Below are 267,278 nucleotides of genomic sequence, written 5' to 3' on the forward strand. Positions count from 1 at the left end.
AGAAATCTGAGACGCAAGGGAACACGGTGACGGACGACGCAGCCCCCCAGCTGAGAGCTCTCGGTGACTCTGGGTCAGGCCGCCCAGACTTGTGCAAGCCTCCCTTCTCACTAGCCTTGCTTTCTGTGTGTGGAGGCACGCGTGTAACTAGCAGGGAACCAGTGTTGGTCCCCTGCTCACCATCTGCTTTCATTTCCTGCACAGCCACCAAAAAAACATTACCTGGATCCCCAAAGGCAACACGTAGACATTTTTGTTTGAACATTTTGGATGAAAAGGTCTTAAACCAAGCTGTGTGGTAAGGGGACCCAAAGAAGTTCAAGAGTCATTGCTGATTCAGGAAGAATACACCTTCTGGCGATAAAGGACCCTGTCCCAACTTCTGGCAATTATCCGTCACTAGATGCTACAGAAAAAAAGGGAATATACATTCAGTTTATGGTTCTCGTTCAAATTTCTATTTTCAAGAATTAATAGAACCCAAAATCTTTTTCAAACATGGGTTTCCCTGGCGTCTCAGTGGTAAAGAATCCATCTGCTAATGCAGGAGACCTGGGTTCGATCCCTGGTCTGGGAAGATTCCCTGGAAAAGGAAATGGCAACCCACTCCAGGATTCTTGCCTGGAAATCCCATGGACAGAGGAGCCTGGCGGGCTACAGTCCATGGGGTCACAAAGAGTTAGCGACTAAACAAGTGTTTTCCTTTATGAGCAAAGGCAAATTATAGTTTAGAATTAGAGTCTATTAGATTCAGCCTCATTTCCTCTGTTTCCTAGAGTTTTAAAGGCTTTTCTTAAGCCCAAAGGATAAGTTCTTCAGGCAAATATTTATTTAGCATCAGTCTTACATTTTCAGTCATTGCTGTCTGGTGGGTTATAAATGAATAACAGAATTCTGCCAGTCGCTTAGGCTCAACACAATTACCACACTCTGAATGAATGAAAGCCTGAATGCGCGTCCAAAGGAAGGCAGCCATCGTTTTCCTGGTTAAACCTCAGCCAAGACAACACAAGTTTAAGGTGACATATAGAAATGGAATAAAATAAGAATCAACATATGTACATTGTTTTAAAATTTTATTTGCTTATTAAAGAAAGGTTGGAAATAGGTTTGCAAGAACATATCTGCATGTACAAAGTAATCCATGTGGTTGAGGAGGGCAAGCCCTGGAACACACTGCTGGATCGACTGGTCATCAAAATTGGAACTCTTTGGATCAGAGTCAGTGGGAAGGCATTAGGCTATACGTCAAAAGCCACTGGAAAGGACTGGATCTAGCTTCACAGTCGCCAGACTCAGAAAGGCCATGTTCTAACGCATATTCTTGGATACCAGTGAAGCTAGTGACCAAGTGATCTCAGAGTTAGATCAATTAATTAAGCAAGAGGTAGTTTCTCCAATCATGTCCCTTTTTTTCTTTTCACCAAGGTCATTCCTAGAGGGGATAAGGATAAATGACATCATCTTTGAATCCCTTTGAATTCCTGTTCTGGGGCCCCATTTCCCTCAAATACAGTCATTTCTGTCTTGTTGCATTTTAGGATTCGCGGTCACCCGACGCAGAAAGGATTCCAGAATTCAACTTTAGGGCCAATCTTTCTCTGAGGACACCACTAAAACAACAAGCAGAAATCAGTCCTGTGGTGTATGGATTAAGGAGTTTCTTTTTGATACACTTTTCTGTTAATATAACAATATTAACAGTGTCCAAATAGGAGACAGGCTGATGCAACAAGCCCCCAGAGGAAGCATACCAACCACGCGGTGACCTCCCTCCCGGGTCCGTCGCCTTACGCGCCTTCGCAGTCGGTCCTCCGAGCTCCGCCGAGACTGTCAGATCCCAGAGCCCCACAGCTCTATGGCCTCCAGCTCATCCTGGACAGGGGTGAACTCTGGCTGGTCAGGATGGGGAGCTGGAGGGGGAGAGTGGGGTGGGGGCTTGACAGGACCCAGGAGCCACAGGTTGGTGTCCTCCCCTCCTTTGGATCCGCAGAGGCATGGGTTTGGTCTCTAAAGTACAGAGATATCCTGCTCGGGTAGAAAGTGAGAGCGCCCCGCTCCAGCAGGCTGTGCGCACCTTTTCCAGGAGGTTCCAGATGGTTAGTAAAAGAAGGGTCAGGCGCACCGCAGAAATGGTTAGCCAAACTGCTTAAATATGACATGTTTTATTTACAAAAGAAAACCCGAATATCAGCAGAGTGACGAAAGAAAAATAAAATTTAAAACCAACCTCATGTTAGAGGCCCAACACCAGGGGACAGGAGGCAGAGGGGGGTGATCAGAGGAGAAACAGGCAGCAGGGGGCCAGGAAGAAAGACGCCCAGCAATGTGTGTGCGCGAAGGGAGAGGGGAGAAGGCCCCGTGAAGTGACTGCTCCCGGGCTCCTCCTGGGGAAGTCTGGGACAACTCTCGGCAGCCAGACTTCACCTTCACCCAGGCTGATACGGACCAGTCGATTTTTGTGACAGCTGACACGCGACTTGGTTAAGTTCCAGTCTTATCGCGGTTGAGTGTTTGGAGCAGGGAGGGCAGGAGAGGAGAAGGTGGGCAGGTGGGGAAGCAGGTGGGCAGGGGAGAGGCGTGCCCGTGGTCGGGGGCAGGGCTGGGTGGTCATGGTCAGCAGGACAGTTCTGTGTCTGCCACCAACAGAATCAGAGGGGAAGAGCTCCATGTCAGTGCTGGTAATCATTGTAAGGGATCAGATCTTAATGAGAGGCAGGGAAGTTCGAGAGAATGGGGAGGGAAGAGACGAACAGAGAAAAACACATCAGCACGACTCTGACCAGTCCCTCTGGGAAATAAGGCTAAACTTCTTACAAAGCAGAAAATTTCGATTCATCGGCTAATAGCTTTATTGCCCCAAAGCAATCTCTGAACCTCTCTCCTGATGCTTCCAAGAGTGACTATGTTGATAATGTCCCGTTATACAACCCTCTAGCCTGGAGACCGCAGATGTTCTTAGGAAGCATAATTTTTTCAGGATCTGAGTTCAGTAGTTAATAAGAGGCATGGCCAGTCATTTAAAATGCATGTGGTGGGAAGGATGTCACCCAACAGAATCTCCAGGTCTCTCCTAACTATGGGGAAAGTTCTAAGTTTGAGGTGTCCCCAAAACAAGAGTAAAATTTAAAAAGACATCATGGCCACACCACAGAAGTAACACAGAAGGAGAGGCCCCAGAGAATTTTCAGATGTGTCTCAATGATCACATATGAGGTTAGAGGCCATCTGGAAGCAAGGCATACTTAGATGGGCACTATTTTAAATTTCCCCTTAAGAGGTGACCGCTATAATTTGCACTTCACAGGAGAGGCCTCTGGATAATTTAAAAGGTAGGGAGCAATTCGAGCTCTGTTTCCTGCTCAAAACAGGTCTGCTTTCAGAGGGTCCCCCCCGCCATTATGGTACTAAGACAGTAAGATTTGCTCAAAGCCCACTTACCTCCCACGCCGTAGGCAGAACACGAGGAAGGGTCACAGTATCCAGGCTGGCCAGACGGACCCTGTGGTCCAGGGACCCCCAGGTGACCTGGTGGACCCCTTGGTCCAGGAGAACCAGGGGGCCCCGGGCTTCCTGGCCGACTCTCCCCAGAAGGCCCTAAGGAGAGTCCACCAATGGAAACAGTTGGTCTCTTATCATCACGGGTGAGGTTTCAGACCACCAAGTAAACTAACTGTTATAAGAAGCCATCTTACACGTTCTGACAACTAGGGTGGTCTGCTCTTTCTACTCAATGAGTTCTATTTCTGAACTAGATTTGCTGGATAGAGGATCACACTGCAATCACACATTCGCCTGGAGGTCAATGCTTTCAATCAGCTCAGGAAACTGGAAAGCAAAATGCATTCTTTTTCATCACCTCTTGAATATTAAGGGAAAGGAGCAGGCCACCACCAAGCTCTCTACGAGCTTCCATTTCCCAATGCAGGCTCCCACGGATCCAGTGTGAGGACACGTGCACACACACACGTTTCCACACACAGGAACACACCAGACCTCAACCTGGAACCCCTACTGGGTGATGGCCCCAGATGATTGAAACAAATTATTCTAAGTTCGAAAGAAATTATACTGCAGGAGAAAAATGCAAATTCTGAAATTGGACCCAATATATGAATCCAACCTTTCTTTAGGCTAGCTTGTATCAATTGAAAACGTAACACTGAATAAAAGTGAGAGGGCGATTAAAATTTTTGTGAATTTAAGAAATATGTCAGACTGGAATTTTTCTGGCTCATGTGTTTGTTTTGTTCTAGACCTGGATTTCAACAGTGTTTCAAAGGCCTTTTTCAACTAGAAATGAATCTCTTCCACTAGAACCAAAATGAAAATCAGGAACACATATCACCCTGTATTTTAAAAGTGTTGCAAATCTCTGGTGAATCCAGTTCCATTCAATTAACATTCACCAAGCATTCGTTCTGTATAAGGCATGATCTAGATCAGTTCCTCATACAATCTAATAACAGGAGTATCTATATTCAAAGCAGACCTATTGCATTAGGAATCTCTCCTACAAAAAATATTTTCCAAAATCAATAGGTTGGCAAGAAAAACCAGTAAGTCATTAGATTCAATATGCTTAAGACTGGGATTGTAAATACCAGTAGGATTGAAAACTTATAATTCTAATAAACAAGTATGGTCATCTGGAGGCCAAGCTAAAAGCACATAGTAAAATTCACAAAACCCAACACTTGCACAAGCCCATGGAGTGAGACGAGCACGGTGGCAGAGACTGTGAGTGCTCATCACACGGCCATAGGCCCCCCAGATTTTGAGCCTCCAGGTCGTTCAGCTGGGGCTTGTGACTAGTCCCAGCCCGTGGAATATAAGCGGAAAGGACGTCTGCCATCCTCCATTCAGGAAGCTGACCTTTCTCCTCAAGGCCCTTTCCTCTAAAATGAGGGGAAAGTCAGCCTACCCACATCCAACGTCGGGTGCGTGTCAGTCCACGAAGCATCTGGGGCTGATCCCTAACTGCAGCGTAGGCTAGCCCCAGCCTGACCTGCAAACAGTAGGGTCCTCACACATGCTCTGGGGCTGGTGTAGAGGAGACTCCTCACTAACACGCTGGCCTTCCAGTGGAAGGAACGGGACGCAGGGCCGCTCCAGTCGGCCACACGGATGTAACAGGGAAACGCGGCCATCTGCCTCGCCTGCAGTGTCAAGTAACTCTGAAGACTTGGGGTCTCCACCTGCAGTTTGCTGTTGGGCAGGAAGACTTACCTGCTGGCCCAGGGGGGCCTCTGGGACCTTGAGTTCCAATGCCTGGATTTCCTTTCTCTCCCTTCACACCAGTTAAACCTAGTTGTTTTTAAAAAAAAAAAAAAAAAAAGGAAAAGGAAAAGAAAAGAAAATTCTCCTTAAATGAAATCTGGGTAGTTCTGTTTTTCCTGGGTTTCACAAGGATCTCTCTGATGAGGACAATGAGGGTTGATTTGGGGTTATGTTACCACGGGACTTTTTAAATTGAATCCTGACACTGGGGCCTTTTGCACAACCACATACAGAAGACTGGCTCTGTGTCTGAGTGTGTCGTCTGTGTTTGTAACAATGCAAGTTTACAGTCCTCCCTCCGCTGAGGTGGCCCAGCCCACTGGGATCTGGCTGGCGTTTTGCACACACGGGCCATCGGACTGATGCGGCTGGCACTCCACAAGGAGCACAATAGAAATAACCAGTGGACATGTCTAACATTTTCCTTTGGGTCCACCCTGTAATGTATCTGCAAAAGGCATGAATTATAATTAGGCAGCAAAGCTCTACAGAGCCTGAGTTTCCATTAAAAACTTGGAAGCTTCGGGGAAAGCCTGTGTTTGATTTGGCTGATTCAGCTCCATAAAAATCTAAACCTATTCATGTTTCTTTTCCACTGAACAAACCTCTTCTTCCAAACAATTTACGGTGCTATTAACAAACTATACATTTTCACAGGCAGGAAAACAAAGAAACACACACTCTGACACCTCATCGTCCCAACAGGCCCTAAGAAGACTCCTGGACAGGTGACAAGGCCGCAGGGGGGCCCGGCCCAGCACAGACGGCTGCCGAGCCCGGGGTCCAGGCTGCGGGGCTCGAGGCGCAGAACGTCTCCAGTGTCTGTTTTCATACGTACAGCAACACTTTGCATTAATGGGATGGGAACTACACGTCTTTGCAATTGCAAAGAAATTACGTGTGAGTTGGGAAAGCCGAGGAGGAAACACACATAAAAGAAAACAATCAAATTGACAGGCAGCCGGCATGCGGCTGGTCTAAAGTGTTTAAACTCACAAATAACTCTTTTTTCCCTTCTAAGTGCGATGTGTATTCACTGTAGACAAATTAGAAGACCAAGAAGCAATGACTCCAATCCTAGAAAACAATCACGTTTGACATCTTGGTTTGTAACTTCCAGAAAGAAAGGTATTGATGCAGTATTTGCTCTGGGAATAGCAGCTTTTTCTACACAGATAAAGCTTGTCCTTTGACGTCTGCTGTGCTCCTAGTGACCACTTTTTGGGGTCAAGGTACACCTGTCACCTTTTAGAAAAGCTCCTTGTTATCGGTCCTCGGGGCTGTTCCCCCGCAGCGAGGCTGCCCAAACACGCGCGCGTGCGGCACGCGGCCTCAGTGGCACTTTCTGAGCTCACCAAAGGCCAGAGCTGCAAGGAGGCGGGGCGCTGACTGCGGAGCCCCGACCTCCTGCTCCGAGCCCCACTCTTCTAGGAGCTGACAGGAAGAGAGTGGTTCCTCAAAAGTAAAAACTACAGCCGCATCAACACTTAGCGCTCCATTGTTGTTCAGAAAACCACCCTGAGTCTCCTGGCTGTTATTTGCAGCTGCTGGCTTGGCTGACTGGGTAAGAGTCGGCGTGGGCACTATTTCTAATCAGAGGGAGATGCTTGAAGTTGTGCCCTAACACGCATCGGGGATTCAGCAGAAACCGCCTCTTCTGTGAGAGCTGGAGCCGCGTCCCCCACAGGGACCCACTCACTGCTAAAGAATGAGGACTCGAGAAAGGACACCGCTGACCAACGGCAGGCTGCAGACTAACGGCACGGTGACTCAGGCCTCCCGTGACCTTACGGTACCCACGGATCGACGCCAAGGAGACGGCTCCTCCGGGACCCCTCATGAGAGGAGGACGGAGGAGATTTGGCTGAAGAGGACATTCAGGAAAGAGTCCCTGCGCAGAAACCCTGACAGGTTTCCTGACTGGCCCTGTCCTTCTTCACAGGGAAAGCAGAAGGCGGGGACCGCTGTGGAGTAGGGAGTCTGGTTGTTTAAACTTTCTACCTGCGTAGAGAAAACAAGCGGCATTTGATATCATCTGCACTACAACTCAAAGTAGGAGAAGAAGGTCCTCACAAGAATCTTCCAGCCCCTCAAGATGCTTAGGGCCTCCCTGGGTGGCTCAGCTGGTAAAGAATCTGCCTTCAACGCAGGAGACCCAGGTTCCATCCCTGGGTCGGGAAGATCCCCTGGAGAAGGGAATGGCAACCCACTCCAGTATCCTTGCCTGGGAAGTCCCGTGGACAGAGGAGCCTGGAGGGCTCAGTCCATGGACTCACAAGAGTCGGGCGTGATTCAGTAACTAAACCACCAGATGCCTTAAAAGAAAAAAAAAAAAAAGAAAGAAAGAAAACTGTAAGGATATTTATATATATAAGAGAATTTTAGGTTTCATTATCCTTGACCTTATGAAATGTTCCAACTACATATAGCCTAATATGTTATATATTAATAATTGCCTATGTCTTCACTTGTGTTTCTCAGACTGAAGGAATACTCATGAAGCTGAACTTGGTTATAAATCTCTCTTTTTGGAATGAAAAAACCATGCTAAACATCCTTATTTAAGTAGCTAAGTGAGGACTGAGACGGAAGGCCAGGTTCAGAGACCTCAGATCTCTAAAAAGAGAACGGGAAATACTTTTTTTTAAAGGAGCTTTTCTGATGTGGATCATTTTTAAAGTCCTTATCAAATTTGCCACAGTATCATTTCTGGTTTATGTTCTGTCTTTTCGGCACGCGGGATCTCAGCTCCCCGAGCAGGGATCAAACGTGCGCCCACTGCCTTAGGACGTACAGTCTCAACCGCTGGCCACAGGGCGTCCCTGGGTGTCTCTGATAAGCCTCGTAGGCTGTGATCAAGAGCAAGGAAGTCAAGTGTTCCAAAATGTCAACCAGCAGCTGTTCCTGAGACGGCACTGGAGTCTGTGGACCGAGTGACTGCCTGCAGCCACCGCCCATGATGAGGTCCCTCACGAGTCTCTCCGGTGAGGGTCCAGGGTGGGGCCGCTGGGTGCCGAGAGGGGGTCTGCAGAGCTGAGTGCCTGCACCCTGTCCACGAAGACACGGGGACTCCTGAGGCCACAGCTGAGTCCCTCCTGCCATACCCTTCCTACTGGCCATCTCCACAGATACTTCTCATTCTTCAAGACTCAACTCAAATCTTCTCTACACCCATAACAGGCAGAAGCACAACAAATCCAAAGGGCAAGGATCACCTATTTCATTCATGGCTATATCCCCGATATTTCCAGGTGATGGTGGTTTATTGCTAAATCATGTCTTTTGCGACCCCACGGACTGTCCATGGGATTTCCCAGGCAAGAACACTGGAGCGGGTTGCCATTCCCTTCTCCAGGGGATCTTCTCGACCCAGGGATCGAACCCAGGTCTCCTGCATTGCAGGCAGATTCTTTACCAACTGAGTCACCAGGGAAGCCTGTAAATATGGAATGCTTCACGAATTTATGGTGCCTTCCAAATAGCACATAACTAACAGATATTTACTGAATGAACAAATGAATGAATGATTTGCTTCCATATTATCTGCGCCTCCCTTGGCACTGATCCCATCGCATTGCTTGTTTTTACGTTCATCCGGCCTGGAACCAGGAGCCTGCTGACTGCAGGGATCGTGCCTTATTTATTGCTCCAGCATCAGATCCAAGCTCTCACATAGTAGGTGGTCCAGTAAACACTGGAAGAATAATGGGATGACTGCATGTCTACATCATCACGCAGCAGATGGTTAAAAGGAGGCATGACCTTTGAAGGATCAACAAACAGAATTTCTTAGGCTGGAAGCCTGCTTTTACTTTCACATGCGTGGCTTTTGTGGAAACTGTTTTTTCCTAACAAGTTCCTTATGGAACTTGTTATGGGGCCATATCAACTACTTGCGTCATTTAGAGATGAATATCATGGAGTCCAATCGAATTGGAATTTCTGTCACTTTTTTTAAAAAAATGAGTGTAGCTGATGGAAATGAAGACCTAACTTTCCAAAAATATGATTTAAGCTAAGATTAAAATATCCTTAGTTTTCTGTGGAGTTACCAAAAAATATTTAGAATAGAGTCTTTTCTATCATTTATTCCTTCTTCCTTTTTTTCCTTTTTTTAATGAGAATTTTTATGATCTCTCTTAGATCTTGCTCTCATTAAAAATTTTAAGATCTTATTCTCATATTTCTTTCTTTTTAAAAGAAAATCTTTAAAACTTAAAAAACAGACTTTACTTTTTTAGAGCAGTCAGGTCACAGCAATGCTGAATAGAAAGTAGAGATGCTTCCCACACACCCTCCCCTGCCCTTGCTTGGCTTCCATCACCATCAACACCCCTCCCTGGCGGGGCACATTTGTCATATTCTTTCTTTAAAAGTCTCACTGGGGGATCTCCCTGGCGGTCCAATGCCTAAGCCTCCATGCTCCCGATGCAGGAGGCCCAAGTTTGACATCTGGTTTGATATCAGGGACCTAGATCCCACAAGCTGCATCTCAGATGCAATACAACCAAGTAAACTGATTAAATACTATTTTTTTAAAATCTCATTAGAAGCCACATCAGGGCTACCTGAGTCTCCCTCACCACTAACCTAAGACCAACCCTCCAATATTTTCTTTGCTAGAGCATACATATTCATCTGGCTGCACCGTCTCAGCTGTGGCATGTGGGATCCGTTCCCGGGCCAGGGGTGGAGCCTGGGCCCCCTGCTCTGGGGGCACAGAGTCTCAGCCACTGGATCACCAGGGAGGCCCCTCCAGTATTTCCTCTTATGGATGTACGATGGCAGAGACCTGCTTGTTTTAGTTCATCCTTGTATTCCTGGTACCAGACACAGATCAGGCACTCAGGAAATACCTGCCAAACAAAGGGACTGATGAATGAAGCACAAGGTCTGACTGTGGACTCTGACAACCCTGAAACGTGGTACACCACCTGTGCCAATACACGGCCTCCCCAGGTTTTGAATCTAAATGCTTTACACATATAAACTCACTTTGTCTTCACAAGAACCACGATGGCGGGTACTACTCTGAACCTGAAAAGCGGGCTGTGATTCAGATAGGTTAAGTGACTTGCCTTTAGCTAGTGAAAGCCGCAATTTGAACACAGGTAGGTTGATACCGAAGCCTATACACAGAACTAACTACAGCATTCCCCGCCTCTCAACCCTAAGCGGGATTTCGAGGCTGCATCTGTCTTGCTTGTTGCCGACACGGCTCCCTGAGCTGCCTGTCCAATCAATCTGCACGTTTTCTCCGGCTCCACACTCAGAAATCAGTCCTGTGGTTATCACATCTCCTCAGCTTACTTCCCCTGGTTTGCACACTTGCCTTCTGCTCTGAGCAAGCCTTGGGGTTGATTTTCAGAAGATTTATCTTATTCACATTGATGACTTGCCCAGGGTCTGGCCTTTGGTTCCCAGTTTCCTATTTTCTTTGGCCTGTTGACCTCCGGGTGTGGAGAGTTTACTCATTTCTATGCAGCCCTGAGCACAGCAAGCACTCGGGCCAGAGTCTCCAGCCACTCTATGGAGCAGTCGTTCATTCCCTCTTTATCCCAGCTATGCGGAGCAACTCTCAGAATTTATGCCTAGGCAGATATGCAAGGCCTGGGTAATGCTTTCATTGTAATTCTACCAAGAAGCCACAGAAAATGTGAGACAAGGCTTCAGTTGTATTATTATATTGTCTGTTGCCTAGGAAATGGCTGGCAATGCATTCCAAGTAGACTTCATTTTTCATTCAATGTATGCTTGAATGCCTGCTAGGTACAAGGTACTGGAACAAATACCTCATTACAAGATGGCAGATTAATTGGACTCACTCCAACAAGTGTTTTCTGTCCTTTTCCAGGCTCTGCTATTTCTACATGTTTGGGGTGTAGGATTAGCATCAGCACACAGAGCTCCAAGTTTTGTGCTTCACTGGCCAAGACTAGAAAATAAATATTTTTGTTTTTCTTGTTTTTGAGCTGGAAGGCAAAGTTTGTGGGATCTTCGTTCCCTGACCAGGGATTGAACCTGTGCCCCGTGCAGCAGAAGCACAGAATCTTAACCACTGAACCTCCAGGCAAGTCCTGAAGTTGGTTTTAAATGTAAACAATCTTTGCAAACCGTTGCTAAGAGTCCATCTCTGTACAGCCTTTTCCTTTAACAACTGGCCATCTAGTATGCCCCCATAATGCAGGGTCCAGCCAGGGACCACTGTAGATCTTTCAGGAAGAGGGAATTTGGTGCAGAGATTTGGTTACATGGGCGAGAGAAGGACTGAGAAGCCAAACAGAGATGATGAGGCAACCCACACCCCAGCAGCAGCAGGAAGCAACTATGGCCGCCAAGCGTGCAGCGACAAGGAGAAGGAAGGGTGTGCCTGGTGTGCCGGAGCCCAGCGCCTGGGCCTCCTGGAAGGATCTGGAAAGAGAGAGGGGCAGTGTCCAGTGGGCGCAGGAGCCACACGGGGGCTTGGGCACAGCTGGAGTGGCCGAGGGGGCCGGGGAGAACAGCCTGACTTCTCTCCTCGTCAGACCCTCAGCCCTCGTCCACGGCTCCCACCGGCTGCACCCGGCCAGGGGCAGAGCTCAAGGGAGCCTGGAAACAAAGACGTGCGGCTGCAGGAGGGAGAAGGGGTGAGGGGACAGAGGAGGACGGGCCCCCAGCTCATCAGCGGCCCTAACTGCATCTCGCCGTTTGCAGCCGCAGGGCGGGAAGGAGCAGGGATCACACAGCAGGAAGCCTGTGCTCCGCCCACTGGGCTGGGCCACTGGTGTTAGGACCTAGGGGCACCCGACAAGAATGTCAGACCAAACGCCAGCCTGTCACCCTCAGCTCCAAAGTCTGCACTGCTCTTCTTCAAATGTCATCTTATCGTGTCCAGCACTGACGGTTGGAAAAAGTATAAATGATTCAAACGTAGCAGAAAAATGAGCCAATTGCTGCAGTTTAAAAAATGGATATCATAGGTTCAGCATGAATATTCAGCCAGTTGGTGATATTTAAATAAATATCTAAGTTAGAGCTTGGTCTGGTCTTCATCCTCACAGAACCAAAAAGTGACGTGATGCTCTCCATTCCTGGAACGGAACGGAGTTGTGTCAGGGTGCTGGGACAAGGCCCGGGTCTCAGAGTTTAAAACAAAACGTGTTACAGCCAACAGCCCTCAACAATAAACAGAACGAGCCACTATTAAGATAAACACATCATATATCTCTGATCCGCATCATGTTTTTCCAAGCTAGCAAAAAAGTTCAAAAATGTCAAATTACTCTGCTATACACACACAGACACACGCATATACATAAAAGGGTGACTCAGGTGGTAAAGAATTTGCCTGCAATGTAGGAGACCCGGGTTTGATCCCTGGGTGGGGAAGATCCCCTGGAGGAGGGAATGACAACCCACTCCAGTACCCTTGCCTGGAGAATCCCATGGACAGAGGAGCCTGGTGGGATACAGTCCACGGGGTCATAAAGAACCAAACACAACTGAGCCGCTAACACACATGCACATAATAATTTAATGTCAAAATTAAATTTAGAACCAATGAAAATGGAGAGGGTTAATGAATACATCCTCTCTATGTATGTTTTCACCTAGCTACATAAATGCATTCTGCTACACTTCTTTATTATAATGTATTTATTGCTTTAAAAGCCATGTCAAAAAATTTCTCTGAAAATGCTTTATCATAACGAACATAAACAGCCTAAGTTTTATTATACAAACTAATACTTGTTATTCTTTCATTTCACTTGCTTATGCTCAGAGCCAAAAATTTAGAAAATGCCAAAGTACCTTCCTACATTTAAAAGAAAGGGGGTGGGGGAAGGACATCGGATGAAGGCAGTCAAGATGTACAAAGTTAACAGTTAAAAGATAAGTAAGTACTAGGGAAGGAATGTACATCATGATAAAAACAGTAATACTGCTGTGCATTGTATATGAAAATTACCAAGAGTAACTCCTAAAAGTATTTTCACAGAAAAAAATCTTTTTCCTATTTCTTTAATTTTGTATCTATACAACAGAATGGATGTTCACTAAACTTATCATGGAACTATTTCCTGATGTAGGTAAGCCAAATCATTGTGCTAAACTCACATAGTGCTATATGCTAGATAAATCTCAATAAAATTGGAAGAAAAAAAGGAAAACAGTGATTTTAAAAAAAATGAAAGATAAAATAGATCGCCCGTGGGGTCGGCTGTGTGACTCAAGGAACTCGAGCTGGGCTCCGTGACAAGCTGGAGCGGTGGGATGGGTGGAGGTGGGGGGCTCAGGAAGGGGGGTATGTACCTACAGCTGGTCCATGGTGATGCTGGGCAGAAACCCACATAGCATTGCAATTATCCCTCAATTAAAAATAAAGAAGAAAAACAGTCTCTCTCTCTCCTCTCTCTAGATTATCTGTGTACACACGTAGGCAGTACAGGCAGAAGGCCTTTTGACCTTTGGCCACAGACATCTAAATTAGACACTCAAATTTGGGCACTGAAATACCCAATGCACTTTCTATTTTATATGCAATAGGAAATGCATATTAGATATATCCAGTATAACCAAAATTTCTACTTAAAATTTTCACCCTGCCCTTCTGGCTAAAATTATATGATGATGACTTGAAGAGAATGCTGACATTGTCAACTTGGCAGTGATTGGCTATTAACAGGATGTCTTTGGATGGATGAACCAGAACAACATGGGCTTCTGCTTTTATCATGACTCTTGGGTTGAATGAGGAATGGCAGCCAAAAAGCTAAGCAAGTGGTAATTAACACCATAAATCACTTATGAGTCATGAAATAACCACTGGATGTCAGGTATTATGAGGACTAGAAGGAAAAGAGACATGGAATTAGGTTTGTGGGGAGCACGGAGCCTCATTGGTGAAACAGCAGAAGTAAAACCAATGAGAGACAATTGAAGAAAACACACTCAACTTGGGTGCTACCTGATACACGTCACATAGTAATGAGGCAGGGATCTGCCGTTGCTTCAGTTGCCAAACATTCGTTCAGGCTCCCTGGGGAAGGTGTATAGAGGAAAGGCATCGTCCCATTCAAGGAATCCAGAGTCCGGTGGGAAGACAGACAAGAAGGTCGACAGTCACAGCACAAAGTGAGACAGCTGGGGGCCAGAGGCACAACAGACCGGCCCTGGTCCAGTTCAGTGGGAATAACCAGGCGTGGCCAGCACGCTGGGCCGACAGCCAGCCCTGGGGAGGAGGAGCGGTCTGCAGAGCTGGCCGTCGGGATGAGTTTCGAAGTTTGAGCCTGAATAAAGCAGAGGAAGGCAGAGAGCTGTGGGGAGTCGGAAGGACATGTGAAAACCCACAAGAGGTGTAAGGCCAGGGCAGCACAGGAGTCAGCAGGACAGAAAGGAGCGGGCGCGGATGAGACCGTGGCGAGCGGGGCGGCCGTGTGGATGCCCCCTGCCCGACGGGAGAACTGCATGTCCGCCTCTCGCAGAGGGTTCACGCATTTCCCCGCCCCTGAGAGCTGGGCGGCTTTGATCAGCGGAGCATCAGCGACTGTGATGATGTGCACGATCGGTGGGTGGGTCAGCCTACGTCCGTCACTGGCATAAGGAGAACACAGTCTGGGTCACGGCCCCTCCAGCCAGAGGCCCAGCAGAGCAGAGCTGCCCTGCCCCCACGGACACACGGTGGGGACAGTGTCTATTGCTTGTGTTACCGAGGTTTCTGTGGGTCGTCATGCAGCGAAAGCTGATAATACTGAGTCCTGAGCAGTCCTCCTGCTAGAACGAAGGGGACCGACGTGAAGAGCAGCTGATGGGGAAGCGGCACAGGGCTGCACAGAAATCCCTGCTGAGCGGGCGTTGACATTGGCTAGTGTTCCAGCAGAATACCCGCCACCCTAGACAAGGACTGAAGTCCAGGGCAGGAGTCTGCTACAACTTACTACACAGGCCTTCCAATTAAGGATTCAAAAAAAAACTTAAACTGCAGAAACAACTACATCAGCTTTCATGGCAAAAAGAAGACAAAACACCAGTTACAGGCTTTTTGTTATTGTAACAGTCGTATTACAATAGTACAAAGGGAGGGACACAATTTAACGATGATTGTAACTTGTCCGTGACTTCTTTTTTAGCATATGTGCTGCCGAAGCGAGCACTGTCGGTGACTTCTTAAGGTAATTCTTTGTGTTTGACTGGAAATTGATTTTATCCTAACTACAATTAATTCTAGAAACAGATGCCCCAAAAAGTGTTAGTCTACGAAAAGAATTTTCCAATAGGTGCTATTCTTTCAAGGTGTTTAAATCTACATCTTGTATTTCCCTTTAAAAAGCTACATCTGGAATTTGAATAATTTTAAAGAGGTGGGAGAGAAAGACACCCACTTAAACGGTGGAAACAGGCAGACAGAGTATGAGCCAACCCTTCCCAAGAGTCCTAGAAGTCCGACTGCTTGGAAATGACTCTTACAGATGAACGCATCACCCTGGGTATACTGCAAGGGCAGAAAACCTTGGTTTAATAAATACTTATTCCCAAATTCTGAACTACTTCTCCCTTCAAAAGGCACAGCTTAGTCCCCTTCTCTCTGAGCAGGGGTATGTCTTAGTGACTCTGCTAACAAGAGGAAAGGCGGAAAGCTACGTCGTGACTTCCCTGCTCTCTCTGGGAGCACCAGTTCTGAGGAAAGCGGCTGAGCGAACACCCAAGCATCCCCGTGGAGACGCATCCTTCTCACGCAGATGTCAGCGGCGTGGGCAGGGAGCCCTGAGACCGCCATCGTCCTGGGTGGGTGAGCCAGCCACGTCGGCAGCAGGTCAGCCGGCCCCGGTGGAGCCTTCAGACGACTGTGCCCTGAGTGACGTCCTACCTGCAGCCCCAGGGGAGACCGGGCTTCCCAGGTGGTGCCAGAGGTACCGAACCCGCCTGCCAACGCAGGAGACGTAGGAGACGCGGGCTCGATCCTCGGATGGGGACGATCCCGTGGAGAAGCGCATGGCAGCCCACTCCAGTGCTCTTGCCTGGAGAATCCCACGGAGAGAGGAGCCCGGCAGGCTACAGTCCAGAGGGTCACAGAGTCAGACACGACTGAAGCGGCTAAGCGCGCACCAGAGACCCGGAGCCAGAAGCACCCAGCTAAGCCAGTTCTGAGCCCCAGACCATAAATCCCATGATTATACAGGTTTCCTTGTTTGAAGTTAAGTTGTAATTGTTCATAGCTTGTTTGTTCACAGTAACAGATCAGTACCTAGAGCTCTCTGCAGTCATGATGAATGCAAGGGGTTACTTTGTAACAGGAAAAAAAAACTACAAAATAAAAGGTGGTACAAAGATAAAAAGCAGCATTCATTGCCAACGCCTTAAGGTCACTAAACATTAGGAAAATACAATCCATCAAACTTTCAGAGAAAGGTCTTGTTCCAAAGGACATTCAAACCGGACTTTACCAGATAATTAATGGGTGAGAAAGAGAAAGTTCTATTTCTCTGGCATTCATCTCTCAGGAAATGAGAAGCAGGAGATGGAGACACCAGAGAGGAAGAAGGCAAACACGTATTTCAGCAGATTTTTACCAGCAATGAAAAGATGATGCCTCATGCAACTGAGAGTCAACCATGATACAATATCACAGGGAGACTCGTAAATATTTAGGCATCAACCAGTAAATTATGATGAGAGCTCTACTGGCCCTCTATCTTTCATCAAGTTGGTCCGTCCCATAAAGAAAATTTTTCCAGGAATAAACCAGGATACAAGGGACATTAAGAAGTTTCACAGATGCTTACCATTGAGGCATTCCTGGCTCACAACTACTGTGCTTCATTTCTGAATCTGTGACCAAAGGTTTCTGCCAAATGCATCTTCTGTGCCAACAGCTCTTTTCAACAACAGGAATACTGAATGCAAGAACCCTGCTTCTCTCTTCCAGCTTTGAACCCATCGGGGACTTTTTTCCTCTAGACCTTTCAGCACTGTGAATGCACGGGAAACTGTGGCATAGCGCAAGGGACTCAGCGTCAGCTTTAGTGTGGGCAAGTCATCTCTCGCCCTGAAAGCCACGTCTGTGTCTCTGAAAGGCAGTGGCCCTGACTCACAGCAGCCATGGATGGCTGGTACCGTCTCTGCCCGTGTCTGCTGGCGGAGCTCAGCTGTGTTTCACCTTCTCCATCTCCCAGCTCCCTCTTCTCATTTTCTGAAGCAAAGTCCATCTTTTTTCCAAGCTAACCACAGAATCTGACTGATGAAAACTATCTTTAAATCTTGTCTTTCTTTACATTCAATCATTAGAAATTTGATCTTCTGTGGCAGAGAAAGCTCCAAGAGAGTCATTTCTGGACTTCAAAAGTCACTCAGGGATTTTATCCTCAAAGAACAATAACGAATTAATCCAGGGAGTCAACAGAGGGTAGAAACCACTCTGCATGCATGCATGCTCAGTCCCTTCACTCGTGTCCGACTCTTTGCAACACCATGGACTGTAGCCCACCAGGCTCCTCTGTCCATGGATTCTCCAGGCAAGAACACTGGAGTGGGCTGCCATGCCCTCCTCCAGGGGATCTTCCCAACCCAGGAATCTAACCCACATCTCCTGTGTCTCCTGCACTGGCAGGCAGGTTCTTTACTGCTGAGCCACAGGGGAAGAAACCCCCTAGCATCAAGCTTTTATGGTAGAAACCACCCTCGTATTCATCTTCAGACAAGCAAGTGATATTTTCTCTTGATTAAGGGTAATATTCCAATACTGATATTTTTAGTCCTCAATAATAATATTGGAATGACTAGAGCACTTACATCCAAAAGATTTGATCCCACAGAGCAGATGTAAAGTGCCAGTGAAATTTATAGAAACCAATCAGCTTCAGCAGGGCAAGTCTTTGCAACAGACACCCCCTGGTCATTTCCCATGAACTTTTTTCTCAGGCGCTGGCATGGGGAAAGACACTGACCCCAAGTAGCAGGAAAAAAAGACAGGATGAAAAATCAAGAGATGCGTTAACCAAGACGTGACTGGGAAAGGAGGAGAAGATGATCTACGCTATTTGCATAATGCCAGTGATGCATCTGCGATCCTGGTAGATCTCCACTGCGAACACAACAGAGACATAGCAATGGAAAAGGCTCAACTACATCATCTTGAATTTGGAGCTGTTGCATTTTAATAATTCTTAAATACAAGCACATTTTGACTTCTTCATTATGTTCCCAGTGTGGTTATGCTGGAAATTTGCATGTAGGGATGAATCTCTTGACAATGATCTACTCCCCTTTTACTTCTTATATTACCCATTAGGGCACTCTGGTTTTTTTTTTTTTTTAATTATGTGTGAATGTAAGTTATATTTATTATCTATAAGTTTCAGTTTAGAACAGTAACAGAAATGCTGCAAATTATTTGTTATAAATTAGGAGACATTATGTTTGCTAGGCTTGAGAATCAGTGCTTTACTGGTTTCAAATCCTTTCTCACCTCAGGACCTTTGCACATGCTATTGCTATCTCTGCCTGGAATACTGTCTTCTGACTTTATTGTTATTGTTATAGCAAACCCTAAATTTTCAGGTCTTAGCTAAATCATCACTGATTCAATAGACTAAGTCAGAAAGTCCCCTCTTCCATGCTCATAAAGCAGCCTATATTTTTTCATAACACATAACAAGTGAAATTGAGTTATTCAGGTATTTTTTTGTTTAATGTCTGTCTCTATGCAAGGCACTTGAAAAAGCTGACATGTAGCAGGTGCTCAGTAAGTGCAGGTTAGATGAATGAATAATCAGAAAGGCTAAACTGTAACACTAAGCACCCAAGATTACACAGCTAGTATGTGGCAAAGTTCGGATCCTAACCTATATGGGATTGATACCGCTAACTATTGATGCATTATTTCCATCACCTTATTCTGTTTCCAGCTAAAGAGGCATCACACATAGTGAGGTGAATACAGTTCTATTCTAAAATATTAGAAGCAAAACAAGATCAAATTACTTTATTCCTGGTTTCTCCTTATTTGTCCCCAAGGTGAGATACTGCAATAGAGGTATACCCTCCATCCATGCATCTCAAATTGCCAAATCTGTGACTGATTTCCCTATAGGTTACTCCCCTACTGAGCCTATGCTACAGTCTAGAAGAAATGCCGAGTGTCAAAATGTATAACCATAAAAAAATGTCTTTATCAAGTTCCTATGTACCTAAAACAGTTCACGTCAAAGCTGGTCATCTGCCAGGTCATGGAGGCCCCAAGGCCACCCAAACACAGCAGAACAAAATGCATAAGAAGCTTGCAAATCGTACGGCCACAACCCACTAAAACACTCCATGCTGTGAATCACGGATATCAGGAGCAATCGTGAAACTGGGTTCACCAAACCCTGCACAGCTCTGGCCTCCGCTGGGACACTCCCACTGCCCGGTGAGCTCACAGGCAGCTGCAGCGCTCGGGGCGCAGACGCTCTGCAGCCACACGCGCCTGGGTTTGCATGCTGGCCCCTGCTGTCCAGCGGGTGGCTTTTGTGACAACTGACCATCTCACTGGGCCTCAGTTTCCTCACCTATCTTGGGGCTAGTACTGATTTCATAAAATTTTTATGAGCATTAATAATGTACTAAGCAACAGACAGTTTATTAAGTAATTGCTTAATAAATGATAGCGCTGTTCTTTCTTTTCTTGTTATATACACATGTATCCATTCTCCTCCAAACTCCCCACCCATCCAGGCTGCCACATAGGAATGAGCAGAGTTCCATGCGGGTAGCATTGCTTCTTATCAAAGTTTATCGTTTGTTTTATCCAAGGGAGACTGTGTATATGGGACCCAGCACAATACTGGCAGATGCACTTGATGCCGAACAAGCAAAAGCCATAAATAATCATATTATCTCACACTCTGCCCCGCCAAGAGTCTTACGCAAACCTTGCATTTCGTAAATATTTGTTGATTTATCATACAAAGTAAACCAGCTATGAATTCCAGCTGTTATGGATACACAGTCTAAAAACGAAAATCTTTAGTTGGAAGGTTCCTCTACTCTAATACATTTTGGAGAATCATGGAAACTGAAGGAACTGCGTGAAGACAGAAATCAGGAAATTTTCCCAGTCCTCTTCAGAGAAATAAAGAAACTACGTCTTGTGGACTATAGACCAATGAATTTAATTGTTGTCTGGGTTTCTAGATGGTTCAAGATCCCAGTGCAGATAATGAACATTTGAATACATGGAATAAGAAAGTAAACAGAACAGTCATCTGGGAATGACATGCAGAGATCGGAATTAGACATTGAGTTGTTGTCAGGAGGATCTAGTTAGAATCATACAAGGCTGTGATTGGAGAGTGAGGTAGTCAGAACAGTCTGGACTCAACTGTCACAGTTCAGGAACCAACAGAGGAAACTCAGAGCTGACCTGACCCACTTGCTGAATTTCGAAGCCTGGATACAGTGCCATGTACCTGGAGATGGTGCAGGGTTTCACGGGGAAAGGCAGCAAAATCTTAGCTCATGGAGGAATCGCTGTTCTTTGACATAAGGTAACAGTATAGTATAAGCGAGAATAGACCGCAAGCAAACAACTGGGCTGTCTCATATTTTGCATCTGTGATGCAAAAGGAACCCCTCCAATTCTGGATGCAGCAATTAGCCAAGTCTCAATTGGAGTTTTTTGGACTTCCCTGGTGGCTCAGCGGCAAAGAATCTGCCTGCCAGTGCAAGAGACGTGGGTTCAATCCCTGGGTCAGGAAGATCCCCCGGAAAAGGAAATGGTAACCCACTCCGGTATTCTTACCTGGGAAATCCCATGGACAGAGGAGCCTGGCGGGCTGCAGTCCATGGGGTCCTAAAGGGTTGGACATCACTGAGCCACTAAACAACCACCACACCTGGAGGTTAAGCTTTGGGTGGACAATGTGAGCTGCAGGCTTCATTTGAATCCTTAACCTCCGAGGATCCTCTATCTGTTAGAGTCCAAGAGAGAAGACAGCTAGAGACTGTTCCACACAATCTTATGAACTTTTGGGTTGTCCAAAAAGTTCCTTTGGTGTTCAAGTATCAATAAAAGGCACATTTTTCTCTTTCACCAGGAACCTTATTGAATGTATTCACCATTCTGTTCCACTACCTTCTGCCATGTTTCAGGCAATTTTATAATTCCATCTCCCAAAACTTTTTTTAGCTTTTTGAGCAAAGAATTGTTCCAGGTGCCTTTTACAGTCTTCCAGGGAATTGAAATTTTTTCCATTAATAGAATTTGGTAAAGACTGAAATAAATGGAAATCCAAAAGTGCAATGTCTGGTGAACACAGTGGATGAATCAGAACTTCCCAGCCAAGCTGTAATAGTTTTCGCCTGGTCATCAAAGAGACATGCAGTATTGCGATATCCTGACGGACAGTCACACACATTCCTGACTCACTCTGGGGGCTTCTCGTTGAGTGCTGCTTTCAGCGGGTCTAACTGGGAGTAGTACTGGTTGAAATTAATCCTCTGGTTTTTTCAGAAGGAGCTCATGGTAGATTCCTTTCCAATCCCACCATATACACAACATCATCTTTTTTGGATGAAAACCGGCCTTTAGTGTGGTTGGTAGTGGTTAGTTTCACTTGCCCCACAATTTCTTCTGTCTCATATTATTGTACAGTATTCATCTTTTACCACCCGTCATGATTTGTTTTAAAAATGAAACATTTTCACTATGTCTCACTGGATAATCACATGCAGAAATAGGGTCAAGAAGGCTTTTTCCCTACTTATGTTTCCTACTGATGTATGGAACCCAAACATCAAAGTGATTAACGTAACCAAGCTGATGCAAATGATTTTCAACACTTGATTTGGATATTTTGAGTATGTCGGCTATCTCTCAAGTGACATAACATTTTATCTGTGCTGGGTTGTGTCTGACTCTTTTCAGCCTCGTGGACTGTAGCCCACTAGGCTTCTCTGTCCATGGGGATTCTCCAGGCAAGAACGCTGGAGTGGGTTGCCGTGTCCTTCTCCAGGGGATCTTCCCGACCCAGGGATTGAACTGCGTCTGTTGTGTCCCTACGTTGGCAGGCGGGTTTTTACCATTGCATCGCCTAGGCAGCCCCAGGATAAAGCTGACTGTTCTCAGTGCCTGTCTTGATTTGATCATTGTCAATCCAACTGGCCGACCCCCCGTGAAGCTGACCCAGAGACACATCTTCAGCCCGAAATTCCATCAGCCCCTTCCAGCAGCTCAGCTGGTCACAGCACCTTCTCCATACACTACATAAACCTTATTTTGCATTTCAGTTGCATTTTTACCTTTCTTCAAATAATAAAGCATAATATGCCAAAAATGTAGCCTTTTACTTCCATCTTCAATATTAAAATGGCTACACAAAAATTCACCAATTTTGAAAAACTTTTTAAAGCACACTGAGATGACACCACCCTTATGGCAGAAAGTGAAGAGGAACTAAAGAGCCTCCTGATGACAGTGAAAGAGGAGAGGGAAGAAGCTGGCTTAAAGCCCAACATTCAGAAAACTAAGATCATGGCATCCGGTCCCATCACCTCATGGGAAATAGATGGAGAGACAACAGAAACAGTGTCAGACTTTATTTTTTTGGGATCCAAAATCACTGCAGATGGTGACTGCAGTCATGAAATTAAAAGACGCTTACTCCTTGGAAGGAAAGTTATGACCAACCTAGATAGCATATTAAAAAGCAGAGACATTACTTTGCCAACAAAGGTCCGTCTGGTCAAGGCTACAGTTTTTCCAGTGGTCATGTATGGATGTGAGAGTTGGACTGTGAAGAAAGCTGAGCACCGAAGAATGGATACTTTTGAACTATGGTGTTGGAGAAGACTCTTGAGAGTCCCTTGGACTGCAAGGAGATCCAACCAGTCCATCCTGAAGGAGATCAGTCCTGGGTGTTCATTGGAAAGACTGATGCTGAAGCTGAAACTCCAATACTTTGGCCACCTCATGCGAAGAGTTGACTCATTGGAAAAGACCCTGATGCTGGGAGGGATTGGGGGCAGGAGGAGAAGGGGACGACAGAGGATGAGATGGCTTGATGGCATCACTGACTGGATGGGCATGAGTTTGAGTAAACTCCGGGAGTTTGTGATGGACAGGGAGGCCTGGCGTGCTGCAATTCATTGGGTTGCAAAGAGTCGGACACGACGGAGTGACTGAACTGACTGACTGACTGACTGATATGACAGCTGTCACAATACAATCTAATTGTTTCTAATGAAGTTAAAGACAATTAAGCACTACTAGGGGCTTCCCTGGTGGCTCAATGGTAAAAAATCCACGTGCCAATGCAGGAGACAGGTTAATCCCTGGGTGGGAAGATCCCCTGGAGAAGGAAATGGCAACCCACTTTAGTATCCTTGCCTGGAAAATCCCATGGACAGAGGAGCCTGGCAGGCTGCAGTCCATGGGGTTGCAAAGAGTTGGACATGACTTAGTGACTAAAATAACAATAAAAGCAGTACTAGAGCCAGCTTACAGGAAAAAACACAAACAAACTTTTTGGCCAATCCAGTACTTGGCATCTGGTCCCATCACTTCATGGCAAATAGATGGGAAAACAATGGAAACAGTGATAGACTTTATTTTCTTGGGCTCCAAAATCACTGCAGAAGGTGACTGCAGCCATGAAATTAAAAGACAATTGCTCCTTGGAAGAAAAACTATGACCCACCTAGACAGCATATTAAAAAAGCAGAGGCATTACTTTGCTGACAAAAGTCTGTCTAGTCAAAGCTATGGTTTTTCCAGCAGTCACGTATGGATGTGAGAGTTGGACTATAAAGAAAGCTGAGAGCCAAAGAACTGATGCTTTTGAACTGTGGTGTTGGAGAAGACTCTTGAGAGTCCCTTGGACTGCAAGGAGATCCAACCAGTCCATCCTGAAGGAGATCAGTCCTGGGTGTTCATTGGAAGGACTGATGCTGAAGGGGAAACTCCAGTACTTTGGCCACCTGATGCGAAGAGCTGACTCATTTGAAAAGACCCTGATGCTAGAAGGGATTGGGGGCAGGAGGAGAAGGGGGCGACAGAGGATGAGATGGTTGGATGGCATCACCGACTCAATGGGCATGAGTTTGAGTAAACTCCGGGAGTTTGTGATGGACAGGAAGGCCTGGCGTGCTGCGGTTCATGGGGTTGCAAAGAGTCGGACACGACTGAGCGACTGAACAGCAACAATACTTTGTTTAAGGTAAAGGAGATAAAGGGTTAACAAGGTTGAGGAAGACAATCAGATGGAGTGAAAATACAGTCTTCTGTTAGGTGATAAGGAAAGTCATGAACGGTCAACACTTCATCTAGCTAATGTAGAAGGAATATTTTGTAATTTCTGTTCTCTAAAAATGCATATTCTTTGACTATAATATATCAACTGTAAAAAGAGAGTTAATCAAAGATCTTGAATCAGCACAATATGTTTCAAACTGAGGTCATAAAATCCAAAGGTGCCCTTTAATCTTTTAAAGAATTTACGTTGGCACATAGCTGGCTTACAGTGTCGTGTTAGTTTCAGGCGTACAGTGAGTGATTTAGTTATACATATACATGTATCTATCTTCCCTGGCGGCTCGGAGGTTAAAGCATCTGTCTCCAGTGTGGGAGACCTAGGTTCGATCCCTGGGTCGGGAAGACCACCTGGAGAAGGAAATAGCAACGCACTCCCGTATTCTTGCCTGGAGAATCCCATGGACGGAGGAGCCTGGTAGGCTATAGTCCACAGGGTTGCAAAGAGTCGAACACGACTGAGCTACTTCACTATACATTTTTCTATTCTTTTTCAGATTCATTTCCCATATAGGTTATTAGAGTGTTGAACAGTTCTCCATGATGCCCTTCAGGAAACTAGAGTAAGGGTAAGTTTTATTTCTATTTGCCTCAGTCATGTAAGTTTGAACGCACGCATATGCACATGCATACCATGTCATGATGTAAAATGCATTTCTTCTTGTGCATTATACTTTAAAGTTTAAAAAACTTTTCAAAAACTTGGAATAGAGAAATTGAATGAATCACTGCTGACGAAAAATTAGCCAAAGTCAATGGAGTCACGATTTTTGTTTTCAAACTTTAAACTTTTTATTTTGTATTAGGGTATAGCCAATTATAGCCAATTAACAGTATCATGGCGGTTTTCGGTGAACAGAGAAGGGACTGAGCCATGGGTACACATGTATCCATTCTCCCCAACCCTGTTCCATCCAGGCTGCAGCACAGCATTAAGTACAGTTCTATGTGCTGTACAACAGCTCCTTGCCGGTTATCCATTTTGAAGACAGCAGTGTATACAAGAGTCATGTTTTTCTAACAAAGACTCAGCAGAAAGAGGTTCCATGCAACGCTATGCCAGTTTCAACATCCACATTTCTTTTACTCTTTCTTTTGTAGCTTATTACTTGCCTAAGTAAACTACCTACTAATGATACTTATTTTTACACTTTATTATACAGTGTCCTTTTAAAATTGTACTCTAGAGTATAGAGATCATCATATTTTACACAGAAAAAAAACTCAAACATGATCCCTTTTTTTAATTTCCAGTCTTAACATTGGCTGACTTCCAGCCTCTTGTGACCTCAATATCTTCGTATGCTTCTTTTTTATATAAAAAATGCAAAGGTCAGGAGAAAAGATGGCTGAAATTTCTTTGGTTTTAAAATTTGTCTGTTTTGACTTAGCGGAAAGGCAGACATTTTTCTGCATCAATCTTTCCCAGGTACTTGGACCACAAGGCTAAGATCAAAATATGAATCGCTTTGCTGTACACCTTAAACTAACAAAATATGGTAAGTCAATGATACTTCAATAAATTTCCTTTTTAAATTATTGTTCTCCTTGCAACCATGAATCCCAGTTGCAATGGGATTGAAATACTTTGCTGGGCATGAAAAGTTCTCTGGATGTTGGCCTATAAACCCCAACCTTACACCCCAAAGCACACACCCCCAGCTGGTGATCAACCAAAATCAGCTTCCCGGGCTTCCCTGGAGGTCCAGTGGTGAAGAACCTGCCTCTCAGTGCAGGAGATGTGGGTTTGGTCCCTGATCCAGGAAGATCCCACGTGCCACGGAGCCATGGAGCCTGTGACCCACATTGCAGAGTCTGTGCCGCAACGACCTTGAACCCCAGCGACCAAAGTTCATGTGCCCCAAGCCCGCACTCCACGACAAGAGAGCTGCGAGGAGAAGAAGCCCACACACCCCAACCAGAGAGAGGACCATGCGGAGCAAAGACCTAGCACAGCCAGAAACAAACAGATAAGTAAATGAAAAGATGGGTCCGCCGTCCCTCATGCTCAAAGAGCATCTCTCACCGTCTGACTGTCCCCCTCCTACCCCGTGCTGTGAAACTCAGGACTCTGTGTGTTTACCACACTCTTTAGGAATATATGTGTCAGAAAATTACATTGCAGAAACTCACATTTCAAGATTGTCTGGCCCACTATCCAAGGACCCCTGGCCGAGATTCCTCTGTTCCAAGCACTCAGGTGTTCTTGCAGAGTAGGAAACACTGAGTCTGGCAAGAACAAGGACGGGACTTCCAAAAAGAACAAAGACAACCTGTGCCTTGCCGAGTGACTCAGTCCTGGCCCTGTGCGCCCTGAGTCACAGCCGATCCATCACCGCACCCTTGGAGGGCATCCTGCTGACAGAGATGGCCACCTTGCCGGCTGCCAGATCGCTGGTATTCCGTGAGGAAATTATGTCCTTCTCTGCATCTGCTGATTTAGTGCCCTGGCACAGGAAACCCTTTCAGAAGGGAAAAGCAGTACTGGGTTGCCATCACAGCAACGATGATCTAGCGAGGACCTGTTATGCAGAGCAGTTCAGACCTGACCCCTGCTTTCTGCAATCACGCTGTTCACTGACATGTGATGACAGCTGAAACGGGCGTGAGAGGCTGAGCGTCAGGCACTCAGGGGGCGGCGGCGGCATGTGTGGGTCTAGAACCATCAACAGAAACTTCATGCATGTGACAGGGGTTAAGCTGAGTCTCGAGCTAAGAGTAAGGAACACGTAAGACAGGGAAAAGGAAGGGCATTTCCAAAAGTGGGAAGAACAAAGTGTCCCTAAGTGCAGAGGCAGAAATGCACCTGGCCTGTTGGCATGAATCAAGAATCAACATGAAATACTCTCTCTGTAATCTGCATTTTGCATCCCACATTTGATCAAAGGAGTATATACAACCCATCTCATTAAAGCAATATGACTCATAGAGCAGGTTTCATTAGCTAGCTTTTCTCCGATCTGCATCGTATACAACAGTTCTAGAAAGTGTGAAAGTCTTCCTATCACCTCTTTGTGGTTAATCGGCAACCCCATTCTCCCACATCTCTTTCATCTGCTTCTGGAGTGAGAGATCTTGGTCAATTACAGAACTGGGTGAAATTCGATCACAAGAGTCCATTACTACATTGCACAACACTGCTGAGACCTGGAAAAGGTAGAAGGCTAAGGAGGATCTCCATTAGAAAGAAACTTTAGTAGAAAAGATTAAACATTGACCCACAGAACTATTAAATAAAATGCTGACTCATGTTATAGGAAGATGAGCCACAAACAGATTAAACGTCTATTTCATTTGAAGTTTAGAATCAGCATGGTCTCTGTAGGCACATCTGAATCACTGAGTTGATATGACTCATGACTTACCTCGAGGCTGCTGTTGACTGTTGCCCAGTATGGGCACTGCACAAAAAAAGCCCCAGACCTGGAAAGCGAGCTCTCTACTTGCCACAACACATGAGGACAGAGAATGCCGCCGGCCACATCAACAAACAATGCTGCACCATCAGGCCAGCAGACACCATAGCCGCCCCCAACAGTGCACGCTGGGGCGATGCAGGATGGGAAAGAACAGAATACTAGCCTTAGAGAGTCAAGGTCCACATCAAAGGAATGGTTTCAATGAGCCCAGACTCTTGCATCTTCACATTCATAGAAAAGTGCTAAATTCATTCGTTTGAGATGTCTGTTTTTCTTTAATTAACAGTCATCTTTTGATGTTCCCACTACCCAGCCTACATTGCCAAAACAAACCTGGCATGTATAACTGGCTCCTCCCTCACCTGTTTGGAGCCGTCCCTAGAGGAACCTGAGGTGCTGCCCCCGGGGCTTACGTCCTCAGCAGATCTGCCAGATAAACACAGCTCTCATTTAAGTTGTGCTTCTATTGTTGTTTCAGTTGACACATATGTGTGATGCTACATCTGTCCAGATGTAGCATTTTCTAATTCTACCTGGCTGGGGCATATTTTTTTAATTCATCCATCTTTCTCTCATTAACTCAAAAGCTTCTTAGAGGTGAATTGGGAGTTCTGATCCTCCTTCTGCATGCAAGCTTTATTAATAAACACATTGTAGCTTACTCACTTTCTCAATTTTGGGGATAAACAAACAAGAAGCTGGAGAATAGGTGGGGTAGAATTAATTTGGGTCTGTTCTTTGGAACGCTGTCCCTGCATGAGCGCCCCTGCTGCCCCCATGTCAGCGCACCAAGCGAGAGGCACGGCCCGCTTACCTCGCTCTCCCGGCGAGCCTGGCACACCGGCATTTCCGGGGAAGCCCGGGGCCCCGGGGGGTCCTTGCTCACCAGGGGTTCCCGGGGAGCCCGGCCTCCCAGGCTCTCCAGGAGGCCCCTGGATGGTCCGCACGGACGACGAGTGGCTGGGAATCTGGTTGAGGATGGCTGTGTACCTGGCCATGTGACCTGAGACGGGAAGGACAAAGACAGCATCCGATGAACGGTCATACGTGGATTGGGAGAACTGGACGTACTATTTGTCAAGGCTCCAAACAATTCTGTTAGACACCACCAAGGCAAGAGGCACATCCCTCTGAAATAAGTTGATTTCCAAATGAAAAGATTCTGCATTTCCCTTTGGATGATATTAACAGCTGGACTGTATTCAAAGCCCATCTCATGCGTTTGGAATTCCACAGCTCACGTCAGCATCTCAGTAAGTATCACAGAGCAGAGGTCATAAATTTTATCTTTACCCCCAACATTTATCTGACCCCTAAATCCTCACCCAGCTGCCCCTTTTCTCCAGCAATTTCCACCCAAATGACTTGTCTTTTCTTCCAACCCACAAAGCCTGCCCCACCCACTTGCTCACAAATCCCCAGACAAGCGCTCTGTTTCAACTCATCTCTTCATTGCCAAGCCTTTTTGCAGAAACCTTTACTTGAGTCCCAGCTGCAGAAACTCTCACTAGCTTTATTTTTTTTTAAATTTGACTTTCTCTCATTATCCCTTAACTCAGTTGAGCCTGTAAGAATGGATGTTAATAATTACAAGTAAAAACTGAGAAAATATTTGATATCATAATTCCTCATTTTCCCAGCATCATCGGTAGACAACATTTCCCTACAGAAGTGAATTTTCCAAATAACTATTATATAGTCCTTTTTAAATATCCAATCCTAAATAAGGAATGGCAACCATTTCTAGAGGGACGATTTCTAAGACACGGTCAACGCCTTCTTAAGCCTAGGAGCAGGGCTATCATTAGGACTGGCTGGCTGATCACCAGGCCCACCAGGAGGCATGTTCGTGAAAGTCCGGGTATGAGCAGACGTTTCCGCCTCTGCTTTTTCAGCTTCCTGCTCTGATAAGGGGGCCGTCCTGCATTACTTCACCAGCGGCCATCACTGGAGCCTCACACAGTTCAGCCTTTCCTAGCATAATCCTTCTGATGAGCTGTGGACCAAAAAGCAGATAACCGAGCAAGTGAGGAACCATAAGCCACATGGTGATCACGCTCCGAAGCAGAGCTGCAGGGAGGACAGATGAAGCTCAGATGACAGAGACGCGGCTCTGGGGAGGCTGAGCTGTGCTCACGGGGCCACATCCAGCCTCTGCCGTGTTCTTCTCCGACAAGCACACTGACAGGCAGGCCCTCCCCGTTTTACAGGCCTGTTTCAGCTCTGGTATAACCCCACTGGTTTCGGTTTCCGAGAAACTATTCACAGGAATCTGACAATTCCTGAGGGGAAAAACTGGATTCTGAAATCTCAACTTTTAGGCCACGTTTCAAACAACCACATATCCGCAAAACGCTTTTATTCCAAAGTGGAATAAGACAGTAACTATTATGATATAGTCCTTATGTTATGGTCATTGAGTCATATTAGGATTTAACCCTTAGGTTTCCTTAAAATAATTCTTTACTCATTTACATTGTATACTTGAAATGAGAAACCTACAAAATAATCCAAGATACAGGTTAGCTTCAGACATTTTCTACTTAATGTTCAGTTTCCTTTCTATAATTGTGTTTTCAGAGATTCTTATTTTAGTATTAAACTTAAATAGTTTCACTTGTAAATTCTCTATCTCGTACACGCTAGTGTACTATATAACATAAAACAGAATAAAGTTAAAACAGAGGAAGCATTTAAAATAGAGGGAAAGTTCAAGTTTAAAATGAAGAAATGGGACAGGTGTGATGTAAAGTGTGTTCCAGTGCAATTTTTGGCATGGACCCAAAGATCATGTCAAATGTTACATGAAGCTTGTACCCATGTGTGCATGTGTGTTTATGTGTTTGTGTTTTATGGCATAAGTCTTAAAGAGAAGGGCCTTGGGCTAACCAAAGAAATGCATAAGAAAGAGATATTGATTTAAATCCAGAGATTGGAAGGTAAGTTCTGATGCCTTAATTTGGCAGCTTTCAAGTGCTTAGCACTTGAGAAAAAAGTTTTCTTTATTTGTAGAGATGAAAAACAAATAGAAGATTTGATCTGGGCAGTCAAGTTAAACCTATGCAGGCGAACAGAGAGCTTCCAGACAAACAACAGAGAGGAATCTGGCCTCTGCACCATTGGTGGAGAACGCCAGGGTAATCTGTAATGAGATTAGACGTAAAGAGGCAGTGACTTCAGGTGGGTGAGTGATGGCCAGTTGTAAAGCGCATGTGTCTGCACCAAGACAACGCTGCGTCTATACTTGTGCAAAAGGTGAATTTCCGTTTGGCTGAGTAACAGCGAACATCGGTGAGCACGGCGCACTTACTCTGGATGAGCTGCTCGCACACCTGACGTGCCACCGCTCTCACCATGGCTTGAGACTGAAGGTCACCCTGGAGGAGACAAAAAGCAGACTCCTGAACACCAGCCACGGCCCAGCCCGCGGCAGGACCCCCAGGACAGAGCTGGGACTCGAGCCACTGTCGCCACCGGGCCCTTCGCTGCTGAGCAACAGGCGGGACGGCCCACCGTCACACAGAGACGGTGCAAGCACCGACACGCGCGTGCAAGGCTCCTGAGAGCCCGCGTTAGACTGAGACGCTCAAGTACGCACTTCCGGTCCAGATTCTAAAAAACTCAACAGTGTTTGAAACAAACACATTAACTATATATTATTTAATGCCTTCTTTATCACTCTTTAGAGCTTATAAAATACAGCACTTTCTCAAGCAGTGGCTTATTGAATACTAATAGCAATTCAGATGTTAAATCCATTTATAGAGTTTAAAACTTACTGCCCAAGTTTTCGCTGAGGTCATCGGGTGAGCCCAAGGTCACCACTGCGTCTATCAGAAGTGACTGCACGATTATCTGAGCAGCGGCACAGTTTCTCAAAGGAGAGAGAAGGCCCTGAAAGGGCCGGCTTTAAGCCTCGCGGGCAGTGGTCTGATCCCGCGCTGTCACTGTTGTCCTGGGTGCCGATAGCAGGAACACACAAGCCTCCATCAACTGCCTGGCATTCTGCATACAGCGTTTACTTCTCTGAAACCTTTTCACATCCGTTATATAATTTCTTCATTAAATCCACTCTGTGAGTTACACGAGTGATCCTCTCCATTTCATCCCTAAACAAACGGCTTCAAGTCATCTAGCTGGACTAGCAGAGCTGCAGTGAGAAGCCAGCAGGCCTGACCTCCCGCCCATAGGATGGATCTGCTTGAAAAGGCGCTCACAGTTGGGTGAGCTGGGGGTGGGGGGCGGGTAGCGAAGCAATGAGTGACCCCGACAGAGAACGGCCCTCCCTCAGCAGGTTCCCGGACAAAGGCAGGCAGCCAGCCCGTCAGCGGCCCAGAGATACTCACCCTCTCTCCCCTCTCTCCCTTTGCTCCAGGGACACCCTGCAAAATTGTAAATTGTCGAGTTAGGACGCTGCACTCAGCCAAGCATAATGACAGTGTATCTTTTCTGATTGTGTGAAGAGGTTTTCCTCAGCTCTCATCATTCTGCAGCAGCAGTAGACACACAGCCACAGGAACAAACAGCAGCCTGCCATCCCGCCAAGCAGCAACGTCTCTGGGCTGTTGCTGTGGTTTCCTCATTGGTTATCCATTTAAATTTATTTATTTGCAGTTGAAGGATAACTGCTTTACAATATTGGGCTGGTCTCTGCCATACATCGAGATGAAGCGGCCATAGGTAGACATGTCCCCTCCCCTCTGAGCCTCCCCTCTGAGCCTCCCTCCCCACCCCACCCCTCCAGGATTTGCGGAGCCAGGTTTGAGTTCCCTGGGTGACACAGCAACTTCCCACTGCGATCTGTTTAACACCTGCTAGTGTAAGCGTCCCTGTTCCTCTCTCCATCTGCCCCGCTCTCTCCTTCCTTCCCGCCCCCTCGTGTCTGGAAGTCCACGTCTCCACTGCGGTCCTACAAACACTTTAAACATCTTCCTCGCCCAGTCTCTGAATGCAAAGTCACCGTACGTTTGAATACAAAAATTGGGATCCTGCACCAACATTGCTTTCTAATACAGTGTCACTGAATAAATTATTCACATCTTTTCACACGAAACGCCTCTCTCTCCTGATGCTGAGCAAATTGATTTCACAAATTTCTGCTGAAAAGAGACATTGTTTTCATTTCTGAAAGCATATCTCTCACAGAAAGGAAAAAGATCTTCCAACCTAAGAGCTCAAGTAAAAGGTGGAATCTGTGAAATCCCAGCTCTTTACCCTGCTTTCCATGCGGGATTAACAGCACACGAGGCCTTCTCCCCGATTCCCCCTGGTAATGTGGGCCTGTATTAACACGAATTCTCAGCTCAACTACTGTTTTGTTTTGTGGCTTAGCTACTCTTTGACCCATAGGAAACCTTACCATATCTGTAAAAACTTTTGCTGAAAAACAATGGTGTTTTTTTTAGTGTTTCTGCAATGAAATTACATGTATAATGCAAAACATGTGTCTTCAGAAGAATTTCTTCTTGTTTCAACTCCAAGGCAGAGTAATAGATTTACTGAACAACACTTTTTTATAACCTCTACCAGAGGATAGTAAGTACCATTTACAGATGGAACCTGTCGCACGGTCAGGCTATTTCCAGTGGTTACTATAATCTCAACAGGTCCCAAATCAAACTCAGTCTCTTTTCCAAAAATCTCTACTCAGTCATCCAAAATCAAAGTTCTGGGTTCATTCCATTGTGAACAGGTAAACTGACTTTCTGGGAAAATGACACGCCCTGACCTGTACTGTTTGTGGCTGGCAGAAGTGTAAACGCTTGTCCTGGGGCTGATTCCAAGCGACACACACGCTGTGACTGAGGATGGAGTTCCAGAGGGAAGCGAAGCGTGAAACCCACTCCCCTGAGCAGGTCAGGCCAGGCCCGCCCGCCCCTGCTGTCTTCTCTCCTTCCTTCCCTTGCTGCTCGCGGGTCTGTCTCACGCACACTCGCACTTACTCTGTTGTTTTGTTCTTGGCCGCGCCCCGTGGCATGTGAGAGCTTACTTACCTGACCAGGGGCTGAATCCGAGCCCCTGCAGTGGGAGCTCAGGGTATTCATCACTGGACCAGCAAGGAATGCCACCCCCACTTTGGCATCGCAGCTCCTCTTATACCCACCACCCAGCTGCTACCCCAACCATCTCATGCCAGGCATTTGCACCTCCCTTCTAGCAGGCTTCCCTAAAGAAAGACCCTCCTCTTCCAGTTCATCCTCTGCACAACCTCGAGGCTCGTCCTCCTGACACGGCCAGGATGCAGTTTAGAAAGCTGAGTGACTTCTGGCTGATGGCGGCTCTTCCTCTATTCAGAATCACCCGGTGACTCTCAGATACCCATGTGACCAAGTCAGAGTCCTCGCTGTCACAGACTTGTCACTGACGTGTGGCCCCAACTTCCACTATCATCTGCTCATCACAAGTACAACTTCTCATTCCCGCAGACCTGGTCTAGTCAGTGTATCAGAACACTTGTGAAAAAGGTATTAAGCGTATATCTTATATATTAATATTCTAACGCAATACTCAATTCAAGTACCACCTACTTCATACTAGACCTTTATTATTGTATATATTTAACCGTGTGTGTGCACAGTCGTTCAGTTGTGTCCGACTCTTTGACCCCATGGACTGCAGCCCGCCAGGCTTCTCTGTCCATGGGATTCTCCAGGCAAGAATACTGGAGTGGGTTGCCATTTTCCCCTCCAGGGATTCTTCCAGACCTAGTGAAGTCTCCTGTTTGGCAGGTGGGTTCTTTACCATTAGCGCTACCTGGGAAGCCTTAACACAAAGATTTCTCTTCTCTCCATGTAGATAGTAAGATCTCTAATGCCAGGGACCATAACTTACATTACTTTATATTTCCAAAACCACCTAGCCCCTTTTTTTCCATAAAAGAGTCACTTGAATATTCAGCTGAGTCCAATGTTGAATTAAAATATTTATCATAAATCTAGGACTGCTGCCTACTTCCTTTTCAAGCATTCAATGCAATGCAAAACCAAAAATCAGCAAACAAAAATTAGTGCCTGTTCGTCGTCTTTAATATAAATACACTGACAAACCGTGAACGCTAGTAGTTTAAAACTCAAGCTGCTTTTATCATGTGTCAAGTACACCATGTGCCAAGTACACAGCTTGGCACATTAACTCATTTAAGCCGTCTAACATCCCTATAAGGTGAACTCATTTAATCCTTGTAAGACTCCTGTAAGATGAGCTCATTTATTCTTTATAACAACCCTATGAGATGTTACTTCCATTTTGCTGTTGTTCAGTCAGTCAGTCCTGTCTGACTCTTTGTGACCCCAGGGACGGCAGCACACCAGGCCTCCCTGTCCATCACAAACTCCCAGAGTCCATCCAAACCCATGTCCATTGAGTCGATCATGCCATCCAACCATCTCATCCTCTGCCATCCCCTTCTCCTCCTGCCTTCAATCGTTCCCAACATCAGAGTCTAATGAGTCAGCTCTTCACATCAGGTGGCCAAAGTGTTGGAGTCTCAGCTTCAACATCAGTCCTTCCAATGAACACTCAGGACTGACTTCCTTTAGGATGAACTGGTTGGATCTCCTTGCAGTCCAAGGGACTCTCAAGAGTCTTCTCCAACACCATAGTTCAAAAGCATCAATTCTTTGGCGTTCAGCCTTCTTTATAATCCACCTCTCACATCCATACATGACTACTGGAAAAACCATAGCTTTGACTATATGGACCTTTGTTGGCAAAGTAATGTCTCTGCTTTTTACATATAAGGAGAGTGATGTATTGAGAGGCTAAATAAATTGCCCAAGGTCACACAATAAGAAAATGGAAAATCTGGGGCCAGAATCCACTCGGCTGGGCTCCAGAACACTTGCTCTCCACAGCACACTCTATGGCTGCCATGAAAGAGAACACTACTCAACACATTTGCTAGCCTGAATCTTCTATTTCAGTGAAGGTAATATTTTTCTTAATGCAATAATTTAAAAAGCAAACAAACATCTCCCAAATCTCACTCCAGTCGTTCAGAATTAGTCTTTGAGTCATTTCTTAAAATCTATTTCATCTTGAATAATTTTTGTTTCTGAACCAATGTATTCTTAGTATTTCCATTGCTAGTTAGCATGTGTTAAATTTTCCTATTTGAAACTTGGACAAAGAAACTACAGAGCAAACCTGAGTGATAAGGTAAATGGACGGCATCAGGTGCTGGCACCTTCTGGTATACAGAGACTGATGTGTTTAATTAGGCCTGAAATTCCTCACACTCAGCCTCCCAATGCTCCTGACTAAGTAGCTGCAAGAGACAGCAAGGTGGTCTCCAGGAAAGATACATCTGGTGAATATATCTGTATGACAAGAAATTATTTTTTATTCCAACTTCTCTGACGTCTTTCCTTTGATTTTTCTTTTTGCAAAATAAAACAAAAACAAACTCAAAATTCCTGAGTGAATGAAGGTCCATAACTCCACCAAAACATGCTTTGATGGAAAACACACAGTCCCTGTAGATGTAGGCACGAAAAAGTGGCATATTTTCCTTTGATTTCAGGAACACTTGAAATGCACAGAAAAGAAAATACAGTAGCTACATTCATAGATTTACAGAATTTTAGTACTGAAGGAAAGAAGAAGGAGCTCATGGTCCAAGTCCCAAACACTAGGTGTCTGGTAACTAAAACCAAGACACACCTAGCTCAGCTCTAAGAGTCTTCCATGCCTGACCCTTAATCTGTAAAAATAATCTCACGCTCACCTAAGTACCAGCCTAACTAGCATGTAACCACACTTTCGCTCTTTGTTTTAACAAACGCTTATTAAGCACAAGTCCCCTACACAAGAACCTTCAAGCTGTGAACTCGCAAAGACGGGAACGCGCGCTCCATCAGAGCCAGGCGCGGGCGGGCCCCCGGCCCCGGCCCCGAGGGGAGACCCCCAGCTGGCCGCCCCCGGCCCCGAGGGGAGACCCCCAGCTGGCCGCCCCCGGCCCCGAGGGGAGACCCTCAGCTGGCCGCCCCCCACCCCGCTCCGGCTCACTGACGCCGCCCCCGCGCGCCAGCTGCCGTCCTGGACGGCTGCGCTTTGCCAGGAACTGCACCGCAGGGTGAAACGTGTTTTCTCTCTTCGCTGTGCTTTTTGTGTGCCGCTTGTGTGAGAAGAGCCATAAAGCATCACAGTGCAGTCACCCTGCTGCGCCAGCTGGGCCCCCAGGCCGACTTCGCTGGACTCGGGAGCAAACTGCATCTGCAGATGCGCCCTCGGAACGGAACTCGTTGCTACGGAATGGACTTACTCTGCCCTCTGAGATGCTGAACTGGGATCTAGGAATAAGGAAGAACATGAGCATGATTAAAAAAAAAAAAATCCTGCCCTCAAAAAACCCTGCTTTTTGTGGAGAGATGGACGCTGACAGTGGAAATGGAGTCTCCCCCTGAGGAGGTGAGGCGGGAGGGGGCCGTCAGAGCGGAGGTGCGCAGTCTCAGAGAGAAGCAGGAGCTCCCCCGGGGAGAGGGGAGACGCAGCTCCCCCCAGGGCGCACAGGTGTCCAGCGGCATGACAGACTCTGGGGGAGCGTTCGGTGACGCGGCGCTCGGCTCGAGCAGGAGGGCCCGGGCGGCCGTGCTGGGGGCGGGGGAAGCGAGGGTCCAGATACAGGGCCACACGCACCCGGCGGAACACAGGGGCCCCGCCCACCGGCGCCAGGGGCCAGTGAGGAGACGCGAGACAGGAAGTGACGCAACAGGAAGCGCTGGGCCAGGAAGGTCTCTCAGCGACTGGAGGAAGGGCCCGACCGGCGCCGGACAGACGCAGGGGCCCGTTAGGGAGTCTGGGGACAACCTTGGAGAGAAACGAAGAGGGCTTGAGATCAGAGTTCTCAGAGGTGATGGTGACGGGGAAGTGGAGGCAGCGGTGATGAAGCGAGAGAGACAGCTGAACAATACGAAAACGGACAGCACACGGGCTTCCTGTGTTCGTATTAGTTTCATTACAGTTCCCCTCAGAAGGAGGCCACCCTCCTGTCTTCGTGGGGGAGAGCACATCCATCTTTCAGGATCCACTGAAACGCTGCCTTCTCCGGAGCTGTTCTCCCCACCCCTCCACTCAGGGGACAGGGTAGACTCTCTATCTCTGACTCTGCCTCTCTGTCTCCCTCAGTGGAAATTTCATAGTGACTTTCTCGCCTTTCCTGTAAGGCACTTCCCACTATCGGCCTTTTATTATATCCTGTTATATACTGAACAAAATCATCATACTCTCTAGACTGTCCATGAATGTAAAAAGGTATCTTGGTCATCTTTTGTGTCCATCATGGACACCAACCTGTCCTTCACATCTCTTGTCCATATTGTTCAGTTCAGTCGCTGAGTTGTGTCTGACTCTTCGTGACCCATGAACTGCAGCACGCCAGGCCTCCCTGTCCATCACCAACTCCCGGAGTTTACTCAAACTCATGTCCATCAAGTTGGTGATGCCATCCAATCATCTCATCCTGTCGTCCCCTTCTCTTCCTGTCCCCAATCCCTCCCAGCATCAGGGTCTTTTCCAATGAGTCAACTCTTCGCATGAGGTGACCAAAGTATTTGAGCTTTAGCTTCAGCATCAGTCCTCCTAATGAACACCCAGGACTGATCTCCTTTAGGATGGACTGGTTGGATCTCCTTGCAGTCCAAGGGACTCTCAAGAGTCTTCCCCAGCAGCACAGTTCAAAAGCATCCATTCTTCGGCACTCAGCTTTCTTTATAGTCCAACTCTCATATCCATACATGACCACTGGAAAAACCATAGCCTTGACTAGACAGACCTTTGTTTACAAAGTAATGTCTCTGCTTTTTAATATGCTGTCTAGGTTGGTCATAACTTTCCTTCCAAGGAGTAAGCATCTTTTAATTTCATGGCTGCAGTCACCATCTGCAGTGATTTTGGAGCCCAAAGAAATAAAGTCAGCCACTGTTTCCCCATCTATTTGCCATGAAGTGATGGGACCAGATGCCATGATCTTAGTTTTCTGAACGTTGGGCTTCAAACCAACTTTTTCACTCTCCTCTTTCACTTTCATCCAGAGGCTCTTTAGTTCCTCTTCACTTTCTGCCATAAGGGTGGTGTTATCTGCATATCTGAGGTTATTGATATTTCTCCCTGCAATCTTGATTCCAGCTTGTGCTTCATCCAGCCCAGCATTTCTCATGATATACTCTGCATATAAGTTAAATAAGCAGGGTGACAATATACAGCCTTGACGTACTCCTTTTCTTATTTGGAACCAGTGTGTTGCTCCATGTCCAGTTCTAACTGTTGCTTCCTGACCTGCATACAGGTTTCTGAAGAGGCAGGTCAGGTGGTCTGGTGATTCCCATCTCTTTCAGAATTTTCCACAGGTTATTGTGATCCACACAGTCAGAGACTTTGGCATAGTCAATAAAGCAGAAATAGATGTTTTTCTGGAACTCTCTTGCTTTTTCAATGATACAGCGTAGCTACTCAATAAATATTTTTGAATGAATTAATTGGGAAACTGACATTCTGAGAAGGTAGATAAAGAAGCTTAAGTGATGCAGCTCACACAGCTAGTTAAGGTCATGTGAGGGCAACATCTAGAACCCAGGTCTCCTGACTTCTGATGCAGAGCTCATTAAATGATGTAACACTGGCCCATCCACCGGTATTTATTTCCAGCTAAATTCAGGGTCCCTTCTTGCACAGGCTTGTTCTCTGTCTGCTCTCTTGCAGGGGAGGCACCTTGCACTTAAGCCTCAGGTAGGAATTACAACAGCGCCAGCAGCAATGCACGTTCTACCCTGGGAAGTCGGCAGCTGAAGGCAGCGTGTGTAAAAGTCAGCCTGTTCCTGGCACTGACCATAGGAAACAAACTATTTTCAGTGGGCAGTGTGTCTCTCTTGGTCTCTCTCCCTCCTGCCTTCCTAGACATCCATCCATGGGAAATCAATCAAGGCCTCACCCCATGAGACGCAGCCAGTCTGGCAGGAGGCAGGCACATGGCTGCCCAACCCAGCGCCCCGAGGAAACTCTGTGCTGGATGCTTCAGGGAGCCCCTGGCTTTGAGAAGACACCAGCGCTGCCTCTGATACAAATGCTACCATCAAGGGCCCTTTTCTGCTGGTTTACAATAACTGAAGGTAATATTAGCAAGTGTTCTATTTCCAGGAAAAAATTACTGCTGTTTTTGAATTTATTTAAAGCCTATATTTGAAGTCTGTTCTAGAGGTACAAAAGGTTAGGTGGTTAGCAGGGTGGGGCCCTCCTTACTTTCTGCATTTCAGGGTCACTCTGTCCCCTCACACACACCCACCACCCTCTGCCAAGCACCCTCTAGGGCCTGTTCTTCTTTCCTATCCATCCCCCTAGGATTAGGATCAAGTCGACTCGGATTAAGGGACATTGCACAAATGCATTTGTTTATTGTTCAACCAAATTTAAACCAGTTTGGGGTTTTTTTGTTTGTTTCTGTTGCACCTCAAGATGCCTCAAAGCGTTTGAAACCTTAAATTTCTCATGACTTTCTGAGAAACAGATTTAGTACACTGTCTCTGACACTTTCTTACCCAGAACCCTTTGCTCTCTGAGCGCTTCGGACGTCTTCTGGAAATCCTATTCCCCGAGCACATTACGGGAAGTGGACTAAAGCAGAGATAACGAAAAAGGATGTTTAAGGAGAAAGCACTCCAGTCTTCTTCTGTGTCCCATCACTAGCCTGACTTGAAAAGAGAAGGTGTAAAAAGGTTTTGAACAATGACAACGTAACTACATTCCAGTTGGAACAAGTATACAGCTTTTTAGAATGACTACTAAAGGGAGCTCTTTGGGGGTGGACAAACGAGGAGGTATTTGCTAAAACCTGGAGGCATTTCTTTCATGCCCCTGTCTTGTGTTTGTCTGTGTCCCTGCATATGTGTCATGTGACTTACAGCCTAAAACAGCATCCTGAGGACAAAACAGGTTTATGGAAATGAGTTTTTTAAGAATACAGAGTGACTGCCTGGGTGGCTAGAGAGAGCGCGTTTCCTTCTGAATGAGAACCAGTGCTTCTGTTAGGTCTTGTTCGCTGTGGGAGGCAGAAGAAGGCCCCCAAAGGGTCTATTTCTAATCTCCAGTACCTGTGAACATGCTGTCAGTTGCTCAGACATGTCCAACTCTCTGTGACCCCCAAGGACTGTGGCCCGCCAGCCTCCCCTGTCCATGGGATTTCCCAGGTGAGAACACTGGGGTGGGCTGCCATTCCGTCTCCAGGGGATCTTCCCATATTACTTTATGTGGCAAAAAGATTATGAAGTGTGATGTAGTAACCTTGAAGTAATCTGGGGAGATTACCAAGCATTACCTGGGAGGCCCAAACAGAATCACACAGGTCATTCAAAGCGAAGAAAACTTCCAGGCTGTTCATAGGGAGATATGGTCACAGGTAAACAGAGAGATGACATCGCTGACTTCAAAGTGGGCCACAAACCAAGGACAGTGAGAAGTCTTTAGAAGCTACGAAAGGCAAGGAAATAGATTCTCCCCTAGAACCTCCAGACAGGAAATGCTGGCACCTTGATTTTAAAACCCACTGAGACGACGCCAGGCTTCTGACCTACAGACCTGTAAGACAGATTCTGTCGTTTTGAGGTTGTGGTAATTGGTATAGCAGGAGGCAGAAATCTAATTCAACAACTTCTGCCCTCACCGTCCAGATTTCACTGCTCCATGAATTCTTAGCACATCTGCAGTGTACATACGTGGACATATCTCAGTTGTTCCAGTTTATGGACACAGGTTTGGTACCTCACAGATCACATAGGAAGGCTAATACCTGCGCCCAGAGGAACAACTTGCAGGTCGCAGAAGATGCCAAGTGTGGCTGTGGAGGCTGTAGTGCAACCACCTTATATTATGGACAAGGAGACAGGCCCGCATAAGCCCATCTGCTTCTCCCCCATCCTACCCCTGGATCTCCCTCCATCCAACCTGAGAGATCAGAAGCACAAAAATGGGAGGTATCAGGTTGCCCAAAGAGCTCATTCAGGTTTTTCCATAAGATGTTATGGGAAAACAATTAGTACCATTAATAAGTATTCAGTTCAGTTCAGTTGCTCAGTTGTGTCTGACTCTTTGCGACCCCATGGACTGCAGCATGCCAGGCCTCCCTGGCCATTACCAACTCCTGGAGTTTACCCAAACTCATATCCATTGAGTCGATGATGCCATCCAACCATCTCATCTTCTCTTGTCCTCTTCTCCTCCTGCCTTCAATCTTTCCCAGCACCAGGGTCTTTTGATATGAGTGAGCTCTTCACATCAGGCGGCCAAATATTGGCGTTTCAGTTTCAACGTCAGTTCTTCCAATAAACACTCAGGACTGATTTCCTTCAGGATGGAATAGTTGGATCTCCTTGCAGTCCAAGACACTCAAGAGTCTTCTCCAACACCACAGTTCAAAAGGATCAATTCTTCAGTGCTCCCCTTTCTTTATAATCCAACTCTCACATCCATACATGACCACTGGAAAAACCATAGCCTTGACTAGACAGATCTTTGTTGGCAAAGTAATGTCTCTGCTTTTTAATATGCTATCTAGGTTGGTCATAACTTTCCTTGCAAGGAGTGAGCATCTTGTAATTTCATGGCTGCAATCACCATCTACAGTGATTTTGGAGCCCAAAAAAATAAAGTCTGACACTGTTTCCACTGTTTCCCCATCTATTTGCCGTGAAGTGATGGGACCGGATACCATGATCTCAGTTTTCTGAATGTTGAGCTTTAAGCCAACTTTTTCACTCTACTCTTTCCCTTTCATCAAGAGGCTCTTTAATTCTTCACATAAGGGTGGTGTCATCTGCATATCTGAAGTTATTGATATTTCTCTCTGCAATCTTGATTCCAGCTTGTGCTTCATCCAGCCCAGCATTTCTCATGATATACTCTGCATATAAGTTAAATAAGCAGGGTGACAATATACAGCCTTGATGTACTCCTTTTCCTATTTGGAACCAGTCTGTTGTTCCATGTCCAGTTCTAACTGTTGCTTCCTGACCTGCATACAGGTTTCTGAAGAGGCAGGTCAGGTGGTCTGGTATTCCCATCTCTTCAAGAATTTTCCACAGGTTATTGTGATCCACACAGTCAGAGGCTTTGGCATAGTCAATAAAGCAGAAATAGATGTTTTTCTGGAACTCTCTTGCTTCTTCAATGATCCAGAGGGTGTTGGCAATTTGATCTCTGGTTCCTCTGCCTTTTTGAATCCAGCTTGAACATCTGGAAGTTCACAGTTCACGTATTGCTGAAGCCTGGCTTGGAGAATTTTGAGCATTACTTTACTAGTGTGTGACATGAGTGCAATTGTGTGGTAGTTTGAGCATTCTTTGGCATTGCCTTTCTTTGGAATTGGAATGAAAACTGACCTTTTCCAGTCCTATGGCCACTGCCGAGATTTCCAAATTTGCTGGCATATTGAGTGCAGCACTTTCACAACATCATCTTTCAGGATTTGAAATAGCTCAACTGGAATTCCATCACCTCCACGAGCATTGTTTGTAGTAATACTTCCCTAAGGCCCACTTTGGTCATCTGAGTTAAATTCACCCATTCCAGTCCATTTTAGTTTGCTGATTCCTAAAATGTCTACGTTCACTCTTGCCATCTCCTGTTTGACCATTTCCAATTTGCCTTAATTCATGGACCTAACATTCCAGGTTCCTATGCAATATTGCTCTTTACAGCATCAGATCTTACTTCTATCACCAGTCACATCCACAACTGGGTGTTGTTTTTGCTTTGGCTCCATCCCTTCATTCTTTTTGGAGTTATTTCTCCACTGATCTCCAGTAGCATATTGGGCACCTACCGACCTGGGGAGTTCCTCTTTCAGTATCCTATCATTTTGCCTTTTCATACTGTTCATGGGGTTCTTAAGGCAAGAATACTATATAATTAACTAATTAGAATTTATGTATAATATAAACATATAATTATATTATAAATACATTGTATATGACTATATAAAAACAAAATATAATTGATATTAATAAAACAATGTATAATAGTTTAAATTAATTAATATAATTTAATTAACATTGTTTAATGGTATTTTATTATATAATTAATTAGTTATTTTATAATTATTTTTATAGCTAATGACTATATAATAGTTATTATTATAACTAGTAATTAAATAATTTGTTTCATTCACTAAGCTTTCATTTACACCACTGTTCACTTACATGTTAGTATGTGTTTTAAGGCGAAATTCTGTCTTTCTCATACAACTCAGGGAAGAAAAACCTATTCCCATCCTCACTAATCCTTGACTTTGTCCAGACTTGTATTTTTTGCTCAGGAGACAGGCCTAATTAATAAGATATCATTGTACCCAACCCCTGAATAGATGCAATGAGTTGACTTAACCAAATACAGAATAAGAAACAATGTAAATACATATAAGCGGAAGCTTAGCTGCAGATCGCTTCCTGTCGGGACCGTTTAGCGCTGATAAACGCACAGTCTGATCTTAATCTTTATCCTGGGAGACTCTCTCTTTTCCTCACGGATTCCCCAAGAGTCCAATACTGAAAACACATTTTGACCACAGGGAGACGCTGTCAATTTAAACACATAAATAAACCAGAAGGATGCCTGGGCAGCCACCCTGACGGGTCGCGGCCACATACTCACAGGCGGTCCGAGGGCACCTTGGGGTCCCATGCTTCCTGTGACCCCAGGGACTCCAGGGGCTCCGGGAATGCCCTAGTAGACAGGAAGATGGAGCAAAGGTAAAGACGGATGCTGGCAACAACACAGCTCTCCAGAAGGAGCAGCAAACAGACACCCCCCTCCCTGAAGCCAACTTCAGGACTCATTGCTTATTCCTGTTTCCAACTACCACAAAATTAAGGAAGACTCTTTTTGGAGAAGTCTCCACTGTGTTAGTTAGATGTCGTTCTTTCAAATTCAAACCCTATCTGTGTCTAGTAAAAACAAAATCAATGCAGGTGCTCTTACGGCAAAGTGGCTCAGAGGTGGAGTAATCAAGCCCCCTGGACACATTCCTTTTAGAGGATGCTTAGGAAGAGTGCTGCGCCAGAGGATGAACCATTGCACTATAGCAAAGATGCTGCAAAGGGGAGGGCTTGGCAGCAGAAAAGCTCTCACAAGAAGTGAGTGGTTTTCAAGCAGTACCGCATCCCAGTAGTTCCTGGAAATACTTACAATTGGCCCTGGTGGACCCGGGGGGCCAGAGGACCCGTCCTTTCCAGGAAAGCCCTGGGGGAAGAAAAACACGGCGTGTCAACTCTGTAGCTGCTTTATATGGCTTTCCGAAAAGATGCATTTAATCCCATTTCATATTTGGGGCTGCAAGTCCTGTCATTTGCTCCAAACTTCCAAGGATTCACTGCTTTTAAACCCTCCATGGGAATTGTTCTTGGCAAAGACTTTTGTGTCTGTTGGCTCTGTGAAATCGCCCAATGTAAGAATGTTAGGTGTAAGAAATGCCACTTATAAACTTACACAGGAACTTATTTTCAGAAAGTGTTTTTTTTTTTTTTAATTAAACTCAACATAACTAGTGAGAAGGGGGATCAATTCTGGTCATTAGTGACCAGACACAAAGACGAATTTGTGTCTTTCAGGACCTAAGACTTTGGGGACAGGGAATCCCTATCACAGGAATCTAATAGTGTATTACAGATTAGGAGTAATACAGTATCGGGCTCCCTTTTACCTCAGATAGTAAAGAATCTGCCTGCAATGCTAGAGACCCAGAGGTTAGGTTTGATGTTATTTTAAAAATATAATCAAAGCCATTTCCCTCCCCCCAAATTTCTTTCTAACTGGAAAAATGTTCATGTTTTCATCACATGGCTCTATTCTTTAACAATCACTTTTTAAATTCATCTCTGAAAGATTTTTTTTCACTTGTAAGCCTCAGGTTTGTCATATTAAACTATAGTTGCAGAATTACTGTGTGCTGAACATTTTGCTAGGTTTTGGGTAGTCAACGATGAACAAGACAATTTGTTTTCAAGGAGGTGATGGTTTTGAGAAAAGTCAACAATTGAAAGTAAACAGCAATGAGCCTCGATGAGGGGACTAGAGGGTTCCACAGGGACACGCAGAAGGGCGTCCAGTCATGGCGTGGGGATTCAGGGAAGGGTTCCCAGAAGAGGGGTTCAGGTCAAGGGCCCCATGAGGCTAGTCCACCCTCCCCGCCCAGGGGCCACTCAGCTCAGGCCGACACTGGGGCCTCTCCTTGCCCTTCATCCAGGGTGAGGGGCAACGGCAGCAGCTTTTCATATCGAAGCAATAAAGCTGGCGAAAAGGAAAACCACGTAAAATGTCTGCACTTTCCAAACATCTCCAGATCTATAAATGTTCCATTTCACATCAGGAAGCCAGTCTCAGTACCTGTGTGTTTGTGGGTTAAGCACCCTCATAAAAAGCAGAAACCTTTAATTAAGCAATGAGGAATGAATGTTAGGGGATAGAAGATTAAACGATAAGCATAAAGCGAGAATTCACTTAAACCGACACATGCGTTTTTAAGCACATAAATCAGCCACCTACAAACAGGCGTGCTTTATAACATGAGCAGCTCCCATCACGTTTCCTTTCTGAGAGTCCCACCTCAATATGAATATGCAACCACAATGCACATTAAAAATAATTTTTGCTATAAAAACTTGAAAGGCTTTTTATAGTTTGTTTTTGAAAACATTTGGCTCTGAGCAGCTTTATAAGTTAGGGTTGGCCACGATTTATCAGCAAAAGGAAATCTATTGCAAAATATGTTTTCAAAATCACTGATATTTGAATAAATACTAAATTTAACTATGGCTGAAATTAGCAAAGTGCAATATTTTATACACTTAACTAATTTATTAATTTTAATTTTTTCAGTTTTCTTTTCCACACTCTAGAGCAAACACATATGCTTTTTTCAGGTGGCAAGAATTTATTTGTGGGCTTTTAAAAAGTTTGCACTTTTAAGGTACTCTGTCTACAGCATCTAAAGGATGAAATGGATGTGCCCACAGAGCGTGTTGTAACTAAAGTTAAAGTCAGAGGCTAGAATATTTATGCTTGTGTAGTTATCAGAGATGGGCTTCCCTCCTGGTTCAGTAGTAAAGCATGTGCCTGCGAAGCGGGAGACTCGGGTTCGATCTGTGGTCCGGGAAGACTCTGCAGAGAAGGAAGTGGCAACCCCCTCCAGTGCTCTCGCCCGGAGATCCCACTGGCAAGGGAGCCTGGTGGGCTGCAGGTCACGGGTTCGCGAGGACTCGGCACGACAGCAGCTGGACAAGAGCGGCCGTCGGAAACAGCCCTCGGGACGACAGCCGGGTGCTGGGCCGCTGAGGAGCTGCGGCGGGCTGAGACAGGGCCGAGCGGGCCTCGGACAAGCACCCCCGGGCCCCGCGGGGTGAGCCGCCGGCATCTGACGCGCTCGCTGGGCCGGACTCGAGCCGGGAGGGCTGCAGAAGCGCTGAGGCTCGCTGCACGGCTTCCGCCCTGAGAGCGCGGCCCGGGCCCGGAGGCAGCCGGCCCCAGGAAACAGGCTGCTGGCAGCAGCGGCGTCCGGCCAGCCGGCAGATCGCGGGGCCGCGCGCACAAAGCCACAGCCCCGACACACCGGCGGCTTGGAGCCCGAGGCCGGCCCTGAGCGCGCGTCCCTGTGGGGTCACACTGGGGAGTTGTTATCAGGCGCACACAGAGACACAAACATATACGCAAATGGTTTATATGTGCACAATACACTGTTTTTTAAACGTACACATTTATATATGTATCACATGTATAATGTAAATGCATACAGAGACATGTAAAGGTGTATAGTTTTAGTAACCTGCAGTGGTGATTCCAGTGCATGAAAACAAAAGCAATATTCAACCCAAGAAATTACTTGGAAATGGACAAGATGCAAATGGTTTAACATAATGTATTATCCAGTGATTCTAAAACCTAGCTGTTTATTAGAATCATTCATCATTTTTAAACCATACATTCCTAAGTCACACCCAAGACCACTGGTATCTGAATCTCCAGGGCTGAAGCTCAGGAATATGCATATTCAGAAAACAAAGAAAACACAAACAACAGCTTAATCACTCATGGTGTGGGACTGCTGGTTTTCAAAGATAAAAATGTCTGCCTTGGCCCCAAAGGACAGCACTGGAATCAGAGTGCAAGATAGATAGCATTTGTATGCTGTCTCCTAGTAGAAGCATCTTTAAAGCCAGTAATAACAAGAAACTAATTCACTAACTAACGGTTCTCTCCTCAAATGGGCCACTAGCCAAGTAATAGTGAAATGTAATCAAAGAAACACAGTCTTCATGTGTGAACTATCAGTTTCTCCTTCATCAAGAAAGTAACCCAAACTGGGTTCCTTCTGCCCCCAAAACACTGGGTGAGATGTCTTTGGTGATGGAGTCATGCTTATTAATATCTTTACTGGAAGAGTTGCCCATATTAACAAAATCTACTTTAAACTTTAATACAATTTTGTGGAAAGAATGAAAGCAGTGCTGGAGCCCGAGAGTGGATTAGAATCCTGGCTGCAAAGCTTGCTAGCTGTGTGGCGTTGTTTGTGTTACCTCAAGTTTCCGAGCTCCAGATTCTTTGTGTCTCTAAGGGGGTGACAGTGCCCAGCATTTGTGGTTACTCCGAGGATTGGAGAACACAACATTTGTAGAGCACTGCACTTAGTCGATAATCAATAATAGTGGCTGCTGCTCATTTTATTAAAATAATCTGCCAAGTCCCAATTGCATAAACTGTCATCACTGTGGTTGACTGGGAGAATGTTTTTCTGGGATTTATAAAAACCCGTCTAGATCCACGGAAAAGAAAATCAAATCATTTTCTCCACTGGCTTTGTGCTGGTTTTTTGTATTTCCTCTTCTGGAGGAGGAAGATACTCAAGGGGGTAATTATCATGAATCTTAGTATTTAACAAAATATCCCTTAGATGAATCTCTCATCAGAGGTTGACATTTATGATAGGAATTAAATCCAGATCGCTGACTCCAGTTCAGTTCTTCAAGATATTTTAAGCAAGCACAACTTGCTTTGATGAAGTGGGACATTCATCACAAACATGGCCTTTGTGGAGTCGCTGAGTCGGGTCTGACTCTTTGCAAGCCCATGGGGACCGTAGTCTGCCAGGCTCGCCTGTCCATGGAACTCTCCAGGCAAGAACACTGGAGTGGGTAGCCATTCCCTCCTCCGGGGAGACTTCCCAATCCAGGGATGGAACCCAGGTCTCCTGTGTTGCAGGCAGGTTCTTTACCATCTGAACCGTCAGGGAAGTCCTTGTGTACATCAAAGCCACATAAAAAGGAAACATGGTCCAAGGATCCTTTCAACATGGACTCCAAGAAAACTAAACAATAAGAAGCCGCTTGCTTTTCCTTTAGACTTTCTCTCTTTTTTTTGGAGTTCATTAAAATCTTCTAAGTTACCTTAATAATGTCAAGGACAGGCATTATAAAATACTGTACTGTCCTGACTCATTAGCTCTACACTGAAAATAGTGAATACTTATGCCAGCTAGAGTTGAATTTTTACATAGAAATTCCTTGTATGAAAGGCTTCCCAGGTGGCACCAGTGGGAAAGAACCTGCCTGCCAAAGCAGGAGACCTGAGTTGTGGGTTCAGTTCCTGGGACAGGAAGATCCCCTGGAGGAGGGCATGCAAACCACTCCAGTATTCTTGTTTAGAGAATTCTATGGACAGAGGAGCCTGGCGAGCTACAGTCCACGGGGTCACAAAGAGTCGGACACAGCCGAAGCGACTTGGCACGTCCTTATCTGAATCAACTTCCACAGTAGCTCTATGGACTCACCTTCCCACTCAGGTGCGGAGAAGGAGCCGTGACCACTGTGAGTGACTGGCTCAGCGTCCCTCGGTTAGAGTTCACACTCAGGTCTGGCTAACTCTCCAAGCCTCTGATGTTTGCCACTGGGCCATCCTGTGTCTCCTAACCACAAATTCAGCAGAATTCATATGCAGAACTTTAAAACCGAATTTCCTCTTTACAGATGGAACGGGAAGCCTGTGGTTATGGCATGAAAATGGGAGGTGTAGGGAGTGGTAACTTGGAGTAAGGGAAGCATTCCAAGTTTAGTTTTACTTGGAATTCTAAAACGAACACCCTTGTTACAAGGAAGGAATTACTACTCTCTTCCAGGTGCCATAAAATATGTACCTCCCAGTCACTTTTATTTCTTGTCTCTCTGCATTTTTACAAAACCATAGTAACAATTGGAAAATAAAAATAATTTTTAAAGTTTCTATTTGTAGCGGTTGACAGACAGCTAGTGGTCTTGGATATAAGTGAGCCTTAGAACTAGAAAAAAGATAGTTTTTCCTTTCTTTCTTTCACTTCTTATACTTATCATCCATGTCTTGCCTATTTTTCCTGGTTTCTCTTAGGACCGCCTGGATGTCCAGGGTGGGGGCAGAGACGTCCAGCCTACATCAGAGGAGCCTAAAAACGGCGGGGTGGGCCCTGGGGTCACAGACATCAAGCAGAGAGGAGGAACGATGCAGAAGGGACGGGGCAAGACGGACAGTGGAAAAGAAGGACGGGTCATATGGCAGTTCTATTTCCAGTTTTGTAAGAAATCTCCACACTGTTTTCCATAGTGGCTGTACTAGTTTGCATTCCCACCAACAGTGTAAGAGGGTTCCCTTTTCTCCACACCCTCTCCAGCATTTATTGCTTGTAGACTTTTGGATAGCAGCCATCCTGACTGGCGTGTAATGGTACCTCATTGTGGTTTTGATTTGCATTTCTCTGATGATGAGTGATGTTGAGCATCTTTTCATGTGTTTGTTAGCCATCTGTATGTCTTCTTTGGAGAGATGTCTGTTTAGTTCTTTGGCCCATTTTTTGATTGGGTCATTTATTTTTCTGGAATTGAGCTGCAGGAGTTGTTTGTATATTTTTGAGATTAATCCTTTGTCTGTTTCCTCATTTGTTATTATTTTCTCCCAATCTGAGGGCTGTCTTTTCACCTTACTTATAGTTTCCTTTGTTGTGCAAAAGCTTTTAATTTTCATTAGGTCCCATTTGTTTATTTTTGCTTTTATTTCCAATATTCTGGGAGGTGGGTCATAGAGGACCCTGCTGTGATTTATGTCGGAGAGTGTTTTGCCTATGTTCTCCTCTAGCAATCCCACTTCTGGGCATACACACTGAGGAATCCAGATCTGAAAGAGACACGTGCACCCCAGTGTTCATCGCAGCACTGTTTATAATAGCCAGGACATGGAAGCAACCTAGATGCCCATCAGCAGACGAATGGATAAGGAAGCTGTGGTACATATACACCATGGAATATTACTCAGCCATTAAAAAGAATTCATTTGAATCAGTTCTAATGAGATGGATGAAACTGGAGCCCATTATACAGAGTGAGGTGAGCCAGAAAGATAAAGAACATTACAGCATACTAACACATATATATGGAATTTAGAAAGATGGTAATGATAACCCTATATGCAAAACAGAAAAAGAGACACAGAAGTACTAAACAGACTTTTGAACTCTGGGGGAGAACGTGAGGGTGGGATGTTTTGAAAGAACAGCATGTATATTATCTATGGTGAAACAGACCACCAGCCCAGGTGGGATACATGAGTCAGGTGCTCGGGCCTGGTGCACTGGGAGGACCCAGAGGAGTCGGGTGGAGAGGGAGGTGGGAGGGGGGATCGGGATAGGGAATACGTGTAACTATATGGCTGATTCATGTCAATGTATGACAAAACCCACTGAAATGTTGTGAAGTGATTGGCCTCCAACTAATAAAATAATATTAAAAAAAAAAAAAAAAAAGAAGGACGGGATGAGGGTGCTGTGGCTGGGAAAGCCGACGCCCGCGCCCCCCGCTGTTCAGTCTGCTGGTGCGCTGCTGCTCTGCACGGCGGGTCCTGCCCTGAGCCCTCCTGGCTTCCCAGCCAGAGGCTGAGGCTGGTTCAGTGAAGGAGGCCAACTCTGCTGGCCTTGCTCATGGCCTGAGGCCCAGGGTTGAACATGAGCCGCCTCTACGAGTCCATGATTCCCCTTGGGAAAAGCCAGCATAAGCTAGAAATTTTAGAAAGAAAACATGTTTCCAGTTTAAAGAGGAGATGCTTAATCCTCTCTTTATTCTCTGCTAAACTCCCCTCCTTGCGGCCTAAGTGGAAGGTGACATCGGCCCTGGCTCCAGGTGAGGGACGCTGACCTTTCCCTAAGCTAATAAGAGGGCATTGATCACAGTTTGGGGCTGTGAATTCTCAACTCTCAATAAGACAAAGATTTTTTAAAAGAAGAATGACCAGTAAGGGATAGCCCATCACTCACTCTCAGAAGAAGTGGGGCAGCGATGCGGAGAGCTGACTCATCAGAAAAGGCCCTGATGCTGAGAAAGACTGAGGCGGGAGGGGAAGGGGACAGAGGAGATGGTTGGACGGCATCACCGACTCAAAGAACACGAGACCGAGCAAACTCAGAGAGATGCTGAAGGACAGGGAAGCCTGGCGTGCTGCAGTTCACGGGGTCGCAGAGTCGGACACGCCCGAGCGACTGAACAACAATGAATAAATGACTGACTTCAGTGTCTGGTGCTGTGTTTAGTCGCTAAGTCACGACTCTTTGAGACCCCACAGACCATAGCCCATCAAGTCCCTCTGTCCATGGGATTTCCCAGGCAAAATATTCCCAGGCAAGAATACTAGAGTGGGTTGTCATTTCTTTCTTCAGGGGATCGTCCCAACCCAGGGATCGAACCCGTGTTGCCTGCATTGGCACACAGATTTTTTACCACTGAGCCACCAGAGAAGCCCAATGAGTGATTTCAGTGCTTGGCGTAACGACAAAACAACTGCCTTCCTGATTTCCTGAAAAATGTTTTCTGGAAGTGGCTTCTCGGGCATCTTAGCAGTAAGCCTCTTCACCCCGGGTGTCTCTCAGGCAGCCCTGTGCCACGGTTGCTACTGCCATCATCACCATAATCATCATTATTACGTTCCTTCTGAGGACAACTGTGCCTGAGGCAGAGCAGGAATGAAAGTGAAGTCGCTCAGTCGCCTCTGACTCTTTGCGACCCCGTGGACTGCAGCCTGCCAGGCTCCTCTATCCATGGGATTCTCCAGGCAAAAACACTGGAGGGTCACCATTTCTCCAGGGGATCTTCCTGACGGAACCCATGTCTTCTGTATCCCCTGCACTGCAGGTAGATTCTTCACCACTGAGCCACCGGGGAAGCCCATAAGACACACGGCATGCACTAAATTAAGATATGAGTTCAACTAATATCTTATTAAACAAGATATTAAGATAATGACATATATATATGCGGTCCCTCCCTCAAGCACAGTGGCCACTGCGGGAGATACTACTACGAACCATTCTGTGCTAATGATGCCCTTACAATGGTCCACTGGAATAGTATTACCTTCAAACATCTTTCCTAAAGCAACAGAGATAGGGTTTGCACAATTTTTTTAACATTAAATTTTTAATGAGTTAAATTTTTCTTTAACTCGTTTAAAGAATGAGTGTCCTCTGGAAACCAGTTTAAAAAAGCAATTCCCTTCCCAGCCACAAATTTTTCAAAATAGGCATTAGAGACAGACTGAGGGCAGGAGGAGAAGGGGATGACAGAGGATGAGATGGCTGGATGGCATCACCGACTCGATGGACATGAGTTTGAGTAAACTCCGGGAGCTGGTGATGGACAGGGAGGCCTGGCGTGCTGCAGTCCATGGGGTCACAAAGAGTCAGACACATCAGAGCGACTGAACTGAATTGAAAGTTTTACCTTCAAATTGAGGAGAGAGGGAAATAAAATCTATGTGCAGATATATGGACCCTTTATTAGGCCTTAAGGCTTTTTATTCTATAGAATGAAACATGTTTGGAACATATTTATAAAAATAATCTGTATTGGCATAGTGGTTTTAAAAGAATTCCAGACTCAAATGATCTAGACACTAACCCAATATGTTTGCTTTGGGAGAACTTTTCCAAGACTAGACTCTGCATAGATAAATCAAGGAAATTCACTGAACCGAACCTTTAAAATTGCTGTTTTCAGAGCTTCAGGAATCATGAAGGAACCTAGGTGTGTAACCACACAGGATCTTAGTCTAAGCCCTTTGCCAAAACATATAAATACTTTTAGACACTCCTTCCACATGTACAAGAAACCTACACAAATTCACTTCTAGAGAATGCCTCTTTTTAGATACATTCACCTGGACGTGCTTTACCGACTAATCCCATTTGATGGATGGAGACTAAACTGAGATTTTAAGCAAATGAAAGTTGAATGTGAAACAAACAAAGAAACCCAACATGGAAGGAATTTAAATTCCCACACCTGCACCCCTATAGAAAACATTTATTTCCTTATTCTTGAGCAGTATAGTTAAAGGCAACCTGGTCTGGGTAGAGAGTTACGTCCTCCAGCTAATCATTTGCTAATCCAGTGAGTTAGCTGTCTGCTGCGATATCAGCGAATGTCGCCGCACGTGCTGTCCTTTACTGGACTGAATCTAAGTGGTGGCCGCTGTGTATAATCTAGTCTTAAGGAAAACTGTGCAGCTGCCAGTGACCTTTTGAGGAAGACCAGTCTCTCTCTCTCTTGCTGAAAATGTAATAACTTTCTATTGCCTTCCTGTAAAAGCTCAAAATCCTTGGTTCGAAAAAAAGAATAGATGATGTCAGTGAATTTGTGTTTACTCCTTCGGTTCCATCTCTTAGGCATGTGCACACATGTGTACACGTGTGCACACACACACAGACACACATCCAGACGATGCACTCTAATCTCCAACCATACTGAACCACGTGCAGTAGTGGAAATGCCCCACCTTCTCTTCAACGCCATCCCTCCATCCGCCATGCGTGCTGCTCTCTCTACTTGCAGTAGCTTCCCGTCCTTGTGTATCTGGCTAATTTCTCTCTCTCAATTGAAAACCAGTCCATATGGTGCCCGCTCTGGGAAGCCTTCCTTCCCCAGCCCTCCAGGTCTGGCTTGGTTATCTATTCTTGTGTCCCTATAGGGCTCTGTAAATTCTCCCATGATAGCATGTGTTTCTTATTTGGTTCTGTTTCCCCCAATAAGCTATAGACTCTTTGAAGACAAAAACCTCAAACCTGGTTCAGTGAAGACATGTTGACTAAACAAACTCTAGATGTTAACTCCCCCCTCAGCCACGCTATACTTTCTTTTAATGCCGTCCACTTGAACAGGTTCCAGGAGTTGACTGCGGATGTGTACTGAACAAATGGAGACTATTACCGATAATCATCACCACTAAATTCCAATTCTTATGATTCTTGATTTCCTTTAGGTTTGTTCCTTGAGTATTTGAAACAACTGGAAAATCTGTTAGACCAACGCCCACAATTCAGTGCAAATTGCATTCAGCTTCTGGGAACATTCAGAAAGAGGTGTGGCTGATTTGAGAAGGTCTGCTAAAAGTTTCTAGGTTTTGAGGAAAGTTGTGGATACGGAAGAATACCAGTTAAGGGAAACAGATGCAGGATTAGTAGAATGTAGATAGATGGGAGAAAAAATAAAGGAAACAAAACAAAACACATGGTTGACTTCCTTGCACAGAGCCTGCCGGCAGCAACGACAGACTTGGTGAGAAATGCACTGTGCTAATGGGCAATCTTGGGCAAATCCTTACCCTCTGGCCTGGGGAGCCATCGCGTCCTGGGGAGCCAACGCTTCCTGGGACACCCTAGACAGAGCAAGGACAGGAAGGTGTCAGAATCGTGGAAACCAACCACCTCTCACCCAGCTTCCCCGGAATAAATCAAGGCCTCCAAACCCTGAAGCCATAAGGGTGAAGCTTTCCTGACTGAGAACACGGAACCCAGAGCTTATTCACTGGAAGGAAAGCAAACATCCCCCACCAGGGTTCACCCAGGGGAGCGTCAGGAGGACCCTCAGATGGGGGCCAAAGGTCAACGAATACAGGCTGCTAGTCCTCAGTACGGAAACCGTTCACAGCCAAGATCACAGCTGACTTCAGAAGCCACGGTCTCTTTTCTTGGTAAAGCTCTGGACTGAGAGCAGTGGGCTGAAAAATCAACACAGTACCTGAGGGCCCGGCAGCCCCGTCTCTCCTCTCTCTCCTTTTGCGCCTGGCATTCCCTGGGCATCCGAAAGGACACGGGGGTTAAGTTCACAAATGGAAATGGGTAAATCCTTAGTCTCTTCTTTTCCTCTGCTGGCTATTTTAACATTTTCAACATTAAATTGTTTCTACACTAACATCCAAATATAGCATATTTCACTTTTCACATAAGCCACACAGCTTATTTAAGCATGCTTACAGAGCTGAATGTTTATATTTCAGAATAGTTTAAACACAGTGCGTACAATCTGATTTAGTTAAGCTTATACTGTAAATATATGAGCAGAGTCTTGAATATATCAGTATTATTTATAACTTAGATTTTAAAACTTACATCTATATATACTTTTGTTTTGTTTTGGCTAGAAACTTATAAAAAGGCAAAAGCAAACACAGTACCTGACCTGCAGCAAGACCTCAACGAATTCCTAGTACTAATTGTAATTATACAAACTGGCATATTAAATAAAAACAATTCATTCATGTGTAAATGACTCTGGAAATGAAGACATCTGAACTAGGGAGACACAATCATATGCACAGAAAGATTTGCTAAAAATGTATTTAAATAATTTACATTAAAAATGTACTTTAAAATGTATATAATGGCACAAATACTAATTACAGAGACTGGTTTTATTCCTTAAATCTAGATTCCTCTACAAAGTTAAATGAAAATCAGTGAATGGAATTGAATTTGCTTTCAGTGGTACAAACAGCTCATGTGGCTGTAAAGAGTATATTGTCTATAATGTTAAACTCAACGCAGCCCACTTTGACGGCCTGTCGAGATAAAGATCTAAATAAACGGCTTTTGTGGTTGTAGTTCCACAGTTACTACAAATACAAAGTGAAAAACTTAAGTTGTATAACATTTGTCACTTTGCAGGTTTCCTCACACCCACTGAGGACCTGGGCGAACAAGGGGAAGGAGTCACGCGTGTCAAGCCCGCGTTCTCCCTGCAGACAGGCTCTCTGTGGCCACACCCGCTCCCTGGGCACGCTCGGAAACGCAAAGGCCCCTTTACCGAGGGAAAAGCCGGCTTATGAAGGAGCTCTTGATCACTATGCTCGTTTCCCAGTTCTTACTTTCAGGGGCTGGAGGAGGCTGTAGATGATAACTAGGGACTGAAGACCAAAGTTCATTCTCTATAACTCACGGGGACGTGAGAACAACAAGACCTGTCCGAACACTGAGACACAACTCACAGGCATCCCCTGGATGGAAAGGCCGCTCGGTCCCTGGGGTCCCGGGGGGCCCTGGGGTCCTGGAGGGCCCGTCTCGCCCCGAGGGCCGTCTGGTCCCTGGAAGGCAAGAAAGCCACGCCAAAGGTAAGTCAGACCCTCTGGAACCCAGAAATACCTGCTACCCCGATGTTCCTGCTGAGCGCATTTATCTTCTATTTCATTCACTTTCCTAAGACATAAAACACTCACAGGACAACGAGACACCAAGCCTCACGGATTCGCCTCCCAGGCCTAGCGTCGTCGGTGGGCCAGGAGGGTAAACACACAGCAGTTGCTGCAACTTTATTTATGTTTGCTTCCATAAATGAGAACGCTGTGCCAACGGCGTGAGTAATTAGACCCCCCACACTGCATCACAAAGCCGGAAGATGTAACGGTACAAGACCACCCTCTTGGCCTGCGAGGGTTCCCACCATCCAGCCAAACGACATTCCCTCCCTTCGTTACTGTGAACCGTCACCTCTGGGACACTGCTCTGCGTTTATCAAAGATATTGTGGCACGTACGAGATGGAGCTGAGTAAGATACATCGCCTCTGCCTGAGAAAACATGCCACAATCGCAAAAAGCAAAAGGGAACAGCAAAGGCGATCTCGTGTGGTCTGAGTGCTGAGCTGGGTGGCGCCTGGTCAGTTCTCTCCAGCCTCCTTTCACTGACTCCCCTCGGCCTCGCCCCATTCTCTTACCTTGCTCCACTTGTTTCCAGTTTTCTCTAAAAAAAGCTGCAGTGTTCTCTCCTCCATGAATAAATGCTGTGCGGATTTAATAGGTGACCGTGTTGAAGCAAGAGTCAAGCAAGATGGGTGGGGACGGGCAGAGCAGCACGGTGAAGGCGGGACGGGGGACAAGCAATCAGAGGCCTGAAGCCGAGGAGCTGGGGCTGACTCTCAAGGCAGCCGCACACGACTGCGGGCTTGAGGGTGTGCTGTGATCCAGTGTAACTCTGAAGAAACGGATCTGGGGCAGATATGAAGAATCAGTCAGAACCATCAGGCCCCTGGAGCCAGAAATAGAGACGATCGGTAGGGCCTGAACGCGCTTAGGCTGGGCGTCTGCCATCCCGCGGGTGCCTTTGAGCGAAGCAGGGAGACGTGTGCCTGGACCGGGATCTGCGCGGCGTGCTCCTCTGAGTCGGGGCCTCTGTATGGTGAGCAGACTGAGCACCCCGCTTGGTGGCCTTGGGCAGTGAGCGTGGAAAATACAGCTGCGTGTCTGACAGCACGTGGGGGGAGGAAGGAGAGGAGTCTAAATCCTGAACAATGACCTGGAGGGCGGCGGCCCCCTGTGATTCGGCGCGCCCCCTAAGATGCATCTTTGTTGCAGACAGGAAAGAGGGTGTAAGAGCAAGCACCGCGTGAGCAACCAAACCGCCCGGAGCACCGCCGCTCCGTCTCGGACCCAGAACCTAGTCACTGAGTTACCGTGTTTCTTCTGACGAAAACACACAAGCTTTTAAGAATAAGGGGAAAGGCTTCAACACACCTTCCATAAAAACATAAGAAGCTTTACAGCGTTACGTGGCAGCCTGGATGGGAAGGGAGTCTGGGGGAGAGTGGACGCCTGTATATGTGTGGCCGAGTCCCTTTGCTGTCCACCGAAACCATCACAGCATTGTTATCGGCTATACTCCAGACTCGGAGGAGGCAATGGCGCCCCACTCCAGTGCTCTTGCCTGGAGAACCCCAGGGACGGAGGAGCCTGGTGGGCTGCAGTCCATGGGGTCCCAGAGTCGGACACGACTGAGCGACTTCACTTTCCCTTTTCACTTTCATGCATTGGAGAACGAAACGGCAGCCCACTCCAGGGTTCCTGCCTGGAGAATCCCAGGGACGGGGGAGCCTGGTGGGCTCCGTCTATGGGGTCGCACAGTGTCAGACACGACTGAAGCGACTGAGCAACAGCAGCAGCAGCATACTCCAAAATACGATTTTTAAAAATTTAAAAACTATATAAGGAGCTCTAGATCGCCAAGGGTAACTACTAGTTCCTCCAAAGCTGTGCCGTGCCTGGGGGTGAGAGGGGGAGAGACGGCCTTACCTTTAGGCCCGGGTCACCCCGCTGGCCCTTCGGTCCTCGCAGTCCTGGGCCCCCCTGGCAGAAAGACGTTAAGTGTTAGCACAAAGACAGATCTGAAAGCAGTGCAGCGTATTTCTTTCCCTTAGCAATATGGATTATGTAATTCTTACTTTGTACAAAGGCCAACACATTGTGTGATGATATGTGCACTGTGTTCCTCACCCGAGGTCTGTCCCCCACAGTCACCTCTTCCTGTTAAGGGTTTCAGAGTTTGAGCAAACTTTCTATGCTAAGTCCCTTTAAATAAAAAAAAAGGCTACAGGATCTTTTGATTGCGTGTGTAAGATTACTGCTATTAATAATGCAAATAATAAAAAAATATACTGTTAATCTAAAATTATATGCATGTCTTATACCACTTTGAGATTAAATTATTTAATTAGATTGTATTATGTTAAATTGTAAAAAGCACATAAAATAGTAATAATTTATTTCTCTTTATTTATATCATAAAAAACTATTTAGTGCTTCTGAAACTTCAGGTATTTGCATTTTCCCCTTAAAATTTCTGTCACATTAATGCACTGCCTGTATTATCATTTAGTAGTATTTTGTTTATACATATATGTACATAATACATAATACAATAAATATGTATGTATGTGTATATACATTCTTTGCAAACATATTCTTTGTATATGTGTGCATAACATATATGTAAATATACTCTGAATATTTTTTAGTTGACTCTTACTTCACTTAAATCTACTTCAAAAGCAAATATTATGTACTATAGAAGATGGAAAAACATATTACTTACTAAGAAGGTGAGGCAAACTTGAAAATATACTATAAGTAACGTTACTAAACTTAGCTAGATTTTGTTCCTGTTGCCGACTGTGGGCAAAGGGCTTCCTCTTTATTAAAATGGGGTGAGTAAGGGTTAGAAGGGTCACATGGGCACTGGTCTAAGAATATCACTTTCACTAGAGTAGAAGGATGAAAAGATCATTGAAAACGGAGTGGCTTCTCACTGGATGCGCCCATGTGACCTCTGGCTGTGTCCGTGACTACTGATGATCCTTCTGCTAGCATTAGCACTTGCCTCCCTTGGGAAAAGGCTGGATCGGGTAACAGTCAAGACCTCCTCCAATTTGTCTTAAGCACTTACACTCACTCCCAGCATCAGTCAGCTGCTTAGCGTCTAGATTTTTAGCATATAGTAATCAAATCATTATTTAACTTATATGCAGAGTACTTCATGAGAAACGCTGGGTTGGATGAAGCACAAGCTGGAATCAAGATTGCAGAGAGTGGGTTGCCACTTCCTTCTTCAGGGGATCTTCCTGACCCAGGGATCAAACCTGGGTCTTCCGCATTGCAGGCAGACGCTTTACCATCTGAGCCACCAGGGAAGTCCCTACAACTTCATGTGGATGTTCAATTATGTCAAACTCCAACATTTAATTAAAAACAACGAAACATGATGGTCATGCCAGCAGAAATATCAATAACCTCAGATATGCAGATGACACCACCCTTATGGCAGAAAGTGAAGAAGAACTAAAGAGCCTCTTGATGAAAGTGAAAGAGGAGAGTGAAAAAGTTGGCTTAAAGCTCAACATTCAGAAAACTAAGATCATGGCAGCTGGTCCTATCACTTCATGGGAAATAGATGGGGAAACAGTGGCTGACTTTATTTTTGGGGGCTCCAAAATCACTGCAGATGGTGATTGCAGCCATGAAATTAAAAGACGCTTACTCCTTGGAAAGAAAGTTATGACCAGCCTAGACAGCATATTGAAAGGCAGAGACATTACTTTGCCAACAAAGGTCCATCTAGTCAAGGCTATGGTTTTTCCAGTGGTCATGTATGGATGTGAGAGTTGGACTATAAAGAAAGCTGAGCACCGAAGAATTGATGCTTTTGAACTGTGGTGTTGGAGAAGACTCTTGAGAGTCACTTGGACTGCAAGGAGATCCAACGAGTCCATCCTAAAGGAAATAAGTCCTGGGTGTTCACTGGAAGGACTGATGTTGAAGCTGAAACTCCGATACTTTGGCCACCTCATGCAAAGAGTTGACTAATTGGAAAAGACTCTGATGCTGGGAGGGACTGGAGGCAGGAGGAGAAGGGGACAACAGAGGATGAGATGGTTGGATGGCATCACCAACTCGATGGATGTGAGTTTGGGTGAACTCCGGGAGTTGGTGATAGATAGGGAGGCCTGGCGTGCTGCAATTCATGGGGTCGCAAAGAGTCGGACACGATTGAGCGACTGAACTGAACTGAAACACACAGTACATCAGAAAGTAACTTTGAAGATATTACACAGAATAAAGCCTGGCAGCACAAATAGAAAATAAATTAGAGGTTAAAAAGGTTAAAAAGAGAGTAAAATTAGAACCTATAATACACATCTAGTTGGCATTTCATAAGAATAGAGATGATTAGAGAGAGGGAATATTTAAAAAGAAAATGACTATGAAAACTCCAAAATGTATGAGAAACGTTGGTATTCAAATTCATAAAGCCCTCAACATTCCAAGACTACAAAATAGTAGCATCAGAATATACTGTAGTGAAACTTCTGATCATTAATGACAAAAGAATCTTAGAAGAGACTAAGGAGAAAATATTTCTCACAGAAAAATGGCAGTTGATTCGACAGCTGACTTCTCTATAGCAACACTGGAAGCGATAAGACATTGTAATGGCATCTACAAAGTGCTCAGAGGAAAGACCTGTTAATCTAGAACTGCACTCCCAGTTTATTAGTTTGGAAAGCTGTCTGACTGCTTTCATGGAGGTCACTATTAACATTTATGCAAGGTAGGGGATTTATCATTCTTAGATTAAAGTCTGAGCTGCTCAGTGTAGTAGAGTCGCTTTATCACGAAAGGCAGTGTGAACCTTCGGTGCCTCCATCATATCGCTGTGCTGCGCCCGGAGCATGGCTTGTCACAGTGAATCCACTACCACAGGCTCAAAGGAGGGCATTCGGTTTTCACGCAAGAGCAACGTCCAGGGTGGGTGCATACACCTCTCTCCCTGGCCGGAGCTTAGTCACAAGGTCATCTTTACTTGCATAATTGCTAAGAAATCAAGTCTCAAGCTGAATGGCCATGAACTTGGCCATGTTGTCGGGAGAATATCCACTATTAAAAAAGAAGCGGTAGGATGATTCAGGGGAAATTAGTAACCTTTGTAACAACTATCCGATAACATTTAAGGTCAAATGAGGCAAGACTGACCGGTGGGCCTGCTGGTCCCAGAGCCGCTTTGTTGATTTCCGAACAGGAGCAGCCGTGCGGGAGCTCTGGGCAGGCCTCCTCATCCCTCTGTGGAGAAAAAGAAATAGCATGACTATTAACAAGCTGGTCTATGAAAACGACTTTATGACTCAAAGGAAACATTTGGAGACACTTCAAAAAAAATTCTTCAGTGAGCATTAGTCTAGAAAGGCAGAGAATATTCCCTTCTGACCACAAAATCTTTTCTTTTAAAGAAACAATGAATGGGTGTCTAGTAAGGCATTAATCATCATCGTTATCAAAGGATGTTGACAAAACCAGCTTGGGAATCCAGGTGAAGCAAGAAAGGCAGAAGTGGAGGCAAAAAAAAAAAAACACCCCAAAATTCTGGTTACTATTTAATTCAGTTGGATAAGTGGTACTCTACGAACTAGAGGTCCTGAAAATTTCCTTAGTGTTACAACACTTTTTTCCATTTCAAAGGATAAAAGAAAACTTGTAGGAAACTGCACCCGCACTAAAACCAAGAACCAGAAGAAAATAAAACGGTGGTTAAACACAGCATAGACCTACACCCGCAACAATTTTAACTCCTGGTCACATTCCGTGACTGAAAGCAAGGGTACCATCACAGCACCTATCTAAAGCTTTGGGATAAGAGGTCACTTCCTCTTGGAGAATTCTGGTGACACCACAAGATAGATTATTTAAGTCAGGCTGAATACGCCTGAATGAGCCACCGGGGTGTAAAGGAAGACAGAACACCTGCTCAGAGCTACTGAATGATTCATGAATATCCCATTCGGAGGAAGAGCCAAGAAAAGCCCGCCCTAGGATGAAAAACTAGAAAGGGTTCATCAGTCCCTTTGGATAGAGAAAGTGAGCTTTGTTTTCTAAGATCTCGGGGAAAGGTTAGAGCTGAACAGAGGACAGATAATTGGACTGTCAAGTTGAAAATAATTTCAGGCTCTGAAATAGTCACAACAGAAATCCAAAAGAGTCTGAGCAAAGAGCCTTTATACGGTTTTCTCCAAATGTTGGACAATATTCAAAAGTTTCAGCTCATTGCAGGAAAGGAAAACCCTGCTAACGTATCTATCTGGCTTGATATGTTGGGCAGCTTGAAGGAAATACAGACTTCAGAATCCTGAAAGATCCCCCCAAGCAGGCTGACAGCAGGCCTCCTGTGACCAGAGGCTGCGTGATGGTTTTGCCACTGCTGCTGACTGTGTCTCCACCTGAGTCTTTCTACCACGGGACTTGCACACCTTCAGTGACAGGAAGGGAAAGAACAGCTCGGAGACGGCAGGGACCTTCCTAGGAGACACGGTGATCACACTCTGCTTGACGCAGGATAGGTTCTGGGCACTTCCGTACAGTCTCCACTCCACCTGCCCTGTGCACAGCGTCATAGTGTCTCTGCTTTAGTTCCTCACCATAGTTCAATGGAAACTTATTTTGATGAAAAAAAAAGTCACTCCCTCCTCAGACAAAATCACCACGCATAGATGGCCTGCAGCAGATGACGTGAGTTGGTGCAAGGTCTTAAAAAAGGAAGTTTTTTAGACTTGATGACGTCTTCCCCATGCTTGACCCTGCTCCAGGTTGAATTCTTAAGACATGACTCCCATCCAAACATAACAGGGTCAACATTTCAGCTCACTGATCCTAAAGGTCCTTGGATATGAACAATCCATTTTTAAATATATAGGCATCAACCCTGGTGAGTTACATTTGGTATTTATAATGAGAAAAGGTTTGTTTTTCTAGCAGCTTTGCCTAAGTTAAATAGATTATGACTATGGTCCCAGATTGTGTGGAAAGAAGGCCTGGGGCATTACAGGAAATTCACAGAAGCACTCTGAGCTTTAAAAAAAAAATCAAGAGAAACAGCAAAATTCAGTACCCATTGGACTCTGTACACAAACTAGCTCAAGGTACGCTGCTGCTCAGTCGCTCAGTCGTGTCTGACTCTGCGCGACCCCACAGACGGCAGCCCACCAGGCTCCCCCGTCCCTGGGGTTCTCCAGGCAAGAGCACTGGAGTGGGCTGCCATCGCCTTCTCCAAGCTCAAGGTATAATAGGCCACAATTTCAACACTAGAAGCGACTTCGCTGAGGTCCAGGGGTTAAGACTCCACGTTTCCACAGCAGGGGCCATGGGCCTAGTCGGGAAACTAAGACCCCAAAGACCAAAAGGAAAATCTGTGAATCTGTTTTACCAGTGCTTGCCGTGAAGGAAACCAATGCCATGGGGGGATCAGCGTGGAGAGGAAGGGAGGGCGGGCCCTCCCTGCTGGTCCTGAGGCTGGGGCTCTGAGCCCCAGTGCAGGGCCCAGTCGGACCCCTCACCGGGGAGCCGGGTCCCCCTTGCAACTGAAGGTCCCCCGCGCTGCAGCTAAGACCCGGCACAGACACATAAATGGGGGGATCAGCGTGGAGAGGAAGGGAGGGCGGGCCCTCCCTGCTGGTCCCGAGGCTGGGGCTCTGAGCCCCAGTGCAGGGCCCAGTCGGACCCCTCACCGGGGAGCCGGGTCCCCCTTGCAACTGAAGGTCCCCCGCGCTGCAGCTAAGACCTGGCACAGACACATAAATAAATATTTTTTTTTTAAAAAGGAAGAAGTGAGGGTGGTAATGTCCAATCAGATTCCAAGATCTGAGAAACTGTGCATTCTCATCAGTAAGTAGTTGTGGTTATTCAAAAATAAGTATATCATTTAAAAATTTTGATTTATATATTAATATATGATTGTTTCATACAGCAGAATTTTTAAGATACAAACACTTATGAAGACGTTTGGACCTAATGACCTCATATATAGAATTATTAGATATTTCTTTTGCCTCTGGGGCGCCATGAAAAACAATTACTTCGACACCAAAGAATCCGTGAACGTGGAGCTTGGGAACACCTGGACTCCACGTAAGTGGCACCCCGTGTAGCCGGGCAGTCCCCACCTGCATGCCAGTGTGCCTGCCGATTCCAGATACACCTCCTTCGTAAGTGCTTTTAATTTCCATCATCATCATCGTAACGAATTACCTGTGACATGAGTTTCGTGAGATGGCATTTCATTTTCAGCACTGCAATTAACTGTAACTTTAGGAAATTTCAGCAAAGAACAGAAATGGTGAAAGAAGAATTCTTACCAGGGCAGGAAGCTCACAGCATCTGTCTTTATTGGCCCATGATGTGGAACAAACAATATCGAACATCTGTAACTGGAACTGCAATTTAAAAAGAAAACTGTTGGTCAATAAAAGATATATACAATGCTCAATAAAAGATATATTGTGTTTATAATTTATAATGACTTCACAGCATATACTGCATAGTGTTGTTAGACGCTCAGTCGTGTCTGAGTCTCTGTGACCCCGTGGGCTGCAGCCCGCCAGGCTCCTCTGTCCATGGGATCCTCCAGGCACGAATACTGGAGTGGGCTGCCGTTCCCTTCTGCAGGGCGTATTCCCGACCCAGGGATTGATCCTGGCTCTCCTGCACTGCAAGCAGACCCTTTACCATCTGAGTCACCTTACATAGTGGAACACCAACACATTTATAACATAATATCACAATGAATAAGTGTTAAAAGTCACTCCTCAAACACACAGTGACTTAAGACTTCTGTCAGTGGTTACTCCATCCATCATCCTAACTGCCTTACTCATCACAGTTTTTCCTCCCATCACTACGTAAAAACGCTTAGAGCCTCTGTTGAAATCCTCTCTTACGGGCCACCACAGTTACGCCAAGTGCCTCCGTGACCCACCGGGCTCCAGACATCTTCTACAGCTCATCTCCCACCATCCAGTTCACTTATTTATATTTCCCCCCAGAGTGGGTGCTCATCGAAGACAGGGCACCTCTTACTCATCTTCGTGCCCCCATCATACTGAGTGACAAGCAGGGACTTCCCTGGAGGCCCAGGGTTAGGACATGGAGCTTCCACTGCAGGGGCCACAGGTCTGATCCCTGGTTGGGGAACTAAGATCCCATATGCCTTGCAGCATGGTAAAAAAAAAAAAAAAGTGGCATGTAGTAGGTATTCATGAAGGCTTGTTGAATTATTTCTGACTTCCATCATTCATGCACACATTTGACCACTTCTTCTTTAGTGCATAATGCAAGCCAGATACCATATAGACCTTTAGGATATAAAAATGAGCGAAACCAGCTTTTTGCCCACAAAGAATTTACAGGGAGTAAGACACTGACACATAAATACTATTTACAACGTGGTGAGTGTCATGACAGACTCACATATGGCACTGTGAGATCCGTGCTGTGCATTTTCATTCAAGCCATCGATCATGCCATAAATATTTAGACAGCCTTGTTCTACTCATGTTTGTTGGCAACAACTTAAAGTATATTTTGAAATAGTTAGAAACATCATTATAATGTCATTAAGGGCTCACACTAGCTTCATGACCTAACCATTTCTAATACTATATTTCTTCCAACATTGTTTTCAAATATTGCATGTCATCAGGAGTTTGGAGATCCCCTGGAGGGGGAAAATGGCAACCCACTCCAGTGCTCTTGCCTGAAAAATCCTATGGACAGAGGAGCTTGGCAGGCTACAGTCCACAGGGTCGCAAAGAGTTGGACATGACTGAGGGACTAAAAATGTAGCATCACTCAGGAGTCTGGGATTAACAGATACACACTACTAGATATACAAAAAGATAGGCAACAAGGACCTACTGGGTAACACAGGGAATTGTGTTCAGATATTGTAATATCCTCCAGCAGAAACAAGCTGGAAAAGAATAGGAGACATAGGAACGGCAGGCTCGATCCCTGGCGGGGGAAGATCCCTGGAGGAGCGCATGGCATCCCACGCCAGCCTTCTTGCCTGGAGAGTCCCCTGGGCAGAGGAGCCTGGGGGGCTGCAGTCCACGGGGCCGCAGAGGCGGACATGGCTGAAGCGACTTGGCAGACAGCACACATCTATCTGTCTACAACTGAATGACTTTGCTGTACGCCTGAAACTAACGTGACATTGTAAGTCAACTGTGCCGCCATCTAAAAACAAGTGTCCTCAGTTACAGAGCTGGCAGAGGGCGAAATCCTCCTCATTGCTTCTGTAGGCCTGTGAGCCTGTTTCTGTTGTGTAAGTCCATTCGTGTCATGTCTCTTTTGACTCCACATACAAGAGACGTCATGCGATGTTACTGCTTCTCCGACTTAGCGTGACAGTCCCTAGGTTTACATGATCTGCAGCACGCCCTCAGCAACTGGTATTTTCAGCAAACACTGGAAGCTTCTTGGTGCCTTATTTTCTCTCATCCCTGTCAAGGGTCCCCTGGGTGCAGATAAGAATACTCAAGCAGTTGGTATGACTGAAAACAGGCTGCTCACAGTTCCTTCAGCATCACGAAAGAGTCTATCCCATCTGACAGCAAAGAAAATGAAGTCAGTGTTTCTCTCGTCACACCCAGGAAGAACTGCGCCTTGCTGCAAACATCTTTTCCCAAGTGGGTTTTGCAAGATTAATAACACAAATGTTGAAAGCAGATCCATAAATCAAGACATCACGCTTTCTTTTTTCAATATAAAACCACTGCATTATTTGAAGCAATAAGTGCATGACTAGGTACACTCTTTTTTTTTCCATATTAAAAAAATTTGTTTTTAAAGGACATGATATTTCAGTCTGTTCAGGGCAACCACACAACTAAATTATGATCATTGAAAAATTAAGTCTGTAATGGATGGACCTATGGATGGTCACACTAAGTGAAGTAAGTCAGAGAAGCAGAAACACCGTATGACGTCTTTTAGATGCGGAACCTAAAAAGACATGATCCAAACGAACTTACAAAACACAAGTGGACTCGCAGACTCGGAGAAGAAACCTATGGCTGCCTGGGGAAAGGGCGGGGCAAGGGACAGTGGGGAGTGTGGGGTGGGCGGCCCACACTGCTGTGTTTAGAATGCAGCCAACACGGCGCCACGGTGAGCACCGGGAACCCTGCTCAGGGCCGCGTGGCGGCCGGGATGCCAGGGGGCTTTGGGGGAGGAGGGATGCACGTCTGTGTTTGGCCGAGGCCCTTTGCTGCCACCTGAAACTATCACAACATTGCTAATTGGCCACACTCCTATACAAAACAAAAAGTTAGAAAACAAATGAGGTTTTTAAGATTAAAGCATTTTTAAAGGACGTGGCTGCTGATTTTCATAAGCAACAGTAGCAGCAAAGGTGTTTGAAGGAGCTCAGGGGTTGGAACGAGGCCGCCTGGGTGTAACCCACTCACAAACTAAGCCACGTTCAACAAACTGCCCAGTGTGGTAGCGGCTCAGCTTCCCTTATCTGTAAAAATAGCAGAATAATAGCAGCTATTCATTAGAGCAACAATAGCAGCCGTAACAACAAAATGAACCCATAAAGGGAAATATTTAGAACAGCTCCTGGAATACAGTTATACAAAATACACATTATTTTAAAGCAACTTTTATAGTTGACCTGTAAGCTGCAGGAGTATACAACACAGAGGCCAAAATGGTTAAATCAAAAGGATGAAAGCGACGCGATGTTCAGAGTAGACATACAACACTAGCTTGTGTCCACAATCGTCGTATCTGTTTAAGGTTTTGGTTGAGGAAAATCTTAGCAACTAACAACAATACCAGCAAACATTTGCTGAGAACCTGGCTGTGGGCCAGGCACTATCCCAAGGACTTCACCTAATATATCATTTAATCTTTCAGCCACCACCAGGAGGTCTGATAATAGTAATGTCTACCCCATTCTGTGAATTAGGACTTGGAGTGAAAAAGCCTACGTAATTTAAGCCCATGTTGAAAGCTGAATTCCTGTTGAGAGCTGAACAGCACACCTCATTTTCTTGTGTTTTATTTTGTGAACAGATCATTAGTCTAATGTTTAAAATGCAGATACCCCAGCCTGACTTTACAATGCCATTTGACTTTATAATGACTTTTGTTAAATGAGTCCCATTATGACAGCATTAGATTCAGTTAATTCTGTAAGTCATTCATCCCTTAAGAAATTTTCCATTTCTGAATAGAGCCCTCAGTGTGAAAACATTTTAGTGAATGAAAAGATTTATTTAAAGCCAAGGCCTTTCACGAGTCCTGGGGTATACCAGGCTTTCTTGAAGTTTTTCAAATAAACATTCACCGCCCAATCACCTATAACAGGACAATGTCTGCATACAAACCTTTGGCTAAACTTCTTTTGCCCTCTTGAGTTATTGGGATTCTTATGAGTTCATTTTACTTATTCAAGAGGTTGAATACCTACTAAGCGCTGAATGAGGCCAATACCATCATCTGAAGAACGCTTGTGGGCTGGCTTTTCTTTTTCAAGTTAGATGAAGTCAGAAGCCTTTTTTGTGTGAGTACAACAAATTTATTCATAATTGTTTTGCATTCGTAATAGTTTAGATTCCTCAGCCTTTATTTGGAGACTTCTTTTCCAAATCACATTTCTGGGGACTGATTTTTTAAAATCTGGCTTTTATTCCAGAAGTAATTAAACACACACTTACACAAATTATGCAGGAAACATTACAGAGATAATATGTCAAAGATCTTAGATTTGAGTACCTAAAAATTCAAGACAGCGTGGATCAAAACAAACCATACTTTAAGCGTCTAAGAGGCAGCCCTTTTTGACTTTTGCAACTTTTTTCCTTTGTAACTAACAGCATTATAAAAAAAAAAAAAAATCTCCAAAAGAAAAAGACCCTCCCACTTTCACTGTTATAATCTCTTTCAAGGGAATACTTAGACAATTACAAATGCTCATTTTTCATTATTGGACATTTTTGTCTGGGCAGAGCACAAAAGGCAAGTCATTTGGGGTCAAATGTTAGCATGAAAATAAGATTAAAATATGTTTTGGCAGTTGAGGCACTGTGTTTTGTGAATGAAAATTAAAAGGGACTTCCCACTCAGTACCATATTTCATCTTCTGATTTTTTTCTAGTATATCATTTTTAAGCTTATAATTTGAAGTCAGGCTGTACCTGATCTTATACAAATATTTAGAGAGCTTTACACTCCCTGAGAACACAGGAGAAAGAGTCCTGGGGACCCAGGCCATCTTCTGCTTTCAATTTGTTGTGTAACTTTTACTGACTCCACCTTCAAACCAAGATTTATTAAGCACTTACCACTTGTCAGCTACTTAACAGGGTGTTCCTACTCGCTCTCAATCAACTTACTGAATTTAAGGGAAACCATAAGGGCACTATTCAACTAGGAGATGAAAGCACATCCGCTGCAATTGTTGGTAGTAATTCCAATGTTGAGGTGCAGAGATGCTGGGAGGGGTGCATTTTGATCACATTTATTTCAAGGCTGTAATTCAAATAATGGTAAGTTTTTGAACTTGCCAGTGGACAGACAGGGCATGTGGTCACTGTCACAGACCAGAGTCCTTCCTCTGCCTTCAGTTTTCTCATAATCAGTCTGGCCCAATGGAAGAGAGCTCAGAATGGAAAGCAACTCGAACACAATCTCACATCTCACCCTCCTCACGTTTGAAAGGGGATCTCTCCCTCTTATTCAGGTCTCAGTTTCTGCATCTATAAAATGGGGATGCTATATTTTCCTGGGGTTGCTGGAGGATTAAACGAGAACATCTTGAAACCCTCACACTGCCTAGTCCGTGCGTGTGTGTTATCGGCCAGTCGTATCCGACTCTTTGTGACCCCGTGGACTGCAGCTGTCCTGACGGCTTCCTCTGTCCATGGAATCCTCCAGGCAAGAATACTGGAGTGGATCGCCGCTCCCTTCTCCAGGGGCCTGGTCCACATTAGGCAATACATATTAGTCACTATCATCATTTTAAGGATTAAAAGATACAATCGAGTGAAAACACAACCATTTCCTTGAGATTGGAAAACACTTGTTTCTATAGGATCATTGACTTGTCTTCTATTGATTCCTACACTAAAACTTTAACTCAGAAAATAAAATTACTAAAAATTCTATAACATAACTTGTATTTTTTTAATTTACACATCAGAGAACTAAAGAAATAATGCAATTATCTAGGTGTTAGATTTGAAAGGTGGGAAAAAGATACTAAGAAACATGATCAATGCCAGAAGCTCAAAATTTTTCTTGACTCACCTCTGACTGCAGCATGATAATTTCATTAGGTATCAGAAAAAGTAGAAGAAAGGTCTCAGGACAAAGAAGGCTGGAAAGGAGAGGCCCGGTTGTTACGTCTCCTCCCGTCTGTGCTTTGCCAGCTAGATTCAGCCTGCTTATTAGCTTACTCTCACTAGAGAATTTTTGCTGCCGGTAAAGTCTTGCATGTAAAAAAATCAGCAAGTAAAAACTTGCTGAACACAAGTTTTTATTTCAAATATGAGTAATATCAATACAGTAGTTACTATATCCCTAAATCCATTAATCTCTTCTCCACTCAACTTTGGTTTAAAAAGACTATAGCCGAGAAACAGACTCACAGACTTACAGAACGAATTTACAGTTGCCAGAGGGGGAAGATGGCGGGGAGGGATGGTTAGGGAGTTTGGGGTGGGCCAGTACACGCTGCTGTATTTAAGACGGACGACCAACGAGGGCCTCCTGTAAGCCCAGGGAGCTCCGCGCAGTGTCAGCGGCAGCCTGGGTGGGAGGGGCCTTGAGGGAGCGGGACACGGGCGCAGGCACCGCCGGGTCCCTTTGCTTCCACCCGAAACGCCCACAGCTTCGCTAATTGTCTACACGCAAATAAAAAGCAAAAACTTAAAAATAATAAAAGACTATATTCTTTAACAACTGGGAATTTAGAATCATTCCATCATTGGGCATTTTTGAACTCACTGCTGAATTTGCCGGGGAATACTGACCTATAAACTACTAACCTCTCTGGAATGACCCAAAACTTGCGCATGGCACATTCCCTCTGGCAGGGTATTAGAGTCCACATGTATTTCAAGACTATGTTAGCAATCTGTGATTTCTAATTGAGAACTGAAGACTGAAGCTTCTCTCTTGTCTTACACTGAAACAAGTATTGATAATAACCCAAAAAACCAAGTGAGCTTTCAGTCACATTCTTGAGATCTAATCTAATATCATCCATTCCAACATAATCAAATTCCTCAATAAGTGGGTAGACTGAAAATCTAGTAATCCTTTGTAGACTTCTATTCTAGCAAAAGCCACAACTTTTTCCTACTAGCTCTACAAAGAACTCTTTAGTGATTGACTTCTATAAATTCCCTTTTGTCTACTACTGGGTGGATGTTAACCACAGAGGGTGCTCTGTTTAATTGCTCTTCTTTCATGAACAGAAGTAAAGATTTATTACTGGTAGACCCTAAACCTGTAGTTGTTTTTGCTTTCTGAACTAAATTCCTTAATATTTAATTCGTCATATATTTTGGAGTAAAATTACTACATAGAGTGTAATTTGAAATACAGTTAGTTTGTAACTGTAGTTTTAACACTGTGATTGCAAAGTATGAGCTGTAGTTAGGAGACAGCATGATGTCTATTAGTGGACTGTTGTCAATACAACAGGTGGGATATGATATATGCAAACTATTTTAAGAAAAATTCAGATAGATGGCTTTCTATTTAATTTCTAACAAGTGTTTCTTGAGAAAATACTCTTCATAAAACTTTATTAGATACTGTGATATAAGATCAAAGGTAGTGATTGCAAACGAAGACCGTGACATGGTTTCTATTCAGTAAAGAAACTGCCTGCAGTGCAGGACACCTGGGTTAGATCCCTGGGTCGGGAAGATGCCCTGGAGAAGGGAATGGTTACCACACCTGTAGTCTTGCCTGGAGAATCCCACGGACAGAGGAGCCTGGCGGGCTACGGTCCATGCGGTCTGAAGCATATTGCAAATCATTTTCATTTATTTGATATACTAGAAGATTTCATTTGTATTAATACTAAATGATTTCAGTTTTTAAAGACTTTGAGAATCATCAGGTCTTTCTAAAATTCCATACAGCTGGCTAGTTCTATAGGTCTCTGAAAGCACAATAAGAGTGAATCTTAATTAACTTGATTATTCTGTTACACAGAAGAGAAGTGTAGATGTGAATATTTGGAATTGCTTACAAGAATAAAATTCCCTCCAGGTTAATTGGTTCTAATTATAGAATGACTCAAATTAGAGAATGTTGCTAATTAGCTGTGAATGTGTGGTCTTAAAACAAAAGTTTGGGCACACTGCTCCTTTTTGTAGGCATTAACTGAAAAGAATGTGGTTTCTTTGCCAGTTCGAAGTCTCTTGGTCTTAAACTCCATGATTAAAAAATATGATAAAAATATAGCTTAAAAGGATTTGTTATTTAAATATTAATGATAAAATATTATTATCCCTTATTATTAATGATGAAAAGGGTTAACTTGAAATAAGCAATAGCAAGAACCTAGTTATAAAATGCCCAAATCTAACCCACATGAGAGGTTTACGTCAATTTCCCATGTATAATAATAACATGTTTTATACAGATTTGGATCTGTTCATATAAATGAGGTTCATCCACAGTTTTGACTCTCATTAACCAACCATTTATGCCACGGTGTTTTATTTGAATTTTTAAAATATTTTACAATTAAAATTTTCATTTAGAAAACAAACTAGTCTAATTTCTGGAGCATTCTCCCTATAATACAGCAGACAAGCATATTGCAAGAGCTTTGAATGTTGGTGTTTTAATTCATTTAAATAAATTCATTTCATTCACTTGACTCCATTCATTAATTATATATTTTCTTATCATTCATCAACTATCATTCACCATCACTCCCTCCATCTATCCCGTTACCAAGCTCTTCCCCTGGAAAATACATTATTATACTTTAGGAGAATTTTTTCCCTCAACTTAACAGAGATGCATTTATTTATCCACTCACCGGTGCAGAGTTTCCATTTGGTCCTCTTGATCGAACCATTCTCCCCAGGACTTCGACACCGTCCAACGTGATATTAGATGACGCGTTTATTGCCTTCTCACCCACGTGCTTGCAGTCAATAACCACTTTGGCCAAAGTCTTGCTGACAACAATATGTAGCTGAGGAAAGTAAAAATGTTTTAAAAGGTAAGAAGCAGGAGAAAATATCAAACAAATTTACATAATTGCATGACTCATCACCAAAAGATATGCAAGGGAAGAAAAGGAATTCTGTCTACTTAAGCACTTGAAAGGTTCTACTTTAAACCACTTCCATGACTATCCCACATTCAGATACCATCTCTATGGGTTTTTTGTAAATACTAATGAAATCTCACATGCTTTTCATTTTCTCTGTAATATTTTTTGACTACTCTGTGACTATCTAACCAAGAAAAAATCATCTCTAGAGGAAGTTGATAAATACATGACAATAATTCCAAAGAAATGCTAATGGGACTATTTTGAACCATAAACTAATAAATCATGTGCATCTCACGTGTTTCTAAGATACCTTATTTTAAGACACTTGTGGTTGTACAGTCCTAGTAACAAGAAAAAAATATTTTATGCAACTTTTCTTATGCAAAAATGAGAGAATTTTGTTATGCAATTGTTCTTATACAGTGATGGTATTCAAAAGCCCATAAGGTAGCGAAGTTGTGTAGATTAGACATATCTGACCACATTCTACATCAGGAAACAGAAGCCAAGATGAAGACTGCTGACAGGACAAGAAGGGTGTGGCTAAGACGCAAGGTTTTTGCAACACCGCTGAGCAAAGGCTCTGCCCTCTGGCACTCTTGGTGCTGCATTCTTTAACAGCCCAGATAGCAGTGGGATTATTCACTACAAGGGAAACAGTAAATTTTGGAAGGAAGCCTGTCTACTCCAGTGATCACCAAGACGAAATGTTTCATAGATGTGAAATATGAAGGAACATATTTCTATCACATGTGCCAGGTTAAAATAAGAACAACTAACGTCATGTTTTACAAAATTCTTCCTCAGGACAGCTTATTACACAATGGCAGTGATGGGCTGTCTCAGTGCAATCTGTCTACGTATTTTAACTTGATTTGACTGCTGGTACTTTAACTATATTGGTGGCCAGGTAGACCAGCAATCCTTTCTACATAACACATAATGTAGGGAATTTACAACTATCTACTTAGTAATACATTACCCTCCACTACATGGTTCCTCAAAGTATCAACCTGGACCACTTCTACGATAGGAGACCAAAATTTGCCTTCCCAAAATGTCTCTTTAGAATGCAGATTATTTCAAGTTGAAAATAACCAAGGTCCCAAAGACTCAGAAAGAAACTTTGAGCTTCATGCCTAAACTGCCTAAAAGAATTTAGACAGAAGGTCCACTCCCAGAACAGGGCTATTACCAGTAATATCTGCAAAGAATATGGCTAGTTGTGTGTGGAGGGGAATCTGTGTCCACTGACTCATTTACTTACTAAACATTTGCTTTTCCATCTCCATGTGAATTTTCTTCCTTCCCTTTGAAGTCCAAACCCAAATCACTACTTGCATAATTCTATTTTGTCTTTAGCTGAAGATGGTACTTAACGGAAGGTTTTGGCTATTTTGGTGAGTTACTCGGTTTTCCTGGGTTTCACCATGTTTATATGTTATTAAATGTTTGTGTTTCTCCCATTAATTTGATTCTTAGATCAGCCAGAAGAACCTAGAAGATCAGTGGAAAATGTCTTCCTCCTGATACTATCAAATCTCCTGGGGTACTGGATAAAAACATACATTTTAGGATTCCATCACAGGACTACCATATCAGAATCTCTGGACAGTTCACAAGCCCCTCCGGTAATTCTTACTATAGGAGATCCAAAGCGCTATGTTTTTCTTTTATTTTTACACTTTTCTGTTGCTTGGCCCTCAGTAAATAGAATAAAGAAAATATATATACACATACAAGGCATTACTCACCTTGTGAAAGCTTCCATAGAAAATTTTCCTAATTTCAGGTCCTTCAAAAGTAACAGTCTGAAAATCCCCACTGTAGTCATAGTTGAAATACGTTAGGGTTTTCCCACCATCTAATCAAACAAAATAAAAGATTAACAATATTCTACAAAGTATTAAAATGGGTAATTTTTTAAAAAGTCAGCTCAAAATAGTATAACCTCTCTTCTGAGGCTGTGTTTTAAAGTGATGAGTGGGTAACGAAATGGCCTTGGAAGGCCCTAGGCTTTCAGCTGGCCAAGCTAACTGAGGGGGCCACGCGGCGACAGTGAGGCGGGCCCCACGCTGTGCTTCCTCTCCACCGTCCGGCCTGCATGCAGCCCCATCACCATTTTGGGAAAGGGCTGTCTGAAGTTGGAAGTAGAGGGCAAAAAGGAAGAAAGAAGCTAACCATATTGTTACCAGAGATGCTCCTGATCTTTGCTCGAAACTCATCACCTCTAACCCCACTTTCGCAGGAATGTCCTTGCTCAAAACCTGCCAACTCCCCACCCTGAGCAGGAGAGAACATAAATCTTTAAGTGAAAGGGTCCAGAGATAAGAAAGGAAGCCATAGAAAATGGAAAAAGAACCAGCTGGGACCAAGATGGTGATAAATCTGACCTCCAACAGATCTTGAGTCTCATTATACTTTGATTTTACTATTAAAAAAGAAAGTGAAGTTGCTCATTCCAGTCCCACCCTTTGTGACCCCATGGACTGTAGCCCAGCAGGCTCCTCCGTCCATGGGATTCTCCAGGCAAGAGTCCTGGAGTGGGCTGCCATTGCCCTCTCCAGGGAAATGGAGATTTTACTACATTAGCATAGTAAATGACACTCTTACTAACTGCCAGCCATTGAGGACCACTGCCTTGGAAAAAGTCCTGCCCCTTCCCCAGCAGCTGGAGGAGGGCACGACAACCCACGCCAGCACTCTTCCCTGGAGAGTCCCATGGATGGAGGAGCCCGGCCGGCTGCAGTCCACGGGGTCGCGGAGAGTGGGACTCGACTGAGCAACTAAGCCCTGCCCCTTCCCCGCCTCCCGAGCATCAGCCTCACTTCTCTTTGTCTTTTACTTTCTAGACCTCTCTGCCCAGCGCGGTGAGAAGCTGATCCGCGAACTCAGTTCCTGCTTCTCCATGCTGTGTTAACTGCAGCTTGGGTTCCCCATTTGCCCACTTAAGCCTGAATGGAAAAGGAACCCTCCCCCGACTGGGGCAGACAGTCTGGACTGGGCTAGGCCCGAGCAGGGTTCATCGGACTTAATTTGGTAACAAAATGTTAAGAAATAAAAACCAGACTCTGCCTTATTTAACCACTGAAGCAACCAGTTCTCTCAGGACGTGTAACTTACACCTCTCCAAAAGTCATAATCCAGTGTGTCTTTTATTATGAACATTATGAACAAACAAATAAACAAAGACCTTCTACTCTTGAGTACTTCACGTTACAAGGAACATTTTATTACAAAAAAAAAAAAAAAAAACAGAATATTTTTCTCACGATTCAGTCCCAGGTTACAATTTAATTTTTCATTTGGTTTCCAAAAGAAGCAAGTATTAATCGCTTCAACAGACTTCTTTGTTTCCAAGTCCTGGTTGTGTATAGTTAGCAGCTTACACCTTTCTAATTTACAGCTTTCCCTCAGTTTCCGTATCAAAGCAAAATGGTTCCAATGTTTAGCTGTTGACTTATTTCCATGAACTAAAAAGTGTTTTAACAAACACTGCTTGGAAATAAGACTAAAATACTTTCCTTAACCAAATGTTTGAGTCAGTACCTAATAACAGCCACCAAATTTTGGATCCCAGCTTGACCGGAATCTTACACTAAAAATATATGTAGAAAACTGAGGGACATCAACCCAGAACTTGAGAATTCTCTTAAGCGATCATCATTTGCGACTTCCAAGAACACAGGCTAAGAAGTTTCCTTCATCGTTTCCGCCTCAACTTTCCAACTTCCCAACAATGGAATTTCTCATTCTTCACAACTATTCTCTCTCCTTTCTAGACTCCTCTTATGATGATCTGATCCAGGATTGGGACTTAAATTTCTCACACCCATCAATACCATTTTCAAATGTATATCTCCATCCCAGAATGCTTCCCCAAACACACTGCTTGCCAACCTGACATTTGTTCCTCTGACAGGAGAGAGGCACCGCAACACTGTGACTTAAAAGAAAGAAATACTTGCTACTCGGATGACCAAAACATTTCTCACATATACCAGGTCTTTGTCTACGGGCCCAGCTCACAGTTCCTGAAGCCCTTGGAATTTCCTGTGAGAGCAGTACGTGCGCCTTTGTTATGGTAATAAGGCCCTTCTGGAAAGCCCTCAGGTCACCTACGCACGCGGGCTGGTTGCCCGGAAAACCCACCCTGTGCGGAGGGTTAGAACTCTCAGTCCAAACCCCGGGCTCCCAGCTCAACTTCCACGGAGGGGAGAGGCGTTGGAGACGGAGTTCAACTGCCGATGGCCAGTGACTTAACCAATCTTTCCTGTGTGATGAAGCCTCCACAAAAACCCAGAAGGATGGGGCCCGGAGAGGTTCGGGCTGGCGACCACAGGAGGCGCTGGGAGCGTGGGGCAGGCTGGACCTGGAAACCCCCCGCCCCTCCCCGGCCTTGCTCCGGCTTCTCCCCCATCGTTCCCGAGTTACAGCTTTTTATTAAGCGCTGGTAACCTTTGGTAACCTAGCGCTGCAGGTAAAACGGAGAAGGAAATGGCAACCCACCCCAGTACGCCTGCCTGGAAAATTCCATGGATGGAGGAACCTCAGAGGCTACAGTCCACGGGGTCACAAAGAGTCGGACACGACTGAGTGACTTCGCTTTGACTTTCTTTTCCCCTTCTTTGGTAACCCAGTGCTGTAGGTAAAATGCTTCTCTGAGTTCTGTGAGCCACTTTAGCAAATTATTAAAACCTGAGGAGGAATCTGTGGCACCCTCTGTTTTACAGACTGTGGGTCACAAGGAGAGAAAACAACCTGGACGTACAAGTGGCATCCTGGGCTGGAGGTGGTTGTCGGCACCTCCAGAGGAGCCACTGACGGACCGGGCCTCCAGGAACGGACCGGGCCTCCAGGAACGGACCGAGCCTGCAGTGACGGACCGAGCCTGCAGGGACAGGCCGAGCCTGCAGTGACAGGCTGAACCTGCAGTGACGGACCAAGCCTGCAGTGACGGGCTGAGCCTGCAGTGACGGACCGAGCCTGCAGTGACGGACCAAGCCTCCAGTGACAGACCGAGCCTACAGTGACGGACCGAGCCTGCAGGGACAGACTGAGCCTGCAGGAACGGACTGAGTCTGCCACCAACAGCTGAACCAGGGGGAGGAAGGCCATCGTGTAGGAACCATCCTCAGCTCGTGGGTCCAAGAACAGCTCTGGGAAAACAGTGTCTGACTGAAGCTGAATTCTCAGATACGCTGCTGCTGTCCAAGAACTGCCTGGTGGTGTGTGAGAAGCCTCCCGACATTCCCCAGGCCCCAGCTCGTATGCTGGAATTGGGTCGAGGAACCCAAAGGAAGCATCCAACATTTATCATTTCCTCATAGAAGAAGTGGCCTCTGACCCCAGCCCTCCACTGATCCTCCTGGCAGCAGCCAGGCCCTCCCTACAGTCTCCCCATCGCAGGACGTGTCTCTCTTCGCCTCGCTTCTGAATCCCAGAACCTGGTGTCGGCACACAGTAGGATCTCAGTGAATATTTGTTGAAAGCCTGAGTACACAAATGAATGACTCAACTGTCAAAATAGTTCATTATTAGTATTTACCAACGGTTTAAAATGAGTGAGTTACTCCATAATACACACTAAACTGGCAAGATGACACACGACGTACATTACTCATACATGTGTGCAAACGTTTTACAAATAAATATACTTACTATCTAAAATGACTCCAACCAATGGGTCAGAATTTTTATTTAAAATCTCCCAAAGAGCAAAGGGCTCCTCCGGAGTGTCAGGAAGAATCCGGAATAGAACACTGATCGTATAGTCAGAGGGCAATCCGTCCGGATGCAAGTATCTGAAAAACGGAAAGAAAACAGCATATTTTATTGTATCACTCCTCAAGAAGATATTTATATTATTATAAAAGCAAATACGCTTTCACTAGAAGTGAAGAAACAGAAAGGAAGGAAATAAACATCACCATTAACCCCACTCAAAAGGGATCCTTCTTTTGGGGTCATGCAGTTCCCTCCAATCTTTAAAGAATGTCTGTAAGTATTTGTCCAGTTTATATAATTTTGCCCCTTTCTTTTCTTAGCATCATTTACTACACATTCCATATTTCCTTAAATATTTTAAAGAGCATGATAGTTAATATATGCACAACCTTCGCTGGTTTGGCTATTCCATAATTTATCTGACCAGTCACTTCTTATTAAACAAGTAATTTCAAGTTGTAGTACTATAAATAATGTTTATCTACAGTGTTTTTTTTTGGGGGGGGTTAGGGGGCTTTCCTGGTGTCTCAGACAGTAAAGAATCCACCTGCAATTCGGGAGACCGGGTTCAGTCCCTAGGTTAGGAAGATCCCCTGGAGGAGGGCATGGCAACCCCCTCCAGGGTTCCTGCCTGGAGAACCCCATGGACAGAGGAGCCTGGCGGGCTGCAGCCCACAGGGTCGCAGAGTCGGACGCGACTCAGCAATGACACACGGTCTTTTTACGAAACTTGAGCCCCTGCCCCTTTCCGCCACGCGCTGCAGCTGGGAGCATTCCCGTCTGCTGCGCGCCGAGGCACCATCTCGATCCGCCACATCCAGCGCTGTCCACATCGCTCCTGCTTCTGGGCGTGAGTGCTGTGTCCAGACTGTTCTGACACCGGCTCTCTCAGGAGTCTCTTCACGGATGAGAGACGCCTCTCTCAAGGCCATGCCGACTTCTCATGGCGCCTCTTTTCAAGGACTGGTCTCTGAGCGGAGAGAGGGGCCAGAGCCTCTGACTCCAAAGGAGACGCGCCCTTCTCAGAGCGCCTGTGTGCGAGTCAGCCAGCCTCACCAAACCTGCCGCCGAGTCGGACACGGCGACTAAACAACAAAATTTCACTGAGAAGCTTACAACTGAAGGAAAGCTCATGGGAGATGAAGACATCCGGCCAGCGCACAGATACTAAAGTGGGATGTGTTTGGTAGTTCTTGAGAATGGAACAAGAGACAAGAGGTGAAGTCAAAGAGGTCACGGCGATCCAGATAGTGTAGGGCCCTTTGGCCATCCGGAGCTCTGACTTTTACTCCAAGGGGAGTGGGGACTCGCTGGCAGATTCTGGAGTGACGTGATCTGATGTGAACATTTACAAACCATCACCCCGACTGCTGTTTGGAGAAGACTCTAGGAAGGCGGAAGCAGGGGGAAGACAGGAGGCCGCAGTGATGACGGAGGGAAGAGCCGGTGATGGTGGCTCGTATCAGGGCGGTGACGATGCAGGCGCGGAGGACCAATGCACAAGAGGACGGCTTGGTGGACGGATGTGAGGCCTAAGAGCAGGGGAGGAGTCTGGCTTCTTTGCCTAAGAAACTCGTTAGGTGTAGTCGTCGTTGAGACAGAAAAGGTTGTAGGTGAGGCTGGCTCTGGAGAGAGGAGCAGGGATGTTGCCTAGTAAGCAACTGCAAGCATGCTAACTCACTTTAGTCATGTCTGACCCTTTGCCACCCCATGGACTGTAGCCCACCAGGCTCCCCTGTCCATGGGACTCTCCAGGCAAGAACACTGGAGTGGGCTGCCATGTCCACCTCCAGGGGATCTTCTAAACCCAGGGATCGAACCCACATCTCTTAGGTCTCCTGCACTGGCAGGCAGGTTCTTTACCACTAACACCACCTGGGAAGCAATTGAATATATAGGTCTAAATCTGGGGAAGTAGGGACTTCCCCGGTGGCATGGTGGTTAAGATTCCGAGCTTCCACTGCAGCGGGTGTGGGTTCGATACCTGGTCAGGGAACTGAGATCCCACATACTGCACAGTGTCGCCAAAAAAATTGGAGGGCAATTTGTAAATACAAATTTAGGAGTCCTTGGCATGTACTCAGGGTTCAACACTATGGTACTGAAAAGATCGCTAGGAAATAGGGATAGACAGAAAAAACAAGCAGGTCATACACAAGTCCTGGTCCCCCCGGCATCAAGAGGTGGAGAGGGAACAGGAGCCAGCACTGGAGACGGACAGTCTGTAAAGTAAACAGAAGCTCAAGGAGGGCAGGAAGTCCAGGAGGAGGCTGAGCTCAGCTCTGTCGAATGCTGGAGACAGACGGAGTGAGGTGGGAGCTGGGAACCCAGGGCTGGACCTAGCAAGGCGGAGGACGGGACACTGCCGACTGAATGAACAGTCTAGCAGAGCAGTAGACGAGTTTCCCTCTGGAAATTCTCATTTTGGGCCAGGCCTCCAGGAATGATTTTCAAATACCTATTTAATATTCATCCCTAGACAATGTAAAAAATAAAATCTGCTGAAAGGTAATGTTTAGATGTTAGATTTATCTGAAACCATATATAGTACTGCAATAGGCCCAAATTCAACAAAGAATATTATGGAAGAAGCTAGAAAAGCAACTGGTCTATAAATTGGACCGATGGATTTAATTCTTGAATCTCATCTCCCCCAACTTTTGCATACCTATATGCACACTATAGGGCTTTCCTAGTGGCTCAGAGGTTAAAGCGTCTGCCTGCAATGTGGGAGACCTGGGTTTGATCCCTGGGTTGGGAAGATCCCCTGGAGAAAGAAATGGCAACCCACTCCAGTATTCTTGCCTGGAGAATCCCATGAACAGAGGAGCCTGGTGGGCTACAGTTCATGGGGTCACAAAGAGTCAGACACGACTGAGCGACTTCACTTCACATGCACACTATATCAAAATATCAAAATATGGACATGAAAAATGTTTCATATTAAAACACTGAAGGTATTTTGAGACAAAAACAAATATTGATTTGAAATGTAAAGAAGCAGATGATGTCTTGAGAGATGACCCCTTAAACCAGGAATTCCTACTTTGAATGGGAAAGTCAGACTATAAAAAAAATTGAAAAAAAAAATTGAGCACCAAAGAATTGATGCTTTTGAACTGTGGCGTTGGAGAAGACTCTTGAGAGTCCCTTGGACTGCAAGGAAATCCAACCAGTCCATCCTAAAGGAGATCAGTCCTGGGTGTTCATTGGAAGGACTGATGCTGAAGCTGAAACTCCAATAATTTATCCAGCTGATGCGAAGAACTGAGTCATTGGAAAAGATCCTGATGCTGGGAAAGACATAAAGCAGGAGGCGAAGGGGACGACAGAGGATGAGATGGCTGGATGGCATCACTAACTCAATGGACATGAGTTTGAGTAAACTCCGGGAGTTGGTGATGGGCAGGGAGGCCGGGCGTGCTGCGGTTCACGGGATCGCAAAGAGTCAGACATGACTGAGCGACTGAACTGAACTGAAACTCAAGTACGTCTGGAGTTTGCAGAACTGCTGAAAATGACCATAGGAATCCCTCTGTTCATCACAGACTGTGCAATGACTAGATAATGTGACTTTTACATCAACTATACAGAGTGGCTTTTGTGACTTTTCAAGGATAAAACCCCTCTGAACTCATGCCTCTAGAGTAAGTAAAATGGTTCAGGTTGTGGGTTCCAGGGCCTGATTGCCAGGTACAAATCCCGGCATGATCCTCAACAGACTACACGATCTCACTCAGGTCGTTTAGTGTCTTTGTGCTTTAGTTTCACTACTTGTCAAATCAAGATAACGCATGACTCTACCTCATAGAGGTGTTGGGAGGTGTGAGGGAGTTACTGTACATAAGCATTTAGACGCCTGGTACATGGCAGTGCTATGCAAGTATTAACTATCTATATTTTTCTCAGGTCAACAGATAGGAAAGTTCAACCAGCCTTATACGTGAGTCTGGTTTTTTTTTTTTTTTGAGTCTGATGTTTTTAAAGAAATCTAAACATCATCTGCTCTATCCATCATGGAAAATCCTGCTGGGAATTATCATTGAAATTATGATTTCAAGTTGATATCATTTACACACTGAGATATAATAAACAATAATTGGCTTTAGTATCTTGCAATGGAAACATACTTGGTTGGCTGGGAAACCAGGGCATCTTTATGAAGTTGATAACAAGGATACACATTGAAGGTACCAGGCTCCATAGAGACCCCTTCCACTGATGAAAACTCCTTTTCAACCAAACCAAACATTTCCATCATCTTAAATCCTTAAAGAGAGAGAGAATAAATAGGCACATTAGGATTTTAAATTTCACAGTTAGTCTATTAAGGATTTAAAAAATCTGGACCCCAAAAGGGAGTTAATTAATATACTTTGTATTGGAAAATTCCTGATACTGCATACCTGCAAGATCAATGCCATCCTTATGCACCAGTGGGCAGGCTGGAAGACAAAACAAAGAAGATAAAACCCTAATTTAGATATTTTCCAAACATATTCTTCCCTTGTCCTGAAAACAGGAAGCTAACATAATCTTTATGGAAGTCAAGTGTAGAAGGAATCCAAACCAGATGTGGCTACGGCTTTTTGTGGATTCCTGAAGACTGGAACGCTCTCACTTCTCCTGTTAAAACCCAAGCCCCAGCTTCCTTCTCCTCTCAAGGGTCTGTTAAAATCGACGGTGGCCACCTGAGAGCGCGTATTGGGAAGAGTCTCCCTCCCAGTGTGATACCCTGATGAGCAGACTTAACACATTTTTGAAAACTGTCTGCCACAGATGTTTAAGAGAGTTTCTTTCAAATACAGATTCTCATCTCTTCAGAGAAAGTCTTTATCAACCTAAATTCTGAACCTGGGAGAGTGGAGGTTCACTTCCAAATGCTCTCAACCACGAAACTATGTCTACATAACATTTTCACTTCAGATCAGAATGGGACTCATCATTTAACCAGGATAAATATCTCAGCCTTTAAGCAATGTAAGGGGCAAATTCCAAAAAACTAACTTGCTGATGCGGTTTCGCAGACAAAAGTAATCAGCTCATCTTCAATTTTCTTAAAGGCATCGAAGTCATCCACAAAGAAGACGTGCCGGGCACTGGGCTTACTGCCAATGCTAACCAACTCCGAGTAATCCGCATCGGCCACGCCGACTGCAAAAATGCTGTAGCCTGTGGGGAAAGGGAAACAGATTCTGATGAGGATAAACTGCACCAAAAACAAATAATGGAATGCAAGACACTTCTGCATGTTTAAAATATGTTTATTTAGGAGGCCCAGTGGGGGTCGATAATTCACCCTTCACAGTTCATCAGAAATCTGCATGCACATAATTCACCATACGCTGATTAACCCATCATTCCCCAAAGAGCTTTTCCATTTTAGAGAGGCTTAAGAGAGCCAGTGCTTGAGACAAAATAGTTGCTATTTGAGTAACATCTCTATGTTTGCATATTATTAATAATGATTTTTGTATTTACGGGATAAAGTGCAGTTGAAACAGAATCTTTATCTCAATTTTTTTTTCAGAAGTAGAAACTGAGACATTAACAGGCTTAGAAGCCTGAGGTAGGTCACAGTTCAATGATCGACAGATTCGTATCAGGCTAGTCTGTGCCATATCGGTTTATACAGTGTAATCCTCACATTTTGTGTTCTCCATTTGACAGAAGAGAAAGCTGAGGCTGAACAGTTTCTGTGACCGGGTTCCCTCCCCTGGTTCTTTTAATAGTATGGCACTGAATTTTCTTTCTTTTTTCTTTTTTTGGGCCATGCTCTGTGGCCAGAATGGAACCTGTGTTCCCTGCAGGGGAAGCATAGAGCCTTAACCACTAGTCTGCCAGTAAAGTCCTGGACTGCACTTAATTGATGGAGTTTCTCATAATAGAGCATCCTGTATGTAACAAACGTATTAGAGAAAATACAGCAAGATAACAGATTTGTAACTTGGAAAATATTTTTAAAATCACATTGTCCAGATTCAGAAACACGTAGTCAGGCTGATGTAGCCTACAAATGTGCGTTCAGAAAACAGCAAGGCTAACAATACTATCGGTGCCACTGCTGTTGTTGTTGAGTCCTAAGCTGTGTCGACGCTTTCGCGACCCCATGGACTGCAGCCCGCCAGGCTCCTCAGTCCAGATGTCCCAGGCAAGGAACACTGACGTAGTTTGCCATTTCCTTCTCCAGGGGAACTTCCCACCCCAGGGGTTGAACCCAGATCTTTGGATGGGCACGCAGATGCTTTACCACTCCGCCACCAAGGAAACCTTGGTAGCTACTGTTACTTAACTCTGCAAAACTTACCGTCTGATTGCATCTCTCTGGAGATTTTGTTCACATCGTCTTGTGATCTTCCATCAGTTATAACCACGATGACCTTCGGGATGCCTCTTCTGGTCCCTGACTCTGCAGTAAACAAGCTATCTCGGACATGCTTAATTGCTTTTCCTGAAACAAAGGAAGGCAACAGTTCAGTTTCATTCCCTTCCACTTCTGTGTCGCTGGAGATAGAACAGAAGGAACAAAGGTCTTTCATCAATGAAAAGTCTTAAAAAAAAAACAAAAACCTATATGAGTATGCTTCAAAAAAAGTCATTTAAATAATCAGCAATAATTAATTACTTCGGGTTTTAGCTGGGCTTTTGGGGGTCTTACCTGTTTTTGTATTTCCCCCTTTGTATGAGATATGCTTAATTGCATCAAGAAGAGTCTCTTTGGTTTTGTAAGAGTTTAGATTAAATTCCGTCCTGGGGTCATCAGTGAACTGAACCATGGCAACCTGAAGAGAGAGGTGTGTTTACTTTTATGTATATTGCAGCCTTCCCCTGGGCCAGACAGCATACACTATAACAGGATTATAATTATAGTTTTAATTTCTTCTTTAACCCAGTCCACAATTTCCTTGGTTTAAAATTTCACACAAGCTACATACCAAATCTGATGATACATTAACAAGCTTTTTTTTCTCTAAGTGCTTTCAGGAAGTAGATTAAAAATCTCTCCCTAAAGCATGAAGGCCTTTTGCCATCTCATTTGACAGGTGGAAAAATGGCAGCCTAGGTCTTCTACCTTGACAAAGTTCACAGAATCGAAGTTGGATTCTTTAACAAGGATTTTTTAATGAAACAAGCTTATGAAATAATTACTACTATTCCACCTTTTTACAGACCAGGACACTGAGGAAAAGTCAAGTAACTTATCCAAGATTACGAGAGTGGTCCCTGGTAGAACCAACAGTGGAAGTCAGGTAATTCGACTTCAAAATCTGTTCCTACTCACTATGATATAAATGCTTCCCAGGTGGCGCTAGTGATAAAGAATCTCCCTGTCAATGCAGGAGATGTAAGAGACGCGAGTTCGATCCCTGGTTCGGGAAGATCCCCTGGAGGTGGGCATGGCAACCCACTCCAGCGTGCCTGGGCTTCACTGGTAGCTCAGACGATAAAGAATCTGCCTGCAGTGGGGGAGACCCGGGTTTGACCCCTGGGTCGGGAAAAGGGATCAGATGCGCACACCTCAGTTTGGAAGCTAGCTCCTCAAAGAAGCCTTTGTCGATCTCTCAATTTAAAACAAACCAGTAAATGTAAAGCTCAGTTCACAAGTGCGTGTCCCGACCTTGTGAATGTGTGTGCTTGCCGATTTGTGTCTGGATCTCACCCTCCTCCGCTCCCCGCCGTTAAGGATGTGAGCTCCATGAAATACCCATGACGACAGTACTAACCAAATAAGCCCTCAACAAATGTTTGAGAATGAATAAATTAGTCTTCTGTGTTCTGCTTGTTCTACATTCATTTGTGGCGTTGACCTGTGTCCTTCAAGATTTTAAAGTCCTCGAGGGCAAGGAGAATACTGAACAGAGATCTGCACCTCCTCTCCCCCAGCATGCAGGAGACGCACGTGCTGACCGCCGTCCTCACGGTCCCGGTTCGCTGGACTCACTCGCTTTAAGGACAGCACCCTGCCCGGCGCTGTCAGGCACCAGGGAGCGGGTTTCAAACTCGGACCTGTGCACTCTCTCATTTAGAGTTGGGTCAAATCAGTATAGCTCTTTACCCACATTCCCCGACAAGTAGCCATAACAATAGCCTGGAATAATTATTTAGCGCATAGAATGCATTAATGATCGATCCGTCAGCCTTACTTGAGTTCCATCTGCACCGATCTTGCCCAGGGCTCCGACAGTGCTGTATAGGAAGTTGATGATCTTATTGAAGTTTTCATCACCAATACTCCAGGACCCATCCACCATAAACACCAGGTCAGCTTTGGCAGCTTTACACACTGGAGACCAAGCAAGAACGTGAATCAGAGAAAAGAGGAAAACAGTCGTCATCAAACCGACAAAGCAGGTAATGGTTTCCCTCTGGTAAGTAGAGCGCCTTCCAGAAGGAATGGCACACACCCTACTCCAAACTCTTCCTCACTAGGTTTTCTGACCATCACTGTTCTCCTATAGTCAAGTATCCTGGTCATGACTAAGAAAGCTTCTATCAAACACGCAGAATTAAAGAGAAAAAGAAAAACACCAATTTCAGCCTCAAAGAACAGAAATGAGAGAATGGAAAAATGTGGAACTAAACTGATTTAGTGACAGAGGCACCAGCGAACACCCCAGTGCCGACAGATTCGAGGGAAACCCAAGCTCTCACTCTGCACCCTGCCCTCTGCTTATACCTGAGAAGGATTTAGCTTCCAGGAGGAAGGGATGCCTCAGCGTTTGGACTGAGGCCATAAGCAAACTTCAATTTCAGCCTTGCTCAAAAATTCTATGCCCTTTGGACACCCCCTGATGTCAAGAAATGTATACTACTGCTAGCTCGGGAAAACTTTCATCAACAGGAATACAGACATCAATCCTAACAAACAAGCAAAAAACAGATTAGCAAAAACTTATTCCACCGAAAGCATTTTTAAGTCTTGTATTGCATCCTGTTTCCAATTATCTATGCTTCTCTTCCCCTTGATTAATACAGATCATGGTGGTTGACTCTGTTTTATGATGAAACAAACAATTTAATCTTTAATAATCTGAATCTTTTAATCTTGGGCCATTGGCACACAAATGTTCTGCAAGGTAATGAACCTTTTGCTTTTCTTTAGAGAAAAAAACGGCCTGATATTTATTTTATTAACTACAACTATGGTCCCTTAAAGCTAACTACAACTTAAATGGTAAAATAAACCATCTCCAAGTGAGTCAGCACTCTAGGGACCACAAGGATTTAGTGAGGGTGTTCTCCTGAGCTCCACGATTTACAAAATTTTACATACTTACGGTTTGAATTTAAAGCTGAAAGGGATCACAAGATCTGCTCATTATAAGCATGTAAAAGAAAACCTGGTGTTTGCTAGAAGGATGAAACCCAGATTAGGTTTTACCTTCAAAATGAGAGCAAAATCTATTTGAAAATATACTCAAATTGAAACCTGTGCTTAATAAAACAAAAGAAAAAGAAAATATATCAAAATGCATGAAGGAACTGTCTCCAGGATATAAAATTGTGCTTTTAATTTTCTTCTTTGTACTCTTTTCTACTTCTAAAATAGAAAAATTAAAATGGATGTTCTATAAATACTTTAAAAAATTAAAATGGATGTTTTATAAATACTCAGTATCACCTGAATAATAAAGATTTATAGGCTTTTTAATTAAATATACTCAGGGCAAATAGAACCTAAAATGAATAACGTGTTCAAGTTGCAAAAGTCCCAATGTCCAAAACCATCATGATGAAAACTACTAATCCAAGAACAATGTTGCTACATTATCAATCCTCAGTCTCATGACCCTTCCAAATCATGTGTTTCCCATGAGCATTCACAAATATTAACCAAAGGATACTCATATTCTGCTATACATAAAAATATTCTGATCTCAGGGGATCCTGTAATGTCTGTATCAGAACTGTCTAATAAATAAATTCATCAGTTAGGATCTGTTTTCAGCTCCAATAGTGAAAACCACCATAGATAGTTAAACTAGAAAAAGCTAGATATGAAGATGGAAGAACGAAGTGTCTGGCATCCCAAGTAGTCAGTCAGTAAGTTCAGTCACTCAGTCTTTGCAACCCCATGAATCGCAGCACGCCAGGCCTCCCTGTCCATCACCAACTCCTGGAGTTTACTCAAACTCATGTCCATCGAGTCAGTGATGCCACCCAACCATCTCATCCTCTGTCATCCCCTTCTCCTCCTGCCCTCAGTCTTTCCCAGCATCAAGGTCTTTGCCAAGGAGTCAGTTCTTCACATCAGGTGGCCAAACTATTGGAGTTTCAGCTTCAGCATCAGTACTTCCAATGAATATTCAGGACTGATTTCCTTTAGGATGGACTGGTTGGATCCCCTTGCAGTCCAAAGGACTCTCAAGAGTCTTCTCCAACACCACAGTCCAAAAACATCAATTCTGCGGTGCTCAGCTTTCTTTATGGTCCAGCTCTCACATCCATACGTGACTACTGGAAAAACCATAGCTTTGACTATCCCAAGTAGAGCAAATAGCATTAAAAGATGCAGGAGAGCATAATGCATGTATGGAGAACCTGAAGTTATGCAATTTTGCTGTTAACTAATACAGTCTGGGAAATGATGCCACAGTGTAGGTTGATCATTGAAGATTTTGCATGGTGTGCTGGGAAGGATGCTGAGTTTTATTTTTGTAGAGTTTCTTATTACCCTTTGTTTCCTTGACCCTTACACTCTTCAGTATCAGACCTCTCTTACTATGCTCCTATCCTTTGCAGGATATTTGGCCTTGTCCAGAACAGCAATAAGACCTTTGGTCTACGCCAACAGGTTCTTGAAATTTGGTCCTATCCAAAATGTCCATGGGCATATTTGGTCCATGCCAAATGACTTTGGACAGGACCAAATACCATGGCTCTTTTGACATGAACCAAACGTCTGCTAACCATTTGTAAGGTGAGGACAATTATTTTTCATTGTAACTCTGGTACGTAATAGCTATTCTAAAATGCATGGCAGGGCGTCGCTGGTGACTCAGTGGTAAGAAACCATCTGCTAATGCAGGAGGCATGCGTTCAATCCTGGACCAGGAAGAGCCCACGGCCAGGGAGCAACTAAGCCCACGCACCACAACTGAGCCTGTGTTCTGGACCCCAGGAGCCACAACTGCAGAAGCCCAAGTGCCCAGAGCCTGTGCTCCACAACAAGAGAAGCCCCCCACTGCAACTGGAGAGTAGACCCCACTTCCCACAACTAGAGAAAAGCTGGCACAGCAGTGAAGTCCCAGCACAGATAAATAAATAAAATTGTTAAAATGCATGTACATGGAAGAAGTCTTCTAAAACAACACTCCAACTATGTGATCCACCTTTATTCTCCCTCCTATCCATTTCACCAAGGTTATCCTTCTCAAACATAGATTTCTGCAGGTCATCCTCCCCTCACAGAACTCATGCAATGCCATGTCCCGTGGGATAAAGCCCAGCCGCCCTACTCAGGCACACTAACCATTTCATCACACCACCTTCACTCTTTTCTATGGGTCATGCTAAAGTACTTATGGTTCCCCAAACACATTATGCGCTTAGATCCCTCCACGACGTTAAGCGTTCATCTCTCCATTATTTACCTGTAAAACTCACTCTTCAAAATGTAAATCAATCCATGTAAATGAAAATCAAAAGGAAGGTGGAGCAGCAATACTCATATCAGACAAAATAGACTTTAAAATAAAGACTGTTACAAGAGATGGGGAAGAGCACTATGTGATGCTCAGAGACTCTATCCAAGAAGAGGACATAACAATTGCAAATATCTGTGCACCCAACATAGGAGCCCCTCAACGTATAAGGCAAACACTAACAGCCATAAAACGGGATGTCAACAGTAACACAGTAATCATGGGGACTTTAACACTCCACTGACACATGGGCAGATCATCCAGACAGAAAGTTGATAAGGAAACACAAACTTAAATGATACATTCAACCAGACAGGCTTAACTGATATTTACAGGGCACTCCACCCAAAAGCAGCAGAATACACTCCCCTTTCTAGTGCATGTGGAATATCTTCAGAATAGATGATGTCTTGGGTCATAAATCAAACCTTGGTAAATTTGAGAAAATTGAAATCATATCAAGCATCTTTTCAGACCACGATACTATGGGTGGTGGTGGTTTAGTTGCTAAGCCATGTCCGACTCTTGCAATCCCATGGACTGTAGCCTGCCAGTCTCCTCTGACCATGGGATTTTCCAAGAAAGAATACTGGAGTGGGTTGCTATTTCCTTCTCCAGGGAATCTTCCGATCCAGGGATTAGAATTCAATTACAGGAAAATGTAAATCAAATTCCTCCTCCTTCTTCACAAGTAATTAAATTGCGTTAACTATTCTCAGTTCTGGGCTACTGTGGTATAACCTACACTAACTCACTTCTGGGCTGGTAATTACCTAGGTAAACACCTATTTCTCTTGCAGTACTGAAAATAAGCAGAGAGCAGCAATCATAGATTGTTATGGTATTCCCAAGTACTTGGCATAGGAGCTTTGAGAATGAATAGTAGGGTTAATTAATGTCCATTAATGGGATAAAAAAATAACCATCATTACTACATTTGGAAGTTTTTTAGAAAGTTACCTTAACTGATCAAGTAAGAGGTGAAGACAAACTTTTGTGATGCAGACAGAAAAACACAACAGGGAGCAGCATTTCTGTGGTTAGCGGGAACACTGTGACCCTTGTCCACAGAGTCAGAACGTACACAACTACACAACCACAACCTACACAACCACACAACCATAACCTATACAACTACACAATTATATATAACCTACACAACTACACAACCATAACCTACACAACTACACAATCATAACCTACACAACTACACAACCATAACCTACACAACTACACAATCATAACCTACACAACCACACAACCATAACCTACACAACTACACAACCATAACCTACACAACTACACAACCATAACCTACACAACTACACAATCATAACCTACACAACTACACAACCATAACCTACACAACTACACAATTATATATAACCTACACAACTACACAATCATAACCTACACAACCACACAATCATAACCTACACAACCACACAATCATAACCTACACAACCACACAATCATAACCTACACAACCACACAACCATAACCTACACAACTACACAACCATAACCTACACAACTACACAACCATAACCTACACAACTACACAATCATAACCTACACAACTACACAACCATAACCTACACAACTACACAATTATATATAACCTACACAACTACACAATCATAACCTACACAACCACACAATCATAACCTACACAACCACACAATCATAACCTACACAACCACACAATCATAACCTACACAACTACACAATCATAACCTACACAACTACACAACCATAACCTACACAACTACACAATCATAACCTACACAACTACACAACCATAACCTACACAACTACACAACCATAACCTACACAACTACACAACCATAACCTACACAACTACACAATCATAACCTACACAACCACACAATCATAACCTACACAACCACACAATCATAACCTACACAACCACACAACCATAACCTACACAACTACACAACCATAACCTACACAACTACACAATTATATATAACCTACACAACTACACAATCATAACCTACACAACCACACAATCATAACCTACACAACCACACAATCATAACCTACACAACCACACAACCATAACCTACACAACTACACAACCATAACCTACACAACTACACAACCATAACCTACACAACTACACAATCATAACCTACACAACTACACAACCATAACCTACACAACTACACAATTATATATAACCTACACAACTACACAATCATAACCTACACAACTACACCATTATATATAACCCACACAACTACACAATTATATATAACCTACACAACTACACAACCATAACCTACACAACTACACAATTATATATAACCTACACAACTACACAACCATTACCTACACAACTACACAATCATAACCTACACAACCACACAACCATAACCTACACAACCATAACCTACACAACTACACAATCATAACCTACACAACCACACAACCATAACCTACACAACCATAACCTACACAACTACACAATCATAACCTACACAACCACACAACCATAACCTACACAACTACACAATTATATATAACCTACACAACCATAACTTACACAACCACACAATCATAACCTACACAACTACACAACCATAACCTACACAACTACACAATCATAACCTACACAACTACACAACCATAACCTACACAACCACACAACCATAACCTACACAACTACACAATTATATATAACCTACACAACCATAACTTACACAACCACACAATCATAACCTACACAACTACACAACCATAACCTACACAACTACACAATCATAACCTACACAACTACACAACCATAACCTACACAACCACACAACCATAACCTACACAACTACACAATTATATATAACCTACACAACTACACAATTATATATAACCTACACAACCATAACTTACACAACCACACAATCATAACCTACACAACTACACAACCATAACCTACACAACTACACAATCATAACCTACACAACCACACAACCATAACCTACACAACCACACAACCATAACCTACACAACCACACAACCATAACCTACACAACTACACAATCATAACCTACACAACCACACAACCATAACCTACACAACTACACAACCATAACCTACACAACCACACAATCATAACCTACACAACTACACAATCATAACCTACACAACTACACAACCATAACCTACACAACCACACAACCATAACCTACACAACTACACAACCATAACCTACACAACGACACAATCATAACCTACACAACCACACAACCATAACCTACACAACTACACAACCATAACCTACACAACGACACAATCATAACCTACACAACTACACCATTATATATAACCTACACAACTACACAGCCATAACCTACACAACTACACAACCATAACCTACACAACCACACAACCATAACCTACACAACCATAACCTACACAACTACACCATTATATATAACCTACACAACCACACAACCATAACCTACACAACTACACAATTATATATAACCTACACAACTACACAACCATTACCTACACAACTACACAATTATATATAACCTACATAACTACACAACCATAATCTACACAACTACACAACCATAACCTATACAACTACACAACCATAACCTATACTCCCAGACTACACAAACACTGTTCCTTGGCAAACATGTACCATTCTGGTATTTTCAATGAAACAACTATGAAAGAATTCTGTTTGAAAATCTACTCTGTGCAGATTCTACTTTTAGATGATTTTTGAGTATATTTGACATATGACACTGCAAAAGTTTAAAGTGCAAAATATATTAATTTGATTTATGTTTCTAATTTACATTTGTATATATAATTTACACTGTATACAATGCATATTAATTTACATTTACATATTGTAATTTGGCTGATGTAATATTTAGCGCCACTATCTCAGCACGTAATTACAGCACTATACCGTCGCTACATTCACGCACTGCACAGTAGATCTCTGTCTTACTTACTACTCACTGCTGATCTGTACCCCCAAGGGTCTGATAAAAGCACTTGTATTAAGGGGAAACTATCTTTTATTAATACCTTGGTTTTTAAATGAAGAAACAAACAAATCCAACAGAAGTCCAAAACCCAAGATCACATCATGATCGCATTATATTTTTACCTTCTTTTGCTGGTGGGATTGTTGGAGGGAACGTCGGTGGTTGAGTAGGAAGCGATTCTGAAAAGGAGAGAGCAAGCATCAGTTAATCGTATCCTCTGGGAAGACAGGGAGGTCATGGAGTCGTAACTCTCCAGGGGAGTCAATGATTCTGACAGCTGTCTTCTCTGAGAACTGAGTGAATTTAGGGCCCACTCTAAATCAGCCTAAGCCCATGAAAGTTGGTTCCAACCACCTCCCCAACCTCAGACTGAAGGTTTGAAATGCCACTTGCCACAGTTCAATTTACCCAGAGGGAGTCAGTGCAATCAAACCGTCAACTTAAAAGTGGTTTCAATGCTTATTTAAGGCAGGAACCCTGCCAACCTATTTCAGATTCGTCTCCGGCTGCTTTCACACATAAAGTAACTCCATTCTGCCTAAGGATGGACCATCAATCCATGTTCAATAGCACTTCCTCCCTTTTTACCCTGAATTCTCAGGACGTGGTCCCCAAGAGAGCCTGATTCACCCTCGGCCACGGTCTGAGAGCCAAATAGCATGACATTGGGAGGCTGCAGTGCGTCCTGATCAGCTTAACCTGGGTGAGGAGGGGTGAGAACTGTGTCAAGCATGGAAGTGCGGTTTGGTTAAAGGCCATGGATATAGTCACATAAGAGCTGTGACTTTCCCACCAATTCACATGCAAAGTACCAGCAAGTGATGGCATCATTAAGTGGATTAAACATCCCAATATTATTTTTTTGCATATTCTCTTTTTAAATTTTTATTTTACACTAAAGAAAACTTGGCAATATTATTTTTCTTATCCCAGTATAACCCAAGGGAGAACTCTCAACTAATCACAGCCCTTCACACAGGGGGATGTTTAGCCTCTGGAGACAGTAAGCGCCAAATGGTTGAAAGGATTTGAGCTCAGGCAGACTGTTTGCTGTGAACGTTGCAAAGGGAGAGCCTTCACTGGCAGGGGGATTGGAGGAGATGAATTTTAAGGTCTTTTCCAATTCCAGGAACCAATAAACTAACATTATTTGAGTAAAGCAATTCAGCATTTAAAGGGATGAGGTAACTGTATTATTGATATAGAAAAATATTTGAGTTATTATATGAAATGAAGCAGAATACAACGGTATGATCCCATCTGTGAAACAGAATTCTATTTAACTGATTAATACAGGTTTATCTATATATATCTATACAGTAATATATCTGACACACACACAGCTACATACAACAGGCAGAATTTATTGAAAGAGATCAAGCTGGTATAAATGAGTTTTGGGGGGAAGAAAAATGAGAAAAGGGGGGCGCTCCCTGGTGGCCTGTGGTTAGGATTCGGCGCTCTCACTGAAGAGGCCCAGGTTTGATCCCTGGTCAGGAAACCACGTCACGCGGCACACAGCGTGGCCGAAACATGAAAGGAAAACAAAACAAGAGCAGGATGGCCAACGAAGGAAGGTGACCGCACACTTCGCACCTTCTGCTGCATCATTACAGACAAAATCACTGTGACTTTTTAAAGGCAATTCTTGGCAACTAAAAATTTTCACAAGTAAAAACATTTGAGACATTTTAGTATAAAACTAGGATTGCAAAATGTTTTTGAAAGCACTATAAAATGTTTCTAAACCCTAAAATCTGTGGAAGCAGCTGGTCGTCTTTATAATTGTGCATTTTCTTTAATGTGAAAAGCTGAGATATATCACAAGTTCAGTCAATAAATTCAAGAACCAAATCAATGAGTGCCTGTGGCAGCCAGATCAATATGTTTGGTCAGAACATCTGGCCCCAGAATCTCTCGGGTAAGAAGAACCACAATGAACTGGGAGAGCGTTTATATCCTCTACACACAGATGGTCCTTGTCCTCAAGTCTGGGAGAAGCTGTCACAGAAGAGGGAACAGTCTTGATCTGCATTTGCTCTGGGAGGTTGAACTGGAGCCAGTGGGGAGAAGCTCTACAATGACAGATGTCCCCACAGAAGGAAAATATTTACATCAAGCTGAGCTTTCCAAATGAATCCTGGGCTGGTCGTTAACAGTGGTGAGGTTAAGGTTAAGGGAAGTTGAACTTGACCAGGGGCCCCAAACTCAAATATTTTTAGAGGTCAGGCACATAATGAATGGGAGCAAAGAACTCTGCCTCAACATTCAGGAATAACAAACTTCAGAGCATGCACACTGTCCAAAGACGCGGCAGTGACTAGGTTTCTTTACGTTTAGCTGCATGAGGATGTGCGAGCCCTGTGTTGTCAGAGCTTTCAAATTTTCTAGAATACTTTAAAACTTAAAAAAAAAAAAAAAATGGCCCAGAGAAAACATGCCTGATGGTAGCTCTAACCCCATGACTGCCCGCTTCTTTCTGACTTTCAGGAAGACAGCAAGAGGGACTTCCCTGATGGCCCAGAGTTAAGACCCCAACTCCCACTGCAGGGGCGCAAGTTCACCCCTTGCTGGGGAGCTCAGGTCCTGCACGCCGCACGGTGCGGCCTAAAAATTTTTTACTTAAAGGGAAAATGTAAGAATGATACCAAAAATATTTGTTCAATAAAATAAAATGCAGTTGCAAAGTCCTCAGCAGGGTCTTTCCAGTGGATCTTTATCATCACCAAACTAAGCTAAAAGAGACAGTATTTAATTTTATTGATAAGCAAACAGCAGCTCAGAGACGTTAAACTGCCCAAGGCAACAATGGAAAAAGGACCCCAATCAAGCTTTTTAGACTTTAAATCTCAAGCCCTAACGGGCCCCTAATAATTTCAAAACTATATAATCCTCTACCCAAAAAACAAATTCTAATGAGCAATAAAATGCAAGAAATGACTGCCACATTCTCCAACGTGGATAAACCTCAAAAACATACGCTAAGTGAAAGATATCGGACACAAAAGACTACCTGTTACATACTTCCATTTATACGAAATGTCTAGAAAAGACAAATGTATAAGAAAAGAAAGTAGACTGCCTGGAGCTGACAGTAGGGAAGAGGACTCGCTGCGAATGAGCCTGAATGATCTCCAGGTGGATGGGAGTGTCCTGACGCTGAACTGCAGTGATGGCTGCACAACTCTTGAAATGTACCAGAAATCATCGAGTTGTACACTTAAAATGGGTGAATTTTATGGAATGCAAATAATACCTCAAAAATACACATGTGATGTAAAATGTTGACTATTTCAGTGTTCTGAAATAAAGTCCTCGTGTTGGAAAGTAGATGATTCCATTAGCTACACTTTGGCTTTCTGTGTTTGAAGATTATATATTGATAGTGGGTTTTTTTGTACATTCAGAGAAACTGAAAGACCTGTACACCTGAGTAGTATAACTTTCTAAATGTCAGATACAGGATGGAGGGGCTATCAAAAAAGCCCCTCATCAGCCACCTATTCAGACACCAGTCCCTGAGGATTTCTAGTTTAAGTTCAAGACACGGAGTTGGGGACACACAGGTATCTCCCAGAATTCAGTGCCATTCAAAGCATTTTAATGCTTATGGCTTCTAGGTCAGGAATCTTTGATGCAAAGGACACGGAGCAGTTGGTACCTTCCTCGCTCTTCAGAATATGTAGAAAGTGCTTTGCTTTCTTCTGTACTTTGCCTTTCCCTTCAGCGCGTCAGATTTCCTGCCAACTTGGAAAAAGCGTCAGAGCCTCTTCAGGAGGCAAGGCCGGGGGCGGCCAGCGGGCACGTCCTGGCTCCAGTCCCACCCTGGAGGCTGGAGCTCTGAGCGTTGCTGCGGTGTCAGGACCCAGGCCTCACACTCCATCGCACACTCCCCCGCCACAGATGTTCCCGGCGGAGCATCACAATGGGGGCCATTGTTCCGAGCACTTTGCCGCCCTAGGCCTCACAGCCCCCGCGACAGTGGGCGGAGGACAGGGACATCCACACAGACGCCAGCGCGGGCCACGGGCAGTGGGCACAGGGGATCGGATGGGGACACGTGTAGATCCCTGGCTGACTCATGTCAGTGTGCGACAAAACCACTGCAATACTGTAAAGTGATTAGCCTCCGACTAATAAAAATGAATGGGAAAAAAAGAGCAGCGTTTGTATTACAGATATTCCAGGGCACAATGACTAATGCTTTTCTAGATGCAATACGTTTTCTGAACCAAAACCATATTCCTAAAATACTGTTTGTTCATGGATACAGAAATCACGAGAGAACACCTTGACTTACGTGTTTTTCCCGTTACGCTCACGCTGGGTCCCTCCATCTCCTGGAGCTTTGTGTAAACACTGATCTTATATTCCGAATCAGGCTGAAGTCCATAGAAGCAATGCCTGTTTGTCCCGCCACCCAAAGTGGATTCTTGCTTTTGTGTATCTATAATAAAAACAAAACATAAATGAACCAAACATACATACATGAATTAAAAAAAAAAAAATAGCCACCAATAGATGATTTGCTTCTAAAATACTTAGTATGTACGGCCTATTCAGATAACTCCAGAATGAATTAAACTTGTTTGAGTAATTGTATCTTATTTAAAAGAATTAATATATCCACTTTTTTAATAATTGAAAATTGTATTTTATATGTTCAGAAAGGGGACTGTAGTCAGTGTAAAAGGCTGTTGAGGACTTAACAAACAGAGAATTGTTCCTGTTTATAATTATATGCACACATCTGACTGATCTTTTGGACAGGTGTGGAGGCGAATATATTTATTTTTCAAAAATTAGAATTCCCAATATGATTCTGAGAGCTTATTTTGGTTCCAGGCTCTGCGTGTGCGGGCTAAGCGTTTTGGTCGCGTCTGATGCTTTGCAACCCCACGGACTGAAGCCCGCCAGGCTCCTCTGTCCACGGGATTCTCTAGGCAAGAATCCTGGAGGGGGCTGCCATGCCCTTCTCCAGGGGACCCTCCCGGGCCAGGGACCAAACCCTTGTCTCTTACGAGGTCTCCTGCATTGACAGGCAGATTCTTCACCCCTAGTGCCACGAGGGAATACCACCAGGCTCTGTGCTTGGTGTTTAACGATAAAAATAACAACAAAGGTAACAACGGCCAACATTCACTTAGCATTCACCACGCACCAGGCACGATTCTAAGGATTTTACATGTATTAATTCATTTGATCCTTATAATACTTATAATTATCCCCAATTTAAAGACAAGAAACTGAAGACCAGAAAAATTAGTTTGCCCAAGTCCATATACTAAGCAGCTGAACTAAAATGTAAATTCCAAACTTAGAAGTCCAGTCTCAGAGGATGGTGCTTTAATCTCCATCAATATACCATGTGCTGGGCTAAGTCACTTGAGTCGTGTTTGGCTCTCTGCGACACCATGGACTGTATCCTGCCAGGCTCCTCTGTCCGTGGAATTCTCCAGGCAAGAATACTGGAGGGGGTTGCCGTGCCCTCCTTTAATATATCATAAAATAAGCTAAACATGTGATTTTTCCAAAATGAAAGAGTGGGAGAACTGGTGAGTGCACCTGAAATTAGTGAGCACCACAGTTGGGAGGTCAGACGAGCGGCCTCACAGCTCAGCACTCCACCACCTCACTGGCCACGGCTGCCGGCCTTGGTGCCTCTAATTACTGAAGAAATTCAAACGGGTTTTCTTCATAAGCACAGAGTACTTAATGTTTTTTTAACCGCATGGAGAATTGGTTTTTAAAAAAAGTATTACTGCTACCACTGAAAAAAACTATCATGCAAATTTCCCTCTAGAATGATTTTCCTCTGATCCATAAATTTCACCCATCTGGTCAAACTTTAAATAGCTTTATTTACAGGAATTAAAAAAACAGTATTAAAAACTACTCTGATAAAAACATTATACTTATTAAGTGGTTAAATATAAACAAAATATAAAAAATATTAAAGAATACCAGCTGTTTTTTTTAAGCATAAAATAGCAAAATTGTTGAACAGTGATTTTGGTCTATTTTGAAAGTGTAACAAACTATTACATTTCAGTCTCTATTTTACATACATATATGAACAAAAATATATTTATTATAATACACAAGTCAGAACAAACATGATATACATCATTTTAATTCAGTTCAGTCACTCAGTCGTGTCCAACTCTGCGACCCCATGGACTGCAGCACGCCAGGCCTCCCTGTCCATCACCAACTCCTGGAGTTTACTCAAACTCATATTCTCGAGTGGGTGATGTCATCCAACCATCTCGTCCTCTGTCGTCCCCTTCTCCTCCCACCTTCAATCTTTCCCAGCATCATGGTCTTTTCCAGTGAGTCAGTTCTTCACATTAGCTGGCCAAAGCATTAGAGTTTCGGCATCAGTCCTTCCAATGAATATTCAGGACAGATTTTCTTTAGGATGGACTGGTTGGATCTCCTTGCAGTCCAAGGGACTCTCAAGAGTCTTCTCCAACACCACAGCTTAAAAGCATTAATCCTTCAGCACTCAGTTTTCTTTATAGTCCAACTCTCACATCCATACATGACCACTGGAAAAACCATAGCCTTGACTAGGAAGACCTTTGTCAGCAAAGTAATGTAGAGACATTACTTTTTAGAGACAGTTTTTTTAATATGCTGTCTAAGTTGGTCATAGCTTTTCTTCCAAGGAGCAAGCATCTTTTAATTTCATGGCTGCAATCACCATCTGCAGTGATTTTGGAGCCCAACAAAATAAAGTCTGACACTGTTTCCAATGTTTCCCCATCTATTTGCCATGAAGTGATGGGACTGGATGCCACAATCTTGGTTTTTTGAAAGTTGAGTTTTAAGCCAACTTTTTCACTCTCCTCTTTCACTTTCATCAAGAGGCTCCTTAGTTGCTCTTCACTTTCTGCCATGAGGGCGGTGTTATCTGCATATCTGAGAATTTTTATATTTCTTCCAGCAATTTTGATTCCAGCTTGTGCTTCATCCATCTCGGCATTTCTCATGATGTGTTCTGCATATAAGTTAAATGAGTACGGTGACAATATACAGCCTTGATGTACTCCTTTCCCAATTTGGAACTGGCTCTAACTGTTGCTTCCTGAACTGCAAACAGATTTCTCAGGAGGCAGGTAAGATGGTCTGGCATGCCCATCTCTTGAAGAATTTTCCACAATTTGTTGTGATTCACACAGTTAAAGGCTTTGGCATGGTCAATAAAGCAGAAGTTGATTTTTTTCTGGAATTCTCTTGCTTTTCCTATGATCCAACAGATGTTGGCAATTTGATCTCTGGTTCCTCTGTCTTTTCTAAATCTAGTTTGAACATCTGAAAGTTCACTGTTCATGTACTGTTGAAGCCTGGCTTGGAGAATTTTGAGCATTACTTTACTAGTGTGTGAGATGAGTGCAGTTGTGTGGTAGTTTGAGCATCCTTTGGCATTGCCTTTCTTTGAGATTGGAATGAAAACTGACCTTTTCCAGTCCTGAGGCCACTGCTGAGTTTTCCCTATTTGCTGGCATATTGAGTGCAGCACTTTCACAGCATCATCTTTTAGGATTTGAAATAGCTCAACTGGAATTCCATCACCTCCACTAGCTTTGTTCATTGTGATGCTTCCTAAGGCCCATTTGACTTTGCATTCCAGGATGTCTGGCTCTAGGTGAGTGATCATGCTATCATGTTTACCTGGGCCATGAAGATCTTTTTTGTACAGTTCTTCTGTGTATTCTTGTCATCTTTTCTTACTATCTTCTGCTTCTGTTAGGTTCATACCAATTCTGTCCTTTATTGTGCCTATCTTTGCATGAAATGTTCCCATGGTATCTCTAATTTTCTTGAAGAGATCTCTAGTTTTTCCCATTCTATTGTTTTCCTCTATTTCTTTGCACTGATCACTGAAGAAGGCTTTATCTATGGACAAATCCTGATTTTTTAAAAATGTAATTAAAGTAAGGCCATCTGTTGAATGGAATCTGAAATTTACTTTTATAATTGTCAATATTAAAGAGCTTCAAAAGTGATCTTTATAATATAATATTTAGTAATATATTTCTTTGAAATGATATAGGTCTATCTCAATATTTTCTTTATTAGATATTATACAAAATGATGAAATTGAAACTATTTAAAGTGTTTGTGAGGTTTTAATTGCTGTGAGAGGAACTTAAGAGTAAGAAAATATCAGTAAACCCTGCCTTCTGCTTGGCTGATGTCCAAACTCAGCCTTGGGTTTCTGGGCTCAGAACCCCATAACAGCACTTTTATTTTGACCCTTACCACTCTGGAGCCTCCTGCAAACTTCTGTGAGTCACGTGTAATACAAACATTTCCCAAATCCTATGCATGGATCATCTTTACCTATCTTCACAAAAACTTGTGAGACTCTCCAGGAATTCTAGAAATGTACTTTTCTGTCATTTCCTCTATTTCTCATGAATACCCATGCACTTTATAGACCCTTGACAACAGTATAAATAGGTTTCACTGCTACACAACAAAACAAAACCTACAAATCATTGGAAAACTGGAACAAGCACTGTGAAATTAATAGGCAACAGTAACAGGTTGCTCCCAAGGCTAACAAAGAGGGGTTGCATGAATGGGGGTACATCCATGTTGCTTTTGGCATTTATGATTCATGGCTTTGCCTTAAAGAAAAACATTTAAACTGATTTAAACGATGACTAATTTCCTTGACCCCTTGTGCCAAAAGCCAGAAGTTAACTTTGTTTTTTTGGAACAAGGGGGAAAATCTGTCATTGAGCATTCATTCTCATGAAGTCATGCTAAATACATTCTTTGGGTGACCGCCATGCCACCAACTTGACTCCCAAGTGTCTCAGGAGTGGTTACTGAGATCTACAAACAAAGAAGTTCCCAGATCTGGTAAACTCAGTTGGAATTTGAGTCATGAAAGTTCATGGTTCATGCTTTCCACTCTCTGGGTCTTTCAAATCCTGTGACCCCCAAACATGGTATCAGTGCTTCAAAACATTTTAATCTCGGGAATAAGCTTCGTTTCGTATGCTCTTTTGTTTTGGGATCTGGTCCCTAATAAGGTAGGCTCTCCACTATGCTGCAATTCTCTATTCTGGTTAATAAATGACGCAGAAAACTAGACATTTCAGTACCTAAAGATAGAAGACAAGGTGAGCATTTTTGAAACTTAAAAAAAAAATCAGGCTAAAAAGAAATTTACCAAGTTAATGGGATTAGGGGGGCAATACAGTGTGAGGTACATCCAACCTCAGGTGCCACGTCAATTCAAAAAGAGAGGGACAGGGAGACAGGACTCTGCTGTGTCTGTAGAACTGACGGAGGCTCTCATGGGTTTCCGAGGTACTCAAAACCAACCCAAAGCCTCTGAGACTCTGCTCCGTCCTACAGTTAACCAAAAGCCTACAACTTAATTTGGAAAGTCTAATGCCTGACTCAAACGCAGAGTGGATTTCACGCTCTCTTGAGAGGACTTGATCCTTCTGGTAATCTTTCTTTTTCTCTTTTCTTCTTGGCTATGAAAAAACTGTCATAATATTTACATGAGTAGAGGACAGCTGTTGTTTTTGCCTGTCTTACATCTGATCTTTCTTTCATTGAACCCATCCCTTCCCACATCGTCTTTTGACTTGGGAAGGCCTGAGTAAGAACGCCCACCTCTCCCCAGACACAGGCTGGGAAAAAGCCAGGTCTCACTTGCCGTTGATTCCATGCCTGTGAACTCAGTGATAGATTCAGGGGGATGCGACCCAAACCAGGCCAACTTGACTCAAGGTCCTGGACTTTTGTGGGAATTACTGAGAAAGAAGAGCTTTCTTTTAACCAAGACGATGAAGCTGAAGCTAGGAGGATGCACGTCTGGACTTGACCGGGGCCAGCTCTCAGACTGATTGAGAAGGAAGGCGGAGGGCAGAGAGCGGGGGATGGGGCCCGCTGAACCCCCGCGGCTTCCACGCGCCTCAGGCAGACGCTGGGGGACGTCTCGGGGTGCTAGGCACAGGGTAGGCAACCTTGCTACTCGACGTCTGCTATTTGTGCTTTTTACCATTGGCAGACTAAGCAGGCACCCCTGACGGCACAGCCTTGCTGCTTTATTCACAAACGCCTTGGGGATTTACAGGCATGACCACAGGTAAGGTCCTCAAAAGAAGTCATCTGGGGAAACGGGAGCCCAGAGAACAACACTGACCAGCTGTCGGGTTAGAGCAGAAACAAGCCTGCTCACTTCATCTCAGAGATCGGACATGGGATTTAAAACACACACAATGAGAGAGAGAGAGAGAGCGCCACCCGTCAAACGTGGGGGTTTGGCAGTGTGGACACACGTGCCAAGTCGCTTCTGTCCTGTCTGACTCTGCGACCCCGTGGACTGCAGCCCGCCGGGCCCCTCTGTCCACGGGATTCCCCAGGCACGAACGCTGGAGCGGGTTGCCATGCCCTCCTCCAGGGATCTTCCTGCCCAGGGACTGAGCCTGCCTCTCTTCCGTCTCCCACATTGCAGGAGGGTTCTTCACTACCACGCCGCCTGGGAAGCCCAGGAGTTTGCCAGAGGCATTCAGAAATAAGCCAGCTTGGGGTAAGGCTCTTCTCTATCACATGGAGAAATTGGGTCCCAAGTCTCTCTGGCTGAAGCGGAAGGACTGACATTTCTGCAGAGGCAGCACGTGTAGCCAGCGGGAGGTGTCACAGAGCTGAATAGTGGAGCCCAGGGACTCAGGCACCCGTGGAAGAAGGCACATCTGATCACATGTCCTTCGACAGCAGTGGTCAGGAATCATGATCACATCACTCTGTGAGATAAAGAAACTCAACCTAATTCTTCCCCAGTGCAAAGTGGAAGACTTCAAGGCATGAATTAGAAGGTGGCGATTAACACATACACAGTAATATACATACAACAGACAATCTACAAGGACCGACTGTATACACTCAACACTCTGTAATAACCTATATGGGAAAGGAATCCAAATAATATATATATGCATATGTACAACTGAATCAGGTGGCCGTACACCCAACATAGACATGACGTTGTAAGTCACCTGTATTCCAGTATACAATAAAAATTAAATTAAAAAAAAAACCAAAGTGGAAAGACTTCCCTGACCTAAACTGTGTAAGTTAAAATATTTAAACATTTTCCCTACATTAACTCCTCACCCCTGGCCGTCAATTTGAATCTGTTGCTGTCTAGTTGGTTAATAATATGCAACTGGACACCTGAGTGAATGAGATGTGGGCTAACTGGGCTCATAAATTGTTCAGCTATAACTGCTGATGAAAAATAAACTGGACAACATTTTTATTCACTCTTGTTGAATTGAGACTGTTGAGGCTCAGTTGAAAAGGTTTTTGGCAGCCTGAAAATAATACTGGCGAAGTACAAATTAACTGGAAGATAAGAAGGAAGCGGGGACGCGTATTTCAATAAAAAACTTGGCTTCAGTGAGAGTTGTGTGTGTGTGTGTGTGTGTGTGCGCACGTGTGCATGCATGTGTGTGCGCGTGCACTTGCATGTGTGCGTGTGCATACATGTGTGTGCATGCATGTGTGTGTGTGTGTGTGTGTGTGTGTGTGCATGCTCAGTCGTTCGGTTGTGTCTGACTCTTTGCAACTACATGGACTGCAACCTGCCAGGCCCCTCTGTCCATACAATTTTCCAGGCAAGAGCACTGGAGTGGGCTGACATTTCCTTCTCCAGGGGATCTTCCCAAGGCAGGGATCGAACCTACATCTTCCACATCTCCATCACTCGCAGGAGGATTCTTTAAACTGAGTCACCTGGGACGTCCACCAAGAGCTTATTGAGGTTTTAAATGACCAGATCAATATTATCAGACACATCAATCATATTGTCTGATAAGAATCCCAATGCTAATTGTAAAAGCATTTAATAATAAAAAAAATACTGATGGGTTTCACTAATTCCTTGATAAGACAGTTTTGATGTCTTTATGTCAATCTGTATAAATATGATTTTCAATGAAAGCTAATGCATATCTAAAGGAGCCTCTGTCCCACTCTGTCAACTTCTTAAACAGTATCATAGTTAAAAATACTCTGGGGTAATTTGAATGTGTGATCCTTATAGTTACTATTTTGTTTAACAAGTACCACCAAATGTGATAAATGTTAACCGCTCTATATTAAAGTGAGACTCAGCTAGTCTTAAAAAGATAAATGAAACATAACTCGTCGAGATTTTACAGGTGTTGTCAAACAGTTGCCTGTCTCTCATCTAATTAAGCTTCAGTTCAGTTCAGTTGCTCAATCATGTCCGACTCTTTGCAACCCCATGAATCACAGCACGCCAGGCCTCCTTGTCCATCACCAACTCCCAGAGTTTACTCAAACCCATGTCCATTGAGTTGGTGATGCCATCCAGCCATCTCATCCTCTGTCATCCCCTTCTCCTCCTACCCTCAATCTTTCCCAGCATCAGGGTTTTTTCCAGTAAGTCAGTTCTTACCATCAGGTGGACAAAGTACTAGAGTTTCAGCTTTAGCATCAGTCCTTCCAATGAACACCCAGGACTGATTTCCTTTAGGATGAACTGGTTGGATCTCCTTGCAGCCCAAGGGACTCTCAAGAGTCTTCTCCAAAACCACAGTTCAAAAGCATCAATTCTTTGGCGCTCAGCTTTCTTCACAGTCCAACTCTCACATCCATACATGACCACTGGAAAAACCATAGCCTTGACTAGACAGACCTTTGTTGGCAAAGTAACATCTCTGCTTTTTAATATGCTGTCTAGGTTGGTCATAGCTTTTCTTCCAAGGAGTAAGCGTCTTCTAATTTCATGGCTGCAATCAACATCTGCAGTGATTTTGGAGCCCAACAAAATAAAGTCAGTCACTGTTTCCACTGTTTCCCCATCTATCTGCCATGAAGTGCTGGAACTGGATGCTATGATCTTAGTTTTCTGAATGTTGAGCTTTAAGCCAACTTTTTCACTCTCCTCTTTTACTTTCATCAAGAGGCTTTTTAGTTCCTCTTCACATTCTCCTATAAGGATGGTGTCATCAGCATATCTGAGGTTATTTATATTTCTCCCGGCAATCTTGATTCCAGCTTGTGCTTCTTCCAGCCCAGCATTTCTCATGATGTACTCTGCATTTAAGTTAAATAAGCAGGGTGACAATATACAGCCTTGACGTACTCCTTTTCCTATTTGGAACCAGTGTGTTGTTCCATGTCCAGTTCTAACTGTTGTTTCTTGACTTGGATACATGTTTCTCAGGAGGCAGGTCAGGTGGTCTGGTATTCCCACCTCTTGAAGAATTTTCAACACTTTGTTATGATCTACACAGTCAAAGGCTTTGGCAAAGTCAATAAAGCAGAAATAGATGTTTTTCTGGAACTCTCTTGCTTTTTCAATGATCCAGAGGGTGTTAACAATTTGATCTCTGGTTCCATTGCCTTTTCTAAATCCAGCTCAAACATCTGGAAGTTCATGGTTCACATACTGTTGAACCCTTGCTTGGAGAATTACTTGGCTAGCGTGTGAGATGAGTGCAATTGTGCAGTAGTCTGAACATTCTTTCACATTACCTTTCTTTGGAACTGGAATGAAAACTGGCCTTTTCCAGTCTTGTGACCCCTGCTGAGTTTTCCAAATTTGCTGGCATAATGAGTGTAGCACTTTCACAGCCTCATCTTTTAGGATTTGAAATAGCTCAACTGGAATTCCATCACCTCTACTAGCTTTGTTTGTGGTGATGCTTCCTAAGGCCCACTTGACTTTGCTTCTGGGATGTCTGACTCTAGGTGAGTGATCACACCATTGTGAATATCTGGGTCGTGAAGATTTTTATTGTCCAGTTCTTCTGTGTATTCTTGCCACTTCTTCTTAATATCTTCTGCTTCTGTTAGGTCCATACCATTTCTGTCCTTTATTGAGCCCATCTTTGCATGAAATGTTCCCATGGTATCTCTAATTTTCTTGAAGAGATCCCTAGTCTTTCCCATTCTATTGTTATCCTCTATTTCTTTGCACTGATCACTGAGGAAGGCTTTCTTATCTCTGCTTGCTGTTCCTTGGAACTCTGCATTCAAATGGGAATATCTTTCCTTTTCTCCTTTGCTTTTCACTTCCCTTCTTTTCTCAGCTATTTGTAAGGCCTCCTCAGACAGCCATTTTGCCTTTTTGCATTTCTTTTGCTTGGGGATGGTCTTGATCCCTGCCTCCTGTACAATGTCACAAGCCTCCGTCCATAGTTCTTCAGGCACTCTATCAAATCAAACCCTTAAATCTATTTCTCACCTCCACTGTATAGTCATAAGGGATTTGACTTAGGTCATACCTGAATAACCTAGTGGTTTTCCCTACTTTCTTCAGTTTAAGTCTGAATTTGGCAATAAGGAATTCATGATCTGAGCCATAGTCAGCTCCTGGCCTTGTTTTTGCTGACTGTATAGAACTTCTCCATCTTTGGCTGCAAAGAATATAATCAATCTGATTTTGGTGTTGACCATCTGGTGATGTCCATGTGAGGAGTTTTCTCTTGTGTTGTTGGAAAAGGGTGTTTGCCATGACCAGTGTGTTCTCTTGGCAAAACTTAGCCTTTGCCCTGCTTCATTCTGTACTTCAAGGACAAATTTGCCTGTTACTCCAGGTAGCTCTTGATTCCTACTTTTGCATTCCAGTCCCCTATAATGAAAAGAACATCTTCTTCGGGTGTTAGTTCTAGAAGGTCTTGTAGGTCTTCATAGAACCGTTCAACTTCAGCTTCTTCAGCATTACTGGTTGGGGCATAGACTTGGATTACTGTGATATTGAATGGTTTGCCTTGGAAACGAACAGAGATCATTTTGTCATTTTTGAGATTGCATTGAAGTACTGCATTTCATGTAAACTCCAGGAGTTGGTGATGGACAGGGAGGCCTGGTGTGCTGCAGTTCATGAGGTTGCAAAGAGTTGGACACGACTAAGTGACTGAACTGAACTGAACTGCATTTCAAACTCTGGTTGACTATGAGGACTACTCCATTTCTTCTAAGGGATTCCTGCCCACAGTAGTAGGTATAATGGTCATCTGAATTCAATTCACCCATTCCAGTCCATTTTAGTTCACTGACTCCTAAAATGTTGATGTTCACTCTTGCCATTTCCTGTTTGACCACTTCCAGTTTGCCTTGATTCATGGACCTAACATTCCAGGTTAAGCATCATTTAAAACCACTACAAAATCCAAGTGATTTGTCTTGACTTTTCCTTATTCGATGTTTATTGCACATTAAAGCCACTCCCGTATGCTCAGCCAATGTCTGGTTAAAGGGACCCTTTACAGGATCACACACACGGAATCAAGTAATTAGTGGCTTATTAGCACCCCTGAGGGAACAAAGCCTTGGTTAGCGTTGGCAGAAATCTCTTCTTGTGTTTCTATCTTGTATTTTCAGCTCATTTCCAGCACTCTACTAAACTCTTAGTACTTTACTAAACTATGCTTTCCACTTCCTGGGTTAGATTAAAAGTGAGATTTCTGCATTTCAAATATAGTCATGGCCAGGTATGTGTGCCACTAACTACACACAAGTCCCATCCAGACCTGAAAAATCAGCCCTTTCCACTACTTTTAAGAGAGGAAACCACTATCACTTATCCAGAAATAGAAAAATAATAACAATCATGAGGACGTCCCTGGTGGTCCAGCGGATGAGAATCCACCTGCCTGTGCAGGGGACTTGGGTTTGGTCTGGGAAGATTCCTCATGCCACGGGGCTCCTAAGCCCATGAGCCACAACTACGGAGCCCACGCTACAACTCTGAAAGCCGGGGAGCCAAGTCTGGGCCTCACAAGGGAAGCCGCCACAACAGCAGGCCCACACGCCGCAGCTCGAGAGCGGCCTCCACCGGCAGCAGCTAGAGGAGAGCCTGCCAGCAGCGATTAATTAACCAATTGTTTTAAAATTAAATGACCTTATAAGCAAATGTGGAAGACTAAAAAATGTCATCTGGAATTCTGTAAAGTCGGCTCTGTCCCTGCCCGCCAAACAACAAGACGATCTTTGCTACTGACAATACAAATCTGATCAAATAAATTTTCATTATTTGATCCATCTTCTGAATATTATTCATGCTGATAATGAGAAAAGAAGATTAACAGTTCCTGGAAACTCATTCTTGGGGAATCAGTCTTTTGTTCTTCTTCTTGATACTTTTACTGAAAATAAGCAGACATTTCAAGTGTTTCACCTTTGAAGCCAAATCGCAAACTGTAGATGAACTTGAGAGCTGTGATGCTGAAGTACTGCCCGTGGATAGCACAGATACAACTCTCATCTCCTGAATGAGAGTTTGCTGCTCATCAATTATCCCCAAAAGTAAAAAAAAAATCACTGAGAGAAACATTGAAGTCAAACCTAGATCTCTACAGAGTAAAGACCAAAATAATAGCACCATACAGTTTTAAGATATGTTATCAGTCTTGCCTCTGCAACTCCTACCACCAGCTACATTTCCTGGGTGTTTAATAAGTACAAAGCACTGTTGCAAATATTTTACACAGATTAGCTTAATCCTCAGAGAATGCCCAAGATCCGCACTATGGTTCTACCTATTGACCGTAAACGGAGAAATGGAGGTTTGGAGAGATTGAATACCTGGCTTAAACAGTCACCCTGACTCCACATCCTGCACGATCGGAACATAACATTGCCTCCTCAAGCAGAATGCTTCTGTCTAAAGTTCCCTGTGTGTTGTCCACAGTAACTTGCACAGAGTACGCGGGTGCGTGGCAGAAGCGTGGGTGATGGGTCACACTTACCCTGGCGGGATTCCAGGACCACCCTGTAGGCGGTGGCATGACGCTGCACCTGCCAGTGGGCACACAAGCTGGTCATCTGGATCGCATCCGCCTGAAGGTCGGTCACACCCAGAAACACTACAGAGAAACAGGAACACGACTCGGTCAACTGCAGAAACGCCACAATCATCCCCAAGTCCAAAATCAACTTTGGTAAAATTCGAATTCAAGGTTCCACAGCCAGCGGTAGGAAACCCACCAAGTTACAACAAATCAGTACAGAAAGGATAGCTATTTTATGACTTTAAAAAGCAGTTGCAGAATGTGATATATGATAGGGTTTGCCTGTTTTCTGTAAACAAAAAAGAAAACATATATCTGGAAAAAGCCAGTTGCGATGGATGGTGAAATTATGGGTGATTTTAAATCTTCCCTCTTCATTTATTTATGCTTTCAAAATATTCCTCAATTAATATGTAATACTTTCATAACAAAAACGTTAAATACAATATGTACTCATCAACCACTGAAAGAAAGTCATGGTTTAAACAAAACGGAAGATGAAAGAGGACAAAACAGGAATTACTCAAACGGGAGCAGTTCACACACGCTGGCCTTCAAAACACGACTGAATGGGAACGAACAAATCTTTGAAAATTTAAAAAGGAAAGATTTAACACAGAAAACAAAAAATGATTAAAAATACATGAGTTCTTATTAATCTTAGAATGAACACAGTTACATACCAAAATTATTCACAGGGAGTTTATTTGAAGAAGCAGTAAAAGTACCGTTTCTCCAATTGAGGACTAAGGATTTAGTGTTTACCACTTAGATCCAAGCAGAAAAAGCAGAAAATTAATAATAATTTACTTTTTCTTATGACCTCTGCCTTCATCCACATCATTCTCTTGTACTTTCTCTTTCTTTCAGTCACTTCATAAAATTTAAAAATAGCTTAAAATTATTTTTCAAGATGATAAAAATAATCTGGACTAGTAACAATTTGCATCATGACATTGCTCCTTTCTGCTGATCAGCAAAGGAAGACCACTTTTCCTAAGTCAATGAAAAAACCCTCTCCCCCGACAAAAAAAGGAAACCAAGAATGACTTATATACCCACACTAAATTTTAAAAATACCACGAATCAATTTATTTTCCATTTTACAGGGTTTTATTATGCTTGGGAGAAAGAGAGAAAGCAAGCCAATCTAATTTTTACCTTAAGGATAGATGATAAAACAATTCGATACTTTTGTTATTTTAAAATACATTTGGAATACTCACCACATTTACTAAAGAAGAGAAGAGGGGTGAAACGGAAGGAGGTGAGCAGAGAGACGAGGACAGAGACGAGGAAGAGGAAGGAGGCAGGGCAAGAGAAGGTCAGGGGCAGAAGGACCTGCAGGGTCAGCAGGGCGACCCTGAGAGGAAAGGATGAGCTGGAGCGGCGGAGACGAAGGTGGAGGCGCACAGGGGACTCGCGGGGTTTCTGAGCAAGGCTGTCGGGCGGCGATAACGGCACAACACACGGAGACACGGGCTACTGCGGGCCTCCCTGGGGGCTGGGAGGGTAAAGAGCCCGCCTGCAGTGCAGGAGACCCAGTTAGATCCCTGGGTTGGGAAGGTCCCCTGGAGGAGCGCATGGCAACCCACTCCGGTGTTCTGGCCTGGAGAATCCCATGGACAGAGCAGCCTGGAGGGCTACAGTCCACGGGGTCGCAGAGTCGGACACGACTGAGTGACTAACACTTCCACTCCATAGTACCTACACTATCGTTTCAATTGCCACGTACGAGTTAAGGACCAGAGGCCAAAGGCTTCCTAGCCCTGTTGAAGAGAGACACTATTTCTTTTCAGATTAAATGGATCACACATCTAGCTTTTTAATTTTAAAGATTTCCATAAAAAAGAATTCAGGAAGCTTCCTCTAATGAAAGGGCAGAGAAGAGAACGACAGAGAATGAGATGGTTGGATGGCATCACCAACTTGATGGACTTGAGTTTGAGTAAGCTTCGGGAATTGGTGATAGACAGGGAGGCCTGGCGTGCTGCAGCCCATGGGGTCACAAAGAGTTGGACATGACTGAGTGGCAGAACTGAACTGAGGCCCTATATAAAACACGGGAGGCCAGACACAGGCGGCATGGGGTTTGGTCTAATATATGCCTCATCCTTATAAAATCCCTTTTGTTGGAATAATTTTTTGATTAGCAATGACAGTGAGAGACGACCCAAATTCACAAAGCACAATTACTACAATGATAAAAGTGGTTATTTGTCAAATGCTTGCCATAAAGTAGACCCTTTCTATATGTTATCTCTTTAGTCTTCCCAAACAGTCTATAAACAATTATTACTATTAATATTATATCTTCATTTTAGGGGTGAGAAAATGTGGGCTCAGAGAGGTGAGAGGTTATTTGCTCAAGGCCTTAGCTAATAAGAAGATTTACGGTTTACACTTCTGATTACACCATGACTAACATTCTCAAGTGTGGGTCGTGTGTTGTTGATAACACTCGGGGTAATTTCAGTCATCCGACAGCCAAGCCATTTTTATTTTGATCATTTATGTATTACCTTTAATGTGTATTAAAGTGAAAGTGAAAGTCACTCAGTTGTGTACAACTCTTTACGACTCCATGGAATATACGGTCCATGGAAATCTCCAGGCCAGAATACTGGAGTGGGTAGACTTTCCCTCCTCCAGGGGATCTTCCCGACCCAGGAATCGAGCCCGGGTCTCCTGCATTGCAGGCGGATCCTTTACCAGCTGAGCCAGCAGGGAAGCAATGTGTATGAAAAAGATTGGTTTTCTGTTGAGAGTTATTATGTGGTTTTTGAAAGCATTTAAGTAAAAACAAAAAGAAACTGTAAGTTGATTTAAAGAAATATATTAAACAGATGGTGTGGAAGCATAAGAAACAGCAGGAATATGGCACATACGTGCCGGAGTTTGGAAAACACTGTATTATGCCATGGGTGTCTGTGAGTGATGTGTGCCAAGGAGAAGTCCCAGATGGTGTGCAGACAGCATGCAAACCCTTAAAAGACAGAGAAGGAAGTCTTTTGAGTGGTGCAAGTATCTTTAATGGATGGAGTGAGAGGGTGGAGAGGGGCAAAGGCTTTGACAAAAGGCAAATTTCCCCCTGGCTCAGCTTGGACTGGCTTTGACTGCATCAGGTTATATGGGCTGGATGGAAAATTTCACCTAATTTGAAAAATACCAACAAAGACTTTCCAGAAGGAAATCCCATCCACCACCAAGTATGTTTGAACGCCAGCTTCTGACATTCTGCCTGCCAACTAGGACTCTGAACCACAGCTCCGAGTAGGGAGCACACCTTTCTTTCCATGAGGCACCATTCAGAAAGGGTCACGCTGGAGAAAAGAGACACCGGCCGCCGCTGCCGCGGGGCTTAGGTTACAGAGAAGACAAAGCGCAGAGCCGCACGGGGCAGCGGTCGGCCTTACGTGTCTTCACCACGCCGGTCAGAGCGTCGCTGAAACCCGCGGCCTGGGAAGCGAATATTTTCACGTTGTAGTCCATTCCGCTGAGCAGGTTTGTGATGAGGATGGTGTTAATGTTAGCTCCCACGAACGTTTCCAGGGTCGGGCCAGCAACTGAAGGACAAAGAGTGCATTTCAGTTACGAGAGGTCAGGGAAACACAGGGACACTTCCGAGCTAACTGCACTTACCCCGCTGTGCTTCAGACCGCCCAGGAGACACACACGGAGTGGGGCTCGGAACTCGCCCCGTTACACTCCGAGACCTACCCACCTCCCTGACTCCCAGGCGAGCGCTCCTCCAAGGCATCTGGTCCTTTTCTTAAATACAGCTCTTTCCCTAGACCTACCCAAAGAAACTGGCTCACCCCACCGTCCACCACGCACCATGCTGCGAGGCCTTCACGTAGAGCCGCCAGGACGTCACGGCTTCGGGGCACGTGATAAGACAGAGGTCATGCTGAGTTACCCACCTCAGACACCCAGCTTCGTCCCCAGAGGGCATTCAGTTGCCCCAGCAGCCACTTCTCTCACGGACACTACGCCACACCTTGCCACATAAGGGGCAACCATCTATGCTGCCATTACGGGCTCCAAGCTCAGACAGGACACGCTTCCTCCAAGGCCCTGGACCACCTGGCTTCTTCGGCCTTTTACATTTTCACCTCTGCTTCAACCCACTGGAATCGTTGATTGATCAGGAAAAATATTCTGTGCTATGTCCTACACAAATTGAGACTCGTAGTGCTTTTGAGGGCAGAAAGGTTTTTAGTGACCCAAAGGATGATTTTTAAGTTTTCCTCAATCTGATGAATTTTTCATCTTAACCTAGTTTTCAAAAAGCTATGACATGTGTCCCATGTCTTGTCAATGTATGGCAAAAACCACTATAATATTGTAAAGTAATTAGCCTCCAATTTAAATAAATAAATTAATATTTTTCAAAAAGCTATGAGGAACCTACATACCATACTAAAAAGCAGAGACATCGCTTTGCTGACAAAGGTCCATGTAGCCAAAGTTATGGTTTTCCCAGTAGTCATGTACTGATGTGAGAGGTGGGCCATAAAGAAGGCTGAGCACCGAAAAACTGATGCTTTCGAACTGAGGGCAGGAGGAGAATGGGGTAACAGAGGACGCGATGGCTGGATGGCATCATCAACTCAATGGACATGAGTCTGAGCAAGCTCCAGGAGACAGTGAAGGACAGGGAAGTCTGGCGTGCTGCCGTCCATGGGGTCGCAAAGAGTCATACACAGCTTAGTGACTGAACAACAAATACCTTAACAGTTTCCAGAATGAGGAGACTGAGAAGTCGGTAAATGAACTTTTTCTAACTAGTCCAAGAAGTAAGACATAGAAGAAGAATTAGAAATTGAAGAGTCTAAATGTTTAGAGCTTATATATCCATCAAGCCATAGAAGCCTCTTATTGCTAAGGAGTCAAAGTCTGCTTTGGCTGGCTCCTTGGCTGGGGTAGGGATAGGTCAATTGTAGACCAAGTATATATTCTGCTTATTAACATACCAGCTGTGTTTTAGGTGAGGTGGTAACTTCACACATTTTTTTTTTTTTTCAAAAAAGGGAAGAGACTCTTTCCCATTCTTTCCACAATGATGGAAAGTAAAAACAAAATTAGCCTATCTTTAAAGATTATATTTTTCAAAAGCATGACTTACCACTGACAGGTTTGTAGACAATCCTATAGCCCTTCACGGGGGCAGACGGGGGGTCCCACGTAATGCGCAATCTGTTATACCATTCTTCCGAGACCCGCAAGTTCTGGGGACCAGAGGGAGGCACTGCGCAGGAAGGAAAATGGAAAAAATGGTTTAAAGTGGTTCCCACCTTTACAACCTACCTTTCGGCAGACAGAGTCTAATGTATCTTCCCACAGGTGAAAAATACAAGGGAAAATGCACTAAAGCAAGCAGAAAACTTAGAGAATCCATAGCAACGTTAAATATTACATAATAGAAAATAATTGCTCTTGTGGTAAAACACTTTTATCTGAAGATCAGCAGTTCACTCAATGAAATTTGGGCTCCTTTTTCTTCAGTTGCTTTTAAGCAATATTGAAGTGAGTAGTGTTTATGGAAACATTTCTGTCACACATCTCTCTGTTGCACTATCATATCCAGGATGATTAGATAACGGTAGTGATAGCAATTCTTAGAGGTAAGATTTTTTTTTTCTTTTGCTTCCATCTTCATATTAGGGGCTTCTCTGGTGGTTCAGACAGTAGAGAATCTGCCTGCAATACAGAAGACCCAGGTCCAATCCCTGGGTCGGGAAGATTCCCCTGGAGTAGGTAATGGCAACCCACTCCAGTATTCTTGCCTGGAGAATCCCATGGACAGAGGAGCCTGGCGGGCTACAGTCCTTGGGTCAGAAAGAGCCAGACATGGCTGAGCGACTAACACTTTTCACACTTTCATATTTCCTATATTCTGTGATATTTTAATCATCATTCATCAATTTTTTATCAAAACAGGAAAGCTATCTGCAAGAAGGATCTTTGTAAACTATTATGCATATTGATGGATATTATCATTATTACTCTGTTGTTGACAGAATTTAGTTGTGTTAACCGCTGCTTAAAATAAGTGGACCATCCAAAATTATTTCAACCTTTGAAATAACTTTATTGTATAGATGGTATTTCCATAGTAATAGTCTTCAAAACTTTTTATTTGTTTGAGTAAATACGTGTGTTCATCATGGAACTCTTTTATAAATTATGCAAATCAAACATTTAAACAAATCGTATACAGTTTTTAAAGGTTATTTTCCATGTACATTATGACAAAATGGTGGCTGTATTCCTCGTGTTGTACAAGACATCCTTAAGCCTATTTTACACCCAAGTCTGTGCTCCAACGGGACCACAAACAAAACAGGACAAACAAAACCCAGGATGATATGAGAGAGGATGGGAGCGCCTTGCCTGGGCGGTCAGAAAAGCGTGAGCAGGTGGCACTGAGCTGAGACCAAAATGACAAGGAGAAGTCAGAAACGCACACCTCTGGGAAAGGATGTTCAGTCTGGCAGGAGTGGCTCGCGTCGAGACTCTAAGGCCAAGCCAAGCTTTAGAAAGCCGGGGAAGGGCCGGGAAGGAGGGCTGGCTGGGGCCAAGAGGTCAGCGGGTCCAGGTCACCTCGGCCTGAAGGGCCCCTGCAAGGACCCTGGCGTTTATGCTGAGGACCGTGGGGCGCCACCAGGCGGCCTGAAACAGAGGGGAGACCTGAGACCGCCTAGATGCTTCTCCCTGCTGCGAGGAGAGCAGAGCACCTGGGAACAGGGCGGGAAGACGCGGGCGTGCGCTCGCGTGAGCGGGTGTGGCGTGCTGGGCGGGCGGCGAGGTGGGGGTGTGCAGGGCCTGGAGGGCCTCCCAGAGAGTCAGCAGCACGCGGGAGGAGCTAGACCTGGAGGGGGGGGAGGCGGCTGTTTCCCAGGTCTTAGGCTTTAGAGGCGAGAAGACGGAACTCCAGAGCAGGGAAGTGGTGTGCCCGAAGCCACACAGCTTGACGTGTGAAGACAGAATCCGAGCAGATTTTCTCTCCAAATCCCCTTTGCTCTTCTTTTTCTCTTTTCTTTTTTATTGGAGGAGAGTTGCTTTACACTGCCCTGTCCATCTCTGCTGCATGGCAAAGCGAGTCGGCCGTGTGCACACACATCCCCTCTCTCCCTGGATTTCCTCCCCATTTCGGTCGCCACAGAGCCTGGGCGGAGCTCCCAGCTCTGGAGCAGGCGCTCCTTACCTAAGCGTTTCACACACGGCAGTGTGTGCACGTGACTCCCAGTCTCCCTGCTCATCCCACCCCTGCCTCCTCGCCCTGGTATCCGTGCACTGGTTCTCTCAATGTCTGTGTCTCTATTTCTGCTTTTTAAATAAGATCATCTATACCATTTTCCGGGCTTCCCTGGTAGCTCAGATGATAACGAATCCACCCGCAATGCAGGGGACCCAGGTTAAGCCCCTCGGTCGTGAAGATTTCCCTGGAGAAGGGAATGGCTACCCACTCCAGGATTCTCACCTGGAGAATTCCACGGACAGAGAAGCCTAGCGGGCCACTGTCCATGGGGTGGCAAAGAGTAGGACACAAGTGAGCGACTGATGCTTTCAGACCATTTCCACCCCCTACCCTGCAGCTACTGGGTTGAATTACAGAGGACAGTGATCTCCACCTAACTAGTCAGCGAGCAACCCCAGGGGGAAGCTTCACTCACAGGTTTTTCCAGGGGCAGAGACACTGACCCCTTCTCCGTCATCATAGATGGGCGTCACCGTGACCTTGTATTCAGTCTCAGAGAGCAGATTCTTCAGAAGGAGAGTGTTCTGGCTTCCAGGTACCATAATCTGAAGACAAAAGCAAAGGACCATGGTCTTGGTCAGACTTGTGTTCCAGCTGGTCTACTAAAGAGGAGGACTTAAGGCACTGTGAGATAATCAGAAGCAGGGAGATGTGCTTGAGGGGGATGAGAGGAAGGCATCCATGCGAAAGCGTTTCTCTCTGCAGCTCCCCTCAGAGCAGCCCTTAGCATCTAATCACTAAAGCAGAAGGCTTAAGTGTGAAGCTCTTGAACGCTCAGTAACAGCCTTCTCTCTACATCTTTTCAGCATTTGTAAAGTAGCCAGAAGAAAAAACGATCATCTCTTTGGAAAGCAGGTGTTTATGGCTTAGGAGTGTTCATTCTATAACACAGCCTCCACAGCAGATTTGATTCTACTTAAATATCCTCTTGAAAAGTCAGCCTTCCATTCCTCCCTGTTCAGAGATCATCTAATCCCAGTATTTCAGGGTGGATGCTAGCCAAGAACACCACAACCATACATTAAATTCCAGATTTCCAAGTCGAAAGATATTTACCAGTGACACTAAAAAAGGTTGCAGTTTCTTTTACTTCTGAAAGGAGAGGTCTTCCTCAATCTGAAATCACCATACCTCTGACTCTAAAGGCTGCAAAAACTAAGATCCAGCAGTGGGCTGGACACCACCCACACATTCGTGCAACGTTCCATGTGGCGAATCCTGCCATCCCTAAAAGAATATTAAGGACCAGAAAAGCCACATGTTCTTAATACTAAGGCCACAAAACTTTCTCCCCAGCCTTCAGCAATTAGATGCTGGCACATTTCTGGGCCATTTAAAAGACTTCATCATGGCTGGAAAAAAATGCTAGGATGTAAGAACTGACCCAAACAAGTTTAAGGGAGTCACAAGACTGGGACAGCTGGAGATGGTTTTGGACTCAAGAGCTGGGTAAAATGCCAGCAGGCAAAGGGCGGCTGTCTACTTCTGGATGAGGGAAGGAACCTATAAATCATGAAATAAGCCCTAGAAAGCCTCGAGCTGAACTCAGAAGCAGCTGTTGCTAAGATGTCGCTAAGCTCTAAAAGCAGCCGGGGTGGGGGGTTAATATAAAAAGAGGAAGTCTGCATTAGGTGATTTATACTAAAGCAATATGATTTTGCTCGTCATGTGGAATGACACTGAATATACAGGATGGTACCCATGCAGAGTCCCAGGAGGGAGATTTTACACAAGGGGCCCTGCTTTACTCTAGAAGGAGCTGGATAGCCCTGCATTAAGAAGACGTTAAAAAAGAATCACGGTTGTCTTGTCTGGTCTTACCCATCCATGTAGCTTCCTTTTGGGCATTTCTTTTCAATGTAACCCTCTGGAGCCCAGAGCCTGGGCTTTGATTCCAAGCTGCCTGCCTGTCTAACCACCTATGCTGATGTTCCTTATATAAGGTCACCTCTCAAGCTGAGAAGCACATGGGCTCGGGACCACTCAGATTTAGCCTGCAGGGTGCTGGAAGCAGTGGGACCGTCCCGCAGGGCTCGTTTACCCTGCCAGGGAGCGTTTCTGTGGTTTATAACAAGAGCGCTCACTTAGCTGGCTGTTGTCATCTGCCAAGCACTCTAAGTATCCAAATGCAGTAACTCACTTGCCCTTCACCACAGCAGTTTGAGGTAAGAAGTATCATTACTCTCATTTTATAGATGAGGAAACAACTGAGAGTTATATAGCTATTGGGTAAAAAAAAAAAAAAAAAAAGCCATGGGCGTCCCAGGTGGCTCAGTGGTAAAGAATCTGCCTGCAATACAGGAGATGCAAGTTCCATCCCTGGGTCGGGAAGACCCCTGGAGAAGGCAACCGCCTCCAGTATTCTTGCTTGGAGAATCCCATGGACAGAGGAGCCTGGTGGGCCACAGTCCATAGGGCTGCAAAGAACTGGACACAACTGAGCAACTGAACACCCGCACAAAAAAGCCATACTGAAATCCTGAATATCTGGTCTGAGCCTTTTTTTAACCACTGCCCTCTGTTCCACCTGACTATACTATGAAAACCTCTTTATCCTCGTGATACTCATTCCCAAGAATAAGACATAAATCTTCTCTTGGGTATGCAAAGTTCCTTCTACTTAACCTCTGCTTGTTTGCACAAAGCAAGGTAAAGAAGAGCACCCACTCAGAAGATCTAAATAGACTTTTCTCCAAAAACGACAAATGGATGGCCAAGAGGCTCATAAAAAGATGCTCAACATCCCTAATTATTAGAGAAATGCAAATCAAAATGACAATTAGGTATCAACTCACACTACCGGTCAGAATGGACATCATCATAAAATCTATAAACAATAAATGCTGGAGAGGGTGCAGAGCAAAGGGAACGCTTCTGCACTGTAGATGGGAATGTAAATTTGTGCAGCAGCTACGGAGAACAGTCTGGAGTTTCCCTAACAAACTAAAACAGAACTACCATATGACCCAGCAATCCTACTCCTGAGCATACACCCGGAGAAAACCACAACTTGAAAAGATACATGGGTCCCAGTGTTCACTGCAGGACTATTTACAGCAGTCAGGACATGGAAGCAGCCTGAACGTCCACTGACAGAGGAATGGGTAAAGAAGATACGGTACATATATGTGAAGGAGTATTACTCGGTCATGAAAATAACACCATTTGCAACGTTATGGATGCACCTAGAGATTATCTATCATCCTGAGTGAAGTAAGTCAGACAGAGAAAGACAAATATCATATGATATCACTCATATGTGGAATCTAATTTTTGAAAATGATATATATTACCTTATTTACAAACCATAAAGGCTCACAGATTTTGAAAACAAACTTACAGTTACCAAAAGGGAAACGTGGAGGGGGGGATAAATTAGGAACTTGAGATTAACATACACACACTACTGTATATAAAATAGATAACCAGAGTCCCTACCTACAGCCCAGGGAGCTTCACTTAATATTCTGTAATAATCTATGTGGGAAAAGAATCTGAAAAGGAATGAATATACGCCCACGTGTAACCAAATCGCTTTGCTGTAACTGAAACTAATGCCGCCCTGTAAATCAACTACACTCCAGGAGAACTTTTTTAAAGAGATGGGCATCCATTAAAAACAGATGCTACAGGCCATAGCAGATGATGGTTTTGTTCATGAAACAATTCTATAAAAGATACTCATGGTTAAATGGGATGCAAATCTAACCAGTAAACGTCACATTGTTAATTTTTCAAATATGCTACTCCATATCTAGCTCCATTATTGCTCAAAGCTCGTCAGAACTGCTCATCATCCAGCAAGCGGTTTCCACAGTAGACAGAGGATCCCCCATGCCTCATTTTGCTGCTGTCTTAGAAAGTTCTGTCTCTATAAACTGATTCTCATGCTTTCTATGGTGAACGAGTAGGTGGGGTTGGTGCTGTTGTTTTAATCCCAATCCCTGAAGATCAGTATTCTTATAAAATATAATAAAACAAAATTGCTAAAACATATGATCATATCCTTGAACATTCCAGCAATGTCAAATAGCTATAAATGTTTCTGAAAGCTTAATGTTAATATCAAGCTTATATTGTAGGAGGCTGACCTACATTCTGACTATCCTGCTCTAGAACATTTCCTGCAACTTAAAATTCAGTACACAGTTTTAGATTTTTCATGTGGGATCCAGAAAAGTTTGGAATCTTGGCCAGCCTTTCACAAATAAAGACACATGAGACCTCCCACCGCTGACAACAAAGCTCAGGGCAAGGTCATTGCCATGGCTCCGTTTCTGAGCAGAGCTGAAGGTCAGTCTTTATGAAATATTTGACAGGGAGTTTTACTTTCCAAGGGTTTAAAAGCTTTTTATTGGGAATATTTGGTAGCTTTGATTATGCTTAGAAAATACAGAAATATTTCACTTAACCTCAATTGGAAAAGTAAATTTAATTCCCCTTGTTTTATATACATTAAAGCTTGAATTTGGTTCACCATATATCTATACTATTCTTCAACTTCAGTACGTTATCTTGTCATTTCCTTGCATAAATTTAATAAGGTTTTATAGTGAAAGAAAATTTGGAAAGATGGTAAGAGTCATTTCTCTCATCCGGACACATTTCCTTTCCCACAAGCCGTCTGTCTTTCCCTGTCAGCCTCATTATTTTCAGACATTCATTTGCCTGAACTCACCTGATGTGAACAGTCTCAGAGACGCAGAGACCAGACCTGTGTTTGTTAGGGGCGGGGTCTGAGGGAAGGGGCGAGCCGAGGCTGCAGTTAGCGGACGTCAGCTGTTAGATACGGGATGGGTAAACCAGGCCCCGCTGCACAGCGCAAGGGTGAGAAACCACATGGAAAACAGTGTGCGTGTGGGTGTGCACATGTGTGTGTGTGCGTGTGTGTGAGAGCATGTGTGTGCGTGTGTGCACATGTGTGTGTGAGCGTGTGCTTGTGTGTGCGCACACGTGTGTGCATGTGTGTGTGTGTGTGTGCGCGCATGTGTGTGACTGAAGCACTCTGCGACAGAGCAAAAACTAAGACAACACTGCAAATCAATTATACTTTAAAAAATTTTTAAAAAAAGAAAATATTTAAGATACTCATTGGTGAGTGGGAACTATTAATAATATAGTTCAAGTGTCTGACTTACCTTTGTTTTATAATCTAAATGCACACACTTTCCGTTTCTAATAATAATATATTACATTTATATAGCAGTAATGTTTTATAAAACACAGATATAAATTCTCAACTACTCCCCGGTAGAGTCCCAGAAAATAAGTCTGTAAATTAAGAGTGCACAAATTCTATTTCATTGGAATTCACCAAAGGGGCTTGATAGTTAAAAAATTCTAAAATACTTTCTTTTGCATAGCAAACATACTTCTGCACAGTAAATAATTACCATCAAATTTTATCAATATTTTTCACTTTTATTGCAGATTTGTTTAGCTGGGGCACATATGTGCTGAAGACTTTTGATCTTTTTTTCCTTCATCTAGGTGTCCAAGTGTTTCAAAATAAACAGCGTGAAATGAAAGAAACTAGCAAAGGGAAAATTATCTAGAGACAATCCAAAGTAAATATTATTATTATTTTACCTTGTATGGCTTACAAGTGCATGCATGAGATTAAACTGTAACTCATTCCAAAGTAGTGGGAATATTTAGCAAGAAGCTTAATGTGTTTCTTGGAAAGAGTAGAAACAAAAACCAAAAAAGAAAAGTCTCACTTTGGGAAGTTTTTATGGGTTTCATTTTAGGAACTAGATTAAAATATGAGGACAATAACAGGAAAAAACGAAACATCCAAATTATATCTTTAGTCACCATGGTTAAGCACAATTTTAACTTCTTGGTATGTTCCAACCGTCGATCATTTGAAATCTATAATCTGAGTGAATTTATCATTCAACCTGTTTTATTCCAGTGTCCATTAACTTTCCAAAATTGCCCCCAGACCAACTCCATGGGCCTTCTGGTTATTCACAGTGGACGTGCTTGTTGCCCACTGTGCTATCACTGTGTATTATGGCAATTCATCCATCGGCCTGAAATTAAGTACCTTCCTGAGAGAATCTTGAGCTCAAACAGTTGTTTATGTATCATAAAAATACAAATAATTTTCCATCAAAGGCTTTATATGTGAGGAAGAGAAAGAAAGGATAATAATGTTACTCATTGTTGTAAGACAGGCTCAAAGATATAGTGCACAACAGGGAATGTAGCCAATATTTTGTACTAACTAACTAGAAAAGTAACCCCCCAAAATTATGATTTTTTAAATTTAAAAAATGAAAACACTTCATTTCTTAATTAAAAAAGAGGGTACCCAGGTTTTCAACAGAGTAAAAAAATAGAAATAAAACAATGAAACACACAAAAATCTAAATCCCTCAGGAAGACACTCACGATTAAGAATACTTTAGAAATGACTATAAATCTGCTCAAACAGAGTCAATGTCAGGGAAAAATACAACTCATTGTTAATGGAGGGCATTTTATTAGGAACACTTCAAGTACGTAAAGAAGACCTTTGAGTTATGTTTTGCTGAACTTTTTAATCAGATTCCCAACATCAAAAATTATATATGTGTATATATATGTGTTTATATATTAAAAGTTTATATATCAAGAGTATACACACTCACGCACACGCATGCACAGAGACAACTGCATAATGGACTATTTATGACCCAATTTTTGTGCTCTAACAAGCTGTCAAGGCAACAGAAGCAAAGAGGTAAGGAAGGTTCAGATGCTTTATCTATTTAAAACAGGTTACAGAGATGGAGCCAGTTTCAGAGATAGAAAAGTCATCAAGTTTGGGTCAAACAGAAAGATTAGTTTGCAGGGAGATGAAGAAATGAGCGTAAAGCGTGCATTCACGCGCGTTGGCCTGGTTAGTCAGGGGAGGCGGAGCGGCCCATCGGCTGCGAGGATACACACCGTTCCCAGCACTTGCTCCGCTGGGTCCCCTTGAGCAGTCAGGTAGGTCACCCTGAACTGCTGCACGCTGCTGTCTGAAATGTCCCAGGCTACCCGCAGGCTAGAAGTGGTCTCATCGTCTACCACCAGGCTTCTGATTCCGGTGCGGAAAACTGGAACAGACACAACCACGGATTTAAAGAACTTTACATCCATCCTACTCCAAAATGAGCCACAGAGGTGATCTTTGGACATGGCAACAAGCATCAGTAAATACACCTCCATTGTGCAGACCCAGGGGAAGCAAGAATTGCTCAGCTTCAGTGGTTAATGGGGGAGCTGGACACCGAATGATCGCAAGTAAAAATGGGTTTAAAAGATGCTTTCAAGGTGAGTCCGAGGACCCCTCAAAACCACCAGCGCTTTGTGTCCACTGGTAAAGGGGACGGGGGAGCAGCTCTCAGGCCAGGAAGCGAGAAGGGGAGCCCCGAGTGGGGCACGATGGTGAGAACTCGTGTCAGTCTGCGCCGGAGAAGCGGGCCGGGGGCCCGCGTGGCCGAGCTCCGTGTTCCAGGCAGCACCGACACACAGCCTGCTCACCTCTTTCTCTTTTATTACCGGATTTCTTAAACGATGTTGGCCGCAGCGTGTCCCCGACCAGGACTCAGACCCACAGCCCTGCCCTGGGAGACGGGGTCTTCAGCGCTGGAGCCCCAGGAGCGCTCCCCGGCTTCCCTCCTGTTAACACCCGTCACTCGAAGCACACCTCTCCCACCGCGGCGGCCTCGATGCGCGCAGCCCGCGTGGACGCTGCCCTTCCTCGGGGTCTCTCCGCCTCCATCTGCGCCCAGCCCGCGTGGACTCTACCCTTCCTCGGGGTCTCTCCGCCTCCACCTGCGCTCAGCCCGCGTGGACGCTGCCCTTCCTCGGGGTCTCTCCGCCTCCACCTGCGCTCAGCCCGCGTGGACGCTGCCCTTCCTCAGGGTCTCTCCGCCTCCATCTGCGCCCAGCCCGCGTGGACGCTGCCCTTCCTCGGGGTCTCTCCGCCTCCATCTGCGCCCAGCCCGCGTGGACTCTACCCTTCATCTGGGGTCTCTCCGCCTCCATCTGCGCTCAGCCCGCGTGGACGCTGCCCTTCCTCAGGGGTCTCTCCGCCTCCACCTCCGCTCAGCCCGCGTGGACGCTGCCCTTCCTCGGGGTCTCTCCGCCTCCATCTGCGATCAGCCCGCGTGGACGCTACCCTTCCTCCGGGGTCTCTCCGCCTCCACCTCCGCTCAGCCCGCGTGGACGCTGCCCTTCCTCAGGGTCTCTCCGCCTCCACCTGCGCTCAGCCCGCGTGGACGCTACCCTTCCTCCGGGGTCTCTCCGCCTCCACCTCCGCTCAGCCCGCGTGGACGCTGCCCTTCCTCAGGGTCTCTCCGCCTCCACCTCCGCTCAGCCTGCGGGGATGCTGCCCTTCCTCTGGGATCTCTCCGCCTCCACCTGCGATCAGCCCGCGTGGACGCTGCCCTTCCTCTGGGATCTCTCCGCCTCCATCTTCGCTCACCCCGCGGGGATGCTACCCTTTCTCTGGGTCTCTCCGCCTCCACCTCCGCTCAGCCCGCGTGGACGCTGCCCTTCCTCTGGGATCTCTCCGCCTCCATCTCCGCTCAGCCTGCGGGGATGCTGCCCTTCCTCTGGGATCTCTCCGCCTCCACCTGCGCTCAGCCCGCGTGGACGCTGCCCTTCCTCTGGGATCTCTCCGCCTCCACCTGCGCTCAGCCCGCGTGGACGCTGCCCTTCCTCTGGGATCTCTCCGCCTCCATCTCCGCTCACCCCGCGGGGATGCTACCCTTTCTCTGGGTCTCTCCGCCTCCACCTGCGCTCAGCCCGCGTGGACTCTACCCTTCCTCAGGGTCTCTCCGCCTCCATCTGCGCTCAGCCCGCGTGGACGCTGCCCTTTCTCTGGGTCTCTCCGCCTCCATCTGCGCTCACCCCGCGGGGATGCTACCCTTTCTCTGGGTCTCTCCGCCTCCACCTGCGCTCAGCCCGCGTGGACTCTACCCTTCCTCAGGGTCTCTCCGCCTCCACCTGCGCTCTCTGACCCGCTTCCTCTCCCACAGCGACGGCTCTCATTTGTCCCATCTCCTCTTCCCCCTCTCGTGCTAACTCCCTTCCAATCTCTCCACCTCCACTGACTCCTCTCTCCACGCATTCACTGCATTCAGCCATCACTGAACTTCTCCTGTATGTTAGACGGTGTCGGGCCGCTAAGACACAAATGCTTAACTGGACAGAAATAGTGGCGCGTCCCAGCGTAGGCGGAGGAAGGACCTCCCTGGGCAAGACTGGGGGGGCGGGGGTGTGGGTCCAGAGCGCCTCCCCTTCAGGACGAGGAGCTCTAGACGGCGGGAGGATACGGGGAAGCCGAAAAACACTGCTTGGCTGAAGCCAGGAAGAGACCCGGGTCTGACCAGGAAGCATCCCGGATGTCATGGGAGCGATCAGAGCGCACGCAGAAGGGCTCAGTAAAAAGGTGAACTGAAGAATGAATGCATCAGTGAACGGATGCATTAGTGAACGATAATGGAGGTCCACTGAAAGGTTTTAAGTCAGGAAATAAATGTCATCAGACTTGTATCTGGCTGACTCTGACAGCCAGGCGGGTGCTGAATGGTAACGGAGGGGAAGTGATTGAGAGAGGAAATAACTGATGGAAGACCCGTACACCAGCCAGGTCTCAGCCACCCTCGGAAATGCACAGACGCCGTGATGTGAACAATTCCCAACAGACGGCAGCAGGAGAAGCCACTGAGCTCAAAAGCAGAGCAGACTGCTGGGGCTGCTCAGGCTAACACCCTCTGAACGATTAGACAGAAAGCCAAGACAAAGACGGGAAACAGAGAGAGCGCCACAGGGACAAAGATGAGCAGACTCAGGACCGATCGGCACTCAGGGACAAGAGGAGCTGGCGAGTTCTAAGAGGACTGAAATTCGAACCTGCACGCCCCGTCCCTAACAACAATAAGCATCAGAGAAAACTGGGCCAGCAGGCTTCTGCTGAGAACAGACCTCCCACGGGGACACGGGCTTCCATTTGCTCTTACCTGATGTCACAGGCCTGGTAGGCGCTTCCTCAGTCGTAGGGGGTTCTGTCCAAAAACTGTCAACTAAAAAAGTATTCGTGACTTTAAAATTCTCTAATGATGATAACTCTGTGCATTTGTGTACAGCATTTTAGAGTTTTCAAAGAAAAGGCAGACAAGGAAACTAAAACCCAAGGAAGTTAGTTTCTAATCACAGATACCTGCCATCATATTGAATTACATCTATAAGAGTGTGAAGTCCTCTTTGAAATGGGGCATAATCATGGTGATTAAAGGAAATTAAACAGTTCTAAGGGCCTGCCAAGCAGGACCAGCAAGGCAGACAATACGAAGTGCATCTGCTATTTCTGTATCCACACTGGGCAACCAGAGGATAGAAGGGCTATTTGCTCAGATTCCCTCTTTGAGGTCAACATGCTCAGCCCGCAGCTTCTAGAAGACTGGCTCAGACCTCTGGGACTTGCCTTGCCTGAGACTGCAGACTCTATCAGGGGACTGCCTACCTCCAATGACACGGGGTACAAAGACCTGGCCCTTTGAATCAACCTGGGGCCACTCAGAAGGGCCATGCCAGATCCAGAATGTCAAACAGAATTCACAGAGAGCTCAGTTTTAGCTTTTCCCTATTCCCTATCCTTTCATCCTTATTTCCTTACAGATGTATCTCCCAACTACACTCTTCAGCAAACCTTCTGGATGCAATTTTCTATTTCAGAATCTGATTCCAGGGAACCCAAGCAAAGACAATTTAATGTGTGGTTAATACCTCATATTTAAAAAATGAAGGGATGAATGAATCAGCGAGCGAATTTTGTAATAGATTTTTGGAACCAAGATCAACTTGGGATTTTCCAGAAACTCTTGGACACTTTTGCCCTACATTTATCTGATTTGCTCATTTATTCAGTTATAAATTATTTCATCCATCCATCCATTTATTCTTCCATCCATTCACCCATTCCTCCATTCAACAAATATTAATTGCACAGTTACAATATGCCAAGAATTGTGTTAAGTGTTGGGGATATAATAGTGAACAATACAGATATGGTCCCTGCCTTCAGATGATGATAGACCAAGAGTCTAAGGTGCTCTGCACATTGATTTCATTAAAGGTGAAGATGTATGAAGAATTCTAGGGACAAAGTTTCTGTAGCCAGGAATAAGGCTGACGGGCAGGGAGCCCGGAAGGGTGAAAAGGGCGTCAGAATAAACGGCGGGAGCTTGTGAAATCCACCTTGGCCCGACGAAGACTTACGTGTGGTCCCAACAGCAGTCACCACCTCGCTCTCACTTCCATCATCCAATACAGCCAGCAGGGAAACTTCATACTCAGTGCCAGGCTCCAGGCCTTCAATAACATACGAGTCTTGGTCTTCCTTTAGGACAACCTGAAAAGTATTTGGTCCTTAGTAACTAGGTTTATTTGAATAACAGAAGAGAAAGCTAAGAAAAAAATAATAAAAAGCAAAGATGCTATCCTGAGTGCAAGCAAAAAATAACTAAGCATAAGGAACTCCAGGGTCACCGAGTTTAATTTTAAAGTCAAACCAGAGACTTTTTTCCTTTCAATTCTCTCAGCAAAGGAATGATTAACATTGCAAAAGCAGCAGTTTAGAAGTTTTATTAAATGTCATTTATGAAAAATCAAAGCTACTGGAAATATATAACACATATAACTAAAGCCCTAACAAAAATGCACTTTGATCTTAGAAAAATCATATGATTTGACATTTATAAAACTCCAGGTCATGCAAAGTATAGAGTCCTTCTGGATTCTCAATGTATTGTAATACAAAAACCAACTCAAATGTCAGCAGTGGGCATTCGCTTCCAAATAAAATTGTTGCTGTTTAGTCGCTAAGTCGTGTCCGACTCTTTGCGACCCCACGGACTGTAGCCCACCAGGCTCCTCGGTCCATGAGATTTCCCAGAAAAGAATACTGGAGGGGGTTGCCGTTTCCTTCTCTGAGGGATTTTCCTGACCCAGGGATCGACCCCGTGTTTCCTGCACTGCAGGCGGATTCTTCACCGCTGAGCCACCAGGGACTCCAGCTAAAAGGCCCTGGAGTACTTGTGGACCTCAGGCCACTCACTTCTTCGGCCCTGCCCCCGTAGACCGGGATCCACATCAGCTTGTGCTGCCCTTCATCCGCCGAGAGCGGGTGCCAGCTCACTCTGAAGCTGTCTGTCGTCACCTCGTCAATTTCCAAGTACTGCTGGGCCGGAACGTCCTCTGTAAGCCGAGGAGGGAGATTCTGTTAGGGAACTGAGAAGGCAAGAGACCCGTAACCCAAGCAGCTCGCCGGGGGCCCCAGGCAGAGAAGGCTCTGGCAAACCCCGCGTTTCAGGAAAGCAGAGCCAGTCAGTGTGGGCTCGGGTTTCTGTCTCCAGGCTTCACCCACAGGGTAAGTTAGGGAGACCGGGGACACAGCAGACTTTTACAGCTCTCCAGTACTTTCCAGAACTCCTGGAGTCTCTATTTGGCTCTTTTCATTAATTACAAAAAATAAGAGTGCCATATTCATTATTTTACAAAGATACTGTTTTCCAAGTATTTTGAAAAATTAATAAAATGATGCCTCAGAAGCCTGAGAAATGTCACTTCTAGCTTTATTGCTTCTTATGCCTGAATCACTCTTTAGTAATAAGTTAAATCCTAGCAAAAAACAGTCATCCTTTTAATTTTGTACATATGGCTGCCATCAAACTGAAATATCATTTATCAGACATCCACTATTACACTGTTTACACGCTTCTGGGATATACAACAAAGACTATAACATCTAATTACACCCAAAGTGAATTGTAACTCATTGATTTTTATTATTTGAAATCAGAGGTTTTAAAACTCTTTGACAGGATATCAAGAGAATTCCAACTAGAGTTAGCCTTTGGGAGATTTTGCCAAATCACTGAACTTTTTTCTGTGAACATTATTTCTCAATCCCCTTATTTCTCATCTCTCTCCAAATTACCTTCTCACTAAATTTGTTTCCAAGTGCAATTAATAAGTCCAGAAAGCAAACAACAGAATTTTTCCACGAAGAGGCATAAAAAAATATGTTACATTTATTGAACGACTACAGGGTATATACAAAAAAGAAAAATAGTGCATTCATGCTTTATTTTTTATTTTAGTATTTTAAATATGCCATATTGTTGTATGACTATTGCCAAGCAGCATGAAAATACCTAATTGGCTATATAGATTGAGGCATTAGGTTAAATGGCATGTAACTGTCATTTTTGTAGGTAGGCCAAAAACTGTTGAAGAGCTGTAATTTCAGAAGTTCAATTAATATACACATATATCAGTGGAAGAAATGGGAAACTTTATGTCGCTAGAACAAAAGAAACTGTGAGATTAGGAAGAAAACAGTGCACACTTTTATTTAGCAAAGACCTTTGAACTTAGATGGTTCTATCACTCTTTGCTTTGAGAAAAAATAATTAACCAGTAGGCATTCTACTCAGCTAATATCACTCATTGGGTAATAATAGTATAAAATAAACAAAAATTAAAATGCAATCTCTTGGGACTTCCCTCACGACTCTGCGCTCCGCATACAGGGGGCCGGCATTCGATCCCCGGTCAGGGACCTAGACCCCACAGGCCGCAACTAAGGCTGCACGTGCCGCAACTGAGGATCCCGCATGCCGCAACCAAGATCTGATGCAGCCACTAAATAAATATCTAAAATGCAATCTCTTCAAAATCACCCTTGAAGACGCTCTCCAGCTTCTGGCTTCCACACAGTTACTCCTGGAGACTTTTCGAACCATAGTAAGACTGACCTGTGGTAAAAATCCCAGTCAGAGGTTCTGACTGCCCCTCGTCATAGATGGAGAAAATGGCAACAGTGTATTCGGTGACGGGTGTCAAGCCCTTCAGAGGGAAGGTAGTAACAGGATCGACTTCAACCTGCAAGAGAGATGTCATAACAGCTCCGTCAGACACATTCCAGTCTGCTGGCTGCTTGGGTGAGAGCAGAGCTATGATTACAGCAAAGGAGACGCCGAATTAGAAGCCACACGGAAAAGAAGATAAGAAAGAGGCATCTGTCGCCGTGTGTGACTGAGTCAACACTGCAGGTCAACTACACTTCAATTAAAAACAGAGAGAGAGTGGATTTACATATTCACATTTCTAATCTCACATCCTTAAGTAAAATCAGTTCAGTTCAGTTCAGTTCAGTTGCTCAGTCATGTCCGACTCTTTGTGACCCCATGAATCGCAACACACCAGGCCTCCCTATCCATCACCAACTCCCTGAGTTTACTCAGACTCATGTCCATTGAGTCGGTGATGCCATCCAACCATCTCATATCCTCTGTCATCCCCTTCTCCTCCCACCTTCAATCTTTCCCAGCATCATGGTCTTTTCCAATGAGTCAGCTGTTTGCATCAGGTGGCCAAAGTATTGGACTTTCACCTTCAGCATCAGTCCTTCCAATGAACACCCAGGACTGATTTTCTTTAGGATGGACTGGTTGGATCTCCTGAAGTCCAAGGGACTCTCAAGAGTCTTCTCCAACACCACAGTTCAAAAGCATCAATTCTTCAGTGCTCAGCTTTCTTTGTGGTCCAACTCTGACATCCATAGATGACCACTGGAAAAACCATAGCTTTGACTGGATGGATCTTTGTTGGCAAAGTAATGTCTCTGTTTTTTAATATGCTGTCTAGGTTGGTCATAATTTTTTTTTTCAAGGAAAGTGAAGTCGCTCAGTTGTGTCCGACTCTTTGTGACCCCATGGACTGTAGCTTACCATGCTCCTCTGTCCATGGGATTTTCCAGGCAAGAGTACCATTTCCTTCTCCAGAGGATCTTCCCAACCCAGGGATTGAACCTGGGTCTCCTGCATTGTAGGCAGACGCTTTACCGTCCAAGCCACCAGGGAAGTCAAGCACCTTCAAGAAGCAAGCACCTTTTAATTCATAGCTGAGGTCACCATCTGCAGTGATTTTGGAGCCCAAAAATATAGTCTCTCACTGTTTCCACTGTTTCCCCATCTATTTGCCATGAAGGGATGGGACTGGATGCCATGATCTTAGTTTTCTGAATGTTGAGCTTTAAGCCAACTTTTTCACTCTTCTCTTTCACTTTCATCAAGAGGTTCTTTAGTTCTTCTTCACTTTCTGTCATAAGGGTGCTATCATCTGCATATCTGAGGTTATTTATATTTCTCCCAGTAATCTTGATTCCAGCTTGTGCTTCCTCCAGCCCAGCATTTCTCATGATGTACTCTGCATAGAAGTTAAATAAGCAGGGTGACAATACACAGCCTTGACTTACTCCTTTTCCTCTTTGGAACCAGTCTGTTCCATGTCCAGTTCTAACTGCTGCTTCTTGACTTGCATACAGGTTTTTCAGGAGGCAGGTAAGGTGGTCTGGTATTCCCATTTCTTGAAGAATTTCCCACAGTTTGTTGTGATCCACACAGTCAAAGGCTTTGGTGTAATCAATAAAGCAGAAGTAGATGTTTTTCTGGAATTCGCTTGCTTTTTCGATGATCCAACAGATGTTGGCAATTTGATCTCTGGTTCCTCTGCCTGTTCTAAATACAGCTTGAACATCTGGAAGTTCACAGTTCAAGTACTGTTGAAGCCTGGCTTGGTGAATTTTGAGCATTACTTTGCTAGTGTGTGAGATGAGTACAATTGTGCAGTAGTTTGAACATTCTTTGGCATTGCCTTTCTTTGGAATTGGAATGAAAACTGACCTTTTCCAGTTAAATAAAGTGCCTATCAGTTAATTTTCAAGACATTGTTGCAACCAATATTATTTCCATTCATTACAGCTATAGTAAGTGAAGTACACACGATTTTTGCAATGCTAATATAAATTACTGTAATGATTACAGCCAACTTTACTAGGAGCAGCCAGTCATTTACAAAAACTTCTACAGGAGTTGTGCAGATGAACAACCATGCAGGTGGAGGTGAGCACAGTTGCTGTGTTATTTCAGTTGTTCGATGAGCCAACATTTTTTAATTGGCAAGTTTCACATAAGAAGAGAAATCCCTGATCAGTCACAACAACCTTCTATCCAAGTCTTTCCCACCTCAGGGCCTATGCACATGCAATTCATTCTGTCTGAGACCCTATGTCCTCGGCTCTTTTTAAAATATGTCCTTCACCACCTGTTAGGATTGTCCTGGTGGGGAGGTGTTCATCTCTTCACCGGTCTCAGTAGGATGATTGTTTAACACTATCCTTGTTGTGTATCTTTTTCTTTCTTGTTTTTGACCACACTTTGTGGCTTCCAGGCTCTTCGCTCCCCGATCAGGGATGGACCCTGCAGCTCCGCATGGAGTCCTAACCGCTGGACTGCTGGGCAGGTCCCTGTAATACTGCCCCTGTTTGTTACCTCCCCGGCACCAATCCCAGCATGGAATCATTTTATCTCCTAAGTACAAGATACTGTTTCCTGCATGGAGTGTAAGCCTGCTGAGGGCAGGAGCTTGTTTAGCTTTTTTACTACTGTATATTGAATTTTATATACATATATATATATAACTATATATAAATATATTGAGTGAATAGAATAAGTAAATGGAAATTGAGATGGAGGCACCAAAAATCCATTTTACAAGACATTACAGGAAGGGCTCATCTGAACAAACGGTCATCACAGAAACTGTAGTCATCTCAAAGGAACTGACTGCAGGCCATTAAGAAAGATCGCCAGCCCTGGGGAAGGAGCTTCCCTCTTCATGGTTTTGGAACTCTGAGCCAGGCTGCTAAAGATGAAGAGCCAAGTCCAAGCTTCTCAGCCACCCCAGACATGGGAGTGAAGTCATCTCAGAAGTCCCAGCCCAGCCGGGCTCCCAGATGAATGCAGGAGTCACCTTAGCTGACACCGCGTGGAGCAGAGACCCGCGGACCTGCTGGGCCTGCCCAAGTTACACAATCGTGGGCTGTTCTTTTAAGCCAGGGCACTGGCTGCAGAGCCAGAGTCAACTGAAAACACGCATTATCTTCCTCTGACTCTAAGCCTGCTAATGTTATGGGTAATTCTTAGCTTTAATGTTTACTCTGGTCTGGGTGTTATCTGCACGCTTTACATGCATCAGTTGTACTTACTCCTTACCACAGCCTTATAAGGTAGCTGATTATTACCCCTAATTGGAAGATGGGGAAAATGAGACTCCAAAAAGTTAAGGAACTGGCCCAAGGGAAAGCCAGCCAGTTCCTAAGGCTTAAAACGTTAAGTGTTTCACGCTCCAAATTCTCTGGTTGTAAATACTAGTTACAGCAGGGCTCCATTACTTAAACTCACAGGAAAGACAACTCCATACTTAAAATATGAATTCAAGTTGTTCTTCTAAAGTGTGCTTGCCTGTTGCTTCCTGCTGTTCTGACCCGTGCTGGCTAAGATGCGCTGGGTACTTACATTGTGCCAGGGACCTAACGTTCATTTTGCCGCCGCCTCCCCCTCACTAGGTGTTTAACGACTGTTTTACAAACGAGGAACCTGAGACCCTTAATTACCTTAATTAGCCTTCCTGGAGTCATAGAACTATTAACTGGAGCAGACACTTAGGTCTCGATATGCTTCTACATAAGTACACATATATGTAAAAGTATATGCATTTCAGCATTATATATTGAATATATATACACATTTATATATTTTTCAGCAGATATATCTATTAAAAAGATCTAGTTTTATTTATTAAAAGCTTTTTATTTGATGCTGAACAGACTATGTTTCATGCATTAATTTTCGATCATTTTATTTCAACGAGTGAAAACTTTTAGGTGTCACTTATTTTTGTTATCATAATATGCTTCAGACTAAGTTCTGGAATTGCTTTTATCTGGAGCACTTTTAAGATGTAGTAGAAGAATTTGGGAAAATAGCAACAAATAACTATGATCTCATTGTTACACAACTATTTCTGAGAATAATTTTTCAAACAGCCTAACTAAGAACGTCAGCCTTTTCCAGGAGGGATGAGGAGAGTCCTTGACGAGGACCGAGGGACTGGGCTCTGCTGTGGACTCTGATGTTGGGTCACTGCTGCCGGAACCTGGGCCCGTGTCTGAGAGCCCAGGCCTGCGGCCGTTCATTTACAAAGCCGAGTTGGCACCATCACGCATGCACGCTTCCCCAAATCTGTGCGCAGGGCATGCTATCTGAGACGGCTTCTTCTTCAGTTTGACGGGTCAGGCTTTGGCAACATTTTTTCTATAAAAATTGTACAAGGTGTTCTCTGTAAAAATCTCAGAGCCTGACCCAGGGTAAGCACTCTAACCCTGTGTTAGCTGCCATCACCACCAACATCACCAACACCATCATCACCATCACCACCATTATCATCACCATCATCGTCAACACTTGTTTAAATGAATGCTGTTCTATTTTTCTTCTTTGGTCTCCAAAAAGTTAGGGAGAGACGTAATGCAGAAAAGACAGAGAGAAGGAAAAGTAAGTGAAGGAGGGAAGAGGAAGGGAAGCAGAAAAAAAAGGACTGAGTTGAAAACAAAGCTTTTACAAGCAATTAGACATTACGTAGTAAGCAGATTTTAGTTGGAACACTTTAAAGTTCATTCCAAAATATTTTGGGACTTTCCTAACAATCCAATTGTAGCATTATCTTTAAATAAAAGTTTAAATGAATAGAAGTAAAGCAAAATATGGTAGGGATATTCACCCTTAAAATCATACATTCCAAAACTAGGTGAAGTAGTATTTGACTCATATAAGACAGTTGTCCAGCAACCTTTAGTCTCAGTTGCATAAATAAAAACTAAGAATTAAGAACACATACACACACACAAAAAAAAAAACCTATCAGTCAAAATGGAAATGTTTCAAAAGCCACACATTATTTATTCACTTCACTCAGAAAAAATGTTCTCAGATTTTCATGCATGGTCTAGGTACTTGTATTTTAAATTCAGTTTTATCAAACATAGTTTTCTAATTTCACAGCACAATACAAATTAGAAATAGCAAGTACCAGAGGCAGTCCCCAAGGTTGAAAAACACTGCAAAAAAAGCACATGTATTTCTCAATGAACGCAACTGCAATTTTTCAATGGAAAAATGTATGTTGACTAGACCTTTCATGGCCATTTCACAATGTAAACAAATATTGAGTCATCATGTCATACACCTGTGACTAATATAACATTACATGTCAATTACACTCAACAAAAATATATAATTATATTTATATAATTCATATATGCATACATATGACAGTTCATTTTTGGTTCATGAAAAATTATTTCCAAATAAGAATGCTTTGCAGTGAACAAATATTAATGAATATGGTTATGTTATTTTGGTTGTTCAATGAGGCACCATTTTAAAATTTCACATAAAAAGAAATCCCTGGTCACATAGCCAAGGGGAGCAAGATCTGGCAGCCCCTGCAGATTTCTGTGCGGCAACAACCTTCAGGAGCTCACACTGGCTGCCTCCTGATGAACACGCACACACTCCCCAGCAACGCGGCGCCCACCAGGCCCAGCACCCGTCATCGTCACCCACGGTCTGCCAGCACTGGTCATCAGTCTTTCAGTAGAGAATTTCTTGCCATGTGCGTGGCCCCCAAACAGGAACATGAAACACAACCTAAGGGAGCCTCATGTTTCAGGAAAAACAGGTGAGACTATTTCTTTGCAGATGCAGCAATTTCTGCACTCATGTACATTATCCACATAAGCTTCCTACACAGCTGAATTTGCAACCCTTGGGAAAGCAGTTTACTTATCACTGATAACGAAGACATTGATAGCTCACTGCTTTTCATTTCTTTCTTTTCACTACTTCAGGTTGTCATCTTCAAAAGCAAAGCACATGGTTTAGATGACTAGCTTCATCAGAATTACTTGCCCTCAGGATTTATGAAGATTTAATAAAAGATATTGAACAGTATTTCTGTACTGTTAGCAAATGGGCAGTTTTTGTCCATTCATTGCCCCATATGCTGTAGGAAGGCACATTCAGCAAAATACTGCTTAGGTTTCATTGTAGGAAAAAACTTGTCTCTGTATATGAAAATACAGGCTTTACTTGGTCAAGAAATAGAAATGATGTAATCCAACATATTTCCCTTGTTGTCTTAGCTTCTTGGACCAAGATAAGGGAAAAACATAAAAATAACTGCTATCTTCCCTGCTAAAATATATTTCCAAGGAAAGAATTTCTCAAGAGTATTAGTCACTGAGTGCAAAATACTGTATCTTCATGGGTTTCAATAAATTTTATTACTTGAAAGTTTCTTTCTACACAAAACTTGAATGACTCAGTTTTCAATGTAAGCTCACTGAACTAGGGTCTTTCAAATACTGCATTTCTAGCTTACTATTTCTGTGAAGATACACACTTCCTCATCCACGCTTCCTGGAGCAGACTGTATTTCCTACAGATGGCTGTATCAACATCTGCTTCCCCATCCACTCGCCACAGCTGGGCTCTGTGCTCCGGCCCACCTTGAACCATGCAGGGACGTGGATTCTCCTTCTAGTGGAGGTGAGGTGATATTTCTACGACTTCCGTTGCTAACTCACAAAGGTGGCACAGCTTGCAACCAGCACTCTCTCTGTGTCTCTGGATACATGTCTGGGGACTCCCGAGCCAGCATTTAAAAAGTCCGGCTCCCCTAAAGCTGCCTTGCTGAAAGGATCATGTAAGCAATCAGCTTGGAAATGTAGAGCCGTTCCAGCTCCAAGATGGTCCAGTCTTCCCAGACCGGCACAGACAGAAATATGGAAGCTGCTGTGACGTCACCAGTTCCAGCCACTGTTTGGCTACAATCTCAAGTCAAACCCACTTCCTGACCCACCAAAATGGTGAGGGAAAATGAATAACGAGCAATTGTTTCAAGCCACTGTGTTTGGGGATGATCAGTTACATAGCCCTAAGAAACTAAGACCCAACCTCCAGAAACACACACTTCACGTTCCGCAGCTTACCTCATTGATTTCAGTCCCATCGGCGTTGTTATACACAATTCTATAACCATTGATCCTTCTCGAGGCTGCATCCCAGGCTAAGCGCGCACTGCTGGAGCCCACGTTGGAGATTCTCAGGTTTCTGGGGGGGCTTAGGGGTACTTCGCAGCAAATGAAATAAAAAAGAAATGAAATTTTAAATAACAAATACGTAAAAAGGACCCCCAAAACACAGCATCTTTGACTCCTAAACTAGTGACATATGAAAATTTTCACTCAGATAATAACTTATAACCGAGAACATCAACAAATGAACAAAGAAAAAGTTTTCCTCATGAAGAATGAAGAGTAGCCACAGATTACACATGCTTAGAAACAAATGAAGGGTAGGTGAATTTTCTGTGCCTTTCTTCTCCAGTCAAAGCTATTATTTCCTGCTGATATAAATGAACAATCCAATGAATCAAAAACCAGGAAATCTGAAATTAAATTTTAGCTATTGTACTCAACAACCATCTGATCCTGGCGAAGTCACTCTGTTCCTCTGATCCACAGTTTTCCATGTGGCAGGGTTTCTTATCTGTCCTCTCCACTTGGGTGTCCATTAAGCATTTCCAACCCAGCATGTCCAAAGCTGAATCACTGACTCCTGCCACCTCTCCCGATCTTCTCTCTCAGCCTGTCCCTCTGAGGAAACGAAAACTCTATTCTTCCCATTGCTCAGGTCAAAAGCCCTGGAGGCACCCGAGATTCACGTTTCTAAACGTATCTCCCCTTCGCAGTGAAGTCTTCCATGATCACCTTACACAAAATAATCCTTCCACCTCAACTCTCCCACCTCTCTCCCCTGATTCATTCTTTATTGCACATTTATCTCTCTCTTCCAATATACTGTCATCTCAAAGGATTACAGAATCGGATTTAACTCTGTTTCCATTTTTATCTCCAATAGAGTAAGTTTTCTGTAAGTATCTCTTGAATCAAAGAGTAGGAATCTTGCCCTGGATAAAACCCACTAGCTTTGTGAGCCTAGATAAACGTAAAGACTCCTGTGGCTTTAACAGTATAAAGAGGTGCTGCTACTTCTGCACATCCTCACTACCAATCACATGGCTTTCTGTACTTCTTCGAGGACCCCTTTCTGAATTAACAGGTTAAAATTTGTCAATAATCTTTGAGAGTTCTGTGAGCTTTTACAGGTTTACAGTAAACACAGTCGTTTAGACTCACTGCTTGCTTTCTAAGCGTGTGAGATGTAACACATCCTCACATTAAATCCTAACATTAGACGGCAAGGGTAACGTTATAATGAGCCCCATTACATGGATCATGAATCTGAGGTTACTCGGCCAAGGTCACAGTTAGTAGAAGCAGGAGAGCAGTTGGAATCTATAACACAGGCAATCGATCAATAGATTTGAGAGCCTAACTAGGCGAGAAAGTGTGACAATAGTCAGCCGCCCCGAAAAGCAGGATGCTTCCTCACCCTGAAGGCCAGCGCTGCCATTAATTCAAGGCAGACTGATTATACGGCAATAAAGAGCCTAGGGGCCTAGTGACTCTCACTACTGAAGCAGCCAGAAAGGAAGTGTAGGAGAGATGAAAGCAACGTGCTGTGCACACTTAGCTCTAAATTTTTCCAGGTTCAGCTAAACTCAGCAGTACAGTGGAACGGGCCTAGCTTCCTCAGTGCACAAACAGGCCAGTCTCAGGTAGCCCGGACAGTACTTTTTTAGGTCTTTTTTTTATCAACTACTAATGGGAAAGAGTCATGGACACTTTATAAAAGCACAAGGCACCTGTACTTTGAAAATCTGCTTCAGGCACTTCGCCCTTTCAGTAGCATCCCCCGCCCCTTCGCAGGGATGGGTTCAGGGCAGTCTTCCCGCGGACGGCAGGCCAGAAGTGGCTGTTCGGGGTGACCCTCGTCAGAGAACCGAGATCCTGCACCTGCGGTCAGTGGGGTTTGTGCTCCTACAAGACTAACGCCCTTGCTGATCTGCTAGGAGGCGGAGCTCAGGTGGGAGTGCAAGTGATGGGCAGTGGCTGAAAATACAGATGAGGTTCACGCACTCACCCACCACTCACCTCCTGCCTGGGTGTTGGGGGCCCTTGTCTTACCAAAGACCCATATTAGTACTTAAATGAAAGCTTCATTAACTAAAAGAAATCTAAGGAGGATTTTTGCTTTTACAAAAAAAAAAAAATGCATAAGGCAGAAACAGCCTTCAGTCTTTGCTTTGTAGCAAGTCATTGTGGGGCCAGTGTGCACCCCAGGACCCAGGTAGCAGGAGCGGCCCCCCAAAGCTCCTTCCAGGGACTACGCTCGGCGTCTCAGCATCGGGCCACCGGAGCTTTGAACTCTGTCTCTGAGCACTTGTGCTTTATCTTGATTTGCTCTGTGATCCGTTAGCAAGATGTATCCTAAAGCTAACTGTTTCTTTGCTTTCTGTTATTCCAGCTTACAAAAGGTTTCATAGGAACACTCTACTTTTACATAGTGAGGGAAAACTGTAGAAAGAAATAGGTATTCTGAGTGAAAAAGAGAGACGGGTGCTTGGGAAAAGTTTACCATCCAAATCGACAGAGTTCTCAAACTGACTTAAGTGATATATTAGAGCATCCCTGATAGCTCGGCTGATAAAGAATCCGCCTGCAGTGCAAGAGACCCCGGTTCGATTCCTGGGTCGGGAAGATCCGCTGGAGAAGGGACAGGCTGCCCACTCCTGCATTCTTGGGCTTCCCTTGTGGCTCAGCTGGTAAAGAACCGCCCGCAATGCGGGAGACCTGGGTACGATCCCTGGGTTGGGAAGATCCGCTGGAGAAGGGACAGGCTGCCCACTCCTGCATTCTTGGGCCTCCCTGGTGGCTCAGCTGGTAAAGAACCGCCCGCAATGCGGGAGACCTGGGTACGATCCCTGGGTCGGGAAGATCCGCTGGAGAAGGGACGGGCTGCCCACTCCTGCATTCTTGGGCTTCCCTGGGGGCTCAGCTGGTAAAGAACCGCCCGCAATGCGGGAGACCTGGGTACGATCCCTGGGTCAGGAAGATCCGCTGGAGAAGGGACGGGCTGCCCACTCCTGCATTCTTGGGCCTCCCTGGGGGCTCAGCTGGTAAAGAACCGCCCGCAATGCGGGAGACCTGGGTACGATCCCTGGGTCGGGAAGATCCGCTGGAGAAGGGACGGGCTGCCCGCTCCTGCATTCTTGGGCCTCCCTTGTGGCTCAGCTGGTAAAGAACCGCCCGCAATGCGGGAGACCTGGGTACGATCCCTGGGTCGGGAAGATCCGCTGGAGAAGGGACAGGCTGCCCACTCCTGCATTCTTGGGCCTCCCTCGGGGCTCAGCTGGTAAAGAACCGCCCGCAATGCGGGAGACCTGGGTACGATCCCTGGGTTGGGAAGATCCGCTGGAGAAGGGACAGGCTGCCCACTCCTGCATTCTTGGGCCTCCCTGGGGGCTCAGCTGGTAAAGAACCGCCCGCAATGCGGGAGACCTGGGTACGATCCCTGGGTTGGGAAGATCCGCTGGAGAAGGGATGGGCTGCCCACTCCTGCATTCTTGGGCTTCCCTTGTGGCTCAGCTGGTAAAGAACCGCCCGCAATGCGGGAGACCTGGGTACGATCCCTGGGTCGGGAAGATCCGCTGGAGAAGGGACAGGCTGCCCACTCCTGCATTCTTGGGCCTCCCTGGGGGCTCAGCTGGTAAAGAACCGCCCGCAATGCGGGAGACCTGGGTACGATCCCTGGGTCGGGAAGATCCGCTGGAGAAGGGACAGGCTGCCCACTCCTGCATTCTTGGGCCTCCCTGGGGGCTCAGCTGGTAAAGAACCGCCCGCAATGCGGGAGACCTGGGTACGATCCCTGGGTTGGGAAGATCCGCTGGAGAAGGGACAGGCTGCCCACTCCTGCATTCTTGGGCCTCCCTGGGGGCTCAGCTGGTAAAGAACCGCCCGCAATGCGGGAGACCTGGGTACGATCCCTGGGTTGGGAAGATCCGCTGGAGAAGGGACAGGCTGCCCACTCCTGCATTCTTGGGCCTCCCTGGGGGCTCAGCTGGTAAAGAACCGCCCGCAATGCGGGAGACCTGGGTACGATCCCTGGGTTGGGAAGATCCGCTAGAGAAGGGACAGGCTGCCCACTCCTGCATTCTTGGGCTTCCCTTGTGGCTCAGCTGGTAAAGAACCGCCCGCAATGCGGGAGACCTGGGTACGATCCCTGGGTTGGGAAGATCCGCTGGAGAAGGGACAGGCTGCCCACTCCTGCATTCTTGGGCATCCCTTGTGGCTCAGCTGGTAAAGAACCGCCCGCAATGCGGGAGACCTGGGTACGATCCCTGGGTTGGGAAGATCCGATAGAGAAGGGACAGGCTGCCCACTCCTGCATTCTTGGGCTTCCCTTGTGGCTCAGCTGGTAAAGAACCGCCCGCAATGCGGGAGACCTGGGTACGATCCCTGGGTTGGGAAGATCCGCTGGAGAAGGGACAGGCTGCCCACTCCTGCATTCTTGGGCATCCCTGGGGGCTCAGCTGGTAAAGAACCGCCCGCAATGCGGGAGACCTGGGTACGATCCCTGGGTTGGGAAGATCCGATAGAGAAGGGACAGGCTGCCCACTCCTGCATTCTTGGGCTTCCCTTGTGGCTCAGCTGGTAAAGAACCGCCCGCAATGCGGGAGACCTGGGTACGATCCCTGGGTGGGGAAGATCCGCTGGAGAAGGGATGGGCTGCCCACTCCTGCATTCTTGGGCATCCCTTGTGGCTCAGCTGGTAAAGAACCGCCCGCAATGCGGGAGACCTGGGTACGATCCCTGGGTTGGGAAGATCCGCTGGAGAAGGGACAGGCTGCCCACTCCTGCATTCTTGGGCTTCCCTTGTGGCTCAGCTGGTAAAGAACCGCCCGCAATGCGGGAGACCTGGGTACGATCCCTGGGTTGGGAAGATCCGCTGGAGAAGGGATGGGCTGCCCACTCCTGCATTCTTGGGCATCCCTTGTGGCTCAGCTGGTAAAGAACCGCCCGCAATGCGGGAGACCTGGGTACGATCCCTGGGTTGGGAAGATCCCCTGGAGAAGGGAAAGGCTGCCCACTCCAGTATTCTTGCCTGGAGAATTCCGTGGACCGTATAGTCCATGGGGTCGCAAAGAGTTGGACACGACTGAGCAACTTTCACAAGTGATGCATTAGATGCTTTCTGCCTTGACTTAATTTTCCTCTTTCTGTCCTGGGCTTGCCCAGTTTTGTTATTTGTTGTTTTAATTACATTGGTCTTTCTCTGAAGAGCAAGACAACACAGCCTTGGCTAATAAAAACTGGATGGAGGAGAAAGCTTCCTTATCATCACATGTCTCTGCATGCTTCTCAAGTAGAATCTTCAAGACCGAAGCACTTGTAGACGCCATGCTATTCGCTTCCTCCCAGGTTCAGAGTGATGTGAGACACCCCATCTCCCTGCACTATCTTCTTCAAAACACCACGAAGAGATGCCTATTTTTAATGGTAGGTGACAACGCATTGTGAGCTTGTCAGGGCAGCATTTTCTCTATCATATTTTCAAATAGAAATATTTACAATTCCTAAAAACATTATTATTACATTACCCAAATTAGGCTTGCCAATACAATTGTTTGGGCTTCCCTGGGGGCTCAGATGGTAAAGAATCCACATATAAGGCAGGAGACCCAGGTTTGATCCCTGGGCTGGGAAGATTCCCTGGAGAAGGGAATGGCAACCCACTCCAGTGTTGTTGCCTGGAGAGTCCCGTGGACAGAGGAGCCTGCGGGCCACAGTCCACGGGGCCGCACAGAGTCAGACATGACTGAGCGACTAACACTGTCACACTTTCATATCCAATTTTTACTCAATTAAAAAGCTAATTATAATGATAATGGTCTGAGATGTGAAGGACATCAAACATTTTTAGAAACAAGTATTAATTTTAATATGGGGGAAAGAGCTACTGAGTGACTGTGCTAATTACTTTCATCTGTATTATTGTGTTTACTCTTCTGTCAACCACATGCCGTAAGGTTACTGTGCCTCCTCTTACAGGCTCAGAAACGCTCCATCACTTGCCCGCTGTCACCCACCCACAACGTGACTTTCGCTGGGATTCGCATGTCGAAGGCTCTGATCCCAAAGCTCACATTTCCCTCCACACTCTGCTCCAGCTCTGGGCTTTGACAGGGAGCCGCGGCGTCACTGAGAGCCCACCCCGCCCCGTCCCCATCTCTGCAGCCGCCTGCGCCCCGCCTCCGCCAGGCCAGGAGCCCAGTCGACTCTCGGAGGAGCTCAGACCCTCCTATGGACCGTGCATGCAAAGAATCCAGAACCCAATGCCTGACGCAGAGCTGAGGCGGCATCCAGCCCCGGGGAGCAGCCGCACGGAGACCTCATCGGTCAAGGGCCTGCGGGCTCGGACGCTCAGAACCCTGCCCGCGGGTGATGGGGAGCTGTGCAACTATCCCACTGCCATCACAGTGTAGTAACAACCGAAGTAAAGCACAGAGTAAGTGTAATACACTTCAGCCATCCTGAAACCATCCCCTTTCCCTGATTCACGGAAAAACTGTCTTCCATGAAACTGATCCCTGGTGCCAAAAAGTTGGGGACCACTAATCTGGAGGAGGCTAAAGTTCAATTCCAGAATCCGTGTGACTCTTAGTAGTGGCAAAACAGGAAGAAATGCCCCTTCCTTCCCCTAAATAAACTATACACTTTCCTACATGACAATTAGCTCTTAAGAGGCTTCAACCCAGACCAGTGTTTCTAACTCAGAATCCCCACACTCATTTGGGCCTTCACTACAGCATTTCCTCCGGGTGACGGAGCCGCTCACATGTTGTTTCTTGTCCTGTAACGGGGTCACTGGCTTCCTCTCCGAACATAGCATACACTGTGACTGTGTATTCCGTGTTGGGCGACAACCCGCCCAGCTCAATGTCCGTGTGGGTCTCTCCAATCTTCACCTGTAAAGAACACACATTATCAGATCGCTTGCCAACATGCATTTTTCACACTGATCAGAGTACAACTGAATACAGGTGAGACTTTATGGACTAAGACTTCATCTCCTCACAACCCCTTCATCAAACAGGTTTCAAGTCATCCTTTTTTTTCATTGTCTCGTGTTATTTTGTATTAGAAACAGATGATGTGAAGCCAAATAAAACTGAATGTACTGTGCGTGCTCTTTTAGGATAACTCTTTACATCTGGACAAGTGGCAGCTGCAGCCAGAATAACAGTGTCAAGTATTTGGTCCCCAGACGAGCGTGGGTGGAGATGAATCAGAAACGTCCTCTAGGAAGACAGTAAAGTCCAGGCTGCTCTGCTGGGAGCTGGACGCCCCGTGGGCATCCTTCACCACTGCCCTAATTCTCGCCAGTCCTCTGACTGGAGGCCCAATTTTTGCTTCAAGTGCTATTAAACTGGACCAGTACTGAGGTCCCATTGAACAGAGGGGGCTGTCTATCTGGACTGCAAGCCCCTCCCAGGATTCCAAAGAGATCAACCCACTGGATGCCCAAATAGGCAATTCGCTTTTTGATTTCAGGGATATTTCTAACCCTGGGGGTCAGTCAAATAAGCCGACATTCTCAGTTGTGTGACAACTGTGTGACAGGGATAGTTTTATTTCCACTTTGGAAAGAAGAAAAATAACTCCATAGACTGTCCCCTCTCACACAATTGCCAGTGGTATGGACAAATTAAAAACTTTAATTTAAAAATATCTCAGTGTATACAATATTAAGGTAGAGAAAATAACATAATCAACCCTGATGCATCCACCACTCAAATTTAATAGATATCAACATTTTGTCCTATTGACTTCAGATCTTATTTATACTCTATAAGAACTAGATAGTCACATAAAACAACTTTCTCATTCTTTCTGTTCACCACTCTGCCCTAATGTTGAAGTGCATACTGATACGTTTTTCTTTACTTCTACATAGGTGTGTAACATTAAAAAAAAAAAAGATGGTTGTATATGTTTAATGATGTGCATAAATGGACCATTCAACACAACATTTTTGGAATTTTTTTCTCTGGCAATATTAGGTTTCAAGATTTATCCATGTTGAAACACAGGGACAGAGTTGACACTATTTAATTCCCTTATGAGATTCTTTTATAAAAATATGCAGTTATTTTCCATTCTGTCAATGAACATGGCAGTTGCTTACAATATTTTGTTCTGACCAAGTGCCTGCATTGAGAATCCTTGAAGGACGTTTCTCTACAGTATATACCTTAAAAAGTGTGTATATCTTTAGCTTGATGAGATATTTAAGATTATTCTCCAAGGCAGCTGTACCAGTTGACACACCAGTTTATTCTGTGATTCTGGGTCCCCACAAGCTCATGGACAGGTAGCATTATCAGACTTTAAATTAAACCTGGTGAGCGCCTCTCTGGGGCTTCAGAGGTGAAGCGTCCACCTGCCAACACAGGAGACACGGGTTCGAGCCCTGATCCAGGAGGGCCCCACGTGCGGTTGTGTTGGGCCCCGCGCACCGAAAGGACTGGACCTGTGCTCCGGGGCCGCGCGCCGCAAACGGCCGCAGGCTGAGCCCCGAGCGCCCTGCTCCAGGACAGGCACCTCCACAAGAGGAGCGCGCAGCGCCACTGGAGAGCGGCCCCCGCAGCCGTGAAGACCCAACACAGCTGCAGAGAAGCTGGGCTAAACCCCCACGGACAGAGGAGCCTGGCGGCTAGCCATCGGTCGCAAAGCCGGACAGGACCGAGCACAGCGCCGCACAGGCTTCCCCGTGGCTCGGACGGTAGAGAATTCGCCTGCGGGGCGGGAGGCCTGGGCCCGACTCCTGGGTCAGCAAGAGCCCCTGGAGAAGGGACGGGCTGCCCACTCCGCATTCCTGCGGAGAAGCCCGCGGGCAGCGGAGGCTGGCGGGCTCCAGCCACGGTGCAGAGTCAGACACGCCTGAGCCACCAAGTGCAGCACAGAACAACGACAGGGTACTGAATGTGGCCCGGTGGTCCTCGTTTTTATTTTCTTCTCTCCTGGTAAAGCGGACTGTCATTTTAGCACCATTTTTAAGTTTCCCTTCCACCAAAAAATTCAGATCAACACTAAATCCAAGTGGCCAAAACCTGTCTAAGCCTCGGAAAAGAAAGAATACACGTCACCCAGATTCTACTCTTGACGCTAGAATCACCATATTCCTGGCCCTAAAGAATTCAGTCACCAGAGGCGGTTTTAGAGAACGTTAAAGCGCCGAGTTCTGCACCCCGTCTCATATTCGCTCCACCTGCCTACTCAACACTCCCAGCAGTCACGGCGTCTCCGCTCTCTTCCGTGTATAGCTACACTGCAGTGGTTGTTCCCTGTAAGTTAAAAATGAGGACTGAAAGCTATGATTCAAAGAGTCAGCATTAAAAATGGGAGAAATGCAAAAAAACCTACATCCATCAGATACACTGCTCTGCTGTTTAGTTGCTAAGTCGTGTCCGACTCTGTCACAGCCCCGTGGACTGTGGCCCACCAGGTTCCTCCGTCCCCGGGATTCTCCAGGCAAGAACACTGGAGGGGGTTGCCATGTCCTTCTCTAAGGGATCGTCCTGACCCGGGGATCAAACACTCATCTCCTGCACTGGCAGGCGGATTCTTTATCACTGAGTCACCTGGGAAACCCGTATTTCTCTATATCTCTCAAATTAGTAAAACAAATTTTTTAAAGTCAGTGTACATAAGGCTATCACAATCATTTGTGAACTGCATAGAGCAATACAAATTATATATAAAATTTCTTTAGAGTAATGTGGTAATACCTAGTATAAGCCTTAATAATTTGCATAATCTTTGCGAAAAGAAACTTCACTTTTAGGAATATCCTAAGGGAATAATCAGATAACCATACAAATTTATATGCTAAAAGTAGTCCCAAAAGTATATTTATATAGCAAATTATTTTGTTGTTTTCTTTTTTTTTTCCTTTTGGCCTGGATGTGGGATCTCCCAACCAGAGTTTGAACCTGGACCCTATAAGTAAAAGCACAAGCCTTAACCACTGGACTACCAGGGAATTCTTTTATATAGCAAATTATCCAAATGTCCTAATTAACATGAGATTAATTAAACATGTACTGGTACAAACCAACAATGGGATAGTATAAAGTTGTTTAAATTACTTTATAAAATATGATTTAACGGTATCAAAGATATTCACAACAAGCAAAAGAAAAATTATAAGGAAAACTACAAAACCATTCCCATTGGTTGTGTTAAAAATGCGTTGAAAAAGATGTTAACTAAATGTTAACAATGGTTACCTCTAGGTGGTGGGCTTACAAGTGATTATTTTCTTTGGCTAATGTGACTTTTCTAAATTTTATACATTACATTTTTATATTAAAAAAAAAACCAAAACAAAAAAAACCCCAATGCTAAGGAAGCCAAAGATTCTAGGACTCCAGCAGGCAGCAGGCAGTTACCTCTTTTTCATCCCCGGCCAGGCCCTGCGTGAGGGGAGCGTAGAGGATCAGGTACCCGGACGCTCCGGGCACGGGGTTCCATCGCACCCTCAGACTGTCCTCCGTCACGTCGTACAGCTCAAGGTCGGAAGCTACGGGTAAAGAAACTGCAAGGGGAGACGTGTTAACGGTCAGCCGTTTAGCAGCGTGCTTTCTGACGTCAGGGTGTCTGCAGCTCAGGCTCTACAAGTGAACGTCGTCTTGAATCACATGATATCCCTACACACAGGCTCTGCGTTCGCAGAGCTGGAGGACAAACTGCTGGCTGCCGGCGGGGCAGGCCGGGGAAGGGCCGGCGGGGAGTGTGGGGCCCACATGCACACTCAGCTGTGCTTAAACGGGCGACCAGTGCCGACCTCCTGGCAGCACAGGGAAGGCTACTCAGCGTTACAGGAGCCAGAATGGGTCGGTTGCATGCATGGCCAAGTCCCTCTGCTGTCCTCCTGAAACTATCACAACACTATCCTTGAGTCTGTTCACACAGCCACATAAGCCCTTTGGGGAAAGGTAAATACAACGAATGTTTAAAAGCAGAAGTGACATTTTTTAGTTTCTTCTGTCTTATTATAGCGACGGTCACATTCCTCTGGGGCCAGTCAAGAGCAGGGAGACTCTTCTGACCACCGTTCTACATCCCTTACCAAGCACAGCGTCTGACCCACGGCAGCCACTAAAACTAGCTGCTGGGTCACCTCCTAAGCGACAGAATAGGCGGCTGGCTGAACAGATACATGAATGAACAAACACCCATCAATGCAATCAGAGAGAGTGAGGAGAGTGATTATCGGTAACAACAGGGTTTGAGACAAATAGAATAATCAAGAAATAAGACTGGCCATACTGGAGAAGTGGGGAGAAAGGGATTAAGGATAAACTGCAAGTTCCCAGCTTAAAAGATGACAGCAAAAACTATGAAACATTGTTTTCAAAATCAACTGCAGGTCCTGCTAGATTCCCCAGCACACTGTCAAATCCGGACTCTGCCCACAGGTGCCACTGGCGTGCCTATAGCACTTCATGGCACAAGCTGGTTTGCAAGTTCTTGGTCTGCATTCTCTCCCTGGCTAGACTAGAACTTCCTCAAGGGCAGAAATTGCTGCAAAAATATTTCTGCAAAGCAAGAGTATTGCAATGCTATGTGGCAGCCTGGATGGCAGGGAAGTTTGAGAGGGTGATGGATATATGTGTGGGTTGAGAAGATCCCCTGGAGAAGGAAAGGACAACCCACTCCAGGATTCTTGCCTGGGAAATCCCAAGGACAGAGGAGCCTGGCGGGCTACAGTTCATGGGGCTGCAAAGAGTTGGGCCTGACTTAGCAACTCAAACCACCACCAACCAGGATACATGTACATGCGTGGCTGAGTCCCTTTACTGTCCACCTGAATCTATCACAACATCGTTAATTGGCTACACTCCAATATAAAATAAAAAGTTAAAAGAAAGCAGGACTGTTAACACTTGTTTTACTGTTTTCAGGAATAAATCCAATAATGTGTTAGATGTGGAATGTGGTTGTCACAATGCCTGGTACCTTGTTATTGGAGTTGTTTACATTGCTATGTTCTATCAGAGACAGACCAATTCTGCATACTGACTGGCATGTACTCGGAATTCAATTAATGTCTGAAATAACTAAATGAGTGTGCAATCAAGTTTCTCAAGATAATCTTTTCCCAGGATTCTCTGCATGTGTGTGCATGTGTGTATGTTGGTGACCGTGGTCTTTCCCAGGTAAGGAATGACTGACTAGTATTCATAAATTTTAATTACAGTGATATTCCAATGAAAACAGATGTAACATATTTCCCCAGTCTTCTACTGAGCAGGAGAGCTAGACCTTCTTCTCTACTTCTGACAAACTCAAGCCCAGTGCTTAGTTTACAATAGGCATTCACTACATATTTGTTCATTACATGAGTAAATGCATTCTGCACTCTCCATCACTAAGGTTTCTCTCTCCTAAACGCACCCGAGTTTTATAGTCTCCCTCCCGACGTATGGCACCTGCGAACACAGCATGGCCCAGCGCTCGGTACGCACGGCCAGGCCGCCTGAACAGCGCTCTGCAGAGTCAGAAGAGGGCACAGAATTCAGTACGCACGTGTGGTTTCGGTTCCCCGCAGGCCTTCGCTAGCTGTGTGAGCATATATTGCAAAGACTGCTATCTGGTATTCAGTTAGAGACATCAGGTTTCTTAGCACCGTGGAAGATACGCGTCCGTCCACCACCACCTGTTTAAAGCACAGTTCGAGGAATGAGAAAGTGGAATTTCTCACATGCAAACTGAAAGTCAAAAACCAAAAATACCTCCAGCAAGCACTTTTCATTAAACGTGTTCTTATCTGCACCACATCCTTCTCCACCATGGCAGTCAGTTCTCCCTGAATTCTCACATGATGGGACCCACCTTCCATGGAATATGTCCAAGAGTCCCTTCTAGGTCACAGCTAATGAAACCGTGTCATTCCTAAGCTAATTGCTATGCTAATCACATCCACCTAGAAACGGTCGACATGTGGTATTTTTCCATGGACTCTTGGGCAGCATTTAAAAGGCTTGTTAGTCATGAAAACGACAGAGCTATTGGAAGCACTGTGATTTGGGTTTGTTTTTTTTTCTTAGTCTGGATGATACAATCTCTAGAATCTAACACATAAATCCTGCCATAATGCAGAAGAAAATTGAAACACGCTGAGGCCAGTCAGAGGTTAGAACAATAAAAGGTTAGAACGTCAGAAAAAAGAGGGAGATTTCATCACATCTTATCATATTTCCTGTGAATTTCTGTATCACAGATTAGGCAATGGGAGCCACTCAGTCATCTGGCAATAGAAGTTCTCTACTGTGACGGCCAACTCATGAGAGGGGTCCGTCACGGATGCTTCACGATGCCTTCTCATTTGCACTGATCTCCACAAACACCCAGGAAATCCAAACCTTGAAGGATGACATGACCACAGTATGTGGAACACACAGATTTCCTTAAGGCAGAAAGTTCAGACCACTCCCAAAGTAGAAAGAAAACATCAATAGCAAAGGGGGCTCTGGCCAGATAATTAATGACTGATTCCCTTAGCCTTAGAACTCATTCATTTCTTAAATTACAAAAAATAAAAATAAAAGTTAAGTCAGTGTAAGTTGTGTTAGAAATGGATTCATGACCAGTTCTGCAGGTTCTTTGATGGAAATAAGAGAAGACGTAAATACCATAAGCTCGAGACAGAAGAACAACCTGGACACATGGAAATGTATTCAGTCCGACAACTGTAAATGCTTGTGACAGAATAATCTCCTTATACATCCATTTCTGTCTTATCTTCACTACTGTACAAAACCTGAGAGCTTGAGAATAAGTGGTTTGAAAACACCGTCTCCTTATTACCTCCTCCGGTTTTCCGCCCCTGGTAGGGTAATACACGACTCTGTATTTTTCCACTTTTCCGGGGGCGTGAGTCCAGTTAACCATAAAGCTCCTGGCAGTGACTTCAGAAGTCATCAGTTCTGTAGGCGGCCCAACAGTGGCAAGGGCTGAGGCTAAATCAAAAAACACAGAAAATGAACCTTTTTCCCAAAGTTAAATTTTATGAACCAAGGAAACGCCACTAGTCAGAAATTATTATGCTGCTTCCAAGATTTTCATCTCTAGTAAATTAATTCAGTACTGGTGGCTCAGCTGGTAAAGGGTCTGCCTGCAATGCGGTAGACCCGGGCTCAATCCCTGGGTCGGGAAGATCCCCTGGAGAAGGAAACGGCAACCCGCTCCAATATTTTCACCTGAGAAATCCCATGGGCGGCAGAGCCTGGCAGGCTATAGTCCATAGGGTCGCAAAGACTTGGACACAACTGAGCAACTTCACTTTAGGCTTTAATTCACGACAGGCATACCTCAGAGGTCCTGTGGGTTCAGTTCCAGGCCACTTCAAGAAAGCCAGTCACACAGTTTTTTTATTTCCCAATACATAAAAACGCTAGGTTTACCCTTCATGTGTGTGCACGCAGAGTCGCTTCAGTCGTGTCCAACTCTTTGCAACCTGATGAACCGTAGCCCATCAGATTCCTCTGCCCACGGGATTATCCAGGTAAGAATACCAGCGTGGTTGTCATGCCCTCCTCCAGGGGATCTTCTCAACCCAGGGACTGAACCTGCGACTCTTACCTGTCCTGCACTGGCAGGCTGGTTCTTTACCACTAGCGCCACCTGGGAAGCTAGCGTTATGTCTAAAAAACAACACACAAAACTGAATTTAAAAATAATGCTTTTGGGAAAATGGTACCAACAGACTTGCTCCACAGAAGGTTGCCACAAACTTTCAATTTTTTGAAATTTTTTGAATGTGTTTTTTAATACATACCTGCAAAGTGCAACAAGAAGAGGCACAATGAAACAGGTGTGCCTGGACTACGCCTTTTCACTGAAACATTTAAGCGCCTATTAGGGATCAACCGCTACGCTAGGCTCTAACGATACTGACTTCAACAAGACATAGTCCTTGACTCCAAGGAACTTTCTCAAAGACACTGGTGTAGCATAGTAAAAAAAAAACAAAAACAACAAAAAACCCCAACATTGAGTTTGTGTGTACCTAAAGATACGCTTCTGATACCTTCAGAAGCATTCCCTCATTTGGTTCTCAGTAAATGCTATTATTGTTCCCATTTTTCAGGTGAGAAAACCAAGTCAGAATGACGTCACATAACTTGCCCAAGTCTCACAATTGTTAAGTATCAGAGTGAGATTTATATGTAAGCTTCTTGACACCAGAGGTTGTGTTTTTGAGCAGTAGAGGATATATTCTCTCTACTGGAGGCTTCAACGCAACAAACGGCCAACATTTAAAAGTAAAAAGAAAAGAAAAAGCAGCTAACAGACACTGAATGTCCACTATGAGCTAACATTATGTAAGCACTTGGTGCGTTATATGCATGTTATAACAGTGGGTCTGAAAAAGATTTGGGACCTGTAAAGTTCAAAGTCCCTGAAATTTAGGATTTCTTATTTGCTAGGGGTACTTATTTAAAGGAACTTTAGTAGTCATAATAATGGGGAAAAACATAGTTATTGAACAATAAGTAAGATCGAGTACTTTATTAAGCATGCCTTATAAGCAACCACATGTAGAGTTTTTTGTGGGAAAATTTGGGCTCTAAAATAGTCTCAGGCTTCCTTGGTTGCTCAGTGGTAAAGAACCCTTCTGCCAATGCAGGAGATGCAGGTTCGATCCCTGGGTCAGGAAGATCCGCTGGAGAAGGAAATAGCAACTCACTCCAGTATTCCTGCCTGGGGAACCCCATGGACAGAGGAGCCTGGTGGGCTACAGTCCATGGGGTCGCAAAAGAGTTGGCCACGACTGAGTGACTAAACAGCAATGACAAAAATGGTGTCATTAAGTGGCTCAGAGAAATTTGTCCAGGAAGCCACCTCTTGGCTGCTCAGTTGAGTCTGAAGAGTCCCGGTCCAGGGCGAGAGGGACGATGAAAGAGGGACAAACGAGCAGCCCGACTGAGTCGTCCCCGCCCCGGACACGGCACAGGCAGGAGCCAGGCTCTCAGAGAGGCCTGGATGTCTCCTGCTCAGACTGCACCCCTGGGAGTCAGACGCAACCTGCAGCCCCAGGACATCACAGGGAACAGGGGTCAAAACCTGTGATGGCCGGGCTCCCAGAAGACAGAGCACACGGCGCCTTCCTACAGCCCCCGCTCCGTGCAGCTCACGTTTCTGGAAACTCTAAGCCAAGCCTAAGTTCCTGAGAGGTAGATGGCAGATGGGCAGGGGACCGTGGGACCCACAGAATGGTACAGGGGTGAGTCTCCCGAGGCTCCTTTCGCCTCATGTATCGCAAACACTAAGGAATCCAGCCACCTAGAAACACAAACAAATGCAGACAAAAACAATCCAGCGAAGCCTGTTCTCTCTAGGCAAAGGACCAGGAAAGGAGCAGCCCGCCAAGACAAAAAGCTTTTAGGCAACAACGGCTCTAGTCTAGAAAAACACCATAGGAAAAAAACCACTGTGGTCCCACCGCACCCGTGCCAACCCAGGTCAAGTGGGAGCCAAGACCCCGCCCTTCCTGACTGTAACGGGGGCCGGCGTTTACTCTGATCCCATCACACAGCCGGGTGATGGGGGAAGATCAAGGAGGGAGGAGACAACTGTCCTTTACAGACGGCGACAAACCGTCACCTCCCCCCGCGTGTGCTGTCCACAGAGACCACAGGAAGAGCCGGACCTTCAACCCCGCACGCTAACATCCAGGCACCCCCCCTTCCACTCCAGGCTGGTGCCAGAAAAGACCTAACAAGGTCATCAGATATGAGCATACAAAAGCACAAATAGATCTGCACACACTAGCAATAAAAATGTGAAAACACCAAAATTAAAAATACAACTAAAATTTCTCAAAATAAAATTAAATACTAAAAGTAAGCAGAACAGAATCTGTACAGAACTTATATCCTGAAAACTATAAAATGCCGATGGAACTCAAAGGATATCTAAACAAGTGGAAGATTTGACATGTTTGTGGACTAAAAGAATCAACAGATTAAAGATGTCAGTTCTTCCCAAGTTGGTATTTGATAATTGAGAATTGATTCAATGCAATTTCCATCAAGTTCCAACAAGATATCTTGTAGAACAAAAATGATTCTATGGAGAAGGCAATGGCAACCCACCCCAGTGTTCTTGCCTGGAGAATCCCAGGGACGGGGGAGCCTGGTGGGCTGCCGTCTATGGGGTCGCACAGAGTCGGACACGACTGAAGCGGCTTAGCAGCAGCAGCAGCAGCAGGCTTCAGTTTCCTCATACGTAAGAGAAAACAATGATAGAATCTTTCTCCAGTGATTAAGTGAGATATTATATAAGAAATGACTAAATCAACCACTGGCATGTAAGCATTAGGTATTTTATTACATGTATCACATATGCCACTGAGCTCCAACTACATGCCAAAAAATATGCTGGGAACTGTAGATCGAACAGAGAGCAAAGGGTTTGTAGAGAATGGTTCAGGGAGAGGGAGAGAGTAGGGGAGAGAGAGAGAAAATTAAATTATAATGCATTTATATTTTACAAAAGTGGTAAAATACCATGTCTGCAATGCTGAACTTTAACTACCTTCTTTTTTTTCCCAGGGTGATTAAACTATTTTTATTTTTAAACATTTTTTGGAGTGCATTTGATTTACAATGTTCTCTTAATTTCAGGTGTGTGGCAGGGGAGGGAAAAAATGATTCTAATATTTATATTAGATTATTATATAATTATATATAGTATATTATATAAGTATTACTTTAATATTTATATGGAATATAAGGAAGCATAATAGCAAAAACAATTTTGTAACAGGATAATCAAATGAGAGAACTCAGTCTATTCAATCTCAAGACTTATATAGCTACAGTGAATCATGACTGCATGGTACTGGAACAGGGTTAGACACATAAATAAACGGAACCATAAAGAACCCAGACTTAAATACACACAAATCTGCCCGACTTCTGCCTGACAAAGCCACAGGGTAATTCAACGGCAGAAACGCAGCCTTCTTAGCAAGAAGTGTTAGAAACTTAAACTAAACTTCAAATCCTTTACAAAGAATTAACTTTAAATGTCAAATATAAAACTTTCTGAAAAAATAAAAAAAGGAACCTCTTTGGGATTTAAGGTCAGGTAAAGAGTTTGTGACATTGTACAGGAGACAGGGATCAAGACCATCCCCATGGAAAAGAAATGCAAAAAAGCAAAATGGTTGTCTGTGGAGGCCTTACAAATAACTGTGAAAAGAAAAGAAGTGAAAAGCAAAGGAGAAAAGGAAAGATATTCCCATTTGAATGCAGAGTTCCAAAGAATAGCCAGGAGAGATAAGAAAGCCTTCCTCAGCGATCAAGGCAAAGAAATAGAGGAAAACAACAGAATGGGAAAGACTAGAGATCTCTTCAAGAAAATTAGAGATATCAAGGGAACATTCCATGCAAAGATGGGTTCGATAAAGGACAGAAATGTATGGACCTAACAGAAGCAGAAGATATTAAGAAGAGGTGGCAAGAAGACATAGAAGAATTGTACAAAAATGATCTTTACGACCCAGATAATCACGATGGTGTGATCACTCACCTAGAGCCAGACATCTTGGAGTGTGAAGTGAAGTGGGCCTTAGAAAGCATCACTATGAACAAAGCTAGTGGAGGTGATGGATTTCCAGTTGAGCTATTTCAACTCCTGAAAGATGATGCTGTGAAAGTGCTGCACTCAATATGCCAGCAAATTTGGAAAACTCAGCAGTGGCCACAGGACTGGAAAAGGTCAGTTTTCATTCCAATCCCAAAGAAAGGCAATGCCAAAGAATGCTCAAACTACCACACAATTGCACTCATGTCACACACTAGTAAAGTAATGCTCAAAATTCTCCAAGCCAGGCTTCAGCAATACATGAACCATGAACTTCCAGATGGTCAAGCTGGTTTTAGAAAACACAGAGGAACCAGAGATCAAATTGCCAACATCCGCTGGATCATGGAAAAAGCAAGAGAGTTCCAGAAAAACATCTATTTCTGCTTTATTGACTACTCCAAAGCCTTCAACTGTGTGGGTCACAATAAACTGTGGAAAATTCTGAAGGAGATGGGAATACCAGACCACCTTACCTGCCTCCTGAAAAACCTGTATGCAGGTCAGGAAGCAACAGTTAGAACTGGACATAGAACAACACACTGGTTCCAAACAGGGAAAGGAGTACGTCAAGGCTGTATATTGTCACCCTGCTTATTTAACTTATATGCAGAGTACATCATGAGAAACGCTGGGCTGGAGGAAGCACAAGCTGGAATCAAGATTGCCGGGAGAAATATCAATAACCTCAGATATGCAGATGACACCACCCTTATGGCAGAAAACGAAGAAGAACCAAAGAGCCTCTTGATGAAAGTGAAAGAGGAGAGTGAAAAAGTTGGCTTAAAGCTCAACATTCAGAAAACTAAGATCATGGCATCTGGTCCCATCACTTCATGGCAGATAGATGGTAAACAGTGGAAACAGTGTCAGACTTTATTTTGGGGGGCTCCAAAATCACTGTAGATGGTGATTGCAGCCATGAAATTAAAAGATGCTTACTCCTTGGAAGGAAAGTTGAGACCAACCTAGACAGCATATTAAAAAGCAGAGACATTACTTTGCCAACAAAGGTCCGTCTGGTCAAGGCTATGGTTCTTCCAGTGGTCATGTATGGATGTGAGAGTTGGACTGTAAAGAAAGCTGAGTGCCGAAGAATTGATGCTTTTGAACTGTGGTGTCGAAGAAGACTCTTGAGAGTCCCTTGGACTGCAAGGAGATCCAACCAGTTCATCCTAAAGGAGATCAGTCCTGGGTGTTCATTGGAAGGACTGATGCTGAAGCTGAAATTCCAATACTTTGGCCACCTGATGTGAAGAACTGACTCATTGGAAAAGACCCTGATGCTGGGAGGGATTGGGGGCAGGAGGAGAAGGGGACAACACAGGATGAGATGGCTGGATGGCATCACTGACTCGATGGACATGAGTTTGAGTAAACTCCAGGAGTTGGTGATGGACAGGGAGGCCTGGCGTGCTGCGATTCATGGGGTCACAGAGAGTCAGACACGACTGAGCGACTGAACTGAACTGAACTGAACTGAAAGAGTTCTTAGACTTGACACCAAAAGCACTAATCCTAAAATGAAAAATTGATAAACTGAACCGCATCAAAATTAAAAACTTTTGTTCTGCAAATGACCTTGTTAAAAAGATTAAAAAGGCAAGCTATAAATTGGCAGAAAATATTAACAAACCACCTAAGAATGGACTATCACCTTCCCTGGTGGCTCAGACAGTAAAGAATCTGCCTGCTAGGCAGGAGACCTCGGTTCGATCCATGAGTCAGGAACATCCCCTGCAGAAGGGAATGGCTGCCCCCTCCAGTATTCTTGCCTGGAGAATCCCAGGGACAGGGAGCCTGGCAGGCTACAGGCCAGGGACAGCAAAGAGTTGGACACGACTGAGTGTCTAACACACTTACTATTAACAAACCACATATCTACACATATCTAGCAATGGATTATTATCTAGAATATAAAGAATTCTCAAATCTCCAAAGTTAAAAACTAGCACAAAAAACACCCCAAAAGTGAGTCCAATTAGAAAGTGGGCAAAAGACATGACCAGACATTGCAGGATATACAGAGGCAAAACAGAACGTGAAACATGCGTTAACACATGCATACAGAATGCAGAAAAATACTGATGAACCTGTTTGCAGGGAAGACATGGAGACACAGACGTAGAGAACGGAATTGTGGACACAGTGGGCAAGGGAGAGGGTGGGACCGCTGGAGAGTAGTGGCCCCAGCACCCCCGGGGAGACAGGGCAGGTGAGGAGCTGCTGACCGTGAGCCCAGCACCCCCGGGGGGAGACAGGGCAGGTGAGGAGCTGCTGACCCTGAGCCCAGCACACACCCAGGGGGAGACAGGGCAGGTGAGGAGCTGCTGACCGTGAGCCCAGCACACACCTGGGGTGAGACAGGGCAGGTGAGGAGCTGCTGACCGTGAGCCCAGCACACACCCGGGGGGAGACAGGGCAGGTGAGGATCTGCTGCATCGGGAGCCCCAGCACACACCCAGGGTGAGACAGGGCAGGTGAGGAGCTGCTGACCCTGAGCCCAGCATACACCCGGGGGGAGACAGGGCAGGTGAGGAGCTGCTGACCGTGAGCCCAGCACACACCCGGGGGGAGACAGGGCAGGTGAGGAGCTGCTGCATCAGAGCCCCGTCTGGGCCCCGTGAAGACCTGGAGGGCAGGGAGGCCAGAGGTCAGGGCGGAGACGTGAGCACAGTCTTGGCTGACTTGCGCTGCTGTATGGCAGAAACCAACACAAAGTGCTACAGAAATTTTAAAAATATTTGACTCTTAAAAAATAGGGGAAAAAGCATGGGAAAGATGTTCAACTTCATTAGCCATCAGGAAAATGAATGTTAAAACCACAAAGAGGTTGCACTCCACACCTATCAGAGTGGCCAAAATAAAAAACAGTAGCAGCAGACGTTAGTGACAGGCATAGAGACGGGACCACGTAGGCGGTGCTCGTGGGAATGCCGAGTGCTGCAGCCGCAGTGAGGACAGTCTGGCAGTCTCTTAGGCTAAACTACACTAAACACGTAATGTGATGAAGCAGTCGCACTCCTGGGCCTCATCCCAGAAAAATGAAAACTTATGTTCATACAAGAACCTACACATGAATGTTTATAGCACCTTTTTTTTTTTTTTTTTTGGTAACAGCCAAAAACGGAATGAACTCAGATGTCTTTCACTGTGTGAATGGTTAAGCAAACTGCAGTGCATCCGTAACATGAAACGTGATGCAGTAATAAAAACAAGAGCTCCTGACACATGCCACAGCCTGGAAGAACCTCCAGGAAATCACCCTGAGTGAAAAACACCAGTTCCCAAAGTTTACGTACTACGTAATTCCATTTATTGAACATTTCCAAAATGACAAGCGTATAGAGATGGAGAACAGATTCGTGCTGGCCAGAGGTTAGGAAGAGGTTGGGGCAGGGAGGGAATATAGCTGGAGGAGGACAATGAAAGTGATACTGCGACAGGAACATTCTGGGTCTTGACTCGACCAATGTGAATTTCCTGCCTGTGACATCAAACTGCAGCTTTGTAATGTGTCATCATTGAGAGAAACAGTAAGATATCACAATCTCTCTCTACATTATTTCTTACAACTTCATGGAATGAAAGAAAGAAAGTGAAGTTGCTCAGTCGTGTCCGACTCTCTGCAACACCATGGACTGTAGCCTACCAGGCTCCCCCGTCCATGGAATTTTTCAGGTAAGGTACTGGAGTGGGTTGCCACTTCCTTCTTCAGGGGATCTTCCTGACCCAGGGATCAAACCTGGGTCTTCCGCATTGCAGGCAGACGCTTTACTATCTGAACCACCAGGGAAGTCCCTACAACTTCATGTGGATGTTCAATTATGTCAAACTCCAACATTTAATTAAAAACAACGAAACATGATGGTCATACCAGGAGAAATATCAATAACCTCGGATATGCAGATGACACCACCCTTATGGCAGAAAGTGAAGAACTAAAGAGCCTTTTGATGAAAGTGAAAAAGGAGAGTGAAAAAGTTGGCTTAAAGCTCAACATTCAGAAAACTAAGATCATGGCATCCGGTCCCATCACTTCATGGCAGATAGATGGGGAAACAGTGGAAACAGTGGCTGACTTTATTTTTCTGGGCTCCAAAATCACTGCAGATGGTGATTGCAGCCATGAAATTAAAAGATACTTACTCCTTGGAAGGAAAGTTATGACCAGCCTAGACAGCATATTGAAAAGCAGAGACACTACTTTGCCAACAAAGGTCCATCTAGTCAGAACTATGGTTTTTCCAGTGGTCATGTATAGATGTGAGAGTTGGACTATAAAGAAAGCTGAGCACCGAAGAATTGATGCTTTTGAACTGTGGTGTTGGAGAAGACTCTTGAGAGTCCCTTGGACTGCAAGGAGATCCAACCAGTCCATCCTAAAGGGGATCAGTCCTGGGCGTTCATTGGAAGGACTGATGCTGAAGCTGAAACTTCAATGCTTTGGCCACCTTATGGGAAGAGCTGACTCATTGGAAAAGACCTGATGCTGGGAGAGATTGAGGGCAGGAGGAGAAGGGGACGACAGAGGATGTGATGGTTGGATGGCATCACCGACTTGATGGACATGGGTTTGGGTAAACTCCGGGAGTTGGTGATGGCCAGGGAGGCCTGGCGTGCTGCAGTTCATGGGGTTACAGAGTCGGACACGACTGAACTGAACATGCAACAGCACGGGAACAACTATCCAGGGATTTAAAGTACCCCCCCCACCCCCCGTAAATCCCCTTGTCTGCTCTGATGATCCCGAGCGGAAGCACACGGCGCTGCTCGGAAAGTCAGCGTGAAGAAGGGACAGGCCGTTAACCGCCCGGAGGGCCGCCCGGGGGCAGAGGCTCACCTACCCTTGATCTCGCGGTCCTGCTCCTCCACCCTGGAGCACACGGTCCTCGTGAGGCTCTCCACAACCGTGTGCATCAGGTCAAACTCGGCCACGTTGTACACGTGCGTGCTGTCCGGCTCGGAGGCGATCTCCTGCAGCTCCTTCTCGTCCGCGTTTTTCACCCCTGCCGTTGGGGACAACAGGGAGGGTGGTGACGGCCAAGCCCCGCGGGAGGCGCGGCCGGGGTCCTCCTAGTGATCGGTGCCCTGCGCCGCGACCCCCAGTCCCCGCCCGACCAAAGCGCCTTTTCTCGCAGGAGGGACGTCTCCTGGCAGATTGTTTCTTAAAAGTCCCTTTCAAAATCATTTTTAAATGATTAAATCTTTTCTTTTTTTTTCATTTTTTGGACATGGACACACCACTTTACTTACTTACCTAGTTACTTTTGGCTGTGTTGGGCCTCCGTTACTGCGGGCGGGCTGTCTGGCTGGGGAGAGCGGGGCCCAGGCCGAGGGGTACTCGGGCTTCCCCTGGGGGAGAGCGGGGCCCGGGCCCGAGGGATACACGGGCTTCCCCTGGGGAGAGCGGGGCCCGGGCCCGAGGGGTACACGGGCTTCCCCTGGGGGAGAGCGGGGCCCGGGCCCGAGGGGTACACGGGCTTCCCCTGGGGGAGAGCGGGGCCCCGGCCCGAGGGGTACACGGGCTTCCCCTGGGGGAGAGCGGGGCCCGGGCCCGAGGGGTACACGGGCTTCCCCTGGGGGAGAGCGGGGCCCGGGCCGAGGGGTACACGGGCTTCCCCTGGGGAGAGCGGGGCCTGGGCCGAGGGGTACGGGCTTCCCCTGGGGAGAGCGGGGCCCAGGCCGAGGGGTACACGGGCTTCCCCTGGGGGAGAGCGGGGCCCGGGCCGAGGGGTACACGGGCTTCCCCTGGGGAGAGCGGGGCCTGGGCCGAGGGGTACGGGCTTCCCCTGGGGAGAGCGGGGCCCAGGCCGAGGGGTACACGGGCTTCCCCTGGGGGAGAGCGGGGCCCAGGCCCAGGGGTACACGGGCTTCCCCCGGGGGAGAGCGGGGCCCGGGCCCGAGGGATACACGGGCTTCCCCTGGGGAGAGCGGGGCCTGGGCCGAGGGGTACGGGCTTCCCCTGGGGAGAGCGGGGCCCAGGCCGAGGGGTACACGGGCTTCCCCTGGGGGAGAGCGGGGCCCAGGCCCAGGGGTACACGGGCTTCCCCTGGGGGAGAGCGGGGCCCGGGCCCGAGGGGTACACGGGCTTCCCCTGGGGGAGAGCGGGGCCCGGGCCCGAGGGGTACACGGGCTTCCCCTGGGGGAGAGCGGGGCCCGGGCCCGAGGGGTACACGGGCTTCCCCTGGGGGAGAGCGGGGCCCGGGCCCGAGGGGTACACGGGCTTCCCCTGGGGGAGAGCGGGGCCCCGGCCCGAGGGGTACACGGGCTTCCCCTGGGGGAGAGCGGGGCCCGGGCCCGAGGGGTACACGGGCTTCCCCTGGGGGACAGCGGGGCCCGGGCCGAGGGGTACACGGGCTTCCCCTGGGGGAGAGCGGGGCCCAGGCCGAGGGGTACACGATCTTCCCCTGGGGGAGGGCGGGGCCCAGGCCGAGGGGTACACGGGCTTCCCCTGGGGGAGGGCGGAGCCCAGGCCGAGGGGTACACGGGCTTCCCCTGGGGGAGAGCGGGCCCCGGCCCGAGGGGTACACGGGCTTCCCCTGGGGGAGAGCGGGGCCCGGGCCCGAGGGGTACACGGGCTTCCCCTGGGGGAGAGCGGGGCCCAGGCCCGAGGGGTACACGGGCTTCCCCCGGGGGAGAGCGGAGCCCAGGCCGAGGGGTACACGGGCTTCCCCTGGGGGAGAGCGGGGCCCAGGCCGAGGGGTACACGGGCTTCCCCCGGGGGAGAGCGGGGCCCGGGCCCGAGGGGTACACGGGCTTCCCCCGGGGGAGAGCGGGGCCCAGGCCGAGGGGTACACGGGCTTCCCCTGGGGGAGAGCGGGGCCCAGGCCGAGGGGTACACGGGCTTCCCCTGGGGGAGGGCGGAGCCCAGGCCGAGGGGTACACGGGCTTCCCCTGGGGGGGCTGCACCTCGTGCCCAGGCTCCAGGCCGAGGGCTCCAGGGTTTGCAGCGCGGGCTCAGTGCTCTGGGGCGTGCGGAATCTTCCGTGATCGGGGATCAAACCCGGTCCCCCGCACGGCAGGTGGATTCTTATCCACTGCGCCCCCAGGGAAGTCCCCAGATGACTAAATCTGAACTTTCTTCAGTCCATCTTGAGCTTCCCTGGTGGCTCTGACGGTAAAGAATCTGCCTGCGATGCTGGAGGCCCGGGTTTTGGAGGATGTATTGATGAAACTGACTTCTGTCTTTCATAAATTTTGCAGAAGCAGTAGGAATTAAACCAGTACTCTACACTATCAGAGCCTCAGGCTTAAATTTCTATAAACATTCGCTTACTTAAACTGAGACAGAAAACCCTTGTCCTTCATGGAACTTTCGGTCTATCACAGCTGTGGATGCTGACATTAAAGTGTGCTTCCCACGCCCCAGGTACCGCAGTATTTTCTGTAGAGTAACACATTTAATCCTCAGGTCAGTCCTGTGAGTTGGGCGGCACTGTTTCTCCCATTTTACAGATAAGTAAACTGGCAAGAGGTTAATTCACTCGCTCAAGGAAACACACCCAGCAAATATACAGCAAGGGTTCCACTCAGGCAATCCAGATCCTAAGTCACATGCCCTTAATGATCATCTCAAGCTGCACCTCAGAGGATGACATGTATCACCGCTGAAATTAGAAAAGAGGGGAGACTTCCCCTGCAGTCCTCTAGCCTTGCAGTGCCAGAGATGTCAGTTCAATCCCTGGACGGGGAAATAAGAGCCCATATTCCACGGGGTTTGCCCAAAATTTAAAATAAGTAAATAAAATAGTCAATTGATTAAAAATTTTAAATTAAAAAAAAATTTTTTTTTAATGAAAAAGATACAAGGTTGGGTTTCATAAGTGTAAATGTAGATTTCTCTTCTCCAGGAGAAGGAACATTTCTTTAAAAATCCTTGTCACTGATTATCCACGGATGTTAAAAAGAGGTAAGAGGGAAGCAAGGAAGAGAGATTACCTGAGGCAACAGTAATTACTTCTTAGATGCCTGGCTGTGTGCCACTTAATTTATCTGACAGCTTCAACAGACTGAGCAACAAAGCGCCAATTGTTTCTGAACTATTTGCTTTAGGAGGTTATAAGAAAATAAACACTACTGATTTCCAGGTAATTCCCAGAGAAAAAGAGAGAAAAAGTTCAAATCACAACTGAATGAGTTCACTTTAACTCATCCATTCATCATTAACGAGACCACAGAATGGAGAGTAAACACATAAATTAATCCCCTGTTAGTGTAAGTCTTCCATAGGGATTGTTGTTGTTGAACAAAAGTACAGCAAAATTAAAAATAAACATTAAATCAAATCTCCCTGATGTTCCTTGACAGAAGGATTTCTATAATAGCTTCTAAAATGCATTGTTGGATCTGTGTCTACAATAACAAAATAACGCCATGCATGCTGAAGCAATGAGCTTAATGTAAATAATACTTTTCATGGCATTCAGTTAAAACCAAGTCTGGATTCATTTAAGAATATTCTAGAGATGATAAGCCCCAAATCCCTCTCTCTCTCACCTTTCCAAACAAAACAGTTTCACTGTTGTAAAGAGCATGGAAAAGTGAGGAAATGGCCATCATGACTTGGAAAGCATTTGTTTTGGAAGGATTTATCTTATTCATCTGTATGCTCCATCACCCACCACAATGCCTGCCACCCAGCAAATAAGCAAATACTCCTCCAATGAAACATTCTATGAACCACACTTTGAGTGACAAATCTAGAAAGGAGTCAGAGGAATTGTTTCTATTTTTTTTTTCCAGTGTCTACTAAATAGAAGGCCTTCCTATCACCAAAGACAACATAAACAATTTAATCAAGAGCAAAGCTGCAGCAACTAAATATCACGCAGTTACTCTGCGTGTATGCCATCTGTATTCTCCCCACACACCTATACTTAGAAAGGGTTATTTTCAAAGAAATAATACTGCACATCTTCAACTCTGTGCTTTCTTAGCTACAAGACTCAATGCCTTGATTGCTCTCTCTCTGCACTACCAGAGAAGAGATAGCTATTAAGTGATTTGAAAGAGAACAGTCTTGACTAGTTAAAGGGTAACAATTATGGACCTAATTTGCACTTTATGCTTTTCACAGCACTTCATGCGTGGTCTCAACCTAGAGAGTCTCACACGGTAAGATCCTTCAGTTCCACCACTTCCATTTTTAATGTGAGGACGTCAGACTCAGATCACATGACTGGTTATGAGTCGAGCCAACGGGGTGGAGAGAGCAAAGGGATGAATTGGGAGAGTCACAGACACAGATGTGCACAACAGACAGCTAACAAGGCCCTCCTGGGCACCGGGGACCCCGCTCAGTACTCCGGGGTAGCCTACCTGGGGAAGGATCTACACAGCAGTGGATAGAGATGCGCGTGTAACTGGCTCACTTCACTGCACACAAGAAACTTACACAGCCTGTAAATCAACTAAAGACCATTCCAGTTTTTATAAAAAGACTCGAAGGCGCTCAGGTCTCGTGGCTTTAACTGAAGTGCATCTGCATTATATATAGTTTTAAGTGGTTGTGTGTCCATGTGCATTTTTGAAACAGGACCATAGTTAACACATACCTATGGCAAAGAGCTCTACACCAGATTCACGCAGGTTTCTGGATGGTGGAATAATATCATCTTGGGACTTTCCGTCTGTGATTAAAATGCCAATTTTGGATACTCCAGCCCTTGCTCCTGCTTCTGGTTTAAAACTGTTTTCAAAAATGTAATTCAAAGCAAGACCTAGGAGAAAAAAAGAAAAAATAAAGACAAGCCAACCATTTCAAATAAAAAGCCTTTTAATTCTCCAAAACGTAGCCACTAGAAGAGAAAGAAGAGTTTTTATTAGATGTGAACTTTCATCTTCATTTTCACAATGAACTATTCTTTGACGAATCTGATGAAACACTAAAATCACCAAAACAGAGGTAATAAAAATTCTGAATACTGCATCATTTCAGAAACTAGCATTTATAAAGAACATCAGATTCCTATACAATGAATGTTGACAGATTTGCATACAAGAAATCTACACCTTGGGACATCCTTGGTGGTCTTCTGGTTAAGACTTCCAATGCAGGGGGTGTGAGTTTGATCCCTGGTTGGGAAACTAAGACCCTACATGCCACATGACAGCCAAAAAACCAAATCAATAAAAATTAAATTAAACAAAAATCTAAACCTCTATAATTTACAACGAAGCAAGAATACCCTCACAGAAGCAACTGTCCCAAATATTATGGCTACACTTTCCATTTTGATCATGGTGATCTAAAGAAACCACAGATTCTCTGCCTTATAGGGGAAGAAGGGGAGATCTAAAATGGTAATTGAACTCCTGACTTTTGAGTGTGACATTCTACACCTCTCAAAAATAAGAAATGCTGAATAATGTTATGCAATTTGTGCTTAATACATTTTTGTTGTATTAACAAAAAACTTGTTAGACTAAGCCTCAAACTGGCAAAGTAATGATCAGGATTTCAGTGGTCTATTTAAAATTCAATGACAGCATCTCTATTGTTTAAACTGAGCATCCACATTGTGGGTCTATAGAAGGAAATAGCATGTAAGGGTTAAAACCTGTGATGACGCCTTGGAGTTGAAAGTGGAAGTCGCTCAGTTGAGTCTGACTCTTTGTGACCCCATAGACTGTACAGGCCATGGAATTCTCCAGGCCAGAACACTGGAGCGGGCAGCCTTTCTCTCCTCCAGGGGATCTTCCCAACCCAGGGATCGAACCCAGGTCTCTGGCACTGCAGGCAGATTCTTTACCAGCTGAGCCACGAGGCAAGCCCTTGGGGTTGGGCCATGGATAATTGCAATAAAAAGGCTCTTACATCACAGTCGTTCCTTGGTATCCACAGTGGGATTGGTTCTAGGACCCCCATGACACCCAAACCCACAGATGCCCAGGTCCCTTATGTAAAATGATGTAGTATCTGCATATAACCTACATGCATCCTCTCATTCATTCTGAGCCATCTCTAGATTACTTATAGTAACTGACACAATATAAATGCTACATAAATAGTTACCAGCATGTGACAAATTCAAGGTTTGCTTTTAGGAACTTTCTGGAATTTTTTACCTACACATTTCTGATCCCTGGTTGGTCAAAGCTACAGATACTATGGGCTGATTATACTCATTTATCAAAAAAGCTGGTGAGCCAAAGCTCCATAAATATTTTCATGATAACTATTGATTGGAGAGTAAGGGCAAAGAAATTATCTTCCTTGAAAATTTAGGTAGAAATTTGTTCTTATTTAATTGACAGGGTGACTGGAGGAGAAAACAGGTGAAAAAAAAAGGAAAATTAATTGAAAAAGGTTAAGACAGCTACAAAGGCTGTCAGCATCAAGGACTGCTGGGTACTCTTCCAGCTCAACCAAGCCCTTCCTGGGACATTACATTTGTAGAGCAAAAGGGATGAGGTGTCTGCATGTAACTTCTAATGTCAGTTTGAAAAAAGAGCCATCTAAAACCTTTAAATGCTAGCTTGCTTTAAAAATACTATGCTAAGACATACACAGTGACGAAGTAATAAAACTGTTCTTTGGCAAGACATGCTGCCAAAAATGTGGACTAGACAAAAACATACCCGTCAGTGTATTTCCTCCCTTGTATGGTAGGTTTCGGACGGCTTCGATCACCTCCTCTTTTGTGTTAAAGGCATTCAAGTGCCATTCTATTCTGGGGTCACCGCTATACTGAGCCAGACCTGGAAAGAGAGATGAGAAAGCCCACCCAGGAATGATGGGTTACTCGAAGGTCCAGTGGACCATTCAACAGACTAAAATGATGCAGGGCCTAATTTTGGGGGTGGTGGGGGGCAGGAGTGGCTAAGTTTTGCAACATCTTTTTCTCTGCCGCCCTGAGAAATTTCAAAGTGAGTTCCTGACGTCAATTTAAAGAATTTTCAACATATCTGGAGGCTGATGGAATGTATATATTTTCCAGACATCTAGAAGTAGGCACCAATCAGGTACTTAGCATTTTTTAAAAGTCTGATCATGTTTGTACATAAAAGGTCTAGATTTATTTAATTTTTTTTATTGAGGTAATATTGATACCAGCTTATACAACCTCATACAAGCTTCATGGATGACATTATATTTTGACTTCTGTATACGGTATAGTGTTTGTATTTTGTTTTTATTCCCAAAGAAAAGAGTTTCCCTAAGGACTATTTAGAGAAGTGAAACTAGGAAACTTTACATAATAAAATGGATATATTTCTCAAAGATTTACAACTTTTTTGTTGTTTTTTATCACAGCAAGAATTTGGCAAAAATTATCTCACACAATAAAACTTCTTCCAATTGTTGATTAAACATTTCACTGGATTCAGTTGCTTTTTAAATAAAAAGAAAACTTTTACCTAATAAATTCTTAAACCAATAGTAACTTTTAAATTATTATTTAAAATTATTATTACTAATAATAAAATAATAATAATTATTATTAGAGAAGATTTTGGCTTTCCAGAAAAATTGAAATATGGTCTAATTAATTGAGTGACATTGTGACAGCAAAAATTAGTAGAATAAATACTTATTGATGCAAACTTGCCCTTTTGGGAACATTCCTATAGTTAAACCTAAAATTCTGAAAAACATTTGGTAGAGAATCTGAAATTTCTTAAGCTTCCCAGTGGTTTCACACTAGGAGCCGATGCTGTTAATTTTAAAAAAAGATGCACCAATTCGTGTTTTCTCGGAGCCCACGTCGAATGCTGTAACCAGGTTTTCCAAAAAAGATCGAACCAGTCTGAAGTTGAATCTTCCAATACTCCATGAGCCATCAACCAGGATTACAATATCCGCAATAGCCGGTGTTTGACAGAAAAATTTCACTTCTGCAAAGCATAGACCAAAAAAGCACCTATGTTACTGTTGGAACTTTTAAAAGAATGACTCTATTTTAATGTCTTTCAGGTAACTTGGTGCTAACAATACAATAAAGTTCCTATTAAAGCAACCACATTTTTATGACCCTTCTTTTAAATGCATTTTCACCAGGGGAGGAAAAAAAACATTGTAATACCTGGCAACCGAGCCAGTGATCTGGAAATAGTTAGCAAACACTGGCAGGTTCACAGCACGCTGGCAACTCGAGCCTTCTGCATATTTGAAAAAGCAGTGTCTGTGCAAACGCATCCAGCTTTGGGTTTTAGTGTGCAGATTCTTTCCAGGAAAGATCTCAGCAACACCCATGCAGGAGGGTCAGCGGGGATGGGAAGGCGGCCAGGAAGCAGAGCGCGACTCTCTGCTCTGATAAGTCTGAGCCAGAGGAAGCGATAAGAGAAGAAAACACCGGCTTCCTGGATTCAAGAAAAAGTCAGGGCCATTTAATCTCAGAAAGACACGCAGCCTTGTGCTAAAATAGGAAGGGTTTGGGAAAGAAGAGAGTTGGAAAAGAGCCCAAGAATTTCCCCCAATTCAAATCCTTTCACATATTGTGTCCGTGTGACTATAAGATTTTATCCCTAGAAGTCATTTCAGTAATTCATTTACTTAAATCAAGCTTCTGAATAAGGATGGAGAAAAGGATGCCCAGTGGCTGGACTGGCAGCACTCTGAGTTTTGCCCTCAGGGTGAGTCTAAGCCCACAGAGAATGCGGGCAAGATGCAAAGGGCAAACAGAAGTCTTTGCAACAAAGAGGGCGGTTGTCTGATACAAGGTAAGTCCGTGATGGATGAGGTGAAAACCACCTCTTACAGAGTGAAAATACCAGAATATTCTTAATGTGTTTAAGAATCCTTAAAAATGTCACAATGCTGTCAGTATCTTTAGAAGCTTTGCTTTGTACTGTAGTTTGTGTTTCCCAAAGAATGGCTTCAGTTCAGTTCAGTCGCTCAGTCGTGTCTGACTCTTTCTGACCCCATGAACCGCAGCACACCAGGCCTTCCTGTCCAGCACCAACTCCCGGAGTCCACCCAAACTCATGTCCATTGAGTCGGTGATGCCATCCAGCCATCTCATCCTTTGTCGTCCCGTTCTCTTCCCGCCCTCAATCTTTCCCAGCATCAGGGTCTTTTTCAATGAGTCAGCTCTTCACATCAGGTGGCCAAGGTACTGGAGTTTGAGCTTCAGCATCAGTTCTTCCAATGAACACCCAGGACTGATCTCCTTTAGGATGGACTGGTTGGATTTCCTTGCAGTCCAAGGGACTCTCAAGAGTCTTCTCCAACACCACAGTTCAAAAGCATCAATTCTTCGGCGCTCAGCTTTCTTCACAGTCCAACTCTCACATCCATACATGACTACTGGAAAAACCATAGCCTTGACCAGACGGACCTTTGTTGGCAAACTAATGTCTCTTATTTTGCTGAATTTTCACATTAGGACTGGAGATCATGAATATTTTGTGTAAATGTGTATGTGTGTGTATGTCCATGTCAACATTTTGAAACATTAAAATGACAATAAGACAAAAATTAAAATATATGTAATAAAAAAATAAAGAAGTCTTCATAAATAAATTGAATATGTTTTTTCCTGGAGGGCAAACAGTTGACCTATTATGGTTTGGGTAGGCAATTTCATATATAGCTCTGTATCTACAGGCCACATGTAGTAAAAGGATCTTGTGGGGTTTTTTTTCCATTTTCGTGCAGTGCCTAGATCCTTTTACCAAATGGGGAAAAATTGTATTTGCCAAGGAAATACTCAGATTCTGATTATGTAAGCTAAATAATACAGCTCAACCCAAAGTTTATATATTACAGTTTGGGGCACCAAATATCCCTTCTTTAATAGTCAAATTCAAAATCACTACTAACTTAAGAGTCAGTCCTCTGTACCACACTGAAATATTCTAAAACAGAACAGTGTAAGAAGTCATGAGATAGAAATTAGTTTGTGTTTTGGAAATAAACAGAGAAAATTAAAGTCTTGAGAAGCTTTAAGAATCTATGTCCCTCACTTTTTATGGGGAAACTTTCCTGAAATGAAAACTAGTTTTCTTTTTATTCCAAAATTATTGGAGATATTATTTTCCTTTTTAAATAAAAAAAATGTAATTGTTTGGGTACATTATAGATAGCGTCTTAGGGAACAGTTTCTCTGCTTATTTGGAAGAAGGCTATTAATACTGGTATTTCCCACTTTAAAATTGTTTCCAATAAAAATGCTCTGTTAATTTAGTTCATTCAAGTTATTTTGATTTGGAGACAAAAATTCTAGATATCTCCAAAATAAGATATAAAATTAATTGAATAGAAATTAGAAGATTGACATATCTAATGATATTAAAATGTTTAAGCTGTTAATCAAAAAAAATCTTAAATAAAATAAAAAGATAAGCTACAACTGGGAAAAGACATAGCAATATAAAAAACTGGAAAGAATCCACATGAAGAATACATAAAAAATGAACAGATACTTAAGAGGATGAGAGATATATACGTAAGGTTAATAAATGAAAAAGGAGAATGTTTAACTACATTGGTGATCATGTTAATAAAAAAAATCAAGATCACAATGAGGTACAATGTGTGTTCACTCAAATGCAAAAATAATAAATTTAATATTATTTATAATTACGCCAAAGATAATGAAATATTTAGGTATATACTTACAACATGTGCAAGACCTGTGTGTGAAAATTACACTATTGATAAAAGAAGTCAAAGAAGATGCAAATCAATGGAGAGGTCTACCATATTCATGGACAGGAAGGCTGAGCATAGTAGAGATGTCAACTACCCCAAACTGATCGATAGGTTTAATGCAATTCCTATCAAAATTCCAGAAAAGTTTTTTTTTTAAGACATAGACAAGCTTATTCTAAAATTTACATAAGAAGGCACAGACACTAGAATAGCTAAAACAATCCTGATGAAGAATTATGTGGAAAGAATCATTTTACCAGACATTAAGACTGCTTACTATATTTAAGTAGTGAGTATTTCAGATAGACAGACACATACATAAGTGAAAAAGAGAAAAGCCAAAAACAGACCCATACAAATATGCTGAACAATATGATTTTAAATCTAAATGTGATTTAAAAATCATATAGTGATTTTATACCAACATTCAAAAGTACTTCAACAGATGGTGTTGGAACAATTAACATGCATGCAAAAGAAAGAAAAAGAAAACTTGACCTAAACTCTATACCAAAATTAATTCAAAGCAGATCATCAATTTACAGGTAAAAAAGTGAAATCATAAAGTTTTTAGTAAAAAATTAGGACAAAGTCGTTGGAATGTATGGCTCAAAGAAGAGTTCTTAGCATTAATACCAAAAGTACAAACACATAAAAAGAAAATTTGACCAGCTGAACTCCATCAATATAAAATACTTTTGCTGTGTGAAAGCTCATGTGAAGATGAACAGACAAGCTATAGGCTAGGAGAAATATTTGTAAACCACACACTCAGCAAAGGATTAGTATCTAGACTATATAAAGAAACCTCAAAACTCACTAGTAAATAAAACCAAACAATCTGATTAGCAAATGGGTAAAATCTGAACAAATATTTCATCAAAGATATGCCGTTTGTATACCTTGTTCAGATGGCAAATAAGCACACGAAAAGATGCTCGACATCAGTAACTATCAGGTAAATGCAAATTAAAATCACAATGAAATTTCACGATACACACCTATCCAAATGGCTAAACCAAAACACAGTGATAACAACAAATGCTGGCAAGTAGGTAGAGAAACGGTACCACTCACACTTTGCTCGTGGGACCATAAAATGGTATAACCACTCTGAAAACAGTTTGGCAGTTTTTTTAAAGCGTATACATAGAAATTTCCTGGCGGTCCCGTGGGTAAGAGGATGCCTGCCATTACAGGAGACGCGGGTTCGATTCCTGGTCAGGGAAGATTCCGCACACTGTAGGGCAACTAAGGTCGTGCGCCAGAGCTACGGCAGCCAGCTGCCCGAGGTCAGAGGAGCCCCTACAGGGGGAGGCCTGCGAACCACGAGAGGAGCCCCCGCTCCCTGCAGCGGGAGAAAGCCACGCGGAGCAGCAGCGACCCAGAGCAGCCATGAGTAAAGAAACACATGCGTAAAATTACCATGCAACCCAGCAATTACACTCAAGGATACTTATTCCAGAGCAGTGAAAACTACCGTACACACAAAAAGCTGTACACGAATGTTCACGGCAATTTGATCCATGATAGCCCCAAACTGAAATTAGTTCAATTTATTATTTTAAATAAAAATAAATTCTTCTTATCTTCAATATTGTATTTAAAATTAAAGCAAAGGAGCAGAAGAAATGAACTTGAACCGTATTTTAATTCAGTTCTTGGCCTAATGTGAATTTTATCTAAAATGCAATTCTGAAAATACAGACAGTACGAAAAAAAAGGTAGACTGCTGATCACAATCGAAGGAAAACACCCAATATATGGGCTGGCAGCGGCGCTTGGTGATTTAGTCACTAAGTCGTGTCTGACTCTTGTGACCCCAAGGACTGTAGCCCGTCAGGTCCTCTGTCCATGGGATCCTCCAGGCAAGAACACTGGAGTGGGCAGCCTATCCCTTCTCCAGGGGACCTTCCCGACCCAGGGACTGGACCTGGGTCTCCTGCAATGCAGGTAGATTCTTTACCGACTGAGCTACAAGAGCTACCTCACAAATAAAAATAATACCTTGTTTTTAGTATTGTTATATGGGATACCTCACAAATAAAAACAATACCTTGAATGTCACCATTTGACTCGGAAGAAATAATTCCCATTATGTTCAACCCCTGCTGGAGGTGCCTGATGAGGCCAGAAGAAACTAACAATTCTGTGTCTGGAAGTCATGTCCATCGTGAGCCCTCGATGCTCAGCTGCTCAGTCCCCACAAGAGCTCTATAAGACACGCGTCGTTATTATCAGTCCCATTTGCAGCTGAAAAGCATGAGATACATGGGCTGTGTGACTTGCCCAGAGTGCCACCCAGGGCAGAGGCCAAGCTGTGATCTGAATCCAGGTAATACATGATCCCGGTGGCTCAGATGGCAAAGAATCTGCCTGCAATACAGGAGACCCGGGTTCAACCCCTGGACTGGGAAGGCCCAGGGATTGAGGAGGAAATGGCAACCCCCTCCAACATCCTTGCCTGGAGAATCCCACGGACAGAGGAGCCTGGCGGGCTGTGGTCTGTGGAGTCACAAGAGTTGAAGACAACTTGGCTACTAAACCACCACCAGCACCACACCGACCTCAGTAATGTACCTGCTGCATCAGTTTAGAAAGTCCGGGACAGTCTCTAAGACACGTCTGCGTCCCCGTACCGCTCGCCCCTGCTGTGTCCACGGCTAGCACGTGCCACTGGCAAGCGTCACTCTCCAGAACGTTCTTCTCTCCCAAACGAATGTACTTAGCACTTAAGTAGTCCACGTAAAAAGTGTCCCTTTTACAATAATTTTACACCAATTTTACTGTGTTACTGACATCAGGAGAAAATTTCATGTTGAGAATACAAGTTAATTCATGGAGTTTGAATGAGTATTAGATCAGTCTACACAAAACCTATGTATATTAATTTCATAATAACCAATTTCCTGTATGAAATACATTTATTTATTAAAAATGTATTTATTTAATATTTACTATATCCCAAACCCTATTCTGAGCAACCAGGAATACAATTAAACTCCTACCTTCCATCAGCTTAAATTCTTGGTGAGAGGAAACAGACTAACACAACAAAATAATTTCATATTTTTAAAAGAGCTTTATAGAAATAAGCAGAATGATATAGAGTAGTGGAATTTGGGGGTGGAAGTGTTACTTTAGTTAGAACGGTATGAAATTACCAAGTTCAAACATTTCTGTTTAGAGTGTTCCTTTTGCTCTAATGACATAAAATTAAAGATCCAGTTACGGCTAATATAGAAATACTTACAATGGTTTTACAGAGAAGGGTATTCACCAACTCTTTAATTAAAATAGAAAGGGGAGAATTAACAGAAGCAGCTTCTTTCTGCCGGGTAGACTCCTGTTCATCCTTCCACCAGGTTGCACTACACCCGCCCCAGAAGCTCCCCCACAGTCCTCAGATGGGACCCGTCCTCGGATGCCCCTCTTGCCCGCCTCTGCATTCGCACACGTGGCTTACTGCACTTAGAGCACCAGGCTACTATCACGTGTTTCCACTTCTCTCTCTCTGACTACACTGAACTCCTTGAGAAGTGAGGGATTTGTGCCTTATATTTTTATGCCCTTTGTCTGGCTGACATCTTGGCACATAGTACATTAATAAATGTAAACCACACTGAATTGTCTCGTTAAAAATAATTTCTCTTTTCACATAATTCATGCATACAGTAGAGCACTAGAAAAACAGACCATGATGGCTGAGTTACATGTGGTCTTTCCTCTTGCTCTGCTCAACTACCACACTGGAAAACGAGACCATGGTTATTTAGGGGTCAGGGCGATTGCATCGTGTTTGCTTGTCTTCCTTGATATTAATATTTTCCGATGCCAGAGGTAAAGCTAAATGAAAGGGGAGCAGGAGCTATTTTTATTCACATTATTGTAGTATGCACTCAGAAAATCTCATGATCAGTTTCACCACGACTGGTCTGATTCATTTAGTGCCTCTGAATCACTTTTCTTGATGCCACTAGCAAAATATCCTGCTAAGCCATTCATTAACCAAGACATCTGAAGAAAAACTGTGGTCACAGAGTAATTTTTCACATAAATCTCCGGTAAGGTTGAACTCAAGTTTCCAAATCAAGAGTCTGCTTTCAAGACTGACTTGAAGTTAGTTTTGTTTTGTTTTGTTTTTAAGAGTTAACAGCATTTTAACAGAGTTTTGCCAAGAGAAAGCACTGGTCATAGCAAACACCCTCTTCCAACAACATAAGAGAAGACTCTACACAAGGTCATCACCAGATGGCCAACACCGAAATCAGATTGATTATATTCTTTGCAGCCAAAGATGGAGAAGCTCTACACAGTCAGCAAAAACAAAACTAGGAGCTGACTGTGGCTCAGATCATGAACTCCTTATTGCCAAATTCAAACTTAACTTGAAGAAAGTGGGGAAAACCACTAGACCATTGAGGTATGACCTAAATCAAATCCCTTATGATTATACAGTGGAAGTGAGAAATAGATTTAAGGGACTAGATCTGATAGACAGAGTGTCTGATGAACTATGGAAGGAGATTTGTGACATTGTACAGGAGACAGGGAGCAAGACCATCCCCAAGAAAAAGAAATGCAAAAAGGCAAGATGGTTGTCTGAGGAGGCCTTACAAAGAGCTGTGAAAAGAAGAGAAGCAAAAAGCAAAGGAGAAAAGGAAAGATATAAGCATCTGAATGCAGAGTTCCAAAGAATAGCAAAGAGAGATAAGAAAGCCTTCCTCAGTGATCAGTGCAAAGAAATAGAGGACAACAATAGAATGGGAAAGACTAGAGATCTCTTCAAGAAAATTAGAGATACCAAGGGAACATTTCATGCAAAGACGGGCTCAATAAAGGACAGAAATGGTACGGACCTAACAGAAGCAGGAGATATTAAGAAGAGGTGGCAAGAATACACAGAAGAACTACACAAAAAAAGATCTTCATAAAAAAAAAAAAAAAAAAAAAAAGATCTTCATGACCCAGATAACCACGATGGTGTGATCACTCACCTAGAGCCAGACATCCTGGAATGTGAAGTCAAGTGGGCCTTAGGTGTCAGGAATCCTCTGGCCCTTAATATTCAGGAATTAAGAGGAGAGGCACGTCTATCCCGGGGCTGAGGAATCCAGGCATTTCCTCTGTTAGTTTTTCATTATGGTATAAGTACCCTCTTCTGTCTTTAATAGGGATCACCTTGTGTTTTGTAAGTCTGGAATTTTAATCTTTATCTTTGCTGAGAATAACCACCTTGTAAACAGTATATATGCCCACGCCGTGCTGATTAAAACACCTTTGCTCCATCAGAGCTTTGGTCCCCGTGTCTTTCTTTCTTTCTCTCCCTCTCTTTATCTCTCTATTTCTGGCTGATTCTCTGGAATGCGAAAGTCGGCTGCGTAAGCTAACCTCTTTCCTTCTTTCACTTCCTCTTCATCGACTCTGGACCACCAGGTTTCGGTCCATTAAAGGACCTACATTAGGAAGCATCACTATGAACAAAGCTAGTAGAGGTGATGGAATTCCAGTTGAGCTATTTCAAATCCTAAAAGATGATGCTGTGAAAGTGCTGCACTCAATATGCCAGTGAATTTGGGAAACTCATGGCAGAAAGCAAAGAACTAAAAAGCCTCCTGGTGAAGGTGAAAAAGGAGAGTGAAAAAGTTGGCTTAAAACTCAACATTCAGAAAACTAAGATCATGGCATCTGGTCCCATCACTTCATGGCAAATAGATGGGGAAACAGTGGCAGATTTTATTTTGGGGGGCTCCAAAATCACTGCAGATGGTGACCGCAGCCATGAAATTAAAAGAAGCTTACTCCTTGGAAGGAAAGCTTACTCCTCTCCTAGAGAGCATATTAAAAAGCAGAGACATTACTTTGCCAACAAAGGTCCGTCTGGTCAAGTCTATGGTTTTTCCAGTGGTCATGTATGCATGTGACAGTTGAACTATAAAGAAAGCTGAGCACAGAAGAATTCATGCTTTTGAACTGTGGTGTTGGAGAAGACTCCTGAGAGTCCCTTGGATTACAAGGAGATCCAACCAGTCCATCCTAAAGGAAATCAGTCCTGAGTGTTCATTGGAAGGACTGATGTTGAAGCTGAAACTCCAAGGCTCTGGCCACCTCATGTGAAGAACTGACTCACTGGAAAAGACCCTGATGCTGGGAGGGATTGAGGGCGGGAGGAGAAGGGGATGACAGAGGATGAGATGGCTGGATGGCATCACTGACTCAATGGGAACTCCGTGACTTGGTGATGGACAGGGAGGCCTGGCGTGCTGCAGTCCATGGGGTCGCAAAGAGTCGGACACGATTGAGCGACTGAACCGAACAGCATTTTACATTTGCTGAGAGCTCAGTGGTTCATAAAGAGTTTTTCAGTACATCAGCATATTCTGATTCTCACAACATTCTAGTGGGGAGCCATGAGTGTGTTCAATTTTCAGAAAATGAAACTGAAGTTCAGAGAGACAAGTGGATAGCTCAGGGGTTACAACGGCAAAGCCAGGACTAGACCCCGGGTCCAGGAAATGTTTGGTTGCCTCTTCCATCACACCAGGCTACCAGCACCACAGCAGATGTTCTCATATACTGCAACCTGAGTGGTCACTAGTTACCTGTTGTATTAACATTATACGTTGTCCATCTACTGGAAGGGGAACGAGGGTTCATTTCAATAGAGTTCAGGGTCAACATTAATCAGAGTGAGCTAAGTGCTCATTTAGCCCAGTCTTACTGGAGACATTCCTTTCAAAGCATCTGTGACAGCTGACTCCCCTATCTAAAACAGCACTCCCCATCACCCTCTTCCCTTATTTTGTTTTATTTCTCTTTGCAGAACTTCTTATTTCCTATAAATACACAAGTGTGATGGTTAATTTTATGTGTCAACTTGACTGGTCCACGGGGTGCCCAGACATTGGATCAAATATTATCCTGAGATTGTTAGGGAGGGTGCTTCTGGATGAGATGAACATTTCAATTCACAGACTGAGTAAAGCAGATTGCCTTCCCAAAGGTAGCTGGTCCTTGTGCAATTGTCTGAAGAGCTGAATAGAACAGAAAGGAACCTCTTCTGGCTGCTTTGATTGGAACATGAGGCTCAAAACTGGCACTAGGTTTTCCTGGGTCTCGAGTCTGCAAGGTCTCAGATGGGAACTGACACCATCAGTTTTCCTGGGTCTCCAGCTTGCTGACTGCAGATCTCAGGACTCCTTCCAGTTCAGTTCAGTTCAGTTCAGTCACTCAGTCATATCCGACTCTTTGTGACCCCATGAATCGCAGCACACAGGCCTCCCTGTCCATCACCAAACTCCCGGAGTTTACTCAAACTCATGTCCACCGAGTCAGTGATGCCATCCAGCCATCTCATCCTGTGTTGTCCCCTTCTCCTCCTGCCCCCAATCCCTCCCAGCATCAGGGTCTTTTCCAATGAGTCAGCTCTTCGCATGAGGTGGCCAAAGTACTGGAGTTTCAACTTCAGCATCAGTCCTTCCAATGAACACCCAGGACTGATTTCCTTTAGGATGAACTGGTTGGATCTCCTTGCAGTCCAAAGGACTCTCAAGAGTCTTCTCCAACACCACAGTTCAAAATCATCAATTTTTCAGCGCTCAGCTTTCTTCACAGTCCAACTCTCACATCCATACATGACCACTGGAAAAATCATAGCCTTGACTCCTTAGACTCCACAATCATGTGATCCAATTCCTCAAGATAAATCCTTTTCTGTGTTTATATACATCCTACTGGCCCTGATTCTCTGGAGAGCCCTAACACATACAGTTATTGATTGACTGGCTGATTGCAGCAGATACTTTTCACTGCTTCCTTTTTTTCCCAATAATGAAAAGACTTCCCATTTAGGGACTGCTTTCCCCAGGTGATTTGCATATGTCTTTTCCATTAAAGCCTGACATTAATCCTATAAGACAGGTGTTTCTTTTCACCCCATTGAAAAGAAAGGTTAAGTAACTAGAAAGGTTAAATAACTTGCCTTTCATCACATGCGGAGCAGATAGAAAAACTGGAATTCAAATCTAGGACTGATTCCAAAGCCTGAGAGATTTAGCTGTTGTGCTACTCAACTCCTAGGACAGAATAGAAGTATTTGGAAGAAAGGAAGAATGAAACAACAGGGAGGAGGGATGGGGAAAGAGGGAGGGAGGGAGGGAGAGAAGGAAGGGAAGGAAGAGAGAAAGGAGGGAAGCAGGATGGGAGGAGGGAGGGGCAGATGGCTAGGCTGGGCCTTTGGAGACAGCTCGAGGTCACAGGCATGCACACCTGTCCTCTGTCCAACCCAGGGAGAATCACACCATGACACGTTCAGGCGTGTGAAGCCCCATCCCCGACCCACAGCAAACAAACATTTCAGCTGTCACTCAACCCTCTGCATCCTAACAGTTACTGACAATCCTTAAACACCACATTATCACACTTCTCTGCTCACAAACTGGAAGGGGCTGGGAGAAGATGTGACGGCTGTCTTCAAATATCCGAAGGGCTGTCATACAGAGGGGGTCAGGAGTGCTTTAAATGCCCACAAGACGACAGATCTCAACTCATGAAAGGACTTTCCTTTTTTGAAAATTTTATTTATCTTTGGCCGGTCGGGTCTTCCTGCTGTGTGGGCCGTTCTCCAGCCGCAGTGAGCAGGCTTCTCATCACCGAGCAAGGGCTCGAGGGGCTCCGGGACAGACTCAGGAGCTGCGGTGCACGGGCCTGGTTCCTCAGGGCACGTGGGGTCTTCCTGGCCCAGGGATCGAACCCCTGTCTCCTGCATTGACAGGCAGATTCTTTACCACTGAGCCAGCAGCAAAGCCCACGAAGGAACTTGCTAATAGTCGAGACTTTATCGCAGATCGCTGCTTCAGAAACAGGGAGGGCTCTGTCGGCGACGGTGGGTGCTGGTCAACCCTCAACGCCCGGCTGGAGAGCCTTCCCTGTCCCCTCAATTGCAGAACTCCAGGGAGCTCAAGGCCGCCCTCCAACTCCAAATTTTAAGATAATTTCCTTCCTTCCCTATCTACCAAATGAAGCCTGAACTGTCACCGGGCTCTTCAAAGCTCTCCATGCTGATTTCTCACTTCATCCCAATACAAATAGTCTTCTTTCCCCAACAGCATTCTCGGGTCTGAGCCCTCTGACTTATATTATCCTCTCCACCCTCTGCTGTTTCTTCCTGTCTGACCTCTCCAAACGCTCCCTACCGTGAGATACCTAAAACAGGTTTTATTTTCTTCAAAAATACATATGGTCCTTTTAGATAAAATCAGTTCTCAAATTTTATTTGCACGATGACTGACCTGGTCATTTCCTGACTTTCAAATGTTAATGCTGACCCAGGAGAGGCTATTTTGTCTGATCACCTCTATTCAAACACAGAACCTATTCAGGAACTGGTGTATTACATTCACATGCATTTTGAGCTCTGTAAATAATATCACATGATTTGGCTTTATGTTTATTTTAGTTGTTCGAGGCAATTTTCTGAGAACGTGCAATAACTCATTCACCCCTGTCATTCCAATTCACCAATAACAAACAGACCCTGACATTTTGCAATGTCTAAGGCTGAGACACGTGCTTTGTTTGACACCATCAGCCCTGCAGGTATAGAAACGAGATATTTAATAGAAAATTCTCAGACAAGAAGGAAGGTGTCCGTCAGACCAGCCCAAGCACTGCTACAGGATAAGCCTCTGCCAAAGTCTGTAACAGCGCTTATAGCTGCCAGATATCTGATCTAACACAAGATGCACTAGAAGCTCTTTTATAAATGAGGACATTTGAAAGCTTGGTGTATTTAAGGAAGAGCTACAAAATATACTGCTGTTATTGTTCGGTTGCTAAGTCGTGTCCGACTCTTTGTCGGTGATGCCGTCCCACCATCTCATCCTCTGCCGTCCCCTTCTCCTCCCAACTTCAATCTTTCCCAGCATCAGGGTCTTTTCCAAAGAGTCAGCTCTTCGCATCAGGTGGCCAAAGTATTGGAGCTTCAGCTTCAGTCCTTTCAATGAATATTCAGGATTGATTCACTTTAGGATGGACTGCTTGGATCTCCTTGCAGTCCAAGGGACTCTCAAGAGTCTTCCCAGCATATACATACATACATATATATATATATACACACACACACATATAGATATATAATATATATTTTATCACTGGACAATTCACAAGTTAAGAACAATAAAATTTGCTGGAAGACAACAGAAAAAGTATCAAAAATCCTTTAAAAATGTCAAGAGTGGTTGAATTAAAAATAAATCTGAAAAAAAGGAGTGGTTGGGCGTAAGGGAACTTGGGGAAAACAAGAGCGCTATTGCTAGGAGATTCTCAGCCCCTTGCCTTCAGGGAAACCTTACAATTTTATGCACAGGTATAATGTACTTTGCAGGTATTCAATGAATATATTCTGAATGACTGATTCTATTTCATGCTTTTTGAGTTCCTAAAAACATGAATTATAATGCTTCACAGCAAAGAAAAAAAAATAAATCTGCTTTCTGCTTTTTTTATGAGAAAAACATTCTTTTCATGAAAAGTCTTCTTTAATCTTCTCCAAGAGACTGTGAACCTCTCTCCTTGACTGTGAAACAAGCCAAATACAAATATTCAACAAATACTTATTGACAATGTCAGACACTGTTATGCATTCTGTGTGCTAATATTTTCTCTTTGAAAAGAAGACATTAGAAAAAAACAAATGGACAAGGTAGTTCAAAAGCTGACCTTTGTCCAGCATCTGCTACGTTCCAGGCACATTATAAAGCTGATAGCATTTAGTCTTCCCAAGTCTGCATGCTTGTTATAGCTAGCATCATCATTTTTCTAACGAGGACACTAGAGCTGAGAGGGGTTTCTCTGCCGAAGGTTGTCTGAGATAAAAGTGTCAGCCGCTCAGTCGACTCTGCAGGCCCACGGACTGCAGCCCCCAGGCTCCTCTGTCCATGGGATTCTCCAGCCAAGAATGCAGGAGTGGGTAGTCATTTCGTCCTCCAAGGGATCTTCGTTACCCAAGGGTAGAACTTGGGTCTCCTGCCTTGAAAGCGGATTCTTTACTGCTGAGCCACCAGGGAAGTCCAATTATTTAAAACAGTGGCTTTATTTAATATGCCAAAGAATCAAAGGACAGACAACTACCCACAACCAGATCTCCATCAGCTAGAAATGGCTTCAACAATCTATTTCAGCTTCTTCCTATTTTTGTCTGTTAAACCTTATCTTATAAATATCTATCTATTTACGTAACTGTATTGGGTTTTAGTTGTGGCATGCAGGATCTTTCTTTGCTGTGTGCACAAAAAATTCTGATCGTCCACTCCAGTTCAGCGGTTGCAGCGCTCGGGCTTAGCTGCTCTGGGGCCTGTGGGACCTTCCCAGAGGGCTCAAACCTGTGCTCCCTGCATTACACGGCAGACTCTTAACCCCTGGACCACTGAGGAAGCCCCTTTTAAACCTGTCTTTGACGTTGGTGTTTTAGTTTCACCAGCCTGACTCTGGGAGTGGCCAGTTTTTCATCCGTGCTCCTCAGAAGGCTTCACGTTCTGTCCGTCCCTTTACGAATCTCTTATTCTTGTCTTCACGGTCTCTCATCTTCCTCTTGACCATTTCTATGACTTCAATAACACTGTGGTTTGTAGTGTTTCTGTAATCATTTCATAACTGAAAACCGTGGGATTCTGGGCCCACCACACCTGTGTCCTCTGACCCAGAGTCGTGGTTTAGCTCCAGTGCTTCAGACTTTCGGAATGTAAACTCTTTCAGGCGTGGCTTTGTCTGCGGGAATCTCTAGAACTGGACCTGAGTGTGGGCGCCTCACACATGGCGTTGTGCTTCCTTCTGCAGGCACTCTACTCATACCAGCTTTTCCAAAACTCCTCCTTGTGCTTATGAGCAGAGACGTTCTAGTTCACCCTAGAGTTCCCGGTACACTAGTCAACCGTCTAGGCAGCAATCATAAATATATGAGAACGATGAGGAAGAGAGGAGGAGAATGAAGGAGAGCATGATGACGACACAGGAGGAGGAACATGACGGAGCGTCTTCTATGGGCCAGGCGTCCTTCTAGACCCTTCCTGCGTGAATTCCAACCCATGACCAAGCCCCAAAGTCCAGCTTATGAGTGAACCCACTCCCTCCCCCTTCTCTTTAAAAGCCAAGCTCTAGCCAGCATTAACCTATGAAACACACCCACCCCCCTCTGCATTAGCTAATCTTCTGACTCCTGTATCTCCAACATTAAATATCCACAAGTTCCACCTGGTCAAACTAAAGTCAAAGTGCTGGGTTTAGAGGATTTAAGGCCCATGAAAGTTACTGGAAAAACCGGTAAACTTTCAAATTGATCTCTTAGCCACAAGCCAAGAACCATAAACGTATTATAGAAAGTAAGCAATTCCAGTAAGTGAAAATACGTGTTAGAATAATCGCGTGTTCTCGCTACGGTCAACTGTAACTGCATGTATGCTGCTCCCCGAGAGAAGGAACGGGGTATACATGCACACACAGAGTGCAGGCCAGACTATGTGCTTCATGAGGGTAGAATCCTGCCTACCATGATCACCAGTTAATTCCCATTGCTCATCTCAACGGTCAGCACTGGAGGGTAGCCAGCAAATCTCTTCCATGCATTTACTGTTAAATCACTAACACAAAAGAGGGGATCTTTGATGCTATTAATTTATGGAAATTATGCATTCTAATATTAATAGAACATAACTATTAGCACTATGCTCGAAATACTATACTTATTAACTCATTTAGTGTTAATTAGGAGCACTCATGGTTCAGTTAGGGAAAAAGACCAAATGTGAGGTTATGAGAAGTAGGAACCACATATACGAGAGTCATATATATATGTCATAGCAGAGACATTACTTTGCTGACAAAAATCCCTATAGTTGAAGCTATGGTTTTCCCAGTAGTCATGTGTGAATGTAAGAGCTGAACCATAAGAAAGCTGAGCGCTGAAGAATCAACACTTTCAAACGGTGGTGTTGGAGAAGACTCTTGAGAGTCCCTTGGACTGCAAGGAGATCCAACCAATCCATCCTAAAGGTGGATGGGTGTTCAATGGAAGGACTGATGCTGAAGCTGAAACTCCAATACTTTGGCCAACTTATATGAAGAGTCAACTCATTGGAAAAGACCCTGATGCTGGGAAAGACTGAGGGTGGGAGGAGAAGGGGGCGACAGAGGATGAGATGGTTGGACAGCATTACCGACTCAGTGGACATGAATTTGAGTAAACTTCCGGAGATAGTGTTCGACAGAGGAGCCTGGTGCAATGCAGTCCATGGGGTCGCAAAGAGTCCGACAGGACTTAACAACTGAACAACAAATGAGAGCACATTCTATGTAATTAGAGCTTGGGAGACGAAGGCCTTTTTAAAATCTGCAGCGGGCTCCATGAACACTCACCCTCACCACCGCCTGGCAGTCCTGACTCTGGCCTGGATTCTCACCACTACTTACAACTTACTTAAGACAGCTTCCTCAATTACCAGTGCCCTCAGAATCCTCACTGCCCAGGCTCACACCTCCTGAGAACTAAAGGAGGAAGCCTGCTTTTGTCTACGAAACCCCTAGAGGCTGTCGCCCTAGGTAGTCACCATTGCAACGGATGCACTGAAAGAGCTCCTACTGACGGGGCTCAGGAGAGGCCTCTCCGGAGGTGTGCTTAGGGAGTAAAGGAAACGCACTGCAGATGTTCGCGAGGATTTGCCAGAACGTCTGTTAAACATCACTCTCACTTTACACTGTTTCCCTGTGTTCAATTCATTTCACTCAATCCCAGATTTTAGAAAGGCAAGAGGAAGGTGCATTGGGGAAAAGAATGGAGAACTTAGGACATTTTAGGAATATCTGCTAAGTCACTTCAGTCGTGTCCGACTCTGTGCGACCCCATAGACGGCAGCCCACCAGGCTCCCCCGTCCCTGGGATTCTCCAGGCAAGAACACTGGAGTGGGTTGCCATTTCCTTCTTCAATGCATGAAAGTAAAAAATGAAAGTGAAGTCACTCAGCCGTGTCCGATTCTTAGCGACCCCACAGACGGCAGCCCTCCAGACTCCTCGGTCCATGGGATTTTCCAGGCAAGAGTACTGGAGTGAGGTGCCATTGCCTTCTCCGTTAGGAATATCTAGCTAGAGCTAAATGCTGGGATCAAACTCTAATCCATGGATGGAAAACAGATTTAACCTTGATTGCCATTCTTTAAATACTGCCTGACAAAGAATGCTAAGCCAAAACTCAACTGAGAACTTACACATAAAATCCCTCATAAAAATATTTATAATTTTTTTCAAAAAAATGCAAGAAAGATAATTCAGAAATTAATGAGTTTGGTTATTTAAAGGGGCTGAGTAAAGCTGGATGAAAGAAACAGGGGAAGTCATACTTCTTTAGAGTGTTATGCTTTTGTACATTTTTAAACTTTTGGAACCACGTTCATGTTTTATGTGCTCACAGATTAACCTACCTGTATTAAAAATGAATAGCAAAAACACAGTGAAGAGGGACAAAAAGAACACAAGATCCTTTTGAACACAGGCATTTTAATATATACTCCACACTAAAGGCAAATATTGAATTCCAGTTAATAGAATTTTTTGCTGTATGTATAGATTAGCAATTCTGAAACTGTTTTTATGATTGAGTATATAAGTAAGGGGAGTTATAAATAAGGAAAGAGAAATGCTAGAATAAACCCTGTGGTGTGGATATAAGATAGATACAAGATACAATAAGAGATGATAGATAGATAGGTAGACAATGGTGTGTGTGTGTGTGTGTGTGTGTGTGTGTGTGTGTGTGTGTACTCAGCAAACAGGGCCTAGAAGCAAAGAAAACCCGGAGGCATAAACACATCTAGCACCCACATTTTGGTGTCTAAATACCATTCTCCATAAAAGGACACCAGAACTCCTTAAAGAAGTTGTTGATTTCAGAGCAGGGTAGAAAAACTACAAGAGGAGCCTGGAATGCAAGGTTTGTGCCAGAAAGTAGGAAAAGCTTAGAGAATAAGGGGTGATATTAACAGGGCAGAGGAAGGGCTTCCCGGGAGGTCCAGAGGCTAAGATTCCAAGCGTCTAGTATGGGGTGCGGGTTCAATCCCTGCTCAGGGAATGAAGATCCCACATCTTGTGCAGTGTGGCCGAAAGAGAAAAAGGGCATAGGAGTTTGAAATAGCTCCCACCAAGCCGTTGTGGAATAATCTAAGCATCAAAACTCATGACAGCAATGGATTACTATACATCACATGTAATAAAAATTCATAAAAATTATATAAATAAATAAATATGGAAGAAAGGAAAGATCTCCCCTACAGTAGAATGCCACCTAATAAATGCAGACTGAACAACGAAGCCACAGAAATTATCATTTCAGAAATATTACAGTAGTCACTGACTCAGTCAAGAATCATCAATGGATGTTAAAACAAGTGGGTAAAATGGTGATAAGAAAAAACACTGTTTACACAGTGCCATATGAATTTGTAACCACTGACAAGCTCAGAGCATCCCCCAAAGAAATTAACATAAAAGGGTTCCAATTTGGTAGCAACCAGGAGCAGCTCTCTGGAGGTGCACACCCCTAAACCACGCTGCAAAGAACTCCCACAAATAAGCACAGAAACGAAAGTGACACGTCAAACAAGAAAAAAAGCACCGTGAATGGAAACCCGTAAAGAAAGGAAAAGTAAAACTTGTCCCTAAAATACTCTAGACATGATTATTTGGTTCAGAATATAAAATAAACATGATTAAAGCATCAGAATAATTTTTAAAAAAAAACACTAAAATGGAACAAACTACCATATACATTTCTAGCAAAATTTTTAAAGAATCGAATATAATTTCTAGAAAAAAAAATTTTATTCATTAAAAAGGACAGACTAAAAAGCAGATTTTAAAGAGACAAAAAGAGAATTAGTATTCTAATAGAAAGATAAAGGAAATTACCCAAAATGACATTGATAAAATCAGAGCGGTAGAATATATGAAAGTTAAGAGACATAGATCATCAAAACAGACTATCTATGATAAGTATAATTTGAATACAGAGAGACAAAGAAAGAAAAGAGAAAGAAATAGATAATTAAGAAAAAGAATATTTGAAGAACTAAATGTTGAGAAATCTCAGTTATAAATCCAGATCACGGAAACACAAATAAATCTACACCTGGACTTACCGCACTAAAACAGCCAAACACCAAAGACAAAGAGCAGAAAGTCTGAAAAGCGTCTGCAGAGAAAAGAGATCACCTGAACATTTAGACTGTCAACAGACTTGCCAAGAACAAGCGCCGAAAGAGAGTGAGATACCTCCTAAATGACCAGAAGCCACTCTCAAACTGGCACCCAGCTAGGCCTGCAAAAGTGAGTGCGGGCTGAAGACATTTTTGTGTGAATAAAATTAAGTTTACCACCACAGATCTTCCCTAAAGGAAACTGAACACATAGAGAAAACCTGAGATACAAGATGGAATAACCAGCAGAGAAATTTATAAACACGAGAGCTAGACAAATAAAGACTATTAAAATGATAACTGTTATAATACCTTTTTAAGGCAAAAAATGCTAAAATTAACATATTTGTCATAATTATGTAAAATATAGGAGGTAGATAATTAAAGTACTATAAAACCTTGGACTGGTTAGGGAATGGTAAATATATTTATTAGTTTTAGATTTTGGCTGTATGAATGCTAAAAATTTAATTATAATCATACAAAAATATAAAAGGATTAAATATCAGTTAGTTCAGTAAAGGGGAAATGCATTTTTCTTTAAAAGTTGATCAATTCTAATTAAGTAAGACATACAAGGGAAAATGTAGCAAAATAGCATAAAATAAATGGCAAAATATAAGTGGACTATGGATACCAATTAAAATATGAAGATTGTAAGAGATGATTTTTAAAATCCAACTAAATACTCTTTAAAAGATTTACTCACCTTGAACCTTAGGACACAAATAGGGTGAAAGTTAAACTATACAGAATTAATAAATCATGGCATTACTAAACAAAATAAGTTGGTATCACTATAATAAAATATTGAATTACTAAGAATAAAGAAAATTGTTTTTTAAAAAAAGAATTATTCACCAGGAAAATAAAACAACTTGTCATGAATCTAGCCTCTAATATAAAGAAATTGCCAGAATTCACAAAAAGAAATGGATAAATCTCTCTGACACAGAGATTAAAATTTTTCTCAAGGATATAGGGAAAGGTAAAAAAAAAAAACTCAAGAATACATTGAGAATGTATTCTCAAGAATACAGGGAAAGAATAAAAACAAATTTTTTAAAAATATTCCTACCACAACGCAATTGTTAGATACCAATAGCAAATACACTATCTTTTAAAAATAACTCCACATGTTTTGAAATTAAATATTTATAAACAACCTGTGGATCAAAATAGAAAGTCTAGTAGAAATCAGAAATTATGTAGCATAATACATAAAAACAATACTAAATATCAAAATCTACATGATACAGCTGAAGCAGTATTTGGATATCTGTAGTCTTAAAATACACACAATAAAAAGGAGAAATATCAAAAATTAATGAGATAAGCATCCAATTCAGGAAGTAGTAAAAGAAAAATATAATAAGGAAAGAAGAAAATATTAGCTATAAAAACATAAAATAAAAAGACACCATAGACACCATAGATGAACAAGATGAAGACATGCACACATAACTGAATAATTCAAAACCTAGGTGTATATTCTAGAGCAATTCTACCACGTGTGAAAAACGTGACATAAGTAAGAATTTTTACATCAATTTTGTAATAGCAAAATATTGGGAACATCAAGAGTATAAGAATCAAATATATTGGGTTATATTTATACAATGGGGTTCTATATAACAAAGATGAATAAATTGCCTCTATATAAGTCAACATGGATAACTCAAAAAAAATTTAACATTCTGTGGAGAAAAAAGCAAGTTGCAAAAGTATATTTTGATTAAGTGTATACAAAATTTAAAATATAAATGCATAATTAAAATATGGTTTCAGAATTCATATTTTTATGTAGTGAAATGAAAAAGACACATATTGAAATAATAAACGGTGAATTCAAACACTGGTAGCCTCTTAGAATGGAGGAAAAGGCATATACAGGGATATACAAGGAGCTCCAATTCTACTGTTTATACTGACTTTCTTAACTTGACAAAGTTGTTTATTACTTATTTTTATACTTTTTATACATCTGATATGAAAAAGTGAAAGTGTTAGTCCCTCAGCCGTGTCCGACTCTTTGCAACCCCACGGACTGTGGCCCGCCAGGCTCCTCTGTCCACGGGATTCTCCAGCCAAGAACACTGGAGTGGGTGGCCATTCACTTCTCCAGGGGATCTTCCGACCCAGGGTTTGAACCCGGGTCTCCCGCACTGCCAGCGGATTCCTTACCATCTGAGTCACCAGGGAAGCCCCATATTTAAAATGAAGTTGCAGGGTTAAAGGATAGGCAAATTGTACATTTTTGATGGAGTTCACCAAACAGACACAAATTTTTCAGTAACTTATTCTTAAAATATACATAAATATAAAAATTATTAGGAGAAAAATTCGAAACAATTTCAAATGTTGGAAAGAATGTATGTTTTAAGACTAAATCATTGAAAAAGCTTTGTTTGGTAGACTCTATCCAAGATGTAAAATTTACCTATCCTTTAATCCTGAAACAAGGCTATGATTTTTCCAGTAGTCATATATGGAGGTGAGAGTTGGACTATAAAGAAAGCTGAGCACCAAAGAATTGATGCTTTTGAACTGTGGTGTTGGAGAAGACTCTTGAGAGTCCCTTGGACTGCAAGGAGATCCAACCAGTCCATCCTAAAGATCAGTCCTGGGTGTTCATTGGAAGGACTGATGCTGAAGTTCAAACTCCAATACTTTGGCCACCTGATGCAAAGAACTGACTCATTTGAAAAGACCCTGATGCTGCGAAAGATTGAGGGCAGGAGAAGGGGACAACAGAGGATGAGATGGCTGAATGGCTTCACCGACTCAATAGACATGAGTTTGGGTGAACTCCGGGAGTTGGTGTTGGACAGGGAGGCCTGGCGTGCTGCAATTCATGGGGTCACAGAGAGTCAGACATGACTGAGCGACTGAACTGAACTGAATCCTGAAACTTCTTTTAATCCTGAAACTAATTTTAGGAGTATTTATTTTTTGCAGTGTTTGGAAAGGTTTAAAAATTAAAGAGTGAGCTGTCAGATGAAGACGGAGGCAAGGCAGTTCACAGGACCGAGGCGTCCTGAAGGCCCTCTCAGGCTCCGGCCTGCGTCTGGGGTCACTGAAGCTGGGAAGGGTTTCAAGGTACGTGGGCAGGGAGGCGGTGCACAGGGGGGCACGGCGGGGCTGGGGGTCAAATACAGAGCTGGATTTGCTTTGCAAGGACTGCTCTAACCTCTGGGCAGAGAACAAATTGAGATCTTGCTAAATACTACGCACACCGGGAAAGAAAGGGGAGCTTAGCGGCGTACTGGCAGTAGACGTGGGAAGAAATGAACAGATGCTGTCAGTATCTCAGTAGAAAATGCCTTCACTAGGACTTGGTGGTGTATTCAGCACGGGACCGCACGGGGGAGGCCAGTGTGAGGCTTACTCCGGCGGGGAGGGAGGAGACGGCGAGAGGGGCCGCGGGCAGGCTCGCAGCAGCTCCGCGCTCCTCCGGCCTGAGCGCGGGCCTGCGCCCTGACGACAGCCCACCCCAACAAACAGACAGACACGGATCTGACCTTCCTCGGGCACGGAGGGTTTATTCTCGCTTCCTTTGTCCACAACTTTCACTCTGGGTTTTGGCTCCTTTCTTTTTTCTAAATCTTTAACTGGAAGAAAAGTAAAAATACAGCAACATGTCAGGTTAGAATCTAGAAGAAAATATCAATGAGCTTTTACTCAACTCCTTGCAAGTATTAACAGCTTTAAGTAGAAATTAGCTACGTGGTAGAATCTCATTCTAGAAGACTGGAGCTGCTATTCTTGTCAATCTTGACATGGGAAAGAGCAGAAGTCACTTACAGATTTACTTTAGTCAAGTATTCACTATAGGCAGATGTATCCAATTTAATCCTTTATAACATAAAATCGCATGATAGCCCCATTTCAGACATGATGGAATGAAGGACCCGCAGGCTAAGGAGCTAAAACATATCTCATAAAATCAGAGTGTTGGCATAGGATTTAAGCCATGTCTTCAGATTTCTGGAAGGCCTGTGAGTGGGCCCTGTTCTAGAAAGGTCTCAGCCACATATATCCTCATTGGAAGTTGGTCTGTCTGCAAGAAAAGATGGAGAACTCCATAAAGACTTTCTTTCAAACTTAAATAAAAAAATTCCCTGCTAATAAAAAGCAGGACTTGCTCCTTACATCCATTATGAAAAATTCAGGGCCCAGAATGACCCTTGGTCCTTGAACACATTCAGTCCAATCTACTCCACGACTTCACTTGTCTCTCCACCGCAGCCTTCCTGCTACGGCTTTTGGCACTTTAAATTGTTTCTTAATATTAGTTGCTTGGCCATGTCTGACTTTTTACAACCCTACGGACTACAGCCCAGGCTCCTCTGTACATGGAATTCTGCAGACAAGAATACTGGAGTGGGTAGTCATTCCCTTCTCCAGGGATCTTCCCAACCCAGGGATGGAACCCAGGTCTCCCGCACTGCAGGCCGATTCTTTACTGTCTGAGCCACCGGGGAAGCCCCTGAGTCACCACTAAATGGCAACACTATGTGCACAAATTAAATACCCCGCGAAAAGGAGGAAGTGACCTCATGGCAAGATAGTCCACTTAACTATCGCATTCACTTCATGGGAATCAGTAAACTTATTGGAAAAGGGGCTCTGCAGGGTCAGCAATGGTTTCCACTGAACCATCCTTCCTGTCCTCCAGGGTCACTCCATGAATCCTGCCTTTATCATCAATTCCTCCTCTTCTTTCTATCGGCTTCCATCCCACTGCTAAAAAGACTTGAGGCTTACCACCTGCCAAGGTCGGGTTTCTCTAGTTTTATGATTCCTTCTCTTAGAAGCCTTTCTTGGCTTTCTGGCACTTGAGATTAAATTCCACGATTAAAAATCATAATAAATACAAGCTGCCTTAATCCTTCTATTTCTGCTGATGTTCTAATTTTCTAAACCCATTTTTTAGACCTCATCTTCTGATTTCTTTATAAGGCTTAACCACTCTGGAACACCCCTTCCTTTAAATTCTTTCCTTTCTCAATTTTTACAAAAGCCCTATCCTGGGTTTTTTCATGTTCCTCTCAGCCCCCCTTTACATTCTCATTCTTTGGAACATTTTTCTGCTTCCATTTCTGAAACAGAATCATAAACAACATTTGCCTCATATCTCTGCATACTCCACCTACAACTTTACCTCCTCTCTCCCTGGATGATTTCCAAATCCACATCTTCAATCCCACCCAAACACAGGCCATGACCTCAGACGGCTTACATTCCCTAAAAGAAAATAAGTCTGCAACTCTGATGGGAGGAGAAATAGGTCTGGGAAAGAATAATTGCAAGAGTGGAGACTCTGGGAAATTTTACCAGGAAGATGACATTTGGGCCAAACTTTGAAATATGAGCAAGATTTTGCAGGCAGAGATTAGCAAAATTAGTTCCAAAGAGAAAAATAGTGGCCAAAATAAAGTTTGCCAGAATAGGCCAAAATCCATTCTACAGATGAACAACAGGGAAAAAAGAGCAATAAGTCACTCTGAATTGGGTCATTAGGTCACACACAATATGTCACACACGGGTACACCAAGCTGCTGACCTGCTCGCGGGGGAGGCAAAATCAATCAGAAAACAGACTGCCAGGAGCAAAGCAGTATTAAACATAACAAGCACCACCATGTCCCTACTGTGTGCTAGTGGGCGTTAATGCACACAGCAGTGGGCGCAAGTCACCTCCCCATTTGCAGACGTCCTTCAACTGCTTTAACTACTTAAAGGCCCAAGTACACACACCTGATTCAGAATCCTAACAGTTCAGACACGCCTCTTTGTCCTCAAAATCCAAAGAGTGTTACTTATGTTTCCCTGGGTATCAGAAGATGGACTTATGAAGAACTTGAATATATACATATATGTTTCATATAACTTATCTAACTAACCAATTAGACGGTTTCACTAAGATTATTTCAGCAGAGCTAAGCAAGCTGAAAGCAAATGCATTTCCTTTTAAACGCTCTGAGTAAACAGCTGTCAGCAAAGCCTTTAAGGCTGCTTATGCTTCTGCTGCTAGTGAGTGGAATATTTGCAATAATCAATCGTACTAAACCTTAAGACTAAAGTGAAATGAATCGTTTCTCTTTGTCCTTTTCCCTGCTTCTCACAAACTTTAAGAAAAGTTATTTCCCTTACTCATGTTGGAATGTCAGAGGCCAGACACTGAAGCACAGTGCCAATAAAATGAGACAGAGGCTGATTTATATTGAAAATAACATGAAACCCTTTCCCAGAGCTTTCAAATGATGTGACTCTCAAAAGAATGTAACATTTTAAAACATCTGTATGTCCTGCTGACAGGTGGATTTACCAAATCTCTTTGTTCAGAAGTTTCAAGAAGTAGCAGGTTAATAGAGTGTTGTTTTTTTTTTTAAGAAAAATATCAGAAAATACAACATAAAATGCTACTCAGAAAAGAAAGAAGAAAAGGAAGGGCAGATAGAAAAACCCACATGGAACACTGCTGAACATCTCCCCGGTTTGTGGAATAACCCTTTAAAAAGCTACTGTTATTTGAACATTCTCATTATTAGAGAAACACAAATCAAAACTACAATGAGGTATCACCTCACACTGGTCAGCATGGTCATCATTAAAAAATCTACAAACAATAAGTGCTGAAGAGGAAGTGGAGAAAAGGGGATCGTCTTGTACTGTTGGTAGGAATGTAAATTGATACAGCCACTATGGAGAACAGTATGGAAATTTTCTTTAAAAACTAGGAATAAGACTATTGTATGACCTGGCAATCCCACTACTGGGCACATATCCTAAGGAAACCATGGTTCCAAAGGACACACGCACCCCACTGTTCACTGCAGCATGATTTACAATAGCTAGGACATGGAAGCATCCTGGATGTTTATCAGCAGATGAGCGGATAAAGAAGTCATGTACGCATATATAGTGGAATATTGCTCAGTCAGAAAAAGGAACACATTTGAGTCAGTTTCAGTGAGGCAGATGAACCTAGGACCTGCTGTACAAAGTGAAGTAAGTCAGAAGGAGAAAAATATTGAACATCAACACATGCATGGAATCCAGAAGAATGGTACTGATGAGCCTCTTTGCAGCCGCAAGCGTGGGCTGCAGACACAGCACACACCTGTGGACACAGCAGGGGAAGGAGAGCGTGGGGCAGACTGGGAGAACAGCATCGGGACATACACGTCACCACGCGCAAACAGCGGTGGGAGGCTGGGTCTGACCCGGGAGCTCATCCTGGCGCCCCGTGACAACGCAGAGGGAGAGGATGGGGTGGGGTGGGAGGGAGGGTCAGGAGGGGAGACGTATGTGTACTTAAGGCCGATTCACGTCGCTGCATGGCAGAAACCAACACGACATCATAAAGCAACATAAATTTAAAAATAAGCTACTGTTGTTTGAAATGATGTCTGGGGTTTACAACAAAATAATACGAGAGAGGGGGGTGTAGGGGTATAGATCGACAAGACTGACCATGAATGGTTAATTGTTGAAGCAAGTGATGGGTATTGAGCGGTTGATTTTACAATTCTGTCGATTTTTTTAAGCTTTAAAATTGTACTTAATATTGAGTTGGGGGTTTTTTAAGGAGTCTGTCCTAACAATGAAGTAACACAGAAGGTTACCCAGGACCGACCTCTCCTGTTCACATTCACGATACACAAAACTCTGCCCACAAATCAGACAGGACGCCTCCAGGAAGAGGGGGCTGCTGTGATCTCTGGTCCCTAGACTACAAGGTCCCCGGGGGCAGTGACGTGCCGTGTGGCCTAGAATAGGGCCTGGCACTTCGTAGCCATGCAATACACACTTAAGTGACAAAAAAAAATTAGTGAATTAATGAACATCTCCTGAAAGGCAAAAGAATCAGGACCTCTGCAGATAAGTTTTAAAGTCAACATAAGGAGAAGCTCCCTAAGGGAGCAGGCCAGCATGGATGGGGCCGCCTCAGAGCGCTCCCCTGCTTAGGGTGTCTCCGGATGCAAGTCCTTGGACCAGCTCATATCTGACTCAGACATGAAGACGTCACCCATCCATTCTCCTTCCAGCCCACTGCTGCAGCAGAGACAGCGCCTTCTTTCACAGAGTGCTGAAAGCATTTATTGAGCAGCTATTATGTACTGGGTAAATGACATGTCTAGATAAGGCTCAGCGGACAGGGCGAGGGAAAGGATTTAAAAACCAACACTTAAGGAATTATGGTTTTCTCTGGGTGTCTGCCCAGGAGTGGGATTGCTGAGTCACATGGTATTTCTAGTTTTAATTTTTTAAGGCACTTCCACACTGAAACCCGTAACTCCAAAAGACACGCACAGCTCACTGCTTACTGCAGCATGATTTACAACAGCCGGGACATGAGAGCAACCTGAACGCCCATCAGCGGAGGAGCGGATGGAGGTGTGGCTCGTACACACGATGGAGTGCTACCCAGCCATAACGGAGCGAAACGGTGCCATTTGCAAAGAAGTGGGCGGCTAGAGAGTTACACAGCGTGAAGTAACGTAAGTCAGAAAGAGAAAAAAAAACCCGTGTATTAATGCATACGTGTCAATCCAGAAAAACGGTACAAACGAACCGATTTGTGAAGCAGAAAGAGACACAGGGAACGAAACGTGGACAGCAAGCGGGGAAAGGAGGGTGGCAGGGAGGGTGCGAGGGAGACGAGGATTAAGGTGTGTAACAGGCTCCCCAGGTGGCACGGTGGTGAAGAATCCCCCTGCCAATGCAGGAGACGCAAGAGATGCGGGTGCGATCCCTGGATCGGGACGGTCCCCGGGAGGAGGAAACGGCAACCCACTCCAGTGCTCTTGCCTGGAGAATCCCACGGACAGAGGAGCCTGGCGGGCTACAGTCCCTGGGGTCGCAGAGCCGGACACGACGGGGCAATTGCGTGCACAGGCTGAAAGCCGGTAACTCGTGAGCGCCGAGCCTGTGGCTCTGGGAGCTCCGCTCACGTGCCGCGGTGTCCCGACGGGAGGGAACCCCAAGGCAGAGGGTCTGCGTGTGCAGGCAGCTGATGCACCGCGCCGCGGAGCAGAAACTACATCGTGAGGCAACTATGTCCCAATGAAAAACTGTTTAACTAAAACTGAAAGGATAAGGAGCAGTGCAGTGAAATGGGTAAAGGACGGGACAGATGAATATTACAGACAAAAGGGACTCAAGGAAGATTAGACTGAGTGTCTCTCAAGATCTTGTCAAATCTGAACAATCCAGGATTAGCCCGGCATAACATTCACCACGGACTCAGACTCAGCACTGGAACAGAGTCCCGCAGCACTGTATGATCTGTAAACACGTACTTCTGAATTGACCCTGGGCTGGCTTGCTTTCTTTGTCTTTATTGTATGCAATAATCTGAACCGTGTAATTCTGGTCTGGCATAAGACCTTGAATAATTGCTTTAGTTGCAGTGTTCTGGAGATTCAGTTGATTGGTTTTTCCACCTAAAATAAAACAGAAAGATAAATCAGTTCTAAGAAGTACATTAACTGTGTCCATTAAGAAATTTCATTAACCAGAAATCTAGATTTTTAAAGGTGAAGATATTTAAAAACAGGTATAATGGTGAGTATTGCATAATACTTATTTTTCGTATACTTTCCATCCTCATTTTCAGTTATACTCTGCATTAGACAACTTAAACAGTTGCCTAAAGTAGGTGAAAACACATTCACAAACATCCTTCACATAACACACTGTTGCTTTGATACACCAGGGAAAGCCATAGCATGAGATTAGAAGACAGTCAGACCCCAGTGTCAGAGACACTCTGCAAGGAAAGAAGGTCACCTGAAAGCGAAGGAAAGGAAATGGACAGGCTGGACGTAATTACCCACACTGGCATTTTTCCTACGGCCTCTCTAAAGCGAGTCAAAGCATCTCTGAAGTGTTAGTGATTTAATTACCCTGAATCTGAGCATCACTGGCTCAGAATGTTGAATGAACCACTCATCGTCTGGCTACTTAAAAGTTAGCTTCTTTCTGGAAAAGATTCCAAATTCCCAGTGTCTCTCCATCAAACCAGACTGACCTCTAAGGTTTTGCTGAAAATGCAACTGATTTAGTATCAGCTGGAAAGCAAAGTTCCAGACATGCATTCTTCTCTATTTCTGGCAGCGGTTACTTACTGCCCGAGAAAAGGAAAATTAACTTAAGACTGCTCCTCCAGCAGTAGCAGCAAAAGGGCCAGAAATTTGCTGAATTAATCACGTATAACACAGGCTACGGTGCATTTTAGTCACAGGTGGCGCTAGTGGTAAAGAACCCGCCTGCTAATGCGGGAGACATAAGAGACTCAGGTTCAATCCCTGGGTAGGGAAGATCCCATGGAGGAGGGCATGGCAACCCACTCCAGGATTCTCGCCTGGAGAATCCCGTGGACAGAGGAGCCTGGAGGGCCACAGTCCATAGGGTCACAAAGAGTTGGACACGACTGAAGTGACTTAGCAGTCAATAAAATTAAAATTATGTTAAGCCTGAAAAACGAGGATCCTATCACCTCTGCTGCCCACCACTAGGAGGCAGAGCTGAGCCCTTCTCCTGCAAAACCCATCGCCACACGCGCATGTACGTCCAAGCTAGACTTGGTTTCAGAAAATCTATCATTTAAAACTCATCCTTGACAAAGCGCATCAAATGAATCTTTCACAACGTGTTTCACTAAAAAGGAAAAAAAAATGCCTTAGAAAAACTCTATGTACTAGAATTCCTCTCTGAGAGGCAGAGGGTATACTATTTTAAAGACTTTGAGAATCCTGTAATAAAAAAGCTTTAAGTCTGTTTAGAATGGCACTCTTCAAATTTATTTGACCATTAAACCATTTGATTGTATAACAGCTATCACATCCTGCTAAATATCACAAAAAAAACGCTTCGGGAAAGACTGGTATAAACAACACGCAGAGCACATCTCCTACTGCTAAAACATCTACAAACATCCTGTGTCTAGATTCACTTATTACTCCTTTTATTTACTCTATTTATTTTAGGTTTGATCAAGTCAATACCGGAGTGTCAAGACTGTTTTACTGGTTTGGGTCACTGCAGTAAGGACACTGGGTCACCACAGAAAATAAACCTAGTTTTCATGGAGAAATTATCTGCTTTCATCCTCCATTTCTGTTCGTCATTAGGGTGTTTAAGCAAGTGGAGGTCTACTTTTGGAGATGCTATAGCAGAGACGACGGAGGGGTGAGGCTGAGGTTGGTTCAAAAACCACCCAAGTCATTTCTTTTTTAAAAAATTAATTTTATTTGTTTATTTATTCTTGGCTGCACCGGGTCTTCACTGCTTTTGTGGGCTTCCTCTAGTTGTGGTGAGCAGAGGTTCTTCCTCGTTGAGGTGTGCAGGCTTCTCACTGCGGTGGCTTATCTCGTTGTGGGGTCTTCCCAGGGGGCACTGCTGGCAGAGAACCCGGCCTGCCAACACAAGGGACATAAGAGACTCGGGGAGACCTGGGTTCAACCCCTGGGTCGGGAAGATCTCCTGGAGGAGGGCACAGCAACCCACTCCAGGATTCTTGCCTGGAGAATCCCATGGACAGAGGAGCCTGGCGGGCTGCAGTCTATGGGGGTCACAGAGTCGGACACAAACGAGCGACTCGGCACGTGTGCACACGTCATGCCTGCTCATGACTGAGTGACTTGGCACGCGTGCACACATCGTGCTCACACACGACTCAGTGACTTGGCACGCGTGTGCACATCATGCTCGCACATGACTGAGTGACTTGGCACGCGTGCACACGTCATGCTTGCTCATGACTGAGCGACTTGGCATGTGTGCACACGTCGTGCTCACACACGACTCAGTGACTTGGCATGCGTGCACACGTCATGCTTGCACACGACTGAGTGACTTGGCACATGTGCACACATCATGCTTGCTCATGACTGAGTGACTTGGCACGCATGCACACGTCATGCTTGCTCATGCCTGAGTGACTTGGCACGCGTGCACACATCATGCCTGCTCATGACTGAGTGACTTGGCACGCGTGCACACATCATGCCTGCTCATGACTGAGTGACTTGGCACGCATGCACACATCATGCCTGCTCATGACTGAGTGACTTGGCACACGTGCACACATCATGCCTGCTCATGACTGAGTGACTTGGCACGCATGCACACATCGTGCTAACACACGACTCAGTGACTTGGCACACATGGACACATCATGCTTGCACACGACTGAGTGACTTGGCACGTGTGCACACATCATGCTTGCTCATGCCTGAGTGATTTGGCATGCATGCACACGTCGTGCTCACACACGACTGAGTGACTTGGCACACGAGCACACGTCATGCTCACACTGACTTGGCACGCGTGCACACATCATGCTTGTTCATGACTGAGTGACTTGGCACGTGTGCACACATCATGCTCACACTGACTTGGCACGCGTGCACACATCGTGCTCACACACGACTCAGTGACTTGGCACACGTGCACACGTCATGCCTGCTCATGACTGAGTGACTTGGCACGCGTGCACACGTCATGCCTGCTCATGACTGAGTGACTTGGCACGCGTGCACACGTCATGCACACACATGACTGAGTGACTTGGCACATGTGCACACATCATGCTTGCTCATGACTGAGTGACTTGGCACATGTGCACACATCATGCTTGCTCATGCCTGAGTGACTTGGCACGCGTGCACACATCATGCCTGCTCATGACTGAGTGACTTGGCACGCATGCACACATCGTGCTAACACACGACTCAGTGACTTGGCACACATGGACACATCATGCTTGCACACGACTGAGTGACTTGGCACGTGTGCACACATCATGCTTGCTCATGCCTGAGTGACTTGGCATGCATGCACACGTCGTGCTCACACACGACTGAGTGACTTGGCACACGTGCACACATCATGCTCACACATGACTGAGTGACTTGGCACACGTGCACACGTCATGCTTGCACACGACTGAGTGACTTGGCATGTGTGCACACGTCATGCTTGCTCATGACTGAGTGACTTGGCATGCATGCACACGTTGTGCTCACACTGACTTGGCACGCGTGCACACATCATGCTCACACTGACTTGGCACGCGTGCACACGTCATGCCTGCTCATGACTGAGTGACTTGGCACGTGTGCACACATCATGCTCACACTGACTTGGCACGCGTGCACACGTCATGCCTGCTCATGACTGAGTGACTTGGCATGTGTGCACACATCGTGCTCACACACGACTCAGTGACTTGGCATGCGTGCACACATCATGCTTGCACACGACTGAGTGACTTGGCACGTGTGCACACGTCATGCTTGCTCATGACTGACTTGGCACACGTGCACACATCATGCTTGCTCATGACTGAGTGACTTGGCACGTGTGCACACGTCATGCTCACACTGACTTGGCACGCGTGCACACGTCATGCCTGCTCATGACTGAGTGACTTGGCACGCATGCACACATCATGCTTGCACACGACTGAGTGACTTGGCACGCATGCACACATCGTGCTAACACACGACTCAGTGACTTGGCACGTGTGCACACATCATGCTTGCTCATGCCTGAGTGACTTGGCACGCGTGCACACATCATGCTTGTTCATGACTGAGTGACCTGGCACGTGTGCACACATCATGCTCACACTGACTTGGCACGCGTGCACACGTCATGCCTGCTCATGACTGAGTGACTTGGCATGTGTGCACACATCGTGCTCACACACGACTCAGTGACTTGGCATGCGTGCACACATCATGCTTGCACACGACTGAGTGACTTGGCACGTGTGCACACGTCATGCTTGCTCATGACTGACTTGGCACACGTGCACACATCATGCTTGCTCATGACTGAGTGACTTGGCACGTGTGCACACATCATGCTCACACTGACTTGGCACGTGTGCACACGTCATGCCTGCTCATGACTGAGTGACTTGGCACGCATGCACACATCATGCTTGCACACGACTGAGTGACTTGGCACGCATGCACACATTGTGCTAACACACGACTCAGTGACTTGGCACGTGTGCACACATCATGCTTGCTCATGACTGAGTGACTTGGCACGTGTGCACACATCATGCTCACACACGACTGAGTGACTTGGCACGCGTGCACACATCATGCTTGCACACGACTGAGTGACTTGGCATGTGTGCACACGTCATGCTTGCTCATGACTGACTTGGCACACGTGCACACATCATGCTCACACTGACTTGGCACGCGTGCACACGTCGTGCTCACACACGACTCAGTGACTTGGCACATGTGCACACGTCATGCTCACACATGACTGAGTGACTTGGCACACGTGCACACATCATGCTTGCACACGACTGAGTGACTTGGCACATGTGCACACGTCATGCTTGCTCATGACTGAGTGACTTGGCACACGTGCACACATCATGCTCACACGGACTTGGCATGCATGCACACGTCGTGCTCACACACGACTGAGTGACTTGGCATGCATGCACACGTCATGCTTGCTCATGCCTGAGTGACTTGGCACACGTGCACACGTCATGCTTGCTCATGACTGACTTGGCACGCGTGCACACATATGCTATGAAACACAGGCTCTAGGCAGGCTTCAGCAGCTGCAGGACACGGCTCCTTAGTTGCAGCGCAGAGGTTTAGCGGTTCCACAGCATGTGGGATCTTCCTGGACCAAGGATTGAACCCATGCCCCTGTGCTGGCAGGCGGAGTCCCACACACCGCACCCCCAGGGAAGTGCCCCAAGTCACGTCTAAGGGTCTGACCCTTCAGTCACACTTGCTTGGAGTTCTGAAGAGTTTGGTGTTAGCGGCAATTAATCCCAAAAAATTAACCTACTGATTCCTTGGAGGGAAACTAATTACTTTTCAAGACATAGGGAATTCTCAGAGGTACCACAAATAAGGGACTTATATACTGACTGTTAGCATCATAATAATGTTCAAGAGCCTCTTAAATTTCCCATGATGGCTTATTTTAGAAAACAAACTGCATTTTTAGAAGTCAAAGTTTTTTAAAAATCAGGCAGTGGTCTAAAATGAAAACTCTGAACGAAGGCTTGAGAATAAAATAAAGCTGTCTGTAACTGAGTCACTTTTGCGGGTCAACATGCGGAAAGTGTGCATCGTCTTCTGAGCCAGAGTCATTCTACGGAGTCTGGGCCTAACTTGTGTTAATAAGGAAAGGTTTCCTTTAGTGACCAAGCAAGAAGCCAAACATTCCATTTGTCTGTTTTGTTTGAGATTTTAAATCCACTATGGAGTAAGATGTCCCCACTTAGAAGTAATTGAGCATCTGTCTTCCTCTTTAAATGAGTGGGGATGAGGTCTCCAACAGAAGGGAGTCCAGCTCTATGTCACCATTTTTATCACCAACAGAAAGAACAAATGTTACATTTATATAAATATATACACACTAAACAAATAGGCTATTACTAAGTATTCATTTACTATGTGAAATGGATTTTATGCAAGAAACCAGACTTGAGAGATACACTACAGAGCTTCTTTGTTACAATCAGGCCTAAGGCTCACTGAGCCCTTAAGATCTGCTGGTCACTGTTCTAAGTGCTTTGCCATTACCGGCTCATTTAGTCCCCACGACCAGCTTCCTACGTGAATACGCACGGGCAACTTCACACTCAGGCGCCAATGCAAAGGGAAGGCTGGGGCCCCATATTCTATATTTGCTCTCAGGTGACGTGACGCTGCCGTTCGCAGATCATGATTTGAGTTTCAAACCTCGCAGCAGTCCCATGAGGCGGGCACCAGTTCTGTCGCACTTTCCACAGAAGAGGAAACTGAGGCGCTGAGACTCAACAACTCGCTGGAATGAAGGAACTGGGGTTTGCACTCACGCCCCCTCCATGACGCCCATGCAGCAGAAGCATTCCTCTGCATGCTCTGCATTTTTGTCCGTTTGTTTTGGTTTTTGGCCACACTGCATGGCTTGCAGGATTTTAGTCCCCTGACGGATTGAACGCCGGAGTCCTAGCAGCAAGAATGTCAAATCCTAACCCCCAGGGAATTCCCAACATGCTCTTTACTGTTTCAGTCTATTATAAATCAAAAACATGAAAGGAGAAAGAAAAAACACAACCAAAATTTAATTGTTAAACGTTTTACACAACTATTTTATCCTCATGATCAGTAAGCTTAATTTTTGCCTTTCTTGCTTTAATGCATCATTTATGCCCACTGTGTCTACTTAGAGTTTATAACTTAAGGCATCATTGCTGAATAACATTCTATTAAGTTAATTAACCATAGGTGGCTCAATGGTAAAGAATCTGGCTGCCAATGCAGGAGACTCAGGAGGCCCAGGTTCGATTCCTGGCTGGAGAAGATTCCCTGGAGGAGGAAAGGACAACCCACTCCAGTATTTTTGCCTGGAAAATTCCACGAACAGAGGAGACTGGCAAGCTATAACCTATGGGGTTGCAAGAGTCGGACACAACTTAGCAAATAAAGAACAACATAATTAATCATAATTTACTCAGCTGGCCACAACTGTTGGAGGCAACTTTTAAGTGTCAACATACCAAAAGTATTCATCCATGTTGAAACAGAGGTAGTGAGGATTTTTGATAGTATGAAAATTATGGTGAGTGCAATAGCTAGTCTTTAGATTTGAGGCAATATTATTTTCGTGAGCAGAGGATAAGATTTCAAGCTCAAAAGATTAAATAAAACAAAAGTCTTTCAAATGAGATTAAAGCAACACTCAGCACCTACATTTTAGTTTCCCATGTGCCAAAAGCTGCTAACACTCTAAAATACAGCTGATTCTTTTACCTGACGCTGGAGTCACAAGAAGTTTGTATCCACCAAATTTCCCTCTTGGAGCCTTCCATGAAATCTGGATACTATCATGAGATAATACATTATATCTTAACCTTGTGGGTGGAGCGACTGAAAAGGAAAAACAAAAATTGTTTAAACACTGAAGCTTTTAAACTTTCGTTGTTAAATTGAAAAGCCAAAGTAATGTCATCAGAATACTCAAGACTTCACGCTCTTTCTACAACCTCGTTAGTGAATTGATCTGTTTGCAAAATAACACAAACCCAAAAGCATTTGTTTCTGACTCAAGAGGTGAGCATTTGCCAAGTAGTACTAATCTTGTGTACTTTTTCCAGTAGTCATGTATGGATGTGAGAGTTGGACTCTAAAGAAAGCTGAGCACCAAAGGATTGATGCTTTTGAACTGTGGTGTTGGAGAAGACTCTTGAGAGTCCCTTGGACTGCAAAGAGATCAAACCAGTCCATCCTATAGGGGATCAGTCCTTAATATTCTTTGGAAGGACTGATGCTGAAGTTGAAGCTCCGATACTTTGGCCACCTGATATGAAGAACTGACTCATTGGAAAAGACCCTGATGCTGGCAAAGATTGAAGGCAGGAGAAGAAGCGGGACGACAGAAGATGAGATGGTTGGATGGCATCACCGACTCAATGGACGTGAGTTTGAGCAAGCTTCGGGAGTTGTTGATGGACAGGGAGACCTGGTGTGCTGCAGTCCATGGGGTCGCAAAAACTCGGACACGATTGAGCGACTGAACTGAACTGAACTGATCTTGTGACAGACAACTATAATTTAGGGTTAGAATGTAATACCCTAGTCTAGCTTAATTAATGAAGCCAACCTTGCAAACTAATTTTATTACTTTATAAGGATGAATGTTTCTACTTTGAACACATGAACTCTTATAATCTATGTAGACCGTGACCTGTTTTATGCCTCTAGGTTTTCACTTTATTAATTCAGTAACTTTGATGTGATAATTTAAGGCTATGGCAGACATGTTATAGCAATAAGATCACTCTTTTCCCAGAGCTCACTGAAGGGTCTACGCTGCTTTTCTGTGTGAGTCGTTCAAGCTTCAAAACCTGCTCTTGGAACCCAACATCAAATGTTCCAGAATTTCAAAAGAAATGCTTTCCTAAGATCTTTACTGTATAATATATAAACTAGTTTGTCACAAAAGAAAATCTAATGCTTGACAGAAAAGTTGGCACTTATTACCTACTTCTGTGCCTGGCCTTTCTTTCCCACTTTACGACAGCATCCAGGGAAGGAAAGAAACACTCATTTCAATAGGTATGTGGTATTATGTGGGGATCAGGTGTTAGTCTGGTCCCCAGTTCTGTCATTTATTAGATGAATAACCTCAGCCAAGTGATTGTTTCTTTCACAGCTTTGTTTTTAGAAAAGATGGCAGCAACACTTTCTGCACAGAATAAGTGACAACATTAAAGAGAATAATGGATATAATCTGTTGCAATATGTACTCAACAAATGTCTGTTCCCATCCACCCTTACTTCTCTAATGGATGATCTCTAACGCTTATTGAATACCCACAAAAATACATACTGTCCCGGTTTTATACATAAGGGAAGCAAGGAAACGCTAAGACATTCTTCCAAGTTCACATACCGGCTCATGACCACCTTTGACCCCAAACAAAATGCTCTTTTTCTTCAGGTGAAGATTTATATTAAGAGGCCACCCTTCACTGAGCTAGAACGAGCGATTTACTCCTGAACAAGCTCTCCGCTCATCTGAAATCAGTAGCACCTAAAGACACACTCTTAAGAGCAGTGTTCTTTTTCTACATGCCCTTGGCTGCATTTTAGTAAAGAATGCTAGTCAGGCAAAATAAACACACTAGCTTCCCATTCTCAGTTTGACATGAATGAATCTACATTTCTCCAGCTTATGGGAAAGTATAGATTTATCGTAAGAACTACTATTTCGAGCTACAAGAGATGGTTGGCTAAATGCAAATTTGGATCAACAGAGAAAGTGATACTATTTTGCTTCCTCTGGAACTTGGGGAGAAAAATCTATAGATAGATTCTTATTATTTACAGAAGAAAATTAAAAACAAGAATTTTAAAATGTTAAACAGTACACGCAGTTTCTGAGCCACCTTGCCAGTGGGCTGGTAGACATCCCTGGCTGAGCTCACTGCAAGGTTTTGCATGGACGCCCACAGGAAGTGGGCGTGCCTGGGAAGCATCAGTGAAAAAACACAAGCAGAGGGGAGGCTGCCTTCGGGGCAGTCTCTAAAGCTCACCCGATCCATCTGCTCCCCAGGGGTCCCGACATCTCAAGAGAGCAAAGAACTAACATTCAGGATTCCTAGGTTAAATGTTAAAAATCTCTGTAGTACGTTCTACCCAGGCTATTGTTGTTTAAATGCGAGCTTTCAGCTTGCAACGTCTTTTGAGTCAATAGCTGACCTGAGCCTCCAGGAGAAGTGATGAGGGCGACATGGACCAGATCCCACCCAGAGAACATGGATGGTGCTCCAGGGCCCTGAACGGCAATGACTTCCACTGAACTACTCCAGGAAATAAAAGTGAAGCAAAGGCAACAACCCAATCCATCAGCATTCAAAAACAATTTACAAATGGTTTATATGATGACGGTCCCATTACAACTACTAGCGAAAAGCAATATCACCATTTTCTTTTATCAACAGAACCCGTCTATTTCTTATGTATGCATAAACACAGTTATTAAAAGAAAATCCTGATTAGACACAAAGTTTACATTTCCTTCAGGTTTTTGCCTTTAGGGGAAAAACACTGAAAAGAAGATATGCTAGTTAAGAAAGAAAGCAGCGTGAGGTCACAACTTCGAGCTTCAAAGCCAGCTCCGTGTGGATGGCGCTGGGACTTCCGCCAAAGCAAGGGCAGAAAGATTGACAAGAACACAGGGAGTGCAGTGCAGAAGCCACTGTTCTCATCTCACAGACCAAAGCGTGTGATGTGTAACACCAGAGCCGTGATTCTTCTTTCTCCAAGCACTCAGGAGCCCCTTCAATAAATATATGTACTTAACTCCAATAATAAACATAGATGCTTGCGTGAACTTGACTAAAAGTTAATCCGTGTCAGTTAAACCTTTTTCTTTTAATTTCAAGGTATTTTTTCCTTTTGATGCAGTTGTAGATGGGACTGTTTTATTTCTCTCTTTTTTTCTTGGAGTATAATTGCTTTACGATGCCGTGCTAGTTTCTGTGCAACAGAAGAAAGTGAGTCAGCTATATGTACATAGGCCCACTCCCTCTAAGCCTCCGTCCAAGCTCCACTCAACAATTACAATTTATTCCTCTTAAAAAAGACAAGAATTAAATGTAAAGCTTGATTTCTGGCACACGCTGAGAGCCCGGAGTAAGCCAGCAGACTCATCCTTCGTACGGTGACATCAGGCACTCTATGTGAGACGGGCCAGTTACAACATTTGTGAAAACACAAGCAAATCTGATGTAGGCTGAGAGATCACACAAAGTCCCGAAGGGGCCTGCAAAGGGAGGTAAGGAGCATCCGGCTGCTGACGGCAGGGTCAGGCTCGCTGCTGAAACCACAGGGGTGTTTTTATTTTGCTGTGCTGTGTTTTTTTGAGAGGGAAGATCTTTCTTTAAAGATTTTCACCGCAATCATTCTCATAGAAATCAAAGCTCAAAGGCAGGAAAGGAATGCTTATTTCATTCTAAAAAAAGCCTCGCTGTTACAGGTACTTAGGAGATTTCGCTTCATAATATGACTACTCACTGAAGGACTGGTTTTCTGCCCTCCCTCCCTCCCTTCCTTTCACTTCCACTCAGCTCAGCTGAGATCTTGCCGTTCTGACAAGGACAGCTATGTTTATTTCTAACGGAACAGCCTCACTAATTTCCTGAAACACTAATTTCTGCTCCCAGGAAGTCCCCCACTGAAGCAGCGCCTTTCACCGAGGAACACTGACGCGGAGAGCCCGGCTCCTCCGCACTCTCGTCGCCTCCCTTCTGAGCTTCCAGCAGCACCCTGGTTTTCTTCCAGGAACAGCACGCCCTCCCGGCGCACCGAGCCTTGGCCGGCTCCGTCAGCCATCCTCCCTTGGCAGAGCGGGAGAAAACGGCGCAGGGCAGCCAGGCAGACTCTCCCAAGAATCTGGAACTTGCGCCCAGCCGCGGGAGGACGGAAAACAGCTCTGACATTTCATTCCAAAAACATGCTCTGCAAGAAACGGTCACTAGTTCCTGGAAACTATATCCAGCGTGCTCCCGGGTTCCTACACTTCCCAAAGCTTATTTAACTATTGTATGAGCTACTTCATTATCTACCAGCAAATATACTTTTTGCTTAAACTGGTCAGAGAAAGTTTATTTTATTTGCAACCAAAAATCTCTGAGTGATAGAAATGGAGCCACGTGGGCAGTGAGAGTATTTCCCCTTTCAAAACACAGGTTAGGGTGCTATCTCAAAGAAATGACTTCGCAAAAGAGACTGAAACAGCACGAAACTATTTGGCTTATTTTTCCGAGTGATCTTCGAAAATCCCAAACAAACAACAAAAGACCTTAGCTTTAATCTCATTTTTTAACTAAATGCATTTACAGAACACTTGTTCTATAAGTAGGAGAAATTAAAATTTGAGGGAAATTTATCATGGGATATGCTAGAGGGTTCTTTTTATCTTGCAAAGAATCTATTCAGCATCTGTCAGGCCCTTAGACTGTGCATTCAGTTTTAAATAAAGGAGCAAAAATAAGACCAGGTATGAAGTGGCAGAAATATTTTGTAGACACTCTAAGAGACAAGGCATGATCAAGACACACAGGCACACACCTTACAGCTCCTCATTAATAGAACTGATCTTGCAAGTCTGACATTACTTATCAAATTTGCATGGCATTTCCGAAGTGTATTAAAAATGAGCTATTTAACCAACTACTGCAAAATTAACATGCTCAGCCGCTGGTGAGCTCTAACTTCATCAAAGTTGTGGCACATCTCTACAATGTAAACAGCCGGTGAAACTGAGAAAAAGTCAACATGTGACCCTGCCTAAAAACACAACTGAACCAGTGAAGCACTAGTAAGGTAAATAAAATAAAAAATGATCATCAGAACCAACATGGCTAGACTCCCAGACCCCCATGAATTTCTTAAAGTTTTCCATACCTTGACCCTGGACAATGGTGCAAAAATAAGTCATCACCAAAAATGCTGGAAACACCCAGTACTGCATCTTGCAGTGAAAAATCTTCATTTTACTTCTTGTTTTTCACATGGGATGTAACAGCAGTCCTAGAAACACAGAGCACAGGGGTATTTTGAGAAGGCTGAAAATAAAATACATGTAGTCATCTGGGACAGGCAAACAAGCTAACATGTACTGGTATTTTCAGGAAGTAATTCACTCCTTAGGGCACTGTATATTTCACCCTAAACATAAACTAATAAAAGGAAGATTTTTGACAAGACGCTGTAGATGAAGAGAATGATTGGCAATACATGGTCATCCCCCTGTTTAACTAACACGGAGGGACTCGGGATCCGATGCGGATGCTGGGGCAGCAGCCCACTTAGAGCGCCTCTGACGCGGACAACTGCTTCCTGAATCCTTCCCTAGTGAATTCTTTGCTGGTCCTTCTACCCGGCAGCTCACTGGAAGAGGAGTTGACGGGGACCTCTTTAGCGGCTTCTTAGCAGAACTCAGCTCTGCTCAGGAGGCGCTGGAAGCTGCCCACACAGGGTCCCTGGGGGGTCACATAGCTCACAAAGGAAGGTGGGGCAGCTGGCAGGGACTTGGAGCGCCACCGTTTCACCTGGATGCAGCCTTTGCTGCTGCCTGGCCTTCCAAAGCTCCTGTAAGACTGACCCCAGTCAAGTCTTCAGAGATGAAGAGTGTCCGAGGACCTCCAAGGTTCTGTCCGTCTTGGGTCTGCGAGCAAGCCTTCAGAGTGCTCCCAGGCCTGAATTTTTGCAATCCTGGACTGTCTCTGCAACTCACTGGATTACCAAGAGTCCCTTTAACATCTGCTAATCAGACGCTTCTCAGACTCTAAAGAGCCCTCAGGGAACACTCCTCCCAAGGTAACTTATCTTTCTTGTATCTGTGTTACTACTTTTATATCATGTCAATTTTGTATAACTGTTTTCTTCTAGATCTATGTTAATAACCAAAATTGACTGAGAGTATTCTTTTCTTGAAAGGTCTGGTGTCAAGATCATTCTAGCTTGATTTTTTTAAATGTTAGAAAGTTTTCCATATTTTCATTGTTTTGCAATAGCTTAAGTAGCGTGAGAATGATATACTCTTTAAAAGCCAAAGAATAATTTGAGAGAGAAAATCATATGAGCCTATTCCCTTTTGGAAGCTACTTCCTACACAACTTTAGAATATCTTTTGTCTTATTTATAAATCTACTTAGCTTATTTACTTCTTGGTTTTCTAGTCTGGATACTTTCCCATGAAGTTATTCTTCTAATTTTTTAAATTTTAAATTTATTTTTTAACTGAAGGATAATTGCCTTACAGAACTGTGTTGGTTTCTGGCAAACATCAACACGAATCAGCCACAGGCACACACATGTCCCCTCCCTCTTAAACCTCCCTACCATCTCCCTCCTCATCCCGCCCCTAATCTTTTTGTTTTGATTTTCACATTTATTAGCACAGGATTGTGTGATCTCTCAGCCCACATCAGATTTTCTTGTATAGCTCAATTTACTGTTGTTGTTGTTTATTTGCTAAGTCGTGTCCGACTCTGTGATCCCTTGGACTGTAGCCTACCAGATTCCTCTGAATATGGGATTTACCAGGCAAGAATACTAGAATGGGCTGCCAATTCCTTCTCCAAGGGATCTTCCAACCCGAGGGACTGAACCACATTTCCTGCATTGCAAGTGGATTCTTTTCAGCTGAGCCACTTGGGAAGGCTCCATTATTAGTACCAAACTGGTGTTTTCCTAACTTTCTCTTTTCTCTCCAAAATAGACAAGCTAAATATTTGTCCAGATTATAATTTTTTGAGGATAGTTTTTTTTTTTAACTTGCAATATTATTTTTTTATTTCTAATTTATTTAGTTCTGCACTTATCTTTGCTTTTCTGCTCTTATCTTTTTTTTAATTTTTGCTGTTCTTTTCATTTATTTAGTCCTTAATGCAATATTCTTTATTTGAGGCCATTAACTTTTCTCTGGATATGCTTGGGCAGCCACATACAAGCTTTAATTGCCTTTTAACACAAGAGTTATTTCAGTGAATGTAGCTAAAGATAATTCAATGAACCTTCAAAACAACATGATTTAATGATTCATGCACTTAAACTTAATCTGGTTTTATTCCAGAGGAACACAGTATATCCAGAGAAATAATTCTATTCCTTCAAGTAATCATTCATAGAAAGTTTTTCTTGGCAACTACTTTTTATAATATCCAATGACAGTCTAGCATGCAACTCTTTCATGTTGCCAACTAAAGGAAGATACACATGCTTTAATAACCACATAAATAATCAAGTTAAGGTCCTATAATTTAAAGAAATTAAAGAATGTACTCATTTATATTTAGAGGTCCAAAAAATATCTCCCCCAACCAGCCTACCAGACTTCCAAAATGCTAATTACTTAAGAATATTTTAAATTAAGACATTCACATACAGACAACAATGGCCAACACACTGAGTGGATATTTTATATATAATATATATGGCTTTTTAGCCTGGATGAATTTATTATTAATTTGTTACAGATTAGTGAACCATTTGAACTATTTGTCAAAGCACAGAAGAAATGGGACAAATGGAGAATTCAGATAAAATACAGGGAGAAAGGCCCCGAGTCATCGAGACCTCTAACTCTACCGAGGCAGGTAGAATAGGTGGGTCATCCCAGGGGTCGTGGGACTCCCCAGGCAGCACTAGAGGTAGAGTCTGCCGGCACTGCGGGAGACGCGGGTTCAACCCCTGAGTTGGGAAGATCCCCTGGAGAAGGGAATGGCGACCCACCCCAGTATTCTGGCCTGGAGAACCCCACAGACAGAGGAGCCTGGAGGGCTACAGTTCACAGGCTCGCAAAGAGTCGGACACGACGACTGTGGTGACTTGGCATGCACGCACTCCAAAGGGCTGTGAGTGACTTTTCTGTAGACAGGCTTGAACATGGGGGGTTTGAACAGATATAGGAGCAGGCATCGGCTCCATCAGGATCGAGATCATGCCCCTCAAAGGAGAACTGCAGCAGTGGAATCACTCATCCCAAAACAAATATTCTAAGATTTTGTTCCCCAAATATAACCACCAGGCTCAATGAGACCGTGGCAAAGAGAGGAGAGGTAAGCAAACAACTTGCCTTTTTGCCATGCCCTCTAAGAGCAGGGGTTTTCTCAGGCATCCCACAATCCCAGGCTAACACAGGACAGAAGTCCTTTTACAAGCTGCAGCCCAAAGCCTTTCTCTCTTCTCATCAGAGCACTGCGGTCCAGGGCAGTCCAGGCATTGTGAAGCAATACATGCCACATTAGAAGCTGATCTGCATTTCACACAATATAAATAAATAAACAGACCAGTGAATTGGTGCTGCCCTTGTCTTGGCAACCGTTTTCTGAAAACTGCTTATTATTGCTGTTGTTCAGTCACTAATCCATGTGCGACCCCAAGGACTGCAGCACGCCAGGCTCCCCCGTCCTTCACCATCTCCTAGAGTTTGCTTAAATTCACGTTTATTGAGTCGGTGATGCCATCCAACCATCTCATCCTCTGTGGTCCCCTTCTCCTCTTGCCTTCAATCTTCCCCAGCATCAGGGTATTTTCCAATGAGTCAGATCATCAGGTGGCCAAAGTACTGGAGCTTCAGCTTCAGTATCAGTCCTTCCTTGCATATTATTTATACAGAAAAAAAATTGTAGCCATAGCTTTTCCTTAAATTCTTCCTTTCTTGTTGTTTATTTTAAATGAGATTAAGTAATACCATATTGGGAGAAGTGGAATTTTCGTTTTCCCAAGGTTTTATGCCAAGTCTTTCATTTGGACAGTAAAATAGGGGCAAGAAAAAAATTCCAATTTCTGTTAAACCGCCATGAGACATTTTCAAAATGTCAAAGCCTAATTTGTTGAAACATTGCCTAAAACCTTGCACAAAACAAATAGTGCTGCCTTAATTTATTATTTTATTTTTTTGGTTTAAAAACATCATGTTAGAAATGGCCATTTAGCTGTAGTAAGTTCAGAAGGTATAAACCCAATTTGGGGAAAGTTGATAAAGTTTAGTGCAAGTTTTCTCAAAACACTGTTACTCAATTATGCAATCAGTAACTTAAAACTATCCCCATTAGGACTAACTGACCCGTCCTCTTACTTTATATGTTTGTTTTATCTAATCTCATTTATACAATTAAGTTTAATAAGGTGCAGAGGCCTTATGCAAGCCAGTTTTATCAAAATCCCTTAAAATATTTATCCCAAAGTTTGTGTAAACTACAAATATAAACACACATGCACACACACACAGACTTAACACACACATGCATGCAAACCTCAGATAATGTTCTCCTTAGTCAGTGCTGACATACAAAAGCCATAAACTTAAACTTGTTGCCAGCCATCTGGGATGCCAGGCCCTGACAGAGACTGCTGTTTGTAGTTTCAGGATTTTCATTCCAGCAGTCACTGCCGAGAGTCCTACCGTAACCAAAGCTCTCTGCTCATGTCAGTCCCTCAGTCGTGTCCAGCTCCTTGACACCCTCTGGTCTGCAGCCCGCCAGGCTCCTCTGTCCATGGCATTCTCCAGGCAAGAACACTGGAGTGGGCTGCCATGCCCTCCTCCAGCAGCTCCTCCTGACCCAGGGATGGAGCCCAGGTCTCCCGCATTGCAGGCAGATTCTTTACCCTCTGAGCCACCAAGCCACTCTACTCTAAGGGAGATACACAATTTCATACCATATGATCCCTGTGTCAGCTCACTATAATTTTATTGAAAAAGAAGACCACAAGCAAATTTACAAAACTAAATGAAATAAGTGTGAAATACAACAGAGGTAACACAGACTGTAACTATGAGTAGAAATCTGTGCTCGTGGAAGACATATCCACCAATAATTTGCTAGGGGCTCCCCGACTAACTAGTTTAACCACTCCATGACTTGGTTTCTTTATCTGTAAAATGTGCAAGCTAACATCTACCTTATAGGGTTGTGATAATGTAAATAATGTACTTAGAAACACAGGTAGCTCTCAAAAAGTTCTAACTAGCAGCATGCTAGCAACAGGTTGAAAGAATGTAAGGCAAAGGCAATTAAATCATCAATGAATTTACAACTTGGGTAGATACTTAAGGACGAAGAGACTCAAGAAGTCTTTATCTCCCCCATCTCATGAAGGTTGTGGGACGAACCTGGTATAAAGCTTTAGACAAAAACAGAAGATCCAGATAAGGACACAGGCACCATTATTTGCATGGGTGAACTACTTTAAACTTTTCTAAGAACATTCCTATCCATTTTTTATCCTTGTCCAGATGACAGCTCTGTACAGGTCAAAATCATCAACCATAAGAAGACTTGGAATATTTGACTTAAGAATAATTCATAGACTTAGCAGTTCTGGTTGACAAGCCCATGCAAAGAAGATTTGAAAGAAATGGGAATGATTAAGCATGAATTAAGCCTAGGAAAAATAAGAATCAGAAGCATGTAATAGATGTCTTCAAATATTTGAAGGGCTTTCACGTGGAAGATAAAACAAGATTATTTTGTGCAGCTTCTGCAAATAGAACTAGAATCAACAGATTCTACAGAGCCACAGAGATGTGGATTTGGACAGAGACATTCTCTAACACCCAGAACACATGTGTCGCTTTTACTAGCAGGTCTGAGACAGAAGCTGGCTGTGTTTTACCCATGAGAGATGTTGTAGAGGGGATTCCTGGATTTGTGGCAGGGGACCTGGACAAAATGGCCTTTATGTTCTAATTCTTTCTGGACTCTGTTGTTTAGTCACTGTGTCCAGCTCATTATGACCCCATGGACTGTAGCTCGCCAAGCTCCTCTGTCCATGGAATTCTCCAGGAAAGAACACTGCAGTGGGTTGCCATTTCCTTTTCCAGGGGATTTCCTGACCTAGGCATCATACCCACGTGTCCTGCATTGGCAGGTGGATTCTTTACCACAGAGCCACCTGGGAAGACCTTTTCCATATTCTACATTATTATTTAATATCCATTTTAACTCCTGAGAGACAGCAAACTCCAGGAGTAGTGGAGGACAGAGGCGCCTGGCATGCAGCTGTTTGCAGGAAGCAGGGTTGGAGCGACCTAACAACTGAATCACAACAACAGATCCATTTGTAGGAGAACTTTACAGCCAGTTGATGATCTGTGTCTACAGATTTGCAGATAAGAAAGCAAAGACGAAAATCAGGGCTAATGTTACAGCCCAGCGTGTTGATGTTTAGTTTTCCTAATTTCTTCTCTCCAGTGACAGTACCATCCTCGTCACATCTAGAATAACCAAAAGGCTTTTTAGGATTGGTTAAGAAGTCTACTTAAAAACAGACCCTGGAGGAAATCAGTGTTTATCACTCTTTTCGGTTAGCATCACGACACAGCAGAAAACAGCTCTAAGTCAGAAATAAAGCGCTAGTTGTGTTACTGTTAGCTTGGTGACTAGTCTTTCTTCCTCTGCGAGAACTCCCCACTGTGCAGGCATTGTGATCAGAAATCAAGTGGAAAGCCACAGTCTTATTAGCATAAAGTGTCAAAGGGTAGAAGAGTTCAGGAATGCCAGAGACTAAAATTGAGAAAGGGTGCCTCAGAAAAGAGTGAGCCACAAGTAGGGTGAACTGACAACACACATACAAAAAAAACACGCCCCTTGAGTTCTGGACAATTCAGAATAAAGGGTCAATTAGGGCTTCCCTGATGGCTCAGCTGGTAAAGAATCCGCCTGCAATGCAGGAGACCCCGGTTCAATTCCTGGGTTGGGAAGACCCCTGAAGAAAGGAAAGGCTCCCCATTCCAGCACTCTGGCCTGGAGAATCCCATGGGTTGTACAGTCCATGGGGTCACAGAGTCGGACATGAGCGAGTGGCACTGTCACTAGTCAAGAAAACTCAGCAATCAGAAATAAATATGCAATTAATATAACAGAGTTTCAAAATACACAGAGCAAAAACTGAGAGAACCAAAGAAAGCAATAATAAACAAAGCTAGAGATGTCACACTGCTCTCAGGAATGGACTGAACAACTGGACAAAAGACCAATAAGGGTGTAGAAGATGTGAGCCACTCCATCAACTATTAATTGATATTTATCGAACACTACATCTAATAACTACAGGACACACCTTTAAAAAATTTTTTTCTTACAAAGTAGGCATTGGGGGCCCTACAATGAGTTGATAAACTTCAGAAGACTCAAAGTTTGCAGAGTATGTTTTCTGACAACAGAATTAAATTAGAAATTAATAATATATATTTACAAATCAAAATGGAAGTTAAGCAACATGCTTCTAATTAATCCATGGGTCAAATGAGAAACCACAATGGAAATTTTAAATTTTAAAAATAGCTGGAAGGGAATAAAAATAAAAATATTTCCCACATGAAAACCTGTGGGATGCAACCTAAGAATTAGAGATAAATATTTACATAAGGAAGAAGAAAGATTTAAAAATCAATGATCTATTTTTTCACTTAAAGGAGCCATAAAAAGAAAAGCAAATAAAATCCTAATTAAGTTGAAGGAAGGATTAATAATGATAAGCATTAAAAACCAGATACCTGAAACTAATATTAGTGAAAACTAACAAGGCTAAAATTTGCTTATTTAAAATACTATTAAAAGTGAAAAATCTTTAGGAAGGGTGATCAGTCTCCAACAGATTACCTCTGCTTCTTATCCCATTGTGACTCTCCAGCTAACTTCATGGCCCCAGTAACTCTACTTTCTGAGTCTTGGGTACTAGAAGTCATGTAGGTGGGCAGTTTAACCCATACTCCACAACGTTCAAAGTGCATTACAGCCAACCGACAGATATTGACTGATTGAGCGATCAGTGCTGAATGACCAGGGCTGAGGCGCACAGCCAACGCACCGCACACCCTGCATTGACTGAGGCTGCAGAACGCTGGAAAGCTGCAGGCCTTCTCTCCAGCCTGTGTGAAAACTGATCTCCAGGGGAAAGGGTGCCCTTTCTCCTCCCCACAGGGTCTACCCGAAGGGACTTTCTTCTAAATCACAGAAAGACCTCTTGTAGGACCAGAGCAGCCCAGCGAATGGCTCAAATGCAAAGGGGTGAGTGTGTGCGCGCCTCAGTCGCGTCAGATGTGTCTGATACTTTGTGACCCCATGGACCCTGCCAGGCTCCTCTGTCCATGGGATTTTCCCAGCAAGAATAGTGGAGCGGGTTACCATTTCCTACTCCAAGGGATCTTCCTAAGCCAGGAATCGAACCGTCGCCTCCTGTGTCTCCTGTATTGCAAGCAGATTCTTCACCTGTGAGCCACCAGAGAAGCCCAAATGCAAGGGATCTGACCGCAAGTCATCCTCAGAAATATAGCGGCTCAGCCTTAAAGTAGGCTGCTGTGAATCCTACGTGACAGAAGAGCCATCCCCAAAGCATAGCAAATTGCAGTGACAGTTCCTTGACTCAGGAGTGTTCCATCACTTGGCTTTTTTTGTTGTCGTTATTTTTTAAGGACCGACAGGGCTTCGTGGTCAAAGAAATGCCAATCGCTTTTAACTGAAGTCTGTATCTGCAAGCATCACAGAGGCTAGCTGCACATCCAGGACAGACATCTCATCCTTTAGGAAGGCTTCCCTGATCTTCCAAGTCTGGCCAGATGCTGCTCCTGGACTTCCTACAGTAGCAATCTTTATTTTTCCATTCTAAACCTCAATAGAACATTGTTTTTTAATATCAGTTCAGCATGTTCCCCTTTGCAAAAGCAGACAGAAAGCCAATCCAGGAGTAAATCTTCATTCAACAGAAGACCACCCCCCTCCACCCAGAAGTACTCCTAGGTACAGACTCAACCTGGGACACCTGGATAAGCTCAGCAAAGCCTAGCCTCTCTGGATCAGTTTTCACAACTCAGCTTAACTCTGTGTGTGTGCGGCTGGCGGGGCGGGGCGGGGAACCAAACACAGCCACCTAAAATTAAAAGTCAGGGACCCTTGCCTTGAGTTTCCACAGAGGCCGATTAGCAGAAAAATTCATCAAGATTTGAAAAAATGATTTGAAAAAATGGCCTTGAAGTATAAAATGAGAATTAGGGTTAAAGTGCAGAGTCTAGACTCTAAGCCCTGACTTAAAAAGACTCTCGGTTGTCAGAATTCCCTGTAGCCTTCCTAGTCAGAATCGCCTCAAAAAAAAGGAAGCAGAGAGAGAAGAGGGAAAGCAGGAAGAAGGAGGGGGGGAAAGGCGAAGAGAAGGAGAAGAAGCATGAGAGCAGAAACACCAGCGCTGCCGTCCAGGCTGCATGGGGTCGGCCCAGCCTGGAAGCAACCCTGCAGGGGCTCCCGTCACCCTGCTTCCTGGAGAAGAAGCCTGCGAAGCTCAGAGACTGCACGGAGGCGGGCAGGGGTCGGACAGGCCACGCCCTCTGCCCCACCCTCCGCCTCCAGGGCACGAACAGGCCACGCCCTCTGCCCCACCCTCCGCCTCCAGGGGCGGGACAGGCCACGCCCTCTGCCCCCACCCTCCGCCTCCAGGGACCCGGACAGGCCACGCCCTCTGCCCCCACCCTCCACCTCCAGGGACCCGGACAGGCCACGCCCTCTGCCCCCACCCTCCGCCTCCAGGGCCCGGACAGGCCACGCTCTCTGCCCCCACCCTCCCCTCGGCTCCGGGACCCAGGCGTCCTCGGCTGGCGCCCCGGCTCTGGCCCCAGTCGCCCCCCCGCCCCCAACAGGCAGATGCGGAAACGGGCACATCTCATGCAGACTTTCCTTTAGTCCTGTATCAGCCACTTGCTGGCTTTGGGACCCCCGGCAGGCAGTTTATATCTCGGTGATCTTATCTTTAAAAGAAGGACAACATTTCCGTCCACGAGGAATTGGGAGACTTACATGTGCTTTCTGAGAGAGAACGTGGCAGGGACTCAAGCAGGGACTCAAAATACACGCCAGTCTCCACCACTCACACCCACGTGCCCACGAGACCAGGATGAGGCCCGGTCTTCACAAGGCTGCCTCTACAGAGAAGAGCAGCACAGTCTGCCACTGTGCGTTTGGTCAGTCATAGGAGCGGAGACGCAGCGGAGACCTCGCCCTGACATCCATCGCCAGCGGAGCAAACCTGCTCGAGAGGACGCGTATTCCTGGCCTGGCCCTCAGTTTTCCTCCCCTCTGCCACCCCGCCCCCCAGCCCCCCACTCCTTCCCGGTGCCCGTTACCATTTGCTGTCTACACATGTCATAATCCCGGATAATGTTAGCTCAGCGGTGCTCAGACGCCACCACCTCAGCCTGCAGCCATGCAGGAAGGCCCTCATCTCTGAAAGGAACCTTGGGCCAGGCTCCACGGCAGTCATTTGGTTGAGCTTGGATTAAAATGACAGCAAATATGTGGCTCATAGAGTCACGAACTGCAGACTGACAGCTTAAAGCAGGCAAAAGCTCCCTCTGTTTTACTAGGTGCCTCGAGGAAGGCTTTAGGAGTCAAAGGGAGCGAACCCCAAGGAGCCTTTTCTTGCTGGGCTGATGCTGGCTCCAGTGCCCTGCCAATCATACCCATTTGCTCATTCCATTCTTTAAAGCCAGCCGTGGTGGACTCCCAAATCCAAGATTTGCGTGGAAGGAGAGCCCAAGAGCTCTCTGAAATCCACAGCTGGACCATTAGCAGCAGGATCGATGCCAAAGGACTTCTCCCATCCATCCTAAGTCTGGAACCTGCCCAAAACTGCTCCAGGAATTCTGACAGGCTCCACGGAGTCCTTCCCAGGGAGTCACCGAGAGGCCCCACCAGGGAGGCTTCTGTCCTTTCAAAGGGACCCCCAGGAGGTCAGGGATGCAGTGGAGGTCCAGGTCTCACCTGGCTCAGGGCCCCCAAGCAGAGGGAGAGACACCCAGTGCTTAGGATAGAGCGTCCTGTGCATAATGCATAAGCCTGGAAAACACTTCAGGAGGTGAAAGATGCCGGTCACGAAGGCCCACACACATTGCATGCTTCCGTTTATATGAAACGTCAGCAGAAAGTCGGTGAGCAGTTGCCAAGGGTGTTGGGGGGGGTGGTATGGCGTGGTTGGGGAGAAATGAGCAGTTACACTGCTGATAGGTACAGAATTTTTTTTTTTTTGAGTGATACAATGTTCTAAAATTGATTGTGGGGACAGTGGTACAGCTCTGTGAATATATGAAAAACCACTGAATTGCACACATGTGTGGTATATGAATTATAACTCGATAAAGTTCCTTTTATAAAATATGCTACCCTGAAGTCTGTCTTACAGTAACCACACCCTTGGGACCAGGTTCAAAGGAAATCCTTGCAAGTTGCTCTTTTGAAGCAACCCAAAGTGCAAGTGTTATCCGTGCGTTCGCTCACTCAGGCCACATTTCCCGGTGATAGCTGCGGGCAGAGCCGGCCGCCTTGTTAGAAACACAGCATCAGCTCCCCTCCCTGTATCCAGTTTCGCCTGTGTGCTGGGCGCTGGGGCCTCCTTACCACACGCCGCAGCCAGGAAGGGCCCTTAACCCTCTGTAGCTGAGGAGCTCCGGAGCCTCAAGGGGGAGAGTTTCAGCAAAACTTTCCCAATTCTGCTCCCCACGGGGCCACCAAGCATCCGCATATTTTTAGGGGTTTTGCCCTCCCCCACCCCCTTCTGCTGCTGCAGGCAGCTGACACTCCAGAATTTCCAGAAGGGAATCCAAAACTCGCAGAGAGAAAGAGGCTCTGAGTGCGGCTCCACACGGCGTTCCGGGGTCAGCGGAGGGTTGGGGTCCAGGTCCCCGAGGGCGGGACGCCAGACCCCCGTGAACACCTGCCCCGGGGACAGAGTCTCAGCACAGGGGGCGACTCCGGGTCCCCGAGCTCCGCGCCACGGGGCGCGCTTCCCGGACAGGACGCAAGCCCCCAGCTCCTAGACGAGGGCGCCCGTGGCTGCAATGACGGCAGGCAGCGCTCAGACCCTGGTTGGGACCGAGGTCAGCCCAGGCACCAGCCGCTCCTCCCGCGGGGCGCTAACCCTGTCTTGTCTGTGCTGTGTGCTTAGTCGCTCAGTTATGTCCGACCCTGTGCGACCCCGTGGACTGTAGCCCGCCAGCTCCTCTGTACACGGCATTCTCCAGGCTGGAATACTGGAGTGAGGAGCCGTTCCCTCCGCCAGGGCATCTTCCCGACCCAGGGATCGAACCCAGGTCTCCCGCTTTGCGGGCAGATTCTTTACCAGCTGAGCCACCAGGGAAGCCCAAGAATACCGGAGCGGGTAGCCTATCCCTTCTCCAGGGCACCTTCCCCACCCAGGAATGGAACCAGGGTCTACCGCATCGCTGGCGGGTTCCTTAGCTGCCCGTGCGCGGGGCCCCCTGAATCCCAGCTGGCGCAGAGGTTCGCCTCCCCCCAGCCGCGCGCTCTAGAGGGCCTGAGACAGCGAGCAGTTCCGAGGGGTGAAAGGGCGATGGGGCGAGAAAGTCCGGGAGAAGGCCCTCCAGCGCCGCAGCCTGGCGGTGCATCTTAAAGCCGCGACCTCCTGGGTCCAGACACCGAAGCAAAACGCGCGAAGCAGCCGCGTTTCCGGGCGCAGAGGCGTGGACGAGCCGCTGCTGCTGCCAACGCCCCGCGGCGCTGCGCCGCGGGCTTGCTCCTCTTTTCGACGAGCACCTGGTGCCCAACGCTAGTCACCCGCGCGAGTCTGGGTGAGTTTTGCGCCCCGTGATCTCCATCGACGGCTCTCCCAACTGCCCCCCGAGTGCCGAGTGCTCAGTCCTCAGTCGTGTCCGACTCTTTGCGATCCTGTGGACTGCAGCCCGCCAGGCTCCTCCGTCCATGGGATTCACCAGGCAAGAACACTGGAGTGGGTAGCCATTTCCTTCTCCAGGGGATCTTCCCGACCCAGGTACCGAGCCCAAGTCTTCTGCACTGCAGGCAGATTCTCTACCCGCTGAGCCATCGGCGCGCTTTCTGTTTGTAATACACACAGTCCTCCAAAGCAATCCCTAAGCCCCTTTCTCACCATAACGGCAGCCCGTAGGAGGCCCTTTCTGCTTGGAAATGCTGGCGTCTACCGTCTGGAAACCAAACCCGCTCCTTCCCGCCGTTCGCTCGCCGCCCGCCAGCCCCGGGGCGAAGGCTCCGGAGAGCAGCCCGGGCGTGTGCGCCGCGCGCCGCTCCGACCTCGCTGCCCCGCGAGCGCGCGGGACGCGGCGGGCGCGCCTCCGGCCCTTCAGCGCCGCGGGCAGCGCGGGCGCGCGAAGAGCAGTTCCCCGGAGCCGGCCCGCGTCCGCAGGGGGCTCGCCGCCTGCGCTTTGCCTCCTCAGGAACAGACTCTCAAGGCCGACTAGAGAGAGAAGCAGAGGTTGACACTGACCTGCGCCCGCACGATTCCAGCCCAGGCCGCGTGGCTCTCGGTGCCCGCGGACCGTCCCAGTTCCGCCGCGAGTCCGTTCTCCTGCGCGCTGCCCGCCCGGCGCCCCTTTAATTGGCCTGCCCCGCCTCCACCCCTGCTCCCCCGCCCGGAGCCGCCTCCTCTCCAGCGCTTCCCTCCTGCGGGGCGCCCGGGATCAGATAAGAGCGGAGGGAGGCGCGCGGGCGGCCGCTTATGAAGCTGGAGGCGGGGGCGGCGGCGGGGAAGAGGCAGGCCTCGGGGCCCCTGGCAGCGTCCCCCGTCCCCAGCGACTCCCCCCTCCTCCCGCCGCCCCGGACACGCCCGGGGGCCGCCCGGCGCTGCGGTCGCGAGCGCGGGGCCAGGAAGGAGCCGCTCGGGCCGTCCCCGCGCACCGAGGCCGGCAGGTCAGTGTCCGTGTGCAGGTGCCGCGTGCCGGCCTCCGCAGCCCCAAGAAGCCCGGTCCAGGCGCCCGGGGGACCCTCCGCTGGGACGGCTCGGTGTCCCGGTGCTAAGACTCTTCTCCTGCCAGGGGCGCGGGTTCCAGCCCTGGCCCGGGAACTGAGATCGCGCGCGCTCTGCGGCACGGCCCAGAAAAACAGAACAGGGGACCCCGTCTCCCTCTCCCAGAACTGGGGCAGCGACGCTCGGACACGAGCAGGCGCACCGACGGGAGCGCTCCCAGGCGCTTTGGTGCGTTTGAAGCGGCTGCGTTGGAGGGGCCCCGGGGCGCAGGCCCCCTGACCGAGATCCCGAGTCAGGAAGCTTGCGCTGAAGCCCGGGCCGAGCCCCCAAACCCCGCGGCGGTTCTGGTCCGGGCCGCCCCGAGGCCCTGCCCGCCCGTGAAGCACTCGAGGCGCCGGGTCTCCCCCCCCCCCCCCGCCCCCGGGAAAGGCATCAGCTTCACCCATTTTTTAACCGAACCAAGAGCCTCCCGCCCCTCCCGCGGCTGGTGCGCGCACACGTCGGGAGGGGGTTACACACCGGGCATCTGTCAAGACGCCCCTTCGGTGAGAAAAGCACGCTGTCGCCTCGGAAAACTGGAAAAGCAGGTGATGGCGAAGACAGCAAGGGGGCGGTGCTCTGAAAGGCCCGGAGCCCGCCCCCGAGACCCAGAACGGGGGCTGCGAGCGCGCACCTCGCTTCCAGGGGGGCCTGCGGCTTTCCCAGCCGTCCCCCGCCCCCGAGTCTGCCGTATCCGCCCCCTCCTCAGCGCCCACCCCTGCCCCCCGCCGGCCCTGCGGTTGGAGCGCAAAGCCGGCCCCAGCCCTCACGGCCGCCCCGCGTCCGTCGGTCCTTCGGCAAACCCGGGGGGGGGCCAGGCCGGGGCGCCGCTTAGCTCCTTCGCTAAACCGGGTTCTCAGCGCACGTGTTTATCGAGACCGCGTCTGGTCTGAACCCGGGGTTCCGTCGGCTCCGCGGCGGGGGTGCGGGCGCCACCTGCTGCCTGCGCTGGGGGTCGCGACAGAGCGGGGCTGGAAGGACAGATGGAAGGACAGACGGACGGGGCCGGAACTGCTGCAACCCCGCACTTACTCCACCTGAGTCCCCGCGCAGTGCCTGCAGCTTCCACACCGCGCCCCCCTTGTCACTAATAACGTCTGCTCTGGGTCGTTCATGCTCACCAAGATACAGCTCGTTGGTGTGAGTTTACCTTCACCTGTAATTTCCTTGGGGGAGGTAGCGGGGTGTTGGCAAATAATAATCACAGGAAATGAGGAATTCTCTAATGATTTTAAAATGCAAAATATATATGTGCAAAAATTCATGCAGAGGAGCAGAATAGTTGTTTCATAAAAATCTTATATGATAAGGTACTTTGTTTTGTAATGATGTATCAGGTTATTTTTTAAAAATTCTAACTCGTCCTTCTTTCATCTTTTAACCTTTTGACTTGCACTTATTTCACTTTCAATGTAACTAGATAAGCTTCAGTTACTCTTGAATCAGAATGGCTGGTTTTAATCAGTTTTCCACTTAATTGCAGCCGTGTGTCAAGTTCCAGCCCTTTCAAGGGAGTGCTTACTCAACATTTATCTTAAGGTCTTTTGTCAGAACCTGGAAGACTATGGAGAACTCAGTTAGAGAAACAAACCCAGAAGACCCCACTAATGGTCTCCTCTCTCAATCTAAAGAAGAAACAAATGCCTCTGAAAGAATACGTGAATAGCTGAGGCCTTTTCGAAGATATCAAAAAATTCCAGCTTCCACAGTCATTGATTCTAAACTCTTCTTAGAATCTCATCCTGGGCTTGTGTCCTGACTGTGATTCTCTCTCAAAACTCCACGCACACCCTGTTCCCCTTTCTACCCTGTCCCCTGAAGCCCTGCAGGAAGACCTGAACTCAGACCTAAACTGAAGAGACTCTGCCCCTTGCTTGTCTCACTTTGGCGCAGTTATTTTGCCTCTCTGAGCCTAACTCCTTGTGTATAAGAAGGGAGTCATTAGTTATATCTCAGGCGGTAGTCATGCAGATTAAATGACAGATACGTTTATGGACCCAATTCCCTAAATGACAAGTGGCAACTGTATCACTCAAACTTGCAGTTTCCCTCCTGTCCAAGGCACACGGGGCTCCTCTCATTAGCAGCCCCTATGGGTGATTCCCGCAGTGTTTCTCAATAGAGGCGCTCTGACATTTTCGGTAGGTCACTGTGACTGCCCCAGACACTGCAAAACATTTATTACTCCTAACTCCAGCACCAGATTCCAGAAGCGTCCTCCCACCACCTACGCATGGTGAAAAGCAAAACGACCACCATGCATTTCCTCCAGTACTCACAAACCATTAACTCTTGGCAGTTCTACTCCAGCCCCTCTGTAATGGTCACCTATGATTCTTTTTTTTTCCCCCCAGCCCATCCATTCCCCCTTATTTTGGTTACAGAAGGATCATCCTCAGTCAGCTGGCAAGTACAAGCTGATTATATTGATAACACGCTATAAACAATAACCATGGTCCAAGCTCCTGGCCTCACGCCCTCCACCCCGCACCCCACCCTCCATCCTGATATCCCACCCCTGGGACTCCTAGTATTTGCCCTGGTCTTGCAACAGCACAGCAGAGAACCTTCAGCACCCTGCCTCCTGGCCAAGGGCTGCTGGACCTTCTTATTGACGGATGGCCCTGCAGTGCGCTGTGCTGTGCTTAGCCACTCAGTCATGTCTGACTCTTTGTGACCCCATGGACTGCGGCACGCCAGGCCTCCCTGTCCATCACCTACTGCCGGAGTCCACCCAAACCCATGTCCATCGAGTTGGTGATGTCATCCAACCATCTCATCCTCTGTTGTCCCCTTCTCCTGCCCTCAATCTTTCGCAGCATCAGGGTCTTTTCCAATGAGTCAACTCTTCGCATGAGGTGGTCAAAGTATTGGAGTTCCAGCTTCAGCATCAGTCCTTCCAATGAACACCCAGGACTGATTTCTTTTAGGATGGACTGGGTGGATCTCCTTGCAGTCCAAGGGACTCTCAAGAGTCTTCTCCAACACCACAGTTCAAAAGCATCAATTCTTCAGTGCTCAGCTTTCTTTGTGGTCCAACTCTGACATCCATAGATGACCACTGGAAAAACCATAGCTTTGACTGAATGGATCTTTGTTGGCAAAGTAATGTCTCTGCTTTTTAATATGCTGTCTAGGTTGGTTATAACTTTCCTTTCAAGGAGTAAACGTCTTGTAATTTCATGGCTGTAGTCACCATCTGCACTGATTTTGGAGACTCTCACGGTTTCCACTGTTTCCCCATCTATTTGCCATGAAGTGATGGGACCGGATGCCATAATCTCAGTTTTCTGAATGTTGAGCTTTAAGCCAATTGTTTCACTCTCCTCTTTCAGTTTCATCAAGAAGCTCTTTAGTCGTTCTTCACTCTCTGCCATAAGGTGTCATCTGCATACCTGAGGTTATTGATATTTCACCCAGCAATCTTGATTCCAGGCTGTGCTTCATCCAGCCCAGCGTTTCTCATGATGTACTCTGCATAGAAGTTAAATAAGCAGGGTGACAATATACAGCCTTGACGTACTCCTTTTCCTATTTGCAACCAGTGTGTTGTTCCATGTCCAGTTCTAACTGTTGCTTTCTGACCTACATACAGGTTTCTCAAGAAGCAGGTCAGGTGGTCTGGAATTCCTGCCTCTTTCAGAGTTTTCCACAGTTTGTTGTGATCCACACAGTCAAAGGCTTTGGCATAGTCAATAAAGCAGAAATAGACGTTTTTCTGGAATAGCTCCTTCCATCTAGACATCAGCAGAAACCCATCAGGACAGCTGCACTGGCTGTTACAATGCTGAAATACTTTCCTGTCTGTTACCTCCCCACAACCGTGTGACTTCCTAGGTGGCTCGGCAGTAAAGAAGGAGACGTTAGAGACCCGGGTTCAATCCTGGGTCAGGAAGATCCCCTGGAGAAGGAAATGGCAACCCACTCCAGTATTTTTGCCTGGGAAATCCCATGGATAGAGGAGCCGGGTGGGCTGCAGTGCATGGGGTCAGACCCGACTGGGTGACCGAGCACACACAACCCTGTGTATTCTCTCTGCCACCCCCTCCTGGGTCACTGCCCCAAAGCTCCCTTCGATCCAGCAGCTGAAGAAGCGCCCCTTGTGCTACAGTCTGAACGTCTGTGTCTCCCCAAAAGCCACATGTTGAAATCCTCCCAGTGGTGATCATTTTCGGAGGTGGGGCCTTGGGGGTTGCTTCCCTCACAAGGGTTTATCATGAATCGTGAATGGGATTGAGGGTCTCACCTAGAGAGATCCCTAGCCCTTCTCACCGGGACCTCAGGTGAGCCTTCCCTCTTCCATGCTGGAAACCGGAGATCTGAAACTGTGATAAAACGTGTCTGTCCTTTGTGAGCCACTCAGACTCTGGGATTTCGTCACAGTAGCCCAGACGGGTTGAGACCCCTGTCGGGCACCGAGCACCGCTGGGTTCCTGGGTGGCTGTGAGCATCCCTTCCTCTTGGGCTCTGCCGGGGTCTCTTGTTGTCCCATCATCTGAAGATCAGCCCTGCCCAGAACTCCACAGTATCTTTGGCTCCTGTCCTTCCTGAAGCTTCTGTCTCAGTTCTGTGATTTACCCTAGTTGTGCCAAATCTGGTTTCTTTAACAGCTAATGGAAGAACTCCAAGTCAGTCCTCAGTTTACCAAACTCGAACCTGAGATAAAAGACGGGAGAGCTTGTCTAACTCACCCAGAGGGTTACTAGCAAAGTCGGCCCTGGAACGCACACGTCTTCACTCCCAGGTCAGAGCTTCTCCCACTAGAGCGCGCTGACCCCTTTCCAAAGGACACCAGAGACGCAGCCTGTGCTTTCACTTTACAAAAGGTATTCAAGTACATCGAAAGCGGAAGCGAAGTCGCTCAGTCGTGTCCGACTCTTTGTGACCCCATGGACTGTAGCCTCTGAGGTTCCTCCAACCGTGGGATTCTCCAGGCAAGAGGACTGGAGTGAGTTGCTGTTTTCTTCTCCAGGGGCTCTTCCCGACCCAGGGATCGAACCCAGGTCTCCCGCATTGCAAGCAGATGATTTTACCGTCTGAACCACCAAGGAAGCTCAACAACATCATCCCATTTTAAATACATCAGCTCTGCAAGGTAAGAATCATCACAGAGGTCCACCTCACAGTGTCCTTCATGGCGCTGGTAACCCTCCTTCTCACAGTCACCTTTCATGGTCTTGTACCCGTGATTGAGATGGTCCTCATTCTCTCGGCGCCACCGCCCAGATCAAAGTCAGGACTTTAAAAGCACCCAAGTTCCTCATGATGGACAACGACCTGTCAGTGTGCGAATGTTGTATAATAGGTCCTGTTCATAATTCATAGCATAACAGGGCCGGAGCAGGCACGAGAGATCACACACACACACACACACACAGACACACACACACACGGTAATTACATCGCTTTACAAATGAAGAAACGGAGATCCAGTGAATTAAATCCCCAGAAAGAATCAGTGGCAGATATTACTAGATTCAATATCATCTAAAATAATAACACCATGGAAGGAGAAGAAGCTTTACCGAGAGTCATTTGGATACCAAGTCGTTGAGTCACTGAGAAAGCCCATGTGAACACTTCATATTTTAAATACTATTTTACTAAAATAATTTATATGTACAATTTTAAAGTCTGCATGTGTATGTGTTTAGTCGTGTCCTGCTCTTTGCAACCCCATGGACTGTAGCCCACCAGGCTCCGCTGTCCATGAGATTTTCCAAGCAAGAATGCTGGAGTGGGTTGCCACTTCCTACCCCAGGGAATGTTCCCCACCCAGGGATTGAATGTCTTGCATCTCCTGCATTGGCAGGCAGATTCTTTTCCACTGAGCCACCTGGAAATTTTAAATAATACTAAAAACTTGTTAAAAAATATTGTCTTGCTCACCAGAGGTAATCACTTCTGACTCTTTTAGCAGTTTTCTTTCTGACATTTTCAAATCTCTGGATTTCTCAATATGATGCATACACTGCTGTGTATTTAATAAACCGTGTTAGGCATTATTTCTATATTTCCTATTATGGTAGAAGAGGATGTAGCTCTTTCAGACTGCCATCATCCCCTCCTCTCTTATCTTCCCAAGATGATTGGATAACACTTTTTGGTTAACTCCATTTGCAATGTTTACATTCCTACACTATGCAAGCATTCTTATAAAAGCATCATAATGTATTGCGATCGTTTTCCCTTCTACATTTAGGTCTTCTCTGAAGTTAGTAATTGTCTTGATTTTTCCTTTCTTTTATCTGCCTTTTCCTTTCTGTTAATCTTTCCAACTACTTCCAAAGCATCTCCGTGACGCGTTACGTAAGTCCCTGGCATCATCCTTTTAAACACCCCTTCTTCTCCAAGCAGTTTTCCCGTCAGACCCACGGCTCAGCTGTCACCTGGCCTTGGTTCCTCCTTCCTCTCTCCAAGGTTGGCTTCCCTGTTTCCTGGAGAGCATACCTTCCTCTTTCTCAGTGTATTCCCTCGTTTGGGTTGACACTTTCTCCAGGAGTTTTCTTTGGTTAAAAGATGGTTCGGGACTTCCCTCATGGTGCAGTAGGTAGGAACCTACCCGCTGATGCAGGGAACACGGGTTCGACCTCTGGTTGGAAAGGCTCACGTGCGGCAGAGCAGCTAAGCCGGCGCCTCACTGCTCCTGATGTGCCTAACGCCCAGGCTGCGTGGAGAAAGCCCGCACACACCAACGGAGACCCGGCACGGCCAGAAATCTTTTCAAATTAAGAAAAAAAAAAAAACCCGAAGTGGTTCAACAGCAGCAGGCACGGTGCTGGCAGCTCCAAACAGCTCGTCTCTGAGTCCTGCTGCACCCTTCTGGTTGACTGCCCTGGACACCGGAATTGTGATTATCTCCCCCAGTTACTACTCTGGGGTCCTCTCCTCGGCTGGACATCCTGTTCACAATTCCGTCCATCTCCCGAGATTGAACTTTACTCCCTCTTTTTTGTTGTCTAGTGTTTTAATGTTTTCTTTCAGTTTTATTGAGATATAATTGACATAAAGTTGAAAGCATACAGTAAATCATTTGACTTACATGCATCATGAAACAACTCCCACAATAAGCTTAGTGAACATTCATCGCATATAAGTAAGGAGATGATGATAAATATTCCCTCACTGTGAAGAAGGCCACTCTCTAGTGATATCCTCATACACGTGCATGGGGAAGGTGAGCGATACATTTTTGAGACCTAGTATGTCCTTATGTTCAAATTTCTTTACTAGTTTGGCTGTGCATAGAATTCTAGCTTAGGGAGCTCCCTGGTGGGCTAGTGGTTAAGACTCGGTTAAAAATCTGTCTTGCAGTGCAAAGGTTTGCAGGTTCAATCCGTGACCAGGTAACTGAGACCCGACCTGCTGCAGGGCGACTCAGCCTGTGCCCTGAAGCTACCCGGCCTGAGTGTGAGCTACCAGCCTGAGTGTGAGCTACCCAGCCTGAGTGTGAGCTACCAGCCTGAGTGTGAGCTACCCGGCCTGAGTGTGAGCTACCCAGCCTGACTGTGAGTGTGAGCTAGCCGGCCTGAGTGTGAGCTACCAGCCTGAGTGTGAGCTACCCGGCCTGAGTGTGAGCTACCCAGCCTGAGTGTGAGTGTGAGCTACCCGGCCTGAGTGTGAGCTACCCAGCCTGAGTGTGAGTGTGAGCTACCCGGCCTGAGTGTGAGCTACCCGGCCTGAGTGTGAGCTACCCAGCCTGAGTGTGAGTGTGAGCTACCCGGCCTGAGTGTGAGCTACCCGGCCTGAGTGTGAGTGTGAGCTACCCGGCCTGAGTGTGAGCTATCCAGCCTGAGTGTGAGTGTGAGCTACCCGGCCTGAGTGTGAGCTACCAGCCTGAGTGTGAGCTACCCGGCCTGAGTGTGAGCTACCCAGCTTGAGTGTGAGTGTGAGCTACCCAGCCTGAGTGTGAGCTACCCGGCCTGAGTGTGAACTACCCGGCCTGAGTGTGAGCTACCAGCCTGAGTGTGAGCTACCCGGCCTGAGTGTGAGCTACCCGGCCTGAGTGTGAGCTACCCAGCCTGAGTGTGAGTGTGAGCTACCCGGCCTGAGTGTGAGCTACCCAGCCTGAGTGTGAGCTACCCAGCCTGAGTGTGAGTGTGAGCTACCCGGCCTGAGTGTGAGCTACCCGGCCTGAGTGTGAGCTACCCAGCCTGAGTGTGAGTGTGAGCTACCCGGCCTGAGTGTGAGCTACCAGCCTGAGTGTGAGCTACCCGGCCTGAGTGTGAGCTACCCAGCCTGAGTGTGAGTGTGAGCTACCCGGCCTGAGTGTGAGCTACCCGGCCTGAGTGTGAGTGTGAGCTACCAGCCTGAGTGTGAGCTACCCGGCCTGAGTGTGAGCTACCCGGCCTGAGTGTGAGTGTGAGCTACCCGGCCTGAGTGTGAGTGTGAGCTACCCGGCCTGAGTGTGAGCTACCCGGCCTGAGTGTGAGCTACCCAGCCTGAGTGTGCAGAGTCGATGCCACAACTGTCTGCGCGCTGCTGAGACCACGTGTGGCAGCAAAACAAAAAGTAGACTTTTCAAAAAACTTTAAAAAAAGAATTCTAGCCTAGAAATTATTTTCTGTCAAAACTTTGAAGGTATTACACCTGAATTCCCTGCTTCCGGCATTGCTGTTGCAACAAAGAAGCCATTCTTGATTTTTCTGGTCAATTCCATCTCAGGCAGAATTGTCTTTCCCTCCTTTGGGCTCTTAAAGTAATTATTGTCTACTTTTGCCAAAAAAAAAAAATGACATATTACTTTGAGAAGGCTGTTTTATTGCTGTCAACTCTGATCGATATTTAATACATTTCTTTCCTCCCTGCGCAGGGTAAAACGCATGCTTCTTGGGAGGCAGCAGTATAGTGGTTAAGGGCAAGGGCTCTGGCAGAGTCTTGGCACAATTACTGACCTTTGCACAAGTTACTGAATCTCTTTGTTCCTGGTTCCTAATTTGTGAAATGGGAATGGTGCGAGCACCTAGCTCATGGGCATGTTGTGACTATTAAGTGAATTAGTTCATCCAATCTAATGAACCCCTTAAGCCCTTAGAAGAGTGTCAGGCCCCCAGTAGTTTCTCTCTGTGCCAGGCGCTGCTTTGGACCCTCCACTCTTCATTCCATCCTTTGTATAACAAAGTCCTAATATATGTGTGTGTGTGTGCATTTAAAAAATACTCACGTGAAATGGCACAGATAAAATACACCAGAAATTAACTATATAAGGATTTGCAAAAAAGTGAGTCTGAAGTGTGCAGAAAATAATGAGCAAAAGATACGATATTTTTGCTAATGTGTAATAAGAACATTTTCCTTGTCTCCATCAGCTGTGCACCAATGAGCAGTGGGGGTGAACGACTCTGATTGAACTCTAAGACCATCATTTATTTATTCAGACTTTTTGATGTGGACCATTTTTAAAGTGTTTTTTTATTTTTTTTAATGTGTCACAATATTGCTTCTCTTTTTATGTTTTTGAGTGTTTTGGCTATGAGGCATGTAGGATCTTAACCTGCCGACCAGGGACTGAACCTGTAACCCCCTGCATTGGAAAGAAAAGCCTTATCCGCTGGACCATCCTGGGAGCCCCTCTAATAGCTTGAGTATCTCTACCCCTGAAAACACTTAGGCTAATACGGCCTGCAAAGTCTGTACTCTGATGCCGTATTGCTGTACTGAATTATTTTTTCCTGAGTATGAGATTTGCCATTATTTAAACAGGAAGGATCAACACCCTCATCAAGCCCATCAGTGGGATTAATTAGCAGTCTAGTGCCTTGATCGCGCCTGATCGTACAATAGTGGGGATTCGACAAAGGTTTGTCAGATTACTTGTATTTCAACAAGGATCAGAGCCAGGGTGGGGGGTGAGGGGGTCCCACCTGGTTGAGGAAGTGTTTCTGCTCTGGTTCTTCCTGTGTAAAAATCAAATAAGACTCCTTCAGAGAGGCAGATGTGCTAGTATTAACCGCCCACTCAGAACCTCACTCATAACGGGGGTGAGGTAAGTGTTTGCTGCGTGGAATTGAAAGCGATCCGTCCGCGAGGCCTCCTCTGTTCTTCCCGCGTGGCTGTCATCAGCTGCGAGTCGCCCAGCTGACTCCACATGGGCAGCGCATGCTGGCTGTGAGATCCAGGTGACAGAGCCTCTGGAGCCATCCCTTCAGCTACACGTTCCTTGGGTCACAAGCACTTATCCAGCAGGAACATCTGGGAACTTACGGAGAGGGAGGGACAGAAAACACCCAAACCAGAGAGTATCTCACATCACGTCATTGGTCGGGCTTCCCTCGTGGCTCAGAGGGTAAAGAATCCGCCTGCAGTGCAGAAGACCTGGGTTCGATGCCTGGACTGGGAAGGCCCCTGGAGGAGGGAAAGTCTACCCCCTCCAGTGTTCTTGCCTGGAGAATCCCATGGACAGAGGAGCCTGGCGGGCTACCATCCACGGGGTCGCAAAGAGTCGGACAGGACTGAGTGTCTTCAATTCATTCCATGTCGTTGTAGGCGATGGACAGGGGGAGACCAGGAGGAGGAAGCGGAGGAGGGAGGTCAGGGAGGAGGGCCCGGGAGGACCTCTGAGCGGAGGCTGAATGGGGGCAAGGCCGGCCGGGGGACCCCCGGAGGATGGCAGAGCACCAAAGACGCCGTCTCTGAGGACAGAGCACCTGCAGAGGGCCGTGAGGTCTTAGAGGAGAGCATGAGATGGGCACAGCTGAAGCGCGAGGTCAGCGAGGTCGCTGGGTCCAACCACAGAGGGGCGTCCAGGCAGAGACTTTATGAGAGAAGGGGAGCTCGAAACACAAGAGTGCTCTGGTCAGATTTCACTCCCAGAAGAATCTCTCAGACAGCCAAGTCTGTCTTTTTCACTTGCATCCTCATCTGAAATTGTTTTTTTAATGATTTTTATTTTTCACTGGAGGATAATCGCTTTACAATGCCGTGCTGTTTCTACCATACCAACAACATGAATCGGCTGTAAGGATACACATATCCCCTTCCGGCTCGAGCAAAACTTTGTTTCTGAGAGGGAGAAGAAGAATTTTTAAGGGATAGTCCTTGTGCTTTCAAAGCTTCCTGAAATAAACTATCATGCATGATCTTCACCACAGAACTATGGTTATAGAAAGAACACACGGTATTGTCCACTTGGAAAAACAAATACAACCTTGAAGAAATTAAATAAGAAAAAGGTTTCTTGTGGCTCATAGCAGATCCCCAGGAAGCACTACTTTTTCAGGATGGAGTTCAACATGCTGCATACTTACTGTGCTTGATTTCCGCAAACACCGCACAACAGTCCCATATAGAAACCTGGAGAAGGGTCCAGGAACATACAGGGTTAGATACATCCTTGCTTCCAGGAGGTATCTCCCCAGGAACTCAACCTTAAACTGGGGGAGAAACCCTGACAAACCTTCAGCTCATTCCAAACCTCCTGTGAAGTGAACTTGCCAAGTCTGATCCGTCAGCACTTGTGATAATGAAATAATTTGTGAGAAGCTGTGATGATAAAATTGAGCACAATTTCAAAATCTTTTCTTACAGCACAGGACAAAAATGCATTTTCATTTCAGAGGTTTCAAATCAATGATCAAAACAAACGTATCCATCTGACCTTTGAAAGTAGATTTATTCCTGGTGTACAATTTGTATTCCTTTGTAACACTTTGTGTTCCTTTGTAACATGAGTTTATTTTCATGATTTTATTTAATTCTTCAACCCAGTCATGAAGAGAGGGAAGTAAAAATTCCATTGGTGAAGCTGTGAAATTCTTCTAAACTTCAAATATATCTTAGAAAGGCATTCCTTTAAATTTTTATGAATATATTTTATACGTTTGAACTTCATAATTAAAATGACTGTTGGTCCACCCCAAGTCTGCGGGACTAACTGAAAAAAACTAATTGACTTGACTGACCTTACAGTCATCCCGTTTTCCCCCTCGCTGAACAAGGCATGCGAGTGGAATTTTCCTCGAGCCTCAAGTGCGTTCCTTTTGTTTCTGCGAACACCGTCACCGCATTACAGCTGCTGCTTTTCGGCACAGCTGGTCTCGCTGGGGTGGCACCCTCCTGCGCCCTCACCCAGGAAAGGTTCTGTCAGCCCTGGAGCTCACGGCATACTGATTTTCATACTGAATTTCTATGTACTTTTCTAGTCAATTCTAGAAAGACTCACTAACAAGATGGCCTCTAGAAGGGTTGAACGCTGTGAGGATCTTCATCTGGAGTTAGTTAAATGAGGTGGGGGAGAAAGGAGGGCCGGTCACTGCAGCCAGTAAACACTCCCTCGAGGTGGTGGACGCGGCCGCTGGGAGGCGTCTGGGGGACTAGCTCCTCCATTTATGCTTCCAGGGAAGACGTCACTACGTCATCTACGTCACTTCACTCCTTCAAGCCCCCTCAGGCTTCTGGAAGATTCCAGGGAAGGAGAACCACCCTCGCCTGCCCGCTTCCTGCTGACAGCCTCATTTGAGGAAAGCCTTTCACTCCTAGAAGCCAGATGGGCCCACAGACGACAAAGCCTGTACCCTGGTGATTTTGCCTGCAGGCCAAAAGACGGGTAGGAAGGAGAGAGAGAAACGGGGAGAAAGAGAGAAAGAGACTTTAAATCAAAGCTGATAAATTATGAAAGACATGCAAGTGGTTTTGAAAAAGACTAACGCCATTCCTGCTTAGCTTTGAAATGTTTCCATTCCGATTTTTATAAAAATTTAAATAGCTTTAAAAATTTTTTTAGCCAAATAATTCATGTTCGTTATGAAAAACTACAAAAGGAGAAATAAAAGAAAGGAGACTCAACCAATATTCAACCTCCTTGAAGCAGCCACTGTGTTTAAAACGATTTCCTCTGAATATAGGGATCTCTAGATGTTTTTAGAGATGTGCTCATACTTTTTATAATTTGTAAACTTTTCTTCTCACTGACCATCATACCACCATTTAAATTAATTTCAATGTTTTAAAAATCACCTTAAACCCCCAAGTCCAGTAGTCCAGGTGGGACAGCCTAGATATTCTTAACAAATTCCCAAATTTGTTTAAAAAAAAAACAAAAAACTATGTAAAATATTTAAACAAAAGCTATTAAAATACATTTGTTAAACCAGTAAGAAAAAAAATTTTTTTCAATCCTTAGAAGGCAAAAATGAATAAGACGCAGGAATCCAGAGGTGAGCAAGCAGGCGTCTGCCAGCCCCAGAGGCTGGTCAGCGTCGACAGCCTCTCAAGCTCACCGGCAGGGCCGCCAAGAGGGCACGCTTCCAGGAGACCCTCACATAAAGCTGGGAACCTAGACAGACATGTCGTCAAAGGAAAGGAGATCCAGAGATAAACCCACTCTCAGAAACAGACAGTGTTGCTTTGGCTTGCTATTCTCATCCTGGAACTGGGTGAATGAGTGGGACGCGATGTTGCGCCAGAAGGTGCAGCTCTAAGCGCGTCCTCACCCATGCTTGTGGTCTGCGTTCACACTGTGTGTGAGTGCTAAAGCCTCAAGGCTAAGAACTGCTCTGAATGAGTCACATGCTGACATTGTCCCTCAACATCCAGCAGAAGCAAACGGGGTGCTCCCTGGAGGAACTCACTCTGACCGACGGTGCTGTGCTTGGCCCCTCAGTCGCGTCCGAGTCTGCGCGACCCCGTGGACTGCAGCCCGCCAGGCTCCTCTGTCCCTGGGGTTCTCCAGGCAGGAACCCTGAGGGGTTGCCATGCCCTCCTCCAGGGATCTTCCCAAACAGGTCTCCGGCACTGCAGGCGGATTCTTTACCATCTGAGCCACTAGGGAAGCCCCACGCTAACTGGAGGTCTCAAATAATTCCACAGACAGAGTTCCAAGGGATATGAATACATGGTCAAAAAAAGTCACAAAACACATGGGAAACAATGGACCATGAACAACAGCCAGCAGAAATAATACAAATATGGTAGAATTAAGTTAGATGTGCAAAAACTTTAGATAGTGGAATTAATAAGCTATTTTAAAATGCTTATACAACAAAAGATGTAATTAAGAATATAAACATGAACAAGAGATTATAAAAATGACTAGGCAGATTAGGAAGAAAAAAGGCATTTTGAGAAAAGAAAAAGTTAATGTTTAAAAGTTAAAACCTCAGTGGCTCTAGAGACTCAATACCAGAACACATACAATTTTAAAAATCAGAAAAATAGCAAAATACAAAACTAGCAAACAAAATTAACGTACTTCACACACACACAATAATGTAACAGTGAATCCCATTTACAATAGCAAAAAAAATAGAAAGCAAAATTACTTAGAAATAAGCTCAACATGAATTTTGGAAAATCTACATGAAAAAATGCTAAAACATTCCTGGAAGACATAAACTTAAATGGACAGGCATCCCTTGTTCTTCAATAAAACTACTCAGTACCATAAAGATGTAATTTTTTCATAAGTTGACCTTAAAAATGTTTTATAAAGCTTCCATAAAGATACCGAAAAGCTTTTATCTTAAAATGAGATAAATTAATATTAAAAATCACATGAAAAATAAATAAGTGAGAATACCCAAGCAAACACTGAGGGGCAGGGATTGGCAGAAATCACTGAGAGTCAAATACATCAGAAAGCCAGTTAAGGCCAAGAACATGGGCCTAACCCATGAGTAGGACATGGATCAGATTAGGCTAAAGAGTACAAATACACACACACACACACACACACACACACACACACACACACACATATATATATATGGAAATGTAATGTATGATAAAGTTGACACCTCCAATCATTGGACCAAAATAACTGGAAAGCCTTTAAGAAAGATAAAATTGTATCCCCAACTCATCCTGTACAAAAGGATAAAAACAGCAAACAGGTAAGGACTCCAATGATAAAGACGAAGCCATGCAAATATTGGAAGAAAAGAGGTGCGTCCATTTGAAATCTGGAAGGGAACTCTAAAGACATCTAAAAAGTACAGTAAAATAAAACACTCATGAATTCAACTAGATAAACATTAAAATATTTTTAAAAGAAGCTTTACAGGGCAGAAAACTCTATGAGCAAAGTCAAAAGGCAAATTAAAAAGTAGAAGAAAATATTTGTGGCATATATTGCAGATAAGAACTAATATCACCAATGTGTAAAGAACTCTTAAATGCCAAGATAAACACTGTCCAGACACGGTGTTACAAAGACTGCTTAGTTCTTGCCACTGTGTTTATCTGCTAATGGTTCTGCTTCTCTGCACCCTGACTGATACAGAAGGCTCCACTAAGAAAGTAAAATTTGAGCTAAAAGTAGAATGTGTTGGATTTCTCATGTGAAATTTGGTTAAGTATGAAAATGTAAATTGCTTCTCCTATCTTGTAACTTTTCTCCCCCTGCAATGTTGCCTTTCAGAGATACCTGTTAGAAGACAAGCTCCCCATCCGTTGATCATTTTTCTTTTCTTTTTTTCAGTTGTGCTGGGTCTTCATTGTGGCATGTGACATGCAGGCTTCTCTAGTTGTGCATGAGCTCCGTGGTTTCCCAGCATCATGTGGGATCTTAGTTCCCCAACCAGGGATCAAACCCGTGTCCCCTACATTGGAAGGCAGATTCTGAACCACTGGGCCACCAGCCAAGTCCTGCCATTGGTCATGCTTTGTCTGAAAGAGCTGACTCTCTGTGCTTCTGGTTATACTCACACATCTAAACTGCTGTACTCATCAATATCAGTTCACAGTATCTGAGATGTATCAGAATTATCTCCTCAGCTCATTTTAATTATATGGCATACAAATAAAAAATATTTACATTTGGGGGTCTAGAGAATGAAATTTTTTTCTGTTGTCTATTGTAGGTTCTCCATCTAGGGCTCCAATAAAATCTGATTAACAAGAGAAAAACACGCCAGTTTACTAACATGTGCATTGTGCATACATATGGGAGTATCCAGTGATGAGTAATTCAAAGTGGTTAGAACCTCGGCTTGTAGAACATCTTAACAAAAGAGCAATACATTTTTAGAGAAGTGACAAAGCAAAAAAGATTGAGTTTCTAGGGATGGCAAACTGTGGGACTACAAACACATGGGGCAACTTTATAGTACATAAAAGGTTTAGTGAGCATCATCATCATGACCACCATCATCCCCATCACCATCACCCCCATCATCACCATCATCCCCATCACCATCATCCCCACCATCATCACCATCATCACCATCATCATCATCATTATCACCATCATCCTCATCATCATCACCATTGCTATCATCCCCACCATCATCCCCATCATCACCATCACCATCATCATCATTATCACCATCATCCCCACCATCATCACCATCATTATCACCATCATCACCATCCCCATCATCCCCACCATCATCCCCATCACCCCCATCATGACCATGACCATGACCATCACCATCATCCCCACCATCCCCATCATCATCACCATCATCATCGCCATCATCATCCCCATCATCATCATCATGACCACCATCATCCCCATCACCTCCAACATTCCCATCATCATCTCCATCATCACCATCACCATTCCCATCATCCCCATCATCATCCCCATCACTATCACCATCCCCATCATCCCTGTCATCATCCCCATCATCACCATCTCATCATCCCCATCATCACCATCTCATCATCCCCATCATCACCATCATCATCTCCATCATCACCATCATCCCCATCATCACCATCATCATCCCTGCCATCATCCCCATCATCACTATCATCACTGCCATCAGTGTAACCTTTGATGATGAGCTCTCAGGGTGTGTTGGGCAGCTTCCTCCTCACAGCTGCCCTAGGGGAGTCACCCTCATTGATGGTGTTTTACAGAGGAGGAGTGGAGGCTCCAGGGGCTTCAGGAACCCTGGCATCACAGCAGAAAGGGGTACCTTTTGTTTTCCTCCCCCACCTTGGAAAGCCTGCTCTGCCTCGATGGGTAGGAAACACCTTCAGAAGAGGAATCAAGGTGATCCGACAGCTTAAGGACAAATCACATGTTACATATTGACGCTCCAGGGGTGCAAACCCATCCCTCAATATTCAACTTGTGTTACCAGTTCCCGTGCTTTGAACTGAAGCTCTCAGAGACCAGAGCCTATATATAGGAACTGAAGATTAAACCCTGTTCAGAACAGATTAGCTACTACTTGGATACTAATATGGGTGGTTCACTCTTGTGTTCTTCTGCAAAGACTAAACTGGTTAAAACAAATAAAAGAAAAGGTCTAGTGAGGTTTGTTATGTAGATTCCTCTGATGCCATCTCATAAACTCATAAGGGACTAGAGCTGTCTCTGGTGAACAACTTCTGCCCTTTATGGAACAGAAGAGCGGGGAGGGACACCTTTGTAAGTTTGTATTCTGCTTTTAAACAAAGGGAAGGTGGAGAGTTTTTCTTGTACCTGCTTCTTCTCATTTGCCTTCAGTTCAAAAGAATCTTTATACCAAAGTGTCATATTTGGGGATGGAATATTCTGCTACCCTGCAGAAAAATGATCAGATATTGTCTTTCATAAAATAATTCAACAAAAGGGGATGTTATAGACTATAGTGGAACAACAGCAGTACCGTGAAGCTCAACATTCATCCAGGTTGCATGTAGAGGGGAAGTTAGAGGGGAAACCTAAAGTTAGAGGGAAAACCTAACCTATGGCTAGGTTGATGTTCAGTTGCCCAGTCGTGTCCGACTCTTGGTGACCTCATGGACTGCAGCACGCCAGGCCTCCCTGTCCTTCACCATCTCGCAGAGTTTGGTGGGGGTGTATAGGAAAACTGACTCTAAGGGAGAAGACTCAAAGTGTGTGTGATCTCTGACTCAGGAAATGCAGAAATTATGCTTCTAGAAATTATCCTAAGGAATGATCATCACTACACGTGAACTTTATTTCTTTAATGACTTTATTTAATTTTCTTTGTTGGCCACACTGCCGGCTTGCAGGATCTTAGTTACCTGACCAAGGACTGAACCTGTTCCCCCTGCAGTGGAAGCATGGAGTCTCTACCACTGGACGGTCAGGGGGTATCCCACACATGAATTTTAAATGACAAGGATAATCACAAGAGCACAACAAACAACTTGTGTCTTACCCACATGAGAAAAAACTCTGGAAAAGTATATGCCAAGGTGTAAACCACAGCTTCCCATGGGTGGTGAGATATGGTACATTTTCTTCTTCTTGTTTCTCTCTGTTGCTAATTCTCTATATAATTATTGTGCTTGTCTTTTCTAATTTCTACAGAAGTTTTTTTTTTTTTTTTAATTTGTGGGTGGGTCTTTTCTGAGTCTGAAAGCATTTTAAAATGTTCTCTGCTCCAGGAGTAAAAATTAAAATTCCAGGGAAGAGGAATCCAGTTGTAAACACAAGTGTTGGGGCAACATTAAAAAGTTGGATCTCCCTCCATCCTCAGACTGTCTGTTTTGATTTTAAGCCAGGCCTTCTCCAGCCCCCACTTCTGCCATGAAATGGTTCCTACTGCGTCATGTTGACACCTGCAGGAGGCCGAGTGCATCTCTGCTTGGGCAGCGAGCCTGGAAAAAGGGAGGGTGCTTGCCAAAAGGGAGTTCAGATTCCTTCAAAGTTCAATTGTTTTCCATTTCACTAGATGACCTCTCGGTCTTCTCCTGCGCAAGAATTTCCCCAAAATTTGGATGCTTTGTTGGCCTCAGGTATGAATCATCTGGAAAGAAATAATTCTGAGAATAAACATCTTCTGGACCAAAAATAAGTCAGAGTCTGAGTCAAGTGCTAGCCCAAGTCCCTGAGCAACCTTAGATCCTCATAGGTGTGGAGAGGATGAGAAAGATGCTGTGATGGATGGTGTGTGAGAACCAGGTGCAGAGGTCTGTGGGGCCCCATCCATCATGTGTAAAAGCATACTTGGAGCAGAGCCTCCAAGAAATGTTAGTGATGTTTCGCAAGCATTAAGAGACAAGAGTCTTCCTCACAAAAAGAAACTTCAAAAGATTCTCTAAATGTCTTCCACAAGACTCCCCCTTTGGAGAGCAGCAAGTGAGCAAATGGATGAGACTAAAATTCTTACAAAAAGTATCACTGGGTAAATATTTGAACGCACACATCTTTGATTTAAAAACATTTTGTTTTTAAAAGCCATGTGATGCTGTCACCAAATCTGTCAGTGTTTTAAAAACCTTTTTTTCATCACAATGAAAACAAACATATCACTGACTTGGCGGTAAAGAATCCACCTGCGGTGCAGGAGGCTCAAGAGACCTGGGTTCGATCCCAGGGTCGGGAAGATCCCCTGGAGAAGGGAATGGCAGCCCCCTCCAGTGTTCATGCCTGGAGAAATCCCAGAGACAGAGGAACCCGGCAGGCTCCAGTCCATGGGGTCACACAGAGTTGGACACAGCTTAGTGACCACTCTGCCACCACACACATATACACTCTAACACACATTTACAAAGAAAAACTTCACAAAACAATATACACTTTTGCTATGTATAAATAGATCATTTCTAGTATCCTATTTCTTAAGATTTTGTTTCTTCTTTTGTTTATTTTTTGAAGCTGGTTTCAACCTACTCAGATTATTCCATAACCCAATAATGGATCAAAACCTACCTACATCAATTTACATAAACTGATTCGAACAATTTTTTTTCCCAAAAATTAACTCTTAAATTTTCATGGGTTTATTTTTCACACAAAATTGTCTTTTTCCCAATACTACAGCATCACCACAACAAGACAAGCGAGTTCGTTCTATGCTCGTCTACATTTTAATAAGTTCCTCATTCAGACAAACCTTCTCAACTTTTTACAATTAAGTATTATGTCTTTAATTTCTTGGATAGATTCCTTTTTGCATGAATCATATAGACACTGAATGTCCAAGTCCTTAATACTGTGGTGCCGTGGGAAGCAAGTTCTCCAAGAAATCCTATATACAGTGGGGCAGAAGAACAGCATGTTCCTGAAACAGAGCATCCTAGAAGTTATCGAACTCCTCTGCGGGTTGATTGCCTCAGCTGCAAGATAGGGTCACTCTACTGGACCACTGGGAGGTTTGTATGAAATAATCTGGAGAAAGTGCTTGAGTCATAGGTTCATTTTGAGACATGAGCCATCATGATTTTAAATAAATCCTTTGTCTAGGATGACATTCTCTAGGAAACGGAGCCTGAAGCAAGTACTAAGATCCTCACGGGGACTTCCCCGGTTGGTCCAGTGGTTAAGAATGCACCTGGCAATGCAGGGAACACAGGCTCGACCCCTGGTCCGGAAACACGCCACGTGCCGCACCCACTGAGCCCTCCCGCCCGAGCACGTGCTCCACAGCAGAGAATCCATCGCTGCAGGCAGGCAGCTCCCGGCAAAGGACAGCGCCCCGCTCACGCCGAGAGCGGGCCCACACGCAGCGACGCAGGCCGGAGCAGCCAACAGATGAAGGATGCGCTGCAGAGGGCCTGACCTCCCTGGGGGTGCGAGCCCTGCTCCCGCCCCGCACCCGCTGCTCTCACACACCTGTGTGTTCCGGCCTCCATCCTGTTTAACCTCTCCAGACACAGCGCACGGCTCCGGCCACGGCGACGCAGCCTCAGCCATCCCCAGCTCGTGGCGCCCTGGCTCCCGCCGAGGAAACTGACAAAGAAAAGTGAGGGTGCCGCTGGCTGTCGCTGGGCGCCGCTGCTGAGCCCGCCAGGTGACAGGGCCGGCATCGAGGGCACTGCTCGGCTCTCGCGACAGAGGCCACCCCACTCCCTAAGGGTCCGGGTGCGTGGAGTCGGCCTGCCCTGGCGGCCAGTCCTTGGGAGAGGCGAGGGGAGAGGTGTCCTCGGGGACAGCGGGTGGCTGCATCACGATGACGTGCGGCTTGAAGGGACGGCCTGCTGAAATGAGGGCGTCTAGGACCCACTGTCCAAGGAAGCCTGTAGAAACCTTGAAACTCCAGGCGTGATTGGATTTGCGGGCCTGAAGCCGAAGCTGCCGGCCAGAACTGACCCGGACTGGAGTGGACGAAGGAAACATCACTTCTCAGTGTCCTTCGGGGTCCTGGAGAGGACCTGGGACAGAAAAGGGACAGAAATTGAATAGCTGATGAAATTAGAACGCATTTTAGTTAACAGCATGGTAATGATTTTAATTTCCTGCTTTTGATGATCATACTATGGTTACAGAAGGTGTTCACATAACATGGTTATTCTGAGTCAGGTCTACCATTGAGAACCAACTAGAAAAGTTGGAATTAATTATTGAGTTGCAATTTGCATGCAGCAAAATGCACAAACAAGCACAGAGCTCAATGTATTGTTTTCTTCCCTTTTTTAAAAATTGGAGTATGATTGATTTACAATGTCATGCTGGCTTCAGCTGTACAGCAGAGTGAGTCCGTTTTATACATAAGTATGTGCATGTATATACACGTAAACATGTATACACAGATATGTATTCTTTTCCAGATTCTTTCCCATGTAAGTTACTATGAAATGCTCTGGGCCATCTGTATGTCTTCTCTGGAGAAATGTCTGTTTAGGTCTTCTACCCACCTTTTTGGTTGGGTTGCTTGTTTATCTGATATGGAGCTGCACGAGCTGTTGATATATTTTGGAAATTAAGCCCTTGTTGGTCACACCATTTACAAATATTTTCTCCCAGTCCATGGGTTGTATTTTTGTCTTATTTATGGTTTCCTTCTGTGCAAAAACATCTAAGTTTGATTAGGTCCCATTTGCTTATTTTTGCTTTTATTTACTTTACCTTGGGAGGCTGATTGAGCTAAGAAAGTAGTTTCGATTCGTGTCAGAGAATGTTTTGCCTATATCGTCTTCTAAGAGCTTAATGGTGTCATATCTTATATTTAAGTCTTTAAGTTGTTTTGAGTTTATTCTTGTGTATGATGTCTCAGTGTATTTTTATATATGTAATATGTAAGATGTGACATCATTCTCCATCCAACCATCCATCCATCCATCCCTCCTTGCTCAGTTGTGTCTGACTCTTTGCGACCCCATGGACTGTAGCCCCCAGGCTCCTCTGTCCCTGGGATTCTCCAGACAAGAACACTGGAGTGGGTTGCCATTTCCTCCTCCAGGGCATCTTCCCGACCCGGGAATCCAACCCAGGTCCTTGGATCTCCTGCATTGCAAGTGGATTCTTCCCACTAGCACCACTGGGAGGCCCACAACCCCCTGCTCTGATATGTGATGTGTAACATACATTATGTGTGATATGTACTGTATGTTATATATGCAACACATAAAATGTGGCATCACCCCGCACATTCGCCCCAGATGAAGACACACACTGCTCCCTTGCCCCCGCCTCGGGCACCTGTGGCATCAGACGCCAGCCCAGTGGGCCCCTTTGTGAGGGAGAGGGGCACGGGGACTGGGGACCTCGGGAGCCCGGGGCCCCGGTGATGTGGGGATGACTCCCGCCTGGGCCTGGGACAGCGTGGGTGCAGGTCTTGATAATTCACTGAGCCCCACACTTCCAGTTTGCGTGTTCTCTGTACATGTGTTATACTTCTATTAAAACACTGATTTTCAAAAGTACAATTTTTACTGAATCTCACTGAGGGAAGCGCACAGTGGAAACCATCTTAAGGTCCTTAAGTGCTCCTAGGCCACTGGAATTTGGGTTTAGACCATGTTTTCCACAATTTCCCCAAAACAAGGATAGCATGTGCCCAGGTGACAGACGGGCTATAACAGGACTGTCCGTCCGAGTGTCCTCAGCTCTCCAAATGGAGGGTGACTGGTTAAACGGAGTGGGGTTGGCAGGTACAAGGCAGTGTCTTTTATTTATTTTTTAAACCAGATATCAGGAACAGTTGGCCAGGTGGGAGTTGAGCATAATAAGTTAAAATTTTAATCAATTTTAAATGAAGAATTTAAAGTTTTTAAAACTAGATGAACCCCCAGGAAACACAAGGGGGCGGCATTGCACAACATTATGGATGGAGAATGCGAAGGAGCCGGGGAGCTGGGGGGCTTCTTTGTGGCTTTGTTTTTTGGGTTTTGTTTTTTAAGTAACAATATAAATACTGACAGTGATCCTTTACAAGGGCGTCTTATTGAAGGAGGAAATGGAAGGTCAGAGAGGTTATTAGAGGAGTCCTTTTAAGTTCCCTTAAAACACAGAAGGCAAAAACTAAAAAAACAAAACAAAAACACAGAGGTTACGACTGGCACAAGGAAGACGGCGGCTTGTTTCCCAGCTGCAGAATGAACAGCTCTTCCGCTGCGTGTGTCTCCAGCCGTCTCCTGGATGAAAGCGCTTGCTGTGTGCTGGAAAGGGTTAACTGCTCACCAAAGGCGGGTAAGACCTGCATTGACTGGACTCGGATTAGGGACACCTGGTTCTGAAGAGCAGCGGTTTCGTCTGAGTAAATCATGAAGCAGTTTTCAGCAGAAACATGCTCCCAGCTGAAGTACCTGCTGCTCTTCACTACAGAGGGGGCCTTCAGGGAACGGTTACAGGGCGACAGTTTTTAAAACGTGGTTTGCAAGTGTTAGCAGGCACATTTCGCCCTTGAGTCATGTTTTATTGCATCTCTCACTTCTGAGGAGGAGCCATTGCTAAGCCTCAGGGCAAGAGACAGAGTGTATTTGCCCTCTCAGAAAGACAATAAAATCAGGCTTTATGGGGAGAGAGAATGAGAGTTTGTTGTAGCTGTTCACTGTGGAATTCTTTTTTAACTACATGAAGGATAAGCCTGGGGGACTGATTCACAGGTTCTTTCTGTGAAAGCCATCCTTTCTGCCCATGAGGGCCCATGCTTCAAGGAAACGAGAGAGTCCACCCTGGCAGTCCAGTGGTTAAGACTCTGCATTTCCTCTGCAAGGGGCGTAAATTCGATCCCCGGTCAGGGAACTAAGGTCTTGCAGGCCCACAAAGTGCAACCAAAAAAAAAGAGAAAAGCTCAACTCTTTTAACTGATGGGACTGTAGGAAGAAGCAAGTGAGAATGGACCAAATGAGGCAACTAAAATCCAGAGGCTATTTGTGAGTCACTTAGATCACAGATGTCAGACAAGGAAGGTAGAGAATGCAGGGCTCAGAGAGTCCTGATCTCCCCTCTCTAGGAGAAAGGCTAAGCCTGGAGCAGAAAGCCAGCAGGAAGAGAGACTTCTCCCCGCCTTCTCAGTCCAGACCATGGACAGTGACGCCCACTGCTGGTGACCCGGTGGTCCATGTGGTCAGCAGAGGGGGAGGCCGGGACTTCGCGGTTCTCCAGGCAGCTCTCCCTCCAGGGGCCCAGGAGTTCCTGCAGCTCCAGGAGACCGTGGGGGGCATCAGAGAGGGGAACCTGCAGCCTGGCCCAGGCCCTCTGCAAAGGACGAGGCTGCCCCGGGCGGAACCCGCAGGCTCTGGGCAGGCCGAGGGCTTGGGGGGGAGCTGCGGGTGGGCCAGACGGGGCCAGTCAGGCTGAGCCAGCCTGGGGAGGACTCGGGCCTGTGCCAGGACGGGACAAGGCAGGTCACCGAGTCCAACAGCCACAGCCTGCTAAAGGGGAAGATACTGAAACGGTCCCCCACCTGGGCCACAGTCCTCTCTGACAGCACAAGCTCGACAGCTTTGCCCCCTCCCTCTCCTAGGCTGCCCAGCTCTGCTTTACTGTCGATTCACTAGTAATCCCTTTTTTCTCTAGGGACCTGAAGCCAAGTCCCTGGGCATTGAACTAAAAAGATCTTCTCTGTTAATGCCCAGCAGGCGCACCCCACACATTTCCCCAAGCTCCTGTACCCCAAAACATGTCCACTCTTCAAGGGGCATGCCTTCTGTACCTGACATGCTACCTGGGAGGTCAAAAGGAAGCCATCTGTGTCCCCAGTGTTGGAAGTTGTAGCCCCGGGGACAGCCATCCAGTCCTAACTCACTCACGAGGGTGACGCAGCAGGCTTTCCTGCTGACAGGACTTTCATCTACCCGGCCTCCGTAACCGGGATGTTCCCTCACTTGCTCCAGTTGGCAGGAAGCATGCCGTTAGGCCCTTACTCTAAGACTTTCACCATTGCTCTGAGGAACTTCAGCAGAGATAACAATGCCCCAAGAAGAGGGAAGGGGGGTTTCCTTGCTGATCCAACGCAGGGGATGCAGGTTGGATCCCTGGTCAGGGAACTAAGATCCCACGTGCAGCTGAGCCCACATGCCGCAACTAAGACCCGACCCAGCCAAAATAAATACATTAATTAATATTTTAAAAAGAAGAGATAGGGTTCAAGGGGCTTCAAGGAATACCCCTCTTGAAAATCTCTTCTGCCAGGCCACAGAAGTAGAGATGGCTGCAAGTGTAAAGCTCTGTAGTGTCTCCTCCACTGGCTGGGGCAGGACTCAAAATAAGTGGTGGAGTCCATGGATGGACAAGAGAGTTAATGTTTGTTAAGGAGTTAGATTTATGGATTGTTAGTTGGCCACACCCCCAGGTTCAAATCCCATTTCTGCCCCTTACTGTGTGACTTTGGAAAGTTGCACAACCCCTCTGTCCTCAGAAGCATTCTTACCCATAAAATGAAATTAACAGCAATACCTATCAGTGCAAGCATTAAGTAAGATGATGAGATATTCCATGCAAAGTATATAGTATATAGAAGGATGATAAATGTTACATATTTTTATTGGCTTAATGACTGTGATAAAGTTTACATAACTCAGGAAACCAACACATTTCCATACACAGATAGTAGTGGTCAGTAATACAATCTTGTTTCCTGGTGTAGAGTCCACACACTAACTTAGTAAATAGCCACACCTGGATAAAATTAATATAATGAATTCTATCCTTGTCTCCAGAAAGAATTATCATCATGTTCTCGGGTAAATCATCGGAGCAAGACTGTCCCTGTGAGCGACCAGTAAGAAGAACACTGTGGGATTTCCTGGTGGTGCAGTGGTTAAGGCTTCGCTTCCAGTGCAGCGACTGTGGGTTTGATCCTGGTCAGTGGGTTTGATCCCAGTCTGCGGGTCTGATCCCTGTCTGTGGGTTTGGTCCCCAGTCTGTGGGTTTGATCCCCGGTCTGCGGGTCTGATCCCTGTCTGTGGGTTTGGTCCCCAGTCTGTGGGTTTGATCCCTGGTCTGCGGGTCTGATCCCTGTCTGTGGGTTTGGTCCCCGGTCTGTGGGTTTGGTCCCCGGTCTGTGGTTTGATCCTGGTCAGTGGGTTTGATCCCAGTCTGCGGGTCTGATCCCTGTCTGTGGTTTGATCCTGGTCTGTGGGTTTGGTCCCCAGTCTGTGGGCTTGGTCCCTGGTGGGGAAATTAAAACCCCACATGCCTCCCAGCCAAAAAACCAAAAAAGAAGCAATATTGTAACAAATTTAATAAAGACTTAAAATGGTCCATGTCAAAAAAAAAAAAAAAACAGGACAACTTTTAAAAGACCAGCCAGTGGCAAATTTGTGAGCTTCCTCAGAAGACACAGGCATGGATTAATAATGTGTGGGGTTGAGGCAAGCATGGGCCCACAGAGGTGTTTCATTTTGTTTGGTTTTGTTAGGCGGTGATTTTGTTGTTCAGTCGCTCAGCCATGTCTGACCTGTGACTCCATGGGCTGCAGCCCGCCAGGCCCTCCATCCCTGGACTCTCCAGGCGAGAACACTGGAGCGCCGCCATTTTGTTGTTGTTCCGTCCCTCAGCCATGTCTGACCTGTGACCCCATGGGCTGCAGCCCGCCAGGCCCTCCACCCGTGGACTCTCCAGGCGAGAACACTGGAGCGCCGCCATTTTGTTGTTGTTCCGTCCCTCAGCCATGTCTGACCTGTGACCCCATGGGCTGCAGCCTGCCAGGCCCTCCACCCGTGGACTCTCCAGGCGAGAGCACTGGAACGGCCGCCATTTTGTGGTTGTTCCGTCCCTCAGCCATGTCTGACCCTGTGACCCCATGGACTGCGGCCCGCCAGGCCCTCCATCCGTGGACTCTCCAGGCGAGAGCACTGGAGCGGCCGCCATTTTGTGGTGCGCGGCTCTGACACAGCCCGTGAGGTGAGTGGAGGCTTCGGGGGCACGTGCCCTCTACGCCATCGGAGCCCCACCGCCCGCCCCAGTGGGCAGCGCCTCTCCACACTGCTCCATCACCCACCTGTCAGTCAGGCACTCGAGGTGAGCGTTTCTTCAACAACAGCAACAGAAGTCTGCACCAGGGCTCCGCCGACTTCTGTCACAGGGCTTCTCTTTGCAAAGAGAGCTTGGTGCATCTTCTCTCGAACACAGAACCCACGCCCAACCGGATTCCGCCAGCCCCCAGGGCCGCCCTTTGCTCTTTTCACAGCTCTCCACCCAGTTTGAGGGGCTGGATTCAGCAGGAGGCTGAGACCTGTTAATTTTTTCAATGTGTCTGGCCTTTTTAGTAGGTGAGACAAGCTACTTGCCTCTTTTCACATGTTTTAAATGAACTGACTCTTGGCTCGGTCTTATCCTTAAATAAACAGCAAAATGTCAGGCAGATTCCAGCATTCAGATATCCTGTCACTGGGAAAGCTGTGAGCCCAAAGACAACCCCGAACTATGGGCTGAGTGGGAGAAGCTTCTGGATTTTAGGGTTACTTTAAGGAAAGCTGAGCACTGAAGAATTGATGCTTTTGAACTCTGGTGTTGGAGAAGACTATTGAGAGTCCCTTGGACTGCAAGGATATCCAACCAGTCCATCCTAAAGGAAATCAGTCCTGGGTGTTCATTGGAAGGACTGATGCTGAAGCTGGAACTCCAATACTTTGACCACCTCATGCGAAGAGTTGACTCATTGGAAAAGACCCTGATGCTGAGAGGGATTGGGGGCAGGAGGAGAAGGGGACGACAGAGGATGAGATGGTTGGATGGCATCACCTACTCGATGGACATGGGTTTGGGTGGACTCTGGGAGTTGGTGATGGACAGGAAGGCCTGGCGTGCTGCGGTTCATGGGGTCGCAAGGAGTTGAACAGGACTGAGCGACTGAACTAAACTCAAGTTCCTCCCTTCATGTTTTTTTCATACAGGGCTGGAGCTCTAAGTGACACCATTTTAAAATTCCTGTAAATCAGGTCAAACCGAACTGTTATATTCACAGAAAATTCAGACCTTTTTTTTTCTGTCTTTACACACATATATTCAACTGTATTTTTCCAGTTTAAATATTCCACTTCATGCATTGTCTCAAAGATTGTGTTTTGTTTTGTTGGATTGTTTGAGTTTTGTTTTGGCCCTTCAACCAGAAGACATGAATTGTCTTAAAGAGAAATAGAGGAGCAGACAAGAGCACTGGTCTAAATACCATAATGGCTTTATTGTATGTGTACTTTTTGTTTGTTTTGATGTGGACCAGTTTTGAAGTCTTTTACTGAATTTGTTACAATATTGCTTCTGCTTTATGTTTTGTTTTTCTGGCTGTGGGGTATGTGTGATCTTAGCCCGCCTGACCAAGGATGTGTGTGGTTCAAGCACACCCCGTGCATTGGAAGCTGAAGTCTCAACCACTGAACTACGGGGGGAGGTCCCATGACTGTCTCTCGTCAACACTTTGGTGATGTCCCCATCACGGCTTCACCAAGCCTCTTTTCCTTCATATGGAAATAGAGTCGAGGAATGTCTTTTTAACCTATCACTGACTCCTAAGAGCTTTGGTTACCTGGTACAGCCAGAGGGAAAAAGCCCTACGAGGCACGTTCAATAAGGCAGACTGCTTCTCTGCCCCAGGCCACCATGTTGCACAACTCTGAGGGACAGCATTGCTCAAAGTCTGTGTGAATGGGCCGTCTGCAGTTGTCCGCTGTGCAACCAGCCTGGTCTTTATGCAGTGGCCCTGTGAAAACGTGGTTTGACCTATTTTGTATCTGAATGCCTCTATTTTAAATCAGTAAGTCCTGTCCATTTTATATATCTATTTATGATCATTCCTAGAGGGTTTCTTCAGGGCTTCCCTGGTGACTCAGCAGCAAACAATCCGCCTGCCAACACAGGAGACGTGGGTTCCATCCCTGGGTGGGGAAGATCCCTGGAGAAGGATATGGCAACCCACTCCAGTGTTCTTGCCTCGGAAATCCCATGGACAGAGGAGCCTGGTGGACTGCAGTCCGTGGGGTTGCAAAAGAATTGGACACACACACACAAAAAAAGAATTGGACACGACTTAGTGACTAAACAACAAGAGGGTTTCTTTAACTCAGGGCTTTATGAAACAACAATAGAATTTGTTGGGACAGATTTACTTACACAAACTAATGATTTTCAGCAGTTCTTTGGTGAAGAGTAATTGGTATTCTCTGGCAGAATACCGTTACACAGTAACTGGAATTCAACCCATATAATTATAGAACGTTAATTGTAAAGTGTAAATAATTATCACTCTAGAGTGTGAGTCGAGTCCCTACAAATTCAGCTGTTGTTTCATAATGCCTGAGCTACTGGAAGTTTCCTAACCATGGAACCCATAACATCTAGCATTCAGGAGGTAGCCTTTCTTTGTTTGCTAAATACTGCAGCCTGACTCTGGACACCTGCTCAGTTCAGTCACTGGCGGTTTGCACGTGTTCTGCCCGGTCAATAACCTGCTCCTGCTGTATCAGTGAATGTGGTCAGAGCTGCTTCCTGTAATGAGAAGAGAGCCTGGCTAGTTGTGTTAGAATAAAGCAAGGTTCTGTTCTGTTTCCCTTTAAGCAGACACATGGACACGATGGTACTTCTTGTGTAAAACTAGTAAAATAATCTCTGATTGGCTAAGATCAGAATTTATGCTTAACTGTTTCACTTCCAGTTGAATGTCAGTCAGTCTTTTTGAAGTTTATAATTGCAATCCACAGGAGAGTTTGAAATCTACTTATTAGTTGTGACTAGCATTTTTAAAAATAGAATAGCAGAGGATAAAATGCAATTAAATTGGAAAAAATAAACAAACATCAGCATGCATCCTACATAGTGTGGATTCATCTATTAGTCAGGGTTCTCCAGAGTGACAGAACCAAGAGGGTGCATGTATAAAATAATTACTTAAAGGAATTAGCTCCCATGATTAAGGAGGCTAGCAAGTCCAAAATCTGCAGAGTGAGTGCACAAGCTGGAGACTCAAGAAGACCTGATGTTATATTTTAAGTCCAAAAACTGTCTGATGACAGAATTCCTTATTGCTCAGGGAATGGTCAGTTTTTTATTCTATTCAGACCCTTGACTGATTGGATGAGGCCATACGGTGGAGGGCAATCTGCTTTACTTAAATTCACTGATTTAAATGCAAATAGCATCCAAAAACCCCTTTGTAAAAGCAGCCAGAATAATGCTTGACCAAACATCTGGGCACCGTCGAGACCCAGGCACACCAACACTTAAAATTAACCAACACAGAACATACTTGTAGGAGTCATTGACACTGCGCACCAGATATTTTTAGTTCTTTCCCCAAGCGCATATTGGAATTTCACTGGGGGTAGGTGTGACCAAGGGATTTGGGCAAAGAACTGTGAGCAGAAGTGATGCATGCCGGGCTCAGTGGAAGTTTTAAGTGCCAGTGTGGGAGGCACCATGGTCTCTTTCCCTCTGCCATTGAGACTGGTGACCTATTTACAAGACAGAAACAGACTCAAAGACTTAGAAAACAAACTCATGGTAACCGAAGGGGAAGGGTTGGTGGGGAGGACATGCAGGGAGAGACTGCGAGCTTGGGGCTGACGTGTATGTGCTGCCATATTTAACCTAGATACCCAGGGCTTCCCTGGCGGCTCAGTGGTAAAGAATCTGCCTGCCAGCGCAGGAGACACAGGTTCGATCCCTGGTCAGGAGAGGGCCCACATGCCAAGAAGCAGCTAAGCCCGAGCACCACAGCTCCTGAGCCTGTGCTCTGAGCCCACACATCACAGCCACTGAGCCCACGCACCCTGGAGCCCAGGCTTCCCGACAAGACGAGACGCTGCGATGAGACGTCTTCCCACACCCGAGAGGGGCCTCCGCTCGTGGGCACCGGAGAAAGGCCCATGCAGCAGCAGAGACCCAGCACATCCAAAAACAAATGGATGAATAAATGAAATTATGTTTAAGTAGATAACCGACCAGGACCTACTGTATAACACAGGGAATTCTGCTCAGTACTCTGTAATAACCTAACTAGGGAAAGAATTCAAAATAGAAGAGAAAAAAGAGGTCGTTTAGCTGACCTCTCAAGGTGAGCGAGGACTTAAACACAGGTTAGACCTGACGCCAGTGCCATAGCGCAACACCCTCCTTTGGGGCTGACCTTGTGAACGTGCTCTGAAGGCTGCAAGACCTCGTAAGAACGTCAGGTGATGAAATCAGCACGACGACCAGCCATGGAGCTGTGCCACTTACGAGCTGTGTCACTTACGAGCTGTGTGACTTTGGAGACATTCTTTAATCTCTGTGAACCTCTGTTTCCTTAGTTGTAATGAAGATAATATTATTATAAGATGCATACTCTATTTTCCTGATGAGCAAATGAGATAATAAATGGAAAGGTCTTAGCATGATGCCAGTCTCATAGTAAGTGCTGCTAAGCTATTTGGAGGGAATATAATGCCAAAGAATTTGGTTTGAAATAACAATAGAAAAGCTACCCCTGGGCCAGGACGGGGCCAGGGCGGAGTGCAGAGCAGGGGTTCTCCGCTGCAGCGCTTCAGGCTTTGGAGTCAGCTGACTTCTCTCTGTGGGGGCAGGCGCTGTCCGGCAGGATGTTTAGGAGAGACGCTGAAGTCTTGTCATATGGCTGCAGCATCCGGGCTCTTTTGTTGTTCAGCCCCCCCGTCACATCCGGCTCTTTGTGACCCCAAGAACGGCAGCGCGCCAAGCTTGCCTGTCCTTCACTATCTCCCAGAGTCTGCTCAGAGTCATGTCCATCGAGTTGGTGATGCCATCCAACCATCTCACCCTCTGTTGTCCCCTTCTCTTCCTGCCTTCAATCTTTCCCAGCATCAGGGTTGTGTTTTTTTTTTGTAGTGAGTCAGCTCTCCGCACCAGGTGGCCAAAGTAATGGAGCTTCAGCTTCAGCATCAGCTGAATAATCAGGGTTCTAACCCTTGGCATTATTGGTATTTGAGGAAGGATGGTTCTTTATTATGGAATGCTGTTTTGTGCACTGTAGGATGTATTTGACTTTATTTCACTGTGTTGCCCAGCTTGTGGGATCTTAGTTCCCTGACCAGGGATTGAACCCAAGCCCTCAGCACAGAAAGCACAGAGTCCTAATTCTGGACTGTTAAGGAATTCCTCACGACAGGATGTTTAGCAGCAACCAGGGCTGCTACCCCTAAGATGCTCAAATATGTTTCCAGACATTTCCAAATGTCCCCCGGGGGCAAAATCAACCCCCATTGAGAACCCATGTCCTCATAACTCTGTTTAGAGTTTTTCAATGAATTCCTTGTATTAAAAAAGATAAACATAAAAGAAGTTTAACCGCTTTGAGAGAATGGACTCTGAGCTTCCCTATTCTTGTATTGATGTTGCCTACTTAGTGTCTGTGTGACCTGCTGGAATAAATGCTCCATGAAGTCACTGTGTGTGTCTTGTGTCCTGCTGTGTCTCCAGGGCACACATCACCTGGAACATAATAGACGCACAGTAAAAGTATCATTGAATCAATAAACGACAGTCATTTTTTTCCTGTGTCCTTATCTAATAACTAACCGGCACAGGTTCCTGCAGGATCAGTAGGGTGGACTAGGCTTATGGAAAATATCTCTTTTTTTCCATCTTTGCTCCAACTCTAAAATAAAAAGATTCCATGAAGAGAATCTATTCTTAGCCAACCAACAAGGCCGAAACTGGGCTTTGCAGGTAGCTCGGTGCTAAAGAATCCTCCTGCCACTGCAGGAGACGTGGGTTTGATTCCTGGGTGAGGAAGATCCCCTGGAGGAAGAAATGGCAACCCACTCTAGTATCCTTGTCTGGAGAATCCCATGGACAGAGGAGCCTGGTGGGCTACAGTCCATGGGGTCACAAAGAGTCAGACACGACTTAGGACTAAACAACAAGGTCTTCACCAGAGCGTCAGTCCTCGGGTAGGGGTATGGAAAAGACTGAATGGGGCCCCAGTGTTTAGGCTCAGCCCCAGGCATCAACAAATCATCATGAGGAGATGCATCACATCAAGGTGACGGAAAAGCAAGACCCAGGGACTCCCCTGGGGGTCCAGGGGCTAAGACTCCTCACTGTCAGTGCAGAGGCTGGTTCCATCCCAGGTTGGGGAACCGGGTCCTCTACGCTGCGACTGAAGTTCCCACATGGCACAACCAGAAAGATCCCGCATGCCGCAGCTAAGGCCTGGCACAGTAAAATAAAGAATTGTTTTATTTAAAAAAGAAAGAAAGAAAAGCAAGATCCAGAGTAGCTTGAGAACTCCCCAGGCAGGTGAGGACTGGTCGTGCAGACGGGCAGAAGGAGGACCAAAGCCCTAACAGACCCGACCACAGCGGGGGGTGGTGCTGTTTTTGTGTCCGGGTCCCTCTGTCCTTGTTATTTCTCACACGCAGGGGCTGAGTGCACCTGAAAGAAGTGTGCACCCTCTCCTGTGCTCTGGGACCATGCCCTCCACTTGATGATCTCGTGACTCTGCCTGCATACACAGGACCAACAACAACCATTCGGTCTCTCCCCAGCCTCTTCTTGGATGCCACCCAAGATCCACAGTCTTTTCTCACCATTCTGGCAATTGTGAAGAGCATTTCTCTTGTGTGTGGAGTCTTAGCAGTGGAATGGGTTCCCTCGATCCTCGCTGGCACCCATCAAAGCCACACTCTGGTTTCCCTGCACCCCGCAGCTGGAGCCCATCTGTGTCTGTGGCTCCCTGGACCTCACCTTGGTTCACGCTCCCCACGTGAGTCTATGACTTTGCTGCTGAGGGTGAATCTTGTTTCTACTTCTCTTGCCCAGAAACTCTGACGCTCACGTTTGTCACCGCCTACATTCCTCCCTGCAGTCTTTGTCCTTGGACAATACCACTCTTCTTTCCCCCTACACTGAAGATGACCTCTGTAGGCTTTCCCAACAGCTAACAGTGAAGAAAGAATTGTCTTGATAATCCAACAGAAAATGGGCGAAGGCTTGAACGTTCTCAAAGGAGAATATCCAAATGGTCAAGAAACATGAAAATGGGCTGTTTCACTGGCCTCTGGACTTCCCTTATGGCTCAGCTGGTGAAGAATCTGCCTGCAATGCAGGAGACCTGGGTTCAATCCCTGGGTTGGGAAGATCCCCTGGAGAAGGGAAAGGCTACCCACTCCAGTAGTCTGGCCTGGAGAACCCCATGGACTGTATAGCCCATAGGGTTGCAGAGAGCTGGACATGACTGAGTGACTTTCCCTTTCACTGGCTTCCAGAAAAATGCAAATTAAAACCACAATATACTCACCATCACCATAGCTCAGGATGGAAGACACAAGAATTGGTCTTAACGTTCATGGTCTGCAACTGACAATAGAATTTAGTACAGGCACTTTGGAAAACTGTTCAGCAACATCTACTAATTAACAAAGCATTAGATTCCCTACAGCAACAAGTGCTCTGTGCTCGCTCAGTCGAGCCGGGCTCTGTGAACCCATGGCCTGAAGCCTGCCAAACTCCTCTGCCCATGGAACTTTCCAGGCAAGAACACTGGAGTGGGTGCCGTTTCCTTCTCCAGGGGATCGTCCTGACCCAGGGTCAGATCCGTGTCTCTCGTGTCTCCTACGTTGACGGGTGGATTCCCTTACCACTAGCACCACTTGGGCAGCCCCATGAGCGCTCGTGCCCACTCACAGAATTTGCAGTGGGGTTCACAGCTGCCTCAAACTGAGACTGCCCAGATGTTCATCAAGCACAGCACGGAAGAGTAAATGGCATTCTGTTCTCACAGTGGAATACTACGTAGCCCTAGGAATGAATCAAGTGTGACCTCACACAGCGATGAATGAGTGAATCTCACAACGTGTTGAGCGAGCGAACCCTGACACAAAAAGAGAACAGTTATCTGACGCCCGTCAGTAAAGCCTGTGACAGACACACGCACGCCGCCGGAAGCGGCAGCAGGGCCTCCGTGGCGGTCCAGTGTGCTGTGAGCCGCTGCAGAGGACACGCGAAGACCCCGCGTGCCCCGGGGCCGCCGGCTGCCCGCCACACACCGGGCCCGGCCCGGAGCCCGCGCCTCGGCGAGGGAAGCCGCGCCCCGCGACAGGGGTGGCGCCTGCTCCCTGCGGCCGAGCAGCCGGGAGTCCATAAGCAATCAACTGTGTAAAAAGCTGTGGTGGCGCTTAGTGATGGGAAGACAGCATGTGGGGTGGCTTTCCTAAAAACCAAATTTCTTTTAATTGAATTATAGTTGATTTACAATGTTATGTTAATTTCTGCTGTGCAGCAAAGTGAGTCACACACATATATATATATGTATGTGTGTGTGTGTGTGTATATATATAATATAGAAACCCAGTACTGTTGCCTAGAAAATCCCATGCACGGAGGAGCCTGGTAGGCTACAGTCTATGGGGTCGCAAAGAGTCGGACATGACTGAGCAACTTCACTTTCACTTTCATATATATATACACACATACACATTCTTTTTTATGTTCTTTTCCATTTTGGTTTATCCCGGGATATTGAATATAGCTCCCTGTGCTATGCAGTAGGACATTTTTGTCCACCCTGGCTAGATATTCCTTGATTTGGGTGCTGGTCATCCAGAAATGGGGTTTCCCAGGTGGCGCAAGTGGTAAAGAAGTCACCTGCAATGCAGGAGAGACAAGAGACACAGGTTCGATCCCTGCCTCAGGAAGATCCCCTAAAGAGGAAATGGCAACCCACTCCAGTATTCGTGCCTGTAAAATTCCATGGACAGAAGAGTGTGGCGGGCTAGAGTCCATGGGTCTGCAAAGAGTCAGACACGACTGCGCACACACACACACGAGCTTCCATGAGCCATGGGTATGATCATTTTGTAAAAATTCATTGAATGTACAGTTATGGTCAAGGTACTTGTCTGTGTCTGCATTCTACCTTACCAGGTCAGGTTATCTGGAAGCAAATTCCAAGATGGAGGCTTATTGCAACAAGTTTATTGGGGGACCTCCCAGGAACAGCACCTATGAGAGTCAAGATGACTGAGCAGAGACTGCAGGTGACTGGAGCCATCCTGGGAAAGGACGTGGGGAGCTCCGAGATGAACGACAGACAGTCCTTCAGAGACATCCCAGCGGCGCTGGGGAAGCAGGCTTCATACACTCAACCACATATTCCCTTTCGACTAGAGTCTCTTCACGTGTCTGTGAATTTTCTCTTCAGTAGCTTAGTCTTTTCTTTAATGCTCTCTCTCTCCTTTTCCCTTTTAAATTGTTTTCTTTGGCAAGCGCATTTAAGTTCTGCTGTCTTAGCAAATTTCAACTATACAGTGCAGTGTTACCAATTGCATTCAGCAGGCTGGGAATCGCTTTTCCACTCTCTGTTTCTCTGTAGTCAACTTTCCTTTTTTTGGATTCCGCATATAAGTCACACCATGCAGGATTGTCTGGCCTATTTCAGGGGGCATCATGCCCTCCAGGTTCAGCTGTCTGTCACAAGCGGTAGGACTGCCTCCTCTTTTAAGGTGGAGTGAGACTCCATCGTCACATACATCCATCACATCGTTTGATCCATTTACCTCTTGACGACACTGAGGCCCTTCCCATAGGCTGACTGTTGTGAATGATGCCGGCCCGCCTGGTAGCAGAGGGCTAGGCCCAGAAAGGGACCCGCTCAGAGCTCCTGCCCCCAGCCCCCAGCGGCTCAGTCTGGAAGGCGTGCACAGCAACCTCTCCAAGTTTGCATTAAAAACTGAAAAAGAGATTGCCTTGAACCGTGAGCTAAGTCAGAGGAAAGATTCGGGGGAAAAACAACAAACGAACGAAATGGGACGGCCAGTGTGCACAGTGACCGCGGACTGCACTGCAGTGTGATTTCGGCTGTTTCAGGACCCTGGGCTTGAACAGGGTGAGCTGAGAGGCGTGTCAGGAGCCCCCTGCCCGGGCGTCCAGGCCTGGTGTGCACTCACGTGCTGCTGGTGTGCACTCACGTGCGGGCCCAGGTTCTCGGGCCCAGCGGGAGAGGATGCCCTTCTTAACAGCCGCGTGGGATCTCGCGATCAGAACGGCGGCTCCACCAAGGGGCCGCGCTTCCGCCTTCTCGCCCCGGGCGCTTCCGACGGCGGCGCTTGGAGGCAACGTCCCGCGGCTCAGGCCCCGGCTCCACCGGGAGCCCTCTGGCTACGTCCTCCGGGGGCCGCCGAGGGCCTGGGGCTGAAGAGCCCTCTGCGGTAGGCCGTAGGCGCTGTCTCTCCAGGGTGGCCAGGGACCCGGTGCGAAGTCCTATTCCGAGGAGTCGCGCGCTCCACCCTGCGCCTGCTTGGGGGGAAGCCCACAGTCACCCAGGCAGCCTCCCACACATTTATGCGTCCCTTTTTCTCCCAGGGAAGGGCTCTCAGGAGGCAAAGAGACGTCGGCTGACTTTTAGGCACCACGCGCCTCCGCCAAGTGGAGAGGACCAGCCCAGGGTGGCGGAAGATTCCAAGTTTTATCATAAATCGTGGTGCTGGGACTTCCTTGGCGGTCCACGACTTGAGACTCCACGCTCCCAGTGTAGGGGCATGGGAAAAGAAGGGCAAAAGAGAGAGAAAGGAAGGTACTTTCCAACAAGAGGGCTGAAAGGGGAGCCAGCGGGGGCAGAACCCGGAGCTTGGCCAGGCTGGGAGCGAGGGGAGTCTGTCTCCAGCATCCTCTTTCGCGGTCCTTTCACAGGAGTCCTCACTTTGCTTCCTGTTCCCCAATTTCCCATTTAAACCCAAGGTGCCCAGAGCCCTTATGCTTCTGCCAATGGTTTTTTGGGGTAAGTTCACTTCATTTGAGTGGTTTTAGAGGCTTATAGGAACTCCAAGCCTTGGGGACTTTCCAGGACTCTAATGGACTATTATATACTAGATTCTAAAGGGATAGAACAATGCACTGTGTGAAAATGAATTGTCAAGAGTTTCCTGGTTTGCGGAGTTCATGGTTTAACCCGTCACCAGCTAGCTCTGGCATCCGGACAGCTTAATATAACATGCATTTTATCCAGCAGCGCTGTTTTGTGTGTCCATACTATCAGTGGACTTGACTGCAGGCAGTCTATATGAGGAGCTGTCATGATGGATATATGGGGTTTTGTCTCCCAGAATGACTCTTTTCTTTGGGGAAATGCTGCTTCAAACTTCTGGGACTCTTGATTAATGGCGCTCCTGTATCTGCAGCACAAGAAGGGCATGATGGCCCAGGGAACCGGTGATAGCAGTGTATCCGTTTGTTCGTGATGGTTGTCCAGGGGTGGTCAGGTGACACCTTGAAATGCTGGGGCAGGATATTTCATCCTGGAGCAGCTGGAAACATCTTTTTTTCTCTGTCTTGCAATCTATAAGGTCTGACTCTTGACACCGCATGGACTGCTGCCTGGCAGGCTCCTCTGTCAAATGTGTGGGATTTCCCAGGCAAGAATACTGGAGTTGGTCACCATTTCCTTCCCCAGGGGATCTTCCCAACCCAGGGATCGAACTCGGGTCTCCTGCAGTGCAGGCAGATTCTCTACCACTGAGCTGCCTGGGAAGCTGCTACGAGGTATGGTTGTGCAAATAAAGCCCTCGGAACAGAAACAGAAAGTAGAGAAAAGTATCAGCTACCCAGAGAGAGAGACCCCCGGCGGCCTTCAAGACTCTTCCCTTGCACAGAAATGAGCAGACACCCAGTCCGCCCAAGGCAGCCCAGTTTATGCCCGTTCCTCCGGCTTAGCCATTGACATCTCCCTTTCATTCTTGAAGGGTTCCAGGTGGGAGACAATTTACATAGTCACTGCTCCTATTGCAGTGTGGTTAAATAAAGCAATAAAGTCCTTTCCCCACTTTAGTTAGTTCAAACTGGTTTTCTGTCATTTGCAACCAAAAACATCCTAGCTGACCTACCACTCTTTTCTAAGTAATCAGGAAATCTAATTTCCTCACCTTAACTGGCTTGAACTCTTTGGCAGATACCTGATTCTCCATCTGGTCCTTGGCCTCCTCCTGTTTTGTGGAATTGAAACCTGGTTCTTCCAAGCTCCCCCAACTGCCTCATCCTGAACCTGCATGCCTTTACCCCACACTTCGCCACAGGTCATCAGAGCCCGCAGATTGTGTCAGAAGGCTCTGGGCCAGGCTTAAGAGAAGAAAAGATCCTGGGTAGGTTTGAGGGACCCGTGGGTTCATGAGTGTCAACTCCATTTCCCATGCATGTTTATTCTGCTCAAAGCTCAAAGTCCTGGAAGAGAGTGTTGTTTAACCTGGATTTCTTTCATTAGGGGAAACTAGAGCACCGTAAGAGACATCTTATCGTAACCACACGGGATGAGGGAGAGGCTGTTCACCTCCAGAGTACAGGCATTGTTCGGGAAAAAGAGGGCCAGGAAACCAAAAGCATATTCAACACTGTGTATATGACAAGGCTGTTGGGAAGTTTTGCCAGCTCTTAGTATGTCTATCCCAATGAGAGCTGACTGAGCTGTTAAAATGCAGGTGTCTAGTACTCAGAAACATTGGAGATGAAGCAGTTGATCTTTCTTGAGAAACTGTGAATTCCAGATCTGACTACCCTAAGTGATAATGGAGCCAATCTTTACGTATTGTGCATTTCCTTCATTTTTCAAAATATGTGTTTATTTTTGGCCGCACTGGGCCTTAGGTGCAGCATGTGGGATCCATTACTAGTTCCCTGATCAGGGACTGCACCCGGGCTCCCTGAATTGGGAGTGCGGGGTCTCAGCCACTGGACCACCGGAAGTCCTCTACGTGTTGTGCATTTCTGAAACCGGTGATCATGACACGCAGTGTTGGCTGGCATCTGCAGGGATTCTGGCGGGGCTCCTCTCTGTTCTCACTCTCGTGTCTCACGTCCACCTCACTGTCCTGTCCGTGAGGCGTCCCCTCGGCCAGCATCACAGGACGCGCAGTCTCCAGACTGAGGCGCGCTCCCGACCCCGTCTCT

The 267,278-nt window shown here is 45.3% G+C and overlaps 1 protein-coding gene and 1 non-coding gene across 7 annotated transcripts; both read right to left on the reverse strand.

Annotated features, from left to right (window-relative positions):
• Nucleotides 1–1,061: 1,061 nt before the first annotated feature.
• Nucleotides 1,062–227,022, reverse strand: COL14A1 (collagen type XIV alpha 1 chain). Of its 6 annotated transcripts, none has more exons than XM_065903379.1 (49): nucleotides 226,868–227,022; nucleotides 213,521–213,646; nucleotides 208,361–208,477; nucleotides 200,867–201,010; nucleotides 195,080–195,169; nucleotides 172,406–172,561; nucleotides 171,305–171,424; nucleotides 169,279–169,443; nucleotides 164,569–164,730; nucleotides 154,937–155,088; nucleotides 153,656–153,785; nucleotides 151,516–151,661; nucleotides 147,900–148,029; nucleotides 141,089–141,228; nucleotides 133,950–134,076; nucleotides 132,248–132,387; nucleotides 131,410–131,542; nucleotides 130,152–130,214; nucleotides 127,087–127,238; nucleotides 120,566–120,695; nucleotides 118,015–118,137; nucleotides 116,303–116,452; nucleotides 112,845–112,961; nucleotides 100,388–100,534; nucleotides 96,210–96,266; nucleotides 88,557–88,696; nucleotides 87,071–87,194; nucleotides 86,720–86,863; nucleotides 85,420–85,584; nucleotides 84,819–84,857; nucleotides 84,543–84,681; nucleotides 80,347–80,489; nucleotides 76,440–76,549; nucleotides 74,443–74,601; nucleotides 65,726–65,803; nucleotides 62,577–62,663; nucleotides 59,343–59,396; nucleotides 57,268–57,363; nucleotides 56,022–56,075; nucleotides 55,606–55,659; nucleotides 45,133–45,186; nucleotides 44,599–44,670; nucleotides 32,310–32,345; nucleotides 31,274–31,340; nucleotides 28,778–28,966; nucleotides 5,230–5,307; nucleotides 3,442–3,597; nucleotides 1,799–1,913; nucleotides 1,062–1,435 (listed from the first exon to the last, which is right to left on the reverse strand). In XM_065903379.1, the coding sequence occupies exons 2-48, from the start codon at nucleotides 213,606–213,608 to the stop codon at nucleotides 1,834–1,836; spliced, it is 5,397 nt and encodes a 1,798-aa protein (XP_065759451.1). In that variant the 5' UTR covers nucleotides 213,609–213,646; nucleotides 226,868–227,022; the 3' UTR covers nucleotides 1,062–1,435; nucleotides 1,799–1,833. The 6 variants fall into 6 exon arrangements, with proteins under 6 accessions (XP_065759451.1, XP_065759453.1, XP_065759452.1 ...); XM_065903381.1 differs by having other exon boundaries at nucleotides 1,795–1,913; XM_065903380.1 differs by having other exon boundaries at nucleotides 1,062–1,613; nucleotides 1,795–1,913.
• On the reverse strand, nucleotides 134,985–135,056 carry TRNAC-ACA (transfer RNA cysteine (anticodon ACA)). Its single transcript has one exon. It is a non-coding gene; the product is annotated as a tRNA-Cys (tRNA).
• Nucleotides 227,023–267,278: the final 40,256 nt, after the last annotated feature.

The sequence above is a fragment of the Muntiacus reevesi genome, chromosome 12 (genome assembly GCF_963930625.1).
Source record: "Muntiacus reevesi chromosome 12, mMunRee1.1, whole genome shotgun sequence".
Lineage (NCBI taxonomy): Eukaryota > Metazoa > Chordata > Mammalia > Artiodactyla > Cervidae > Muntiacus > Muntiacus reevesi.

Bases quoted from the DNA above. Each gene is read 5' to 3' on its own strand.
- COL14A1 (XM_065903379.1), bottom strand. From the start codon at position 213,608: ATGAAGATTTTTCACTGCAAGATGCAGTACTGGGTGTTTCCAGCATTT. The intron at 56,076-57,267 runs GTGAGTTGTGTC...TCGGATGCCCAG, and splicing joins TTTCCATCCAGGGGATGCCT to GGAATGCCAGGCGCAAAAGG. The intron at 31,341-32,309 runs GTGAGTATCTCT...TGTCTCCTCCAG, and splicing joins AGGGAGAGAGGGGAGAGAGG to GGTGACCTTCAGTCTCAAGC.